Here is a 288,358-nt window from a genome sequence, read left to right as displayed (position 1 = left end):
AATAGTTTATCTTCTTGATTAAATTTATTCCTATTATTTTTTGTGCTATTATAAATGGGAATGTTTGTTGAGGGAAGTCAGGGACCCCGAACTGAGGGACCGGCTGGAGCCATGGCAGAGGAACATAAATTGTGAAGATTTAATTTTAATATGGACATTTATCAGTTCCCAAATAATAGTTTTATAATTTCTTATGCTTGTCTTTAATCTCTTAATCCTGTTATCTTCATAAGCTGAGGATGTACGTCACCTCAGGACAACTGTTACAATTGTGTTAACTGTACAAATTGATTGTAAAACTTGTGTTTGAACAATATGAAATCAGTGAACATTGAAAAAGAACTGAATAACAGCGATTTTTAGGGAACAAGGGAAGACAACCATAAGGTCTGACTGCCTCCGGGGTTGGGCAAAAAGAGCCATATTTTTCTTCTTGCAGAGAGCCTATAAATGGACGTGCAAGTAGGAAGATATCACTAAATTCTTTTCCTAGCAGGAATATTAATATTAATACCCTAAGAAAGGAATGCATTCCTGGGGGAGGTCTATAAATGGCCGCTCTGAGACTGTCTTATGCGGTTTAGATAAGGACTGAGATACACCCTGGTCTCCTACAGTACCCTCAGGCTTATTAGGGTGGGGAAAAACTCCACCCTGGTAAATTTGAGATCAGACCCGTTCTCTGCTCTCGAACTCTGTTTTCTGTTGTTCAAGATGTTTATCAAGACAATACGTGCACTGCTGAACATAGACCCTTTTCAGTAGTTCTCCTTTTTGCCCACTGAAGCATGTGATCTACTCCCTGTTCTTACACCCTCTCCCCTTTTGAAACCCTTAATAAAAAACTTGCTGGTTTGAGGCTCAGGTGGGCATCACGGTCCTACTGATATGTGATGTCACCCCCGGAGGCCTAGCTGTAAAATTCCTCTCTTTGTACTCTTTGTCTTTATTTCTCAGCCAGCCAACACTTACGAAAAATAGAAAGAACCTACATTGAAATATTGGGGCAGGTTAGCGCGATAAACCTTTTCTTGTTTTATTTTTTTAGATATCTTGTTATTACTCTATGGAAACCCTACTGATTGTTGTATGTTGATTTTGTGTTCTGAGACTTTAAAAAATTAGTTTATTAGTTCTGATAAGTATTTTTAAAAAAATATGTAGGGTTTTCTGTGTATAAGATTATGTCATCTGCCAACAGATCTTGAGCAAAAAATAAAAATAAAACAACAAAAAACCAACCAAACAAAAAAACCTGGAGTCATCACACTACCTGACCTTAAAACCTACTATAAGTCTAGAGTAATCAAAACAGCATAGTACTGGCATAAAAACAGACATGTAGCCCAATGGAACAGAAAAGAGGGCCCAGTAAAAAACTCACGCATTTAGAGCCAGTTGATTTTCAACAAAGGGGCTGAGAACATAAAGTGGAGAAAGGACAATCTCTTACATAAATGGTCTTGGAAAAACTGGATATTCTCATGCAGAAGAATGAAGTTAGACCCTGACCTCACAATTTATACAAAAATTAACTCAACATGGATTAAACATTTAAACACAAGACCTGCAACTGTAAAACCACTAGAAGAAAAAATAGGGAAAAAACTTTGTGACATTGGTCTGAGCAAAGATTTTTTGGAAAAGGCACCAAAAAGCGCAGTTAACAAAAACAAAAATTGACTTGGATTGAATGAAACTAAAAAGCTTCTCTATAGATAAGGAAATATCGGCATGAAAACAACCTCTGAAATGGGAGAAAATGTTTGCAAACCATACCTCTGATAAGATGTTAATATCCAAAATACATAATAAACAAACAACTCAATAGCAAAATAAAGGAACAACCCAATTAAAATAATGGGCAAAGGAACTGAATAAATATTTCTCAAAATAGAACATACAAATGGCAAATAGGTGTATTAAAAAATGCTCAACATCACTAACCATCAGGGAAATGCAAATCAAAGCAAAAATGAGGTATCACCTCATATCTGTTATGATGGCTACTATCAAAAAGACAAGTGTTAACAAGTGCTTGCAAGGATGTGGAGAAAATGGAGATCTTGTACCCTTGATGGGAATGTAAATTAGTATAGCCATGATGAAATAAGTATGGAGGTTTCTCAAAAAATAAAAAAAATAGAGCTACTATATCATCCAGTAATTATACCTCTGGGTGTATATCCAAAGGAAAGGAATCAGTATGTCAAAGAGATATCTGTACTTCTGTGTTCACTGCAGCACTATTCACAATAGCCAAGATATGGAATCAACTTAAGTGTCTATCAAAGATGAAAGAATTTAAAATGTGGTATATATACCCATTGTAATGATATTCACCTTTAAAAGACAATCTTGTAATTTTAAATGACATTCGTGAGGCTGGAGGACATTATGCTAAGTGAAATAAGCTAGACACAAAAAGACAAATATTGCATGATCTCACTTACATGTGGATCTCACTTACTAAACTTCACTGAGGCAGGAAGAATAAGTTCAGGAGATATGCTGAACAACATGGTAACCATAGTTAACAACAAAGCATTTTTATGCAGAAACCACAAAGAGAGTAGATTTAAATGTTCTCACAGCAAAAATGAAACAAAAGATTAATAAATGTGTGAGGTAATGGTTATGTTATTAGCTTAGTCATTCCACAGTTTATGCATGTATCAAAACATCATGCTGCACACCAGAAACATACACAATTTTTGTCAATTAAAAACAAATATTAAAAGTATATATACACATATATATGTAATTATATATACACACATATATATGTAAGAGTGTGTGTGTGTGTGTGTGTGTATATATATATATATAATTTGAAAATGGTAAAAAAAAAAAAATTAAACCAAATATGGGACCCTATGTGGCTGCACTGGTCATATGTCATGAAGCCAGCCTGAGATGGCATCAAATTATCTGGGTTCTCTCACATTTCATTGGCCACATGTCATTCTGTCTTCACAGTAGGGCTTTTGCTATGTGACTTTTAAATTGATGAGATATTTGTGGCTGGAATCTGAACTTCCCCAGAGTAACTTCATAATTTCCCATATTTCATATAGCAACTGTGTTCTTTCTTATTTTTTCATAATTTATTACTCATTTGAACTTTATTTTAGGCCCTTATAGAGTACGGTCTGTTTAATATCTCTTTTATTTTGTCAGCAAAATAGTTTATGAATGTAAAAAAGAAACAATGCCATCTAATCTTTCTCTAGTCATTCTATCATTAATGAGTAAAAGTTAACTTTATATAATCAATTATCTAAGATATTTGTGCATAGACCTTATTACCTCTCTGTGTTTGGGTCTGGATTTTAAAAGGAGATATAAAGTAAGAAAAAAATGACCAATGATCATCTCCCTCCTCACTCTAAAATCACAAGTGTTTGAGCTATTACATAAATTCTCAGTAAAAACAAATAGTAGACAATAAGACTACACCTGGAGGAAATTAGAGATGAAAACAGATTCTGAGGGATTTCTTTTTGGAATATTAACTATTTATGCAGGTTATAAAACGGATATATGACACAATATCTAAACCACTCATGATAATGCATGTTTATAGTCCCAGCTACTCAGGAGTCTGAGGCGGGAGGACTGCTTGAGCTCAAGAGTTTGAGGTTGAAGTGAGGTATGCCATGCCACTGCATTCCAGCCTGGGCATGGAGCAAGACCCTGTCAAGAAAGAAAAAAGGAAAGAAAGAGGGTGGGGGTAGTGAGGGAGGAAAGATGGGAGGAAAAAAGGGAGGGAGGGAGGGAGGGAAGAAGGAAGGAAGCGAGGAAAGATGGGAGGAAAAAGGGAAGGGAGCAAGGAAGGGAGGGAAGGAGGAAGCCAGGGAGGAAAGGAGGGAGATTGGGACGGAGAGAGGGAAAGAGGGAGGGAAGGAGGGAAGAAAAGGAAGGAAGGAGGGAGGGAGGGAGGGAGGGAGGGAAGGAAGGAAGGAAGGAAGGAAGGAAGGAAGGAAGGAAAGAAGGAAGGAAGGAAGGAAGGAAGGAAGGAAGGAAGGAAGGAAGGAAGGAAGGAAGGAAGGAAAAGAGAATACAATATCCAGAATGCTATATTTTCACTTCTTTTCTGGAGACTTTATCCCAAATTAGCAATTGGCAATTGTTTCATGTCTATGTGACTATAGAGACCCCCTACTATTTTTCTCTAGGTTGTGGAACTTAATGTTCATGCACACACACACACACACACATGCACACACCATATTCTAACTGATACAATAAATTCCTATTTTTTATTTGAATATCTCGAAAGCACAATAACTACAACAAACAGTGTTTCCATCTCTGTTCTTAGTCAGAGATGAGGTCAATGTCGTTTGCTTCAGGATATAAGAGGAACATTGACAATTTAGGGCTACTGTCTAGTTTTCTCTTAACATTGTGAAATATGTACTTCCTATATCAAATCTGTCAAGCATCAAATCTTTAGATCTGGTGTATAGAATATATATTGGATCATTTTTCTCTTTTTTATTTTAACATCCATCCTATTCAAATCTGCTGTCATCCCTAATACAAACTATGTAATATCCTCTTAACTAACCTTTTATACTCTTCTGCACAATGGCCATTCTCTATAGATATCCTCTATAAGAAAAGCATTGTTTTGAAAATGTAAATTAAATCATATTTATTTTTGACAAAGCCTTTACAGATGGTTTCCATTTGACTTTGGAAAAAAATGTAGACCTCAGCAGAAATCTCATTTTGATAAAGAGTTGTTCTAATCTAAATTAGTACAAAATCCATTTACTCCATGTCATAATACCACTGTTTTTATTTTAGAGTGCTATATGTTTCAAATTGTGTCTGGATTTTTTTTTTGCATAATAATTTTTAAGTACAGATGCTCGTTATCTTACAATGGGGTTGTGTTCTGTTAACGTATAATAAATTAATAAACCATATAATAAAACTTACTTTTAACAGCTCTTGCTTCAAGTGGAAAAAAAACTCAATTTTTCTTATAGTGATGAACACACTCTGTTGAATTTAAATGAGTCACATATTTGTATAATATCCTGTCTTGAACTAAAGATGATACTTGCTTCTAATCAATGAAATATGGTGATGATGATGGGGTGTCACTAACTTTATTAGATTACATCATATAACAATAGTGATAGGCTATTACTTATTCAGGATGGAGAGAAAGGCCATACATCTGACCTTGAAGAAGTGAAAAATAGCCATGTGGTGAACTGCTTGTGGGGAGGTTCAACAGGTTGGTAACTACACTAGACCTGTGGGACCTGCAGGCAGCCTACATTTAATAGTCCGTAATAATGTGGACTTTCAGCCATATAGTCAAAAGGTAATAAACTCTGCCGATAACTTGAAAGAGCTTCAAAGCAGATTTTTTCCCCAGAGCCTCCAGCTGAGAACACAGCCCAGTCAACAGTTTAATTGCAACTGTGAAATACTTCAAGAGAGGACCCTTCTAGCTGTGCACAGGCTCCTGACTCAAGTAGATTATAAAACAACTAATGTGTGTTATTCTAAGCCACTCCACATGGTAATCTGTTACACAGCAATTGAAAGCTAACATTTTATGTATATCTAAAAATAAATTTTTTTCTTCTTATATTATTTAGCAGAAATTGCTAGAACATACAGGCTGTGATGGCTCATTTTATGTGTCGACTTGATTGGACCATGGAGTTTCTAGATATTTGCTCAAACATTAAACTAGATGTTTCTGTGATGGTGCTTTTGGATGAGATTAACACTTAAATTGGAGGACTAAGTGAGGTAGATTGTCCTCTCTAATGTGAGTAGGCATCAACCAGTTAATTGAAGGCCTGAATGGAACAAAAATACTAACTCTTCCCTGAGTTAAAGGAAATTCCTTAAACTGGAACATTCACTTTTTCTTTTCTTCAAACTTGAACTGAAACATTGCTTATTCCTGGTTTTCAAGACTGCCAGCCTTTGGACTGGAATACACCACAGCTCTCCTAGGTCTTCTTTACAAATTTACCTTGCAAATCTTGGGGCTTATCAGGCTCCATAATCATGTAAACCAATTTTTTTATAATAAATATTCTTTTGTGTGCATGTATACATATATATATTCCATTATTTTGTCATTTATATCCTATTATATACATATATATATATATATATATATATACATATCTCCTATATTTTTACCTATCTACTATCTGTTTATCTATCTGTATTCTATCCATCTGCTTCTTGGAAAACCTTGACTAATACATATTTAAGTACCAAGAGTGGTTCTAGAATAATAGAATTTTTAAGATAAATTTTCTGAATTGGGTCTGGGGTTTCTGTAATTGGATATGTAATATGATAATACTTAAATATGCCAATAACTCTATTTCCAGTAGTAAGAAAGTTAGTAGTTCACGGTATGATGTGGCAATAGAGACTAGCAAAATATTACCATTGCACACTCCTAACCAACCACTTATAAATAAGGATCTGAGTAAATATATATATATGATATTTTTAAACATTATTGTCAAACTAACAAATAAAATGGCATTGGCTGGTTGCTTCTAGAGTTTCCTGGACAAAATATGGAAATAAAATGATGAACAAAGTGAATTGAATTCCTGCCTCAAGCACTACATACATTACCTTAAAGCTTCTATGTGGGCCCTGATGGAGACACTTATCTCCTGCAGCTGCAGGGCTGATATTGCTAAAAATCAGTTCTGAATGTCATCTTGCAACTGACTGAATCCCAGTGAGAGTTAATGTCCCCCCCTCTCAGAGTGTTTACTCTTAAAATAAATACATTGATTGGGAAGAATGAAAAACTAAAAATTGAAATGGAGATGTGAAAAGAAACTGATCAAGCTGGAGCCATTGAGTCTCTAGACTCTGATGAGTCTTCTTTGCCAGTGGAAGCAGCCTCTCCGCTCTCATCTGAAAAGATTAACCTTTGCTGAGGAAACTGTAATGCCTTTCCCTGAGGTAGTTGCCATCAATTTTCCTGGTTCTTAGGCTTTTGGATTTGGACTGGAAAGACAATATCAGCTCTCCTGGGTCTCCAGATTCCCAACTCACTCTGCCATCTTGCTATCTTGGTACTTGGCCTTCATAATTAAGTTAGCAAATTCTTTATAATTAACCAACAAATAAATAAATAAATAAATACTATACTGGTTCTTTTTCTCCAGAGACCCTGAATACATGTACCAAGACTATCAGTAAACTCTTACATTTATGACATTATTCCTGATCATAGATGTAAATAATAAAAATGACTGAGGCTTGCTGGTTCTGACTTTGCACATCATGCCACAAATTTCAGAAATTTAGCTAGGTTTCAGTATGACAACTGATAATCAATATTTTCTTGTAGCAACTGAACTAGGACAAAGAAAAGCCAATCTCATATTTTAGACCAACTTCTAATCAAATGTTAATGAAGTAAGTATATTTATGCCTTTCATTTGTACTTACGGTAGAATGACTTCTACTTTACAGTAACAATATATTTATCCACCTGATGACTTGAAGTAGAAAGGTCTTTGCAGAGTATTTAAAATATAACTCCATATATATGGTCATTATATCTTGTTGGTTACAGTTATAAAACTACAGTATTTACAGTATTCTATTTTGCTGATTTTGTCCTGAAGCCTAGAATAGCTTATGACTTTACTGTTTATTCAACATTCTATTTAAAGGAATACTTCACTCTGTCTGAGATTTTTTTTTATCATCTGTTTCTGTTTTTTTTTTCAATCACCACTTCCATAAAATGACTGATTAAAATTAGTCATTGCTATAAGTAGCATTAGTATCTGGAATCCTCCAGTATACTTCAAAATTAAAGTTCAGAAGGCAATTAGCAAACTCAGATTGTTTGTTTCATGTGATTATTTATAATACATAGAGGAAAAATAATAGCCAAATCTGGTTCTCTAGTAATTAATTATGTGTACATATTTATATCTAAAGTATCTCCTCCTCCAAAGTTTGGAAATAATAATCAACAATAATCAACATGATATAATTCTGCACTTGAGTGGGTTAAATTAATTTACAAATAAGCTTCTTTTCCTTTAATGTATTTCAATTGATTTATCTTCAAACAAATTATTATCCACATCCATGCATTTTCTACTGCTGTACTCTCAACAAACAAATACCAACAGGGAGCCACATGTTTTTGAAGGGGGTATTTATTATTTTGCTTGACAATTATTATAATCCTACTTGCTATATTTTTTCTCACTGTTTTATTTCTTAGTCAACTCATATGATTCATTTCATTCCACATTTATTTCAAGTAAATGCCTTTATTCTGCGTATTTCTTAACAATTTTTGACAATGGCCACCTTTTGACACTCCATATATTTTTACAAAATAACACTTGGAAAATTAGATTATGGATGATTAATGTTAAGTGATATATTTAGTATTAAATGTATATTGAAAAAATAATTTTCGGATATGAAAATTATTAAATGTTTTACTTAATTACAATTAATTAGTATTAGTTATAATAATCAGTTATATTGTTTTTACTATGGCAGTGAAATATAACAAATAAATTATCCTTTTTCCATCAAAAATAGGACTCTACATGTATTCAAAACATGCATTATGATTATTGGCAAACAAAATAAGTGTCCTTGAAATCAAACATTCTTCACTGCAGTTCAAGTCACTTGATACATTGCTAACATATCAGATAATGAAATGGACACATAAGTAATAGTTATTTAAAGCAACTTTGGATAATAGATTTATTGAGTATGTATAAAACACCAGATTCATGGAGTAAAAAACAAACACATAGTTCAAGGAGAATAAGGAGAATATTTGATACCTAAGTTGTTATCTGCCAAGTAATCTGCATTTTGTAGTCAGTTGTCAAATTTGATTAATTGTGAGTTCAGAGGACAGTCAGTACACTGCAGCCTTCGTTAGATCCAGAAATTTTCTATGCCCTTCACCAATAGTTGGAATGGTTCTGCTTACATATTTGACTTCTTCTGCATTTCATATATATTAGAAGCCTCATACACAGAGGCACGGTGAATTTAGTTTTTTTTTTTTTTTTTTCTCATGGAAAAGAAAGAATAGTACTAGAAGCAGACAGTTACAAACATCCATTAACATCTCCCGTGATCTCACAATCATTTTTCACGGGAGGTAATTTCAAATTGATTTTAATAACTTGAAACAATATTCACCATAAAACACATTTTCTAGACAAAATTTGCAATAAAGCAAGCTACAACAAAATGGAGTGCAAGTACTAAAAGAATTAGCAAACATGCATTGGAGGATAACCCCAGAGTCACCAAAGAATAAAGCATACAGCATGCCCTTGGTAAGAGTACTATTTCTCAGTTTCTTTCCTTCTTTTTTCATTTTGTTGATACGCGGTTTCGCTCTGTCACCCAAGCTGGAGGGCAATGATAGGACCATGGCTCACTGCAGCGTCAAACTCCTGGGCTCAAGTGATCCTCCTGCTTCACCTTCCTGAGTAGCTGGGACTACGAGCTTACACCACCAACCCTGGCTAATGTTTATTACTTTTTGTTTGGTAGAGACAGAGTATCCCTATGTTTCCCAGGCTGGTCTAGAACTTTTAGCCTCAAGTGATCCTCCCACCTTCGCAGCCAAATTGCTGAGTTTACAGGGTTGAGCCACTGCACCCAGCCTCATCAGTTTCATTTTAGGTCAATGTGTATTCCTCAGTGTTCTTCCAGTCTTAATTCATGAGCATCTGATTTCTCTCCTATGATATTTGAAAATTGTCATTTTTTCCACTTATTAAAAATACTTTAAAAATTATACTGCTAAAACACTATTAGGCATTCTTTGGAGTATACGTTCATCTTTCATATTTTTGTGAAAATAAAGATAAATTTTGTTGCTGTGCATAGATAGAAACAGTGCTGCGGATAAATACCTGAGTTTCGTGTTCCAGCTCTTCCACGTACTCTGTGTGATCTGGGACAAGTTCCTTAGATATTTGAATCTGTTTAAAAACAACTATAATATGGGGCAGTATCTAAATCACAGGTTGGTTAGATACTTTCTAAATCACAGGTTGCTACACAGTGGAATCTAAATCACAGGTAAGTACACAGTAGAATTTAACTCTTTTTTTTTTTTTTTTTTTTGAGATGTCTCCCAAGCTGGAGTGCAATGGTGCAATCTCTATGATCTCCACTCACTGCAACCTCTGTCTCCTGGGTTCAAGCAATTCTCCTGCCTTAGCCTTCCTAGTAGCTGGGATTACAGGCACGTGCCACCACTCCCAGCTAAGTATTTTTTGTTGTTGTTGTTGTTTTTTTTTTTTTTTTTTTTTTGAGATGTAGTTTTGCTCTTCCTGCCCAGGCTGGAATGAAATGGCGTGATCTTGGCTCACCGCAACCTCCATCTTCTGGGTTCAGGCGATTCTCCTGCCTCAGCCTTCCTGAGTAGGTGGGATTACAGATGCGTGCCACCACGTCCGGCTAATTTCATATTTTTAGTAGAGTCAACGTTTCTCCATGTTGGTCAGGCTGGTCTCGAACTCCCGACCTCAGATGATCTGCCCACCTCAGGCTTCCAAAGTGCTGAGACTACAGGCGTGAGCCACTGGGCCCGGCCTTTTATTGTATTTTTAGTAGAGATGGGGTTTCACCATGTTGGCCAGGCTGATCTTGAACTCCGATCTCGTGATCTGCTTGCCTCGCCCTCCCAAAGTGCTGGGATTACAGCATGAGGGGTTTTACTGTGTTAGCCAGGATGGTCTCGATCTCCTGACTTCTTGATCTGCCTGCCTCGGCCTCCCAAAGTGCTGAGATTACAGGCGTGAGTGACCGCGCCCAGCCCATATTACCTTATTCTTACAGTTACACCCTCCAATTGTCATGACTTTTTTTTTCCTCAGGACATACTGGATATATCTGTAAGAATAATATTCCCATGGTAAAGCTGTTTACTAAAAATAAACCTAAAATTCAAAATCCTTGGATTGACATTCAAAGGCAATTCATTTTACGTTAACTACTATTTCAATTAACTACTCCAACACTCTATATTGGAGTAGTATATATAATCTTAATGTAGAATTCTACTATCCAGATATTTGGGTAATTTAATATTATTTGATGAGTATCCTGTTTTCTTATTGCCACAACCTTGCTAAGTTTTGTAACAAGCAAAAATAACACACACTATATTTCTAAGATTCAATTTAATATCTTCTTAGATCAATTCAGATAGAAGTTAATGTTCCATTCTCTAATCTTATATAAGATTCAAACATCGTCCTCAGTATTTATCACAATTTATATTATAGGAGTTTTTAATTTTATTTCTATTCTTATATCTCAAATTACAGAATCTCTGTATAAGTACTTTTTTTTTTTTTTTTTTTTGAGGAGTCTTGCTCTGTCGCCAGGCTGGAGTGCAGTGGCACGATCTCAGCTCACTGCAACCTCCGCCTCCCAGATTCAAGCCATTCCTCTACCTCAGCCACCGTGCCCAGCTAATTTTTTGTATTTTAGTAGAGATGGGGTTTTACCATGTTGGCCAGGATGGTCTTAATCTCCTGACCTCGTGATCCGCCTGCCTCAGCCTCCCCAAGTGCTGGGATTATAGGCCTGTATAAGCACTTTACAAGAAAAAAAAAATTCCTTACTATAAAACATAGGAAGCCAGATACAGTTCTTATATAGTTTTTTGTTTGTTTGGTTGGTTGGTTTTTTTCCGAAGGTACCTGGCTAATTAAGAGTCCTAAAGTAAGGACTTTGAGATTGGAGCTGACTTCATGGTAATACAATATTTAATTGGGTTAGATTTTCTTTGTATAATGCTGTGGACTGAATATTTATGTTCCCCCAAAATTCATACGTTAAAACCCTTAATAACCAGTGTGATGGTATTTGGAATTGGGGCCTTTGGGAGATAATTAGGTTGTAAGACTAGAACCAACATAATCGGATTAGTGTCTTCATATGAGAAGATACTAGAGCACTTCCTCGTATTCTCTCTCTCTTTCAGATTCCCCCTCATACAGCAGGAAGGTGCACACATCTGCAGACAAGGAAGAGAGTCCTCTTCAGGAACTGAATCAGGTGAAACCACGATCTCGGACTTCCTAGCCTATGAGGAATAAATAACCTTTTCTTTAAGTGTCATAGTCTATGATATTTTTGTTATAGCAGCCCAAGCTAAGACATACAATGAATATTCAATGTAAGCATCAAGCTGAGAGTTATTTTTTCTGAAACATTACCTGAAGTTCATCAGTAGAATCATGGTTAACTGAGCCTACTAATAGTGTAAGAAATTATCCAAAAAGTAGTAAGGCCTAAATTCAGAAAGCTGAAATTTATATTATGCTTTTGGTTGTAACTCTGATTTTAAACATAGAAGCAGCTTAAAAGAACATCGGTGTAGTTTTTTTTTTTGTTTTTTTTTTTTAAAAAAAAAAAAAAACAAAAGGAATACTGAATCAGCCAGGCTTGAGTGTTTATTCTAACTTTGCTACTCATGAGGTGTATTACCTTGACTATGTGGCTTAATGTCTATGGACTTCAATGCATTTTTAAGTTTATTATTTACATATATGGTTTCCAAAAATTACATCACACAAAGATTTGCTTAGAAAATAATATATGGAAAATATTTCAATATTCATTAAACTTATGTTTAAAAAGTTTCTTTAAAGTAGTGGATAATTTCGCCAAACTGCAAACGTTATCTTCAGGTCTATACATAAAATCTCAGCACTCAGGAAGTATAGGTCCAGGAAACACATAGTTTAAGTTAAATGAGAGGAATAGGCATTTTGTAAATATTTTTATGAGACTTTAGATATGTTGGTGGTGGTGGTATTGTTTTGTGTCTGCAGGAATAACTGAAGTAAATTTTGCCAACTAGAAATCAACAAAGAAAATCACATAGACATACTGAGCAAAGTTTTTCTTCCAAACTAAGAGAACCTGTTATTACCTAGCATTGTCTCATTATGTCTGAATTGCCCTGACTCCTTCATTCATCTCCTCCAGTTCATAAATATATTCCACCATATATTCATTTCTCTCCCTATGAATTTCTGAAAAAGATTACCTTCTTTGAAGTTGTCATGGAAGAGGAGGGAACCATCCAGCAATAATACCTATGTTTAAGCATTGATAGTCTAAAGACAATCTCTGTATGTCTCCTATGTTCCTAAATGATCCCACAGGTATTAGTACAGGAAAGGTGAGGTAAGTCTCAAAGGAATAAGATTTTATTTGAAGCAAAATAAATGACATAAACATTTGATTATTTTAAGACAAAATAAGCTTGATGTCAGTAGGAAGCTAAAAGGATCACATTGTACCTGTTCATTGTTGAAGACTTCTTCCAGTGAATATTTTTTCCAAATTTATTTGATTTATTCATAAACCATATTTCCTTTGTAAACATTTTTTTGTAACCATCAAGCTATCTTCAGCTTTCTCTGAGTCACTGTTTCCCTTCCTTGAGTTTAAGTTTGTTGCCGATGACTACATTAAAACCTAATTATTGTAGAATACAACGAATTATAATAGCTTCTATTAAAATAAAATGTAAATAATCCATCCCGTACACATTGCAATTTGACTTCTTCCTGAAGTAGTCATTGACAAAATAGAATGTGTGTCAGGAAAGCATACCCTTTAGACCTATGCTGAAATCGAAAAGAACACAACTATTTAACAAGGGAAGAATTTAAGTTTTAACAGCAATGCTTTGTCTAGGGGGAATTCTAGTATTGTGAAGGAGGATATCCAGGGAGACAGTGATAAAAATACAACAAGTTGACTGAAGTTTGTAAATTAATTTAGCAATCGCTATGACAAAGCTGCAGGCATAGAGCTAGCTAATAAAATGTGCCAATCATGTAGCCTTTAAATAAAAGTGCAAGGAGCAGCTATTGTAGACTGTAATGGTCCTGCAATATTTAATCTTTTTTTCCAGACATGACCTTGTATAATAAATCCCAGGATGTTTTCTGGGAAAGGAGAACTTATTACAACTACACGGCTGTCATATTTATAGTACTTTGCTTTCTATTTTACCTGTATATTTAATGTTTTTGAATTGTTTAAGTTAATATGATAATAAAACCATTTTAGACAGAGATAAAAAACACACATTTAGGCAGCAGATATAAACAAAGTACTACATTTTCCCCAAACTATATCAGGTATGATTTCCTCTGTATATAGATAAAAAACAGTTACCCACCTAGGAATATGAATAACCATAAATTTAAAAAGAATCAAATTCATACACTTACCAATTTAACAAAACAAATATGCGGCCGGGCGCCGTGGCTCACGCCTGTAATCCCAGCACTTAGGGAGGCCGAGGCGGGTGGATCACGAGGTCAGGAGATCAAGACCATCTTGGCTAACACAGTGAAACCCGGTCTCTACTAAAAATACAAAAAGTTAGCCGGGCGCCATGGCAGGCGCCTGTAGTCCCAGCTACTCGGGAGGCTGAGGCAGGAGAATGGCGTGAACCCGGGAGGCGGAGCTTGCAGTGAGCCGAGATGGCGCCACCACAGTCCGGCCTGGGCGAAAGAGCCAGGCTCCGTCGCAAAAAAAAAAAAAAAACAACCAAATATGCATTTTGGCTTTGCTTCTACTTCAGTAAAACTTATAGAAATGAAGATTAAGTTATGGCCTGATTTGTTTTCAATCTAAATTAAGCTTTCATATTTTCTACAATAAATGTTACATTTACAACACAAAAGATGAGATAAATGTGGCTGCCACTTGCAGATCATTGTGTTTTAAAATAGAGTCCCATCAGGATAAAAATAAAATCTTTAGAATAGTTTTAAATATAGCAATTACTCATACACACATAAACAGAGACATATTCACACAAATATGTATGTTCATGTGTAAGAAACACATGCCTCTGGAACAATCTTGGAAAGTTTCTATTAGTAAAGTAACAACCATATTAACAGTCTTTTTTGTTTTTATGACAGAAGATAATATGATATCTTTTAGAAACAGTTTAATTTTTCAGGTCTGAATCTCAGAATTTCACAGTTTGAATAGATTTAAATAGGCATTTAAGGCCAGGTGCAGTGGTTCATGCCGGTAATCCCAGCACTTTGGGAGGCTGAGGTGGGCAGATCACCTCAGATCAGGAGTTCAAGACCAGTGGGCCAACATGGTGAAACCCTGTCTCTACAAAAATACAAAATTTATCCAGGAGTGATGGCGGGTGCCTCTAATCCCAGCTACTCGGGAGGCTGAGGCAGGAGAATTGCTTGAATCCAGAAGGCAGAGTTTGCAGTGAGCCGAGATCGTGCCATTGCACTCCAGCCTGCATGACAGAACAAGACTCTGTCTCAAAAAAAAGGCATTTAAAACATGCATACTGCCAACTAAGAAGAGATAAAAGACCTAAGGCAAAAAGCACCTAAGATAAGGTGTTTATTGGGGTCTTAGAAATTATAATCTGGGACATACAGAATTGACTAAAAGCCAAATTGTGTTCTGAAAAAGGAAGGAGATTAGGAATATTTAAAAGAACCCTGATGGTGTATGACAGGTTGTTTTGAAAGAATTATCATTGGTGGAGGTGGTTGGTTTAGTATGAGTCCATACTTCATGATTGTTGCTGTTCAGGAGTTGCAGTGCTGGTGAAATTTAGCTGTTGTCCAGAATGTGGTTGTGGTGATACGGCCCAGTTGAAATGCTCAAGGCAAGCTACAGTTTTGCAAGGTCAGGGAGTCCTTCTTAGAAAGGCTTCCAGGCTCCATTTTAGAGCTCTGAACCACTAATGGCATTTTGTATATAAAATTTCACAATACACTGTGGAACGGCTAAATTGAGCCAATCAATATATACATTCCCTCACATAATTATCATTTTTTAATTGTTAGAAAACTTAACATCTACTCTATTGGTAGTTTTCAAGTTTACACTTTTAACTATAGTCACCACATTGTACAATAAATCACTTGAACTTACTCCTCCTAACAGAAATTTAGTATCATTTGACCAACATCTTCCCACACCCCCAGACCCTTTGGGCATTCCATAATGTGTACATATTTCAAAACAACAATGTTGCACAGGAGAGATATATATACACTTTTTGTTTGCCAATTAAAACAAATCTGCACCTGTGAGAAACTTCGGTGGGTTGAGCTGTGCTCTGAGATGAGAACTCCTGATTTTACACTGTGTTATTTCTTGTATTCATGGAAAGAAGCAATATACTATATGTTTTAATTTTTAAAAGACATTCAATCTAACTGCCTACCTAGTGTTTAATTTGAGTTGTTTGTACCATATTAACATCAGAGAGATCAACTTGCTTTTTCTGCTTCACTGTATCTCAGAGCCACATCGTCCATCATCTTTTTTGTTTTGTTTGTTTTGTTTTGTTTTTTTTAAGACAGAGTCTCACTCTTCACCAGGCTGGAATGAAGTGGTGCAATCTCGGCTCACTGCAAGCTCTGCCTTCCAGGTTCAAGGGATTCCCTTGCCTCAGCCTCCCTAGTAGCTGGGACTACAGGTGCATGCCACCACACCCGGCTAATTTTTTTTTGTATTTTAGTAGAGACAGGGTTTCTCTATGTTGGCCAGGATGGTCTCGATCTCCTGACCTTGTGATCCACCCACCTTGGCCTCCCAAAGCGCTGGGATTACAGGCATGAGCCACCACGCCTGGCCTCCGTCTTTATACAGCTTTTAATGTTGAACAATTTTTACTTGAAGTATGCCTCCTTTTCCACATTTGTTATATTAATTAGATTAACACCTGGTCATAGCCGTTTTTGAATCTCCATTCTCTTTATTATTTAATGTGTACAATTATTTAATATGTTTCTTGAGATATAAAGCTAGAAAACAAAATTGCAACCAGTATGCCATTTTAGTAGCTGTGATTGAAAAGTGTAATGGACATAAAACCCTCTGGTTTGTTTGTTTACAAAATAGAAATATATGTATGTGTGTTTGACTGTGTTTGTGAATATGAAGATAAAACAGGGTAGTTCTATTTACTCCTTCATGGGACTTGTAAAGAGGTTGACTCATTTATGCAGCCCACAGCTCTCAACCCCTCATGGGAGCGGGAGCATGCAGGTGAGTGAGTGCAGCAGCCAGGATGAACTCCAAAAGGCTCTGCAACAGTGTCTAGGAGGATACCCATGACCCCAGACACCCAGATGGCGTGTGTTAGCTTTGCCATCCACAGATGTTTTAAGTGTTTAACAGTTCAGTGGAGGATCAGGGTGACAGCCTTTTGCACCCTCCATCTTGGTATCTGAGTTCTTGTCCTGGCGTCCAGGACACATGGATAGATTGAAGGGTGGTGAATGTGTAGGGTTTTATTGAGCAGTGGAAATGGCTCTCAGTGGGATGAGGAGCTGGAAAGGGGATGGAGTGCGAAAGTGGCCTTTCCTGGAATTGCGAAAGTGGCCTTTCCTGGAATTTGGCAGTCTGCAGCCAAACTCTTCTCCAAAGTCTCACTGTCAAGCCATTCCTCTGAAGTCAAGCTGGTTCTCTCCAACGTTTGGCTGCTTTTTCTCTACTCTCCCTCTCTGCTGCTCCACTTTTCCACTCTGTTGTGCTGGTGCCTCTCTGCCAGTGAAGCCTAGGGTTTTTATGGGTACAGAATGGGGGGTGGGGTGGGCCAAAAAGCAACATTCAAGTGGGAAAACAGGAATGCATGTTCTCACTTTGGGACATTGTTCCATGCTTGAGAGTGTGGCCCTTACTGGGAACCACCTTCTTCTACCCAGTATTTCCCTGCCTCTGTGCATATCAAATAATACATAAATATATATGTCTGAACTCTTCTTCAAAAAAGCTTAATATATTTAGATGATAATCAGCAGAGAAGGTTTTTATTACCTAATGTCAAGTGGCCTGAAAATTATTCGTAAGTGGTACTTGTTTGCACTAAGTATCTCTAATTCATACTTACACATGTAATGGTGTATATCTGAAGACCACCAACATAAGATATCATTTAACTTTAACAGAGAACATACACATTTTCCTTTTTACTTTCCTTTTATTTGCCTGATAAGGTTCATTGTGCAGTCTTGGCCTTACTGTGAATTCCCACCAAACCCAGCCAGAAAATTAAATATAAACTCTGACACACAAACATTGCCTCCTTTTTATCTCCCACTGAAAATAGCAGGATGCTTTTTTGTGTGTGTGAGACGGAGTCTCCCTCTGTTGCCAAGACTGAAGTCCAGTGGCGCAATCTCTGCTCACTGCAAGCTCCGCCTCCCAGGTTCACGCCATTCTCCTGCCTCAGCCTCCCGAGTAGCTGGGACTACAGGCACCTGCCACCACGCCTGGCTAATTTTTTCTATTTTGTAGTAGAGACAGGGTTTCACTGTGCTAGTCAGGATGGCCTCAATCTCCTGACCTCATGATCCACCCGCCTCGGCCTCCCAAAGTGCTGGGATTACAGGCGTGAGCCACCACACTCGGCCTGAAGTTATATTCTTGTCCTCTAACATCACACTGCCTGGGTTCAAATACTAGTTCTTAGCCTCTTTTATTCTTAACCTCACTGTGCCTCAGTGTCCTCAGTGGTATAAAGTAATGCTATTGACACCCAATACATAGGGTCATTAAGAGGCCATGATATGCTTAACATATGAAAAATGATACTCAGTATAATATCTGGCACGTGGTAATCTCTCAGTAAATATTGGGTTTTATCCTTCTTTAAGTCATCTTCTATTGATATTTTATTTTATGGTTTCTCCAAGCATTTCCTAAAATACCATCACTTGTGATATAGATGAACAGGAATCACTTCCCTTATTTAAAATATGATAAAATATTACTCTGTGAAAGATGAAGGGATGTGTTTTATTTCTTCTTTAGAAAGGAAGAACCTACATCACTGGAGATGAAGATAGAAAGCAATTGAAAAATGATGCATCAGGGAAATGCATTTATATTTCATATTTTTTTAAAAAAGCAATCAGAATTACCATGTCTGATTCCCAAGAAGAAGCAACAGAGTAAAGAAAATCTCCTAAAGACCCACATCAAGTTTGACAAAAGCCTGTATATTCAATATGCAAAGTTTAGAGCAATAAAATAGCATAATTGTGGAGGGAAAGGAAAATACTCTGAAACCAAAATGTTGGAAATTCACGCTCGTTATACTGACTTCTCTTTAGTCATGTGACCTAAATTGTTCCTGTACTTTACTTCCTTTATCTATATAGGGAAGAAAATAATAAGGTTTATATAGGAAGTAAGTTAACATTTGTAAAGTGCCTGGAACAGTGACTGCCATAAGGTAAGTGCTATGCATGTTTTTGTTAAATAAATAAGGTGAAAGGGAAACTGATTTTAAAAGTGCTAGGACTAGTTTTCAATTTATTTTGTCACTTGAATCATGGAATTTGGACTTCTAGGCAGTTGGGAGATTTGGGACAAAATTTCTCAGTGATTAGCATAAATTAGCATAACATAAGTTGTGGAATGCATGAAACAATACACAGCCTCTACTCTACAGATATTCTAACTCAAATGAGAAGTGGTTTGGGCCTGGCACAGTGTTTCACACCTGTATTTCCAGCACATTGGGAGGCTGAGGCAGGAGTATCACTAGAGCCCAGAGTTCAAGACCAGCCTGGGCAACATAGTGAGAGCCCATCTCCATAAAAAAAATAAAAGAGAGAGAGAGAGAAATGGCATGAATCAGGAATCTAAATATCTGCAAATACTAAATAGTTCTGATCCAGAAGGTAGATCAATATTTTTAGAAAACCTGCTCTGAGATCACATGAACCAAGTTATACAGCTAAAATCATTGTTTTTATTTTTATTTTTTCCCCTATTTCACAACAACTGGAGTTTATTTTTCAAACAGTAAAGAAGAAAATTGAAACATTCTGCTACAGAAAATACTTCTGTTTTTTTCCCTTAATATAATCAAGTAGTTTTCAGCTTTGTGGATTTTTGCCAGCTGTGTTTAGCAGAGGGTAAATCTGACCATGAACAAAAAAAGAAATACTTAGAAGGGTGGAATCCCTCTTCCACTCAAGCTGAGAAATATAAACGTGACCTCCTCCAAGTTGTAGCTGAAGCGGAAAGTGACTTTATGGCTTCACAACTGATAAACAACAAGGGGAAGTACATGCTGCTGCAGAGACTGGACGGCCCTAATCATGAGGGCACAGATGCCTCCAAACCAGGCTGAGCCACCAATGGCAAGCATTTCACTGAAAAATAATTGTTGACTCCCCAATAAAGATTTTTCTGTCTCTTGAACTTCCAAACAAGTACGTTTTTGGAAATATCATAAGAAATATATTTGCTTTTTGAACAGCACTTTCAGAATTTTTGAAAAATAGGACAAACTTGTGGCATACATTTATTTTAAGAGTTTTTGTTGGCTTTGTGCAGTGGCTCACGCCTGTAATCCCAGCACTAAGGAGCCCGAGGCAGGCAGATCACAAGGTCAGGAGTTCGAGAGCAGCCGGGCCAACATGGTGAAACCCTATCTTTGCTGAAAAAAAAATACAAAAATTAGCTGGGCATGGTGGCATGCGTCTGTAATCCCAGCTACTTGGGAGGCTGAGGTGGGAGAATTGCTTGAACCTGGGAGGTGGAAGTTGCAGTGAGCTGAGATTGCAGCACTGCACTTCAGCCTGGGAGATAAAGCAAGACTCCATCTCCAAAAAAAAAAAGGAGTTTTGTTAACCACAGAGATTATAAAATGCATGCAGTATTACATCTTGAACTGTGCACATAGTTACTGAAATGTTATGTCTCCAAAATATTTTCACCTCCTCCAGCTGCTGAACCTGGAATTAAGTGCTTTTCTGGATTCAGTTCTCAGATTTGTTGTTGAAAGAACTCTACTAAGTGAAATGTACTCATTTGTCTCTCCTCCAGGAAACTCTAGTTTCTCACAATAGCCAGTCTTTCTAGAGACTTGCACTGTGATCTAATAATCTCATAGTCAACATAATTTCTCACATGCAAGATATTAAATCCCTGTGTGTTTGTGTGTAAACCATGGTTCCTCCTGAACAAATTCTTCCCCATTCCAAAGCTTGAAATGGGGAAAGACTTAATCTACTTTTTGTTCTAGCTCTCTAATTCTCTCTTTCTCTCTCTTCTTTCTCTTTTTTTCAGAACCATTTATTTGCAAAACACACTATAATATTATTGCCTCATACTATGTACTAATGCAGAGATGGGACTTATATTTACAACTTTACTTTCTAGACTCACTTCCCAGGTTAATTAATCAACCATGGGTGCCTTAGCTTCTTGGGACCCTAGCCCTTCCTCAAGTTAATCTGCTATTCCTAGAAAGGATTATAGTGTTAAAACCCAGACTGCTCCCTGTTAATTTCTGCCTGTCAAAATTATACCCTTCCTCTGATGCCATCTTGTATTATTACCCTTTAACACTCGGGTCTTGAGCCAATTCTGTTCTTTATCCACTTTAGAGCACTGCAGCAACTATTGGCATTTACCATTATCTGCTGAAAATACGTAATAATCTCTATCTTTTGTTCACTTATTTGTATTAAAATATTTCCTAAAATTGGAATTATTCTATATTACTTTCTTTTTATCTCCAGTTTGTCTTTGAGTACACATAAGTGGTAAGTACATATTCATTTAAATGCATTTGATTTACATTTATACATCATGCTATTATTTTAAATGTATGACTTCAGCTGTGCCAACTCAAGCAAAAACACATTCTTATACTTGAAAATGAAATGTAAATACAATTTATGCATATATGTATCTTATAGAAATATAAGATAAATACATAGCAAGTTATGTAAGAAAAAATTTGTTTTATTATTAAGAATAGATACAAAATTACCCTGGATTTTAATTAACAAATTGAACTTCACTTTTGTGACTGAATTAAAAAGATTGCTCAATTTACGGTAGTATTGAATTGAGGTTGCACAGTTGCATACTTTCTCATAGTAATGATGATAGGTGAATTGTGGAGGAATAATATTTGCAATGTAGTTTTTCAATGTAGCATATGTGAATATTGGTGCTTGTGTAAGAATCTCCATTTACTCACATATATGATGTGCAACCTTGGCCAAGTTATTTAACCTTTTTGTGCCTAAATGTCTTTCTTGATAACAGGAGGATAAAATAGCACCTAGATCATATTTTAACTGTTAAAAATTATAATTATAAGTTAAAACACTACATGCTATACTTATAGCCCAATAAATGCTAGCTTGTTATACTATTATATAATGCTATGTATAATTATTATATATTAATATAATAATATATAATTATTATAATATAATATATAATTATTATAATATAATATAATAATATTAATTATTATAATATAATAATATATAATTATATATTATTATAATATAAATAATAATTATATATTTTATATATATATATAATATGAATGTCCCAACAGTTCTATAAAAGATATTAGTTATTCAATAAATGTTTAAAGGCCGTTTTTCTCTTATTTATTCAACCGCCAACATCCTTTAGACTGGAGGTCAAGAAATGTCACTGTGAGTAGCAATTTGAAAAATGAGAAGGAGACACTCATAAAGAAATTTACAGTCAGAATTTTCTGGGGAGTAGAGACATCAGTGCCTTCAAAAACCACAAAAAATAAAAATAAAAAACATGGTAAGCTTGAGGATCAGAGTGAAGCCTGTGGACTGTAGTGAGTGTGTGAGAGGGAGTGGGGAAGCGACAAGGCAGGGATCCTCTCTGTACTGCCTACGAGGTCGTGGGAAGAAGTTTAGATTTTATTTTAAGGCAATAGAATGCCATTGGAGGGTTTTTAAGAAAGAAAATAACATAATCTGATTTGTGTGGTACAATTTCACACTGACTGTAGTGTGGAGAATGGATCACAGAAGTGGAAATGAGAAGGCAAAGACATGTGTTAGGAAGTGGTTCCAGTTATCCAGATGTAAGGGATGGTGGCTTGGTTACAGACTCAGAGGATACATTTGGGAACACTGATTTACTCAGAAATGTTGGTTCAGAAGAAAATCCCATCCTTAGTAATTTAATTAGCACACTGCACTAATTAATGAATTACAACATGGTCCTACCGCACAGAATTAGAGGTTAGAAAGATGAACAGGGCTGAAGATAGTATTTGACAACTGGTGTATCAGATTACGACTGTGTGACACCATGTCAAATATCTAAGACTTGAATGTTGAAACACATGGTATTTTGTATTTCTTCTTCATCCTTTTTATTTTCTCACACAGAATGATTTATTTTCACTGTGTAAACACATGAGTGGCAGATGCAACCACTATGAGAGTTCAGCAGTCTAGGGAGGAGTGGGAAAGTAGAACTTTTGGAAAATAAAGTGAAACGTTTGAGTATTCATATAAAGTTAGAAGGTTTTAGGGAAGAAAACAGCCACTTTTTCTTATAGGAACAATGGTTTGATTACTGATATTTAAATTAAATGTCTTTAAATTATGTACATTAAATCCATGAGTTACATTAATTTGGATATATTGATAATAATTTGTATGATTGTAAGCAAATACGAAATATTTACTTACCCATATGTTACCTAGAAAAAAACAGAATTTACAGTTCTGTTTGTTTTTACAGACATTTATTGAACATTTATAAAATACCAGCCCTAGACTATGCCCTCAAGGACTTTACAATCTTCTGAGGAAATCAGGCATAAAAACTGATTATTTGTATGTAATATGGAAAGTGTTCAAGAACAAGAAGACACAAAGATCACCCCACACCACAGCAGTAATTCTTTCAACCTCTTCATTCAGGGAGGATTTCATAGAAGAGACAGTACCTAGGGTCACTGTGGAAGAAATGAGCATGAGTATGGCTGGTGAAGAACAGAGATAAGGGCTTTCCTAACAGGGATTAGCATAAGGAAAATAAGGATGGCCTGAAAAATATGTTGTATAAAAGGAAATGACAAATAAATGCATATTATAAGAGCACGGTGCGGAGTTGTGAGATGTGATGCTACAGAAATATCTAAGAAAAAGCTTGTATGCATTGTCTCATTTCTCTCCATGAGAGGGATTCTCTGAAGAGTTATAAGCAGGTAATGCCTTTAGCATCTATCTACAAAGGAAATGAAAATAAAAAACATAAGATCATTCAGCAGTGCTTTTACAAAATTTAATATTAATCACACCTATATCTACACAAAAATTTTGGAATATCTACATTTAATAATAGTAACTAAATATGACTAGATATGTATGTATATATAAGCTTTTATATACACACATGTCTATATAAGCTTTTATATACACACGTCTATATATATATATACACATAAATATATGTGCTAACATTTGAGATTATAAACGAACACTAACCCTGCCCTCAATACTTTGCATATCTTATCTCATTTATGTCTCAACATACACTTAGTTGATGCTCTTTTTATGCTATTCGATAGCTGCCAAAACTGTGTCTTAGATTTGTATGAACTATATATAGCGAAGTGTAACTAGCTATGCAGTTCTACATATGGAACTCTTGCTCCTCTAATGCCCATTCTTTCTAAATCTAGCGTTTGAGTATTATCAATTTACCAAACGTTCTGCACACAATACGTGGAGTATTAATTTGCTAGGGCTGTTGTAACAAAGTTCCATGAACTAAGTGGCTTTGTCAAAGAAAAATTGTACTGGACAAGTTAAACAGGGAAGGAAGACTTTATTCAGGACTACTCTGATAGGAAAGAGAGAATTGACTCAACTTTGCAGAGAAAACAAAAGGTGAGCAAGTTTCTAGGTACTAGGGTGAGCTAATAAAAAAGTATTGGAGGAGGACAGAGAGCAGGTTGGTCAAGATGAGTAGGTCATCTGTGTTTGCTAATTGCTACATAAAACAGACTCCTACAGAGATAGGGGAGGGGAGGTAGGGGCTCTAACCTGATGTTTACATTTCAAAGGGGTGGCTCCCAAGTCCTTGAGAAAGAATTCATGGATTATAAAACAGGTAAAGGAATGGAAGAAGATGTATATCTCAAAAAAAGAGAAAAAAATTTAAATTGCAAGTTTAAGTGAATGCTCTAAGAAAATTCTATAGTCAGGGAGAATGCTGTCTAAAGTTTCGTCACGCTGAGCAGAAAATTAAGGTTTTCTTGATCAGCTTAAGCAATAGGAATTTATTGTCTCTCATCTCTGGAGGTTAACAGCTTGAGATTAAGGTGTCAACAGAGTTGATTCCTCCTGAAGGCTGTGGGGAACAATCTGTTCCATGCTTCTTTCTCAGTTTCCGGTGCTTTGCTGGCAATGTTTGGCATTCCTAGTCTTCCGCATCCGCCACTCTCTGCTTTTATCTTCATATGGGCTTCTCCATGTGTGCATGCCCATGTCCAAATATCTGCCAGACATATTGGATCAGGGACCTACCCTATTCCAGTCTCATTGTAACTTTGTTAATTATGTGTATCTGCTGTAACCCTATTCTCAAAGTCACATTCTGAGGTACTGGGGGTAGGAATTTCGGTATATAATTTTTCTTTTTTTGCCTTTTTTCTTGTGATAGTCTTTATTTTTTAGAACAGTTTCAAGTTCAGAGGAAAATTGAAAAGACGGTACAGAAATTTACCAATTACTCCTGCCCCATACATGCATGATCTCCCCAATTATCAACATCCCCACACCAAAGTGGTGCATTTGTTACATCCATTAACCTACATTGACATATCGTTATCATCACAAATCCTTAGTTCAAATCAGGATTCACTCTTCTTATTGAATATTCTATAGATTTGAAAAAATATATAATGACATGTATCCACTATTATAATATCATAGAGCGTATTTTAACTGCTCTATAAATCCTCTGTTCTTCTCTTATTCATCCCTCCCTTCCTCCTAACTGCTGGCCAACGCTGATCTTTTTACTGTCTTCCTAGCTTCATCTTTTCTAGAACATTATATAGTTTAAATCATACAGTAAGTACCCTGCTCAGTTTGGCCTCTTTCACTTAGTAATATGCATTTAATGTTTCTACATGTCGTTTCATGGCATGAAAGTTTATTTCTTGTTACTGTTGAATAATATTTCATTGTCTGGATAGAACACAGTTTATCTATCTATTTACCCACTTAAGGGCACCATGGTTATTTCCACATTTTGAAAATTATTAAGTAAAACTGCTATAAACATTTGTGTGCTGGGTTTTGTGTGTGTGTGAACATACATTTTCAACTCCTTGGGTAAATGCCAAGAAGCGTGATTGCTGGATCCTATATTAAGAGTATTTTTAGGTTTTTAGGAAACCATCAAACTGTCTTCTAAAGTGGCCAGACCATTCTGTTTTCCTACTAGCAGTGAATGAACATTTTTGTTGCTTCACATCCTCTCCAGCCTGCAGTGTTTTCAGTGTTTTGGATTTGGGCTATTCTAATAGGTATATGGTAGTATCTTGTTGTTTTAATATACATTTCCTTCATGATGTACGATGTAGAACATTTTGTATGTTTAATTGCTATCTGTATATATTCTTTGATGAGCTGTCTGTTAAGGTCTTTGGTCTATGTTACCTTCTTTTTTCATTGTTGTTTTTGGTTTTGAGACAAGAGTCCCGCTCTGTCACTCAGACTGGAGTACAGAGACAGGATCCTGGCTCACTGCCGCCTCAGCCTCCTGGGTTCAAGCAATCCGCCTGCCTCAGCCTTCAGAGTAGCTAGGACTACAGGTATGCACCACTGCACCCAGCAAATTATTTTTTTGTAGAGATGAGGTCTCTTTCTGTTGCCCAGGCTGATCTCAAATTCTTGGCTTCAAGTGAGCCTCCCCACTCAGCTTCCCAAAGCGCTGGGATTAGAGGCATGAGCCATCATGCTTGCCTGTTATCTTTTAAACTTATGAATCTTGGTGGGACACAATTCAATCCATTGTTTTTACTAATGAGTTAAATGGCACATTTAAAAATGCAAATGGTTCTCTACATGTTGATACTAATGTTTAAGTGGATCCTTACTGCAAGGTAAGACTATGAGTCATTAGGTTTCATGCATAATGAAATGTAATATTTTTTACAACTAATGTTTTTAATTGCATGTGTAAATACATTACTTAGCTTATTTTTGAGAGATAGACTATAAATATTCACTATTAAACATTGTAGTAAAATTTGTCCTAGTTCTAAAAATGAAGACTGATTAGTTTTTTTCTTACATATATTTATTATTTACATAACATAATAAATATATTATTACTAGGTGCCTTAAAACCTCAAATAACTTGGTTATTAAATAATTTCTGCTTATGCAATTAAATTCTAATTAATGAATATGAGGTATATTTCCAATTAAATATATAAAGTCAACAAGAAGAAAACAAAATAATATGTGTAATTTTCTTAAATCTATAAATTTCTTAGCTTAAGTAATATTGGTTAGAAAAATGATGCCAATGTTATCACACTGTAAATAATGTATTTCTGTATAAATACTTTTGTGTTATTCTTGTTATTTTCAATTAATAAAAGTTTTTATGAAAGTAAGGTCTAAGCTGTTCTATCATCTTTAACTATCATAAAAAGTTGTTACTGTTTTATTTTTCTTCTTTTTCTCTAAGGCATACTCCAGTTCAACAGGAGATGAAAAACAACAGGAGATGATAGAGCAATGGAAGGCATTACAGGAGTGTGTGATTGATTATGTCCACAACATAAGCAAATTTGAAGAGGAAGGTAAGAACAGAGTAAAGTAGTTAAAGGTGTTTCAACCCAGAAGGTGAAAACTGTTTTATGGAGGGTCAAACTGAGCGGGAAGAAAGGAAGTTTTTGATAATAAAGAATACAGTTTTCAAGAGCTTTTTAGAAAAAATAAGGAAAAGTAGGCAGAATAAAATAACTTGAAAGGCACTATAATTTTTATTTAGATACAAAAGATGCTAAAGGTGTAATTGCTTTTTACTATTAGCTATTTTGTCTTTAATTAACTCTATTTACGTTTTTAAGAATTTTGACCTCATATTCACCTTTGGACTATGACATTAGTTTGCTTTCAAAATAAGACATCTGATAGTTCTATTTTAGAATCAGACATTAAAGAGGAAATGAATGTAAATTAGACAGATGATGTAACATTTTCAGCTGAAAGTGTTTATATAGCTGAAACTATAATAATTGTGTTATTATTATACTACAGCTGATAGTATAATAATATAATAATTTTTAATAATTATTAAAGAGTACAGAAAAAATGACAACTTTATTCAGCTTCTGAAATTGTCACATCAAAGTATGGAAAACGTTGACTTTTCTTAGGAAACTTTTTTTTTTCCACAATATTGCCAACAATCTATTAAGACATTACCCTTTACAGCAGGGGTCCCCAATCCCCGGGCCACAGACTGATACCAGTCCATGGCCTGTTAGGAACCAGGCCACACAGCAAGAGGTGAGTGACGGGCAAGCCAGCGAAGCTTCATCTGTATTTAAGGCTGCTCTCCATTGCTTGCATTTCTGCTTGAGCTCCACCTCCTGTCAGATCAGCAGCTGCATTAGATTCTCATAGGAGCACGAACACTATTGTGAACTGCACATGCGAGGGATCAAGGTTGTGTGCTCCTTGTGAGAATCTAATGCCTGATGGTCTATCAGTGTCTCCCATCACTCCCAGATGGGACTGTCTAGTTGCAGGAAAACAAGCTCAGGGCTCCCACTGATTCTACGTTATCGTGAGTTGTATAATTATTTCATTTCATATTACAGTGTAATAATAGAAATAAAGTACATAAAAATGTAATGTGCTTGAATCGTCCCCAAACCAGCCTCCCCCTCCTTGTCCGTAGAATAATTATCTTGAGTGAAACTGGTCCCTCATGACAAAAAGGTTAGACACCACTACTTTATAGGATAGACAGATATTCAAGCAATAGTATACTAGTCTGCTCGGGTTGCTATAACAAAACACCATAGACTGGGTGGCTTTAAAAACAGTAATGTGTTTTCTTATAGTACCGGAGACTGGACTTTCAAGATGAAGATGCTAGCAAGGTTGCTTTCTGGAGAGGCCTCTTCTCTTGACTTGCAAATAGCCATCTTTCTTTTGTGACCTTGCCTGGTCTTTTCCCTGCGTGTGAGTGGAGAGAGAGAACTTCGGTGTCTCTTTATCTTCTTATAAGGGCATGAGTCCTATCAGCTTAGGACCAACTCCTTATAAGGTCGTTTAATTTTAATTACCTCATTAAAGGCCCAATATCCAGATACAGTAATATTGGAGGTTAAGGCTTCAGCATATGAATTTGGAGGTGGTGGTGCATAGTTCATTCCATAACAGACTGCTTGATAAATTTACTCCAGTAGTTAATTTAAGAACGCATGTTGGCTGGCTGTGGTGGCTCACGCCTATAATACCAGCACTTTGGGAGGCCAAGGTGTATGGATCACCTGAGGTCAGGAGTTCAAGACCAGCCTGGCCAACATGGTGAAACCTCATCTCTGCTAAAAATACAAAAACTGGCCGGGCGTGGTGGCACACGCCTGTAATCCCAGCTACTCGGGAGGCAGAGGCAGGAGAATAGCTTGAACTCGGGAGGCGGAAGTTACAGTAAGCCGAGATCTTGCCACTGCATTCCAGCCTAGCGACAGAGCAAGACTTCGAAAAAAAAAAAAAAAAAGAACCTATACTTTTCTTTTCTTTTTATTTCTTAGCATCCCTAGAATTTTTTTTCCTTTTGTTCCAAGATCTCTCCTTAAAACATCAGTTGCCAGGGTCATAGAATAGAAGGAAGAAGAGAAATATCTCTCCCTTTAAAAGTGTGGAAGCTGGGCAAGGTTGGCAGATCACTAGAGTTCAGGAGTTCAAGGCCAGTCTTAGCAATGTGGTGAAATCCCGTGTCTACTAAAAATTCAGAAAGTAGCTGGGCATGGAGGCATGCGCCTGTAGTCCCGGCTACTCCAGAGGCTGAGGTAGGAGAATCACTTGAACCCAGAAGGCGGACATTGCAGTGAACTGAGATCACACCACTGCACTCCAGCCTGGGTGACAGAGCAAGACACTGTCTTAAAAAATATATATATGTGTGTGTGTGTGTGTGAAAGCTGGAAGCCATTACCCTCAGCAAACTAACCCAAGAACAGAAAACCAAACACTGAATGTTCTCACTTACAAATGGGAGCTGAACAATGAGAACACATAGACACAGGGAGGGGAACAACACACATTGGGACCTGTCGGGGTGTGGGGAGGGAGAGGATTAGGAAAAATAGCTCATGCATGCTGGGCTTAATATCTAGGTGATGAGTACATAGGTGCAGCAAAGCACCATGGCACACATTTACCTATGTAACAAACCTGCACATCCTGCACATGTACCCCAGAACTAAAAATAAAAATTAAGAAAAGGTACATAAGCAAAGTTTCACTTATTTTGTTTCACATATGCTACTCCTTGGCCATAATTTAGATGCATGTCCCCACCCTCCTGAAAGGAGGTTTAAGAAATAATATTTATTCTACTCTGTAACACAGCAGCTAAAAACCAGAGATCTTTTTCACTGGAACAGAAGAGGAGAGGAGATGAGGAAAAACAACAAGGAATCTTTAACATTCAAAGAAAACAAAGCAAAATATTTTATTTTTGCAATTATTTAGCAGCAAGTGTCATAAAATAAAAAGATCGCAAAAAGTCGGAGCTTGGATTTGAGTTCCACTCTGCTAATTATTACCTTGTAATCTTTAACAAGTAGTCTACAATAAATTTTATCATAATTTAAATGTGAATGATATTTATAATTATTTTTATAATTACAAATGAAGCAATATTTGGGAAAGTAATTTGCAAATGCCAAAGCCAATTGCAAATTGATGTGCTGTATTGATATTACATCATGGTAGTGTTTAACTTACTGGATATACACACACATGATGACTTTATGGTGTGCTCAAACTTTTTTCAATAAATTTCATAGTGCTGCTTGATGCTGATAAAATTTTCCCTTAATCAAATTCATTCTGCTTCATGAATCCCAGAAATTCTAAGTTGGGTATCGTTACAAAGCACCAGTCCTCAACTTAGAATTTCTGGGATTTATGACGAGAATAGCCCTATTCTTCACACACACACACACACACACAAAGGCTGATGGGGCCTTTTTTTCTTTTTTTTAGTATAATAACAAATTTTTCAAGATTTAAAATTTTCCTGTTAAGAAAATTAAATATAGGCCTAGAAAGTGCAGTGGAATAGTGTTTTGTAGGAAAGAAGATAGATTTATCTAACGAAGTGTGACTAAATCATCAAATTTGGAGCAGCCCGTTATAGGGGTATGAGCAGACTGTGTGTCAGTTTCAAGCCTATTGAAAGAATTAGGGGCTGCTCCTGGGAATGAACCTAGTATAGTGTTTATATCAAATTTTGCTTGGTTTGCATTGTGAGTAAATAAAATATACATTTATTAACTCTGTTGCTAATGTGGCAACAGGAACAGAGAGAAAAAGAGGGGATGTCACCTGCTAATTAACGTTCTTAGTTCATAATTATAAAAATTATCATTGTAATAAAGATACTTTGATGTTAGCATTTGTTATTGAATCCATATTCTGATTTGGTTTATGTTCTTTTTGTTCCACAGGGCAAAGTAACATTTTAACATAATATAAAAACATCCTTAAATCTTATTAGTAAAGAATAGTGGAGTGATTAGTCACAGAATACCTGTTAATAAGCAAATTGCATGGTTTTGGAAATGTCACCCATGTAAAGTTTTGTAGCCACAGCATTTATTCCCAGACATCACTTGTTACATCTCAATAGTAATTGACATTTCATTAGACAATATACAGCGTCTCACACCTTTCACCAGGCATTTTGAGTCCTCCTAAAATACAGGAAATGCAACCTTCTTGAATTAAAATAGATGCATAATATTGTGGTAACTAGATTAAATTAGAAAATAAAGTGAACAAATTATTTTTTGTTACTAAGTAGAAAAATATTACTATTTTGAGGAGTATTTTACTTTTAGAGACATTTGTAATTTGTCCATCACAATTTTTTACTTTATCATTTGTAAGCTGTTTACAATAGTACTTTATCTTCCTTAAGTATACCAATAGGCCAGATAATTTTTGACATCGTTCTTGAGGCCATTTTCTTGAATCTCTGTTGTTTTGTATTTTAATTATTGAACTTATCCTTATCTTTTGCAACCATGTAAATTTGGATAAGTCTATACCTAAAAGCTGAGCATCTGATGATTCTAACACAATAGTCAAATGCACTGGTTTCCTGTGTCTCTTCCTTTGTCTTGGTTATTCTTTCTATCATGATAAGATTTTTAGCCCCTCAACAGTATTTCACCAGTGGAATTTGTTCCTTACCCTTGTAATATTCTTCTTTAAGGAACACATATTTTGTTGAATGAAAAGTTAGAAAAAAAAAGAATTTTCTTCTTTCTCTCATTTAATAAAAGTCAATAATAAATTTTGAATGCTGTAAATGATGAAATTATATATTTTACTTTAAAATTGCTCTTATGGGTGCCAGATACTCCTCATTTTTACCTACATTTGTCATTACTCCTTGTTTTACTATACATATAAAACATACTCTCTGTTAACTCAGACTTTACTTCTCAAGTCATAGAATCATTGTTTTACTTAAGTCTTCTAATTATTAAATTATTCCAGAATTCACTTCATGTATTAATATGTGTGTAAGAGACAGCATATGTATGTTTCCAAGAAATATTAGGTTATATGCTACACTGCTGAGCTAAATTCATACAAATTTGCTATAAGTTAATACAATATTTTCACATAAAAGTAATAGCTAGCATGAGTACAGCTAACTTAACCTGTGTTTTTTACAAATATTTTAAAATATGTATATAAAAACATAGTTAAAATGATGACATTGAATGAGCATTCCCTTCATTTGTGAAATATTTTGCAACTTAAAAAAAAAACGCACACCATATATCTGCACTGTTGGAGTCTTTTGTGTCAGATTACAACTGGATGTGTTTCTTTTTTAGTTATTTACAATAAAACAAACAAGGAAAAACGGAATCCTATTGAATATAGATCCAATAGTGTAGGTTTCATCTTTATAGAGTTGCCATCACTAATCCTATCTTCAATGATATGGTGTATCTGAGTCATGTATCTAGATTTAATTACTTATGACACATTTTATATTGATATATTACATTTTCTATGCCTTAAGCACTGCTTTTATTTTTATGGCACTCTTACTTATGCCAATGTGTTTCCACAAAACAGATTTTGCCTCTGCACTTTACAGTACAATATAATTTCTTTCACTTTAGATCATTTTATATTCTCTAGGAAATTCAATTAGCAGTTTGCTGTTCATGTTATCATGATGTTATCAAATCTTTATTAAATATGAATGTATAACTTTTTCCAATAACATATATTGTTTTATATTGGATATAATGGAATGAATTTCCAGAAGTCTTAAGGTAGATACTTTATTATTTTTTTTTGCAAAGTTTCTACTTGATGGTATAGTAGCAGTTGAGAAATATATTAAAATCAAATAACAATCTAATTGATCAATTTGTATGGGAGTCAGCCTAAGGTTGAATTGTCTCTTGTTTTTATGATCCATGAAAAGAGAGTCCTTTAGATTATTTATTATGGTATGTAAATATGTCTAAAAGAGAGATGCCCACCTAACTATGGTATTTTTGCCTGGATTTGACACTTACCATATATACTTTGCTCACAATTACTATTTAATTACCTAAATTTGTGAATAAATATGTACTTCTCAGTAGTGACTGCCTTATTCAACTTTGTTCCTTCATTAAAATTAACTCAATTATTATCATGTAATAGGTGCTCAATAGTTGTAAATATTGAATTAAATTGCTAAATAATCTCAGCATCAAACATATCTAAATTATAACTGTACTAAATGGGTATATCATGTGTAAAACACTACATAAAAGATAAAGTATCGGGGTATGTTACAAATTATTTAAGACAGGTCTAAGAGAAACATGAAAGCAAGAATATGTCTGAAAGTATCACATCAATGATAAATAGCAAAGGAAAGGGGTTGTTAAGTCATCCAAGTTGAAGAGGCATGTATCAATAATAAGAAACTACCACTGGAGCCCAAATAATGAATTGCTAAACAAAGAATAGTAAAGATTACAGTTCGAATGTCAAGGTCAGTAAAATATTTAAATATAGTACTAACTGCCTTAAGAATTGTAATAGTGAAGTTTAAATAATAATTATGCTTCAAAAGGCTCTAACTAAGATTGTTAGATATTATAAACTCTCTGAAGAAAAGGAGAAAATGATGGAAGAACATAAACATTGTGCAATAACTTTTTTGTTTGTTGTTTTTTGGGGGGGACCACAAATAACGTTTAGTTTGTGTATTCAATATGTGAATGAAAGTTTACCATTTCAAACATCCTTTTGTGCACCAATATATTAAGGTATGAGTTTTAGTACGGAGGTTTAGTCCAAACACAAAACTTACATTGAACATAGAAAATCTATCCATTCCATGTATATTATTCTGTTTATGTAAACCTTCATGATTTATATGTTTACACACCAATGACTAAGAAACTGTACTTTTTACTGTGCTTCAGGGATTTTAGGGTTTCAAGCAAAATTTAAAGTCTTGTTACTCCTAAGTTAATCTTGTTCTTTATATAAACTCTGTGTAGTGTGTAATTCATAGTAACTTGAAAAGTAAATTTGTACTACTGGGTGAAATAATGACTCAATGAGGAACTTTGTATATCAACACTATAATATATATTCATTATTATCCATAGGTGGGTAGTGCAGTTTGCAGGTTTTCTTAGGCATTAAATGAACTTATTTGTTTTGTTGTTGTTGTCATCGATAATGTTGTATCTAACTAGTAAGTCATAAAAAGCTGGAGATGCCTAAGAATAGCTTTTTGAATCCCAAATAAATACACATATGTTTATAGAAATATGTATACATATAACCATATATAATTACATATATTATAAACATTATTAAATGTTATATAATTAAAAGATATGTATTATGTATAAAACACATAATATTTACATCTATATAACAAATGACTTATAATCTTAAGTTTTTAATTTTTGAAATTAAGAAAAAATGGCATACAACCCTATAGAAATTTAGACAAAATGCTTCCAATGGCATATCACAAGAGGATGCCTAAATGACCAAGAAACATATAAAAAGGTGTCCAGCTTCAACAGTCATAAGGAAAATGCAAATTCAAAGTGGGAAACCACAGCACACCCACCAAAACGGCTATATTTTAAAAAATAATTTTAAAAAAGTTTGAAAGATTAACAATATGGTGTGTCAAAAATCAAATGCAATTCCAAAGCACTGCTATTGGAAGTGAACTGTATAAACATTTTGAATAACTGTTAGACATTATCTATTAAAATTGAAGACATACATATTCAATGACACAGTTATGCTTTTTCTAAGTATATATGTCACAGAAGCCTGTACAGAGATGTTCCAAAATACAGGATAAGGCAGAGGTAATTTATAGCAATTTTATTTATAATTTTATGTATACATATGTATGCCATAGAGTTAAACTATTAAAATAGTATAATGCATGCAAAAGAATAAATCTTTCTAAATAGCAAATGTACTTCAAAAATCCCAAAAGAGTGATATTCAGCGTATCAAATATTAAACAATAATGGCAAGGCAACAGTAAAATATATATAGGGACTAGGGCCAAAACCAACACACTCACCAATGGAACTGCTGGACTGCTCAGAAATAGACACATGCGTATGGGAAACTTGATATGAAATAAAAGTGTCACCATAATATGAGAACATGATTACAGTGTCTTAATTTTTAAAACAATTACTAATGTCTGGAATGTACAAAGAACTAGAAATCAACAAGAAAAAGAAATGAAATACATTATGGAAATGAGCACAAGTAATAAATAGGAATAGAAAGGAAAAGTAAGATAACTAAATGCTATATATGACTATGTTTTGTGTTGCCGCTCATAAGTTGATTAATGAAAATTGAAACAACATGATAGTACCTCAAAGCTTTCAACTTGTAAAACTTTGAATGTTGAATAACATCGTATTTTGGGAGATTAGTACTATTTTCCAATGCTGCTGAGCATTTGAACTGGTAAATATACAAACAGTTCCCTGATTTGCCATGGTTTGACTTACAGTTTTTTGACTTTACAATGGTGTGAAGATGAAACACATTCAGTAGAAACATACTCCAAATTTGAATTTTGTTCTTTTCTGGGCAAGTTATAGGCAATACAATGCTATTTTGTTATGCTGGGAAGCAACAGTGAGCCCCAGCTCCCAGTCAGCCAAGCAATACTGCTTTCATGAGTACTGTACTCGCCAATGTCCTGTGTTTAAGTTATAAACTAGACATTATAAGACTCTGGCCAACTCTAGGCTACTGTAAGTGTTCTTAGCACTTTTAAGGTAGGCCAGGCTAAGACAGGATGCTCAATATGTTAGGATATTAAATGCATTTTCAACCTATGATATTGTCAACATATGATGGGGTTGTTGGGACACAAATCCATCATAAATCGAGGAACATCTGTCTTGTGGAAAATAATCTGGTTTTATTCAATGAAGTCAGTATGTATATACTTGAAAACTGCAATTTCATCTATTGATTTATATTCCAAACAAATTTTCAAAAATGTTATTGTCTTAGTCTGTTTTGTGTTGCCATAAAGAAATAACAGAGATTGGATAATTTATAAACAAAAAAGGCTTCTTTGGCTCACAGTTCTGAAGACTGTATGAGTTGCATTACGCCAGCATCTGCATCTGATGAGGGCCTCAGGTTGCTTTCACTATGGTGGAAGCCTGAGGAGCTGGATGTGCAGAGATCACATGTGGAGAGAGGAAGCAAGAGAGAGGGGAGGTGCCAGGCTTTTTTTTAAACAACCAGTTCTCAGGAAAACTAATAGAGAAAAAAATCACTCACTCCCCTCTACTCTTCAGAGAAGGTGTTTATTTATGAAGAATGTTTTCCCATGACCAAAATACCTCCCATAAGCCCCACCTCCAACGTTAGGATTACATTTCCACATGTGGTTTGAGGGAAAACATCAAAACCATAGCATTTACGATTATATTTTTACAATAGTGATGTTTCTTGTGGAAGATATTTGGATGTAATCTAAATGTTCATTACTAGGAATATGGATACATAGCTAATATTTTTTAAGGGAAAAAGGAGTGTGAAAAGGTTTTTATAAAGATAATTTATAGAAAAAAAACAGGTGTAAAGATTTAAAAGAGAGACACCGAAAATACTATATATTTAAGAACACGTATTTTATATTTTAACAGGTATATCAGAATGGAGAATGAAATATGACAGAGATTTTTGGAAAAACACTAAAATTAAATTAACAGAAGAAAATTACTTCAAGGACATCTGGTAACAAAATCTGTGATGAGGGTAATCTGAAATTTCTCTCCTCTATAAATCCACAATAAAACTAGAATTTTAAAAAGCAGAAAATGTATTGTAAACATTGTAAGTGTAAATAATACAAATGCATGTGACATATAACAATGTATAGAACTTACCCAAAGGAAAAATGAAAATGAGTTGATAGAGAAAGCCTAAGAAAACTACATGATATGCAGATAAATAAGAACAAAGATAAATGCAATAAAAGAATAAAGGGTATAAAAAATGGAAGTCAATAAATACCAAATATAACTAATGTACATAAATTAGCAAAAAAAAACACAGAAAATTATTCAAAATTTGTAAAAGTTCGAGCTTGAATCTGTTGATTGAAATGTATCACAATATTCCAGAAAAATTTAATAAAGTCTAATCAAATAAAATATATTCCAGTAACATACTAAACTGCAAAGATAAAGAAAAATATTATGAATACTGTGGCAGGTAAAAAAAAGTTACATAGAGGGAATACAATTCACAGTATCCCCACAGCTCTTCATAGTCATTTTCGACATCACAAAATTTAAAAAAAAAACCTTTCTGAGAAATATTTTAAAGGCAATAACAAAAAATCACCAAAAGGCTACTCAATGTAAGGTAATTAAAAATTTAGACCTTTTAGGAAAAGGTCACAGCAAACACAAAACTCATGTAAATCATATTTATAAAGAAGTAATCATTAGAGTTCACAACTACACACCTAAATATAATTGATATGATTTAATAAAAATAGTTGTGGGCTGCATATTATTATATTCACAACGCAACTCTTACATGTAGCAGCAATACATTTGCAATTTAAAAAATGAAATTTACAACATAATTAATAGAACTTAAAATTAATTTTAGCTAATTAAAATATTCCCACTTCATAGGCATGCTGAATGTCTTACTATTTCTACCATGAGCTTAATATCGCCTGAGGGCAAATTAAGTCATGTTTACATGGCTGTGGATTCTGACAATTCTGTTGCAGGCAGTACATTTCAGGTAAATTTGTTGAATAGACCAAATAATTGAGAAGTCATTTGGAAAAGGAATCAAACTACTTCTTGATGCAATACTGAAAGTGATGCAAATCGTTTATCAATGTGGGCCTCAACATCCTTACAGATAAGCATGTTCATTATCTTTCCTTTTATTAGTTCACTTATTCATTTTTCTTTCAGTAAATGGTGTTAGATCATTGTTATGTACTCAGAAGTGTCCAAGTCTGAAGCTATATACTTCAATATGTTTATTAGACAATATTGGCATATCAAAGAAAACTCAAGTGTAGATTAAACACAGTGATAAATATAAAAATGCTATGAAATTGTTCAACTGAGAGACTGATAGTAAATTTTTAATGAAGGTTTTGTGTTTTTGTTAATCATATTTCTTCCCTTCTTTCCTTTATATATAAACTTTTCATTTGAATCTAGTATCAAATTTACAGAAGAGCTGAAAACATAAAAAATCCTCAATGTATTTTTCACCAAAATATATTTATTGTTAATATATTCTTCCCTTTTAAAAATGATTTCCTCTCTGAAATTGTACATACACACACACACACACACACACACATTTTTTCCCTCAATTATTTGGAAGTTTTCTGGATATATCCTGTCTCGTTCTAACTAAATCAAGGACATTTTCTTACATAACAAAAACAAAAATTAGCGTTGATATGATTCATTAATTTCTATTTTTAATTTTGTTTTGTCAGTTTACCTAAAAACCATGAATGATTTTTATAGCAGTTTCCCATTTCCAGTATAGGACCCAGTTCCAGGATAGCATCCTGCATAGTGTTGTCATAGCTCCTTATTCTCCTTTAATCTGAAATAATTTCTCATGATTAGAGTCAAATTCTGCATTTCAAGTTAGAACATTACATAAGTTACTTCTGACCTTTTCACATGTCTTCTGTTCCTCATTTGTGATTTTTAAATTTGATAATCTTGTCAAAGTGTTCTCTGGCTTCACCATCACATAGTTATTATGTTCTCTTTGCAAATAACAAGCAATCTGTAAGAAGACACTTGAGGCAATGGGAATATCCTCCTCCTAACACCTTTCATTCACCTCCCTGACTCTGCTTTAGCATCCATTGGTTTATTCTTGATTGGAGCAGTCTACACTATGATGGTTGGAAAATGATGATTTTCTAACTTCAGTATTTTGTGAACATTGATCAGTCACCATTCTCCTATCAGGAAGATTCTTACCTTTTCCATCATAAGTTTATCAGGAGTTATGTTTGTGTTTTTCTGTTTATTTACATATATTTTATTATTTGTATTTCATTATTGTTCTTGATGAATGTAATGTTTAAATTGCCCCAGATTTGGCTAGAAGAGGCCTGTCAACTTGGTTTCTGTGTTCTTTTAACATGTGCTACTAACATTTTGGCAGGAGGAAGAGCACAGCACTTTTTTACTTTATATTATAATTAGATGCTAAGGACTTACCTTACTTTTCCTGTCCTAGGTCTTGAATCAGCCACTTCTCCAAGGAGCTCTAGTTTCTTTATTGGGTAATGAAATTATAAATCAAAATTTGAATGCTAGCTGTGCTCATTGCTATCAGGGTAGCTTTACTTCTGAGCTCTTGAATTAAATTATATATTAAAAGTATTACCTTAAATTCTATTCTATTTACCCACAGGATCCTTTGCCTTCAGATACTCCTCATTTGTATTTTCTTCTTTCACAGTGAAAACCTGGGTTCTTGGTAATATCATTGCATTTATTATTTGTTCATGTTTCCCCCATATCCCTACACAGTAGTTGTGATTCTTATAGCAAGGGATGCAGTTCTAGAAAATATTTTGCAAATTGCATAGACAAAAGAAAGAATCAGTGAACATGAAGATAGTTTGGTGAAAATTAACCAGTCTCAGGACCAGAAAGAAAAAAAAATAACTAGGAAAACTAAATACTTATGACCAAGTGATTTATCATAAGGATGCAATGTTGGTGTAATATCTAATAGTCAATTAATCTAATACATTATGGCAACAAAATATAAAAACCACCTTATTATTTCAATATATAAAGAAAATGCATTTGACAAAATGCACTACAATTCCACAATAAAAAACACTCAAGATATTAGAAATAGAAGGAAGCTTCTTCAGTCTGAGAAAGGGCACCTAGGAAATACACACATCTAACATCATAGATAAAGGCAAAAGACTAGACAGTATCAACTTAAGAACTGATGCAAGGATACCTACTCTCACTATTGCTATTCAACACTGTAATGGAAGTTATAGCTAGGGCAATAAGACAATAACAATAAATAAAAGGCTTCCAGATTGAAAAATAGGAATTAAGAATATCTCTAGGCACAGATAATAAAATCATGAGAGGTTTTGCTGTAAAACTATTATAATTAATAAATGAACTTAGCAAGGCTGCATGATGCAAGATCAAAATGTAAAAATCAATTGTATTTGTCTGTGCTTACAATGAACAATACAAAACTTAAAATTAATAGAGTTCCATTAAGAATGGCATCAAAAAGAATAATATATTTAATAATAAGTGTAACAAAATAAATGTACTCTTGAAAATATATACTTTGATAACTGGAAAACATAGTTGAAGAAAAACAAGGAGAATTTTAATAAAGGAAAAAATATATCAAATTCATGAATTGGAAGACACTATTTTTAATGTAGCAAACCTTCCAAAACTGATCTGCTGGCTTACGCAATCCCTTTCAGAATTCTAGTTCACTTATTTGTAGCGTTTGGAAAGCTGATTCTGAAGTTCATATGGAAATGCAAAAGGCTACAAAAAACTTCTGCTTCAAAAGGCACTATCAATAAAGTGAATAGACAATCCATTGAATGGAATAAAATATTTGCAAATTCAGATATATGATAAGATACTTCTATCTAGAATATACAACCATCTCTAACAACTTGGTAATTAAAAGACAAATAATCCAATTAAAAATAGGCAAAGAATCTGAATTGACATTTCTCCAAATAGGATATGCATATGGCAATAAGCACATGGAAAAATCCTCAGCATCGTTATTCATCAGGGACATGCAAATGCAAATCAAAACCATGAAGAGATAATTCTACATATCACTAAGATGGCTAAATGGAAAAACTTACATAACAAGTGTAAAGATGTGGAGAAGTTGGAACCCTCTTGGGGGGAATATGAAATAGTTCAGACACTGTGAAAAACAGTGTAATTCTTCAAATGAGTAAACATAGTTATCATACTTCACTAGCAGTTTTTACTACAATTTATACATCTAAGAGAAATGATGTCATATGTCCACAAAAAATTATACTCAAATATTTATAGCAGAATTATCCACAATAAACAAAAAGTGGAAACAACCCCAAAGTTCATTAATAGACAAATGGATAACAAAACGTGGCATATCTATACAATGGGCTATTATTCATCTGTGAAGAGTTTCTATGTATATGCCTCTCTGTATCCCTTTCTTTATCAAATACAAAAGTTAAAATTAAGAAAGAGTTCCATTAAGAATGGCATCACAAATAATAATATATTTAATAATAAGTATAACAAAATAAATGTACTCTTGAAAATGTATACTTTGATAACTGGAAAACATAGTTGAAGAAAAACAAGGAGAATTTTACCTTTCTTTATCAGATGTAGTGTGATTCAATCAGAAGAAAATCCCCCACTGCGGGAATCCCCGCTTGAAACAGAAACCAAAACATGAGCCAAGAATCCAATATTTAAGCTAGTCTGGGAGCTTCTTGAGGGACTTATATTTGTTGTGTCTGACTGGAAACACTGATGGAACTAAAGACATTTTTTGGATGTCACTGAAAACAGACACAATTACTATAGCATGTTAAAACCACAGTTTCACAGGCAGAAACTAGTGGGAACAAGAGATTCTGAAAAGAAGTAGTGAAAACCTCCTTGGGTAATTTCAGATAACTAAAGCACATGCACAAACCCAGAAAAGATATTACACAGAAAGGTTTGAGAGTTCCTAGACCTGTAGCTGGGCTGATAGACAAAGGTCTTCCCCTGCAAGAAGACAATCCAGAAACACTGAGGAACTAGTTGTTTTTTCCAAATGCTTAAGTCTCAATAACAACAACAGTGTAACACAAAGTGTGCAGAGAAACAGGGAAGCATGGTTCAGTCAAAGAAACAAAATGAATCTCCAGAAAGTTACCCTGAGGAAATACAAATCTGGCCATGTGTGATAGTTCACGTCTGTTATCCCACCACCTTGAGAGGCTGAGGCAAGAGGACTGCTTGAGTCCAGGAGGTTGAGACCAGCCTGGACAACATAGTGATACCTCGTCTCCTAAAAAAAAATAATTATATATATATATATATATATATATATATATATAAAATTATTTTTTTAAAATTAACTAGACATGCTGGTGGATGCCTGTGAACTCAGCTACTTGGGAGGCTGAGCCTAGAGGGTTGAAGCTGCAGTGAGCCTGGCCCAGAGTAAAACCCTGTCTCAAAAAAATAAAAAAAAATTACAAATATGAGTTGTCTGACAAAAAAAAATCATATAACTCTCTTAAAGATGTTAAATGAGCTAACAGGTGGTCAACTACACAAAATCAGGAAAATAATGCATGGACAAAATGAATATTTTCTTAGTCCATTTGGACTGTTAATAATAAAATACCATAGCCTTGGTTGCAGATAAGCATCCAAAATTTATTTCTCTCTGTTCTAGAGAATAAGAATTACAAGATCAAGGCATTGGCCCAGTTTCTTATGGATGACTTGTTCTTATTTCATCTCCATATGGTGGAAAGAGCTAGCTAGCTATCTGGGACTCTCGTATAAAGGCACTAATTCTATTCGTGAGGGCTCTAACCCTGTGAATTAATCACCTTCCCCAAAGTCACTACCTCTTAATATTATCACATTAAATATTAGATTTTAACATATACATTTTGGTGGGACATACATTCAGACCATAGCATTCCATCCCAATAGCATCAACATTAAAATCTAAAGTACAGATTCTCACCTAAATATCATCTAAATCTGATATGAGTGAAACTCAAGTTACAAATCATTTTGAGGCAAATTTCCCTTTTGCAGTGAGACTGTTAAGTCAAATATGTGCTTTCAAAACACAGTGGTGGAACAGGCATAATACAGATCATCTCATTCCAAAAGAGAGGAATAGAAAAGGAAAAAGAAGCTGGGCACAGTGGCTCACGCCTGTAATTCCAACACTTCGGGAGGTCGAGGTGGGCAGATAACTTGAGGTCAGGAGTTCCAGACCAGCCTGGTCAACATGGCAAAACACCGTCTCTACTAAAAATACAAAAATTAACCTGGCGTGGTGGTGTAGGCCTGTAGTCCTAGCTACTCAGGAGGCTGAGACAGGGGAATTGCTTGACTCCGGGAGGCAGAGGTTGCAGTGACCTGAGATCATGCCCCTACACTCCAGCTTGGGTGACAGAGAGATTCCTTCTCAAAAAAAAAAAAAAAAAGAAAGAAAAGAAAAGAAAGGAAAAAAGAAATAACACATCCCATGTAGGTCTGAAGCCCAAAATGGTAAACAACATTAAATCTTAAGGCTACTGAATAACCTTCTTTGACTCAATACCCCATCTTTTGAGCACACAGGGATGGGAGTTGGGTCCCCTAGGCTCTGGGATGCTCTGCCCCAATAGCTTTGATGGACACAGCCCCTGTCTCCGCTGTCATGGGTTAAAGGTGCACACCTGAGGCTCTCTTTGGCTAGAGTTGCACACCAGTTGCTTAATCAGTTTGGGATTGCTGAGGTCACTTAGGCCCTTTGGGTTTATAAGGCACTGGCCTAATGGAGGTATTACCCTCCCCATGGTTTCGGTAGGCAGTCCCCTAGTGGGGGCTGTTTGTGGTGCACTACCTTCACAGTGACCTTCTGCCTGGCTTGCACATCCAATGCTCCAGTTGTCTCCATCCTGTGAAATCTAGGTAGATTTAACCACATCCTAATAGTTTGTGTACTCTTCACATCTGTGTAAATGACACCATAAGGAAGCCTACAAGGTTTACCACCTGTGCCCTATGGAATGGTAGTCATTGCAACCTCTATCAACCTGGGCCAACTGAAGCCACACATGGGCTAATTTATGTGAATTTGGTGCATAAATTCACTTTTAGTTCTTGTACAGACTTAAAATGGCAAAACAATAAAAATAAGTTTTACTATTTTTTTTGACACAGGACTTTGATCTACTGCCTAGGGTAGAGTGCAGTGGCATGAACATAGCTCATTGTAACCTCAGACCCCTGGGGTCAAGAGCTCCCCCAACCTTAGCATCACAAAGTGCTGGGATTAAAGGCATGAGCCACTACACCTAGCCTAAGAATAAAAATAACAATTATCCATGTCAGTGGGGGTACAATATATAAAGATGTAATTTGTGACATCAATAAAGTAGAAAAAGGGTGGAGCTACTAGAAGGACAGTTTTGTATGCACTTGAAGTTATATTGTTATCAGTTTAAAATAGAATACTGTGATTTTTTAATGTAATTGCAATGGTAATACCACAAAAAAATCTGTATAATATACACAAAAGAAAATGTAAAGGGAAAAAAGCATGTTACTACAAAAGATATACATGAAACACAAAGGAAGACAATAAGACAGGAAAGGAAAAACAAAAGCTACAAGACATTTTGAAGGCCTCTAAGAATTTACTTTATAAATCTAGGTGACTTTTTTTTTTTTTTTGAGATGGAGTTTTACTCTTGTTACTCAGGCTGGAATTCAGTGGTGCCATCTTGGCTCACTGCAACTTCCGCCTCCCACATTCAAGTGATTCTCCTGCCTCGGGCTCCTGAGTAGCTGGGAATAATAGGCACCTGCCACCATGCCCAGCTAATTTTTTGTATTTTTAGTAGAGGCGGGGTTTTGCCATGCTGGGCAGGCTAGTCTAAAACTCCTGACCTCAGATGATCTGCCCACCTTGGCATCCCAGAGTGCTGGGATTACAGGCATGAGCCACCACACCTGGCTGACCTTATGTTGCTTTTAAGTCTGTTCTGTATGAAATTAGAATTGCAACCACTGGTTTTCTCTGTTTTCCGTTCACTTGGTAGATTTTTCTCCATCCTCTTATTTTGAGCCTATGGGTGTCATTACGTGTGAGATGGATCTCTTGAAGACGGCATACCAATGGTATTGGTTCTTTATCCAGCTTGTGATTCTATGCCTTTTAATTGGGGCATTTATCCCAATAACATTCAAGATTAGTATTGATATGTGTGGATTTGATTCTATCATCATGATGTTAGCTGGTTATTATGCAGACTTGCTTATGTGCTTGCTTCATAGTGTCACTTGTTTGTGTATGTAAGTGTGTTTTTATAGTGGTCAGTAATGGTCTTTTCCTTTCTATATTTAGTGCTTCATTCAGGAACCCTTGCAAGGCAGGTCTGGTGGTAACAAATTTCCTCAACGTTTGCTTATCTGAAAAGGATGCTATTTCTCTTTCACTTTTGAAGCTTTGTTTGCCTGGGTATAAAAGTGTGAGACTTTGACAAGCCACAGACAGTATTAAACAGATCATGGAGGGAGAAAATTAACAAAGATATTAAGGACTTGAACTCAGCACTGGATGAAATGGACCTGATAGACATCTACAGAACAATCCACTCCAAAACAAAAGAATATCCATATTATTAGACATAAAACCACATAATTAGACATAAAACGCTCTTCAGTGAACGCAAAAAACTGAAATCTAGAAACCACTCTCTCAGACCACAGTGCAATCAAATTAGAAATAAAGACTAAGGAATTCACTCAAAACCATATAATTACATGGGACTTGAATACCTGCTCCTGAGTGACTTGAGGGTACATAATGAAATTAATGCAGAAATCAGGAAGTTCTTTGAAATTAATGATAACAGACACAACATACCAGAATTTCTGGGAAAGGAAAGGCAGTGTTAAGAGAGAAATTTGTAGCACTAAGTGCCCACATAAAAAAGTTCGAAAAATATCCATTTAAAAACCTAACATTACAATGAAAATAACTAGAGAACCAAGAACAAACCAACCCCAAAGCTAGCAGAAGATAAGAAATAAACAAAATTAGAGCTGAATTGAAGGACACTGGGACACAAAAACCCATTCAAAATATCAATGAGTCCAGGAGCTTTTATTTTTTTAATTAATAAAATAGATAGACCACTAGCTAGACTAATAAAGAAGAACCGAGAGAAGATCCAAATAAACACAATTAGAAATGACAGAGGGGATATTACCACTGACCTTAAAAAAATACAAATAACCATCAGAGACTACTACAAATGCTTCTATGCACTATAAAACCTAGAAGAAATGGATAAATTCCTGGGCACATGCACTCTACCAAGACACAGCCAGGAAGAAATTGAATCCCTGAACAGACCAATAACAAGCTCTGGAATTGAATCAGTAATCAATTGCCTACCAACCAAAACAAGCTCACAACTAGAGAGATTCACAGCTGAATTCTACCAGATGTACAAAGAAAAGTGGGTACCATTCCTACTGAAACTATTCCAAAAAATTGAGGAAGAGGGACTCCTTTCGAACTCATTCTATGAGGCTAGCATCATCCTGATACCCAAACTTGGCAGAGATAAAACAACAACAAAAATTTAAGGCCAATATTCTAAATGAGCATCAGTGCAAAAATTCTCAAGAAAGTACTGGCAAACCAAATCCAGCAGCACATCAAAAAGCTTATCCACCATGATCAAGTAGGCTTTATCCCTGGGATGCAAATTTGGTTCAACATATGAAATCAATAAATGTGATTCATCGCATGAAGAGAACCAAAGACAAAAGCCACATGATTATCTCAGTACATGCATAAAATGCATTCAATAAAATTCAACAGCACTGTTTTAAAAATAATTCTCAATAGACTAGTTATTGAAAGAATATCCCTCAAAATAATAACAGCCATCTATGACAAACCCACAGCCAATGTCATACTGGATGAGCAAAAGCTAGAAGCATTCCCCCTTGAAAAGTAGCACAAGACAAGGATGCCCTCTCTCACCATTCCTATTCAACATAGTTGTGGAAATCCTAACCAGAGCAATCAGACAAGACAAAGAAGTAAAGAAGTTAAAAAGATTATTCATCAATACCAAGTGGAATGTATTCTTGGAATTTGAGGATGGTTCACCACTCAAAAGTCAATCAATGTAATATATCATATTAATAGAATGAAGGACAAAAGTACATGATTATCTCAATTAATGAAGAAAAGGCATTTGACAATATTCAACATCCTTTAAAGACAGATGTATTGACTAATGAAATAAAAGAGATTGTTCAAGAATAAACTCTTGCATTTATTATCAAAGAATCTTTGACAAGGATGCTAAGACCATTCATGGAGAAATGACAGTTTTTTCAACAAATGGTTTTAGAAAAATTAGATAGCCACATGCAAAAGCATGAAGTTGACCCTTACCTTCACCATAAAAAACTAAAATGGATTAAATACCTAATAGAAGACCCATACTATAAAATTCCTAGAAAAAAAAACCAGAGTACGCTTCACAACATTGAATTTGGTAATGATACCTTGTACACAACACCAAAAGCACAAGAAAAAAAATAAAATGCAAAAGTAGACAAATAAGACTGCATATAACTTAAAAAACTTACTCATCAAAGGATAAAATCTTTAGAGTACAAAGGAAATCTACAGAATAGAAGAAATAGTTTCAAATCACATGTCTGATAACAGGTTAATACCCCGAATATATAAAGAACTCATACAACTCTATAATTTTAAAAAGCCCAATTAAAAAAATGGAAAAAGGACTTGAATAGCTATTTCTGCAGAGATGATAAACAGATGCCCAAAAACTTTATTAAAACATGAGAAACAGTATGACTAATTGGAGAAACACAAGTTAAGACACACAGACACACACACTACATATATATGTGTGTGTGTATATATGTATATACACACATATATACACACACATATATGTATATAAAACCTCACACAAATTTACATTTGGAAGGCTACAATAAAAAAACAATTGATTTGGGGAAACTGAAACCCTTGTGCACTGTGGTGGAATTGTAAAATGGTGCAACTTCTATGAAAAACACTATGGTAGTTCTTCAATAGTCTGGATGTGGTGGCCCATACCTATAATTCCAGCACATTGGGAGGCCAAGGCAGGAGAATTGCTTCAGCCCAGGAATTTGAGACCAGCCTGGGTGATATAGAGAGGCTCCGTCTCTACAATAAAATTTAAAAAATTAGCTAGATATGGTCATGCATGCTTGTGGTCCTAACTACTCAGGAGGCTGAGGTGGGAGGATCACTTGGGCCTGGGAGGTCAAGGCTGCAGTAAGACCTGATTTGGCCACTGAACTTCAGTCTTAGCAACAGAGTTATACTCTATATCAAAAATAATAATAATAATTAAAAACAGGACTATCATATGATCTAGCAATCACACTTCTGGTTATACAGACATGTACTGCATAAAGTTTCAATCAATGACAAGCCACCTATACAATGGACCACATATACATTCTGAGAAATACTATACCATATAGCCTAGGTGTGTAGAAGACTATACCATCTAGGTTTGTGTAAGTACACTCTATAATGTTTGCACAATGATAAAATCATCTAACAACACATTTCTCATATTCCTGTCCTTATGCAATGCATGACTGTGTATCTAAACAAATTAAAACCTGGGTCTCTAAGAAATATTTCACATTCATGTTCATAGAAGCACTGCTTATAATAGCCAAGAGGTGGAAGCAACCCAAATGTCCATTGGTAGGTAAATAGATATAGAAAGTATGGTAATACATATGATATTATGTAGCCATAAAGAGGAGGAGAATATGGTTACATGCGATAACATGAATAATTCTTTAGGAAATTATGCTATGTGAAATAAACCAGTCACCAAAGGACAAATACAGTGACTCCACTTATATGAGTTATCTAAAGTAGTCAAAATGAAAATAAAAAGTACAATGTCACTTACTTGGAGCTGGTCAGAGGAGAAAAGGGGGAGTTGTTTATTAATGGGTATAGAGCTTCAGTAATGACAGTTAAGTTCTGGAGACCTCTTTCATCACCATGTTAATATAATTAAAACTACTAACCTGTACTTGTAAAATGGTTATATAGTGGATTTTTAATTTTATTACAATAAAAAAGAAATATGGAAAATAAAATTTTTAAAAAGTTCACTTTTAAAGGACTTAGATGATGCTAATGTTCACCAATGATAATTTCAGACAAAACAATTAGTGAATTCTCACTGCGAGAGTTCCGTCTAGTACAGGCGTATAGCAGTAATTGATGAAATATAAAACAAATAGAAAAAAACTGAGAGAAAGTGATACATACAGGTATGTATTTTTTTAGACAGGGTCTCACTCTGTCATCCCAGCTGGAGTGCAGTGGTATGATCACAGCTCACTGCAGCCTTGACCACCCTGACTCAAGCGATCCTCCCACCTCAGCCTCCAAAGTACCTGGGACTACAGGCATGCACCACCACATCTGGCTAATTTTTGTAGCTTTTGTAGAGATGGGTTTTTCCATGTTTCCCAGGCAGGTCATGAATATACATATTTTTAATAATAAAATAGAAATGTAGCCAATACCAAAAGTTAGTCACTGAGGCTGCGGGCCTGTTGGGTTCCAGGTCTGAAAGCAGTAAAATATTACCTGGAATTTGGCTTCTTCAGTGTGAAAGAGTTTACAGAATCCTATCTAAGGAAAAGGTTAGATCTATAATCACTTCTTAAAGTCAGGGCCTGGGATGTAGTTGTCCCAGTGGAGAAAATTTGTCCCTTCCAGCTTCATAGCCAGTGTCATACATGGACCTGCCTCTCCAGAAAGCCAAGGTTCTTCAGTTGTAATTCTGTAATAGGCTACATGCTGTTTTGGTGCCTGGTCACTGAGATAGGACAAGAGTCCTGAGCTATCAGTAGAAGTGGTTTTGAATTAAGACTCAGAAAGTCAGAGGAAGGTAAAGAACAGAACTGTTTGGCAGGGAAATATAGCCAAATTAATGTATACATGCAATACAATTGCATGTATACATTATCTTCAGAACACCAACAGGTTTTTATTTTTTAAAATGAAATTTAACAAGCTGATTCTACATTTTATAGGGAAAAGTAGAGATGCTTCTTCAACATTATGGGGATGTAGCTGTACCAGATATCAAGTCTTAACATAAAGCTAGAATAACTAAGACTGAGATACAGATACAGGAGAAAAAGAGCAATTCGAAAGAAGTAAAAGAAAACCCAGAACATACATATCCATATATGGAAACTTGTTATAACACACGTGTGGCCAAACTGAAGAGCAGTATGTAAATTTTCAACTATTTAATAAATAGTTTTGGGAATTGTCTGAATTGCCCATGAATTGGTGCTACCTATCCAGGATAAAGCTGCATGATACATTTTCTATAATTCCTTGCCCTATAGATTCTAGCCTGGTTTAGAAAGGAACTAAGTGTCATAGTGAAGGCAGAAGTAAGACAGAAGCCATTATTCTTGATATGTTATGGCAATCAGATGTGGCAGCTTCACTAGGAACCCTGGTTTTATCAGACCTTGGATTCTCTTTGCAGGATTCTCTCCAAGCTCCTGCTTCAGAACCTCACGAGGGAAGACAGATGCAGGCTGCTTTTCAAACTTCCCCACAAGCTTCAGCTGCTCCATGAGATCTTGAGCTTCAGATTAAATTGTTAGTGACATACTCTGCCATCTTTCTACTCTTTTCTAGATCTTCATTCACCCAGATTCTGCCACTTTCCACCATACTTAACATCTAATTTCTTATGTTTAGTGTCTGTAATACTTACAGTGGTTCCAGTTTACTAACCAAACCTAGACTGATAAAATGTCTTTTAAAAATTGCTTTTTTGATATGTGCAATTATAAAATTCAGTTCAAGGTGTTTCATAGACTTAAATATATAAAATAAACTTTAAATTATAAAACATTATATGAGAATAAATTTTAGAATTTAAAACAAGTAACAATATTTTAAAAATGACACAGAAGCATAACACCTAAAAGAAAAATTATAAAATGTGACATACTGAAATACCTAATGCCTGTGCTCCAAAATACAACATAAAAATAAGACAGGAAATTACAAGTGGGAGAAGATACATCCCAACTTAGAATTAGAATTCTGAATCTGTAGAGAACACCTGAAAATCAGAGAGGAAAACAAAACAAAACAAAACAAAAACCCAGTACAAAAATAGGCAAGCATGGTGAGAAAAACAAGAATTTCACTGGTGAGGAAAACTGAATGGGCAATGAATATAGGAAGTGCATTCTGTATCATCACATTTTAGATAAATGTAAATCAAGCCCACAGAGTAGTAACATATTACGATGGCCAGATTGGCAACAATAAAAAACAAGGAATAAAACTTGAAACATAGACAGTACTAAGTGTTGACAAAGATTTCCACCAATGATGAGGATATAATTAAGTACAGTTCTTTTATAAGACAACTTGACACTCATTAGCAAAAATTGAAATGCATACTCTCTGTGAGCTCATAAATCAAATCTATGTATATAATGTGTATATACACATACATATATATGTTTATATTTGTATACATATAAGCTCTTTCAATAGTTTCATTTTGCTCCTAAAAAAGTTATGTCAGCTAGGCATGGTGGCTCACGCCTGGAATCCTAGCCTTTGGGAGGCCGAGGTGGGCAGATCATGAGGTCAGGAGTTTGAGACCAGCCTGACCAACATGGTGAAACCCCATCTCTACTAAAAATACAAAAATTAGTCAGGCGTGGTGGTGTGCGTTTGTAATCCCAGCTACTCAGGAGGGTGAGGCAGGAGAATCGCTTGAACCCAGAAGACAGAGGTAGTGGTGAGCTGAGATTGCGCCACTGCACCCCAGCCTGGGGACAGAGTGAGACTCGGTCTAAAAAAAAAAAAAAAAAGAAAGGAAGAAAAAAAAAATTATGTCATTCTGGTAAACTAAATAAAGTCAAGAAGTGTTTACATGTTAGACAGGGATATATTAATAATTATGGAGACTTTGCCTTCTTGGTTTGTTGGGACAACCTCAATTTGTGATTATTGTTATTCTTAATAATTCCAAGATACTTGCTTTACTTTCAAAATCATTCTTGGTGAATGAACACTCATATAATACTTGCTGAATGTCTAAATTCCATTTTTAAATTTCTTACACAAAATGTTCATTCTTAGTTGTTATTTTCATAGCCTCCACAATTGCAAAATAACGGAGAGTATACATTAGTTGTTCTATGGTTGATTGATATGATTTAAATACATAGTAGGAAAATAAGAACAACACTGCCATAACTGTGATCTGAGAAGAAGCTAGATACTTGATACCTTGAGAAAATTATTTACTTTTTCATAAACCAAACATTCCCCTTTTCACCAAATACATGTAGTTTTATATGTGAACACTATACTATAAAATTATATTTCAATATCTGGTATTCTGATATGCTATGTTTAAAAGATTCACAAAGAATAATTTTTGTATAGAAGACAAGAATATTGGTATATGAAGACATGAGTTTAGAAAAACTGAATATAGGCCGGGTGCGGTGGCTCACGCCTGTAATCCCAGCACTTTGGGAGGCCGAGACGGGCGGATCATGAAGTCAGGAGATCGCGACCATCCCGGCTAACACGGTGAAACCCCATCTCTACTACAAATACAAAAAAAAAAAAATTAGCCGGGGATGGTGGGGGGTGCCTGTAATCCCAGCTACTCTGGAGGCTGAGGCAGGAGAATGGCGTGAACCCGGGAGGCGGAGTTTGCAGTGAGCCAAGATCACGCCACTGCACTCCAGCCTGGGCGACAGAGCGAGACTACGTCTCAAAAAAAAAAAAAAGAAAAAGAAAAACTGAATATATATTAACTTATGTTTTATAAAAATTTTCTATTATCTAGAAATTTCAGCAGATTAGCAGTTGGGAGTATAGATAATTGAAAGTGGGTACTATAATAGTGAAAGGTAACTAGTCAAAAAAATTTAAGAGGTGTTATAAGAACTGTTTGACTGCATGCTGCTAACCTGTGGGTTATCCTGTAGTTTGCATCATAAAGAGAAATTGCGGGGGCAAGAGAGAAAGATAGAAATAGCAGCTGGAGCTGAGATATTATGTCCAAAAAGTAAAGTAGAGTTATTTCTAGTCCAATAAGCTAAGCAATTATATAAAAAGAAGCTTCAGAATTTTTTTAATGCAAAACTATGTTAAACCAGATACTTAAGAGACAACATGAATGGATATTGTACTATTCTGGAAGTTAAAATACAGTTACTTGTGAGCACAACCAGAAAAGTCTCTAACATACTCCAAGAGCTTAATTCTACCTGTAAAAATAGAGGTGGTTGGAAAACTGGATAAGTTAGTTGAGGAAGTGTCCCAGATCAGTGAGAGATGGGAGATTTATTAAAGCAGAAACACTGGCGGGTAATGCCCAGTGAACTCTATTGTCTGCCAGGAAGACAGAGGAATCTCTCTGGGAGTTGTGGAGTCCAGGATCTCAGTGAAGAATTTCACCCAAGGTAAAGGCTGAGTTGTAATAAAAAGAAGGCTCTATGGTAGAAAATACAGATCCATTACATGAATATAAGAGTAAAATAGAGAGACCTGGGAGCCAAAGAGGACAGCTTATGGCCAAGATATTCACACTGAATACCAAAAATTAAGGAAAATGAAACCAGGGCTTGAAATTACATTAGCTAGAAAAGAGAATATCTAAATCTTATCTGCTAAGAAAAAGATCTATGAAGAGAACATGAATACAATAGCCAAGATTATTGCAAGGAGCTTGCCTAGTCTAATAACATTTTATTTCTTCACAGCAAAATGGGAATAGAAATAAAATTTATCTTCACACTTTCTCATTCTAGAAGGCAGAAGTAGGTTTTGGGGACCAGAATTTAATTAAAAAAAGATAAGTAACTGTTAAGCTATTACCATCCAAGGGTTCAGCATGTTTCATAGGAATCTTGCTTCAAATAGCATTTTCTTTATCACTTACTAACTTAGATTATTTGAATTAAATTAATATCCATAGTCGATTGTCCAAAGGAGCAAAAGCCTGTTCAGTGGTTAACTTTGAAATGCTAAGTAAGTACTACTCCCACTGGATATGGACTTGTTAATTACAAGTGTATTTCAATAAACTATCTTACTTCCTTTAACATAAGATGCCATCAATTATAAGGCACACCATTATTTTCTGTTAACACTAATTAATAGAAAAATTTACAAATCCAATTATGGAAAGATTCCTGATTGTGTTGCCTTTTTATTTTATATTTACAGAAAGAAGTCTTGCAAGTTTAATTAGACCTAGATATTTATTACGTATCATTCATGTGTATACATGAGGAATGAAAACAAATTAAATAAATGGTCTACTTTGGGAGGCCGAGGCGGGCGGATCACAAGGTCAGGAGATTGAGACCACGGTGAAACCCCATCTCTACTAAAAAATACAAAAAATTAGCCAGGCGTGGTGGCGGGCGCCTGTAGTCCCAGCTACTCGGAGAGGCTGAGGCAGGAGAATGGCGTGAACCCGGGACGCGGAGCTTGCAGTGAGCTGAGATTGCGCCACTGCACTCCAGCCTGGGCGAAAGAGCAAGACTCCGTCTCAAAAAAAAAAAAAAAAAAAAAAAAAAAAATGGTCTAATGACTGTTTGAAATGTATTTGTACTCAGAGTCATCAATGTTCATATTTCTCCATACAATATCAACCTCTGAGAAATCAAGAGGCTTGGTTTGCCACATTTCTCAAAATAACAATTTTAAGAATTGTTATCTCAGAATTTTCCTCCCAGCTGCTAAAGCGCATCCAGAAAGTTTGATGCTCATGGAAACACAATGACAACAAATTCAACATGCTACCTAGCCTTCAGTGATTGTAAGATGAGCCAAGTTTCTGACATACTTGACTGGTAAATTTGGAAATAATGAACTAGGAATTCTTGACTCAACAACTTTCTTTTTCTCTTGACTACCTGTCTGCAGACAACACAGTTTCCTTTCCATTTTCATGTGAAAACGTTATAGGGCAGTCCCCAGTGTCAGAGCCCTACAGTCAGTGCTTTATGAACCCCACTCGTCCACAGATATATATCATCTTCTCAAAGTGATCTTCATATGCGTCTTACCTTCTTAACAGATTTAAATTCTTATCCAGGAGAAAATTATCTTTCCATACCAATGAAAGTAAAGTAAATGTATGCATCGCTTTGCATGTTTTACATACCATAGCCAGCAAGGTATGTGGTTGCAGTTTTAAAAAGACCGATATGAACTACACAGAGTGGAGTGAATTTTAGATGACAGATAAAACTCTGAATTAGATAGTTGCTAAAATATCCAGTAACAATACTGTTATTTGAACCAGAATTCATCCCAGGCGATCAAACTTTTCATTTATCTCTTACCTTATTCTTTAAACGTAAGATCATTAATTGTCATTTATCGTTAGGCATTTGAGAATAAATTGTAAAGCAAAATAGACTTGTGGACAGTCCCAAACTGTCCCCATTCTAGGGGAAAACATGCACAATTAAACAGTAGGCATAAAATGTGGCAAATTTTATTACAATAGTGATAAATTTCTATGGGACCATATACTACTATTAGTAGTATCACTATGTCTTCAGGCACACAGGTATAAAGAAATGTCAGTTAATTTCCTGTAAATTAATTCAATTTGTTCTTCAATCCTTCAATGCCTCTAGGCTCTTAGAAGATGCTGCCTCACTAATTCTAGCATTATTCTGTTCTGCATTTATATTTTGGTGCAATCATATAGTTAAAGAACATTTATTGAGTATCTTTAATAAACACTATTACATTGCTTGCACCTCTGTATCCCCCAATATATTGCAGATGCATGAATCATCTCTAGTGTTCATCTTACTTGGACAAAGGCAGGGAACAAAGTCCGGGAGCTGAGCTGTATAGATCCAACACTACTCTCTTGCTTCTCCTTTGCTGGTATAATTTTTTCCTATGATTATTGACTGGGTCGATTCTCTTTCTTCTACTAATGTACACCTTTTTACTGACAACCCTAGCCTTTCTTGAAGGTTTTAAGATTTTGAAGGCAAAATCCAGAAGTCCTGCTGACTTGTTCTATTTATTTTTTTACCTGGCAGACAATTCCTCTGAGGCAGAAAGACATGAGACCTGCTATGCTAAAAATTACAGAGAAAGAGAAAGAAGAAAATGTGGTAAGGCAGAAAAAAAAAAAAGCTTCACAAATTATATCTAAAAACATTATCTAACACATCAGCCTAGGGATGGTCAGTAGGAATTACATTTCATCTGATAACTAAAGTATAACGGTCAAAATTGTTTGAGGCAGATGGAAAATTGTTTGAGAATCCAAAGATATTTTATGCTTGTAACTGAGAGGTGTTCAATATAACCACAGCTGTGAAGTGAGAGGAGGTAAAAGTTATGGATGGAGAAAAATAAGGCAGGCAGGATAAACAGGCCATGACTTCTAGAACTACATCAAACAGTGTTAACTTTTTTTAAGGCAATCAAAAATTTTGACAACATTTAAAGAAAAAAAAAAGAAGAAGTGTTATTTGCATTTTAGAAGTCTCACTCTGGTTTCAAGCCAGAAGGAGAATCCTCACACCTTCTAAATGTTTCTTTTTCCCTGAAAGCTTTTATTGGACAAGTCATCTTTCCACCCTACTACTTTATTTGACAATATATATTCCAATTCAACCATAAAAATTAAGTATTTTTGGATAATAATTTTGATTTTCATATCAAAGCCTATGCTTGATAAATTCCAATCAAAGCATATTCTACAATGAAGAAAATATATATTTTAAATACCATCAGAATTTCAAGCATGAAAACATTTTGATATAATTAGCTACAAAATCATTGAGTTTAAAAACAACTTGAAGAATGTATAAATTACCAAATTACTTTTAAAGAAGAACATTTATAAACTTTATCTTACATTCTAATTCTAATAGCTTTCACTTTATGAAAACATGTCTATATCTACACTTTTGGTATCAAGCATAATTGGTCTACACAGCTTTTGTTTCACTCCTTTGAGTAAAGTTAATCCATAACAACCTGGCAGTTATTCCTGAGCATTGATATGTGAATAAAAAGTTTCTTTGAAAGAGCATTTTGGGGCCAGGCAAGGGGTTCCAGGCCTGTAATCCCAGCAGTTTGGGAAGCCCAGATGTGAGGATCGCTTGAGGGCAGGTGTTTAAGACCAGCCTGGGCACATAGCAAGACCCTGTCTCTATGAAAAACAAAATAAAAATGAGCATGATGGCACATACCATTAGTCCCAGCCACTCAGGGAGCTGAGGTAGAAGGACAGCTTGTGCCCAGGAGTTCAAGGATGCAGTGAGCTATGAGGTGGCATCACTGTACCCCAGCTTGGGCAACAGAACGAGACCCTGTCCTTTTAAAAAAGAAAACAAAAAGAGAGCATGTTAGGCATTGATACATTTCTTTTTTATGTCACTTTTTTGAGAGCTCAATAAAATTAATTCATTACCATACATTTATTTCATTTCCAGAGCTTTTCATTTCTTCGTAGATCCAAATATCAATCTGACATCATATATTTTATGCGTGAAGAACATTTTTAATGTTTTTGTTGAGAAAGTCTGTGAGCAGTGAATTCTTAGAGTTTTTGTTTTCCTGAGGAAGGCTTTATTGCCCTTTTATTATTAAAAGCTATTTTCTTTAGATATGGATTTCTGTGTTGCAAGTATAAATTTCTGGTTAGGAAGACTGAATTATTTTCTTTCCTCATTTTAAAGATTCTTTAGTATCATCCAGCTTGCATAATTTCCGATATTGCTTTATTTGCTTCTTTGTAGTGTTTCTTTTTCTCTGGCTACCTTTAATATTTTCTCATTGTCCTTAGCCTTTTAGTATCTGATGTGTGTTTGTTTCTGATTAGTGTTCAACAGCTTGTTGGATATGTACTATATTAACTATCATTAATTTTGAAAACTTTTGATGATTATTTAAAAGAACTTCCTTCTTTTCCTTCTTGGATTCCTATCACACCTAAGTTAGAACATTTGATATTGTTCCACAGCTCTTGAATTTCCTAGTGTTTTTTTTGTTTTGTTTTGTTTTTTTAATTCTCTTTTCCCCCTTTGTGTTTTAATTTGTGTAATTTTTATTGACTGCTTCTTAAATTCACTGATTCTTTATTTGGCTCTATTAAATGTCTTGGTTGCTGTGTTTTTATTTTCCCCATTTTTTTATTCTTTTATAGAGTTTTTATCCCTCAGCTGAAATCACTCATTTCATCTTACATTTTGTCCATCTTTTTAATTAGAGCCTTTAAGGTATTTATTATAGTGATTTAAAATTCCCTCTCAGACAAGTCCAATACCTGTGTCATATCAGAGTCTGGTTCAGATTTTATTTTGTGTATTCTTAGAATGTTTTTTCTTGCTTTTACATTTACATCATATTTCATTTTCTTGGTGACATCATAGGTAGGTAAAGCACAGTTTGAGCTAAATAATATGTGTACTTGGAAGTGGGGATACCTTTCCCCTAAGTATTTAATGGAAAAGTCTGCATCAACATGTTTAAGGGTGGTACTGATTTTGTAGGGTTATTGCTATGGTTACTATTAGCATACCACGGGCTTCGAATTTCTGTATAAATACCTTGTATTTAGAGCAAGGTTGATTTTCCAGAGCAATGCCTCTCCAATGCTGAGTCTCAGGCCTTGCCCCTGTGCTGAGCCTCAGAAAGTCTCTTGGCATGCTCTGCTGTGACTTGTAAGTTGAAGCTGCTTCACTTAACGGTGTACATTCTCTAATTCGTAAAATGAGATGCATTCTGTAATTAGTAGTTAAACCTCAGTATTTGACCTGGAGTAATGTCTCAGGGTCTGGGAGATACAGCCTTCTTTGTCCTGCTGCTTGTCTTCTGACTGTAGCTGTGGGCTCTATGCATCATCCAACTGCTTTTCAAACAATAGCTTTTGTTTTTTTTGCTTTTTAACCCTGACATATTTTTTTTTTCAACTGCAATGTTGTTTCACCATTGCACTAAGGATTGCAGTCCTTGGTTTCCCTTCATTCCCAAAGAGTAAAGGTTTTGTTCTGTAGCAAAGAGGGAAACAAGTCCACGTGGAATTTCTTGCCTTTTCTGTGCAGCTGTTTTTCCTACCTGAGGTTTGCACCACATGATCACTTCTCAGGGCCTCTTCCAATTTTTCCTCTGAGCACTCAGCAGGGTTCATGGTGAATGTTTGAAAAAGGGTATAAACTCCAATATCTTCAGCCCACAGTGGTTTCACACTGTCCTGCCAGCCCACACTCAACTTTCATCAGTCTACATCTATTCTAACTGAACTCTTTTTACCCTTGTATCTACTTTGGATAAATGAATCCTTACAGTTCTTTTTTCACTGCCTCCATCCTGTCTTGAGAATTTTGCCCAAGTTGGTTGCTCTGTGCCCTCCTCTTTAATAGGTTAAAAACATTGTGAATTTTGTAGCCCAAATAACTTCACATTTTGTTGCAAGCATTGGAGTACTGTTCTTTCCAGGTCTATGTAATCTGGATTGGAAGCTGGAAGGCTAATAAAAATTTAAAGTCATAAACATCCTCAAAGTGACTTTTAGAGTAAAATAAAAGACTGAGTCCCTGCTTTCATACTATTCCTTGTTCCCAGCCATATTAAGTCAATAGAGGAGCATTTAATGAGCATGATTTCATAATAATTAAAGGAGCATCTCTACAGATGAGAAATTTTAACTAATTTCCAGAATTTGAAAAGTGGATGACAGACTATTTATGGATGGCTTAGAGCAGAGAAAGTCGCAGTCTGATGAAGGATGCTGAGAAGAACAAAGAAACCAAAGGAACTCTGGACTTAGAGACAGCAGGTTTATCAGAGGAAAGGAGTGAGAGGTGGAGGCAGAAATCAGAAATCCTGACTGCAAACTTGAATGTCATTTACATAACAGTATATTATGCAGTCACACTTCCCACCTCTGCCTTTATTTAGAGATTGCAGGGCAGCCAGGAATTTGCCTACCAAGAGAAAAGAAAATACTATTCTTTTCTGATGGATTATATAATCCCTCTGGGGAAAGAGTGTACAGTTAATATGGATGTTGTTAATTTAAGAATAGCCTTCCTTTTTCTAGCATTTGGATAAACCTGAACATAAGGGTTAGTTCCTCTCATGCTCACTGTAAAGGAAAGCCTCTATATAACCAATCTTTTCTTATTATTATTACAAGAAAAATAATTTGAAATAATAATTTTAAGAATCACTTAACTGCTTACTGTGTGCCAATACTTTTCTGAGGCAAGATTTTGTTGAAAAACAAAACATTATCAGATATTTGAAAAAAAGACAGAAATTGAAGGTAAAAATGTTAATATTAAAAAGGCAGAAAAGTACTTTAAAATAGAAAAACAGATATGTGAGAAATAAGACAATTTTTTTAAATTAAAACCTCCAAATATTAGAAAAAAATATAAAACTTGCAGAGATCTTAAATTCATAGTGAAAAGCATTCTATGAAAATAGAAATGGAATAATGTAAGAAGACAAAATATGTACAGTATGTAGCACAAAGCCTGGCACATATTAAGTGTTTGATAAACATTATGATTGTTATTATTATACTCTAAGCCTTCACGTGCTTTAGTAGAGGTGAGTCCTTTCCCTACAGCTTAAAGAGAAACAAAATAATTTGGTAGAATTATTCAAGAAAACCTTGAACTAAACTTGTCTATAAGGTTAGACAAATTAAACTTGTTTAACAATATTATTGGTTATACTTGTCTAACAATACTATGATTATTCCAACCAGTGACCTAAAGAAAGTCATTAACCAAATTAAGTTTCAACTGGGAGATGAGCTATGATATCTGTTTTCTTACCTATAAATTATTTTATTGTATTTTAATATTGCTTCTATTTTTTCCTTTAGGATAAGGAATGGCATTAATTTCCTCTCTAAATGAATCAAGTAACAGGAAGATTCCACCAGTGAGCTGCCTGAGCTCCTCATTCTTTGCATCACCTGCCATCAGTGACAGGTTGTTTCCAAAGAACTGATAGTCATTTAACCCAGGAAGGTAAAGCCAACATAAGAGACCTGGCAGCTAAAATGAAATATCACCTTAACTGGCAGTTTCAATAAAAGTGTATGCCCTACAGGGAACAGATTAATTTAGCCTAATCTCCTTTCCTTTTTCCAATCTCCGATAATAGTGAATATACCAAGAGTGAGAGTGGTGAAATATCCTCTATTCCAGATGATAGATAGAAAACAATGTGTTCAGAAGAAAGGATGATTTTTACTCTATTAGAATAGTGTTAAACCCACTTGACTTTATCACAGTCTTTTTTTTTTTAATTTTCCTGTGGAAATTATCTTAGTATAGTGTAAGTATTAAATGTCTGGTGATTCCAGAACTTTATTGATTTATGAACTTTAGATTAAATATATAAAATGACTGTCTTCATTCAGTCAGCAAGATTTCAGAGTTCAAACTGGAGAGGATGCATTTGACATGCCTTTTGTGGGACCAAGTAGGAATGCTTAGTAAACATTAGGATATAGATGTCTGAAACCCAGAAAACAGGCCTAGGCTGGAGAAGTACAGCTGGTGTTCAGCATATAGGCGGTGTGATTAATGTGGGAATCCATGAAGCTAGCTAATGTGAGCATGTGCAGAAAGAGACCTAGTTTGGGTCCTTAAGATAATTTTACTCGAATATTTTTAGTAAATAAGAGATTATAGGAGAATGTGGAACTATGAAAGAGGAGGAAACAGTGTTTTGTTATCAAAAACTTGGTTCTCTTCAGTGAGTTTTGACTTTTAGGGAGTCAAGAAAGTTGAGCCTGTAAAACTATTTATTGGATTTTTCAGTTGAAGATGACAGAGTTGCAGTAGTTTTACTTGAATGATGAAATATAGAGTATATTAGTTTATTAATTTGTTAGTTATTTTACCTGATTTAATTCAAGAGCTCTTGTGGATTAAGTGATCATCAAGAATTTTGTGGTATAAAGCAATAATTTCTAGTGTTCAGTAGGACAGTAGGGTGACTGTAGTTAACAACAATATATTGTATATTCAAAATTGATACAAGATTTGTAATGTCCCCAAAGGAAATAAATGATAAATGTTTGAAGTGATGAGTATCCTAAATACCTTGATGTGATCAATACACATTGTATACATGTATAAGAAGACCACATGTACCCCATAAATAGTATAATCATTATGTGTCAATAAAACATTTAAAAAAGGATTCTGAGGTATAGCAGAACACCTTTTTAATGGAAAAAGACAAAAAAAAAAAGAAAAAGAGAGACAATAATTTCTGCTTATTTAACCTATAATCCAGTGGTAAAAGGCTGTCAGCAATAACTCGGGAGGTCGAGGCTGAAATAAGCTGTGATCACACCATTGCACTCCACTCCAGTCTGGGCAACAGAGAAAAACTCTGTCTCAAAAAAAAAGAATCAGTCAATAAACGAAATGAATGAATAAAAATGGAGCCAGAGGGCTGTGAGTGCTATGAAAAAAAGGCAGGAAAAAAATGGGAGATTTGATGGGAAGTTTGCAATTTTAGATAGCTGGGCTCTACTACTTTTCTGTTGCCCTCAAAGATTACTAATTAGTGGCTTAAACCAAAAATTCAATATCTAATATTTCTTAGAGTAATAAGTTGGATACAAGTCTCACTTGGCCAAAATTAAAGTGTTGCCAGAGCTTTATTCCTTTCTGAGAGCTCTAGGAGAGAATCTATTTTCTTCCCTTTTCCATCTACTATAGGCCACCTCCATTGCTTGGCACATGACCCCTTCCTCCATCTTCAAAGCCAAAAAAGGTACATGTGGTTCTTCTCACACTGCCGTCTCTCTGGTTCTCCCTCTTTCACTCAATATAGACAGAAAAATTGTCCACTTTTAAAGGCTTATATGATTAAAGTATTGCCTATCTAGATAATACAAGACAATCTTCCCGCCTCAGAGTCAGAAAACTAAATCACATCTGCAAAGTCCCCTTTTCCATTTAAAGTAACATATATTTGCAGATTATGGAGGTTAGAATATTCTTTATCCTACTTACCACAATGGTCAAGGAATGTCTCACCAAAAAATGACCTTTAAGTGATGACATAGAGGAGTTGAGGGGAAAACCTTGCCAATGTCTAGGAGAAATATCTCACAGGACAACATTAAAAGGCAAAGACTGAAGGAGGAGATATTTGTATATTTGAAGAACAGAGGTGACCAGAACAACTGGAGTGACTTAAGCTACAGTAGGAGCGGTGGTACCAAAAGCAACAGAGCCTAAAAGGGGAAGAGGCTGATAGAACACTGTAAAAATGTTAGTTTTACTGTCATTAGATGAAGAGCCTTTAGAAGATTTGAGTAGGATGCTTTTATAATGTAACTTTCAAGTTAATAAGAGCACACTGATTATAGTGTTTAGAACAGAATAAAAGAGGACTGGAATAGAAACTTGGAGACCACTCAAACGGCTATTATGACTTGGACCAGAATAATAGCATTAGAGATTACAGTAGATGTTCTCATTACAGATATGTATTTTAAAATAGATGCAACATATTGTACTGATAGGTAGGAGGTAGGGTGAGAACAATACAGTTAGAGATGACTCCAAGTTTTTGACTTAGGTCACTATAAGGCCATTTATGGAAATGGGGAAAACTTGCCTCCAATTTTCTATGTCTTGCACTTACCTTAATATCTCAACATTTTAAATGCAGTTTACCACCACGTCATTCTTGAAATGTTTTCTAGGTTTCCATGATACCTTCCTCTTGTAGGGGTGAATAGGGAAAGTTTACCCTTTATCCTCTGAAGTTTTGCTGAAAATGAATTTACAATAGTTACATTCATAAGAGAAAAAGTCACACATTTATTAATGTGCATGTGAACATGAAAATCCCTCAAATATGAGACTCAAAGGACCTGATAATTGAGGCTTAAATATTCTCTTATTAAGGGAGAGGAAACTGAGAGGGCTATAGGAAATTTTAGGTGGATAATAATAAATACTTTTTAGGGAAAATGAATGAACCTAGGCAGCAGACATTATCTTGTAAATGATTCTTTTTAGAAAACAGAATGTGTCCAACAAGTTAGGTGAGGGCCCAAACTGCACTGTGAACAAAAGTTGTCTTTTTATGTAGGTAAAGTCTCCTAGGTAATCTCTCTCGAAGCTTCCTTCAGAAGAATAGGCAGGAAATCTACCTGGGTACTGTGATTTTTAGTCTCTTTTTTTCTAGGCTGATCTTTGCTGGTTATTTGATGAGATTCCTAGGGAGGGACCTTAAGACAATTGCATTTCTCTTGGAAAGAAGTCTTCTTAGTCAGATAAGAAAATTCCAAAGATAGTCCTTCCTTGCACGTGGGGGTGGGGTGTGTGGGAAGAAACAAGAGAAGATTAGGAAGTCCTTGGTTCTGAAGCAGCTTCTAAGACCCTCCAATTTCTTCTAACTCAAAGTACTCAGCATGCCAAAGAACCAAACTTGGGAGTATTGTCATCTGCACACCAAAACTCTTCTGGTGTACTTTCTTTGTCTTTTTAAAGTCCTGGCACCTTGTTTGTTCAGTTAAATATTTGAGTACCCAGGCTCTGTCACTAAGTTCCAGTCTGTTTTACAAATCCCCAAGCACCAGGTGATTCTGAAACTGACTTTGCAAAAATTATGACAGTGAGAGAAGTCTAGAATGCCTGACTCAGTTTTGCTTCTATCCTCTCAGCCTGGCTGACCTTGCTCATTCCTGGGTGTAGAGCAAGCTAACCATGGGAAGAATTTAGTTTGTACTTTAACTTACCAGCAAAGATGATAATAGTCCCTCCCTAAAACTGATCTCCTCCTTGTTTGGAAATGGAAATGACCTTTATAAGACGAATAAAAGGCCACAAAATTAGGGTTATGGGAGTGGCCTGAATACTCCTCAGAAGTAGGCGTAGTTAAACAATAACCAGCCATTGTTTCCTAGTTTGCTTTTCTATAATCCCCTGCTGCTTGGGAGTCATAGAGCCAGAGGCCACAAGATTTTTGACTTCCCTAATTGTGTCTGTAGATAAGATCACTATTGCAGCACCTAAGATTGGTCTTTTGAGATGTTTTTCAGATTTTTGCATTGTTACCCACTGACTCCACCCAGACTCATGACTCATGACTCCATCAGTCCTGTGGCCCCTGCCCTAAGCACACGAGGACCATTTTCCACACCTGAATGATGTCATTCTCAACCAATTATCAGCACCTATTCCCTAGCTCCCTGTCCACCAAATTATTCATAAAAACCCTAGTCTCTGAGTCCTTAAGTGAGCTGATTTGAGTAATAAACTCCCTTTCTCCTTCTTGGCTAGCGGTGCATTATTAAACTATTTCTCTACTGCAATGCTGCTGTCTCAGTGAATTTGTTTTGTCTGTGCAGTGGGAAAGAAAGGGATCACAATTTAATCTACATAGCAGATATTCCAGAATTTATCATATTATCTGAATTTTAACCTTACTTACATTAGCACACATGATGTGAAATTGGCCCAATTATCCAATAGAGCTGATATTTATAATTTTTTAAAATAAACATAGAAATTGACCCTCCTGGTCTTAAAGCATGAAACTTACATTTGTCTTATCTGAGTCCTTCCTTAGAAAACCAACCCTCAGGTCTGTTGGATAGTATCAAAGAAGTTAAACTCCCCAGGTCACAACATTCAGATAATGAAAAGCCAGATCTCTCATCCCTTATGATTTTCTTTCCATATCCTGATTCCTGTTTACCTACAAGTAATTATATTCAATCCCTGCTATATAAACTCCCAATTCTAGTTGGTCAGGTAGATGGATTTGAGATTGATCTGCTGTCCTCCTCAGCTGCAGCACCCAAAAAAAGCCTTCTTCTCTGATAATACTCATTGTCTCAGTGATTGGCTTTCTGTGTTGTGAACAACAGGACCTCTACCAAATTCCTGCCATTTTGGAAACAGATTTTGGTTCCCTAACTAGGAATATGTTGCTTGTGGCATGGCTGCTGCAGACTTGAAGTTTCAGAAGCCTTCCTAAGCAGTTGCCAGGCCCTTTCATTGGCTGAAGTTGTGTTGTGGTTTCTCTCTGATCTCTCCACTTCCAGCCCCAACTGTGTTCCTGATTGCCTAGGAAGAACATCCCTTGAAATTTGTCATCTGTATCGGACAAGTGAGTCTCACTTTTCTACAAGTGAGTACCAGACAGTGGAATCTGCACCACTCGATTTGGGAAATTCTGAGAAAGTTTCTCTTCACAGGTTGAGCAAGCCAAGCCAACTGGGAGAGGACAAATCACCCTGACTGTTTCAGTTTGGACGTTCTTGGGGCTGGTTAGTTACTGCAGCAGTTGGATTGTGTTTTTATGATTGTGTATCAATATAGTCAAGGAAATCAGAATTAATGAACTGATAATCTTTTGTAATACTGTTTGGCCCCATATTCTTTGGGATCCAGGGAAGTTTTGCCTCTTTCTGGATCCATTTTGTGGTTGAAAGGGAAAATTGGATGGAGTTCTATGTATCCAAGCTTTTATGGTGCAGTTTTAAACAGGGTTGGGATTGGTTAGTATGTGATGTTCTTCTGTGGTGCTGTTTGGCCCCAGTACTCTCTGGAGTCTGGGGAGGTTTTTGCCTTTAAAAATTATACTGCCATGGAAACTGCTTTACCTGAAATTTTGGTTCACAGCCTTCAGTAGATTACCTATTGTGGGAAACAACGTTTAGCCATTTGAACGTGTTTATAGACTGGTGAGTTTGTATTGCTATCTCATGACTACAGTTTCAAGGTAAAAGCTATTGAATCCTTGCATATATACATGCTTGGATGTGTTTATGTGTATGTACATTTATTATGTCATATGTTATGTCTACCACTTATAAATGAAAGAGCACTCATATATTAAGTAAATATATCCAAGCATTTTTTAACTCACGTGACTTAAGTAAATCATTAATAAACAAGCTATCTTTAAAATTATTGGTAAGATATAAATAAAATGTCTTTGAAATTGTCAGCACATATTTCCGTCTGAGTTTTACGTATGTCTCTGCTAGATATTTTGAGGTGTCAGAGTTTGGCACAGAAGGTGGTTAAACTATAAACCCAGACAAAACAAAATGATCTTCATTTGTGTGACCCTTTTAACTAATTAAGGCTAATTTAATATTGTTGGTTTAATGAAAAATAGCTGAATTGTCTGAATTCTTTGTGAAAATACCCATGAAGTAACTTCAAGGTCCTTACTTACGTGAACATCTAGTATTCACATGTTATAAAATGGTTAACAAGAAAATAATGATGAGCTTTTTCTAACATCTCAGTTCTCAAAAGTAATCTAGATAAAACTGTTAAAAATGAGAAAAGTGAATGCAATGCAAATTGGTACAATACCATTTAAAATCTTAAAATTATTTTTGATGCTTCTAGATTGTCTGAGTCATTTCCAAGTGAGAAAGGGTTGCAATATGGGAAAACATATTTTTGAAAATTATGGAGTCTTCTCATCTATAAAATGCTAATATCTGGTAGTTCAGGATTTCTTGCTTCCTAGATTTTCACTAAAATTAAGAATTTGTGATGAAGTTGCTAAGAATAAGAATTCGAGTTAATGTATAATTCAGTATATAAAACATACCAAACACATGTGTTTTTATCAAGAAAAAGAATCATTTTGTCTAGTTCAAAAGTTATCCAAAGATTAACTCAGATTATGGACTTGGAAAGCTTATTTAGAAAGTAAAGTAGAAAGCAACCAATAAGTAGGGGAGAGATATAAGGAAAGTTATGAAGATGAAGATATATATTTTTGGTAAAAGATGGAAGTAAAAAATGGGGTTGGTTTCCTGTTTATTTGGTTTGGCTTCTAATTTTCATTCATTTGCTATTTGGTCTCCTTTGGGTTTTACTTATATATACATATATAAAACTATTGTTGTTGGCAGTTTCTAATGAAAACCTTCCATATATATATTTTGATAAAAGAAGTTTATAAAGAAAAAAGAATAATTTTCTATGGAAAATGATCTTGTATGATAAATTTAAAATAACTATTTAAAACAAAAAGAAAATTTAGGACAAAACAGAAAGTTTAAGCATGTTATAGTTGGTATGTGTAAGTCATATGCAGTATTTTTTTTATTTGTTTCTCTGTATCTTCATCCATATACAGAGAAAACAGGAAGTTGAAAAAGCTTGTATAGTAAAATATTCTGTAAAACCTGATAGGAAATTTGAAAAATTTGGCCAGTTGACACTGATCATAGTTAAAGCTCTTAATCTTGATAAAGGTAAAATAAGAAATATTGTAAGGAAATACATTGGCAGTTTGACAATTCTTTTTTAATATAATTAAGCATGAAGCCAAATTTAGCATGAAGCCAAATTTCACAAAAATGCCTGCATTGCTTTGTTTCATACTATATTTGCTATTCTGCAAAGGTGGTACTAGCACTACTGTACTTACTCATCATGTGCCTGAAGTGAATTTGTTAGTTGTACACATGTATAATGGCTTTAGTAAACCTAAAGGCATTAATTTGTATGCCAGAAACAAAATATCTATCACATGTTCTTTTTAAGGCTCTGGTTACCACTGTAGCATCCAATCAGAACTAATACCTGATAGTTCAGGATTTCTTGCTTCCTAGATTTTCACTAAAATTAAGAATTTAGTGAAGTTGCTAAGAATAAGAATTCTAGTTAATGTATAATTCTGTATATAAAACATACCAAAAAATGTGTTTTGATTGAGAAAAAGAATCATTTTGTCTAGTTCAAAAGTTATCCAAAGATTAACTCAGATTATGGACTTGGAAAGGTTATTTAGGAAGTAAGGTAGAAAGGAACCAATAAGTAGGGGAGAGATATGTAAAGAAAATTATGGATATGAAGATATATAGTTTTGGTAAAAAAAAATGAGGGTAAAAAGTGGGATTGGTTTCCTGTTTATTTGGTTTGGCTTCTAATTTTCATTCATTTGCTATTTGGTCTACTTTGGATTTTACTTATACATATATAAAACTATTGATGTTGGCAGTTTCTAATGAAAACCTTCTACCTTTTCAGGGAATGTCATTTTGTTTCTTATGCATTTTCAACAATTCATCATTTGCTCTATTAATATAAAGTTTCTAAGCCACCTTTCTCAAGCCTCCAAAAATTGCTAGAGCACATCAGCCATTCAATATTCGATCGGTTTTGCTTACTTCTGATGATCTACAGAGCTATCAGAGCTTTAAGCTTCCCGGAGGGAAAAAAAAGACTCATTTTTATAAGTTCTGAACAGAACTAATCAATTCTTTATTTTGTTATTTGGAAAAGTAGGTGAGAGTAGAAATCTTTAAATGGTGTTTATTACCAATGTAGTTCAATTCAATCAATAATTTGATTTGGTTTCAGATCTTTTCCTTTAGTTAATGAGGAAAAACTGTGATGTGAGTAGGAAATTTTAATGTGTGGGAAAGACTGACTTTCTAAGAAAATTAGATTGACTGGGATTTCTCTCAAGCTACTTTCTTTCTGTTTACCATTATTAAAATCAAGGGGCATTCACTTGGATAAAGAAGCTAGGTCATGTATAAAACAACTAGGAGATATATTAACCAGTCTCTCTGAGTTTGCTTCTAACAGGCTTCAGTTCCCTATAGACATGCCTCATCACGCTTCGAAACTAAGGGACCAGGTCTTTCTGAAGACCTGGAAATTCAAACAAATTGAAAACCAGCTGCAACCACAATGGGTCAGGCCTTTTGAAGTACATAACCACCATTAATCTGTCAAGTTAGCTGATGGTAAGCCATGGATTTACAAAACTTAGATAAAATCAGTCCCTGTGGGATTGGTTTTATGAACCGTCGGATGACTTTATGTTAATATTCAAAGCCCGTCCAAATACCCTACGGAATATGTGGTTTTCAGGATAATTCTCTTGGATTCTCTAGGATATTCATTCCATATCCTTTGATATTTTAAAATTTTGATTATGTTATTAATCAACCTAGTCAACATGAGTTAAAATGCTGTTCTAAAGTCATTAATAAAAGTACTAAGGCTGTGGTGCTTCAACAAGCCAGATGCTGACCAGGTACTCATGAGTACTTCCAATAACAGAGGTAATATTTTCATTCCTCGTGATTATCTCACAATGCCACTCCTCAGCATGAAGCAATCAAAGAGATCTTTAACCTAATTCCCTGGAACTGATAAATAGAAAGGGGGGACTTAAAACAGGCCCAATTGTCCCATAAAACTGATGTTTACAGTATTTTAAAATAAACGTAGAAATTGACTCTCCTGGTCCTAAAGCTTAAAACTTACATTTGTCTTACCTGAGCTTCTTCCTCAGAAAACCAACCCCCAGGCCTTCCAGATAGTATCAGTGAGCTGAAACTCCCCAGATCACTATATTCAGACAGTGAAAAACAAGACCCATATCTTTCATGATTTGCTTACCCCTCCCTAACTCCTGTTTACCTGCATGTAGTTACATTCCTTTCCTTCTATATAAACTCACTATTAGAGTTGATCAGGGGGACTGATTTGAAACTGGTCTTTCATCTCTTTTGCTGTAGCACACAAATAAAGCCTTCTTCTCTGGAAATACTCATTGTCTCAGTGATTGGCTTTTTGTGAGGTGAGCAGCAGGACCTAGACAGAGCCCCTTGCATTTTGGTAACAATTGCTTGATATTTCTACTTTGATATGTAAGAGACACCTCAAAATTCCTGTGTCCTAAGGAAAATCTAAACTGCAACATCTTTGAATTCTTCAGCCTTCTCCGTTCAATTAGTGCTTTCACTAGTCAGTTGTTCGGGGTTGAAAACTGTGAGTTAACTTCCTAACAAGTCTCACTTCTTCTCAACTCCCCTACAATTTCCTCTTCTCGTTTCATGTAGAGTAATAACTTTATAGCACAAATCAGTACATGTTGCATGCTTAAAATGCATCAAGAAATTTTGACTGCAATTGAAATAGGAATCCTTTTCTATGACATGTATGACCCTGTATTACCTGGACCTTACCTCTTTCTCTGCTTTTATATAGCAATACTGTTATTTAATTCCCAACCCACTCAGAATGACTTTAAAAAATGGTCCTCAAAGATGCCAAAGTTTTCTCTACTTTACTTTTGAGCCATTGCACTGGCAATTAATTCTGCTCAGGATGATTTTCTGTAGAGATTCCTATTGCTAGGCCTTTTCAAGTGAGCTAAATTGGCTTCCAACCAACCTCTCTAGATAAAGCACACTTCTTCCCCATTACTCACTATTCATCTCATTGACTTTTTAATTTTTTTCCATAGAACTGATCATTCTCTGAAGTCACCTTTTTTATTTATGGTATATTTGACTTCATGTAAGATTTAATATCCAAAATGCAGGTATTGTTGCATAGCTCTAGGGTAAGATATTTCCAAGTTATTTATATGTGATTTGTGTGTCATGGCAGTGTGGACTGTGGGTTACTTCCTTAATTGGAGTGTCTGTCTTATACTCCATTATAATACTAAGGCCTTGGGCTGTGCTGGCACATGGTAGATCAGATGTTCATTAATAGAAATGAATGAATAAGAGGGTTTCTAAAGATATATTGATCTTGTTACTTAAGTACAGTGTAGTATAATGAGAGTATTGTGTTCTTTAGGTTGAAAGCATGTAAAATTCTAATTTGACCTAAATGTTCATTGATTTATAACATTCATCTAAAGACTCAAAAGATTTACTTGTTGTGACTTACCTGTTACCAGTAATATCTCTATTGTAAAATAATTGTGACTAATAGGCTTCCTTAAATAATTATTGAGGAAAAAGAAAGAATTGGCTACACATATCTTTTAATAAACTGAGTAGTTATGAAAGGCAATCAAATAATGCTTAATTAATTTAATCAGCAGGAAACAGTAAGTCACATGTAGACTATGTCTTATTTTTCATTCCGTAGAAAACAAACATTATAATGCTTGGCTTTGATAAAGAAGCTTAGGAGCCTTCATCTTCTGCTGGGCATTCCAAAGACATTATTTAGTACTCCTATCCTCCATGGATAATTAGAGGACCATCAAATACTCTGTGTTACATGATGCAGTTGTAAGGCAACTTGTACAGCAACCTGAGCCTCAACTCTTTTATATACCACCCTATTCCTTCAGGTGAAATCTTCCACATCCCCATGGTGTGTAGGCTGTTGGGTTTGTTTTATTTTTTTTTGTCTTTTTTTTTTTTTTCCTGACCAGGGCTTGTGCTTCCCCACCCTATGCTGAGAACTGATTCTTATAAATCTGGAGGCTAGCATATAAAATCAGCAGATATTGAAAAGAACATCATCATCTTTTAACACAGATGCTATAGACCAGGTCATTTCATGAGGCCTCCTGACCAGCAGAGTTCAGGAAAATTTAAGTTTTCAATATTTTCAATCCCTTTATCCCAAATTTTGCCAGTTTTTTCTCACAGTCCCATTCTTTCCTTATAAAGGTCAAGACATACCAAGACTGTGTGTTGAGTCTTCACTTCAGTGTTTCCAAACTTGTAACCATGTCTTCGGCCTGATTTTCAGCCTAATCTTTCTAGTGGTTACAGTAGTTAAAAATTGCCTTTAATACTACAAAGGAATGCTTGAGATATTTATAGCATGCTTAAGGTCGAAGAAAAATCTGTCCTGAGCACGCTCGCTCTCTCTCAGTCTCTGTGTGTGTGTGTGTGTATGTGTGTGTGTGTGTGTTTTGTTCAAGGTCTCCAAATTTGTCAAAACAGACACCCCATATGACATTTCTTATAATTATCATTCCTCTATACAAAACAAGTTTAGTCACCTTCTAACTTCTTACATTGCATCTGAACTTCTTCCTGATTAAGCACTGCTGAAAGCCTTAGTAAATATGATACCAGCGAATTCTGGGGATTATTACTCACCCTAATTACCCACAGAAATATATCTCTATTGACTTCAGATCAATGGTAAGCACAAGGCTAAAATCTCATTCTGGGGATTTATTTATAGGACCACTGATGTAACCAATTATCACAGATTCTTTTGAAAATCTACCCACAAGTATAGCATATGTATATGTATGATTATATATATATATAAGGGGTGAGAGGTGGTAGAAGGATTGCTGCATTACCAGGACAACAAGACTGAGGGAATAAATATGAGGAATGTGGGAAGGAAGGAGAGGAAGAAATATATGTTAGTGAATAACCATCCATCAATTCACAAGGAATACAGGGCTTACTGAGTTGCAAAGGCATCCCTTAACAGGATGTTTGGAGTCACTACGTCTGGAATTGTCCATTTAGGTATTAGAGAAAGTGAATCAAGCTGTTTATCTGGCTAACTCCTTTATGTCACCTGTATTTTATTGTTACAGTTTGCCTCAATGGGTTGAACACCCCCACATTTTTGACCTGTATTAATTTGCCCTGTCTAGCGTTCACTGGAAAAGTCAGGGTCTGCATGGTTCCAACTGAGCTGGACCTGGGTGCTGAAGCTGATGAGCTGCCAACGTAACAGGTACAATGGTGACCATGATAAAAGTCAGCGTTTGTTCTTAAGAGAGCTTGAAACAACCCTCTGGGGACTAGGGAGGTAGTAAGGTTGGTAAGGGAAGAAGTATATCCTGGATATTCATTCTATTAATATTATATTACAACTTTATTTTTTAAATATATATTTTTTAATTTTAATCTATTTTTTATATTGTACAAATATATGATCTGTGTTTATAGAAGTATACCAATGACATACACAATAACACAATATTCCAGTTACAAAATATTTATTTTTCCTTTTCCTCTGAACCATTATTAATATTACTTTTTTCCAAAAAAAAAAAAAAAAAAAAAAATGGGCTGGTTGTGGTGGCTCATGCTTGTAATCACAGCACTTGGAGGGGCCAAACTGGGTCTATGTCTTGACCTCAGGAGTTCAAAACCAGCCTGGGCAACTTGGCAAAACCCTGTCTCTACAAAAAAAATAACAAATTAGCCAGGTGTGTTGGCACGTACCTGTAGTTCCGGCTACTGGGCAGGCTGAGGTGGGAGAATCCCTTGAGCCTAGGAGACAGAGGTTGCGGTGAGCTAAGATCATGTCGCTGCACTCCAGTCTTAGTGACAAAGCCAGAGCCAGAGCCAGACCCTGTCCAAAAATAAAAACAAAACAAAACAAAATGATGTTTTGTGTAGATTTGACCTGCATTAGCATAGTGGACTTGAGATGTTTTTGTACTTTATGGAATGCATTTAATAGAATTCTCCGAGATCAGATCAGATGATTGTTCTAATATGGTCACATTTACAGGAGTAGCTGACATTTCTTGAACCGTGCTTCCAACTTCATAATTCAGAGATTATTGTAGCCCTGCTCAAAAGTCTCATTCAGTTGTTGGGTGTATCCATCAAATATGACCTCTCATATAGTCTTCCTTCACCCTTAATTATATCTAGTGCACAGATTTCCAGTTCACAATGCTTATTTCCCTTGAAGTTAAGTGCACCCTGACTCTGAACATGGAGCTGTCAGTGAAAAAGCTGCATCTCTGCCAAGAGTGCAAGCTGCAGCTGGCCTACTTGTCCAAGTTGCAACGGAGCCCTCATTTAGCTAAACCATACTGAGTTTCAACCAGAAGTGGTTAAAATGTTTCACCATATGTCTACATTTTGCCATTTAAGAGTATTTTCTTTTTCCTTATCTCATATATTACATTATAAAAGAAGTCCTAAAACTTAGGTCAACAAACTTTTGGCTCTGACCTAAGTCAAGAAACCGGCCCTGAAAACACTCCCAAGATGAGTATCATATTATTCGCTCCCCTGAAGACATTTTCTGTTTCTTTTTTTTTTTTTTGAGACAGAGTCTCACTCTGTCGCCCAGGCTGGAGTGCAGTGGCGTGATCTCAGCTCACTGCAAGCTCCGTCTCCGAGGTTCATGCCATTCTCCTGCCTCAGCCTCCCGAGTAGCTGAGACTACAGGCGCCCGCCACTGCGCCTGGCTAGTTTTTTGTATTATTTTAGTAAAGACAGGGTTTCACCATGTTAGCCAGGATGGTCTCGATCTCCTGACCTCGTGATCTACCTGCCTTGGCCTCCCAAAGTGCTGGGATTACAGGCGTGAGCCACTGCGACCGGCCCCCTGAAGACATTTTCAAACTCCCCCTTTTTAAAGAAACACAGCATTTAAAACAACATTTGAAAATTTACTACTTATGGGATGAATCTGCATTCCATCATTTATATGCTCAGATATGATTGATTCACATTGAGGCACAATGTGTGTCCCTGCTGCCGACAATTTCTCAAACATGTTTATAGAATAATTTTTGCATTCTACTTCTGCTGGCAGAACTTTGTATTCCAGTTGTATCACAACAGATTGACAACAACTTTAAGGGAAGATCAATTCTGTTAGACAGGTATAGAGGCAAGCAATTGGTAACACACATCCTTAAAGTAAAAATGTCAGGATTATAGTGCTTTCTTATATAAGCACTGTAATATATTATGTAATATTATATTTTCTTATATAAAATTATTTAAGATAGCTTTGATTTAAAATACAAAGTTTGCTTTGCTTTAATTTTTTTGTCTTTAAGATATTTTATTAAGAAAAACATTTTAAATGTATATAACAGTAGGTAGAAAAATTAAAAAAACAACAACAAAAAACGCAGGCATAAATCACTTGACTTAAGAAGCTCTCAACCCTACGGACAATCTTGTTTTACATATATACTCAACCACTTCTTCTCCATCCGCATTACATTCCTAAAAATTTAGTAAGCACCACTAAAAGATAAAGTTTTATTTAAAAATTATAAACACAATATCATTAGCACACTTTAAAAAATTAATTAAAATGTCTTATCAAATATCAACTTAATGTTCAAATGCATAAGTGTAAAGTTTGATCAAGTGAATGTACAATGATTTGTAACTCATTTTTAATTTATAAAAAAATGTATTTGCTTCACTCTGTTTTAGTAGTCATTATTTTTAACTTAAATCCAAACGACATAACTCCACTGCACACTAAAATGTTCCGTAATATATTTACTCACACCTAAATACGTTTGAATGCTGGAAATTTACATTATTACATTATTCTCTCACATGTCAATGAAAGAGTGATATATTATTAAATTACAACTTTTATTTATATGAAATGCTAAGAATATGGGATATTGATTTTTTGGATAATTTTATTTGCATAAAATCATATGCAAATTCTAATTTTACATGTTGGGAATTGAACTTCATGTAATGAGTAGTAAAATTTAGAGAGATAAATATATGTTGTATAAGCACATTTGATTAAACTTTTAAATATGATATTCTATACTATTGGTAGATAATATGCACTAATAGCCAGATGTCAATTCTAATAGTTCATTCTTGAATAGAAAGTAATAGTACCTTTCAGAAATGAAAATTAGTTAAGAAAAGCACTTTGTGTATGCATGTCACACATGCACACAATTTATTTAATTTTTCTGAGGATCTTCTCTGGCTTTTTAAAAAATTGAGTTTGTATTTTACAGCTGCTTTTGCATGACTTGTCAGAACTGCCATCCAAAGTAAGTAGAGAAAATAAAGAAACATGAAGAATGACCATGCGTTGCTTAATCACTAGCCACGTCTATATTAAAAATTGACAATAAGATGCTATCAAATTTAATATTCTCTGTTTTATAAAGAGGTCCCTTTTTTATCTTGATATCTTCCAATAAAGTACTTCTTGTGTTACTGAGAAATATATTTTAAGTCATTCAACCAGTGTTTTTCACCTGCCTAATCTATGACTGAACCAAGTTACATGTATTGGATTGCTGGGCGTGGTGGTGCATGCCTGTAATTCCAGCTACTATTCCAGAGGTCAAGGCATGAAAATCGCTTGAACCTCAGAGGCAGAGTTTGCAGTGAGCCAAGATCGCACCATGGCACTCCAGCCTGGGCGAAGGAGCCAGACTCTCTCTCAAAAAAAAAGAAGGTGGGGCTGGGCGCAGTGGCTCAATCCCAGCATTTGGGAGGCTGAGGTGGGCGGATCACGAGGTCAGGAGATCGAGACCATCCTGGCTAACATGGTGAAACCCCATCTCTACTAAAAATACAAAAAATTAGCTGGGCGAGGTGGTGGGCGCTTGTAGTACCAGCTACTTGGGAGGCTGAGGCAGGATAATGGCGTGAACCCAGAAGGTGGAGCTTGCAGTGAGCCAAGATCACACCACTGCACTCCAGCCTGGGTGACAGAGCGAGACTCCGTCTCAAAAAAAAAAAAAAAAAGAAGGTGGGGGGAATCCTTAGGCTGGTGCAAAAGTGATTGTAGTATTTGCCATTGCTTTTAATGGAAAAACTGCAATTACTTTTGCACCAACCTTATATATGTTATTAAATTCAGTTGTGGGAATACAAAGTTTGTATTTGATGAAATCTAAGGGATAAGCCAACTCCAACACACACACACACACACACACACACACACACACAGAGCTGGTTTCTCAGTCTCTGAATAGTGGTACAGTATCGAAAAGTGATAACTTCTGTGTAGCAACTCTTCATCACCATTTTTTTAATGGATAGATATTTTACATGCACAGGCATACACAATATAGAAACTATTTGTGGATCAGTATTTTATAAATAACTTGTAATAAATATAAGTGTGATTTGTAGTAACTCATGATAAATTTATTTTTTACTAGTTTTAAATATATCTCAGTTAAATACATGTTTATACCACCCATAATAATAAGCTGTATTAGTACTTAGAATCCAGGAATCATTTCCTTTTTATGAAAACTTGGAATTCCAATTTTTTAGAAACTTTAATAACATTCTCATTAGTGTTAAATTTAGTAGCCTGTAATTCACTTTTGATAGACCTTGTACTTAAACCAATGAATCTTAGTTTTTTTCTTTAATTGTTGTCAGTCAAAACCTCATTAATCATCCCTTGTAGATAAAATTTGCATAATACTCCTGTCAGATTTTTATATTAATTAAAGAATCTGTTATGCAGTTCACATGCTGAAGATGGGGTAGAGTTTACCAATTCATGTACTGAGGTGAGGATACGAAAGAGCAGGCAGCTCTGCTATAAAGATTACTTTGGAATGGATCTTGATAAAAGGTAAAAGGCAGTTTAAAATGATGAATGATTATCATTGAAAATATGCATGGCAGATATGATAAAACAAAGGTCCAAATACTGTTCTTTCATTATAGAATCAAAGAATATGATACAAATTAATAATTAACTATTTTAGGGTTTAAAATGTTGTCAGATTATAAATATTAATCTGAAAATAATGAAAAAATGGTTTTAAGTAATGCATATGCTAGTAGAAAAGACACTGTACAACAAGCAAATTAACTTCCACATGCACACAAGAACTATAATTTCACTGAAATAGTAAATTTTGAAAGTATCAGAGTGTTACATTAGCTCCTAAACATGGCTAATTTATACTCTGAGAGTATAACTCACGGTGCTGAAATTCAGGCCCATCTTATACATAAATAGTCATCACCAGGGCGATTAAATGATGTATTTTCTTTTCTTTTCTGAAAATGCATATGCAGCTATAAAGACGTCCTATTTACCAGTGTGAATACCTTTCAGATATACTTCAAAGCAGAGACAAATTTATAAAAGCAAAGCTTATAGTTGCTACACGGGGCAGGAATTTCACTAGCACAAACTCAAACCAGAGCCTCTCATTTTTATTCCTTACCATGTGCCAAGCAACATTCTAATATCCATCATTTAATCTTTACAACAATGCTATGAAGTCAATAATATTAGTGTTCCCAGTTTAGAGAGAAAGCAACTAAGAAATAGAGATGTTAAGTAATTCTCCCCACAATGATGATTTGCACCTATGTAATCTGAGTGCAGAGAAGATGCTATTAATATCTATGATTAGCTGCTTTCCCAAAATAACAGACGTTTTAATTGAAAGAGGACCTGATGCTCAACAACCATAGTAACTTTAACTATTTACAAAGAGAAATAACATTTCCTCCAAATACCTTCATACTACTAAAATTTTAGAGATGAGGCAAAATGATGTACAGATTTTAATAGCACACAAAAGAGTTATGTGTACTAATTTTGGGATAAAATCAATAGTGAAAATGTGAGAATTCATATAGTAATCTTATTGAATATTACAAGAATATTGTCTGAGATTAGCCATGAGTTTATAGAGCTGTATTTAATGCAAAGTTTGTTTTTACCTTTTATTTTAAGATCAGGGGTATATGTGCAGGCTTGTTACATAGATAGACTTGTGTAATGGGGGTTTGCTGTACAGATTATTTAATCAGGTAGTAAGCTCAGTACAGGTTGGTTACTTTTTCTGATCTTCTCCCTCCTCCCACCCCCTACCCTCCAATAGGCCCCAGTGTGTGTTGTTCCCCTCTATGTATCCATGTGTTCTCATCATTTAGCTCCCTTTTATAAGTGAGAACATGCAGTATTTGGTTTTCTCTTTCTGCCTTAGTTTGCTAAGGCTAATGGCCTCCAGCTCCATCCACGTACCTGCAAAGGATGCGATCTCATTCTTTTCTAAGCTGCATAGTACTCCATGGTGTATATATTCCATATACACACATTTTCTTTATCCAGTCTATGATTGATGGGTGTTTGGATAGATTCCACTGTCTTTGCTATTGCGAATAGTGCTGAAGTGAACATACACATGCATGTGTCTTTATAGTAGAACAATTTATATTCCTTTGGGTATACACCCACTAACGGGATTGCTCGGACGAATGATACTTCTTTCTTTAGGCCTTTAAGAAATTGCCAGGGCCAGGCGCGGTGGCTCACGCCTGTAATCCCAGCACTTTGGGAGGCCGAGGCAGATAGATCACGAGGTCAGGAGATCGAGACTACGGTGAAACCCCGTCTCTACTAAAAATACAAAAAAACTTAGCCGGGAGCGGTGGCGGGTGCCTGTAGTCCCAGCTACTCAGGAGGCCGAGGCAGGTGAATGGCATGAACCTGGGAGGCGGAGCTTGCAGTGAGCCGAGATTGAGCCACTGTACTCCAGCCTGGGCGACAGAGCGAGACTCTGTCTCAAAAAAAAAAAGAAGAAAAGAAAAGAAATTGCCATAGTATCTTCCACAACGGTTGACCCAATTTATACTCCCACTAGCAGGTGTATAAGTGTTCCTTTTTCTCCACTACCACACCAGCATCTGCTATTTTTTGGCTGTTTAATAATAGCCATTCTGACTGGTGTTAGATGGTGTCTCATTGTGGTTTAGATTTGAATTTCTCTAAAGCCATAATGTTAAGCTTTTTTTCAAGTGATGTTGGGGTCATGTATATCTTCTTTTGAAAAACGTCTATTCATGTCTTTTGAAAACTTTTTTTTTCTTTAAGATGGAGTTTCACTCTTGTCACCCAGGCTGGAGTGCAATGGCGTGATCTTGGCTCACTGCAGCCTCCGCCTCCCAGGTTCAAGTGATTCTCCTGCCTCAGCCTCCCAAGTAGCTGGGATTACAAGCATGCACCATCACACCTGGCTAATTTTTTTTTGTATTTTTAGTAGAGACGCGGTTTCTTCATGTTGATCAGGCTGGTCTTGAACACCTGACCTCAGGTGATCCACCTGCCTTGGCCTCCCAAAGTGCTAAGATTACAGGCATGGGCCACCGCCTGTATTTTTTTGGAGGCATGGCTTGCAAAAACTTTTCTTCCATTCTGTAGGTCATCTTTTTACTTTGTTGGTAATTTCTTTTGCTGTACAGAAACTCTTTAGTTTAATTAGATTCAATTTGTCAGTTTTTGCTCTTCTTGCTATTGCTTTTGGCATCTTTGTCATGAAATCTTTGACCATGACTATGTCCTCAATGGTATTGCCTGGGTTGTCTTCCGAGGTTTTTATAGTTTTGGGTTTTACATTTAAGTCTTTAATCCATCTTGAGTTAATTTTTGTATATGGTGTAAGGAAGGGGTCCAGTTTTAATCTTCTTCATATGGCTAGACAGTTATCCCAGCACCATTTACTGAATAGGGAATCCTTTCCCCATTGCTTGTCTTTGTCAGCTTTGTTGAAGAAAAGGTAAAAGGCAGTTTAAAATCATGAATGATTATCATTGAAAACATGCATGGCAGATATGATAAAACAAAGGTCCAAATACTGTTCTTTCATTATAGAATCAAAGAACATGATACAAATTAATAATTAACTATTTTAGGGTTTAAAATATTGTCAAAATATAAATATTAACCTGAAAATAATGAAAAACTGGTTTTAAGTATCTAATGCATATGCTAGTAGAAAAGACACTGTCATAGGTGTGCAGTCTTATTTCTAGGTTCTCTATTCTGTTCCATTGTTCTATGTTTCTATTCTTGTACCAGTGCCATACTATTTGAGTTACTGTTTTGTTACTGTAACCCTGTATTTTACTTTGAAGTGGGGTAGCATGATGCCTCTAGCTTTGTTCTTTTTGTGTAGGATTGCCCTGGCTATTTGGGCTCTTTTCATGTTCCATATGAATTTGAAAATAGTTTTTCCTAGCTCTATGAGGAATCTCAATGGCAGTATAATAGGAATAGCACTGAATCTATAAATTGCTTTGGGCAATCTGGCCATCTTCAAGATATTGATTCTTCCTATCCATGACCATGGAATATTTTTCAATTTGTTTGTGTCGTCTTTGATTTCTTTGAGTGAGTAGTGGTTGTAGTTCTCGTTGTAGAGCTTTTTCACCTCCCTAGTTAGCTGTATTCCTAGATATCTTATTCTTTTGTGGGCAATTGTGAATGGGAGTCCATTCCTGATTTGGTTCTCAGCTTGACTGTTGTTTGTTTCTAGGAACACTGGTGATTTCTGAACGTTGACTTTGTATCCTGATACTTTGCTGAAGTTCTTTATCTGCTTAAGGAGCATTTGGTAAGACTATGGGGTTTTATAGATATAGAACAATGTTGTCTACAAATGGATAGTTTTACTTCCTCTCTTCCTATTTGGATGTTCTTTATTTCCTTCACTTGCCTGATTGCCGTGGCCAGGACTTCCAATACTATGCTGGATAGGAGTGGTGAGAGAGGGCATCATTGTCTTGTGCCAGTTTTCAAGGGGAATTCTCCCTGCTATTGCCCATTCAGTATGATGTTGGCTGTGGGTTTGTCAAAGATGGCTGTTATTATTGTCGGGTATGTTCTTTCAATAACTGGTTTATTAATAGCTTTTAGCACAAATAGATGCTGAATTTTATCAAAAGTCTTTTCTGCATCTGTTGAGATAATCATGTGCTTTTTGTCTTTAGTTCTGTTTACCTGATAAATCACATTTATTAATTTGCGTATATTGAACAAACGTTGCATCCCAGGGATAAAGCCTACTTGATAGTAGTGGATAAGCTTTTTGATGTGCTGCTAGATTTGGTTTGCCAGTATTTTATTGAGGATTTTTGCATTGATGATCATCTATGATATTAGTCTGAAGTTTTCTTTTTTTGTTGTATCTCTGTCAGGTTTTGTTATCAGGATGAGGCTGGCTTCATACAATAGAATGAGTTAAAGAGGAGTGCCTCATCCTCAATTTTTTTGAATAGTTTCAGAGATGGTATCAGCTCTTTTTTGTTCATCTGATAGAATTCAGCTGTAAATTCATCTGGTCCTGGGCTTTTTTTTGTTGTTGTTATTGTTGTTTGTTTGTTGGCTATTTATTACTGCCTCAATTTCAGAGCTCATTATTCATCTGTTTAGGGATTCAATTTCTTTCTGGCCTGTGTCCAGCAATTTATCCATTTTTTTTCTAGATTTTCTAGCTTATGTGCATAGAGGTGTTCATAATATTCTCTGATGGTTGTATTTTTGTGGAGTTAGTGTTAATATTCCCCTTGTCATTTTTGATTCTGTTTATTTGAATTTTCTCTCTTTTCTTCTTTATTAGTCTAACTAGTGGCTTATCTATTTGATAGATAAGGTTTGGGCTGTGTCCCCACTCAAATGTCATCTTGAATTGTAATCCCCACATGTCATGAGAGGGACCCAGTAGGAGGTAAGTGAATCATGGGGGCAGTTTCCCCCATGCTGCTCTCGTGATAGTGAGTGACTTGTCACAAAATCTGATGGTTTTATAAGCGTCTAGCATTTCCCCTGCTGATACTCACTCTCTCTCCAGCTGCCCTGTGAAAAGGTGCCTTTCGCCATGATCATAAGTGTCCTGAGGTCTCCTCAGCCATGTGGAACTGTGAGTCAATTAAACCTATTTTGTTTAGAAATTCCTGTCTCTCAGGTATTTCTTCATAACAGTGTGAGAACAAACTAATACAGTAAATTGGTACTGACGTAGTGGGGTGCTGATATAAAGATACCCAAAAATGTGGAAGCAACTTTGGAACTAGGTAACAGGCAGAGGTTGGAACATTTTGGAGGGCTCGGAAGAAGACAGAAAGATGTGGGAAAGTTTAGAACTTCCTAGAGATTTGTTGAATGGCTTTGACCAAAATGCTGATAGTGAGATGAGGAACTTGTTGGGAAATGGAACAGAATTGACTACTGCTATGCTTTAACAAAGAGATTGGTGTCATTTTGTCCCTGCCCTAGAGATATGTGGAATTTTGAACTTGAGAAAAATGATGTATGGTATCTGGAGGAAGAAATTTCTATGCAGCAAAGCACTCAAGACATGACAGAGCATGAAAGTTTAGAAAATTTGCAGCCTGACAATGCAGTTGAATAGAAAAATTCATTGTCTGGGAAGAAATTCAAGCCAGCTGCAGAAATTTGCATAAGTAATGAGAAGTCAAATGCTAATTGCCAAGGCAATGGGGAAAATGTTTCCAAGGCATGTTAGAGACATTCATGGCAGCCCCTTCCATCAGAGGCATGGAGGCCTAGGAGGAAAATACAGTTTCTTGGGCTCAGTCTAGCGTCTGCCTGCTATGTGCAGCCTTGGGACCTGGTGCTCTGTTTCTCAACTGCTCTAGCTGTGGCTAAAAGGGGGCATGGTACAGCTCAGGCCATTGCTTCAGAGGATGCAAGCCCAAAGCCTTGGCAGTTTTCACATGGCGTTGGTCCTACAGGTGCACAGAAAACAAGAATTGAGGTTTAAGAACCTCCACTTAGATTCAGAGGATATATGGAAGTTCCTCGATGTCCAGGCAGAAGCCTTCTGCAGTGATGTTGTCCTCATGGAAAACCTCTGCTAGGGCAGTGCAGAAGGAAAATCTGGGTTAGAGCCCCCACACAGAATCCCCACTGGGACACTGCCTAGTGGAGCTGTGAGAAGAGGGCCACCATCCTCCAGACCCCAGAATGGTAGATCCACTGACAGCTTGCACCATGTGCCTGGAAAACCCGCAGACACTCAATGACAGTTATGAAAGCAGCTAGGAAGGGGCCAGTACTCTTCAATGCCACAGGGATGGAATTGCCCAAAGCCATAGGAGCTCACCTCTTGTATCAGCATGACTTGGATGTGAGACATAGAGAAGATTATTTCAGAACTTTAAGGTTTAATAACTGCCCTATTGGATTTCAGACTTGCATGGGGCCTTGTAGTCCATTTCTTTTGACCAGTTTCTCACTTGGAATAGATGTATTTACCCAATGCCTGTATTCCCATTGTATCTAGGAAGTAAGTAACTTGGTTTTCATTTTACATGCCCATAGGCAGAAGGGACTTGCCTTTGGATTTGGACTTTGGTTTAATGCTGTAATGAGTTAAGACTTTGGGGGACCATTGGGAAGGCATGATTGTGTTTTGAAATATAAGGACATGAGATTTGGGAGGGGCCAGGCATGGAATGATATGGTTTGCCTGTCTCCCCACCCAAATCTCATCTTGGATTTTAATCCCGGTAATCCCCATGTATCATGGGAGGTAGCCAGTGGGAGGTAATTGAATCATGGGGACAGTTTCCCCCATGCTGTTCTTGTGATAATGAGTGAGTTCTCATGAGATATGATGGCTTTATAAATATCTGACATTTCCCCTGCTAGCACTCATTCTCTCTCCTGCCACCCTGTGAAGAGGTACCTTCCACCATGACTGTAAGTTTCCCAAGGTTTCCTCTGCCATGCAGAACTGAGTCAATAAAAAATGCATTTTTTATACATTTCAGTAAATATATGTGCCCAAGTTCAAAACAAAACAAAAACACAAAAAATTCGGGTGTAATGTAACATAAGCTATGCTATAGAATACGTGAAAAAAATTATGTTTATTGTATTTCATCTCAGGATGGTGACTGTTAGGGACTGAATATTGTGTTTTGCCAGAATTCATATGCTGAAGTTATAACATTCAGTGTGTCTATATTTAGAGTAAGGACATAATTATGATTAAATGAGGTCACAAGAGTGGGGCCCTGATTGGATAAGACTAGTGTATTAGGCAATTTGTGTTCTTATTGAAGAATACCGGAGACTGGGTAATTTATAAAGAAAAGAGGTTTAATTGGCTTACAGTTCCACAGACTGTACAGAAAGCATGGTGCCAGCATCTGTTTCTGGTGAGGACCTCAGGAAGCTTAGAATGATGGCAAAAGGTGAACGAGGAGTTGTATCACATGGTGAGAGCAGGAGCAAGAAATAAGGGGAGGTGCACGTTCTTTTAAACAATCAAATCTTATATGAACTCAAAGCAAGAACTCACGTATCACCAAGGGTATTGTGCTAAGCCATTCATGAGGGATTCATCTCTATGATCCAATGACCTTCCACCAGGCCAGACTTCCAACACTGGGAATCACATCTCAACATGAGGCATGGAGAGGACAAACATCCAAACTATGTTATTTAACCCTTGCCCTTCGAATCTCAAGTCCTTCTCAAGTTTCAAAATACAATCATTTCTTCCCATAGTCTTCCAAAGTCCTAACTCATTTCAGCATCAACTAAATCAAAAGTCCAAAGTCTTATCTGCAACTCAAGGCTAAGTTTCTTCCTCCTATGAGCCTGAAAAATCAAAACAAGTCATATAATTTCAAGATACAATGGTGGTACAGGCATTGGGTAAACATTCCCTCTCCGAAAGGGAGAAATTGGACTTAAGAAAGTGGCTGCAGGCCCTACACAAATCTGAAATCCAGCAGGGCAGTCCTTAAATTTTAAAGCTACAAAATAATCTCCTTTGACTCCACATCCCAAATCTGTGGCACACCAGTGGAAAGGGTGCGTTCCTGAGGCCTTGGGTAGCTCCCCTTCTCTGGCATTGCAGAGTACAGCCCCCATGGCTGCTCTTACAGGTTGGAGTTGAGTACCTGTGGCTTTTCTAGACAAGGATGCAAGCTGCTCGTGGCTCTACCATTCTGGAATCTGAAGGACTTCCCTCAGCTCCACTAGGAAGTACACTGGTGGGGACTCTGTCTGGGGGCTTGAACCCCACATTTCCCCTTCACCCTGTCCTAATAGAGGTTCTGTGTGAGGGTTCTGCCCCTGTGGCAGGCTTCTGTCTGGGAACCCAGGGTGCTTATACATTCTCTGAAACCTAGGAGAAGCTTCCAAGCGTCCTTCATGCTTGCATGCTGTGTGCCTGCAGACTTAATAAAATGCGGAAGCTGCCAAGGCTTATGGCTTGTACCTTCCGGAATGTTGGTCCACACTGTACCTGGGGACCTTTGAGCCACTGCTAGAGCTACAGCAGCTGGGATGATGGGAACAGTTTCCTGAGGCTGTGCAGGGCAATGGGGTCATGGGCCTGGTCCCTGAAGCTTTTTTTTTTTTTTCCTTTTAAGCCTCTAGACCTGTCATAAGAGGTGCTGCCTTGAATATCCCAGAAATGCCTTTGAGGCCTTTTTCTCATTGTCTTGGATGTTAGCAAGTTGCTCTCTTTTAGTCATGCTACTCTCTCTAGCAAGTGGCTGCCCTGCATCCCGCTTGTATTTCTCTCCTGAAAAATGCCTATTCCTTTTCTATCAAATGGCCAGGCTGCACATTTTCCAAGTTTTTATGCTTTGCTTCTCTGTTATATACAAGTTCTAACATGTTTTGCCCCCATCTATGATTGTAGGTTGTTAGAAGCAGCTGCAGTGCTTCTTGAATGCTTTGCTGGTTTGAATTTTTTTCCACCAAATAAGTCATCATTTTTAAGTTCAGACTTACAGATTCCTAGGATGTGGACACAATGCAGCCGTACTCTTTGTAAGGGTGTAACATGGGTGACCTTTACTCCAATTCCCTGTAACTTCCTTTTTTCCATCTGAGACCTCATCAGCCTAGCCATCACTGGCCATATTTTATCAGCATTTTGGTCCCAATCATCTTAGCAGTCTCTAAGAAGTTCTAAACTTTTTCTCATCTTCCTGTCTTCTGAGTCCTCCAAACTCTTCCAACCTCTGCCCATTACCCACTTCCAAAGCTGCTTTCACATGTTCAGGTAACTTTTTTAGCAATGTTTCACTTCTAGTACCAATTTTTTGTGTTAGGCTATTTGTGTTGCTATAAAGAAATACCTGAGACTGGGTAATTTATAAAGAAATAGAAGCTTCATTGGTCCACAGTTCTGCAGGCTCACAGGAAGTATGGGCCCATGGTTCTGCAGGCTATACAGAAGTATTTGATTCTGGCGAAGGCCTCAGGAAGCTTACAGTTATGGTAGAAAGGGGAGCTGGTATACCACACAGTGAGAATGAGAGTAAAAGAGAGAGTGGGGAAATACCATGCTCTTTTAACAAGCAAATATTGCATGAAATCAGAGTGAGAACTCACTTGTCACCAAGGGGATGGTGCTAAGCCATTCATGAGGGATCTGCCTTCATGATCCAATCACCTCCCACCAGACCCCACTTCCAACACTAGGAATCACAACTCATAAGATTTGGAAGGAAAAAATATCCACACTATATCAATTAATATCCATAGAGAACAGAGATCAGAAAATTTTCTCTTAATCTACATATGTAAATTCGGCCAAGCCATGTGAGGATATAGTAAGAATGTGATTGTCTGTGAGCCATAAAGAGGGCTTTAAACAGAAATCATCCCTGCCAGACCTTGATCTGGAAGTTCTAGACTTCAAAGCTATGGGAAAATAAATATCTGTTGTTTAATCCACACAGTCTGTGATATTTTGTTATCACAGCCTAAGCAGATTAATATAATAAATTTTAGCTAATTTTAATTTTTAAATATATTTTTGATATCTCTTGTAATTTTAAAAATAACTAATCATATATAGAATATTTTGTGACTTCTGGCCAGGTGTGGTGGCTCACGCCTGTAATCCCAGCACTTTGGGAGGCTGAGGCATGTAGACCACTTCAGGTCAGGAGTTCAAGACCAGCCTGGCCAACTTGGGGAAATCATGTCTCTACTATAAATACAAAAAAATTAGCTGGGCATGGTGATGCACATCTGTAATCCCAGCTTCTTGGGGGCTGAGGTGCGAGAATCACTTGAACCCAGGAGGCAGAGGTTGCATTGAGCCGAGATCGCACCACTGTACTACAGCCTGGGTGAGAGAGCGAGACTCCATCTCATAAAAAAAAAAAGGAACATTTTGTGACTTGTTTCTTTACATGACTTATAATTATTACTCTTTGAAATAAGTAAATCCCTCTTAAACACTGAATTTTGTGCCTTACACATAATGCCATGCTCATGTACTAGTTAGACACATTACATCAAAGTATATTTTTCAACATTAACATTTTTTATCAACAGTATTAGTGTTTAATGTTTAATTGCCTACATTTCTGCATATAGCAGTTAAAAATATCTCATTTCATAAATATAGATATGGAAGAAATTGTATTTTTTATAAGTGAGTCTGAATTTTACTTAGAATCTTTCTTCCCCCAGTCTGTGAAACTGAGTCTCAATAAATAAATTTTAGTGTTTCTCATCATCTCATTCTGGGATAGGACAGAATAATCTACGAAGCCCTTAAGGAAAATCAAGTAATATGTTTGTTTTGTTTTTAAACAGGGGAGAATCTTTGTCCTTGTTCGTCACTTAATCAAATTTGTGAGAAATCTTTATTTTAGAGTGCAGTATACCTTCCTCACTAAAAGTTTTTTCCAGACTGTTTAGCCCATCTCTCATTGATATGTAGGAAATAGTTGCTCTCATCTGGGGACGTGTCTGCCATCTCAAATCTCCTGCTTCTGCTATTTCTGAGTCATGAGGAGTGCACAGCTTTGCTGCTCCCCAAATTCTACCCAGAAGTGCAGAATGGTCCTATTCTGATATACATTTTCCCAAAACTTTTTGTTTCATGTTTTTTGGATTTATATTTCCCCCTACTCCTTTCTGCATGCTGTAGGCATTACCCTGGGAGCAAGTGGAGGTGGGAAGGATGAATGGAAGAAATTTAGCTCTCTTTATCAGTAGCTTACAACAATTTCCCAACAAGATATTACTTTTATTTCCTCATAGTCTGTGATATTCTCAGTTTTTTATGTCTGGTATAAACATTATTTATTTTCACTTCAGTATGCTGGCTTTGATATTGAAAAAAGAAATGTTTGTTTTTCCAAACTCTTTTCAGTAAAAAGTCAAGGATAAGCAGTTTTGTATTCTATCATGCTATTCATTCACGTTATATTGAGAGAGAAAAAAGATATGAGCAAACTGAACATGGAAGAGGAAATGAAAAGGATGTTCAAAAGAAAATAACCAGTTAATATTGTAAATATTATCCTGCTGAAAATCAGCACTTTGCTACCAGCCAGCAAAGTAATCTGAAGAGAATAGAGATTAAATTTGTTCAGGGGAATTATAGTGATAGCGAAACAAAAGGTGATACCAAGGGAAATTATTATATTTAAAAAATTATCTAGAAAATTAATTTCAAATACAAAGCAAATAAAATATCTTTGATAATATATTTTAAATCAAGGAGATGAATGCATGTTCAGAATTAGATAGGGCTTTTGGCCAATGTTTTCAACTTTCTGTCTCAAATTTGGAAATATGGTTCAATTCTGATTTTACATCTTTTTTTTTTGCCCCTTTCCCAACTTGTTCTGGAAATAAACAAATGTTCCTAGCTTAATATATAGACTCTTCCTGGAGGAAGGGAAGAGGTTGTGTGGCACAAAGCTAGAAGAAAGAGAAAATGTGTGACAAGAGAAAGAAAGATTTGACATTTATACCAATGTGTGAAATTACAGGAAATAAAAAATATAGTAGTTGCATCATTTCAAATGATATCTCCGCTTCAACTTATTTGCAAGAATATTTTTAAATGCTCATTTTATAGCTTTCAAAGTGAAGCCATTTTTATCTTTCATATTGAAAAATCATAGCGTGCAGTTTTGGTGTTCAGTTCTTTGTTTTCTGCTAATGTGATGTATCTGAGTTTGTGACTGCTGTGGTAATACACACAATGAAATGGCTAGAGAGGAATATGTAAAAAATTTCTGACACAAAGTTCAGATACGGCCTCCAAACACCCTGTTATCTACTACAAATGTGCAGAAGTTACCTTAGCCCTTCCTGGTTATAGGGGTCTGATATGGTTTGGCTGTGTCCTCACCCAAATCTCATCTTGAATTGTAGCTCCCATAATTCCCACATGTTGTGGGAGGGAGCCAGTGGGAGATAATTAAATTATGGGGGCTGTTGCCCCAGTACTGTTCTCACGGTAGGGAATGAAAAAGTCTCACAAGATCTGATGGTTTTAGAAGGGGAAACCCCTTTCACTTGGATCTCAATCTCTCTCCTGTCTGCTGCCGTGTAAGTTGTGCCTTTCACCTTTTGCCATGATTGTGAGGCCTCCCCAGCCTTGTGGAACTGTGAGTTCATTAAACCTCTTTTTCTTTATAAATTATCCCATTTCATGTATGTCTTTATCAGCAGCGTAAAAACAGACTAATGCAGTAAATTGGTACCAGGAATGGAGCTCTACTAAAAAGTCACCTGAAAATGTGGAAGCGACTTTGGAACTGGGTTACAGACAGAAGCTGAAACAGTTTGGAGGGCTCAGAAGAAGACAGGAAAATATGGAACGGTTTGGAACTTCCTAGAAACTTGTTGAATGGCTTTGAACAAGATGCTGATAATGACAAGGGCAATGAAATCCAGGCTGAAGTAGTTTCAGATGGAGGTGAGGAACTTGTTGGGAACTGGAGCAAAGGTGACGCTTTTTTATGTTTTAATAAAGAAAGTGGCAGCATTTTTGCCCCTGCCATAGAGGTTAGTGAAACTTTGAACTTGAGAGAGACGATTTAGAATATCTGGCAGAAGTAGTTTCCAAGCAGCAAAGCATTCAGGAGGTGACTTGGGTGCTGTTAAAGGCATTGTTTTAAAAGGGAAATAGAGCCTAATACTTTGTAAAATTTGCAGCCTGACAATGCAATAGAAAAGAAAATCCCATTTTCTGAGGAGAAATTCAAGTCAGCTGCAGAAATCTGCATAAGTAATGAGGAGCCCAATGTTAATCACCAAGACAATGTGGAAAATGTCTCCAGGGCATGTCAGAGACCTTTGCAACAGCCCCTCCCATCAGAGACCCAGAGGCCTAGGAGAAAAAAAAAAAAAACAGTTTCCTGGGCCGGTCCCAGGGTCCCTCTGCTGTGTGTAGTCTAGTGACTTGGTGCCCTGCATCCCAGCCACTCCAGTCACGACTTAAAAGGGCCAAGGTGGCCAGGAGCGGTGGCTCACGCCTGTAATCTCAGCACTTTGGGAGGCCGAGGCGGGTGGATCATGAGGGCCTGAGATCGAGACCATCCTGGTTAACACGGTGAAATCCCATCTCTACTAAAAAGACAAAAAAATTAGCCGCGTGTGGTGGCGGGTGTAGTAGTCCCAGCTACTCGGGAGGGAGGCTGAGGCAGAAGAATAGCATGAACCCGGGAGGTGGAGCTTGCAGTGAGCAGAGATCACACCACTGCACTCCAGCCTGGGCGACAGAGCGAGGCTGCATCTTAAAAAGAAAAAAAGAAAAAGAAAAAGAAAGAAAAAAGAAAGGGCCAAGGTAAGCTCTGGTCATAGCTTCAGAAGGTTCAAGTCCCAAGCCTTGGCAACTTCTTCGTGTTGTTGAGGCTGTGGGTGCACAGAGGCTCTCCACTGGAGCACTGCCTAGTGGAGCTGTGAGAAGAGGGCCACTGTCCTCTAGACTCCAGAATGGTAGATCCACCAATAGTTTGCAGACACTCAAACCCAGCCCTTGAAAGCATCTGGGAGGGAGACTGTACCCTGCAAGCCACAGGGGCAGAGCTGCCCAAGATCATGGAAATCTACCTCTTGCATCAGCATGACCTGGATGTGAGACCTGGGCTCCAAGGACATAATTTTGGAGCTTTAAGATTTAACTGCCCCACTGGATTTCGGACTTGCATGGGGCCTATAGCCCCTTGATTTAGGCCATTTTCTCCCATTTATAATGGCTGTATTTACCCAATGCCTGTATCTCCATTGTATCCAGGGAGTAACTAACTTGCTTTTGATTTTACAGGCTCATAGGTGGACGAGACTTCCCTTGTCTCAGATGAGAATTTGGACTGTGGACTCTTGAGTTAATGCTGAAATGATTTAAGACTTTGGGGGACTGTTGGGAAGACATGATTGATTTTGAAATGTGAGGACATGATATTTGAGAATGGCCAGGAGCAGAATAATATGGTTTGACTCTGTCCCCACCCAAATCTCATTTTGAATTATAGCTCCTATAATTCCCATGTGTTGTAGGAGAAACCCACTGGAAGATAATTGAATCATGGGGCAGTTTCCTTCACACTGTTTTGTGGTAGTGAATAGATCTCACAAGATCTGATTGTTTTATAAGGGGAAAACCCTTTCACTTGGATCTCATTATCTCTCTTGTCTGCCACCATGTAAGACATGGCTTTAGCCTTCTGCCATGATTATGAGACTTCCCCAGCCACATGGAACTACTTTTTCTTTATAAATTACCCAGTCTGGGGGATTTCTTTATCAGCTACATAAAAACAGACTAATACAAGTTCCAAGTGAGCTTAGTAGCATAACTTTTTTTAGCCAAAAACTGTAAGAAATGCAGAGATAATTTGAGAAAGCATAAATAAAAGTTATAATGGGAAACATAAATAGAATCTTCTTCAGATTTATCAATTGTAGTGTATCATAAATCAAAAACATAATAAAAAGTAAAAACAGAAAATAGTACAATAGAGCTTTAAATCTTTCAAATCCAGAACATATGTTTTTGTTTTTGTAATGTATACAAAAATTATCAAATAGTTAACCACAAAAAATCTTAAAACTTGTAATAAGTATTCATACAGTCTTTTTTCATCTTTAATGAGGTAATGAGGAGTCCTAAATGACCAGGTGTTATTCATAGCTTTGAGTTTATTGAAATTCTTACAACTCTGTTTATTAAATGTGCACTCATATTCCTAATTCAAAATCAGGATCTCAAATTTGCAGAGCCAGAAGTTGTGAGGATTTAAGCAAAAATTCTACAGGTGAGTCACAGGGACTTACAAAGCAGGGGCAATATTACTCCTGAAGTCACAAATTCTAGTAGTTTGGGACACAGCACTGTATTCTAGTTCATATACTGCATCTTAGAGGAAAACATCCAAACACACAGGGTCTTGTTTCCAGTCTGGCAAATTAACTCAGATTTTATAAGGCATTCTACCATTTTACTAGGTTGGCTACTTCTAAATAGAGAGATATCTACCACAACCAATAAGTCTCAAGATTGTACATTCATATCTTATTTGCTAGGGTGCTAAAATCATCTGAAACTTCTTCCCACTTCCATCTGGTGGTTGTTGGTGGCTTTCAACTGGGCTGTCAACTTTTCTCTACTTGGACTTCTCTATGTTTCTCTCCCTGTAAGCTAATTTGGGCTTTCTTATAGCACCGTTGTTGGGTTCCAAGAGTGTATGTCCTGAGAAAAAGTAAGGACAGCAAAAGCTGTAATAATTTTTAGTACTGTGCTTTAGACAATGTTACTTCTATTGCAGTGTACACATTACAAATTAGAAACTAAGGTGACCCTATATTTGAGGAGAAAGAAAGTACACTCAAATATAGGTTGGAGAATTGACCCAAATATGTGCAGACCTTTTTGTTGACCTCTGGCCACATGAGGTTTACATTATTTGCATATAAAAAAATATATCCCACTTTCTAAAACCCATTTTCAAAGAATCATATATGAAACAGTAAATATTTTTAGTACTGTGTATACAATCTCTGTCCAAATTACTTAGCTCTGCCATTATAGCTTGAAAGTAGCCCCAGACAATGTGTAAATGAATGCATATGGCTGTGTTTCAGTAATACCTCATTTACAAACATGTGGGTCAGAATTGCCCTGCTGCCCACAGTTTGCTGACCTCTGATCTACTGCAACAAGTTCAGATTATTCTCTCCTATTCAAGTTTCTCAAATAAAAAGGACTTCAGAGGAAAAGTTAAATTCAGTATGTAAATATCATTGGCAAAGATCACAGAAAAATAAAAATTAATGCCTCAAAAATATTCAGTTAGACAAAATATTCATTAATTATTAGTCGGCATGCATCATACTTTTCATTGAAGTGCTTCTTCAAGGTTCAAGGTCTGCATGTGAGAATCTGGCCCATATATCAGTATCAGTAGAGTTCCTCAGAAATGTTTCCTTTGGTAAAAGGACTTGTAGATTTCAGGATGTAGGGAAATGCCTGGATGTCCAGGCATAAGTTTGCTGCAGGGGTGGGGCACTCATGGAGAACCTCTGCTAGGGCAGTACAAGAGGGAAATGTGGAGTCACATTTGTGCTGCTCACAGTTTGCTGACTTCTGATCTACTGCAGCAAGTTCATTCCTGAGGTTCAAGGTCTGCACATGAGAATCTGGCCCATGTATCAATAGAGTTCCTCAGAAATGTTTTCTTTGGTAAAACATTGTACATTTAGTTTATCTCAATTAAAGAATAAAGAACGAACAAGACAAGGTATCCCTCCCAACCCAAATACAATGGTGGAACAGAAATTGAATAATCACTATAGCCACTCCCACTCAAAAGTGGGAGAGGAATGGCAGACATCTAGAAGATACAAACATTCATAGCACAATTGTGCAGAGATGGCCGGTGAAATCATTTTATGAGCCTGCTGTTGGCCTTTAGAAGTCTGAAGGTCCAAAGATCCCCTTTAATTTTGCACTGTTTCTGTTTCTTCTAGTTCAAGCTTAAATAGCTCTATAAAACATTTTTGTGGGTCTTATGAATTAATTGGTTATTCACTCCATTAGACAAAAGACACATTAAAAATCTCCAACATAAGACTTTCTCTGCCTTGAATTTCCTGTAAGAGTGATTAGGACACTTTTCTTAATATTTTCAGATGCACTTCAGTGAAAAGTATGAGGGATGCTGACTAATAATTAATGAATATTTTGTCTAACTGAATATTTTTGAGGCATTAATTTGGATTTTTCTGTGGTCTTTGCCAAGGATATTATATTTACATACTGAATTTAACTTTTCCTCTGAAGTCCCTTTTTATTTGAGAAACTTGAATAGGAGAGAATAAAAAATAATTTAAATTTTAAACCCAGAAAGCTGTATCTTATTAATATTATTTTAATTTTTGCTTAAATTCTTAAAAATATTTATTAAATTTTAACCTCATGTATCTCCTCCTTAATTTTACTATAGGCAGTCAGATGAAACAAGGTGGCATCTCCAACACTCTACCAAGAAATGCGTGAAACATTGAGCATGCTCTTAGATTACTATGGTGCATTTTTCATAGTCTGTAAACCAATGTTGGCATGTCATTATTAACTCAAGGTTATACTGATTTACAACTGAATATTGATGTTAGAAGTCCCTCTATATTTTTATGAAATGTTTATGTGTGTAATCTTTGTTCCTCATTAATGAAAATCTGGTTAGATGCATAGGTGCAAAGTACAGACTGAATATTCTAGAGACTTTTTAGACAGTTTTGGTAACGTGATTAAATTCATAGGGTTGGCACTCAAGAATAGTTCTTAGAAGTATTCTTATAGAGAAGAGACCTGTATCTATCTTCTCTTACTCTTGCTGTTTGAAATGCCAAGTGTAACTGCTGAATCTTCAGCTATAATCTTGTACTAAGAGGTAAATCTGGGAATAGAAACTAAAGAAAATACAAGACTATGATTGAGAGTAACTAATCTGTCTCACCTTCAAGTGGATTAAAAATCTTGGATTCATGATTCCTGTACTTGTTTGACAATTTGTAAAAAATAGCCTTCTATCATTTTTACAATAGTGCTTTTTGAGTATTTTTGTAATACACACTCAAGCCTAGACTTGCTCATTCTTAACTTTAAATTAAGTATAACCAGGCCATTATGTGAGCTCAATAAGTGAAGACAAACTTGCACTAGTACAGCACAGATATCCACCACCCCCCAGCTTTGTGTTTAAGATCAAGTTAATAATTCTAAATCTGTGATAATTATTCCATCCTTTTCTTTCTTACTTCTAGTACACTATTTACTGTTCTACTTTCAGGATTCTCTCACTCCAAAAACACTGTGGTGATGGTAAATTTTGTGTGTCAAGTATACTGGGCCAAGGGATAACCAGATCACTGATAAAACCGTGTTTTTAGTTGTGTCTATGAAGGTGTTTCTGGGGTCGATTAGGATTTGAGTCAGTAGAATGAATAAAGAAGATTTGCTCTCACCTATTAGGGTGTGCCTTATTGATATGGTTTGGCTGTGTCCCCACCCAAATCTCATCTTGAATTATAGTTCCCATAATCCCCAAGTGTCATGGGAGGGACCTGGTGGGAAGTAATTAAATCATGCATGTGGTTACCCTCATGCTGTTCTCGTGATACTGAGTGAGTTCTCATGAGATCTGATGGTTTTATAAGGGGCTTATCCCCCACTTCACTCTATACTTCTCCTTCCCACTGCCACGTGAAGAAGGACATATTTGCTTCCACTTCCACCATAAATGTAAGTTTCCTGAGGCCTTCCCGGCAATTTGAAACTGTGAGTCAATTAAGCCTCTTTCCTTTGTATTACCCAGTCTCAGGCAGTTCTTTATAGCAGTGTGAGAATGAACTTATACACTCATCCAACCTATTGAGAGCCCCAAATAGAATAAAAAGGTGAAGAAGGGGTGAATTATATCTCTTTCTCTGAGATATCCAGCTTTTCCTTCCTCAGACATAGGAACTCCTTGTTCTCAGACCTTCAGACTGGGTCTGAGTTACACCATCAGCTTTTCTAGTTCTCCAGTTCATAAGAGGAATATTGTGGGATTTCTCAGCCTCCATAATCCTGTAAGAAATCTCCCATAATAAATCTCTTCTCTCCCTCTCTCTCTCCTTCTCCCTCTCCAGATAGATAGGTAAATAGATAGATTTAGATTTAAATATAGATACAGATATAGATAGAGGATCTTAAATCTCCTATTAGAGAATCCTAATACAACTTTACATTCTGGTTTTGAAATAACTTCTAATCTTCACAGAATTTTTTTTTACTGATGGAAATTACATGTGAGAATATATTAAACATAACATATAATTGTATGTATAATTACATCTGCACACATATATATGCATCCTATACATGTACACTTTGACAGTAAGCCACCTTTATAATGAAACTGTGCTTCAGTATCTATTGGGGATAATTTTATAATTTCCTTCTTTTGATGTTTTTAAATAATGGTGTTGGAAATCAAAATCAAAATTTTATTTAAATTATAAATTTATAAAACTCTAACTTTAAAAAACAAAATACTGTTTATTTTTTCAGGGCTATTTAACGAATTATGTGTTATCTTCTTTATCTTAAAAAAAATAAAGAGTAGCATATATAAATGAAAAAGTGACTGAGGCAGGTATCAATCGATTAGAGGCTTATTTTGCCAAGGTCGAGAACATGCCCAGGAGAAACACAAATCACAGTAGCATCTGTGACCTGCACATTTTCCAAAGAGGCTTTTGAGAACCTCAGTATTTAAAGGGGACAGAGTAAGCAGAAGGAGAAGAACAAAAAATGAGGGGAGGGTGAGCAATGAAGCAAGTGATTACATTCTCATGAGGCTCGAATTAGTGCTCAGTGAATCTACATTTTACATGTGAAAGAGCAGACAGTAGAGGAAAAATCAATGATGTATTCATCTCAGAGTGGGAAGAGGGATGAATTCTAATTTTGTCCTTGTCTTGCCTGTACCTGTGAAGATAAGCTGGTAATTGACACTGTCAAGAAAAGATTTAACAGAACTTGGTTTCAGGGCTAGTTTCAAGGGGGAGCATGCATTCTAAACAATTTGGGGCCCACAAGGAATTTTCTTGTCCAAAATTTGTGAGACAGGCCATCTGGGAAGACCTGTAGCCTTCTACCACTGTGGGAACATGGCTTATGTATGACGTTATGACATAAGCTTGTGAAATTACAGCTGTCTGAAAACAATAGGAAGGCAGTTTTGTGTGTCTCAGTTGCCAATTTTAACTCTCCATTTGAAATAGCAAGTTTGGGGTTCAAGATTCTGTTTTCTTTCACGGGTAATTGTGAATTCACCATCAATTATCTAGAAATAAAAGCCTTTTTACACACATTTCAAAATATTTTCTAGGGTTCATCTGATCTAAAATTCCTTGCTTGTGTGGCTGCTGACTCTATCAGTTGTACACATGACTTCATGCATTAACTCTTGCCTCCAGCGGATTCTGCTCCTGCCTCGGAGATTTGAGGTATGTGAAAGTAAGGAAATCACACACACATGGTCTGCTTCAGCAAGGTGGAGAACGATGTTAACAGGACACACATTCTCCTTTACTGGCCCACCAATCTCACTTTATTGGTTTGCTATTGAATTTATTGCTTATAAACCTTGGAGGATAAAAATACCATATAAAATATGTATTTTTATAGTTTTACACTTATTCTAATGGTTTCTATGTTCTGTGTGTCATTGAGTAGAAACCCATTCCTTATTTTCCCCTTACAATTCTTATTCATTCTTATGCTAAAGATACTAAAAATCACATCCAGCTTACTAATTTCCATCTCCATCACCATTCTAATAATTACATATTTTTCTTAATTTTTCTGCATTACATGTTTACTTTCATATTTAAAATGCTCGACATTTTCTGTGTTTTGTACTACTATTTTCTTTCTATTTAGAGTTTCATCTAGCTTTCTCTCAAAGCATTTGCCATGTTAAATATATGTCATTTCCAAGTGACTAAGACTTAAATTCCTCCTTTTAATCTCCCAACCAATGTTAATAAATTGTGCTTTAGTGATAAACTTATCTCTTCTCCATTTTAGGGAGTAATCACTCACTGATTCTAAGAATATCTGTAGCATTTTAGTTCAAATAAAATAACTGGTGTGTTCCAAAAGAAGCAGATAAGATAGGGAAAGGATAAATGTCTTAGGCTTTATCGTTTTCCAGTAATGGATAATGAAGATTGACTCAGAATATAATAGTTAGATCAGAACAGATTCTTCTTGACTTCCTAACTCTACCTGAAAGTTTTTGTATCTCTCAATGTGTATAACAGTATCTGCTGCTATTTACCTCACTGTGCACATTCTGCTCAAAAGCTACTTTTAATTAATGTTAACTAAAAAGGTAAGCTTATAGAATAAATTACTGTGGCCAAAACCCATTGCATCTAAGTTATTCCACCAGATCTTTATGTTTTCACAAGAAAATGACCAAAGTAATTAATTTGGAAGTACAAAATGTAATACTACTATTAGAACCAATTTGAAAACACATATTTTTAAATCTGTACAATTGTTTTTTAAGGAAGGGTTTTTTAAAAATATATTTTTCAATGATACACATCTGTTTCTATTAAAGGGATACTCCTGTGGCAGAGAGTTCAAAATCTAATTCTGACAGCTAAGCAAGCATAACTTACTCCAGAAAACAGCAAAGAAGCTCTCAGGCATTTTTAGCAAAATATTTATGCAAGCATTCTCTACCTAGAGTCCCGTTTATATGTATACAATGGTAGCAATATCTCAAAAATGAAAAAAAAAAGAATCTGGAGATTATAATGAAATTCAAAATCCCAAAGGATAGTTACCACTTTGTTCATTAGGAATAGATTCCCAATTATATCAGCTATCATTTAACCATATAGTTTCTATTTTCTAGTTTGAATTAGCATAAAATCTATTGATACTACTTTCATGCAAACGACAACACCAGGCAAAATCAGTATGAGAAAATTGCTTACAAATATTTTAGCTTCATCTCAGTTAAGAACAATTAAGTATCTCACTAAACTACGATTAGGTCAGATTATGAAAATATAAGATTATTTTCACTTTTGAAAATGATTCTAAAACCTAAACTTTTAATTTTTCCTAAGGTGTTGTGCATAAACCAAAGATACATCACTTAATTTGTATTATCTTCTCTAATAGAACTAATTAATACATTATGTAATGATGAGTAAACTCAGTTAAGTTTGTTTACTTAAGAAAAAAAACAATTTGATCCTACTGAAAAAACAGATAACAATGTGATTTACTCATAGATTCAACAAATATATAAATGAGATTTCCAAAAGCTAATTTGTAGCAGATTTGTAGATGAAGAAAACCTTGGACCTAAACTGACAATGCAAAGTCAAGTAGCAACAGCACCATGATACTTACCATAATCTTTTAACTTACATTATTATTTTTTATTCTTCCGTTATGTTTAAAATCAAAATGTAATTTTATAAGTTCAAACTAATTAATTGTCCCAACATTGTAACATGACAGTAATTTGCCAAAATGTGTTAATTTTGCAATTGATAAACTAATGAAATTTTAATGCCTTGGAATTTATGATTAAATTTTGATGAAATATATCAGAGTTGTCCATGATTGTAGAGAAAATAAGAATATAGACAGAGGAAACAAAAAGATTTAGTGTTACATTTTATTTTTATGTAGCTTATTTTGCAATGAATATGTGAAATGCTTTGTTACTTAACCTCTAAGCATGTGAATACTCTATGACTATTCATTTTGTAAAATTGCTTTTATGCCATTTTGGAATCTACCAAGCAAGTATGAGTATGTACATAAATATAAAAATGTGCATGTATCAGTGGAAAAATATTTTTCATTTGGGTTCTAAATACTAAGTTTGTGTTATATGTGTATGGGCACATGTGTATGTCTGTATAAGTATTCAGAAATACACATGTGCCCATACACCTATAACACAATTCGTATGTGAATTTATGCACTGAATTTTATTGGGACTAACTTCACAGTCATTTTTATACTTATTGTAAGTTTTTTGTAACAGCTTTATTGAGATATAATTCACAAACCACATAATGCAAGCCTTTAATATGTACAATTCAATGGTTTTTAACATTCACAGAAATGTACAACCATCAACACAGTAAATTTTAAAACAGTTTGGCAACTTAAAAAAAAACTCTGTACACTTTCTGCTCTCACCCTACTATTCCTCAATTCCTCCAGCCCTATGTGGTGACTAACCTGCATTTCATCTGTTGATATACGTTTGCCTATTGTGGTCATTTTATATAAATGGAAATGTATAACTTTTGTGATTGGCTTTTAACAATTATCACAGTGTTTTCAAGGTACATTGATCCTGTAGCACATATCAGTACTTGATTTTTTATGGTCAAATAATATTCCATTTATGGATACACAACATTTTGTTTATCCATTCATCTATTGATGGGTGTTTGTGGCTATCATGAATAATGTTGCTAAAAACATCCATGTACAAATTTTTTTGAGGACATGCATTTTCATTATTTCTGGATATACACCTACAAGTGAAAAAGTTGGTTCATATGTTAACTCAATGTTTAATGTGCTCAACCACTTGAGAAACTGCCAGACTTTTTTAAAGTGGCTGAATCACTTTACATTTCCAGCAGCAGTATATGAGAGTTTTAATTTATTCACATCCTGATCAATACTTTTTATTATCTGATTTCTCATTAACCCATCCTAGTGTGTGTGAAGTGATATCTCACAGTTTTTATTTTCATTTTCCCCTGACTGATGATACTGAGCATCTTTTTGTATGCTTATCAGTTAGTTGTATATATTCCTTGGAGAAATGTCTCTTAGGTCCTCTGCCCATTTCTCAATTGAATTATTTGTCTTTTTATTATTAAGTTGTATTTGTTCTTTATATATTCTAGATGCAAGTTTGTTATTAGATATGTAACACACAAACATTTCTTCCCATTCTGTGAATTATCTTTTCATTTTTTTGATTGTATCCTCTAAAAGAAAAGTATTTTTAATTTTTATAAAGTTTAACTTATCTATATTTTCTGTGTTGCTTGTGCTTTTGGTATCATATCTATGAATCCATTGCCCAGTTCAAGATAATAAATATATAGCTTCATACTTTCTTCTAAACATAATATTGTTTTTCTTCTTATATTTAAGGCATTGATCTGTTTTGGATATGCCTTGCACTAAAAGTCCAGCTTCATTGTTTTGCATGTGGCTATCCTGGTGCCCTTGCATTATTTGAGAAGATTATGCATTCCCTTTTAATCTTATTGATCCTTCTCAGAAATCAGTTGACCATGGAGACATATATATATATTTCAGAAATCTCAATTCTATTCCATTTATATATATATATATGTGTATATATATATATGTATGTATATATGTCTTCTCTTATGCCAGTACCATATTAACTTGATAACTATTGATTTGTAGTAAGTTTCAAATCAAGAAGTGTGTGTCCTCCACTTATATTCTTTTCTTCAATGTTGTTTTGGCTATTAAGGGCCCCATGAAGTTCAATGTAAGTTTCAAAATCCATTTATGAATTTCTAGAAAAAAGGCAGCTGAAAGTCTATTAGGAATATATTGAACTTGTAGGTTAATTTAGGGAGTATCGTCACCTTGATAGTGTGAAATCTCCAAATCCATGAACATGGAATGATTTTTTATATTTTTGGATCATAATTAATTAGTTTAAATGAGGTTTTGTAGTTTTCAAAGCATATTTTTTTCTTTTTGCTTAAATTATTTCTTGAATATTTTATTATTTTATGCTACATAACATGGAATTGTTTTCTTTATTTCCTTTCTGTATTGTTCAATGCAAGTGTATAAAATATAACTAATTTTTGTGTATTGATCTTGCATCCTGTAACCTTGATCAACTCATTTATTAATTTAAACTATTTTAAGTGTATTTCTTAATATTTTATAGGTGTAATGATGCCATTTTTTATTGTAGATAAATTTGTTTCTTCCCTACCATTCTTGATATTTCTAATTTTTTTTCATGCCATTGCTCTGGTAGAATTCTAGTACAATGCTAAATAAAATGGGCCAAACAGACATCTTGGTTTTGTTTCAAAGCTATATGTAAAGCTACCCATCTTTCAGTGTTAACTAACATATTAGCTTTGAGTTTTTTATAAATACTTTTATTAGGTTTAGGAAAGACTTTTTTATTTCTTGTTGAGTTTGTTTTCATTATAAGATAATTTGTATTTGCTAAATGCTTTTTCTTGGTCTATTGATATTACCATGCCTCTTTTTAATTGCATTTATATGATGTATTATGTTGAATGACTTTTGGGTGTTAAACCAACCTTGCATTCTTGTGAGAAGTCCAAATTAGTCATGTTATATAATTATTTTTTCAATGTTGCTGGATTCAGTTTGTTAGTATTGTGTTGAGGGTTTTTATTTCCATATTTATAGAATATATGGATCTGTAGTCTCTTTTCTTCTGAGGTATTTTTCTGACATTAATATCAAGTAGATAGTCACACCACAGAAATAGTTGGAAAGGGTTTCTTGTTATTTTTGTAATGGTTTGTGAAAAATTAAATAAAACATTTTTTAATAAAACTTTTTTAATAAAACATTAAATAAATCATGTTTAATTTTTCACATGCTTGGTAAAATGTTTCAGCAAATCAATGTTGGTCTGGAATTTTCTTTTTGGGTATTATAATTATTTTGACTAATTACTCTATTTATATATTGTGAGTCTGTAAAGATCATTTGTTTCTTCTTCAGTCAATTTTGATAATTTTTGTCTTGCTAGGAATTTTCCACTTTATCTGAGTTGTCTAATCTACTGGCACACAATTGTTCATAGTATTCCTTTATCTTTACTTATTTTCAAATTTCAGCAAAATTGGCAATATTTTACCCTTTTTTAAATTTCTGATTTTAATAGAGTCTTCTTTGTTTCAATTGGTCAATCCAATAAAGGATTTGTCAATTTTCTTAAACTTTTCAAAGGACACCTTTTTATTTCTTTTCATTGTCATTCTATACTTAATTCATTTCTGCTCTTGTATTTATAATTTCTTTTTTCCAGTTATTTTTAGTTTAATTTCTTCTTCTTTTGTCCCAATGTCCTAATGGTGAGGTTAAATTATAGATTTGAGATTTGTCTTGTTTTCATAATATAGACATTTACAGCAATATTTTTTCCTCAACACATAGCAGCAGCACAGGTCACACTTGTCCTATCTCTGTGTGGAACCACAAGTTAGTACAAGGTTAATTGGGATCCTGGCATCAGTATTCCCTATGGTGTTATGCCAATGAGAGAACATTGTCCTATTAGTGGGGCCAGAAAATAAGTAGAAAGCCCCCTGTTCTCAGCCACATATACTCATGATTTAACTTCAGCAACAGAAGTCTGGGGTAGCCCAAAGAATAATCACAATTATGAATAAGATGTTTCACAGAAATATTACCTCAAAGTGATGACAAGAAATCAGTATCACTGAACATACACCTTTAGGAATATTGTAAAGAGGAATTTGTCTTATTTCTAAATTCACCAAACATTTAATTTATAGATGTCCAAAACTCACAAAGGAGCTACGAATTGTATACTCTGTCACAGTTTACAGAAATGTGTTTTTGGTATAGTTTAAAAAAATTTAAATTAAACATAGTTTTAAAAATAATATTTATATTTAAAAATTTATAAAAATATTTTCAATTATATAAATATGTGTATATTTAGCATGTGCAGTTTGAATATACTCTGTTATAGCCCTGAGATTATAAGTTTGTAATTGCAACTGTTTTACTTTCTATTCACTTAATGGTATTTTTAAAACCTAAATAAGAAGTATATTATAATATCATTAAATTCTTTGTATTCCTATTCATAACATGTAGAAAATAGAGAAAGAAACTTTTTCTGACAATAGTGATTTACAAAGGTATGTTCGTGGCATCTCCAATATGAATAAGAAATTCCACATTTCCATATTTCAACATTACATGTACATGATTTGAAGAAAAATATAATGTACATTCTAAAGAAATACATGTGCAGGAAACTTTAGCATATATTAAAACTTTAAGAGATAGGCTAAAAATATCAAAGGCAGCCTGATTCTTCTTAATTTTGAGAACAGGACCAAACCATGGTTAATATCAAAGCCAAACAAAACTCAATTTTGTTAATAATTTTTATTTGTTTTAACAATTCGACTGTTACACTTATAGTGAGATGTATGTACATTGTATAACATGTAGATTAATCAAAAAGTTCAAATAACATTAGCAAAACATGAGCTATACAGATATCTAATGGGAAAGGAGTGGGATAACACTCCTAATATTATTTATATCTTTAATATGTCTATTCCTTCCTTCCCTCTTATTTATTTTTCTTCCCTCCCAAATTTCCTCTCTTCTTTCCTTTCTTCGTTTGTTATTTCTTTCTTCCATTTCTTATTTTCTTCCTATCTGCCCTATCTATTGATATGTGACACATTGTGCAAATATAGTTTATTCGCTTAACATTTTATTACCATTTTGCAGAGTCCTAAAATTGGAATGTAGAATTAACACCAAGAAACCTAACTTAATATCAGGAAACAAATCTATAGAAAACAGAGACAAAATAGGAATTTAGTTCTCTCCTATAACTGAAACAATGTATTTCACTTTTAAATAAAATTAAGTCCAAATAGTTGGAAAACAAGAGTATGTATGTTGGCAGAGATGTCAAAGCACATAAAAGAATTACTAAATTATTGGTATTATCTTGCCTTTTTATTTTGTTTTTGAATCATGTGATAAGTATGTATAAAGACAAATTTTCAAATCACCAGAACTTTCACAGTTTCATTCACTGAAATGACTCAACACTTATCAAAGAGCTGTCTTAATATTTCATATTAATTTATCAAATGAAAATAACGTTTAGATTTAGCAGTATTCTTCACAAATATAATGGTCTTCTTATGATCATGCCACTGCTCTCCAGCCTAAACAACAGAGTGAGACTTCATCTCTTAAAAAACGGAAAAAAGAAAGAAAAGAAAAAAAAAGAACTCTATAAATAACTTGTAATTAATAAATATGCTCATTAAAATAATATACCTATGCACTTAAATCAGCATTTGGCAGTACCTCTCTGCATGAAAAGATATTTTCAAAGATAAAATATGTAAAATCTCATTACACATGACCATTTGAATTCCACTGATTTTGTATCAATTTTTAATTCCATCACTATAAGTTTTATGGGAAAAGAAAGGACATCTCTGTCTTTGAGATTTCTTTTTATTCCCTATGGAATTTTGATGTATATATGTTGATGGTGGGTTAAAGAAGCTTGTGTCATGTGCTTGTATCAAGGAGACAGGATCTATAAACCTCTAGGAACTCTGCATTGCACTATTTTACATTGTGATACACTCTAGGCATCCCGGAGTTGAGCAATGTGTTGACTATACTGGTAACAGGGGCAATGGTTCCTGTTCTACTGGGTGTTGAACCTCTGCCGGCATCTGTTATTGATTCTAGAATTTGGAGAACATATGGTCTCTTCTTTGGAGTTGCTTGTACATTATGGTCCTCCACTAATGACTTCGCCATACTTTATTCTTTTTTGGCATGTTCTGAAATATGGCTAGGACACAAATTTATTCCTTGCCAGAACTAACTGCCACAAAGCCCTCAAGTACCTGGTCACTTTCTTCTGCCTAAATAATCTCTTATATCATCACCCCAGTATGATACTTGCTGATATTTACTATATTTTATTGGTGTATTGAAGAACTTTGGATCCATTCAGTGCTACATTGGTGCCAAGACAATTGCAGAGTATTTATACAAGCTTTTTTCTTGCCTCCAAACACAGCTGCCTCAATACTATTTTCCTTCCTGTTCTCACACTATCTAATATGCCTCTCTTTGTGGTGTTTGTTTTTGGATGGGCAAAGAACAATTCAAATATCCCCATCTTTCCTACTGTAATAAGCTACCACCAAACTACTTACACTGTGGTGAGAACCTTCATGACTCAAGTTAGTTAGTGAAAGGATGCAAAGAAATGCATTTAAAAAACAAAAAACTATGATGGGTTAATATTTTAAACTACTATTCCTATTAAATTATATATAACTGTAACAGCTATATTGATCCTTCAACTTGGGGAAAAATATATTCCAAAGGAAATGAAGCAAAACTTAACACAATCAATCACAAAAGCATAGCAGAAATAAAACCTACTAGCTGTCATTGTAAAATTCCTCTTCAATGTGGTTAGAAAGAATATTTCTTAGTATTTAGAAGAGAAGCAGAGAAGTTCCCTGAGCCAAGAAAAGATATATATATATATATATACTTTCTTTGCTGGTCCAAAAAATATATATATATATTTTGGGACAGAGTCTCACTCTGTGGCCAGGCTGGAGTGCACTGGTGCGATCTCAGCTCACTGCAACCTCCGCCTCCTGGGTTCAAGGGATTCTCCTGCCTCAGCCGCCCAAGTAACTGGGATTACAGGCTTCCACTACCACACTCAGTTAATTTTTATATTTTTAGTCGAGATGAGGTTTCACCATGTTGGCCAGGATGGTCTCGATCTCTTGACCTCGTGATCTGCCTGCCTTGACCTCCCAAAGTGCTGGGATTACAAGCATGAGCCACTGAGTCTGGCCAGATTTATAATTTTTTTTTTTTTTTTTTGAGACAGAGTCCCGCTCTGTCGCCCGGGCTGGAGTGCAGTGGCGCAATCTCGGCTCACTGCAAGCTCCGCCTCCCGGGTTCACGCCATTCTCCTGCCTCAGCCTCCGAGTAGCTGGGACTACAGGCACCCGCCACCGCGCCCGGCTAATTTTTTGTATTTTTTAGTAGAGACGGGGTTTCACCGTGGTCTCGATCTCCTGACCTCGTGATCCGCCCGCCTCGGCCTCCCAAAGTGCTGGGATTACAAGCGTGAGCCACCGCGCCCGGCCCAGATTTATAATTTTTAAGTGAATGACATTTTATTTTTATTCATGGATATAAATCATATTACAGTAATGTATTTCACATTTAAAAAATTAATATTATAAATAAAGTCATGAGAACAGTGGAGAATCTTTTACAACCACTAGTCCTAAAGGAGAACATTCCTTAGACCCTCCCATTTCCTCTGGTGCCTCGCACTGACCAAATGGAAGCAAGCATGCAAAAAAATTGGCATTAAATTAAGGCTCTCTAGAAAACAGAGCCAATATAATGTATATACACAGAGATAAAGAGATTTATTATAAGGGATTGCTCACATGATTATGGAAGCTGACAAGTCCCAAGATCTGCAATTGGAAAGCTGAAGATCTAGAAGATGTAGTTCTAGTCCAGTCCAACGAGCACCAGGAGAGACAATGGTACAAATTTCAGTCTGAAAGCCAGAACACTGGAGACCCAGCAAGTGCTGGTGTTTCCATTTGAGTCTGGAGGCTAGAAAAGGCCCATGTTCCAGCTCATCCATTCAGCAAAAGGAGTTCCCTGTTGCTCAGAGGAGAGTCAAACATGTTTTATTCTATTCCCACTTTCAACTGATTTGGATGATTAACACCCACATGAAGGAAGACAGTCTGCTTTATTCAATCTACCATACATGTTGATCTCAACAAACAGCCTCACACATGCAACCATAATAGTGGCCTGACTAAATATCTAGGAAACCTGTGGCCTAATCATGTTAATACATAAAATGATCACAGCATCAAAAGTATTATATGCTATCAAGCAAGGGTCTCCAACCTTTTTGGAACCAGTGACTAGTTTTGTGGAAGACAGTTTTTCCACAGAGAAGGTGACTCGTTTCAGGCTGAAACTATTCCACCTTAGATCATCAGGCATTAGTTAGATTCTCATAAGGAGTGTACAACTTAGATCCCTTGCATGTGCAGTTCACAATAGGATTTGCACTCCTATGAGAATCTAATGGTGCAGTTGATCTGACAGGAGGTAGAACTCAGATGGTAATGCTCTCTGGCACACCACTCACCTCCTGCTATGTGGCCCTGTTGCTAACAGGAATTTTGCAATTTTGCAAAATATAAGCTTTGAGCATTTTTATTACTTTTTAAATTTTATTACTATTAAATTGACAAATCATAATTGCATATATAAGCTTTGAGTGTTTATTTTTAAAATAAACCAAAAAATGTTTCACCAATAGATAGTTTCTAAACTATTCAACTAAATTAGCCAAGAGTAGTTTTGTAAGGCCCACTAAAAGCTAAACTAATCAAGTAAAGCATATGTATAACACCAGATTGAGAGGGTAAGGGAGAGGGTACTAGGCCATAGCATACAGTTCACCTGTAATTCACAATCCCTGAATGAACTCTTTTGCTCCTGAAAAATGTCCTCTAATTTTAGCACATTGATAGACTTGTTCACCAGAATGTTATCCTCTCCTTTTGTTTGTAGCTGGCATTTTCATGGTCTGTTCATGATTTCATAATCATAATTCACATCTGCAGGGCGCAAGATAATCCACTGAATTTGGCATTATTGGATATCCTATATTGCAACATATTTGTCCCTTATCTATGGACATGTTTGTGAGATGGTCAAGAAATAAAATTATGATTAATTAGAAAAAGTTTTTTAAACTATAAAATTTCTGTATATAGGCATGAAAATACATACAGGATATAAAAACAAATCTTACAACACAATATTTTTTCTCTATATTTCCCAGACTTTATACTTTTAAATCTACTTTTGCTTTATTTTAAGCAAAATATTTAATCGAATTATTAATGCGATGCCCTTCACTACCTTGAGACTCTATAGAGAGTCGCCACCAGCAAGGAGATGGTGTAAAATATTTAAGTATTCAGCAATAAGACTCAGTAAGGTATAGTTACCTGCTGTGCTTCAAATGATTGACATTAAAATATATATAAGTACTATAGCAGGAAAAGTTGGTTATATAATTTCATAATCACTGCTAATCCAATGCAAGGAAATTTAAAGTAGTGTTAAATTCAGACAAAACAAGAATAGGAACGTCTCTTATCTAATGCCTACATGATATTAAAGAAACTCATTGGAAAAATGAAATATTTATTCAAATAGTTTTTCTGAGTCATAAAATTTTAAAGTCCTCAAAGTGGTTATTTGAATTCTACTGCACAAACTGGATGTTATTCACACTACATTGGAATTGCAGATATGATTTCCAACTTTAGAATAACTTAGTTTTTTTATTAGTTACTTAAATATTATTGAAGTAACTATATTTATGTTTAATATTGATGAGTTAGATGATCCTATGTAAAAATTATACTACAATGAAAATCTAAAATAATTGCCCACTTAAATAGAATAAGCATTACTATATTAACTACATTACTTTTATTTGCCTTTTTAATGACTATGTTTAGTTCTAAATGACTGATTTAAAAAAATAGTTCTTCAGATTGTAAATATACTACCCCACAGATTTCTTAATTTTACCCTGAATAAAATAACAATGGAGCATATACACTGATGTATTTAAAATAATGTTTCTAATCGACAGATGGCTCATAGTTAAATATATTATACATTCTTGGAAATATTGTTTATTGATTTACATACAGGGAACTTCATAGTAATTTAAAAATGCAATCTCAAGGGGTATATTTATTATTCTACATTCTAGTGTTCATTTTTCCATGCAAATAAAACTGGAAAACATCTGAACTGTCTGGTGTCATTAGCAGCAAATGGTGCATAAACTTTCACTCTTCAACCACATAGACTGCCGTAAACCGTCTAATATTTTTGAAAATGAAAAAGGACTGGAAGCTCAAAGATAGAGATAACAGTCATCTTGGATATCTAAATGTTAACTATTATGTTATAGAATAATTTAGGAAATATAGCAAAAGTTATATTGTGCTATGAGGCAGCAAAACTGAGGTGCAGTGCTTTTAACATTTTATTCAACCTGATTAAACTAACCAAACTATTTCTATATCAGTTTATTAAAATCATGTCACTATACTTGGAGGAAATTGATGCTTTCTAAATTAAAATAAAAGTAAATGAAGAGTTTTCTTAGATTTATGTTTGCACTTAAGCATTTGATTGCCTTTGAACATCCCAGTAACTGTACTTTAGTCACTGCTCATGTCTACACCTTGGTTACTCTTCAACATAACCTCAGTCCTTTTAACAGTGCCTGGCATATTATCAGTCAATAAACATATGTTGAATGAATAAACTCAGGACGAAAGTTGCGATAATTTTATAGTACCTTAAACATACAATGAACAAAGATAAATCTGGAATAATAACTATTGCAATACCTATGGCAGCATAAGTCTAGAACATATTTAAAATCCGGAAAGAAAATAAGAACATACTCATGGGTGAGTTAAACTATAACTCAATTAAGCTCTGCTAGTTATATTTAAAGACAAAAGTGTTAACAACTTGTTGCATCTAAAGTTAAAATATTATTATTTAGTAATATTAACAAGAAGTAAAACTAACGAAAAGCACTCTGAGCTACAGATGCAAATATTTTAAAATTTGTAGTTTCAATAATAAAACGAAGTTTTGAGGAAATAATAATATAACTGGTAATACTCATAATTGAAAAAACAGAAATAAAATTATGAAACAATTCTGAAAAATTACAAAACAAAATCACAAAATTCAGAGTAAAAATTATAGAGAAATAAATAAAATATGTTTAATAAATGCTCATAAATAAAAACATATAATCAAAATTAGAGTCTGCACAGTATGTTGGAAGATGGTCTTCATTATCCAATTGTGAAATGGATATTACAGATGATTTTCAGGTGTAAAACAACATTATATTATTTAGGAAAATGAATACAAAAGGTATTTTTAAAAATATACCTAAATTATCATGAGATTATTTAGTGGAGGAAAGAACTGTTTTAACTGTTAATAATCATTTAGTTATATGACGCATTGAAACTTGTTGATATAACATACAGACAAGTTCTTGTCAGCGTCTAAATAAAATCTCACTTTATCTAAAAATAAACTACTTATTTAATATAAATATATTTACATATTTATATGATTATATTTATATTATATACCATTGATATTTAAATTTCTTCAGAAGTAATAATAACTAGACAATATCATAGCATTGTTTACATTTGGGTTATTGATACAATTGCTTACTGATGTTCTATTAAGAAAGCAGAAGATATGCTCTTAACTAACAAATGCAGAAGAATAAATTTGGGAAATGACATGTGCTTTAAAGACATGTTGGATCATAGAATTTTATTGCGTATTCCTGTATTGACAATTTACACATTTTAGAACAAGATGTTAAATACTTCCTATGGTAATTATGCTACAACTATGTGTACATTTCAGGGAGATAAAATATTAGCCATTTGTCATATATCTATTTAGTAAGATATGCTAATTTTCACAAAATGAATATGAACCTCATGCAGAAACATATCTTACAAGAAGCACTGTTGATCAATTGGCCAAGTCAAACTACATTCCCAATGAAATTCCATAGAACTATACTAATTTTTGAAGTCCATTTAAAAGCTACTATAAAACATGTGCTATATAGAGCATATTCTATTGTATGAATGCCAATGCAAAATACAGAATTCAGTTGTTCACCAACTGAATATTTGAGTGGTGGTGGACATATTCATGATAAAATATAATTCGTATTTTATTTTAATCATTTTTTACTTATGTAGAATACCATCAGCCTCTGCTTTCAGTAAGATGAGAGAGATGCTCGTATTCTTCTGCTATTTTATACACAAGTATGTTAAATATAATAGTTATGATTTTATATATTGTTAGAGAGCCTAAAGACAATATGCAAATCCACTAAAGAAAGGAGCGAAGCTCTTTAAGTCCAAAGAATGAAATAAATTCTGAAGCTTTTAGATACTAAGGGGCATAAATAGATGATGATGGTCTAGAAATTTAGTACCACGGTCTACGTAGAGTGGGAACTGGGTTCAAGACCATGTTATGTATATTGATTTCCAAAGCAATCTTACCTCTCAGGAAAATAATGAATTAGGAAAAAGAAATTCCACCATAAAGGCTGAACAGCCAGAGAAATGTTCTGCTTCTTCCCTAGCTTTGGGTGTAGAATTTTTAAAAAATGCCTCCCTTGAGAATATGTTACTACTGTCAGAGTCTCACACGATTTGATTATTGAATCTCAAGTTATCTCAGACCACATGCTTTTTGAAACAACATGAGAATAGGTCTAAATATTGTGAGGTAACTGACAGAAGCAAACACAAATCCTTCCAGAAGAAATGCTCAGTCAACATGTCTCGAAGGATTTCTATAGATACAATTCCCAAAAGTACTAAGTCATAAGAATAAGTAGACACAATTTTTAAATGCACAAATGTTTTTCAAATTGTTGCAAATCTCCAAAATATTTCCCAGTATATTTATTGAAAAAAAGTATGTATAAGTGGACCCATACAGTCCAAAACTGTATTATTTAGGGGTCAACTGTATATTGTATGACCGTTACTGAATTACTAAATTATTGTTTTATGCTCTTGACTTTTAAATTATATAGGAAATAAAAACAGAAGTTCCAAGAAAAATACAATAATACTGGCTTTTACTTTTACCTATGTACAAGTGGAGTTCTTTATATTTTTTATATTGCTTTGAGTTATTACATAGTGTCCTTTTATTTCAGCCTAAAATATTTTAGCATTTCTTGTAATGTGGGTCTACCAGTGTTAACTCTTTCAGCTTTTATTTATTTTTTTTTAAATGGAGAATTCTTTGGAAACTGAAGGGTTAATTTAATCAAGTCTGCCTGCCCTGCTTGCTTTAGATTGCTTGCTTGTTGTTATTATTATTTTTTTCTTTTTTCCATGATGCTGAAGACTGAAGTAGCTGAAGCTTTCACTGCTTAAAACTGAAACTTAAATTTCACTGGTTACTTTATAGAAAACAATCATAGGTCACCATGTTGTCAGTTGTCTTTCAGGAACTTGGTCCAACTTCTGGCCAGTTCAAACTGGTTGAGACCACGGACCCTTCAACTGGGTTTGCACAGTTGACCTTTTGACATTGGAGGGCCAAAAACTTCACCTTCAGATCATGCTAATGTTGCACATGTCTGGACATATTTCCTTTGAAATGTCATGAACTCTGACTATGCTTGTGCAGAATAAACCTGTTACTTTATTTTTCTCCGCTGCCAATCACCTTTCCCCACACCACTTCCCTAACACATAGGCATCCCTAAGTCTTATCTTCTGGAGGTGGATTTGAGAGCTCTTTTCCTGCCTCCTCACTCAGTGGTTTTGTGAATAAAACTCTCTTTTGCAAAACCCATGTCACAGTAGTTGATTTACTGTACATGGGCAGAGCGGACTTGGACCTGGATGGTAATGCTTTAATGTCTCATTTATTTTTGAAGGCTATTTTTGAAGGATGTAGAATTCTTGGTTGACAGTTATCTCTATTAGCACTTAAAAAAAAAAAAAGTCATCCTACTCCCTATGGCCTCCATGGTTTCTGATGAAAAATCTGCTTCTCAGATTACTTATTAATCTTATTGTGTGTCCTTTGAACGGAATGAATTTTTTCTCTTGCTGCTTTCAATAACTTTTTTGGTTTTTGACAATTTGACTATAATGTGTCTCAGTGTGGATTGCTTTGAATTTACACTTTGAATAATTTTCTTAAATGTGTAGATATTTTCCTTTTGTCAGATTTGGGAAGTTTTTTTATTGTCATTTCTTCAAGTTTTTTTTTCTGCTCCTTTCTTTCTTCCTGCCCTCTGGAATTCCATTATGCATATGTTGTTGTGCTTGGTGATATCTGTTATAGCTCTTATCTCTGTTCATTTTCCTTCGTTCATTTTTTTAAATTTTTTCTCACAGTGCATAACTTCAATTTACCTATTTTCAAATTCACTGCTATGTTTTATGTCCTGCTCAAATTTGCTATTAAACCTATCCAGTAAGTTTTTCGTTTTAGTTATTATTCTTTTTAATTCCAAAATTTTTATGTTATCTCTTTTTATGTACTTACAATTTTGTTTATATTTTCTTATACTATCTTCTGGTTTTATTTAACTCTTGAACATAGTTAAGATAATAGATTTAATGTTTTTGTCTAGAAAGTTCAATGACTGTTTTTGAAGGTACATTCTCTATTAATTTCTTCTCTAACTGGGTCATATGTTCTTGTTTATTCTCATGCTTTGCATTTTTTGTTAAAAACTGGAGATTTTGAAAATTATAATGTGGTAATTTGGATATTATATTATTACCCATCTTTGCTGTGGGCTGTAGCTTTTTGTTTGTTTAATGGCCTTTATAAACTCTTTTTGTAGTTTTTTCCTTCATGTTTGGTCCCAGAAATCTATGTTCCTTTAGCTTGTGTTCAGCTAGTGTTTTGACACAGATTTTCTTGAATGCCAGGAACCAAAGAAAAGAAAAAAAAGAGAGGGAGAGAAAAGAAAAAGGAAAGAAGTAAACAAAATCTTCCAGTCTTTGCTGATTAATTCTGTGCTGGGCATTTTTTTAACACTTATCCAGACTATTAATTATATCTTTATATCTTATCTTTATTTTCTGCTTGCTCTGAATCTATGTAATAGCCAGAAATGAAACTTAAGTGTTTTTATGCATGTTCTAATCATAGCTCCTACCCCGGGCAAGCATGTGACTTTCTAGATTCCCCAGTATACATATAAACTTTTGAATGCTAGTTTCCCAAAGAAACTCTGTTTGTAGGATTTCCGCCTATGCTTTAGGTGCACTATTTTTTGTACCCCAACTATCATATTTTGCCCCAGGCAACAGCAGTTCATTAGCTTGCCTTAAAATGTTTTCAAGTAATGCCTGCCACTTTTATAATTGGAGTGAATATTGAGTTAGGCCAATCAAAGATGACTGTCTCGCATTAGTCCTTCAAGAAGTCCCCAGGCAGGCTAGAACAGACAAATGCAATTCTTTGAGTATAAGTTCTGCTGTACAGAACCAGGGACCAGCATTCCACACTGGAAACATGCTGTCATCTTCAAGGTAATTGCTGAGCAAAAGAAGAAGGTGGAGAAAAAGCAGGTAAAATGCCTAAGTTTTTCTTCCATATTAAGCTGTCTTTTCCTTGATTCAGCATTCATTTGGTTGCTGTAAATTTTTGACTGTTCTTCGCAATTATAACAAACTTTATTCTGACAGTTTTGGGCTCATTTTTGGATTATTCTGAGAAGGGAAAAGACCTTAGAGCTGTCTATTCCACCATTTTCACTGATATCATTTTTTCATGTCTCTAGTTTTAGTGTTGTATTTTAAATTTATATAACTATATATTTTACAGGTATATTTAAGTTTAATTTGGGAATCTGTTTTACATTGGTAAGCTTAGCACACACAAACACAGAGTAATTAAGTCATGTATTAATACTTATTTCTACAAATACACTTTCATTATCTATTTACCATTCATGAATTATTTGTTATGAGTTAAATTACATGAATTAATTAGATTTTATTATAGTATTATCAATTCTTATATAATAAATTATCACAAACTTGGCATTTACTGCAAGTCACATTATTGTTTCTTAGTTGCTGTGGGCCAGATGCTTTGGCATGGCTTTGCTGGGTCTTCTGACAGTATCTGTCAAAACTGTAATCCAAGTAATGGCCAAATTGTATTTTCACCTGGAGGTTTGACTAAGAAAGAATCTTCTTCGAAAACCATTTAGTTCACTAGTGCAATTCATTTTCTTGCAGTAGTAAAACTGGGGACCCTGGTTTCTTTCTGACTGTTGGATTAAACTGCTGTCACCTCCTGGAAGTTGTCTGCAGTTCTTGCCACGTGGGCTTTGCTCAGAATACCTACTTTTATTTTTTATTCAGTGTATTAATCTGTTTCGACTGCCATAACAAAATATTATAGACTGCATGGCTTAAACAACAGAATATATATATATATATATATAGCACTACAAACAAACAAGGAGAATACTTAGTGAAACAGGTAAAGATGGTTTTCCTGAGGTTCAGAATTTTCTAAAAAGAAAATTTATTATCTAGGTAGCCAAATTCAACCTTGGTACTACTCTGGCCTCTGCCATGGAGAATGCTTTCCCTACTCCAAACTCTACAAATACCAAAGCATTAAGCCTTGCTTCTTCTACCTTGAATACTTTACAAGCTAACTATTTGGTACCTTCAGGAATAAACAAATTCAAAAATAAACATAATAGGCCGGGCGTGGTGGCTCACGTCTGTAATCCCAGCAATTTGGGAGGCCAAAGCAGGCCTCCCAAATATATATATACATACATATATACATACACATACACACATATATGTGTATGCGTATATATACATACATATATACATACACATACATACACACATACATATATATATGTATACACATATATACACACATACATTCATATATATATATATGTGTATATATATACATATGTATTTATATGTATATGTATATCTGCTTTGGAGGCTAGAAATCCCAGATCAATATCTGGCAGGGTGAGGGCTCACTTCCTGGCGTGAAGATGGTTGCTTTCTCTCCGTGTCCTCATTTGGTCTTTCCTTGTTGAATGTGCACGAGGAGGTGTTGCACTGGGGAGAGAGAAAGCGCTCTTTGATGTCTGTTCTTATGAAAACTCTAGTCCTATCAGATTAGGGTCATGCCCTTTTACCTCATTTAATCTTAATTACTTCCTAGAGTCCTCACCTCTAAATACAGCCACACTGGGGCTTAGTAAAACTTCAACATATAAATTTTAGAGGGACGTATATATTCAGTTCATAACATTACACCCCTGGCTCTCCAAAATTATGTTTTTGTAACATGTAAAATATATTATTTCATCCAAATAGTTCCAAAAGTCTCAACACATTTTAGTATTAACTTTCTGACTTTAAAGTCTAAGGTCTCATCTAAATTTTATCTATATCAGAAATGCATGAGACTTGAACTATGATTTGTCTTCAGATGACATTCCTCTTAAAATGTAAACCTATGAAATGAGAGAAATTATGTGCTTCTAAAATACTGTGTTGGGACAGGCAGAGAATAGTAATTCCTGTCCTAAAAAGGAAAAATCAGAAGGAAAGAGGGGGCGATATTTCCCAACCAAGTCCAAAACCTAGCAAGGCGAATTCCGTTAGATCTTAAGGCTAAAGATGTCTCGTCTTTCATCTGATGCACTGTCCTCAAGGACCACAGGGGTAGTAGAGTCTTCCACACAGCTCTGCAAGGCAGCTCATCTCCAAATACAGCCACACTGGTGGTTAGGAATTCAACATACAAATTCTGGGGGAGCAAAAACATTCAGTCTAAAACATCTAGCCTGTAAAGAGAATCTCTGGAGTGAGTTTTCTAACAAGACAAAGTCTTAAACAACACGACATAATCATGGGCATAACATCCCATCATGTTTGTCTTATTTTGTTTGTTAGAAGCAAGTCAGAGGGCTCAGACACATTCAAGGGTAGAGATTTCAGATAAATTTGAACACCAGAGGAAAGGATCATGATGACTATCCTAAAGTCTATCTACTAGAGTTTAAAAATCATGATTTTTATTTTTATTTTTTTCAAGTAGTTATCTCTAATTAAGATCCAAATTTAATGTATAATTCTTCTAACATTCCTTTTCATTTTAATTTTTTCTGTGCCTGGAGTTTATTTTGTCTTTTAAATTCTACTTTGTTTAGTTGACTATTTTTCCTTCATTACTTAATTGGTACTGAAGAAGTTTATCCAATATTAGAGTCTTTTTACTAAATATTTACTTATTTTTATTTCTCACTTAAATATAGCATTCTCTTTCAATAGTTTATTTTTGTTGTTGGTTTTGTTTTGTTTTGTTTTGTTTTGGTATATCTACCAAGAATCTTTACAAAGATAGATTTTAGTAAACTTTTTAAAGCTTTATGCTGGAAAGCATATGCATTTGGTGTCCATGTTTTAATAATAAGTTGGTAAGACATGCATTTGTAATTCAAAATTATTTTTTATCACAACTTAGAAAATAGTGCTTATTTTTTGGTCTCCTTGTCAGTTCTTTGACTATTTATCTTAATTTGACATGTTTACCTTGTAAAAGTCTATGAACTTCAATAACTTTTGCAAATAACTTTTTCTTGCTGATCTTAATATTGTACTATGTGTGATTTTTATTTTAACTATTCTGTTTGAAATTTTGGGATTCCTTTCAACCACAAGTCTTTTATGTTTCTATTATTCTTTGCAATTATCCGTATTAATATTTGATTTTCTCTGTTCTTCTTATACACCTAGACTTTCTTAACAATAATACATCTTTATACCTAATAATTTTATTACATGTCATCCTCTTATTTGTCATGCGTTTTCTGCAAGAATTTCTTTAATAAATTTTGAGTGCAATCCATATTATTAAATAGTATTAGTTTTGTTATTCCCTCATCTGTTGAATTATTTATTTACTTCACTATTTTTTTAAGCTAATATTGTTAACCAAGTGCCAGAGATTCAGTCTAGGTCCTGCTGCTTGCCACACAGGAAGCCAGTCACTGGGACAATAAGTTTTGCCAGGGAAGCAGGCTTTAACAGGGTGCTGCAGTTGAGGAGATGGGAGACCAGTCTCAAATATACCTCCCTGACTGACTAAAATCGGGGGTTTACATAGCAGGAAGAAATGTAGCCACATGCAGGAAAGCAGGGGTAAGGAAAAGGTACTGGTGAACAGGAAGCCGGTGGTGGGTTAGACAATCACGACTGGTGAGGGGTCTGGCTTTTCATTATCCAGATGCAGTAAATTGGTGTGCTTTCGGTCCGTGATACTATTTGGGAGGACTAAAGGTTAGTTTCCTGAGAAAATAACTCAGATAAGACAATCATAACTTTCACAAGTCTAAAGACTGAGAGGATCAATTTCCACGTTTATTCCAAAGAAATCATGAACATCAATTCTACGGGAGAATTGGGCCAGTTTCAATATTTCCACAGTGTTCTTTATTACTAGTTCTTCCTGCTTCATGATGTAATCATGCCATATCATCCATTTGAGGTGTTATTGTTAATTTAATATTTTCATGTATTTATACTGTCATAGTGCCCTGGTTTATCTGCTACAGGTATTTATTTTTATATATTCTTCTTATTTATGATACTATTATGTTTATTTTTGTTTATTTCTTTATTTATTTTGAGACGGAGTTTCGCTCTTGTTGCCCAGGCTAGAGTGCAACGGCACGATTTCGGCTCACTGCAACTTCTGCCTCCCAGGTTCAAGCGATTCTCCTGCCTCAGCCTCCCTAGTAGCTGGGATTGCAGGCATGTGCCACCATGTCCAGATAATTTTGTATTTTTAGTAGAGACGGGGTTTCTCCATGTTGGTCAGGCTGGTCTCAAACTCCTGCTCAGGTGATCCGCCTGCCTCGGCCTCCCAAATTGCTGGGATTACAGGCGTGAGCCACCACGCCCGACCTATTATGTTCATTTTTGAATTTGTTTATTCCTGAAAGTACCAAATAGTTAGCTTGTAAAGTATTCAAGGTAGAAGAAGTAAGGCTTAATGCTTTGGTATTTGTAGAGTTTGGAGTAGGGAACGCATGCTCCATGGCAGAGGCCAGAGTACCAAGGTTGAGTTTGGCTACCCAGATAATAAATTTTCTTTTTAGAAAATTCTGAACCTCAGGAAAACCATCTTTACCTGTTTCATTAAGTATTCTCCTTGTTTGTTTGTAGTGCAAAATGGAAGGTGGGGATGCTGTTGCTATCAGCTCTTTACTCCACCTGCGATGTGACAATCTGTTATGATATCCATCTCACACTGACATGATAGTTTTCTCAAAGCGTTGCAACAGAGAAAATACAGCCCACTTCAAAGCTCTCTTTCTGTCCAGACCTTGTACTTAACACCAAGCCCATCAAAATGTTACTATTGAATATTTTGTCCCTAGGCATTCTTCACAATAAGTTAGTTCCTCAAATCTGTAAAAGGTTCACCATTACACTGAGAAAGATTTCATCAATATTATGTTGGATTATTTTTTACTGGTGTTCCCGAAAGTTTTTTTTTAATTTTGACAATGTTTACCATTCCTAAATACTTCATTTGTTTTATGAAACCCTTTGGTTTCATAAGGGTCATACTTTACTTTCCTTGTTTACTTTTAGTTTCCTGAATATGTTTTTGAGTTTTCTTTGTACATTTCTCTTCCTCTCAACTATTATATTTGTTAATATACTACCTAAAGCCATTAGGTGTTTATTCTATCTATAAAATTGTTATGCTACTGTAGTAGTACTAAGCTCTACTACAGAAAAAAGCCTCTGTTTCCTACATTGATTTGGAATAACATGCCTGTTCTACATAAAACTACCGTATGTCAAAGGTTTCTTTTGAGACTCTTTTCTCTTCCATGCATTTATTTATCTATGTTTCTGCCCAAACAACAGAGTATTACTCATTTTGCTTTATAGTAAATCTCTATATCTGGTAGCATAATTTCTTTTTCCACAGTGTTCTTATCATCAAGAATGTCTTGGGTTTTCTTCATGTTTTTACACACATTTTACTTTATTTATTTATAGGAAAAATGCTGAAATTTTTATTAACAATGCACTGAATGTATTAATAGTTGTGCATACAATTATAGATTTATGTATTGGTTCTTCTAATTCATAAGCATAGCATACATGCCCATTAATTTGTCTTCTTAAAATCTCTCAATAAATCCTCGTAATGGTTATTATAATTACGCGTAGTTTGTTTTATTTCTTACTACATAATTTGATAATCCAAATATACAAAGTGTGGATAGCACTATTCTCTCAACACCACATTGTCAAGCTGCTTTGCCTCCTTTTGCACCCCAGACGGAAACCACTATAATGCAAATTTCTTGCTTGAGATTCCCTGATCAACCGGGTCTTGTGTATATCAAGAGTAGGAGTTTGTACTTTCGTAATACATAGTAATAGTTTACCAGAAGTTTCTCCCATTTTTAAATTTGTTATGGTTGTTCTGTTCTAATCGGCAGCAACTCAGTTCGACTGTGGGTAGGGTAGGATGATCTATTTCTGCTTTGCTATTATCCAGAAGGTGTGTAGAGATTAGAGATATCTGCATAATATGGCTATAGACTCCCTATTTGGGGAAGTTTTCTGGTTTTGACTTTTTCCTCTTAACTCTGCAACTTTTTGAATCGTAATTCTTAGTGTATGGTAACAAAAAGATGCCATCCAATTTTTAAAAAATGTGATGCCTTAATACTCTACTTACCTTTGTGAAAGCAAGATTTTATCCATAGCTTTGTGTGAATATTTCCAATTGTTTAAATCTCTTCAGTATTTTTAGGCTATTTGTTTTTAAATTTCTCTGGAATTTTTTTTTTACCTCAGGTTTGATATAAGTAATTTAAGCTATTGTCATTAGAATTGGAAGTTTCTAAAATTTATTTTTCACATTGCCAGTAGAATGATCATTCTATACACAAACCGTGTAATACATCCTTGTCTTAAGACCTTTACTAGCTCCTTATGACTGTCACTGCTTTTAAAATTTTGCATTGAAAATTAAAATGTTATAATGTGATGTCTGAAAACTAGGCTATGTCTCACTCTAATCTTCCTAGAGCTGATCCTGAAACACGTTTTGGGATGTGTTATGTTACCCCTGCTTCTGGTCTCTAAACATAACATTAGTTTTTGCATGCAGTCTTCTCCTGCTCCATCTTTTGTTTTTCTTATCTTGGATTTATCCTTCTGACCTCAGCTTAAAGATAATTTATAACTTTGATGGGATAGGACATACCATAATAGCTAAACATAACAGGCTCCAAACCAATTATTTGAACTTTTCTAAGCCTTTAATAACCGAATTATAATGCCAATATACCTAACATTTTGTTCTGTGGCTCAAACTGAATAATGTACTCTGTCCTATAGTAAACATTCAATGAATGCTAATTACCACTATTTTTCGCTGTTTTTATTTGCACACACCCCCAACCTCCAACTACAACCTTATGAGACTGAGTAGTTGCAAAAGTCTATGTTTTTATATTTCCTTCTCTAGTTTCATATAAGGCACTGAGGTTTTTGTTTAGCCATTGGATTCTTTTATTAGAGTTTAAGACCTTTAAGGTAGAAACCCTGCCTTTCCCACATGTATATTCATTATGCCTCATATAGAAGTACAACTACTACATATCGGAGGTGGGGGCAGGGAGAATATCAGGAAGAATAGCTCATGGAAGCTGGGATTAATACCTAGGAAATGGGATGATTAGTGCAGCAAACCACCATGGAACACATTTACCTATATAACCAAGCCTGTGCGTATAGCCCTGAACTTAAAATAAATGTTGAAGAAAACTAAAAAGCAAAATATTAAACCCTACACTTTATATTTAGGAGAAAAAAAGAGAAATACAGAACAATTTCTAATATTGTAGAGGCAGTAAAAGAGAGATTCCAAACTCTTCTCATACCAACTCTAGGCAAGATGCCAATATTCAAAATATAATATGTATGTAGAAACAAAAAATATGCATATTGGCGGGGCGCAGTGGGCAGATCACCTGAGGCCGGGCGTTCGAGACCAACCTGGTCAATATGGTGAAACTCTGTCTGTACTAAAAATACAAAAATTAGCCGGGTGTGGTGGCACAAGCTTCTAATCCCAGCTACTAGGGAGGTTGAGGCAGGAGAATCGCTTGAACCTGGGAGGTGGAAGTTGCAGTGAGCCAAGGTCATGCTACTGCACTCTAGCCTGGATAACAAGAGTGAAACTCAGTCTCAAAAAAAAATATGCATGTACATATATATATATATACACACACACACACACACACACACACACACTATATATGTATTACGTCATACTATAAAAGAAGTAGATTAAGAACAGAAGTATTTTAGATTGAAAGATTATGACATTTTATTGGGAAAAGGTCAAGGTAATTTTGATGGATGAAGTAGGATTGTAGATTGACTTAGCATGACATTGGTATAGCTGCCAGGGCACTGCCTGAAAGTCGTGCTTCACTGGAGTTCGGCAATGCTTGAAAAACAGACAATAAGCAAGTTGACCTAGGATAATGTGTTATTTTCATGAAACCTAAATGATATCAAAGTCTGTGCATACTGATGGCTAAAACCTGTACATATTTTTTCTTTCTTTTCCAAACTAGTGTTGGTCACAATCGATATTTTCTAAGAAATTAATCAAATTTCATTAATTTTACTTTCTGTATAAAAGTAACACAATAAGTGTATATCATATATTAAGTATTAAGTATATACTTAATACTTATTGTGTATAATATATTGTATTAGATATACAATAAGTGTATATATGTAAAATATAGGATGAGAAATACACTAAAAAGAAAAATATTTTGAAAAAATTTACAATTACTTGTTTAGCCCCTTAATTTGTATCTTCTGAGTTTTTGACCTGTTGTAACCTCATTAATAACTGCAGCATAATTGAGTTTTAATGGATTTATTGAAGCTTGCGTGTCCTCAAATATTTAACATTAATAATTTGGTAGCACATACACTAAATCACACAAATCCTGCATTGTAAACAGGAGACATTTTAAGACAAAGATGTTGTACAATATCATTATTTAACACACAAGTTAATAGAGGTTATATAATTTATGACAAAATCAGCTTCAGATTTCTCAGCAGAGGAGAATTCAGAAAAAGACAAGTGTTCTGAAATTTCCTGAAATTCCCATCTGGAAATAGAAAAGATTTGGCTTTCAGAAAACCTTCTCAAGTGATATTATTTCAGGGAGTGGTGTAAAGTCAGAAAAATTCAGTGTGAGGTTTTCAAGTAGAACACTTTAGTTAGCATTGAAAACATTTATATTAGAATATTAATATATGAAGTTGAAATGGTAGTTTGAAAACTGACAGTGAAAAACCTATAAAGCAAATTATTATTTTTCTTTGAGACAATGAATTTTGAAAACTGAAGTGTTTTGGCGAGTACTATGACATGATGAAAGGGAAATTTTGAAGATTATATAACAACAGTTAAAATGATTGATTTTGGTAGAGAATAAACTGGAAGCTCAGGGATTGATAATGGGAGCATTGCATTTTCCGTATGCTGCTAATACTACTGCTACTTGCTTAGAAGCTGCTTAGTATCAACCTCAAAATGGAAATTTACTTGTCATAGCATATGCCAGCAGAATATTGAATAAAAGAGAACATGTATATCCCAGTCCTGATTTAGGATGTCTGTCTTTGAAATAAACAGCTTGAACATTTCTTGAGTTTTTATATGAAATAAATTCAGAGTAATGATAGATTTTTCTAAGAAATTTCTGACTACTGCAAAATTGAATGTAGCAGAACAGACAAGGGTGTCGATGTAATACCTATTCCATTCCAAACACTACACAGGGTGGATGAAGGAAGTATAGATACTGATACACTTTGAAGAAAAAGAATAGTGTTTCCAGGGAAGGTGGAAGAGAAATATTAGCATGAGATGACTAATAATACTACAGTGAGAATTAAAATAAATATAACATTTACTATTGTCTGCCTATACATGTTTAGATATAATTGATAGAAAAAATATGAGATTTATAAAATTTTAAAACATTTGATACAAATTGTTTAGATAAAGATATTTGACTATTTCATTTCAGGTTTTCACTACATTACAGGTCAAAAATATATGAAAAGCTAGTCAAAACTCAAAGCTTAACAAAAGTTTTTAAATTGATCACTTCACCACTTTCATAAAACCAAAAATCCACATATGCAAGCAACTACCCTCTGAACCTAATTCAAACGATTAAGTTATATTTTGGTAATTTGCAAACGAGATATACAAGCTGGTTTAATAAAGTCAGACACACAAACAAGTCAAATTGCAGAATTTTTTACCAAAGGAAGCTTGTCTACCAAGAGGAATTTAGGAAAGAAAGGTAGAATGAAACAGATGGTAGATTTGGGAGGAGAGAGCAACAGGGATAGTAGAGACAAGAGCATAGAAGCAAATGTGACCATGAGATTCTTAAAAGATGAGCTGCTTGGTGATATACTTCTTCCAATGAAGATAAAGTACATTTATTGTGATCTTATTCCACGGCATTCTCCAAATGCGTTGTGATTATAAGCACACACACATTTCTGCTAACTAGTTTTTGGCTGTTATAAGAAAATTACTTAAATCTCTGGCTCTCAGCACAACTGTAAAATGAGCACAGAAATACGGTTTTGTGAGAAATAATATAGCTTTTGTTAAATCAGCTAAAAATAATTTAACTGTATTAGTATCATTTATTATCATTTATTATGTATACATACATTGTATATATTTATATACACATATACACACATGAAAAAAATTACTTGCCTTTTGAGCTGATTTGAAATGAGTTTTTCTTTTAAAAGCAATCCTGCCTAAAATATCTAGTAATGCTTTGAAGGAGATTTACTAGAAATAGATTCTTATTGACTATATTGTCATTTCATGGTGGCTGGAATTTAGGATTCCTCCAATGCAGCATGAGAAGATGGTAGATTGTATAGCATTATAAAATACCACAGCTGGTGTGATTATTGCTTATAGTATCTTGAATATTAATTCACATGCCCACTGACTTTGGAAAACTTCCACTGACTTTAGAAAATGTACAGCCAAATGTGTATATATCAGAAGGCAGTTAGTAGTCTTAAAGAACTTAAAACAAAAGAGCAAATGTTCATGCTATCTTTCATGGAAAGAGACATGGGCAAGTATAGTGAATCTATCCCTCAGATGCGAATATCCTGTCTTTTGTTACTTAGTCTCCTAAGATTTCTGCAATCTAGGGAGAGACTAAAACATTCATGTTGCCAAAATCAGCTACTGAATTTTCAGCATTGCCTGTGGTTTTAATGCCCTGGGTGTCAAATATCAGAAGGCTAACATCTGTAATAGAGTGTTCATAGAATTAGGGAATCTAATTACAAATAAATATGAATTCTGGAAAAAAGTTTGTTACCAGATGCTTGCAAAGGGAGATTGAGAATAAAGTCTATGCTACTTACTCACTACTTATATCAAGTTTTGGTATTCCCTTTACAGTCTGTGAGCTGGTTTAGAGTAGACAAAGTAAGAGAGTCTGTAGTGACTAGATAACTAAGTAACAGATGCCTCACAGAGAGTCCTTCAAGATCTGCAGCATACAATTCAGACAATCTAGAAAATAAAGTGATGAAAGAGTTAGTGAAACTTGTATGAGATCTACTTGTTGAGAGCTAAAACAACATTGAAAATCAGCCCTCTGAAGTTGTTCTAAAATTTTTATCACTAAAAATAAACAAAACCCAAAAAGGTTTGGTGAGTAGTAAGCAGTCCATGCTTGACTCAAATCAAAAGGTCAGGTATCTCGCTTCTTCAGTAAGCTCCATATTTGAATTCAAAAACTGCTGGCACCTGCTTAATATCACAAGCCCAGTCTGTCTTGAAATAGGAGGATTTCATAAAAAAATCATTGAAAATATTTTCCAGGCCCCAGAAAAAGTAATCATATTTAGATAAATAGGAGAGAAAATGTATTATAGACTAAGACTGACAGAGAGAATGTATACAGATGAAATCTGACAGCAATTAGCTTTCCTGGTTTTTCCTATTTTAGAATTAACACTTTTGTTAAAATAGCTAATTTTATATTAATATTGTTAACTATATATACAAACACTCATTGGGCTTCTTTATCACTGGAAATTATAAAGATGATTAATCCTGTTCATATAATAATAACTGTATAAAGTATATATTGACTTTTTCTAAACAATACATTATATTGGATATGCAATGTGTTGTTAAAGTATCCAGTTCTACATCTCCAAGGAAGTTATCTTATTCTCATCCAATGTGGCTAGAACCTGGTGTTTTTACTAACCCTATCCTCTTGTATCTCTGTTTTATTAAGATTTATTTTTTCCATGTGCTAGTTCGTAATACAATTACTTCTTTAACCTTTCGGTCACATATGATTATTTCTGCGTCTTTATTTTATTTCATTTACCTCAAGGATAGTTTATTTTTATAAAGATGTTACTTGATTACTTGAAACAGCTTCAAATTTCAAATGTTTTTCTTTTTTATACTGAGCCTACTTTATCTCTACTCTCTGTGGAAACCTCTGTTCTTCTAGTCCACTGACAGAACAGTCTGTCTGTTGAGATGAGAGCAGAGAATGTTCATCATTCTTCTAGACAAATGAAAATTTTATCCATTCTATTAGCAATGACTCTGTAAAACTTTAACTTGTCAACAATTGGTGAATATAATTAATTTTAATGGATTTGTTGCAGAATAGATTCTCGGTTTATATAAATCATTCATGGCACAACACATTTTTCAGTAAATTGAATACTCCTTGTGTTTGACTGTTTTAAAAAGGAAAGGAAAAAAGGAGAGGCAGGGAAGAAAGTTAATGAAAGGGAAGAAAAAATGAAGAGAAAATGGGAAGGGAAAGGAAGGGAAGGAGAGGGAAAGGGAGGGAAGAGGACGGAAGGGGAGGGAAAGGGAAGGGAAGGGAGAAGGGGAGGGAAGGGAAGGGGAAGGGGAAAGAGGAAAGAAAAGGAAGAGAATAAAATAAGGAAAAGAGATTGTGGGTATTATTTAGGCCCTCCTTAGGTAACTGCTGACTTGCCATTGCTTTTTGACTCGTGGAAGGACAACCTGAGCACTGGAACTTAAATGGATCATGTATTTGCCAGCAGTCTTAGGCAGAAGATGTTCTCTCTGTGGGTAATTGCTGACCTATAGTTGTCTCTTGACCTGGGGAAGACCTATCAAAAGCACATGGGCTGTGTGGGGAAGCTAACTAGCTGACTAGGGATTCAAGCCTGAAAAACACGAAAAACACATGGGCAGCGTTTCCTGCAGCATGATGATGTTGCCTACTTGAAGGCATCATGATGTGTAGTGACTTTTTTGGCCAGAATGCAGAACAATCACTAAAATCCACCCCTTTCTTTCTTTCTTCTTTCTTTCTTTCTTTCTTTCTTTCTTTCTTTCTTTCTTTCTTTCTTTCTTTCTTTCTTTTTTTCTTTCTTTTCTTTCTTCTTTCTTTCTTTCTTTCTTCTTTCTTTCTTTCTTTCTTTCTTTCTTTCTTTCTTTCTTTCTTTTTTCTTTCTTTCTTCTTTCTTTCTTTCCTTTCTTTCTTTCTTCTTTTTCTTTCTTTCTTTCTTTTTTTTTTTTTTGAGACAGAGTTTTGCTGTTGTTGCCCAGGCTGGAGTGCAGTGGCGCGATCTCGCCTCACCGCAATCTCCGCCTCCCAGGTTCAAGCAATTCTCCTGCCTCAGCCTCCCGAGTAGCTGAGATTACAGGCATGCACCACCACGCCTGGCTAATTTTCGCATTATTAGTAGAGACAGGGCTTCTCCATGTTGGTCAGGCTGGTCTCGAACTCCTGACCTCAGGTGATCTGCCCGCCTCAGCCTCCCAAAGTGCTGGGATTACAGGCATGAGCCACCGTGCCTGGCCCCAAAATTCACCTGTTTCTAATTGATCCCAGGTGGCCTAGCCCTGCTGGTGGTTCCAGTGTTTACTGTGGAACAAGACAAGAGTGAAGCTCTTGTGAGGGGTCCCAAAACTGTGGCAAAACTGAAAGTCTGCCTCCAACTCACTTTTTTTCACTATAGAAACAGTGGGTTCAGGGGAATTATCTGTGCAAGCTTGGGGCAAGGGAGGCACCATAAACAAAACAAAACAAAACCAAAAACCATTTTTCTTACCTTTCAGTGGTGGCTTTCCTCTACTCTATAATCCAAGGGGAAGCTTAAGAAAATAACAAGCATGGTTTTAATTCATCATATTAATAAAGATTCTGTGACTATTAGGTGGTTTATGTATTAAGATATATAAGAACACGGGCTATTACAATAACAGCCTTACAACTCCAGTGTGAAATGCATTGAATAATTCATTTAAACTTGTGAATTTTTTAGACTAAGTCATAAATTTCTATGAATGGCCATTTTAATCTGTTGAATTTAATAGTTATTTGGTACTTAGAATTATTTTGTCTATTAAATCAGATTATTGAATTATTTTATAAAACAGAGTACTTATCTATTAAATGTATTTAAAACATTTAAAATGGTTTAACGATATTTTAGTCTGTGAAACAAAAAATTATGCTGATAATCCTAGAAATGATTGGCAAGATTATTTTAGGGCAAACAATGAGATTATTTTGCAAGATCAACTTAAAATTTAATAAACGTCAAGGGTTCCAAATGACAATTTTGAACTTATAACTTTATATTTTAAATAACAATTGTGAAAACAAAATAAAACATTAAAAACATATCTGTCTAAAAACAGGCATGAAGGTCACAAACATACAAAAGAACAAGCAAACAAACTAACCATAGCTCTTAGAAAAACTTTAGTCTTTAGTGCTTCTGTAACCCTGAATCCTCATATTTCTCATAAAGGCCAATAAGTAGTTTCCTATTTTTTTTCTGAAGCCTCACCATTCCCCATTTAAGTTTTCTTTTCATCTTTCACATGATCTTATACCTCTAGATTTTTGATTCTCTGTTTTTTCCCACTACTTGAAAACAGTTGGAAATGGCATTAAAACATGTTTAACCTTCTTAGCTTGACTGCTTTTCTCCTTAACCACATATAATGCTATCACTGTTCCCAGATTATAGGAATTTTCTTTTTGCTCTTTTTCTCTGAGCCTCAAAGCAGGTCTTTCTATTCTGCTTTTCTTATTGTTTTTACACTTTGTGGCCTCATGCATAGTGAAAGCCATGAACTCATTGAATGTATTGTTTATTTAAAAAAAAAGTTCTCAAAAAATTTCTGCTCACTTAATTTCTCCCTCACTAGGAATAGTATCCATAAGATGTCTTGTCTATTCTCTATCGTTGAACAAATGTAAATCCAATGCTGGGCGCAGTGGCTCACGCCTGTAATCCCAGCACCTTAGGAGGCCCAGGCAGGCGGATAACCTCAGGTCAGGAGTTCGAGACCAACCTGGCCAACATGGTGAAACCCCGTCTCTACTAAAAATATAAAAATTAGCCGGGCATGGTGGTGCACACTTGTAATCCCAGCTACTTGGGAGGCTGAGACAGGAGAATCACTTGAGCCCAGGAGGCAGGGGTTTCAGTGAGCCAAGATTGCTCTACTGCACACTCCAGTTTGAGCGATAGAGTAAGACACTGACTTAAAAAAAAAGAAAAAAAGTAAATCTAGTTAATTGTTTTTCTTCTTGGCATCTTTTTGTGGGATTTATTATTTCTGTTACTCTCCATGAGGTTTTGAGTGCGTAAACTTTAACAGGTTTGCTCTTACATTTGGTTTAGTACATTTTCTTTCCTTTTCTCCAATACATGTTTTAACATCTAACCGATACTGCTTTAAGTATTCTACATTACTCTGGAAAATGTTTCTTAATAACATTCCTAGATCTTACATGCCAACATCTCTATTCCACACTATTGGCTACTTTAAAATAATTTTCTGAATCATATATGTTCTCAGATCTTACATTTTATTTTTTCTTGGCGGTTTCTGAACACCATATGTTCTTTATAGTTTCCTAATCTCCTAATAGCTAAAATAAATACCTCTTTCAGGACCCTCTCAGAATAACTATTTTGCTGATTGCTATTTCTAAAATTTAGCCTCCACAATATTATACCTTCTCCTAAAATAATTTCTAACTTTAGCTCAATTATTTCATTCTTCTTTATTTTTCTTTCATCTTCTTACTGCTCTCAGTCTGTCGGCACACTAAAGTTGATTTCCTTTTGTTATTGTTTTAATTCATCCCATTTTATATAGTCTAATTTTCCTAAATGCAGAATGTTCCAGTAGTAGCCTTTGGAATAGTAATGATTCAAGTGACTATTTCCTTTATGTCAACCAAGAATATTAACTATGATTTATATCTAAAGGGCACTTATCTCACATTATCAATTGATAAAATTCTCCAAATACTTGTATAGAATCTAGTGTTTACATTTCTAAAATCTATAGCTGTTATCAAAGCTTAAAACAAATAACAATCTGACATGCGATCATGTTAATGGGAAGGGGACATGGAAAATGCCTGTTGTGTCCAACGCCCTTATCATCTAACTCTAATAATGCCTAAAATACAGTGTAACTATTACAGTTTATCAAAATATTAATTAAAACTTACTTTAGCTTGCTTAACGTGTTTATATAATCTTCAAATTTTAATTTCCCTTAGTCCTATTGTCTGATCATCATTTGCCATAAGAATTTATATGGAAGTAAGAAGCAATTTCAGTCAAAGTTCTCCAAAGGTGTTTCTCCTGACCACAGTTCATCCTTCACATTATGTCTGCTCTACCATTTTGCTAAAACCAGGCACACTCCCATTCTTTAGAGGATTTGTAGCCTGCTGAGCCAAAATAGATTTTTTATTCTGAATATTGAATATCTAATTTATAAGGTCTCTATTAGTTTTAATCATTAAACAATTCCATGATTTTCATAATCTGCTACTTTTTTCTGAAAGTCAGCCTATTTTAGTAACTCTTATTCATGCACACTCCATTATTCTGGGGTTGGAGGCAAGAAAAAAGAACTAATATTTATGCCTTCTCCCATAATATTCTAACATTTCAAAAGAGTTAAGGAAAAAAGTTACTGCCCCAAACCGTGATTAAAGAGGTAATATTTTAACTTCCATTTCAGTGCCACCATTTAAAGAGGTTGAAAAGGGACATGCCCATTCTAATAACAAGAAAAATCTAGACAAAGTGAAACCAATGACTTTTCTTGAACCTATCAAAGAAATTATTTGCAGAGAAAATAGCCACACCAAAATCTGGGAGACAGATGACTTCAGAGCCCCAGTGAGAATCCGCTAAATTGGAACAGAAACCATTGTACCCATAAACTGGTTGGGTCACTTAACTGTAATTTTGATGAATTGTTGGAAGCTAAATATGGGCTGAAGTGAGAGTAAAAATCTCCTCGGTCAACTGTCTTAGTGGAAGCCTCACGCTTTCAAGGTTTTTACTTCCAGAATTCCACTAAGTTCTCATGTTGAAGATCTGATAATGATCCTTATCCGGCTCTGGCTAGGAAACAGAAAGTGTAACCCATATGAAATTCATATAGAACCTTCTTGATAACAAGTATCTACTCTTCAGGGTAAACACCATACTAGAACCTTGCACCAAAAATGAGAGAAAAGGAATTCCTCTAACTCCAGGTGCTTTAGTCTCCCTGGTTGAACTAAAGAAGGGAGACTATACAAGAAGAAACATTTGTGAAGTTCACAGCCCAGAATCACAATAACACTAAAAATCTGATGATTATTTGGAAAATCAGATAATGGTTCAGGTTAACAACACCCTACCACCACACCAACTAGGCCTTATAATAATCACAATTGGCATTAATCAACTATACCTGGCATTCCTTCACATCTGTACTCACGCTTTTTTTAAAGCTATACTATTCATATATTCTGGATCCATCATCCATAACCTCAATGATGAACAAGACATCCGAAAAATAGAAGGATGATTCAAGGCTCTGCCCTTCACTTCTTCCTCCCTTATTATCGGCAGCCTCTCACTTACAGGAATACCTTTCTTCACAGGCTTCCACTCCAAAGACCTCATCATCATAACCACAAACACGTTGTGTACCAATGCCTGAGCCCTTTTAATCACTCTTATTGCCACCTCCTTGACAGCTGTCTGTAGCACCATATCATTTTCCTCGCACTGATAGGACAACCTCGCTTCACAACTCTATTATTAATGAAAACAATCCCTTCCTAATTAACTCAGTCGAGCACCTATCAATCGGTAGTGTCTTCGTCAGATTTTTCATCACTAAAAATATTATTCCTATGTCATCCCCCCCAGACAACTATGTCACTCCACCTAAAACTTACAGCCCTTGGCGTAACCATCTTAGGCTTTTCATGTTAAAGTAACCCTAAAATAAAATATATTAGCAATTTAAATGAAGCCAAAATAATTATTTACAGATGCCTGTGAGAAGAATCCTTGTGTTTCTTACATTTACATCAGCCTACATTTTTCTAAGACAAAATAATATCTTCAAAGTTCAGGCCTCACAAAAGATGACCCAAATTGCATGAGTTATAATCTTCTCAATAGTGTTGTAACCTACTGGGATCACTATACTGTAGTCTATGTGATATCTAAATAAAGGAAAAATAAAAAATTAAGAAGTTTTCATGGTCCAGCACAGTTGTGTATACCTTAAATCCCAGCACTTTGGGAGGGTGAGGTGGAAGGATCGCTGGAGGCCAGGATTTTGAGACAAGTCTGGGCAACATAGTGAAACCCTGTCTCATGAAAAAAAAAAAAAAAAAGCCATGTGTGGTGGCATGCACCTGTAGTCCTATCTACTCAGGAGGCTGAGGCAAGAGGAATGCTTGAGCCCAGGAGGTTGAGGCTGCTGTGAGTTATGATCGCATCACTGCCTGGGTGATAGAGTGAGACCCTGTCTCTAAAAAAAATGACGAAAAAGTCAAAAATGAAAAAAGTAATTTTTTAGTATATTTTTATCCTTATTAAGTGTACTTAATTTTTTGAACTGTAAAGAAATGTCTGCAGAGTTATTTAGAACTACTCATAAAAGTGCTACGAAAATAACCACAAATAATAGCCAATATCCTACTTTACATTTCTCAAACAACGTATCTTCAATTTTTTCCTTCTATGCAGACAAACTCTACAAGTTGAACATCGTCTCTTAGTGTTAATGAATAAATCACAATTTCTGGACCCATATATCTGAATACCAGCTTAGTCCTTGTTAAAGTTATTAATAGCCTGCAAAATCTTAAATGAAGTCTGAAGATAGTATTATAATTGAATATCTTCCATAGAAATTAGAAAAACAAAAGACTGCAGCCAATAAAATAATAAATAATAAATAATAAATACACTTTAAACTATAATAAATAAATAATAGTAAGGTTTTCAAACCAAATGATGACCACTCTTTTCAAACCAAATGATGACCACTGTTAGAATGTAAGCTGAAGGAGAGCAGATATTTTTTTCCGTTTTGCTTTGTTTTTTAACTGTCAGGACCACAGCACTTAGAACACTGCCTCATATGTAGAAGGTGCTCAGTAAATAGTTGTTATGGAAATTCATTAATGAGTTCTAAACCTGTTAGTCTATTTCGTACTTAATATATTCTTGTTGCATTGGGTTACTTAATAGTTTTAAAGTGTAATTTTATCTTAATGTGATGATCCAGAGTCTCCATCTAGGAAAACAAACAATAAGTAATCACTTTACTGTTATACATTTGCATTTATTATTTATGAATTGACAAGAAAACTACATTTGAAAATGCTGAAATGAGATTATTCACAAGTAATTTTTCATGTCTTGATTCCAAGTTAATTTATTTGGCTATATTTTGTTTTTAAGCTGTTAAAAATGTAAATCTGGATTGATTATTCATTATCAAAACCATATTAAGGGAACAAAAATGCATGTCAATGCTTCAAAAAGTTCAAGGATGATTATCAATGATGGAACAAAATATGAAACTATATTCTTTGAATAATGTCTCATGATTTCTGTACTCAGAGTATCTGAGAAGGAACATGAAAGGGTGAATAAATATAATGTTGTTTTATTTTGTTTGCTGTTAATATTATAATTTCTTGTCATTATTAGCTGTATTGTATGATAGTACTCCCTGAGGATGCTTTCAATAAACTTTAAAGGCTATTTAAGTGCTCTATGTTTGCATTTCTATAGCATTCTATACATAAAGCTGTCATTGTCCTTCAATATAACGAACATATTATATTGAAGAACATTTACTTAGTTGTCTATTGTTTCAAAACCTAGAAACTAACATGAGGATTGAAATTACAGTTATCTTTAGTGCATGGTAAAAATAGACATTCAGTGTTGGTTTAGTCAAAGTGATGGAAAAAAATAGAGAGAATTAAGATTTTCTGTCTTTAAACATATGCCAGAATCTTATGTATTCTGAGGAGTAAAATTTACAACTGGTTCTTGAAGAATTTAAAGTGCTCCTTGTCAAAAAGAAAAACAGATAATTCTGGAAGCAGCATTAGAGGTAATGATCAAAGTTGATTGCTCTTACAGAGTGGCTTCAAAAGTATAATTTGCCATTACAGAGGTATAAGAAATGGTGTCTTCTAAGCAATATACTTTTGACTGTAATTTGAACTGGAAAATATCTATCATTATGCAAAATACTTAAAAAGGAGAAGTTGCTGTTTGGCATTTGTCAATAACAGGAGAATACATATTTCACTACGAATATGTCAGGGTTGAATGGAAGTGTATAATATTATCTTAGTAGAAAGTACATCAGATATAACAACTTCAGGTCCTTATTTCTGCAGTATTACATTTATATTTGTGTTTTATGTATACTATTATTATTTTTCGTATACTGAATGCCTATATAGGGAGAAAGAATGTCTGAGTCTCAACATCTAAAGTGCAGTGTGTCATACAAAGCATACTATATTAAAGAGGAAATTAGTGTTTAGTTCAATGAAAACTTATACACATTAAGTGTAATGTATTTGACTCATTTGGTTTTTAGAAACTGAAAATGTCAAGTAATCTCAACTAATGGGGTATAGAAGTAAGATCATAAAAATGTTGTATAAACTCAGTGACAGCTGTTCCTACAGAGACTACAGCACAGTTGGGACAGAAAGATCTTTGGTGACTCAGTGTAGTAGTCTGCTTTTGCATTGCTATAAAGAAATATCTGAGACTGGGTATGTTACAAAGAAAAGAGGTTTAATTGGCTAATGGTTCTGCAGGCTGTACAGAAAGCATGATACTGGCATTTGCTTAGCTTCTGGTGAGGCCTCAGGAAGCTTACAATGATGATGGAACCCAAAGAGGGAGCAGGCTTTTCACATAGTGAGAGCAAGAATGGGGGCAAGAAGGTGCCACACACTTTTAAACAGCCACAACTCATGAGAACTCACTCACTATCTTGAGGATAGCACCAAGCCATGAGGAATCCATGCCCTTGACCCAATCACCTCCCATGAGGCCTCACCTCCAACATTGGGGGTTTTATTTCCACATGAAATTTGAGGACACAAATATCCAAACCACGTCACTTCACCCCTGGCCCCCCAAATCTCACGTACTTCTCATATGTCAAAACACAATGATCCCTTCTCACTAGTTTCTCAAAGCCTAACTCATTTCAGCATTAACTCAAATGTCCTAAATCCAAGTCCACAGTCTCATCTGAAAATAAGTTCCTTCTACCTATGAGCCTATAAAATAAAACAAGTTATTTACTCCTAAGATACAATGGGGTGCATAGGAATTGGGTTAATATTTTCATTACAAAAGGGAGAAACTGACCAAAAGAGTGGGGGTACAAGCTCCATGAATCTTCGAACCCAAGCAGAGCAGTCATCAAATCTTAACCCTCCAAAATAATCTTCTTTGACTCTCTGTCTCACATCCAGGGTACGCTGATTCAGTGGTGGGCTTCCAAGGACTTGGGCAGCTTACCCATGTGGCTCTGCAGAGTGCAGCCCCGGTACTGCTTTCATGGGCTGGCGTTGAGTGCATGTAGCTTTTCCAGGTGCCAAGATGTTAGTGGATCTACCATTCTGGAGTCTGGAGGAACTTGGACCCCTTCCCACAGCTCCACTAAGCAGTGCCCCAGTGGGAACTCTGTTTGGGGCCTGTAGCCCCTCATTTCTTCTCTGCACTGCCTTAGTAGAGGTTCTCTGTGAGGCCTCTACACCTTTGACAGGCTTCTGCCTTGGCACAAGTATGTCCTCTGAAATCTAGGCAGAGGCTGCCAAGTCTCCTTCAGTGTCACATTATTTGCATCTACAAGCTTAACACCACATGAAAGCCACCACAGCTTATGGCTTGCACCCTCTGAAGCAGTGATCCAAGCTATATCTGGGGCCCTTTGACTTAAGGCTGGAGCCAGAGCAGCTGGGATGTGAGGAGCAGTGTCCGTAGACTGCACAGACTAGACCTCAGGGCCTGTGATGGGAAGGCCTGCCTTTTTCCGTTGTTATGACTATCAGCATCTGCCTCCTTCTTAGTTATACAAATCTCTTTAGCAAGTGATTGCTCCATACTCTGCTCTAGTTTATCTCCTGAAAAAGTTATTTCTTTTTTCTGTCAAATGACCAGGCTGCAAATCTTCCATATGTTTACACTCTCCTTTCCTTTTACAAATAAATTCCAACTTTAAGTCATTTTTTTGCTCCCGCATCTGAGTTTGGTTTCTAGAAGAGGCCAGGTCACTTCTTAATGCTTTGATGCTTAGAAATTGCTTCCCCCAGATACCCTAAATCATCACTTTGAAGTTAAAATGTCCATACATCCCTAGGGCATGAAGAGAATATAGGCAAGTTCTTTGCTAAGGCAAAACCCACTTGACCTTTGCTCCATTTCCTAATTAGTTCCTCATTTCCATCTGAGACTTCATCGTCCTGGAATTTGGTGTCCATATCACTATGATCATTTTGGTCACAACCATTTAACCATTTTTTAAGAAGTTTCAAACTTTCCTTCATCTTTCTGTCTTCCTCTGAGCCCTCCAAACTCTTCCAACTTCTACTTGTTACCCAATTCCAAAGTTGCTTCCATATCTTCAGGTATTTTTATAGTAATGCCCCATTTCTTGGTACCAATTTTCTGTATTAGGCCATTCTTGAATCACTATTAAGAAATACCTGAGGCTGGGTAATTTATAAAGAAAACAGGCTTAATTGGCTCCTGATTCTGCAGTCTGTACAGCAAACATGATGCTGGTATCAATTCAGCTTCTGGGGAAGCCTGAGGAAGCTTGCAATCATGGAAGAAGGTGGAAGGAGAACAGGCTTCTCACATGGCAGAAGTGGCAGAAAGAGTTGGAGGGAGGTGCCACAGACTTTTAAACAACCGGATCTCATAAGAACTCTCTATTACAAAAACAGCAGCGAGACATGAGGGATCCTCCTTCATGACCCAATCGCTTCCCACCAGGCCCCGCCTCCAATATTGCAGATTCTATTTCAGCATGATATTTGGGGAACAAATATCCAATGTATTTCACTCAGTTATCTCTTTGCTCCATCAACAGCAAGAATTCTTGATCTTTCTTATAGTGACTCAGCTTAATTCCTTGTTACTGTTGTTGTTGCTACTACTAGTATATCAAGATATCCTATTAAGTTTACCATACTTATAGCTATAAATGTTCTTACTCATTTTATATACAACAGATTTACTAGTAAATATAGAATGTGTAATATATGCATACATAGAATACATATAATACACACATATGTACATATACATATATATGATATAAAGCAATTATGCTTCATGCTAGTCTCCTGCATGCTGTTTCATACTTTTTTCTTTTCAAATGAGTTCGGTTTAAAAACATTTTATTTCCCTGAAAACTTGTTTTCATAGAATTTTATAGAGCTATGTTCTTTCATGCAAAAACAAAAAGCCACATGTGACTATTTGAATTAATATTTAAATTAAAACTTAGCTATGTTCTTTCATGCAGAAACAAAAAGCCACATGTGACTATTTGAACTAATATTTAAATTAAAACTAAGTGTAATTAAAATGTATGTTCTTAAGTCATACTAGCCACATTTCAAGTGCTCAGTAGTCACATGTGAATGAGATTACTCATATTAGACATCACATATAATAAATATTTTCATCTTAGAAATTTCTATTGGCCAGCACGTCTATGTAGATTAAGAGCAACACAGTAGACTGTTTAAATCATATTATCATAATTTGTGAGTGACTTAGAGATGCTTTTAAACTTTTCTAGGCTTCAACTTCTCTGTGTAGAATAAAGATAATAGCAATATCTGAATCATTGGACTTACACCAGGAAAATTTACTACATGTAAAATCCTTTGCGGAGTGATGAGTACATTGAGAAGCTGAATATGCAAATGGATAATGTTCAGATCATATATAAAAATAAAACACTGACTCACAACCATAGCAATTAATCCAGTAAGCCAAGCCATTATCTACATCTATCTAGTACCCAGTCAGGAAGTCAAACTACTATCATTAGGAACCATTTCAGAAAACCAAGCAATAATCCCTGTAATAGTCAAAAATGAGTAAAACCTAATTAATAACTAAAAGATTTCCTATTTTTTGCCCCAACATCCAACTTAGCTTCAAATATAAAATGCTAAATATGCATTTACATAGGATGCCCTGCTTCTAGGTAGCTTGCCTACAGCCTTTCCATGCCAACAGTTCCAACCAAGGCACACTAGAATTTTCCCTTTTGTTCATTATAAAACTTTCTCACTCCTCTGCCTTCTTTCAAGTCTTTTCCAAAACACAATTGGTGGTTGCCAACTCTCTTGCTCTAGCAAACTCTGAATAAATGCCTTTACTTGTTCTTATTTGAGTGACCATTTATTTCCACAGTTATAGTGAAGGTTCTATTAAGATACGCTCTGCACTGTCTGATGCTGTGGCCCCAAATCTTCAAACAGGTGCATAACCCAGAGAGGATGCTTGCAACTTGCTGTTCACAGGTTGAATTTTCAATAATGTTGCATCAGCACTGGGTCTGAACTCGACCCTGTGGTAGATTTCATTGCTATTTATTCAATGTTTGGTAATTAGGTTTTGTCATAAGTTCTATTTTTTGACATCCTTGGTGGATTCATACTATTTATTTTCATCTCTTTTTGCTGACTTTTGTGTTACTGTTTAATGTTGTGCTGTCTAGAAGTGTTGCTTCTTATAAGAAGAAAAAACACAGAGTAGAATATAGGCATAGGCCCTATAAGCATGTTTTTCAAACCAGCTTCAAGGATGGTGAGTTTGTAATTCCGACTGAATCCACATTCACTTGAACAAACTGTGCTGTGAGTGATCAATAAATCCAAATGAAGTTCTTCCATCTCATTTTTATTGTCCTGAGAAGTCGGCTTTGATTCAGGGTGAGCATTCTTTCTGGTTTTCCACCTGCCACGGGGCATAGATTATTCAGTTTGTGTTCAGAGATGAACAATTGTCAGATTGGGGGCCCAAGACAAAAGGAATACAAGAAGTATGTCCCTCATTGTCACTGATGGCTCTAATAGGGGTTTCTAAAGTGTGAATCCTCTCCTCTTTCAGGAAACAAAAAATCCTGTTTCAATGTACTCTCATTACAATTCTACTATTTGTACCTATCTTTCTAACTGGCACAACTTCACCAAGGCTGATTTGAGTTTTGTGTAGCCGCTGTGGTGACTGCCAGATTTAAATAAAATTGTTCATTTGAGAAGTGTCTTAGAAAAGAAAGGCAGTATTTCTCAGACCTAATGGGTAGCATATTTTGATTGATATTCAAATTCCTCCAAATAAAATTCTAAATTAAAGTTTGCTTTACTAAAACATATTTGGCTCAAAGACCATGAGCAATTCAACAAACTTAAGCAACAACAAACTAAATCCATTTCCCTAGTAAATCCTCTCTTCTTAAGCTCCAGTTCCTTTCTTATACTCAGATTTTCTCTCTTTTCCTTTTAGTCTCCCTCTTTTGGCATTCCTGTCAACTCCTCCATCCTTGATCACAAAACCCCGCATTTTCCCAACAACTCTCCTAAAATCCCAATATGCCAGTGGTTTCTAAATATCTATCCCTCTCGTGAACTACAAATGTAGGCAATTATATAATTAAATGTTGAACTTGAATTGAATTAATAGTTAAAAATAAAAATCTACCTCAACCCAAGTAAGATAAGTAAATATTCATGAGAGAATTTAGAATTGTTTTGGTTTCATGTCACACAGGATTACTTGACCAGTATCACCTTGTACAAATGTCAGTCAGAACCTTGGATGCTAAATATGTGATAAAAAGAGCTGATTTGACACTCCTGGAAAGGAACCTAGGAGCTCTTTCTTTCCACAGTTAACCTGAAGGCCATTAAAAGGCCAGACAAGTAGATGAAAGTCTCCTAAAGGTCATACCTGAAAAATGACTAATAAAAATTAATATATCATTGTTTAATTATGCAAACAAACAAAAGATGAAAGAATAGGACATTTTCTGGATAGAATAGAGAATATCTTATGAAAATACTTGTGAGTTAAGTAATGTGCTAATATAGTAGTAGCCCTTTGATCTCATTTTGTCAGTAAAGTGAAACTGGAAATTGGAGACCTAATTAAAAAGACAAAATGGGAAATAATCCCTTTATCTGAACTTCAATATTTGGCAGCACATTTTAAAATCGATTTAGAATAAATATGAGACATAACCAATATAAAGTTTTAGTCCTTAACATGAAATTGTTTGGTGGCTCATCTCCCAGTTGGACACCTACTGACAAGGACAGTGGTAGATACTGTAAAAAGAGTGGACACTGGAAAAAAGATGGTCTCATTTTACAAAAGAAAAACCAATATTTTAAAAATCCCTTAATTTAGATCAAAGGAGGTGCTCTGAAAAGGAAAAATCATCTAACATCCTGCCATACTCTCAAACACTCAAAGTAAATTAACTATAAATACAGATGGTCACCCTCATGAATTTCTGGTACATATGGTTACCACCCTGGCCACATTAAACTCCGCTACCTTTATTTAACCTCTTCCTGGAATTAACATGCCACATAGGTGGTAGGTGTTTCAAATAACCAACAGATTTTTTTCCTAACACTTAACCATAAATCTGGTGCCCTTGACTGCAAAACATTTCTTCTTGCTCTGTGATACCTAACTCCTTCAAATTTAGCAATACAGACATACTTTGCAAATTGAATTCAGTATTAAATGCATATCAAAAGGGCTTTTTCTTGAGGTCAAAGAGACTCTTGTATTCATGATGAAGTTAGGTCTACTCTAGTTATTTTTTCCTTTCCTCATTACATTTAATATACACCCTGCACAAGAGTCTTGCCACTGCACCTATCTATGGGCTAAATGTTCTGTTGATATACACAAAATAACCGGCCAAGGAGCTATAAAATATAAATCCTACCAAAATATCTGGATAGTCTTTGGAACAAAATCAAAAGAAAGTCTCAATTTTGTAGTTGAAACCCTATACCCAAATATCATCTTGTGTCCTGCACTTTGTAAAAAGTGAGTCTTTTTGACTCTCATCCTACCAGTAAAGAAACCAAATGAACAAGGATATCAATGATATCAATGTGCTCAAAACCTCAAGACCACTAGCAGAACTGCTGTATCTTGTTTTCTGATAGTACCTAAACCAAATACCATCCTGTCATCCATTTCTCCTAAAGCCGCTTCACTTTAATGGATCTGTGTTCTACCTTTTTCAATGTACCTGTAGGCCAGTTGAGTTCGTTTCTTCGCCTTTACCTGAGAAGGACAATAGCATACCTCAACAGTCTGCCCCAGGAATCATTAAAATTTCCTCCTACTTTTCCCAGATCTAAGACTTGAAATATCTAAATTTCCCTTATGACTCAATACTTATCTAATAGGTAGATTGTCTGCTACTTTTTTCAGAAAACCAAGAAACCTGTAAAAATAATTTCATTTATTTGCTCTCAGCCTTGCAGAAAAAATGTATAAAGTTTCAAAAGTTAAATTACAATTTTGACAGAACACAGTTAATTATTTAGGGAATGACCTATCTGAAGAGAGAAAAAAAATTCCCTTGTGATAGAAAAATAGTTATCCAATAACTATTTATCTACACCCCTCACAGTATGACAAGTGAAAAATTTTTTGTATTTAGTGTTGCTGTGAATGACTGCCATTTTTTTTCTGAGATTGCTATACCTCTTTATGAATTGACTAAGTCCTATGTACAATATGCTCTATTCTGTAAGCTCAAACGTGAACAGGACCTTTGTACTCTAAAGAAGATGCTTCAACAGCCTCTTTCTCTAGACAACCATAAGCACAAATGGCCATTTCATCTATTTGTGCATGAGCAATCTGGACAAGCTCTTGGAATTTTAACTTAACTTCAGGGCAGCCATCAAATACCCCTTACCCTTGATCTGATTACAAAGGCACATTTCTCTTATGTTAGGATGATAACTGCCAAAGAAAAATTCTATGATTCTGCTGAAGTAGTTCTAGGCTCCCCATTTCACCTCATGATCTTCATGAAGTAGAAACACTGTTACTGACTGAGAACACACAACACATTTCAGCCAGCTGATTTACCTCTTATGAGATTTTATTACTCTCTCCTTCTTGCATCACTATTTGGTATGGCAACACCCTGGATACTGCCACTCTTCTGCCCCTATCAGAAGAAAGGAGCTTCATGATTGTCTTAACTTGGTTAGGGAATTCTCTGTAAATATTGCTCAGGTGTATTACAGACTTCTATCGAGAAGAACCCTGACCTAATATTGGTTGTTGATGGCTCATACTTCGAAACTGAAATTTGATGTTATCAAGCAGAATGTGCTATCAGTAATCTAAGCTCTCTTTTAGAATATAGTCTTCTACCTAAGATAAAAGTAGCCCAGATGGCAGGACTTATTTTACGTACTAGAGTTTGTCATCTGGGCAAAAACCAGAGTAAACATATGCACAGGAGACAGGTATGTTTGTGGAGTAGTAGTACGTGACTGTGGCATGCTTGTGAAACAAAGGGCGTTTCTCAGCTCTGATGGAAACTCATCAAAAACAGACAAGTCAAAGAAAATTTAAATATGCTTCTGCCATCTACCACTCTTATTGTGTTCTCATTTTTAATGTTTCCTTGTATTAACAATATATGAAATGTGTACATATATACATATATATTCGTATATTTTTGGCAAATTATAGCTAACTCATTTACACTTTCAGCTTGAATTTTTCCACTGTAAATGTATATGCCTTAAATTTACCAAAAGCTTTAAAACTTTTGGATTTGCACCAACATGAAGAGTGAAAACTTTTCCTATTTCAATCTGATTAATTATCATCTGATGATAGTGACCAAAGTATGATGGTTATATTGAACTTTGTATGAATATATAAAAAAAAATTCACATTTTTAGTCAATATATGGCATCAGTAAAAGAGTAGAAGGAAATGTGAGTGCTGCCACAGGATAAATATGTAGGTGGAGATATTATAAAGGGAATTCATTTTGGAGGGGACATTATTTTTGTTAGCTTTACAAATTGAGTTTCAGGAAGAAACCATGGTTTAATTTATAAATCTCTTGTTGATGTACATTGAGGTGTTAAAAATCCCAAATCAGTGAAATTTAAAATGTCTGAACATTTTCATTGAAACTTTGTGTGTATGTCTGTGATTTTCTACCCAAGATAAATTCTTGGAAATTGAATTAAAAATAAAGTGTGTCTATTTAAGTAATTTTACCGAGTCTCCCACTATCCTCCCAAAAAATGACAACTGTGCCATCTAGCAATATCAGTATATGAGTAGAGCTCTCACTTCAAATCCCTCCCACTCCATTTTTCAAGTGACAAATTATCTAGTTTTTTCTTTTTAAATTTTTCAGGGGAAACTTGCATGTAGCATTTTGAAGAAATTTGATACATTAGAGTATATTTTAGCTAGAACACGTGGCAATTAGAGGAGAGATTTGAGAATCCAAAACTAATTTCTAAATAGTTATTAGCAAAAAGTAAGAGAAAGAAACTTACCTTAGACAATCTGTAAAGAAAGAATTGAAAACAAACAAGCAAAAAACCTAGTGATATATTGTGATAAACTGGAAAAATGTGAAACATAATAAAATATGTACAACAGAAGAATTAGAGGTACAGATAATAGAAACTAGAGAAGCAAAAACTATCATTCACTTGCATCTAGGTATTGATAAGAAGTGTGGTGCAACACATGCTTGATTGTTACTACATTTTTTTAGGCAGGAAGATATATATTTCTCATACTGGATTATTTCCATACCACTTTCAATGAATTTTGAACATATGCTAATCAAGAACCTATTCCATTTTTCCTTTAGACTTAAATGCTTCTGAGTTCAAAATATTTCTCACATTAGAATATAATTACCTACATTAATTGATTATTCTACTTTGTATTTTAATGCATAAATTTTAAACAAGAAAACAAGTGGACATACATAGAGAGAAAGAGAAATTATCAGTTTGGTTGAGTTATATCAGATACAGTTATTTTAATATTTTATATATGCAGGTGTTTGTCTCCCAAAGAAGTCAAGTATAAGAGTATTAGAAAAATAAAATGAAGTACTTTGGGATCATGCTGTCAATGTCTCTAAAATAGTAATATCTACCATGAAAATGTATACATAAAACACACCAGAATTCATTTTAATCTCTGTAAAAATGTAGGATACCAGTATAAAGAAATGATTTAAGTTAGGTTATAGGACTTCGGAAAACCGTATGCTAGAGTCTCTGCATGTTGTGAGGTGGAGGACAAGGGAGGGATGGAAAGAAAAAAAAAGTTATTTTAATTTTGAAGTTTTAAATCTGTTTATAAAGAAGGAAAAGCTGAATTGAAGAAATACACTGGGGAAAATATTATGTAAAATGAGACGAAGTTTGTTACACAAAATATGTTCTTCTGGGGATGAAAGAGAATAGGCAGCTTTAATAAAGTGAAAGTCTCTGTCAGCACCCACTCTCCTGAAAACTTACCTCCCAATTAGGATGCAATACATAGTCATTGGAATACTTTACTGGATACCACCCTAAGAAAAAGACTGCTTAGGAAAGGAGAAATGTAACATTAATATATCAAATATTAAGCCACATTTTGTTTTAACATCAGCATCAAAAAGATTCTATGATTGTTTTTCATTTCTTTCTCTTTATAATTATATGTGAATGACAGTGAATTCATAAACCTATGAGTATATATATATATATACTTTAAATATGAATTAGATTTATAAATAAGTTACTCTAAATATATAAACTAAATGAAATGCATAATATATAACGGCATTTTTACCAGAAATAAAACTAATAATCTTTAAGTTAATAACAACAACAATTCAACTCAAGGTAGTTTCACTTCAGTGAAGAGTGTTTGAAATGGCATCACTCCCAAATTTATAAGGCAAAAGTCGGACAGACTTCAAATTAATGATTTTTCTGGACCCCATCTCAGAACTGAGGTCTCAAGACAAACAACTGACTGAAAAAAAAAGGCAAAAAAAGGCACCTGAATAAAGAAAAAATGCTTGAACATTTACTTCTATAAGGCAGAGGCCATGGGTTGCAACATAAAGGAAAGTTCAGATTAAAATATTTAATCAGTTGCTAAAGGCTGAGCACGAGTTAGCATGAGCATGCTAGTGGATCAGCATAGGAGTTTGTACCCTATTGCAAGCTTTTGTCTGCACCCTAATCTCATCTTGAATTGTAGCACCTGTAATTCCCACATGTTGTGGGAGGGACCGGGTGAGAGATGATTGAATAATTGGGGCACTTTCCCCAATACTGTTCTCTTGGTAGTAAGTCTCACGATATCTGACGGTTTTATAATGGTTTTCTCCTTTTACTTGGCTCTCATTCTGTCTTGTCTGCCACCATGTAAGATGTGCCTTTCACTTTCTGAGATGATTATGAGGCCTCCCTAGCCACGTGGAACTGTGAGTCCGTTAAACCTGTTTTTCTTTATAAATTACCCAGTATCCAGTATGTCTTTATCAGCAGCAAAAAAATGGATGAATAGACATACTATATTTAGCTCTCTAGTGGAAGAGGGTGAAAAGTTTTGAAAAGTCACACACATGAGATCCTGGAATACAGTGCCTACCTAAGACTGAAGCTTATTGAAAACAGAAAACATTCTCTTACCACTTCATCCATAACAGGTTCTCAGGCATTGAGTAAAAGTAACAGTGGAATACAACTTAGATAGTTACAAGAGACAGATTTTCTCCAGGCCGCAGTGCAAAGGAAAGACCCAAAGGCAAAGGAAAACAGATGTTAAGAAATTAACCTCCAGCAAACCACCCACACACTAAACAGAGATTCAAAGCTTCTGGTATACTGATGGTAACCATAAGAAAAACAAACATCAGACTAAATTCCAAAAAACAAATCCAACATTAAAGTCCTAACAGATGGAAAGTCATGACCATCAGCAAACATAAACCGTATTTAACTCAGGGACTACCTTCCTACAAAGGTGTCTGTCTTTTAAGAACAGCAAATGAGATGTAAGAAAAGGGAAGGAAAAATACACTCCAGGGGTAAATGTCAATAATAAGAACTAAACTCAGATAATTATTAGACATGGAATTTAAAATAACTGTAATTTATCAAATAATATGGTAATCTTTCCCTACTTCTTAACACCTATGACTCAGCATGTTTGTTGGTGGTGGAGACATCTGTGTTAGGAATTGATAATATGTGGAGTCTGAAAAAAGACTTAAAAGGTGGTCCTAAGATCAGACTTTTAGGATCTTGAAATTAGTTGAAATTCTGAGTTAAATTTATTTGTGCTAAGGTTATATAAAAATTGCATATAATATCAGAAAGCATAAAATATAAATGCTATCTAATTTTAGAATGATATATTATGGGACTAAAGTTTGGTATATGTTAATAATTATCACTAAGTTCTTGTACTAAAAACAGGCTTAGAATAATTTGTACCTTCTTTCTCAATAAATTATTCACTTGTATCATTTTTTCCCTCTAGAATTTGCATTTCACATCAAATAGAATTTCTCTAGTATTTGTTTGATTAACAAAACATCTTAGGCTACAAGATTTTTGTATTTTAAAAACATAGAGTCTCTATATTTAATATATGTAATTTAAAATTTACCTTATTTTATTATTCACTATTCTACCTAAAATTACGTTAGTTTACAACTTTCTTGAACTATTGAATGTTTAATATTTTTCACAAGTATACTGTCAGCTTACTTTGGATTGTACTGGAACAAGCTGCTCATAAAACGTTTGTCTGGGAAATATTATGGAATGCACAATGAGCTTTCTGATTTTCCAATTCACTGGCTTAATCTTTACTCCCTCTGTGGTTAAAACCTTAAAATCTTACTTTAGAAACACAAAAATACAGTGTCATAAATTATTATAAAATGATTCACTGCAGTTTTGTGGGTAAATTCCACACACTCTCACAAAAGCTTGAGAATTCTTCTGGTATAGATTCTTGTTTTGTTGTTGTTGGTTGTTCGTTTCTCAAGGAGTGTATGATTATCTTGTGAAACAATTATCTTCAGCCAGGTGCAGTGGCTCAAGCCTGTAAATCCCGGCAATTTGGGAAGCCGAGGCAGGTGGATCATCTGAGGTCAGGAGTTTGAGACCAGCCTGGCCAACATGATGGAACCTGTCTCTACTAAAAATACAAAAAATTGGCTGCACATGGTGGCGTACACCTGTAATCCCAGCTACTCGGGAGGCTGAGGCAGGAGAATCACTTGAACCCGGGAGACAGAGATTGCAGTGAGCTGAGATCACGCCACTACACTTCAGCCTCGGTGACAAGAGTGAAACTCCGTCTCAAAAACAAAGAAAAAAGAAAAAAATATTATCTTCATGATTGTTTTAGGTACACCAATATTCTAGTCAAAATTGCACATATAAATGACCTTAGCCAGTTCCTCAAATACACTATAGTAAGGATATGCATTATGAACCCTTTTGGAAATATGTTGTTGTGTCAAGGAAATAACATCTAAGAACATTTCTATTATTATGTAAACTGTGTTTAGAAACATAAATAGCCTGCTTTACCAAAATTAGCAAATTCACCTGCTTTTTTTCACGAAGCAAACAGGAAAAATTTGTGTATATGGGAGAGTACCGGGCTTGGGATGGGAAAATGTATGTCTGAGTCGCAATTCACTTGTATGACCTTGGGGAAAAAATATCTTTAAACTCTCAGAGCCTTAATTTCTTTTTCTGATGCAAAATGCAGATGCCAAATACATATTTGAAAGGACATTAATTGAGAAACTGTATATGAAATGCTACATAAACAATACATTCTTACGTGAATATAGCCACGGGGAGATTCAGGTTTTGTGGGCTTTGAAGCTTCTACGATACGAAATAAAGGATACAAATAAGAAGTAATAATTTATATGCACATGAGTATTTATTTTTAATGAGTAAAATTACAGCCAATTACAAAGCTAATAAAACTGAAATTACAATATATATCACCAAATCCAGAAAAATGTCATTATACTCTTTGTAATTTACTCATTGACACTTCTATAATAAGTTTTTTTTCTGTATCATTTAGGTAAATACTCACTGATAACCTCTAGTTATAAAAATAATTTGAGATATTTCTTAAGTAAAGATAATTCAGTCTGGTGAACGGTCTTTTCCCTTCAAAATCTACATCATTCCATTGCTACCTCCTTTAGAATCTATGCAAATAGCGGACACATCTTCCATACCTAGACTAAGGTCATGATGCCAAGAAAGTGGGCACACGTACCTGGAATAAGAACGGGAAGAAAAAAAGTCATAAGTGTACAGCAAAGTGAGCAAGGATACAGTCAGTAAGAAATGCAGTCAGAAATATTAGTAGCTGGATAAATATCTTTTTGTTCACCATTCTATTCCTAATTCCTGGAATAGTTCCTGACATGTGATAGGTACTCAATAAATTACAGTTGAATAAATTTAAAAGTTCATGGATGAACGTAACTGGAAGTACTCCATCCTGATTCTTAGAAGCCATTTTCAAACTGAGACCTCTAACAATTACTTAACTACAGGTGGATCTGACTATAACCATTTGAATATATGCCACAAAAGTGAAACCAAATGTATTCCTTGCTCTCCTTAATCATAACCTTATTCCAAAAGCACCTGCAACCACATTTATGCTAATGGACAGCAAGCTAAGTCTCATGGAGAGGGAAAGGAAGAGTAAAAATAGACACCATCTTCATTTAAAAAATCTTTTAAAGACATAAAAATCATAGTGAACACCTTGCTAAAGCCCTGTGAAGGGGCTTATGCAATGAGGAGACATGCATCTTTACCTTCATTGGCTTTATGGAAAACTCACCTCTGAATGTACACTCATGCTCAAGACAATTCTTCTCAAGTAGAATGTCAGAAATCTGCGGTGTAACTAAACAAATTATATTTTTCACAGAACTAGAGTCTTCTTCATTTACTTTTAGTAGATTGTATCTCTGCTAATCTGGAGACAGCAACTGGTGGCATTCAGAAGTAATGACATGATATTAATTTACTAGACTCAACCAACACTAGGTTTGCCATCCTGAAAATCATTCATGAAACCCGCTTGGTCACAGTCAGCTCCAGATATTTTCTTTCTTTTATAGGTTTAGGCCTTAATACACATTTCTATATATTGGATTTGTTCCATAATGTTAAGTGTTGTGTACCCAATTTGGAGATAATACCTAATTCATTTTTGTGTTCTCAATGCCTAGTACATTTTTGAGCAAGCATAAACTTAATAAACATTTGCAAAATCAATTAATGAAAAAATACTCATGTAAGTGCAGAGATTTTCAGTGTAGAAGACAACATCTAAGAGTACATGCAGTTACATGTACATGCAGTTACATGTAGGCTGCTACAATGCTATCATAGCTTTACAACTGAAATCCTTGTATCTGCTTCCTTGTATCTATTTTTATGAACTGCTCCTCTGTATCTATTTTTTAGTAGAATATCCATATTTATATCCATATATATAAGATATATGTATACACACACACACTAGAAATATGCAATGAATATACTGCATAGAAATGAACTATATTTTATATATGCATATACATCTTGACAGCATGGTTCTGCAGATACTCTGCCTTTCTTTTTGGGGTGATTTTTTCCCCATCTTTATATTACACACTCTATTCAACCTCCACGGATTGTTTTTCACTTCTATGAAAATAAAATGTACATTCTTTCATTAACTCGCTTTGCACTCCTTCTGGTTTATTTCATCATCATATGAACTTGACTGGTTTTTGTTTTCAGAATTTTAGCAAATTTTTGCATGAAGACATTTCCTGACCATTGTATCTAAAGTAACTTTTATTTCTATAGTTATTTCATCCTACTCTCTTCCCCATAACATTGCTCTATCTCTGAAATTATCTTGTCTATCTAATCATTTTCAAGTATCTTTCAAACCACTTTGGAAAAAGTAGCTTCTTGTATAGAGACTTTCTTTGCTATCTTATGTATAATATGTTCTCATTGTCCAAAAGAGTGCCTCACAAAAAAGTTTCACAATGAGTATTTGTAGAATGAATGAGTAGACCATTATAACAGTGGGAAAATAACAATAAAAATGTAATTTGTTTATTAAATTTTAAATTTAATTTCTATATTTGCATTTTGAGAATCAAAGAAAGCCTAGGTCAATAAAATCCCACAGGATAATAGACATTAGTAAAGAATGAGGATGGTAAATTATATACAGAAATGTTATTTGTGTCTTTTTTTATAGAAAAAAACAAATTATATAAATTATATAAGTTTGAATATATAAAGGTAATTTTAAATTAATTTTATTTTGCACTCCTTTTCTGTTGTCCATAAAATGCTGATAGTTTTTTCCTCCAAGATGGCAGAAAATAGGTTTTCACCATGGCTGAGACATGTGGAAATTGCAAAATAGTGCATAAAGATCAACTCTATTAGCTTTAATTTAAGAAGAAAAACAGGAATCCAGCAGAATTGTGAAGGACTCCAGATCCCCAGGAGATCACAGTCAAGTAGCATCCAGCTGATAAAAGTTAGTGAAGTCCCAGTATGTGAGAGACATAGAAAGCCTCCTTCTGTGACTCACTTTTCCACTGAAGATCCAAGCAACCCAACTTGCAGGAGAGTACTTCGTTTTTACTAAGCCCTAGAACTAACTTGGGAAGAGCCTTGGAGATATTATGAGGAAAAGATACTAGAAAAAGCTGCAGACACTTTCCCAGACCTAGGACTGAGAGCAGAACATTATTTTTAATCCAGGTGCATACAAAGTCCACCATTCTTTAGTGGGCCAGCAGCATGGCCACATAGCCATTTCAGTCTTGGGCCAGAGATTGGAGTGCCTGCTCTGGATCAGGGTAGGATCCTTCACAGCCAGAATTGTGGAAAGCACCTCAGCAGTAGGTGCTCAAGTTGTGTTTTTACTCATTGCAAACCTGGGGTGGGAGAGAAACTGCTACAGCTGCAGTTTATCCTGGGTGGTGAGACTTGCAGCCAATGCCAGCTTTGTTACCTGGAACTGGTTTGTGTGTGTCATTACTGGGTGCCCCAGCCTGCTCCCCTGAGATTGTGGCGAAGTGGATTCCTCTCTGCTCCACCTACAGGCAGAAATTCAGGCATTTGGAGCACCCACTTGCCTCAACCAGCAGCCTGAGATTCCTCACCCTTCATGGACATAGACTGTGGTGCAGTGAGGCCCTCTGCACTTCATGCCCAAGCAGATTTCCAGACATTCAGAGAACCCATTTGCCTGGTTCAGCAGCATGAGTCACCACACACTTTCTGGGCATTGATTGTAGTGCAGCAAGGGCCTCTCCACTCTATGCCCAGGCAGATCTTCAGGCTTTCAGAGAACCTGCTTGCCTGGTTCAGCAGCCTCGGTTGCCCAATATCATGAACTCATACCTCCAGTGCTGAGCAGCAAGCACAGACCACTGTACCAGTCATTAATTATCTCATTGCCTGAGGCAACAGAGAGCTTCTGCCAGTAAACAAGGATCAAGTATGTACCTAGCCATGTTGGCTGCAGATGGCTGTTACCTATAAGTGCAGTCTACTTGTTTGTAGATCAAAGGGTATAGCCAAGTATAAAACCTGAAGAAAGAAGTGCATAGGGCTATAGCAGAAAAGCAGAAAGACTCTAATAAGAATTCTCTACAGTTGCACTCCTTAGGGAGCAGGCTAAGGGAAAGGAAAGAGAAAAAAATACAATATAATGGAGAAAAAAATAAAAATCCTACTTGCATAAAAATAATTTTAATAATTATAGGAGCCTGTATCTACAGAGGAGAAGAAACAGGAGAAAATAATTGGCACCATAAAAAATCCGAATGTAGTGACATCACCAATGGATTGCACTAGCTCTCTAGCAATGGTCCCTAACCAAAATTAAAACTCAGATATGACAGAAATGACAGATGAAGAAATAACATACTCAGAAATGACAGATAAAAAATTCAAACTATGAATTTTGGGGAAGCTCAAAAAAAACAAAGACAGGGTTGAAAATCAACACAAAGAAACTTCTCAAGAAATTCACTATATGAATGAAGAGATAAATATCTTAAAAAGGAATCAGTCAGAGAATCTGAAATTGAAAAGCTCACTCAAGGAATTTTGAGATACAATTGAAAGCTTTATCAACAGTTTGGCCCAAGCAAAATAAGGAATTTCAGAGCTTGAAGACTGGTCTTTTGAGCTAATCCAGTCAGATAAAAAAGTAATAATAATAATAACAACAATAATAATAATAATAATGAACAAAGTCTTCAAGAAATATGAAATTATATAAAGCCAGTCAACATACAAATTATTGAAACTTCTGAGGGAGAAAGAGAAAAAGTTAAAAAACCTGGGAAACATTAGAGAAAATAAAATATTTCTAGAAAGTTTCCCTGACTGTGCTAGGGAGGGAGACATCCAGATATAAGAAATCCAGAGAATCACCTGTGTATTAGGCTGTTTTCACATTGCTGTAAAAAACTACCTGAGAGTGAGTAATTTATAAAGAAAAGAGGTTTAATGGACTTACAGTTCTGCAGGTTGTACGGAAAGTATGGCTGGGAGGCACCAGAAAACTTACAAATATGGCAGAAGATGAAGGGAAAGAAATCACATCTTACATGGCAGGAGCAGGAGTAAGAGAAAGTTAAAGGGGAAGTGCTACACACTTTTAAACAACCAGCTCTTTTGGGAACTCACTCACTATCATGAGAACAGCAAGGGAGAGTCAATCACTTCCCACTAATCCCTTCCTCCAACACTGCAGATTACAATTCCACATAAGATTTGGGTAAGGACACAGAGCCAAACTATATCAACCTGTGAGACACTATACAAAATGAACATCACTTATGCATATAATCACCAGACTGTCCATGGTCAATGCTAAAGAAAATAGAAGAACAGTTAGAGAAAAGGGTCCAATCACATACAAAGGGACCCCCGTAAGGCTAACAGTGTGATTCTCAGCAGACATTTCATAAAACAGGAGATAGTGGGAGCCCTGAATGTGCACAGACCCAGCCAGGTCACAACACCACCCAGTCTCTCCCTCAACTTTGTTCTTAAATCAGAGTGCGTGCTGGGAGCAGGGAGAGGCCAGGCAGGAGGAGCAGGCATTTCTGAGCCTGTGGGGTTGGGGGGACTTCCCAGGCTCTGGAGAATGTAGGAATGCCTGGGTCTGCAGCCACAGATGGGTAGATTCAGCTGTGCCTTGAAGGGCAGGGCTCCTACCCTGCCAACTCGGAAGGGAATGAGGCTTCTGCTTGTTTCTGGCTCTCATTGGCTTGTGAAACATGCAGCCCCAGCCGTGCCTCCCCTGCTGCAGCTGGCATCTTCACAGAAGCCATTCCAGATAGGCCACTGCTGCTATCACAAACACAGAGGTCAATGAAACAGAATAGAGAACCCAGAAATAAAGCTGCACACCTATAACCATCTGATCTTTGACAAAGTTGACAAAAATAAGCAATGGAGAAAGGACTTGCTATTCAATAAATTGTGCTGAGATAGCTGGCTAGCTATATGCGGAAGAATGTAACTGGATCCTTACCTCTCACCATATGCAAAAAATTAACTCAAGATGGGTTAAAGATTTAAATTAAAAATCTCAAATTTCAAGAATCACAGAAAAAAACCATTGGCTCATCCTGGACATTATACTTGAGCAAGAATTTATGACTAAGGCCTCAAAAGCAATTACAACAAAAATAAAAATTAACAAGTAGGACCTAATTAAATTAAAGAGCATCTGAACAGAAGAAAAAAACTATCAATGGTGTAGATGACAATCTAGAGAATGGGAGGAAATATCTGCAAACTATACATCTATAAAAGGTCTAATATCCAAAAATCTGAGGAAATTAAATAATTCAAGAAAGAAAAACAAATAACTTCTTTAAAAAGTGGGCAAAAGACATAAACAGACACTTCTTTAAAGAAGACAGACAAGTGGCCAAAAAACATGAAAAAATGCTCAAAATAACAAACCATCAGAGAAATGCAAATCAAAACCTCAATAGGATATTATTTCACACCAGTCAAAATAGCTATTACTTAAAAAATCAAAAAACAACAGATGCTGGTAAGGCTGTGGAGAAAAGTGAATGCTTATACACTTTTGGTGAGAATGTAAATTAATTTAGCCACTGTGGAAAGCAGTTTAGAGATTTCTAAAATAACTTAAAACAGAAATGCAACTTGACACAGCAATCTTATCACTGGGTATATATCCATTTTACCCTTCATGTGAAAAACTCCCAATAAATTAGGTATTGATGGGATGTATCTCAAAATAATAACTAATTATGACAAACCCACAGCCAATATCATACTGAATGGGCAAAAACTGGAAGCATTCCCTTTGAAAACGGGTACAAGACAGGGATGCCCTCTCTCACCACTCCTATTCAACATAGTGTTGGAAGTTCTCTCACCACTCCTATTCAACATAGTGTTGGAAGTTCTGGCCAGGGCAGTCAGGCAGGAGAAAGAAATAAAGGGTATTCAATTAGGAAAAGAGGAAGTCAAATTGTCCCTGTTTGCAGATGACATGATTGTATATCTAGAAAACCCCATTGTCTCAGCCCAAAATCTCCTTAAGCTGATAAGCAACTTCAGCAAAGTATCAGGATACAAAATCAATGTGCAAAAATCACAAGCATTCTTATATACAAATAACAGACAAACAGAGAGCCAAATCATGAATGAACTCCCATTCACAATTGCTTCGAAGAGAATAAAATACCTAGGAATCCAACTTACACAGGGTGTGAAGGACCTCTTCAAGGAGAACTACAAATCACTGCTCAATGAAATGAAAGAGGATACAAACAAATAGAAGAACATTCCATGCTCATGGATAGGAAGAATCAATATCATGAAAATGGCCATACTGCCCAAGGTAATTTATAGATTCAATGCCATCCCCATCAAGCTACCAATGACTTTCTTCACAGAATTGGAAAAAACTACTTTAAAGTTCATATGGAACCAAAAAAGAGCCTGCATCGCCAAGTCAATCCTAAGCCAAAAGAACAAAGCTGGAGGCATCACGCTACCTGACTTCAAACTATACTACAAGCCCACAGTAACCAAAACAGCATGGTACTGTTACCAAAACAGATATATAGACCAATGGGACAGAACAGAGCCCACAGAAATAATACCACACATCTACAACCATCTGATCTTTCACAAACCTAACAAAAACAAGAAATGGGGAAAGGATTCCCTATTTAATAAATGGTGCTGGGAAAACTAGCTAGCCATACGTAGAAAGCTGAAACAGGATCCCTTCCTTACACCTTATACAAAAATTAATTCAAGATGGATTAAAGACTTAAATGTTAGACCTAAAACCATAAAAACCCTAGAAGAAATCCTAGGCAATACCATTCAGGACATAGGCATGGGCAAGGACTTGATGTCTAAAACACCAAAAGCAATGGCAACACAAGCCAAAATTGACAAATGGGATCTAATTAAACTAAAGAGCTTCTGCACAGCAAAAGAAACTACCATCAGAGTGAACAGACAACCTACAGAATGGGAGAAAATTTTTGCAATCTACTCATCTGATTGCAAATATCCACAACCTACAAAGAACTCAAATAAATTTACAAGAAAAAAACAAACAACCCCATCAACAAGTGGGCGAAGGATATGAACAGACACTTCTCAAAAGAAGACATTTATGCAGCCAACAGACACAAGGAAAAATGCTCATCATAACTGGCCATCAGAGAAATGCAAATCAAAACCACAATGAGATATCATCTCACACCAGTTAGAATGGCGATCATTAAAAAGTCAGGAAACAACAGGTGCTGGAGAGGATGTGGAGAAATAGGAACACTTTTACACTGTTGGTGGGACTGTAAACTGGTTCAACCATTGTGGAAGACAGTGTGGTGATTCCTCAGGGATCTAGAACTAGAAATACCATTTGACCCAGCCATCCCATTACTGGGTGTATACCCAAAGGAATATAAATCATGCTGCTATAAAGACACATGCACACGTATGTTTATTGTGGCACTACTCACAATAACAAAGACTTGGAACCAACCTAAATGTCCGACAATGATAGACTGGAGTAAGAAAATGTGGCACATATACACCATGGAATACTATGCAGCCATAAAAAATGATGAGTTCATGTCCTTTGTAGGAACATGGATGAAGCTAGAAACCATCATTCTGAGCAAACTATCGCAAGGACAGAAAACCAAATACTGCATGTTCTCACTCATAGGTGGGAATTGAACAATGAGAACACTTGGACACAGGAAGGGGAACATCACACACCGGAGCCTGTTGTGGGGTGCGGGTAGTGGGGAGGGATAGCATTAGGTGATATGCCTAATGTAAATGATGAGTTAATGGGTGCAGCACACTAACATGGCACATGTATACATATGTAACAAACCTGCACATTGTGCACATGTATCCTAGAACTTAAAGTATAATAAATATATATATACAGAAAAAAAGAAAAAAGAAAACATTGTACCTATACACCATGCAATACTATGCTGCAATAAAAAAGAATGAAATTATGTTCTTAGCAACCACATGGATGCAGCTGGAGGTCATTATTCTAAGCCAATTAATGCAGAATAGAAGACCAAATAGTGCATTTTCTCGCTTATGAGAGCCAAACATTGAGTTCTCATGGACATATAGACGGCAGCAAATGGCCACAGTATAAACTGGGGACTACTAGAAGGGAGAGGGAGAGAAGAGGGCAAGATTTCAAAAATTAACACTTGGGTACTATGCTCAGTACTTGGGTGATGGGATCATTTGTAACCCAAATCTCAGCATCGGGCAATATACCCAGGTAATAAACATGCATAGGTACTCCCTGAATCGAAAATAAAATTTTAAGAAAATTATCTTTGCAGATATTATTAAGTTAAAGATCTTGACATTGGAAAATTATCCTGCATTATCTGAGTGCATGCATGCAATTATAAATGTCTTTGTAACAGACAAGTAGAGAGAAATTTTACCCATCCAGAAATGTAGGAGATAACCGTGGAGGCAGCTATTGGAGTGATGTGACTACAAACCGAAGAATGCTGATAGCCTACGAGAGAATGGAAGAGACGGGAAATAGGCTCTTCCCTGGCTCCTCCGGACAGTGTGTGGCCATCTTGCTACACTGATTTCAGCCTTGATACTAATTTCAGGCTTTTAGCCCTAGAACTGTGAGATAATAAATTTCAGTGTTTTGAAAAATAAAATAAAGTAAAATAAAATACTGATATTTAACTCACATATATTGACTACTACTATTGGCTACTCAAAATACTATGTGTTTTCTGTTTTGTTTTGTGTGGATTTATTAGGCTAGCCACTATTACCTAAGTTTATACATATGAATAAATTGTTCTTCTTGCCCTCAAATATTTTACTATAACCATGAAAATACAGAAATATTAAAATATAATTTAATTTACATGTAATAAGTGATATTATAGAGCTTGGATTAGTGTTCCAGAAGTACAACACAACATCTAACCATTTATGTTTTTGGTGGAGGGGGATTGTTGTTGGTTTGTTATATCAGGGGACATTTACCAAGAGTGTGAAATCTAAGGTCTCTTAAAGAATTAGAATAATCAGATCATTAATGACTAGAAATGGAAACCCCCTACCCTCACCTTCCCACATATGTGACAAAATGAGTAATGTAAACACACCGTGTAAGTGGAACATTTGTTGTCTACTTAGAAAATAAAGGAGTTTAGTGTTTTATAAGAATAACATAAAAGGGAAGACAGGGCCAGCTCATAAATATTTTAATGTTTTATTTCACAAACATTAAAGTCAGAGCCATGAAGAGGTAGGCATTGCTTGGATATTAAGAGGGATTGCGGTTTAATCACATTTACATATAGATAAACTGTTCTAGTAGCATTAAGGTAGATGCCCAATGTATAAATTCCAAAGAAATGGACTATTTAGGTAGGTTTTAGGAGCATTCAAGAGGCCGGCAACTTAAACACTGTCACTTCATCCTCAAAATACTTTCTTGAATTACCAAATGTCTCCTTCATTTTACAGATTAAGACATTTATATTCAGAGAGGTTGCATTGTTTTATTTGATTCAATTATCCCAGGTATGTATGCAAAATTGTCAATTTAACAATTATTTTCCAAAAAAATATAACATTTGTCCAGCAATGAATACAAATTCTCAACCAGAGCTGATTCAGGGTTTCCTGCCAGAGTGGATAGTAAATTTCTATTGCCTGAGAATTGCTAAACTGCTATGAGTCCATGCACACTTGTGTGCCTCAGGTGGCTCAAATCATAGGTTATAAATTGCATACTACATAGTGTTCCAGATCACCCATTCCAAGAGATGATATTTCTCTGCATCTTAATAAGAGTTTAGTGTATGTTGCATAAATAATAGAATGTTTATTGCTCCTTTCTTATCCTTAACTTACTCCCTTTTAAATAAGCTTTTGCAAGTACACTTTGTTTCTGAACATAGAACTATTCCTATCTGGACTCCATGTAAGAACAGAACACTAACTCATTACATTAAGAACAAAGGAAGTAATTAAATTTAACCTTCAAGTTCTCCAGAATAAAACATTCCAATCTTCCTCTTCCAGCAAACCACTTTCTGCATCCATCACAGACTCTGCAAGTCACTATTTTGATCATACCAGCAAAAAAGATTCCTGGTTGTATATCCCTATGCCCCCCTCATAGGACTATCCAGTGGAAAATTTAGGATGTATTTCAGAAGTGAATATTTAAAGACGATATTGCAGCTCAGTCTTCCTTCTTAAGAGAGAAAATCCAGTCGTTCCATATAGTCATCCATTTTTAGCAAAGAAAAGACATAAAAACTCAGGAGGCCATAACAATGCATAACTATTTTATTAAAATGCATTTCTCCAAATGCTGGTGACTTATGAAAAAATGTGCAAATAAAATTTTATTATGCATAGTATATGCTGGCTGTTGCTTATTTATATTTTCTTCTCTATTTGTTTTAGGCCATGACTAGTCTTGGAGTCTTGCTCAATTATTGTATAAGTAAGTCACAGAATGAAATCATTTTAAATCATTTTCAGTGAAAGTGATGATTAAATCTATGCCAAGAGTCAGAAAAGATTTAGAAGCCCTGTGAAGACTGGAAATTAGAAACAGAACATATAGATCCTCCTTGGAACATTAACCTTATCTAATTACACTTCTCGTAGAATATAGTCCAATTTCAACCTTCACTTTTTTCCACTGCAGATAAATCAATTCATTCTTTCTAATTCTAGCAATTCTATGAGCAAAACAATGAGCTACAAAATTATTTTTTTCTTTTATACCATAAAGAAAAAAGATACATATTTATTAACTTTTAATTGTTTCACTTTTTGACCTTATTTTATAGAAGAATACTAGCCATCATTATGTATGATTGAAACATCTTGTAATGACATAAATCAAGGACCAGTAATTTGTTTCTAAAAAAAAAAAGTGAAAGGGAAAGTTTAGTTTCCATATAAAGGAGAAACAAACAAAGATAGAAAATTGCAGGGCATGTTGAGCTTTATAGAATATAATGCTAAATACTTGTATACCTTCAGACACAAATTTCCATCTTTTTATTTCATGTTCTTTTTTTGACAGGCAATCTCTTTTAATTGAAAGATTTATTTTTATAAACAATTTTGAAGATATATTTAAATTATTCATTTTTCAAATATTGTAAGATCATAGACGTTTGTTTTTAAAATTAATTGATTAACACTAATTTGTCTTTGATAGATTTTTATACCAGGAAGATATTAGAAAACTTTCGTTTATATGTTCTCTTAAATCAAGGTTTAAAATCTTTTGTGTAAAAAGCCAAATAGTAAATCATTCACGACTCGTAGACCTTATGGTTTCCGTCACAACAACGCAGCTGTCATTGTAGCATGCAAGCAGCCATATACAATGAGTAAACAAGTGGATGTTGTGTTCCGAATGTAGCTTTACTTACAAGACCAGGTGGCACCCCATATTTGGCTCATGGGTCATAGTTTGCTGACTCATGCCTTAAGCTATTTTATTACATATTCATTGAAAACATACAAAACAGAAAACGATTTTTGCCAGTAAATGTGGAAAGTAAGGATAACTGTCATTTGCTTGGGTCAAAGTAAATTTGAGTTGACTGAGAAATAAAATGAGTTACCTGTATGTGCTCACTTTGTCCCTTGCAACAGAGAAGCATAGATAGACAGCACAAATGAAGTGGTAAGAATCTGAAATTTGTTTATCAACTCTGCGAATTTGAAATCTTGAATTCTCCACTATGTAGCAAACCATATTTAATTCTGGAAGCCATGAGGATTGGATTTCCATTGAGTAAAAGTTTGACTTATTTTTAATATTAATATTTAATGTCCTTATTTTTAATGTCTTAATATAAAATTGGTATTCTAACTTTTTAGCTAATGTAGTATATATAAAAAATTAAGGTTTTACAAATTTAGTTTTTATTAATTTGGGGTAAATTTTTATTATACAAATCAATAAATTACAGTAATTGTTTACATATAAGTGTAAGGTACACATACTAGTGCATTTTTTTTTTCATTGCTGCCTTAACAAATTATCGTACATTTAGTGGCTTAAAACAACACTCATTTATTATCTCATAGTTCTATAGGTCAGAAGTCCAAGTATAGTATAACCCAGTTTGGGTCTTCTGCGTAAAGCCTCAAAATGTCAAAATGGTAATATTAGTAAAGCTGTACTCTTTCTGGAGGTTCTGTGGATGAATCTGCTGCCAAACTCACTGAGGTTGCTGGCCACATTTAATTCCTCGCACATGTAGGGCTGATATCTGCATTCCCTTGCAGGCTGTCAGCCATGGGCCTAGAGACTTTGTTCCCAGCAACTGCTTGCATCTCTTCCCATGTTTTCTACATCCGTCCTACCCCCACCTCCAGCAATGATATGTAGCGTTTCACTCGTGCTTGGAAACTCCCCAACCTCTCCTCCTGCCACATCTATTTGATTCTACCTTGAGAAAAAAAAAAAAAAAGAAAGAAAACAAAACAAAAAGCTCTGTTTTCAAGGGTTCACGTGATTAGATTTGGCTCAACCAGATAATGCAGGATAATCTCCCTGTTTTGAAATCCTTAACCTCAATGACTTTTGCAAGGCCTTTTCATCATGTCCTGTAACTTATTCACAGGTTCCAGGGATTAGGTGGTAGGCATCTTTGGGGAATCATTCTACCTTCTACAATTAATGATATGATGAACACCAGCATATCTACTTATCGGTTTATGAAATAAATCCTTTCTCTTAGTTTTAATATATCACCCATTTCATCCTTTGTCTCCTGCTTCAGGGGTAAACATACTTCTGAATTTTATGTTTATCATTCTTCATGAGAATGGAATTTCTGTTTAATGCTGTATGCACATTTTCAGCTTCAGTAGATAATAGGAGGTGGAAGATGACTTAATAGGTGATTCATAAATTTACACAACAAAAAAGTAGGTGTGTATGTTCCCATTGTTCCACATACTCACCAAAAATATTGTCATTCACTTTTTTAAAATGTGGTGGAGATATGATACAGTATGTGATTCATCTAAATAAATATTATTTAGGATAATGAGCTCCTTTTTACATGGTTATTGAATATTTTATTTTTATTCTTCAAATAAATGCCAATTTTTGTAGTAATTCATTGACTTGGTCTTATTTACTTCTAAAAGATTTTTATGCATTTAAATCACATATATTCTACATGTTCTGTCTCAGCTTATGATATGCTTCAAACTTCCTTTAATATTTATGCAGAACAAAAATGTGAGAAGGAGAGGAATGAGGGCATGGAGTAGCAAGAATGTGGAGAGGGACATTCTCTGAGAATACTTGTTTGTATAAACTGGATTTTAGAGCCATGTTAACATTTTACCTCCTCAAATAAAAATTGTAATATGAATAAGCCTTCAGGACATTGTGTTAAGTGAAATAATCAGGCACAAAAAGACAAATACCACCTGATCTCACTTATGTATGGCATCTAAAAGAGTTGTACTCATGAAAGTAGAAAATAGAATGGTGGTTAGCCAAGGCTGGGGATTGGAAGACTGGAGAGATATTGGTCAAAGGATACAAAATCTTAGTTCAACAGGAGGAATAAGTTGAAGAGATCTATTCTACATTTTGGTGACTATAATTAATAATAAGGTATGGTATACTTGAAAACTGCTGTGACTTAATTATGTGTTCTCATAACAAAAAATAATAAGTATGTGAAGTAGTACATATGTTAATTAGCTTGATTTAGCATTTCCACAATCTATACATATATCAAACATTATGTTGCACCCTATGAGTATATACAATTTTATTTATCAATCAAAATGTTTTTAAAAAATTAATGAAATAAAATGGATAAGGAAAAATAAAAAATGGATATTTAAAAGAAAATATTTCTCTCATCTACATTCACAAAGATATTATATACATTTTCTGTTGTTAATTTTATAGCTTGCTTTAAATATTTTTAAAACATAGTTTTAAAATTTCCTCTTTTTTCTGTTACAGGAGATATCCAATTGCGTGTTTCTCCAAGGGGGAAACTTATTTTCTAATTTCATTTACTAAAGAAATGCTTCATCCTCTACTGATTTGTCTTTACTTGAGGCTGTCGCTGAGCTCTCTTTCCTCTCTTCATTTAAATATTATCAATCTCTCAACCACACAAATCAAAATTTAGTTACCAAGGTCCATTAACCATGAGTAATTTCACAAAGCACAAGCTTCACTGCTAGCTCTTCCTTCATGTTAATCACATTTAACTAAGAGGTGCACCTCATGCTCGGAGACTAACCATGGCTCTTCCTTCTTTCTTTTTTTTTTTTTTTTTTTGGCGGCGTGGGGGGAGGATTTTTTTTTAAATTTTTTATTGTATTTATGTATTTATTTTTATTATGAAGGGGTGGCCTGCCCCTCCACACCTGTGGGTGCTTCTTGTTAGGTGGGACGAAAGACTTGAGAAAAGGAATAAGACACAGAGACAAAGTGTAGAGAAGGAAAAGCGGGGCCCAGGGGACTGGTGCTGTGCTTACAGAGGACCCACACCGGCACCGGCCTCTGAGTTCCCTTGGTATTTATTCACAATTATCTTTACCATCACCGGTGCTGTGCTTTGAGATGTATATGCGAACCTCTCCATAAACCTTTTAGCAGTATTGCTCCAGCAAGCCCCATCTTATTCCTAAAGGCGGTTTTCACAATTATCTTTACCATCACCGGTGCTGTGCTTTGAGATGTTCCATCGCCCAGGGACGGGCAGAAGACAAATGTTTTTCTTTTTCTCTAGATTAAAGAGAATGGTGATGACCTTTAACCATAAGCAGCCTTTAGGCACTTGTTTAACAAAGCACATTCTGCACCACCCAAAATCCTTTTAACCTTAAGTCATCACAGCACATGTCTCTTGCAAGGACAAGGTTGGGGGTAGGGTCACAGATTAACAGCATCTCAAATACAGAACTAAATGGAGTCTCTTATGTCTACTTCCTTCTATATAGACACAGTAACAGGCTGATCTCTCTTTCTTTTCCCCACATATTATACTTTAAGTTCTAGGGTACATGTGCACAATGTGCAGGTTTGTTACATATGTATACATGTGCCATGTTGGTGTGCTGCACCCATTAGATCTAAAACTAGAAATACCGTTTGACCCAGCCATCCCACTACTGGGTATATACCCAAAGGATTATAAGTCATGCTGCTATCAAGGCTCTTCTTTCAATGTCTGTTGGTGAAGGGTCACTGTGCTTCTCTTTCTCAGTTCACATACAGACAGCCAAGCATTTAATTGTGCTGTCTCCTTGTGTCCTAATGCTATATTCATGTGACACTTAATTTAAAAATGGATAAACAAATGAGAAATTGACCCACAGAAATGAAGGTGCAGCAAAAAAAATAAAAAGAAGAAACTAAAAATGATAATTCTGGAAGTGAACCAAATGTAAATGGAATTAGAGAAGAAATAGCTGACCCTGGGAATGTTGACACTGTTGCTATTGGAGAGACTCTAAATATACAACCAGAGGAATTTGATGAAGGTGGATTTATTGGCATAAATGAGAAAAGTGGTTTGACAAATAGGATGAATTTGTTCCAGAAGAAGTGATGTCAGCCAAAATTTTCATAATAAAGTTACTCTAAAGCATTTCAAGACATTTGAAGTGCAAAGATAAAATACTGGAAGCCAATCCAAACTTCCAATGGAGTAGGACAATTCGTCAACGCATAAGAAAATACGCACTTTATATCACAAGTTATATGATAGGCTCTTGTGAATGGTATCTTAATTTAGTAAGTTTCATAGCTATTTATTGTTAGCTTTGCATAATATTATTATTTGTTGAATCTGATTTTGAGGTTGGCAAACATGCAAAAGACTCTTATTCTAAGAGTTTGATTCTGTTTTGGAGGGGGAATAGATGATATAAGCTGTAAATAATTACATTTTTATTTATTCTTGTCCAACCTTTACCTTCTTAGTTTTTAATTTTTCTCCTCTTTATAGTGTTGAACAGAGTGCTGTAAATGTATTAAACATAATCATGATACTGGTGACCCTTGTAATAACATTAACAGTAAATCTGACTGCAATTTAAAACCAGTGACTTGAGAGAGAAAAGGCCATCTAGATTTCTAGTTGGTCCTAAAATTATCTATCTGTAAAAATGAAAACCCGTAAAATAGAAAGTTATAAAATATTGGTTTTCAAGAAGTTTCTAATTTTTGTGTAGAATTTCCTCAATGCAGCCTCATCTGTCATAGAGGAATTTAATCTTTTCTTTTTTTTTTTTTTTTTTTTTCCAGAAAAGGTTTCACTCTGTCACCCAAGCTGGAGTACAGTGGTGTGATTACAGCTCACTGTAGTCTTCACCTCCCAGGTTCAAGTGATCTTCACACCTTAGCCTCCCAGGTAGCTGGGATCACAGGTAAGTGCCCACTCTCAGCTAAATTTTTGTAGACATAGGGTTTTGCCACATTGTCCAGGCTGGTCTTGAACTCCTGAGATCAAACAATCCTCCTGCCTCAGCCTGCTGAGTAGCTGGGACAAACTGCATGTACCACTACACCTGGCCAACTATTTTTGTAGATACGGGGTCTTGCCATGTTGCCGAGGCTGGTCTCGAATTCCTGGACTAAAGCAATCTGGCCACCTTGGCCTCCCAACTTGCGTGAGCCACTGCACCTCCTGGAATTTAATCTTTATATCTGTCATTAAGTGGTCCAGAAATTTTGGTTGTAATTATAATTGCTACTTTTTTTTACTTGTTGTGTATATTATTCATCTTTTATGTATGCCTCCTGACTCTTGAAAACTAAATATGGAAAATATGTCAGCTTTTGTTAAATATCACTAGATATTTAAATAAAATTGAATCCCCATTTTATAGGAGTTTAGCCATGCGGTTTTACAAAATATGCTAGATTTTTCTCTGGGAAGAAAAAAGTAGAGAAATCAACCAAAATATGGTTGACAGAGGTTTGTTACATAATAATGTCATGACACTAGTTAGAGCAATATAATGTCTTAATATGATCTGGAATTTCACAATGTAGAGTATGATAGAAATACAGATAATATGGATGGTCAATGTATTAATATGAACATAATAAAAAGACAATATATTAGAGAAGAATATCCAAAGCATAAAATAAAAGAAAAAGTAGAAATATAACTGTATCACAGTATATCCACTTAATAGCATAATATTAAGAGTTATGATTATATAAAATTAATAAAATGCAAAATGCTGGTGTAAAACATCAATACCAAGATTTATACGGCTTATATGATTTCTATCTATATAAAAATATACATTAAAACTTAAATTAAATGAACAATTGTTTAATCATCTTAGCCATTTTTTCAAATTTTTCAAACTTTTACACTATTTTGTACATTTTCTATAATTAATTTTCCCTTTCTTTTTCTTTTTCTTTCTTTCTTTCTTTTCTTTTTCTTTCTTTTCTTTCTCTTTCTTTCTTTCTTCTTTCTTTCTTTTCTTTTTCTCTTTTCTTTCTTTCTCTCTTTCTTTCTTTCTTTCTTTCTTTCTTTCTTTCTTTCTTTCTTTCTTTCTTTCTTTTTCTCTCTCTCTCTCTTTCTCCCTTCCTTCCTTTCTTTCTTTCTTTCTTTCTTTCTTTCTTTCTTTCTTTCTTTCTTTCTTTCTTTTTCTTTCTTTCTTTCTTTCTTTCTTTCTTTCTTTCTTTCTTTCTTTCTTTTTCTTTCTTTCTTTCTTTCTTTCTTTCTTTCTTTCTTTCTTTCTTTCTTTTTCTTTCTTTCTTTCTTTCCTTTCTTTCCTTTCTTTTCTGTTTCTGTTTTTGTTACATAAGGTCTGTCTCTGTCACCCAGGCTGGAGTACAGTGGCGTGATCTCACCTCACTACAACTTCTGTCTCCTGGGCCCAAGTGATCCTCCTGCCTCAGACTCCCAAGTAACTGGGACCACAGGTGAACACCACCACACCTGGCTAAATTTTTATTCTTAGTAGAGATGGGGCCTTGCCACTTTGCCCAGACTGGTCCTGAACTCCTGGGGTCAAGCAATCCTCCCACCTTGGCCACTTGTGATCTTCTGGGGTTACAGGAGTGAGCCACCACACCTGGCCAACATGTATTTCTTGATAATGTAAAAATTAGTAAAGAATTGGCCTTTTACAGTGGTCTTTAATTTGTATTAGCATATAAATTAAGGTTTTAGAATTTCTTTTTTCCTCATTGTTTCCTATTATTAATTCTCATTAATTTAGTTATCTCATTTTTCTGGATATTTTTATCACTGTTATTATTTGTTGTTGTTTTGAGCATACTGTTCCAAAACCAGAACTATAATCTAGCATCTTTAATTATCTAGACTTTAGAAAGCAAAGGCATACAAAATTGGTTAAAAAATAACATTTACTGAGTTTTCATTGAAATTTATATTCTGAGTGTTTCAATAACTTTATACTGAGTGTTTCAATAATAAATTTTCCACAATGCCAGACTCTATGTCTTAATTAAAATCAAAGAACTCAGACATATTATTATCTACCATAATCACAGTTGCCCTCACAATGCTGACCTTTTAAATCTTAGTCTAACCCCTGATTTCTAAGGTTTGAATTTAATTTATGTAATATAAATAAAATCAATGGTTACATAATTAAACATATCAAAACAATTTATTAAGGTTATAATTTCTTTAGGTTTTTTAATTTGCAAAGCTTGCTTTGATAACATATTCATGCTGTGAAGTGATAATGCCAATAATCAGTAACTATTTACTAAAAGAGTCACTAATTTACATTGTCATTTAAGTAACATATATATTTAAAAGACAAACATAATCTTCCACAGTTTGATTAATAAAAATTTTATTATATTATAAAAAGCAATGTTTTCCAAAAATAAATAAGAAATTGATAGACAACATATTTAGAATAAAGAAATTATTACTATTTATTGATTTTAAGTACTGATTGCTAGTTCACAGATATGAATTATGATTATTCCAATCATTCAACACAACTTAAAAACCATTTTGCCAAAAATGTTTACTTGAGGTGTATTTTAATTTCCTAATTGTTGAATTTTCCAACTGGAAGTAAAAAAATATTGCCATGATCTCACATTTTGTTTTCTTGCTACAATATTTACAACTAAATGGTATCTTACTGCACTCTGGATTATTATTTTCAGTTTTCCACCAAAGTAGCACTTTTACTTCTTGTAATATTTGCTGTTATATGGAAAATAAAAAGGATCATTATATCTTACTTATTAATACCAAAATATCATTTTTGATTTAGAAAAAATGACCTTCACACACAACTTTGACCACTACAAATACATATACTGTGATTTTTACTTGGAGTATAATCAAAACTTGAAACAGGAGTGAGCAAGTGGGAATATCTGAATCCTTGAAAACAGATTGCCCTGATTTTATTTAGAGAGAGGTTTGTTTATATATAAAATAAACTGAAAAAATGACCACCATAATTGTTATAAATAGCCCCAAATATCATTAATTACATCTAGTGTAATGCACAACATGTAATGACTTTAAAATATACCAACATATTAATATATGTAATTAAAACACAACATAAATAACATCTCGTATTCTTTTGTCTTAAACATGTATTTCTATTTTGTTTTTTGGTTGGCCTTTTGAATCACAGACCACCATTGAAATCCATTTATTGTTGAATGTCTTCTGAATATAAATTCCAATTTAAATATAATTATTATGTCATTTATTATTTGGTTTTAACACATAAAACAAAGAAATTTGTTCAAAGTTTTCAAAAAGTGCTAATGCCAAACATACGGCCTTTCTTTGCATGATTTGCCTTTTATATTTTTGAAGACACAGTTAGATAAAAATGTTGATTATGCTTTTATATTTTTATTTAGGAATTAATTGTTCAAACACCAAATTTTTAATTATAAATTTCCAAAGTGAAAACATGGGACAACTACCAAAAAATGAACAGGAAGATGAAATCACAGTTTTATAACTTATTAGCCACAGAATAATATTTCTGAAAATCTGTCAAATATCCATCCTCCCCCTATATTTATTTAATAATAATTACATAGATTATGGTTAATAAATCAGCTTTTTAAAAGAGTGTAAAATTGTGAATGTTAAAGTCCTATTCAATTACCAAGAAACATTACTCAACTTGAGATTTATTAGTTGAATAAGTAAATGATTTTGTTGCAGTATCTTGAGAACTGCAAATCATATTCAAATATCCTTAACAATTAAATACTTTTTGACTTTTTGATTTGAAGTAGATAAAATGTAAGTAATATATTGAATGTAAAATGTTTTTCAAGGCTAAGTTAGGGCATAACATAAATTATCTGTGCATATATTGAATAACCTCCAAAAATGATTTCACATTACTACTAACTGAATTGAAGAGGTTTCCATTGCCTATGGAAACACTGAGTACTCTAATAAAGTCTTCATCTCATTCCATTCAGAATGATGAATATGACTAAAAACATTAACAAAAGAATAAATTAAACAAAGTCACAAAATTTGTGACATGTTAAATGGTTGGGTCATTTATATATTGAACAAAGTTATAGGCCTTTCCAAATATGGGCACATGTAATATATATATATATCTTATATATATATTTTATATATATATATCTTATATATATATTTTATATATATATATCTTATATATATATTTTATATATATATATCTTATATATATATTTTATATATATATATCTTATATATATATTTAGTTTATCATTTAATGATTTCTAAGAAATCTCTCAGAATCTAGAACATAATGGATGCCATTATTGTCACTTTGAATTACATATTTATCTTCCAATTTGCTGTCGCTCTACCCTATGTTCGGTAATTCAAAAAAATTATTGATAAATATACCAAACAGTATCAAAATATTTCAACAATATTTATTCCATAGTGGTCAGTATATATTCTAGTTTAACTAATGCCTCAAATTCACAATAGTAGAAAATACTATAAAATATTTTTAATGTGAATATATCTTCAAGACTTGTAAAATTTATTTTATTTTTCAAGTGCTTTTTTGGCACCACACTTTTTTATTGATACATAATATTTATACATATTTATGGGGTACATGTGATATTTTATTATATGCATAGTATGTGTAATGATCAAGTCAGACTATCTGGGGTATCAATTACCTTGAGTATAATTTGTATGTGTTAGGAGCATCTCGAGTCCTATTAGCTTTTTTGAAATATACAAACCATTGATGTTAATTATAGTCACCGTACTCTGCAAATATGAAAAGTTATTTCTTCTTCTAACTGTATATTTGTACCCATTAATCAACCTCTTTTTATCCCCCCCTTCCAAATATACTTTCCATTCTCTGGTGTCCATCATTCTACTCTCTATCTTCATGAAATCAACTTTTTAAACTCCCACATACGAGTAAGAAGATGTGATATTTATCTTTCTGATCCTGACTTTTTTCAGTTAACACAATGGTCTCCAGTTTCATTCATCCATGCTCCAGCTGCAAAAACATGATTTTATTCTTTTTAATGATTAAATAATTTTCCAGTGTATATATATACTATATTTTCTTTATCCATTCTTCCATTAATGGACTTTTAGGTTGATTCCATATCTTTGCTATCACGAATATTGCTGCAATACATTTGTGATTGCAGGTATCCCTTTTATATACTGACTTATTTTTCTTTAAATAAGTACCTGGTAGCAAGATTACTGAATTGTGTGGTTCTAGTTTTATGGTTTTTTTGTTTTTTTTTCTTTTTTAAAATTATACTGTAAGTTCTGGGATACATGTGCAGAACGTGCAGTTTTGTTACATAGGTATACACGTGCCATGGTGGTTTGCTGCACCCATCAACCCCCGTAACCTACATTAGGTATTTCTCCTAATGCTATCCCTCCCCTAGCCCCTCGCCCCTTATCAGACCCTGATGGGTGATGTTCTCCTCCTTGTGTCCATGTGTTCTCAATGTTCAACTCCCACTTATGGGTGAGAACACCCAGTGTTTGGCTTTCTGTTCTTGTGTTACTTTGCTGAGAATGATGGTTTCCACCTTTATCCATGTCCCTGCAAAGGACAGGAACTCATCCTTTTTATGGCTGCATAGTATTCCACGGTGTATATGTGCCACATTTTCTTTATCCAGTCTATCATTGATGGACATTTGGATTGGTTCCAGGTCTTTGCTATTGTGAATAGTGCCACAATAAACATACGTGTGCATGTGTCTTTATAGCAGAATGATTTATAATCCTTTGAGTATATACCCAGTAATGGGATTGCTGGTTCAGATGGCATTTCTAGTTCTAGATCCTTGAGGAATTGCCACAGACCTCTAGTTCTAGATCCTTGAGGAATTGTCTTCCACAATGGTTGAACTAATTCAAACTCCCACCAACAGTGTAAAAGCATTCCTATTTCTCCACACCCTCTCCAGCATCAGTTGTTTCCTGACTTTTTAAAGATCGCCATTCTAACCGGCATGAGATGGTGTCTCATTGTGGTTTTGATTTGCATTTCTCTAATGACCAGTGATGATGAGCTTTTTTTCATGTGTTTGTTGGCTGCATAAATATCTTCTCTTGAGAAGTGTCTGTTCATATCCTTCGTCCACTTTTTGATGGAGTTGTGTTTTTTTCTTGTAAATTTGTTTAAGTTCTTTGTAGATTCTGGATATTAGCCCTTTGTCAGATGGATAGATTGCAAAAATTTTCTCCCATTCTGTAGGGTTGCCTGTTCAATCTGCTGATAGTTTCTTTTACTGTGCAGAAACACTTTAGTTTAATTAGATCACATTTGTTAATGTTGGCTTTTGTTGCCATTGCTTTTGGTGTGTTAGACATGAAGCTTTGCCCATGCCTATGTCCTGAATGATATTGCCTAGGTTTTTGTCTAGGATTTTTATGATTTTAGGTCTTATGTTTAAGTCTTTAATTTATCTTGAGTTAATTTTTGTCCTCATATGGTTTTCCATATTAGCTGTACTAATTTACATTCCAAGTAACAGTGTGTGTTTCCTTTTCTCTACATCCTTACCAATGTCTGTTATTCTTTGTCATTTTAATAATAGCCATTGTAACTGGGTAAGATGTCTCACTGTGGTTTGATTTACATTTCTCTGATGTTAAACATGTTTTCATATACATGTTTGCTATTTGTATGTCTTCTTTTGAGAAATATATATTCAAGTTTTTTGCCCACTTTTTAATAGGATTACTTGTGGGGGTTATTTTTACTGTTTAATTGTTTGAGTTCCTTGTATATTCTAGATTAGTTGGATAAATAATTTGCAAATATCTTCTCCCATTCAGTAGGTTGTCACTTCACTTTGTTCATTATTTCCTTTGTTACGCAGATGGTTTTTACTTTAATACGGTCCTATGTGTCTATTTTTCTTTTTGTGATCTATGCTTTTGTTGTCTTAGCCATAAAACCATTGCCTAGACCAATGTCCTGAAATATTCTTCCCATGTTTTCTTTCAGTATTTTTTACAGATTCAGGTCTTACACGTAACTGCTTAATCCATCTTGAGTTGATTTTTATATATGGTGAGAGACAGGGGTCCAGTTTCATTTATCTGCATATCAATATTCAATTTTCCCAGAACCATTTATTAAAGAGGGTGGCCTTTCCTTTCTGCAATGTATGTTCTTGGAATCTCTGAAAAATAAGTACATTGGCTGTAACTGTGGATTTATTTCTGCGTCCTCTATTGCGTTTCATGATCTATGAATGATTGTGATTTTATACCACTGTCATGCCATTTTGGTTACCATAGACTTTTGTAATATATTTTGAAGATAGCTTGAAAGTAAGACTTTCTAATAAATATAATTATAAATAAATTGTTAGATGATATAGGCTTATACAAGTCAGGATTTGCTTCTCATCACAAATTCTTTATTGTTAAAATGTTGTATTTCAATTGGTGATTGCATTCCTATGTTCAAAAAATACATAAAACAGTCGAATTTTAGGTAAAAGCTTTATTCATCTTACACCTATCAGCCTATAAGGGAGCACCAGAGACCAGATGGCCCCATGATCAAAATAGGTTTGGGGATTTTATAAGGTGTCTGTAAGGTTTATAAGTTGTCTTTTATAATGTGTTCTTGTAATTTTGGCTGAGGCAATAGTTTCTGTCTCTAAGTGAAACTTCCCATCAAAAGTCATTCTCACACTACATTAGTTCATTGGTATGATCCTAATAATCAAAACAGAGCCCTCTGAGAACGCTTTTTGCAAGCTTAGCAGTTGTTCTTTCAAGCTTCACCAGAAAGAGATGTAGGAAGAAGGGAGACAAAGGTAGGAAACAAAGGGAAACTGAGGATCCTTCATCATGTTTGTTTTAGACCTTCAACACTTAGGAAGATACAACTTATCTATTAGTGGAAATCAATTTAAAAACTAAATTTTCTTTGATGAAATTTGTTTTAAGTGTACATTTTTGAGGGAGAAAAGAATGTTTCATAATATAAGAGGTCACATTTTGACATCTATGAGACCTTTATATCTTTCTCCCTTATACATTAAGCAGTCCAAAATGCAAGTTTAAGATAGAGATTAGAATGACCAGAAATCTTTACAATTTGGCAATGCTGTTTTCTAGATTCACTTGACAATATTAACATTTATATGAGTCAAACTTTGGACTTTGGAAAGTTATGATAAACTTTTTGAAGGTCATACGAGAAGACCACTCATGGCGAAGCTAATAGATATTATGCCCACTTGTGGATGTTTTGATGGACCAATGACACATACGATTATTCTTGCAATGTATCATTGTATTTTTTAGGACATGGTCTGTGGACATTTATTGTACTATCTATAGCAAATTATCTCAGAACGTGGTACAAAAAATGTAAGCAATACACTTTTGTGTTATAATGAATACATGAATGAAGAATGAAAGAAAAGAAGGGGATAGACAAGACAATTATAATGTTTGTAGGTATTTAGTCTGTTTTAGAAATTATCTTCCTTATAGAAATTAAACTAGAACTTCTTTATACAGATACAATATAAACATTTCTTCATCTTCAGATGCATCGTGCATGTTTCAATCTATCATACTTAAATCTCAATCTACATATTTTATCCGATTAATATATGTTCTCCTCAAGTAATTAATTTTCTTATATGATAATTGTACTGTAATTGGGACAAAATATTCTCCATAATAGAGGAGAAGCTAGAAGAGATATTCTTCCTTTCTCTAAATTAATTGCCCTTTTATTATCAGTAATTTCTATTATCAGTAATTTCTATTTTCTATGTATAATCTGTGTGTGTATACACACACACACACACAAACACACACACACACAGAGACACACACATATATATATATATATATATATATATATATACTGTCTACTGTCTTCTAAAGGATAAGTTAATGGAATATCCCAATATGACATGAACTCTTTTATGTAGTTTTCCTAGAGAAGTTTAGGTTTAATTTTTCAGAATGAATATGTAAATATTAAATCAATCATGTAAACAAAATTTTATAAAACACCTACTTTGTGACAGGCATAGGACAGCTGTCACACACGTGATGAAACCAAACAGAAATAGTTTATAGAGATAGGCAGTTTGAAAGAAAATATACAGATAAATGATTCTTTATAAATGTTGTCAATCCTACTAAGCAAAAAAGCAGAGTAATAATGAAGATACTGCAAATGATGACTTCCTTTGCAATGTATGAATAAGAGATTAACATGGTTTTTTATTTTGAATAATTTTTTTGTACTTTTAGATAATTTATTGCATACAGTAAGAAAAGTGGAAGCAGGAAATCGGGAGAAAAAAGATAATATTACTAACAGAAAAATCCATCATTAATAAGAAGGTAGAGAAGGAGATGCCTTTACGTATGAATATTAAATCATTCTAAAATCTTGCCTAAAACCACATTTCCACCACATACATTCTATCATGCTCCGTGCTCCGGCTGAGCACACTCTGCTTCAACCATACTATATATATTGGTTATCTATTACCATGTAACAAATTGCCTAACAATTAGAGACTTTATAAATAATATTTATTATCTCACATATTCTATGAGTCAGAAATCTGAATGTGGCTCTGGGTAACTCAGCCTTAGCTTCTCTCATGAGGTTGAAACTAAGGTGTCTGAGGCATGGTCTCAAATGAAGCTTTGACTGAGGGAGAATTCATGCCAAGATTACATGAAATTGTTGGAATGCTTTAATTCCTTGCTGACTATTGGCTGGAGGCCTACTTTATTTTCTTATTTTGTTTTTTGTTTGTTTGTTTCTCCTTGATATAGGGCATCTCACAATGTGGTGGCTGGCTTCCCTCAGAATAAGAGTTAATAAGAGCAAGTGAGAAGGAAACCAGAGATCTTTCATAACCTAATCTCAGAAGAAACATCCCATCACTTTTACTGTGTTCAGATTTTAAAAGCAAATCACTAGATTCAGCTCACACTCGAGGATGAGGATTCCTCAGGGGTACTACTGGGGACATATTTAGAAGCTGCCCACCACACCATGATTGACTTTATTTTTAAACCAATTTACTAAGATGTGATAGGTAAAAGCTGTGTGTATTTAATGTATACAACTAGATGAGTTTGAAGATAAATATCCATCTGTGAAACCATCTCCTCCATCAAGGTCATACACGTGTCCATTATCTTCCATAGTTTACTCCCATCCCTTTATTATTAATGTCAAAGTCACAGAAGCAGAGAGTAGAATGGTGGATAACAGGAGCTGGGGTAGTGGGAATGGGGAGATAGTGTCAAAGGGTATGAACTTTCAGTTATGCAAGATAAGAAGTTCTGGAGATCCACTATGCAGCAGAGTGCTTAAGGTTATCAATACTGTATTGTATACTTAAAATGTACTAAAAAGGTAGATCTTATGTTTAGCGCCCTTACCTTTTTTTAATTTACAATTCACTTTTATAGTGAAAAATAGTCCTGGTTTGAGCGTGACTGCCCAATTTTTAGCACTAAAATACTGAATCCTGAGAAACCCTTTGGTCCCAGGCCATTGGGAATAGTTGGTTAGCCTACTTGCACTGTCAAAGCTCTGAATTCTATATAGAGGCTTCTTCCTAGATTGTCTTAATAGCCTTCTTTTGCTACTAGCATGTACTACTCAAACTATAAGACTCCTTTTGATATTTTCTCTTTCAAGAATCCTCCCTGTCTTCCCTTAAAGATTAATGGTCCTTCACAATTCTAAAACATTCTTGTAGTAATACTATGCAAGTACTCTTTCACTCTGCTTTTATAAAGAGTTGAGTCTTTTTTCCCCCTACACACTAGAATTCTGATAGAGCCATGACAATTGATTCACTTTTGGTTTTATGGTACCTAGCTCAGTGATTAGTAATTTTTCAAAAATAATATGCATTTTATAGAAGAGGAAACATGATATCAGAAAGGTCAAGAAAAATGTTCAAATTCATTCAGCCAGTAAATGGAGAAAAATGATCTGCAGTTGCACTGGTATCTACCAGAGATATTAATGATGAGTTACGCACAGATTTATGTTTTAAAATTTCCTGTTCCAAACAATGACCTGTCCAAAATTGTATAGTAAACCATTTAAAAAGCCTGCATATTTTTAGACACCAAAAAACATAATAATTAAAAAATAACATTTTTGCAGAAAATAGAGATATTTCACATTTAGTGTTGACATCAGACCCCGCATTTGGAAAAGTCACATTATTAGAATGACATTAATCAAACATCCTGAGCTTTCTGCATAAGCACTGTTGGTTTACAAATATAGGTGCATTAGGATTAGGTAAAATGACTTTCAAAACTGTATTATCCAACCCAATGAGCAGGGGCCAGCTGGAGTTTAACATTTTTTTCCAGATTGTTCTATATTATTTGGATTTTGAGCAATTGTTCACATACATAATACTGGGGCTGGAATAGAGAGTGTAACTTTGATGCAAGAACGAACAATGATTCTTCCATGTTTATCAGTAGATAACAGAGGTTAAAGAATGCTAAAGTATCGTGGTAGAAGGCAGGAGACAATTTATCAGAATAAACAAGTTTTAGGAGTAGCAAAATGAGATTACTACCCTCCCCCAGTGCAACTTAATAATTCATTAGTGTATTAAGAAAGATGACGGATTTGAAGGCAATTTTGTATATTGATAAATAGCAAGGATGTGATATTCAAGGCTATGACTGCAATCTTCCAAATTATGAACAGGGTCATCAACAATGTACTGACTGGGAAAAACTTAGATTCAGTAATTCTTCAATAAATCAAATGAATCAGTGCCCAGGCTCTAGATCCAAATACCTCAGGCTGCTTCTTAGGTGTTCTCTTTATTTCTTAAGCCAAAAAATATTAGGATATTCTATTCTAGTAACTGAGTGTATTCTAACTGCATAAAATCATTCTATGTTAAAATCATTATAGATTTAATTAGCAACAACCTTTGAGTGAAATTGAAAATGAATTTACCTTTATAACCATATTCTTGAAGATCAATCAACTTTAAACAGGACTACATGCAGGCTTACTGATAATTTAACATTTAAAGTATAAACAAGTATAATATTTAAATGGCAAAAACAAACTAAGATGGATTAATCCTAAGAAGAGAAATCCTCTTTTTATTCTGAGTAAGACTATATCGGATATACACACATGCACACACACACACAATTATATATTTTCTTAATGTTGTAGGTTTTCAGTAATATTTAATGCATTAAAAGTATAATACGAATATTTAGTCAATAGCAGAGGCTTATTGGCCTGTGATATTAGGTGAAGTATAATGGCCAGAAATCATTTACATTAGTGTTTTCAGGTGATAATGGAGTAAAATTAGAGTAATTTTTGCTCTGTCATCTTATCAACAGTATGAATGACACTTATCAAACTATATTTACTTAGGTATATATTTTCCTAAGTAGTCTCACTTTATCTTTAGTGAGAACAACAGAATAGGAAACCAAGACAGAACATTCAGTCACTATTTTTCACTGTGCTTAATCGTTGAAACCATTAATGAGACCCCTTGTGTTTTTCTGGCTATCTCTAGCTTGAACTTGATCAGTAAACTTTGTCTGCATTAGTAGCCATGGCAACTTCAGGATAAATATTGAGTACTTGCCTTCCAACTGTTAAAAACCTTTGAGTCTCATTTAAGTCTGTAGTATATTACCACAGAGACACTAGCATGCAAAAAATAGAAATTTCACACACAGTTCCAAGAAAAAAAAGGTAAAATTTGATGAACAATGTAGTATATTATAAAATTAAATAGAAGATAAAGTGCAAAGATTAAAAAAAACTTTTTTCTTCAAAGGTGGTAGTACACATGACAAATTACAAAATTTCATAACAATTATATAAAGCTTTTATGTGAACAGATCATTAACACAGTTGCATACTTGGCTGCTTGAGGGAATATCAAAGAACAGGTAGAAAAACAGGGTAGTACAAGATGAATTCAATCTGAATAACTTTATTGCCTTATTAGATGCCTATGTACGATACACAGTTTTATGGAGTACTCTCTTAATTGAAGCTAAAGGACAGAATTAAAAATCATTTAAAAATATATACTTGCTGTCAGAATTGTTCATAGCCACTCATCAGGCTGTATTGGTATCCGTAGACTACCCTTTTGTTGATTCAGAGCTCTATGTCTATGACATTTACATATTGACGACACTTTAGATGGGCAAGCTGCTGTGCTCATCTCACATATGCTGATAGAGCCTTTTGATTTTGGCACAAACATGGATCCTTAAAGATTGTTAGAACAAATGAAAGCCTTGTGGCAATTGTATTTTCTAAAGATTAGCTACAATATCTCTCACCTCACAAGCTCTTCTAAGGATTTAATTTTGACATTCCTTCCAAGTGTCCTCTCCCTTGAACCACATGAACTATCATAACTGCCTCAAACACAAGAGTATCACTATGTATCTTCTGAGGCTAGGTGTTCAAAATAGCACATACTTTTCTTACTCTCTTCAGATACTTGCTTTTAGAATCCACCGGAAGCCACCTTGTGAGGAAGTCCTAACTAACCTACATGAAGAAATCACATGGAGAGGCCACATTTCAGCTGATGGACTGTAGAGGTTCCACTGACTGCCATCATCAATTGCCAGATAGAAGAAATAAGATGTTTCCAGATGATTCCAGCTCATATAAGTTAAGTCCTGTATCACTTAATATCTTCCTGCTGAGGCCTAAGACATGAATGAGTAGAGCCAGCCATTATTGCTTCATTCTTGAAATCCTAGGCCTCAGGATTTCTGAGTCCAATAAAATAACTCTTTTATACCTCAAAATTAGTATGGATTATTATACAACAATAGTACCTAGAACAGACACCAACTACTTGTCCCCTTATTTGTACCAGCTAAGTCTCTTCAGGCAGCGAATTCCTAATCAAGTTTTCTAAAATTTTTTAAATAGCATTTTCATGATATCCAGCCCACCTTTATTCAAGGGAAGTTCTCTAAACACGTATGTCATTTTTCACTCAAAAAGAAATGTCTGTTGAATTATCAACAACAAAAAAGCACCTAAGTAACATAGAAATTGTCAATAGATGCGTATGATTTTTTCCTGTCAAAAGCTGGAGAATTTATTACTTAGAAATATAGAATAGAGCAACTGATTTTAACACAGTCAATAGTCAATTCCTTTCTGCCACATGAAATATTAAGAAAAATTTTCCTTTGCAATAGTCAAACAATGATTCAGAAGATGTCAGTAATCTATCTCCTGGGAATTTGAAATTGAAAACCAGGTTGTCTACTTGACTTTCTTGTGTGTTGCAAATCAGAGGTAATATGATATTGGAAAATATGTGGCAAAGTGGAGAGACAGTGAAGAGAAAGGGAGAAAAATGCAGAAGTTGCACAGAGATTAGGTGAAGATAAAATGAGAGACTGAAGCTTAATGTCATGACCTCAAAGATTTAGACAGAAATAGAGAAACTATGGTGGCATTTTTATCCTAGTGAGTTTTCTGTTTTCTGTTCTAGTTTCCTTGGAGATGCAATAGCATATTTTGATATCCCTATATCCCTGTGAAACCCTGGTTGCCACCTGAGGTTACTTAAAGACAATATATCAGTTAGAATGCCTTTAATGAAGGTTATAGTTTAAACAAATAGGAAACGTATAAGCTTATATCAGAATAAACCTAGTGATAAAGTCATCCAGCATATTAGCAGTGTTGTAGATAAACCAGAATCTTTCCATCTTCTGAAATGCCAATCAGAGTTTAAAATTTATCCTAATGCAGGTTTCTCCTGTGGTTGTAGGTGGCTACCAAGTGCATTCCAAGTCTGCATCACTCTTCATTTGGTACAACAGCACTATCTCTTTCCCTTCTTCTTTTCCAATACGCTTTCCTTTCATTTGACTCTTCAGAGTTCTTCAATTCTTCATTTCCCCATCATTTATGAATTTAAGCATTTGCTTGCTAAGGAGACCAGTGTAAGAAAGGGCCCTTTTTTTCCCCTTTAGCTCTCATTCTTTGCAACAAAGAATCACCAGCAGTGACTAGGTTTTATCATTCCTTTCTCTAACAAGGTTTTACATATGGAGGGGAGCAATATTCAGACTTCTTGATATGAATAATTTGAATCATGTAATAATTTTAGAAGGCAAAGATACAATTTCCATTTTAAATACCATTTTTATTTCACAGTTTCACTTATTTTGCCTTTTAACTAAGATCTTTTAGTTCAAGATCTATAGTTTATCAGGAGAAAATAAACACATAATAAAAGTATTTATAGGGAATATTCTATAGAAATTATTTTTAATAAAAAGTCCTATATTCTAAAGCACACTTTATTTTTAACTGAATAGGTGATTCATTTACATTAAATGTAAATGATTGGTTTATTCAGAACATATATAGAAAAAAAGGAGACAAGTCACTCAAAATAACATTACGAAAAATTAAACACTATGACCACGTGTTTCCCAGGTTTTGCTTAAATTTCTATTTAAAATTACCCACACACAAGTTATAACATAGTCAATATATAGTTTTGTTTTATGATGCATTCTTTTAGCATTATAGAAAGAAAATGTCCTCATACCCCTTAATATTTTTGAAAATAGTATTAGAACATCTGTAAATTATTGGAAGAATAAATGTAATATTAATACTTTCTATGTTTTAACTATGTCTTAGAATTTTAAAATTAAAGTACTACTTTGATGTAGTGGTTAACTTCTTAGCATAAATTAAAACCCACAATTTTTATTAATATTACCTCTTGTGAAATAGTATATGATAGTGAAATAGTATATGATTTTTAAAGTTTTCTCACACAAATGAACATAGCTATTTTAAAAATATAATTTAAAAGTTTTCCTGAGTCATTGCTAATATGTCTGAAAAAGATTTCATAATAACTTTTATATATTTATCATTTTATTTCATCAGTTTATAGAATAAGTTTTAATAAATATTCTGTGACATTATAAGCTGAAAATTGCATATTGCCTTCTAGGCTACAAAATGCAAGTAATTTTTAGCACTTATAATATTTCTTCACTTTTCAACTGTAGTATGAGTGCATCATTTTACAATATAAGCACAAAGTTTTGTTTTGTTTACGAGCAGGGATTGTTTACATAAAACCAGTTAGTCATAAGATCTACTCTTCACAATTAAAAAAAATAGCAACTCTAATTAAGCAGCATGTTTTAAAATGAAAGGTTAATCCAATGGAAATCTACTTCGATGTAGTAAATAAATCCTGACAATTACAGAGGTATCCTTTAATGTATACAATTCAAAGAGAGAAACCAATCTGAATTTTCTGTACATCATAATTTACTATCTTACTTTAAAAAGTCTAAAGCGACTAAAAGTCACTTTAAAAATAACTTCTTATGTGAAATAGTATTTTTAGAATAAAATGTTAAATGCAATTAATAGTAGTTAATTCACTGATTTCCTCTGACATATTTGATATACATTTCTCAAAAGAAGATATTTACATCAATTTGAATGTCACAAGGTGATTTTTAAAAGAACATTTGTCTCATGTGCACTTATTTCTTTAATAGCGATTTCAGCTCACCCTTAGCAGAAAGCTAACTTCAAGTTGCTTAATATCTCTTTTCTTCTCCCAAAATAATAAAATATATCATTTTCTTGAGTATTTTCCCACATAAAAAATAAATAAATAAACAAACTCATAATCCTGAAATATCAAGTAACTGATTTACTGATCTTAGTTGAGTCAGCACAAAATTCTTCATAATAAAACATCAGAGGAGTTTATAAGGTATGCTTCTGCTTTCATAGGTTTTATATATGTGGGGTAAAATTCCTCTCTAGAGGAACTTGGAACCAAATATTGTACCCATAAAGAGAATTTTTTATTCCTGCCTATCTAAAAGTATTGATTAGAAACTTGAGTTACAGAACCTTAATCTTCAAAAGCACAAGCTGGGTTTTTTGAAGTTCTTGTTTTAGGATATATTCTGGAAAAAAAAAGTAGATCCATGTGTGTTATTAAAAATATTGTATCTGGTTCTTCTTAACATGTACTTCCCATATCTTCTCATTTGTCAGGGGCCAGCCTCAACTACAACTGTCTTAATCACATTTCATCTGTGCTATAGAAACTTTAACTGAAACCTTACCTTTTCTTGAAACTCTTATTATAAATGTCTTTAGGCAAATTCTAAAATTTTCTCACATGTAAAATATCTGCTTAGTTATAGAAATATAGTCCATAATTGGTTAATCATCACTAAATTAGAAAGTTCCCATCTGAAGTAAATAAATCTATGAATGAAGCAAAATGTGTCTTATTGACTTCTATGGCAAGGGAGAATATTTCACAGATGATTCCAAAACAAAATATTGTTGGGAAAAGTAAATGCAAGGATTTAATTGTGTATGGATTAGACCTGGATATTCTTACGGTGGAATATCACAGCCAAGTTGAGTCTTCTTTCTGTTTGTTGATTGTTTAAAAGAGGAGAGATTCTGGATGAAGAAGAAAGTATTGAGAGAGGATGCAGTTAGGGGCTGGTTAGGCAGATAGAGAGAGAGGGCCTTGGGAGAAGGACAGAGAAGGGCAGTGTTCACAGGAACAACCACAAGACAGCACCTACACCACCTCTGCAGCTGACAGGAAGAAATGTGGTTAAGAACTTCTTGTGCCAGGATGTTGCTCAGAAGGAACTGTCCCAACTTAGGTGCAGGCTTAGTAAATCAAGCTAAATGTCCTTAACCTGACCCAGCTCATTGTAATATCATTAACATGATATTAGCATTGTGGTTTTATCCCCTGACCGATAGGTTTCACTTAGGCAGTCATAGGTAATAACTAAGGTGGAGTCACTCTGGCCAAGCCCAAGCATGTGCAGATGCAACACCCCTAGGAGGAAAGTTTACTCCTCCCTTTTGCCCAAATGGGAGGCTTCCTGGCTTCTGCCACATAAAAGACCCAGAACTCCACCCCATTTCTGGAAACTTGCTGTCAGGCCCTCTGTCTTTGCTGAGAGTTTTCCTTTTGCTAATAAATCCTACTCTACTCACTCTCCAGTATCCACGTACCTCATTCTTCTTGGTCATAGGACAAGAACTTGGTCCTAGCTGAACTAAGAGCTAAGCTGACTGCAACAGTATTATATGAGTCACAAGCCATTCTTCAGTCATTTGTGTATAATGATGAGTGTAATTGTTCTGGTCCTTGGGAGCTATCTTAGGAGATAACTGAGAAAAAAAACAATTTTGATTTTTGTAATAACTTACCTTAAATCACTCAATCTCTGTTTTAGGTAAATTAATAATTCTTTTAAGTTATCTCTTAATGTTGTTTATAGTAAATCCAGTTTCCCCCAGTCTTTTGCTACACAGAACCTGGAAAAGTACAAGGGAAAGGAGCCATGATCCTTTTTCTATGTAGAAAAAGAAAACAATAACAGAAAATAGAGACCTTAGAGACTAAGGGAAGTGTAGGAGTTCTTGTAGACAAGACTGAGGATGCAAACACACCACAATAAGGCTGGGGGAAACTGAATTGCCCAAGAGGAAGGAAGGGAGGGAGTAGGGAAAGTCCAAGACCACTAACAATGAATAGCTCATATCCCTGTCACACACTCTTCTGGCAGCTTATTTTTGGTCTTTTCACAAAGAGGTTTCCAAACCCTTTATAATAACAACGCTCACCTTCATTGCACTCCTGATTAGTTGGGTATAAACAATATTTCCTTCATGCCTTCTGAGGTCCTCAGGCTCTGCCTGGTTGTATCAAACACTTTGTCTAAATCACAGAGCTGAAGAATAAATGGCAAGATGGATAGAGGGTGGAAAATCTTATACAGAAGAAATGTTGTATGCTGCTCTCATGAATGGAGTGATAGTTACATCTTTTGCTAAATCTTACCAGTAGCTTTATTGGCATACATTTTTTTTACTCCCCACATAATTGAACAGCCAAGTTCTAACTGACTGACCTTCACTTGAGCATGAACTATATTATAACTTCTACTTTTATCAACAAGTTACAGGTAACTAAATTTAGAGAAAAGAAACTTTTTAACCACAGAAACAATCAGTGGTTATTTGATAATTTGCCTCTCATGAAATCAGTTGTTACTGTAAAATTTAATTATTTTTTGTATAAACATACACAGTATTTACATTTTATTACATTCTCTTAAAAATGTTGAGACACATAAATTTTTGTGTTTATTTTATGCCTATTCAGTGTCTACTACATGCCAGTGTGAGAGAAATACTGGTCTCTGTCCTTGTGGAGCTCATATTCTAACAGGTGCTCACAAATGGATAGTTTACACTGCTATATCAAAAATAGAACTCAATTTTTTCAAAAAGGATAATTAAATAATTCAGTCTAGCCCATCAATATTGCAGTTATGGGCTGGGCGTGGCCTCCTGCCTATAATCCCAGCTCTTTAAGAGGCCGAGGTGGGAGGATTGCTTCAGCCCAGGGAGTCAAAGTTGCAGTGAGCTGTGATCATGCTACTGTACTCCAGCCTGGGCAACAGAGAGAAAAACTTTATCAAAAAAAGAATTGCAGTTATGCAGCTTGGGTATATAGGGGTAGTTTAAATAATATTGTAGGTTACACACAGTTTAAGCACCCAGGTTGCCTAAGTCAGAGTTCAGACCTACTGATGTTACACTGTCAATCAGTGTATGACTATGCATCCTATTTGTCTATAGTGGAGGTGTTTCATGTATGGTAACTAAAAAAAAAATTAACAACTTTGAAGAGAGGGCAAATAGAGCATAACCTGCTGACCCCAACCTGCAAGGTTTTATTTGGAGAGAAGTGTATTTTCAGATATGACTAAGCTAATATTTTAAGATTATTAATATCTAAAAATAATTCACCTTTAAGATAGGTGAATTATCTGGGTTAGCAGAGTGGATCCATATCCAATGATATGTGTCTTTATAAAGACACAGATGGAGACTTTTCTCACACAGAGAAAGGGGTGATATGAAAACAGAGGTTGGAGTGATGGGGCCACAAGCCAAGGAATGAAGGCAGCCACTAGTAGCTCAAAAAGGCAAGGTGTAGATTCTCTCTTAGAGCTTCCAGAAGCAGCACAGTCCTCACAACACCTTGATTCAGCCAAGTGATACTCAGGTATCTGGCCTCTAGAACTGTGAAAGAGTAAGTTTATGTTATTTTAACCACAAAATTTGTGATAGTTGTGACAGCAGCCACAAGAAACTAGTATGAGGGTAAAGCAAAATAGTAGCTTGAGTTGTGTTTTGTGAAAAATAGTTATTCAATAGCTGATTGATTTTCTGAGAAAATAAATGGAGAATTGGTTTTAAAAGCCTTTGAATAATTCTACACAGTACATGTATACCTATGTGATAAATCACAATATTATTAAAATACTGAAGTCTCTGAAAATTCTTGCAATTAAGAAAACTAGTTTAGTACGTTAACTCTATTACTAAAATTGTTCAATCACTGACATCTTACTGTTTTTGTAGAAGCTCTAATACTTTTGCCCAGAGTTCCATAAAACACAGTTTGGGGAAAAGAGTCACAGTGATGTAGAGACGACTGCCTCCAAAGGGGCGCATTGCAAGCTGAGCTGACTGTTCAGATTGCCCTCCCCATCAAGAAGTCTTGTACCAGTCTGTGGCAAAAACATATTTGAAGTGATACAGTAATTTTTATGCATGGAAGGAACATTTATTTTTAAAATGTGTGCATCTAAGACTATACGTATGTATGAAGTCATTCAAAATAGCCATAGCTTTCTATGTGATGAACTCTAGTTTCCATAGCAGTAAAAAAAAAAAAAAATAAGAAAACACATTGCGGAAATTGCAAGTACTTGAGTATTGATGAAATTTAATGAGCTACAAAAAAAAAAAAAAAATGAGCTGAAAGTATCCAGACTCTAAAGAATGGACATTGTTCTTAGGAATGACACCTCAGTCAGCATCTCAGTGCACTTTGTGACTTCCTCAACTGAGATTACAGCAGTAGAGATGCAAAGGAGGAAGGACAGATGAGATTTAATCCCTGGATATGTGTGAGAAGTAGGGAAGAAAGAGTGCCTTAGATGAGTAACATATCTCTGGATGTGATAAATTTAAGTTGGGAAAGCTGAACCCGGGAGGCGGAGCTTGCAGTGAGCCGAGATAGTGCCACTGCAGTCTGGGCTGGGCGAAAGAATGAGACTCGGTCTCAAAAAAAAAAAAAAAAAAAAAAAAACCGAAGAAAGTTCAAATGGAGATTCATAAATTAGATAAAGGAGGACTTGGTAGGCACAAGTGAGCTGAGTTTCAGACAAGTAGCCTTTATGGTACTTGTGTGTTTAGGAGCTACATATCTGATCTGAACTCAATACAGAATTTGGGAGCTATGGTAAACTGAATAATGGCACCCCAAAAATGTCCACGTACTAATCCCCAGACCCTGTGAATATGTTTCCTTACATTGCAAAAAGACATTGTATAACTGATTAAGTTGAAGATATTAAGTTGTGAGATCATGTTGGATTATCTGGATGTGCCCAATGTAATCATGGGGATCCTTAAAAGGACACAAGTATCAGAGATTAGAAGGAAGGTAATGTGATGACAATGGCAGAAATTGGAATGATAGGAACACAAAAAAATGATGATGCTATGAGTAGTTCAAAGACAGGAACAGATTCTCCCTGGAGCTTTCAGAAGGGACAGGCTTGTGGACACTTTGATTTTATTCCCACAAGACTAATTTTGGACTTCTGGATTCCAGATCTGTAAAATAATATGTTTGTGTTGTTTCAAGCAACTGTTTTATGGTAATGTGTTTCAGCAATAATACGAATCTAGTATAGGGTAAAAAATGAGTTTGATCATTACATTTGATTATATGGACAAGATAAACACATAGCATTATAAGAGAACTACAGATATTTAATTAGTCAATGATGAAACTTCTTAATTAATTTTTGAGGGGTTCTTAAAATATTCCTTTAGCATTGATTAAATTTATAATAACTATACAGTGTGTGTATTGACTATAATATTTAATCTAACACAACTTTACAAACAATGATGACTTTTTTATATTTTAATTGTGTCTGCATCTATCAGAGCTCTGAATCCAACTTAAGTCTCCTTTTCTTGACTTATTATTACACAATTTATTGTTTTGTTCTAAAGTGTTGCAGATAACACTTTGTTTGGACCATAAGATACTAATATATAAAAGGATGAACATTAATACATAGCTGTTCAAACTGCATGTCTAGATTTGATATCCTGCGAAAAATGTACAACATTAATTAAAAATGTGTGAAATTTCACATTAAGAGAAATCATAAGAGACATGATAGCTAAGTGCAATACTCCATCACAGGCTGGATACTTTTAGAGTGACTAACTGTTATGTTTTATCTTGGACTGATAGGTTTCCTGGGACACAGGACATTCAGGGCTAAAACACGGACAGTCAGACTACTCATACTGGTTCTGGAACACACACACACACACACACACACACACACACGAGAAAGAGGAAGGGAGAGAGAGAATGAATAAATTATAAAGCAAACAGGGCAAGTTATGACAAGTGAATTGGTAAAGTGTATAAGGCTCTTCCTTGAACTATTTTATTTGTGCAGCTTTTTGGGAGTTTGAAATTAATTTCAAATTTTAAAAAAATGTTAGAAGGTAAACAAAACAAAAACTCTGGATAAAAAATTTTTGAACTAAGTACAAAGTTCTATTTGGTCTGGCACCTAGAGTTTCTACCCAGACTTGCTCATGTCCTTTCTCTTTGCCATCACACCACACTTCCTCTCCGTCCTTTCCCCATAACACATTCTTCAGCCTTCATTTCGTTCCAGAGACAGCCTATGCACTCTCATTCTAGTGAGAATTGCATATATTGACCAGGCTGATTGAAATACCCTTTCTAATCCCTTTATTCTGTCTCCCATTATCTAGTTAATTTTGATTCAATATTTACATCACAGTTAACTTTTTTGCCTCCTTTAGAGCCTGTGAGAGACAATACTCCCAGATTAAATAGAATCTTCTTGTTACCATCTCTGTATGTGTCATATAACACTTGTAACGTTGTTAACATTTATTTTTTGTGATTACTTGATGGATGTCTGCCTCCTCCACTAGACCCTATGATTTTAAGTGTTAGAAATATGCCAGTATCCATTCACCGTTTTATCTTCTCTGTCCAGAACAGCACCAGACACATAGAAAGGACTCAACAAATACTTGTTAAATGAATTAATTCTGATTCACCTGCCTCAAAATTTCTTAAGGAATAATCATATCATGCTTTTGCTCAGGTAAGACAGACTGAGGATTGTATATATCCATGATTAGTTTGCTTTTCCTCCAATACAAAAATACAAATGTGAGAATGTAAATATGTTCGTATAACAGTTCATTATCATCTGATGTTCCTAATATTTTAGATAAATAATTTTTATTGTGAATAGATATCACATGCAAAGCACAAGGGTGTTGAGATGTAATAAATAAACTGGTGAACAAAAGTGCTTAGAACTATGTATTTGGTTTTAATTTTTACAAAATGATTTAAATAATGTAGTCATATCTACCAGTAGCTCTCTTGTCCTCTTTATGTGTATATCAAACATTTTAGCCACAGATGAAAACTCAAGCAGAGCAATGATCGCTTTTTTCAACTATTTCTCTCTTGACATGCGCTTTGCATACCAACACTGTCCTACTGTATTGTATATTGTACAATACTGTAATATATTGTAACCCACATACATTCTGCTTTTTATTTGCTTGCTTTCCTCTGTACATTTGATGATGTTTTTCCCTCTGTTCGGAACGGCTTTATTTTTACTCTCTGTCTTTCTAATATCTATTAATTCTTTAATACTTATTTCAATAATTATTTGTATCTTAATTCCTTTCCTTTTCTCCTCTCTGAACATCCCTCCAAGCATGCATACTCACCAGTGCGGGTTAGGTGCCTAGTTCTGTGTTCTCATAATCTTTGTATGAGTCTTCTTAATTGAAATTGTTGTGGTATATGCACATTTTCTGTGAGTGACTTTCTCCCCTACTGAACTCAAAGAGCCTTGAGGGTGAATACTGCCTTATTCACAATTGTAAATCCAGCTCAGGTCCTGTCCCTGCTGTTTAGTGGGCACTCACTATAAATTTGATAAACTTCAACTAATCAGATCACACAGAGGCATGAGCCTGAAAATCAACAAACACATGTCTCTTAGTGGCCTCAATAAAAATAAATGTAACATAGATTGTGAGCCAAAGCCAAGCACTGTCTTCATAGAAGAGTCCCTCAGGTCTTACAAACTCTTATTTTAGACACTATTAAAAAAAGTGCTTGCTTATCTGATTTCCCAGCACACAGAAAATTAAAAGCAGCAATTTGGAGGCAGTAAGAGGGTGATGTTAGACGCAGGCATTGTAACAAAAAAAAAACTTCTAGCTGCTGACTCGAAGTTATGAAAAGGTGATACCAAATGTACAAATGAAGCAATTTTTTTTTCAAAACTAAATCATGAAAATCAACCTCTAATGTGTTCTTTGACTAGTAATAAATTAAACTGCAAATAAATTATTTTAAAAGACAACTATAAAATCTCAATGTTTGAACATTACCCATGTACTTCTAAATAACCTGTCTTTAAGAGGAAATACACAGAGCTGTACAAAACATTTTGAAATAAATAATAATGAAAATATGATGCATGAGAGATATTATTATAGATGTAGGTATATCAGAGCATAAAGAGAAATGTGTAGCCTTAAGTGCATCTTTTGAAAACAGAACAAAGCTAGAAAAAAAGAAATAAATGTAAAATAAACTAGGAGGGAATAATAATGATAAGTCCAGAGATCAATAAAATCGGTAAGGTACTTAATAACTGAGAACATGAAGAGAGCTGAATTTGTTTTCTTGAAGCAATCACTAAAATCAACTTATCTTTACTGATTAAGCTAGCGGTGTTGCATTGGCTGCAGATCTCTGAATTCCATATATTCAATAAAACTGTTTCCAAAAGAATAACTTTCTCTTATTCATTCAATATTTATTTGGTACTTTCTCTACATCCATGAATTTTTTAAAGGGTTCTGACTTCAATGGACTTATATTATTAAGGCAGCAAAAGAAAATAAACAATTAAAAAAAGCAAAAACAAAAATGTCGCCACCAAACAAATGAAAAACAATAAATAAGAAAACACATCAGCTAACTATGAGTTTTTTTTTTTTTTTTTTAAGGGAGTGTGGCCACAATATCTGGGAATACTGCTAAAGAAGTAAGAACACAAGTGAAGATTGAATTTGCAGATTAGGGATACCCTTTTTGTAAACAGTAGATGAAAAAAGAATGTATAGCCAAGGAATGGAGACACCATTGAAATAGAAGAGATTTCAACATACTTCAATATAAAAAGAAGGGTTTTCTAGAACGGTGTGGCTCTAGATCAGAAATATGAGGTCGAAGGAAATTTATTTCTCATCTCACATGGAGAATATTAAGAAGTGTCACAGGAAAGAGAAAATAAACATATGATCCAACAGAGAGAGATAGTAAGCCCTTGAGAAGACACAAAGAAAGGAGGAAGGGAACAGGACTGACGTTTTATGCTGTGTGGTTTAAATATTCGGATATTCATATTCATATTTTTTACTTCCATGTTATTTGTCTTCTAGAAAACTGAATTTGAAGACTTCTGGTAATGTCTGGATATGAAGTTTAGTTAGACACTGGTTAAGCAGGTTACATATGGGTCAGAAAATTGGAGAATATATATTTTGATTCTAAAGAATGTATTTAGATTTTAGGTATTTAGACAGTAAGTATTTAGACTTCTAAGGTTTGACATGGGGTAACAAGAAATTTTCTCATTACCTATGTAAAATACCAAATGTTGAGACAAATATCCCAAACAGGATAGAAACAACTTTCAGAAAAAAAAATAAAATTTGCAGCTAGGAGCTTTCTCCTCTAGCTTATTTTTATACATCACCCTCTACACCAGCCCCATTCTACAACTTTGCCATGTGGTAATGAATATTACTAGTTAGTGTTGGGAGTGAGTAAACTGGGAAAGTATTTCAACTAAATTTGACCACATAAGCTACTTGTGCAAATTTTTCTCTGTGAGTTAAAGGTGAGTGGGGCATTAACTTATTTCATTACATTGGGCTGTGTCCTCTGACCATTACAATCCTCTCAGACAATTTAATAATACAGGTTACCCTAGTTCAAGATATATAGTGTTGGAGGCAGGGATCTTAGTTGCCTTAGAACATAATTTCACACTACTGAAAGAATAGATTCCAAATAAACTAACATCATGTCAAAGGTCTCCTTCAGTAAAGACCTGCATGTTCTGCCACTGTGTCTTATGTTCTAACACATTGCAGTGCCTTAATGTTTCCAGGCATATATATCTGGAAATATTAAGATCCTCAACTTTAAAATATGTGGCTTTCTAAGAGTAAAACATATCTATTTTAAAATATATTTGCCATGAAAAGGAGATCTGCCATTTTTCACTTCTCTCTCTACAAATTTCCCTCTCTAATTGTACAAACAATGGCTGGTCTCTTACCCGTTTTTATTTTTTTTAACCAATAGGGTGATAGTTATGTGCTGATTTGCTAATGAGAGTATGGACTATGCTTGTTTTTCTTGTTTACCTGTTAATATTGCCTATGTGTATTCTTTATTTGGATGATAAACTATATAGTCACTCTAACTATGATGCTTTGCCCTGGAAGGCAAATAACCCTGAGACACCCTCAGAGAGAAATAGAAGTGCTAAAGTTGGTATTGCAAAAGTGAATGGCATTAATGGCTGGGTAATAAATCCTTTTGTTCAGGTTTCGCATTATTTACTTTCAACACAGTGAAGGGAAAACCTAATAGAGTTGTCAGATGATAGATTATTAAAAATAATTTTGAAGATAGATAGCTATGTAATTTGGAGCATATAACTGTTAAGAAGTTCAAAGAGCCGAGAAACCTTGCTATAATAAAACAGCTTCCATTACCATCTGTTTTTGTGATCACATTTTCTCAGCACCTACCTAAAAAAAAAAAAAAAAAGAAAAGAGAATATAGGAATAAAATTGATGAATTGGTGGTGAGTACTGTCTCATTCAAGTAACAAATACAGCAATACCTCATTTTATTGTGCTTCACTTTATTGCACTTTGCAGATATTGTGTTTTCTACAGATTGAAGGTTGGTGGCGACCCTGCACTGTACAAGTTTATTGACACCATTTTTTTCAATAGCATGTGTTCACTTTCTCTCTCTGATGCACTTTGGTAATTTTCACAATATTTTGAACTTTTTCATTATTATTATATCTATTATGGTAGTGTGGGATCAGTGATATTTGGTGTTACTATTATTATTGTTTCCAGGAGACATGAATCTGGCCCATATAAAAGAGCAAACTTAATAGAAAAATATGTGTATTCCAACTGCTCCACTGGCCAAATAGTCACCCATCTCTCTCCTTTTTATTGTACCTTTTTATTCCCTGAGACACACCAATATTGAAATTAAGCCAATTAATAACTCTGCAATAGTCTGTAAATGTTCAAGTGAAAGGTTCTCTCACTTTAGACCAAAAGCTAGAAATTATTAAACATTGTGAGAAAGGCATGTCAGAAGTTAAAACTAGGCCTTTTGAACCCAGTTGGCCAAGTTGTGAATGGAAATAAAAGATTCTTGAAGAAAATTAAAAGTCCTATTCTAGTGAACCCATGAATTATAAGAAGGCAAAAAAGTCTTACTGATAGCAAAGGGAAAGTATTAGTGGCCTGGATAGATCAAACCAGCCACACCATTCCCTTAAGCCAAAGCCTAATCCAAAGCAAGATCCTTAATTCTATCCTCCTCAATTCTATGAAGGCAGAAAGGAGTGAGGAAGCTGCAGAAGAAAAGTCTGAAGCTAGCAGAGTCGGTTCATGAGGTTTAAGAAAAGAAGCCATTTCCATAACATAACAGTGCAAGGTGAAGCAGCAAGTGCTGATGTAGAGGCTGCAGGAAGTTATTCAGAAAATCTAACTGAGATCATTGATAAAGGTGATGCACTAAACAACACTTTTTTGTAATTTTAAATATTTCATTATTATACGTATATAAGAGTTGTATATGTTTATAGGGCACATGTGATGTTTTGGTACGGACATACAATGTGTAATGATTGAATCAAGGTAACTGAAGTCTCTATCACTTCAATTATTTATCATTTCCTTGTGTTAGGAACATTCCAATTCCACTCTTCTAGATATTTTAAAATATACAATAAATTTCTGTTAACTATCGCCGCTTTGTTGTACTACTGAATACTAGATTTAATTCACTCTATCTAACTGTATTTTGCACTCATTAACCATCCCCACTTTATCCCATCCTTCCTACTATTCTTCCTACTATTCTATCTGATAATCATCATTGTACTTCCAATTTCCATGAGTTTATTTTTTTTACTTCTCACGTATGAGTGCAAATACATGATATTTGTCTTTCTGTGCCTGTCTTCTTTCATTTAACATAATGTCTTCCAGTTCCATCTATGTTATTGCAAATGAGATAATTTAATTTTTTATAGTTGAATAATATTCCATTGTGTATCTGGACCATATTTTCTTTTTCTATTCTACCATTGATGAACACTTAGGTTGATTTCAAATCTTGGTTATTGTGAACAGTGATGAAATCAACATGGGACCGAAGATATCTCTACAATACACTGACTTCCTTTCTTTTGGGTATGTACCTCATAGTAGAATTACTGGATCATGTAGTAGTTCTAATTTTTAGTTCTTTGAGGAGCCTCCATACTGTTCTCCAAGGTGGCTATACTAATTTATATTCCCACCAACAACCTCTCTCCACAAAAAGAGGACTCCCCATTCTCCACATCCTTGTTAGCACTGGTTATTTTCCATCTTTTGGACAAAAGCCATTTTAACTGGGGTGAGGTGATATCTCATTGTATAATAATTTTGATTTGCATTTCTCTGATTATTAGTGATACTGAGCATTTCTTACATACTTGTTGGTCATTTGTATATCTTATTTTGAGAAATATCTATTCATATCTTTTGCCCATTTTTAATTGGATTATTTTCTATAGAGTTGTTTGAGCTCCTTATATATGCTAGTTATTAATTCCTTGTCAAATGAGTAGTTTGCAAATATTTTCTCCCATTAGGTGGGTGGTGTTTTCACTTTGTTGATTGTTTCCTTTGCTATGCAGAAACTTTTTAGCTAAATGTGATCCCATTTGTCCACTTTTGCTTTGGTTGCTTGTACTTTTGAGATCTTACTCAAAAAAATTTTGCAAAGACCGACATCCTGGAGTTAGACATCCAGTTTTCAATGTAGAACGAAGCCTTTTATTGGAAATAAAAATGTCATCTAGGAGTTTCCTACATAGGGAGAAATCAATGACTGGCTTCAAAACTTCAAATATCAGGCTGACTCTCTTGTTAGTGGCTAATGCATCTGATGACTTTAAGTTGAAGTCAAAGCTCATGTATCATTCTGAAAATCCTAGAGCCATTAAAAATTATGCTAAATCTACTCTGTCTATGCCCTATAAATGAATCAACAAAGCCTGAATGATAGCGTATCTGTTTATAGCATGGTTTGCTGAATATTTTAAGCCCACATTGAGACCTACTGCTCAGAGACAAATATTTCTTTCAAAATATTACAACTAACATTGTACTTCGTTGCCCAAAAGCTCTGAAGGAAATGCACAAAAAGATTAATGCTGTGTTGATGCCCACTAACAGAACATTCATTCTACAGCCCATGGCTCAAGGAGTAATTTTGATCTTCAAGTGTTATTAGTTAAGAAATACATTTCAAAAGGCTGTAGCTGCCATAAATAGTGATTCCTTGATGGACATAGGTAAAATAAATTGAAAATCGCATGATTGTTAGCATGTTGTATCAATAAAGTGTTTTCAAATTAAGGTATGTACTTTTATTGGATATAATGCTGTTGCACATTTAATAGACTATAGTATAATGTAAACATAACTTTTATAAGCAATGGGAAACCAAAAAAGTTGTGTGACTTGCTTTATTGTAATATTGGCTTTATTGTAATGGTCTAAAATCAAACACACAATCTCTCCAAAGTATGCCTATAGTAATTAACCATGGACATGTAGTAAAGCCCTATTAATATCATTAAGGGATTTATTTTAAGAAAATGTAAAATTATTATAATAAACATTTAACAAAAATTTTAATGTAATTATATTACTTTAATTCATCATGTGCTACTAATTATAATGATAATTTTGGCTTTATACTCCTTATAATCAGCATTTTACATGGGAACTATACTGTATCATTAAAGACACTAAAGAGCAAATTTTAAGTTTATTCTAGCATGGTATATCAAAATTTATTGTTATTTAGGATGTTTTATATAAGTATCTTTCAAATTTACAGTTTGTATTAGTGAAATATTGCAAATATACAGAATTATTGTTGGTATCAAATATTGGAAGACATTTATCTTTTTTCACACGTAAGTTATAGTATATTTTGCATTTTTTGTGTACTCTTGAGTAGCAAAAAATTCAGAACACATTTGAGATAACTATGTTTCTAAGCATTTTGATTTTTATATTCTCACTTTTAAAATGTATTTTAATATTAATTTTTTAACTTCCAATATTTTATGCCAAATTTTCATGGATTTTAATTTTTAATATATTTTATAATTTATCATTTTTATGAATTATCTAAAAATCAAACTATCATTTATTATTTCATTTGTTATATTTTTCTCTTGATAAATTTCTGCTTTTGCTATAATCTGAGAATGTTAGAATTTGCTTCTTAATATCAGAAAAATGTTCTACTATTTTATAAATTTATATCAAATTTGTTTTACATGCCAATTACATTTACCTGAAATTTCTCTTATCTTTAAAAATACATAAATTTATATTTGGCAAACGAAGTTACCTATATGCTTCCAAGCTAGAATCATTAATTTATTCTTATTTTTTAGTTGATGTATCAAAACATTTTTCTAAGTTGTTATAAAAATTGTCTGTTTTCAAATCACCTTTCTCTAAGCCAGATCCCAAAGAATGCTTCTGTGTCTATTTCACTGGACTCAAGATAAATCGTGACAGAAGAAAAGTCAGAGGAAAGGAGAAAGGCCTTGAGTGATGTCTCCTTAGTTTCATAGTACATGACAAATTTTTATTCCTTATTTGCATTATTCTTTATGAGTATACCATGAACTACTGGCAAATTTTTAAATTTTTAAAAATTATGTGTATACACACACACACACAAATTTGTCACATAGTGTGTCTTTGAGCGCTCTCCAACTTCTTTCTGGATTGGGATTGCTACCACAGTAGAAATCATTGAACTTCCATAAGATGCACTGTGTTTCAATCAATACAGATTGTGTTTCACTGTCTTAACTATGTTCTTTTATAACTTGATAGTGTTTAAACATTCATCTGCCATTTCAATGGTAAATACTTTCTGGAATTAATATATAGGGCTCACCTACCATAGATTTTCACTGAATAGAGTTCAAGAAGGTATGTTGACCAAGTTTTGCCTTCTCTTTCTTTTCATTTTCTTTTTTTTTTTTTTTTTTTTAAGATAGGGTCTCAATATGCTGCCCAGACTGCACTCAAACTCCTGGGCCCAAGCGATCCTCCTGCCTCAGCCTCCTGAGTTGCTGAAACTATAGGCACACACAAATGCAACCAGCTTAATATTATAGATGAACAAAAATCAAGGACAGAACAAAAAGATCCAAGAGATAGAGTAAGCGATCTTTTTTTTTTTTTTTTTTTGAGACAGTCTCTCTCTGTAGCCCAGGCTGAAGTGCAGTGGCGCCATCTCAGCTCACTGCAAGCTCCACCTTCCAGGTTCACGCCATTCTCCTGCCTCAGCCTTCCAAGTAGCTGGGACTACAGGTGCCCACCACCACGCCCAGCTAATTTGTTTTTGTATTTTTAGTAGAGACGGGGTTTCACCATCTTGGCCAGGATGGTCTCAATCTCCTGACCTCGTGATCTGCCCGCCTCGGCCTCCCAAAGTGCTGGGATTACAGGCGTGAGCCACTGCGTAAGCAATCTTTGGTTAAAGGAGTTAAAGCTTAAAGCCTACAATTCAGAGATTCTGTACTTTCAATTGACACTCAGCAATGGTGAAAGATGGTAGCCATCCATCCACATGCTTTTACTTTAATTCCTTTTAACTGAACTTGGAAGTTCAGTCAACATTCATAAAAGAGAAAGAAATTATTTCACCTGAATAAATATTTTAAAATAAGTATTATGTAATCCAAATGAACTATTATGTAATCCAAAATGATGTAATCTTAATAAAGTTGCTATATTAGAATTTAAAGAAAATACCACTCAGAATAAAAGTAAAAATCACATTTCAAAACATTTATAGAAATTGTGATAAATCTAAGTCTTAAAGTTTGTGTGAAAATTTATAATACTTGTCAGAAAGCCAGCAAAATTTTTAAGGAAGTCTACTAAATATAATATTTTATTATACATGATGTACTTAGGGAAAAATTAAGAAATAAATGCCCTGTCTTTGAGGCTCTTGCAATATAGTTGAGAAAAAAATATACGTTCTTATGGTGACATAAAAAATTTGTGGTACAAAATAATTTAGAACTCCAATAAACACTTGAGATTTAATTACTGTTAGAGATCTTTACAAATATCAGGAATTGAATATTGCACTACTTGTAATGCTACATTATTTATGAGAGCAGTATATTTATTAATAAATCTGTGTATAATCTGTGCTACTGGAGGCTGTTATTACAAGTTTTACATTTTTATTAATGAAACATTGACAAAACACATTAATTCTTGAAACATGAAACTTTTTGAGAAGTTGAAACTATTAAAATCCAACTTAAAATTGTACAACTGAGGCAAAAAGTCAAATACATGGTTTTGAATAGTTATGGTTTATCTAAAATCCAAATTTAACTGTGTATGTTGAAATATTGTTTGCTCAATCTGCAGCCTTACTCTAGTTTTTGTTGAAGAAATTGATAAATGTATATATATATATATAAAATAAAATACAACATCCTTTTCAAATTAATGATACAGAGATAATTTCATATCTATTGATATCATTTTGCTTCATTATTTAACTATTATATAGCATGCTGTAGCATTTACATAACTGTTTATTTAAAGATTACTAAAAGCCATCTTGATTTTGCAGATATTGTGCAATCACATGTTAAGAAAAATCTAACAGTATATTCTTTCACATGTTCCTTTGGGTGTATGGACAAATATCTTTCAAGAGTAAATAGCAAAAAGGGAAGTCTTGTGTCAAAATTCAGACATATTTTATTTGAAAAAATGTTGACTTTTCTACGATAATGTTTACCCAATATATACTAATGATTACACCTTCAATCTGGTTTTATTTTGAATTTTGATGGTAAAAAGTAATAATTTGAAACATTTTGTTTTTTCTGATCCATGATGCTAATCATCTTTTCAGATTTTTATTATTCATTTATATTTGATTTGACTATGCATCTATTAATTTTTTTAATTTTTAATTTTTGGTAAATTTTTAATATGTTGTATAATAATACTTCTTTTAAACATAGCTAATGATTTCTTCCAATCTGCCTCTTGATATGTAACTTTATGGTAGTATCCTTTGCTTTATAGGTGTTTAACTATTAATGTCATGAAATCTAGCAGTACTTGTTTTTATACATATTTTTACACTATTTTGAGAAAGAAGATGTCTGTGATAGACTGACTAATAATGCCCAAGATCTCTATATCCTAATATGTTAATTTAATTGGCAAAAGGGACTTTGCAGATTTGACTAAGGATCTTGAAGTGTAAAGATATCCTGAATTATGGTCCTATGTAATGACAAGGGTCTTTATGAGAGAGAAGGCATTCTGAAAACATAGCAAAGAGAGATTTGAAGATGCTGCACTGATGGCTTTTAACAAAGATTGTTGTGGTCTTAATGGTTGCGTCTTTCTCAAAATGTATCCAATGCAATGTATTAGGAAGTAGGACCTTTGTTTTGTTTACTTTCTACTTTTGGAACTCATATTCACTAATCATTAGGGCCCTGATGTAACTGCCAGTCTTCTGATTTTTTTTTTAAATTATACTTTTAACTTCTGAAATCTTCATATAGTGTTTGTAAATACTTTATAAGACCAATTTTCATTTTTTAAATATGAGCATTTTTAGAACATATATCTCTGGCAAAGTCAGATCCAGCTGGGCTTATGGCTTCCTGTGTGGATGACTCTGACCAGGCTGAGAGCAGAGGTGTTAGCATTCAGGCCTCCCTGGTGAAGACTTTGTTTTGCTGCTATATCTTTCTCTTGGTTTTCCTCTTCTAAATTTATTTAAAAGCTTCTGTTACACAGAAAATTTCCTTAATTGACTTAGAGTGTATATATAAGCATTCATATTTGTAGCACATATTTTACTTTAGTGCATCTTTCTGTTTCATTTCATGAGGTATTTGTGTGGATAACACATTTCAGCAAGTTCTCAATTTGCATTTTTTAATTTTTAATTTTTGTAGGTACACACTACGTGTATGAATTTATGGAGTACATGAGATGCTTTGATACAGTCATAATAATAATCATATATACATATTAATACATAATAATCATATCATGGAAAATGGGATATCCATCCCCTCAAGCGTTCATCCTTTGTTTTACAAAAAAAATCCAATTGTACTCTTTCAGTTATTTTATATGTACAGTTAAATTATTATTGACTATAGTTACTTTTCGGTACTACCAAATACTAGGTCTTATTCATTCATTCTAATTTTTTGCACCATTAAACATATCCATGGCCCCCAACTCTCTCACTAGTTTAGCCAGCCTCTGGTAACCATCTTTCTACTCTGTCTCCATGAGTTCAATTGTTTTGACTTTTATTAGACTCCACAAATAAGTGAGAGCATGTGATATTTGTCTTTCCATACTGTGCTTATTTTACTTCACATTTTTCATCCATGTTGTTACAAATAACAGGATCTCATTCATTTTATGACTCAATGGTACTCATTATGTATATGTACATTTTGTTTTTCAATTCATCTGTTGATGGATACTCATGTTGATTCCAAATCGTGGCTGTTGTGAACAGTGCTGCAACAAATGTGGGAGTACAGATGTCTCTCTGATATACTGATTTCATTTATTTTTGGTATATAGCCATAGTGAGATTTCATGATAGCTCTATTTTTAGGGTTTTTTTATTGTACTAATTTACATTCCCATCAACAATGTACAAGGATTGTCTTAGCTCCACATTCTCACCAGCATTTGTTATTGCCTAACTTTTGGATAAAAGCCATTTAACTGTGGTGAGATGATACCTCATTGTAGTTTTGATTTTCATTTATCTGATGATCAATGATGTTGAGCACCTTTTCATATGCCTATTTGCTATTTGTACATATTCTTTTGAGGAAAATCTATTGAAATATTTTGCCCATTTTAAAATCAGATTATTAGATATTTTTCTATAGAGTTGTTTGAGCTCCTTATATATTTTCATTATTAATCCTTTGTCAGACGGGTAGTTTGCAAATATTTTCTCCCATTCTGTGGGTTGTCTTTTCATTTTGTGTGTTCTTTCCTTTGCTGTGTAGAAGCTTTTTGACTTGATGTAATCCCACTTGTCCACTTTTGCTTTGGTTGCCTGTGCTTGTAGGGTATATCTCAAGAAATTTTCACCTAGACCAATGTCTTTGTGTTGTTTCCCAGTGTTTTCTTATAGTAAATTTCATAGTTTGAAGTCTTAGATTTAAGTATTTAATCAATTTTGATTTTGTTTTTGTACATGAAGAGAGATAGGAGTCTAGTTTCACTCTTCTGTGTGTAGATATCCAATTCTCCCAGGCCTATTTATTGAAGAAACTGTCTTTTCCTCAATGTATGCTCTTGATATCTTTGCCAAAAATGAATTCACTGTAGGTATGTACATTTGTTTCTGAGGTCTCTATTCTGTTCCATTTGTCTATTTGTCTGTTTTTTAACCCAGTATCATGCTCTTTTGGTTACTATAGTTCTATAGTATAATTTAAACTCAGGTAATGTGATTCCTCCAGTTTTGTTCTTTTTTCTCAGGATAGCTTTGGCTATTCTGGGTCTTTTGTGGTTTCATATACATTTTAGAATTTTTTTATCTGTTTCTGTGAGTAATGTCATTGGTATTTTGATAGAGGTTGCATTGAATCTGTAGATTGTTTTGGGTAGCATGGACATTTTAACAATATTAATTCTTCCAATTCATGGGCATGCAATATCTTTCCATTTTTTGTGTGCTCTATTCAGTTTCTTTTATCAGTGTTTTATAATTTTCATTGTAGAGGTTTTTTACTTCTTTGGTTTGATTACTAGGTATTTAATTCTATTTGTGGCTATTGTGAATTGTATTAGTTTTATTGACTTATTTTAGATTGTTCACTGTTGGCATAGAGATGCAAATAATTTTTGTATGTTGATGTTGTAGTCTGAACTTTACTAAATATGTTTATCAGTTCTAATACAATTTGGTGGAGTTTTCAGGTTTTTCCAAATATAAGACCATGTTATCTGCAAACAAGAATAATTTGACTTCTACCATCCCAATTTTTTTTTTTTTTTTTTTGAGATGGAGTCTCGCTGTGTGGCCCAGGCTGGAGTGTAGTGGCATGGTCTCGGCTCACTGCAAGCTCTGCCTCCCAGGTTCTCGCCATTCTCCTGCTTCAGCCTCCTGAGTAGCTGGGACTACAGGCACCCACCACCATGCCTCTGCCTCCCAGGTTCAAGTGATTCTCCTGCCTCAGCCTCCCAAATAGCTAAAATTACAGGCGTCCACCACCATGCCTGGCCAATTTTTTGTATTTTTAGTAGAGACAGTATTTTGCCATGTTGGCCAGGCTGGTCTCGAACTCCTGGCCTCAGATGATCTGCCTGCCTCGGCCTCCTAAAATGCCACTGGGATTACAGAAGTGAGGCACTGCACCTGGCCCATTCTGTGTCTTTTTATTGGAGAGTTTATTCTATTTATATTCAATGTTATTATTGACTAGTAAGAACTTACCTTCTGCCATTTTGTTATTTGTTTTCAAGTTGTTTTATGGTCTTCCCTTTCTTGCTTTTTGTCTTCCTTTTAGTGAAGGTGTCAACCTGAAATTTTTAAACTAAAATTAATATTTTATAATAACATACCCCTGAAATTTTGAGGTTATTCATATTTGTATATAATTTACTACTTTTCTTTTGTTTTTCTAAAGAATGATCTGCCATTTCTTAAGTGCCATTTTAAATTTTTTCTTAATATATGGCTTTTGTTTAATTTCCATGTTAGTCTAACTTTGCAAAATGAATTAATAAATAATCCATGTGGATCTCATGTATTTTAGATTTGATCTTGTGCTACCTTTCCATTTTTTTAGATTTAATATTTATTTTGTCTCTTTATTTTGTTTAAGCTTATTATTACAAGTTATAACTTAGGAGAAAATAATCCATATGATATACAGTAAAAAAGTATTTGAGTACAAGTATTATCCTATCATCTCAAATTTAAAATATACATCTTATAAATTATGTATTTATGCATACATATTAAATATTTTTCTTACATTACTAAAGCTATGCATACATTTTTGTGTTGTCAAAGAGCCAATCTAAGATTTAATTAATAACTCTAGTATTTTAGTTGGTTTAAATTTCTAAATTATCTTTTTATTTTTACAAATTTGTTATTTTTATTTTTTACTTTATTTTGTCTTTTCTCAGATTCATGATTTTTTTTATTATACTTCAAGTTTTAGGATACATGTGCACAACGTGCAGGTTAGTTACATATGTATACATGTGCCATGTTGGTGTGCTGCACCTATCAACTCGTCATTTAACATTAGGTATATATTAAAGTTTTCTTTTTTTTCTTTTTTTCCTAAGAAGTATACTTTTAAACACAATATTGTATTTGAGAACTGCTTGGATTATAACCCACAAGGTTTTTCATTTAATATTCATTGTTTTCTACAATATATAAATATAGAAGTAGAATAAAATAGTAAACTAAACCCCATATGTGCATGCTACCAAGGTTCAAAATATTTCAATTTTCTTCATTTGATTTACTTGTCCTGTTTTCTCTAAATGATTTCAAATTTTCCATGGGTCAAGGTATTTTGTTGATATATACTGCAATATTTGTCTTTCATGGTACAGGTATTTTCACATGTAACTATGATGCTATTCTGTTATAGTATTTCCCTGAATATTTCTGATTTTCTCCAAATTATTATTTAGACTTTATTTTTTGGATAAGATTTTAACCAAGGTTCACATACTGCATGTAGTTGTGATATGTGCTAAGCCAGGCCAGAACACTTCTTTTTTTTCTTTCTTTTTTATTTGCAAACCTACTTTCTTTTGGAATGCCCCACATTCTGGCTGTTTCTGTTTATTTTCTTATAAAATCATTTAGCTAATTTCCATATTCCCTGCATTTGTTGAAAATTGAAGGTACATCTGGATTTCCTTATTTTAACAAATTTGATTGATATTCACTGAGATTCGTATTGTTCTCCATAAGGAAACACAAAATATCCCATTGCCTATTTTTAGAGAAGCTAAGATTCAATTATGGTTCAGAAGACAACAGCTTCTTTTTTCCTTTTTGAAATTTTCTATCAAGGAGTCATTCAAAAATTTCAATTATTACTTATTGTTTCTGAAATAATTATTTCTGAAGAATTGCCAAATGCAGATTTTGAAATATTTTTACTTTCCTTGTATTTTGGCTTTCATGATACATATTTGTTCTTAGTTTTCTCTGAATTTAGTTTTTCTTCTGAAAATAAAATAATATGTTTTTCTAATTGTTTGCTATTATTTGTCAGTTTTCACTTTATGTCCTCCTGCTGTCTGGCTAAAAAGATTAAAAGTCGTTTGTATTCTAATCAGTGTTTTTGCAAAGCTTGGTATTTCTCTATAGAACTTTAAATCATATTTTTACTCTTTTAATTTGCTTGGTGGACACATTCTTCTGATATGCATCATTTTCTATTGAATTTTAGGTATATTTTATCTTTTGTCTTAAATAAAGTTTTTGGGTTTTATTGTAATCAATTTTTGTTTCCAATGTCTAAATGAGACGGGTGTCCTAAATTATGAAGAAAAGTTTTATCCCAAGTATTTTGTATTTTCATATATATAATATACGTATATATGTATATATTATGTATATATGATATATACAGTTCTATATATGTCATATATACATAATATATATTATATATAATATAATGTATGTTGTATATAATATATAATATAATATATGTTATATATAATATAATATATGTTATATATAATATATAATATAATATATTTTATATATAATATATAATATAATATATTTTATATGTAATATATAATATAATATATTTTATATATAATATATAATATAATATATTTTATATATAATATATAATATAATATATATTATATATAATATGTTATATATGTTCTATATGTTATATATAATATATGTTCTATACATTTTATATATAATATATATGTTCTCTCTATATAAAATATATATAATATATATATAGTTCTTGGTATTCTGAACACCATGATTCAACTTCTGCTCAATTTCTTTATTTATTTGAGGATTGTGATGAAGCTGGCCAAATCTCTTTTTTTCTTTCATAAGGGGAGACATATAATTCACTGCTTGTCTTAGTATTGTCATATCTCTAATATGACTCTCTATGATGCTCAGTCTTCAGGATATTTTCTCACCAAAAACTCTTCTCAAGGAAATTCATTTATCTTACTATTTTATTTCTCCTTCACTTGTGTCCTATAAGTAAGATAATTATTTTCACTGAAGTCAAGAATACAGACTTAAGAAGTACTGTAGATTTATAGATTTAGGTGTGCATTTTATACCTGTCACACCTTTGCCCTATGGAACCCAAAAATCTTTCCTTTTTTGTTATGTAGCATCAATTTCTTTATTTTTCACAAGTTTTTCAGTAGAAAAGAACTCTGTACATAAAGTTAAGGACTGATGATATCTAATGGTTATTTAACACTGAAGGTTTTGCTAACACTGTTCCTTAAAACCACATATGTCAAAAATGTTTGGATGAATTTGAATCTGCTCTATTAGTCTAATGATTAGAGTGCTTTTTCTTAACTTGCTATTTCCAAGTTAATGGGTATAAAGTATAATATCTTGTTTATCCAGCATGGTAGTGTTGCCTTTTTATTAAGTCAATCATAATCTCAGGAACTTAAAATTGATTTCCGTGATTCTAGTAGATTTCCATTTGTGTCTGGACTTGAGGTAATGTAAATTGCAGAGCTGTGTTCGTCTGCTGAGGAAGAGAGAAAGCCAGTCTACAGGGATAAGAATGAAACAGACATACAAAGCAGTGCAGAGATGAGAGGTCATGTGGCTCCAGGGGGAGAGGGAAAGACTGATGATTTGGAAGCTTTGATCCTTGATAGATTTCTGCATCCCGTTTCTCAGCCCTCAGGAGACCTGAATGTACTGTCTGCCCTTGTGTTACATAAAATACTGTTGCATCCTTTACTTACATCATTTTAATAAATTTATCTTCTTTTTTGTTCTTTTATTCTATTTTGTTTTTGCTCAAGGCATTTTAAATTCAGTTCTTTAATGAGCCAAGAATGAACCTTGACTAACACGAATATTATTTGCAGCTTATATTGTAGAGTGATGAATTTAAGAAATGGTGTATCACATGCTATACAATTACGAGAAGCAAATGATAACACACAAAATAGTTTTCAGTTGTATTTTTCTTATCCTTGCTATCTCAACTTTACTTTTAGTTCTACTTGTTTAATCGTATTTCTAATTCCTACTGCGTCAAATTGATTAGACTATCAACAATTCCTGAAGTAATTTACTACTGATGGCGTGGTAATCTCTTACTGTTGAAAGAAAAGGGGAAAAAAAAGAGGGTGAATATTCTGAGTCAAACAGTTGTTATGGTGGCATCCTTATACTACCAGCATGTGTTTTAATATTTTAATCACTTTTGCTATTTGAATAAATCAAAATGGAAATACTGCTTCTAAAATCAACAAGGTGCTTTTAGCTTTATTTAAAGGTATACAATTCCATTCTTTATAGGAAAGCACTGATCATGCATTCAAAAGAAACCTGTGTGATGATTTATTACAATTACCTGATATAAATCTGATTTACATAATTTTTACAGACTATATTACATTATGATTACATAATATAAATCTTAGTTGAATTATTGTCATTATTATGCCAGTTTTATAATATAATTTTGTAAACCAGGTAATAAAATATCTGGCCTATAGCATGTATTTGGTAACTGATTATATTTAACATTAACCTGGAGAAAATAAACGTATAAATTAATGTATACATAAATGCTGCGGTTTGCCACAGTTACTGTGGGACTGAACAAATGGGGACAAACGCAGAAATGAAAACTTAGAAGTAAGTATTTTAAAGGAAGGATAACATGGGGAAGAAGAAGAGGGCTCCCTTCTTCTAATGAGCAAAGGCAGCCCCCTGCTCTACAGCCCTTCGAATTTATTGGGTAGAAAGAGCAAGGAGCAGGAGGTAACGATTGGTCAGCTGCTTAATTGATCATCGGTTCACATTATTGCTAACAGTCTTCAGATGTGCCTGAATTACAAGAAACACTTGCGCCTGGGATGTGACTGCCCTCAGCATTCCTTCTGGATGGCAGACACAGTTTGTCAGTTTGCCAACAACCTGCTTTCATGAGAACAGTTTGCTGTTTACTCATGTAGCCTCCAGTGGCATACTGAGTTGATCACGACCCTCACTCTTTCATCCTGCAACAGTTAAATTAATAATAGTCATTCTTTCTTTAGGTACACTGTCTCATGTGAGTTACTAAATACAGGGTATTAATAAAAATTATAAGCAGGTGTCTCAAAACAACATTTAGAAGATGGGAAATTATTTTAAAGTGATTCTAAAGCTTTGAATACCTTGGTGGCTAATACATGCTAAAGTTTGAAGAACTATCTACTCAACTGAGCTTAGGGCTTTTTTGGTGTCTCCTGGAAGACCAGTTCCCTTCATGGTTTCAGTATTTCTTCCCTTTAAACAAATTTGTATTCCTTTTATATCATTCTAAGATGTTCTATTTAATTAAAATGCTTGGTTGTGTACTACTTAATGAGTCAACTTATATGAGATAATATGTTTTTATTTTTTAATGTTTGGTCAATAACATGACTTTAATATTTAAACATTTCAGGTTAATACAAGCTGAAATAGGAGCTATTTTTGAGTTAATGCAGATGCTCCTGAACTCACATTCTCCAAATAAACCTGTCTGTTTACTAAAGTATTTTAGGCTCATTAAGAGATTCTGTGGTTTTTTGAGGAATCTCCACAGTTTTCCATAATGAATGTACTAATTTACATCCCCACCAGCAGTGTACAAGGATTCTCCTTTCCTCCACATCCTCATCAAAAGTTATCTTTCTTCTTTTTTGTAACAGTTATTCTAACAAGTGTGAGGTAACACCTCAATATAATATTAACCTAAGTTTCTGAAGAATCAGGGAGATTAGTTACGTCTAAGTTGATTTGTTATAGGTTTCCGACTACTTTAATGATAGTGTATGTGAGTACAAAAATGTATATGCACAGGATATTTTGCAGTATAGATGTGTGCCTTTTTACCTCCCTTGTATAGTAAGAATAAAATTTTCTCCTAATAGTCAAAATCCATCACAAAGACAACATAGTGAAATATTTCTTTGCTTGTTGATATGTTGCTACAGAAAGCCCAGCATGTCTATGTGCCAGTCCCAACTTCCAGTTCAACAAAATCTGTTATATCCTCTGGTGGAAGCATTCCTCACTTTGGAACTAAGACCTTTAGATCACTAGAGATTAAAATTCTGGGGACAAGATGCCAACATCTTGCTAGTAGATAATTAAGAAAGATAGTGAATAGAGCCACTCTTGTCTCAACCTCTTAATTCCCACACCAATAAATCCCGGTTATGGGTAAAACAAGGCAATACATTCATTGCTAATTAAGAACACTTACTGTGCCACAGAAGACATTTGCCTGCACATGTGAGTCTAAGTCTTCAAAAGGTTATCTGCTATTCTATCAAGTCATTGCTTCAGAATACCAGAGAATATGACAAAAATCAGTACATTTCATGAGAGTGGGCCTTTGGGCTCATTATACAGCAGGTACTTAATATGCTGTATAATGTCTTGCTGTATAGTGCCTTGATCACACATGATGGTATTTGTAATACCAGATTGGTACAAAAGTAATCATAGTTTTTGCCATTAAAATGTAATGGCAATTACTTTTGATGGCAAAAACCTAAAGTGGCAAAATTTGCCATTACTTTTAATGGCAAAAACCACATTTACTTTCACACCAATCTAATATCATGATAATGGATAAAGCAATATGTGAGTTCGTGGATTGTGGGAGAAGCATTGCAGACAGAGGAGACAAATTTAAACTTATACCTAGAGTGCATACCTATTACACTACGAACAAAACTCTCCTTCTTACATGTTGGAAGGTCTAATTTCTGCCGTACTGAGGAATAATTCTTGATTCCTGAGGTTGGCAGATTTGACACTCAGCGGTGGTGAGAACCAGATCACCTTTAGTGAGTGGAAGCCCACGTTGATTAACCTCTATTCCTATCATCCTGGCCACTTTATTCAGTACAGTGAGCCATAACATACATTCCTGGGAAAAGTGTCTGCCTAGCATTCACAAAATTGTCATTCTTTTCACTTCATTTTTAAAATTCTTTTCTAGCAGGGTAATTCTTCAGTGAGTATTGGTATAGGATATAAATATCTTTATATACTGTGCCTATCAGGCAGATCTGTCCAAATACCTTTGTTGCCAATTTTCCAATCGTGTATTTTTTCAGATCTTTGACAATAGAGACAGGCCGTTGGCTACAGTTCCCTGTTGATGGCAATTTGGTTATTTTCAGTTCAGAGTTCATTTTGAATGGTTTTTACAAGCATTATTGCATAAGACTTTGTGTTCAATTAGTATCAGTAAATATTTACAAGTGTAATTGCTGGATCATTCGGTACTGTAAGTGTAGCTTTATAAAATATTATCATGCAATTCTCTAAAGTAGTTGAAGAGTCATTTAAGAAATTTAGAGTTTTACTACATTCTCACCAATATTTGTCATGCCAGCTTTTTAAAATTTCAGACACTCTAGTGAGTTTAATTGGTATCTCATGAAGGTATTAATTTGCATGTATTCATTATTAAGGACATTAAGTACTTTCTGTACATTTATTAGCCACTCTTATATCCTCTTTTATAGGTGGTTCATTCATGTGCTCAATAGGAAATCTCAGTACCTCTCCATGTGTAGCCCTCCACAGAAATGCTTGAGCGTCCTTGTAACATTGCTGTGAAATTTCCCTAAAACAATTAGAGAGAAAGAGGAAGACAGAGGAGGGCAGAGAGAGACAGAGAGAGAGAGAGAGAGAGAGAGAGAGACTGAGAGTGTAAGCTTGTAGCTATCACTTTTGTTTATTTTATTTCCAAATTTTAAGTTCAGGGGTACATTGCAGGATGTACAGTTTTGTTAAATAGGTAAACATGTTCCACAGTAGTTTGCTGCACAGATCATTCCATCATCTTGGTATTAAGCTTAGGTTGTTAACTTGAGATCTTTCTAGATTTCTGATGTGAGTATTTAATGCTATAAATTGTCCTCTTAACACTGTTTAGCTGCATCCCAGAGGCTCTGGTACATTGTATATTTGTTCTCATTAGTTTCAAAGAACTTCAGGATGACTGCCTTAATTTTATTATTTACCCAAAAGTCATTTAAGAGCAGGTTGTTCAATTTCCATATAGTTGTGTGGCTTTGAGTGAATTTCTTAATCTTGAGTTCTAATTTGATTGTGCTGTGGTCTGAGAGGCTGTTTGTTGTGATTTCAGTTCTTGCATTTGCTGAGAAGTGTTTTACTTTTGATTATGTGATCAGTTTTAGAGTAAGAACTGTGTGGCAATGAGAAGAATGTATATTCTGTTGTTTTTGGGTGGAGAGTTCTGTAGATATCTATCAGGTCCACTTAATCCAGAGCTAAGTTCAAGTCCTGAATATTTTTGTTAATTTTCTGTCTCAATTATCTGTCTAATATTGTCAGTGGCATGTTAAAATCTCCCACTATTATTGTGTGGGAGTCTAAGTCTCTTTGAAGGTCTTTAAGAAATTGCTTTATGAATCTGAGTGGTTCTGTTTGGGGTGCATATATATTTAGGATAGTTAGCTCTTCTTGTTGAATTGAACCCTTTACCATTATGTAATGCCCTTCTTTGTCCTTTTTGATCTTTGTTGGTTTAATGTTCGCTTTGTCAGAAACTAGGATTGCAATCTCTGCTTTTTTTTGTTTTCCATTTGCTTGGTAAATTTTCCTCTACCCCTTTATTTTGAGCCAGTGTGGCTTTCCATTCTGTGTCTTTCAACTGAGGCATGTATCCCATTTACATTTAAGGTTAATATTGTTATGTGTGGATTTGATCCAGTCATCATGATGTTAGCTGGTTATTTTGCAGACTAGTTTATGTGGTTGCTTTTTAGTGTCACTTGTCTGTGTAGTTCAGTGTGTGTTTGTAGTGGCTGGTAATGGTTTTCCCTTTTCATATTTAGTGCTTCCCTTAGGAGCTCTTGTAAGGCAGGTCTGGTGGTAACAAATTCTTTCAGCATTTACTTCTCTGAAAATAATCCTATTTCTCTTTTGCTTATAAAGCTTAGTTGGGCCAGGTACGAAATTCTGGGTTAGAAATAACTTGTTTTAAGAATCTCTTCTGGCTTGTACAGTTTCCACTGGGAGGTCTGCTGTTAGTCTGATACACTTCCTTTTGTAGATGGCCTGGCCTTTTGCTCTGGTGGCACTTAACATTTTTTTTTTGCATTTTGACCTTGGAGAATCTGATGATTATGGGTCTTAGGGATGACCTTCTCATGGAGTATCTTACTGGGGCTTCTGAGTTTCCTGAATTTGAATGTTGGCCTGTCTTGTTATGTTGAGAATGTTCTCCTGGATGATATCCTGAAGTACGTTTTCCAAGTTGGTTCTATTCTCCCCATCCCTTTCAGGTACCCCAATCAGTTGTAGATTTGGTCTCTTTACATAATCCCACATAATCCCATATTTCTCATAGATTTTGTTCATCCCTTTTCATTCTTTCTTCTCTATTCTTGTCTGCCTGTCCTATTTTAGAAAGACAGTCTTCAAGCTCTGAGATTCTTTCCTTTGCTCTCTCTATTCTGCTGTTAATACTAGTGATTGCACTGTGAAGTTCTTTTAGTGTGTTTTTCAGCTCTATCAGGTCTGTTGTGTCCCTCTCTAAACTGGCAATTTTGTCTGTGAGCTCCTGCATTGTTTTATCATGATTCTCAGTTTCTTTGCACTGTGTTACAACATGCTTCTTTAGCTCAGGGAAGTTTGTTATTAATCCACATTCTGAAGCCTATTTTTGTCATTTCAGCCATCTCAGCCTAAGCCCAGTTCTGAGCCCTTGCTGGGAGGTGTTGTGGTCATTTGGAGGAAAAGGGGCACTCTTGCTTGCTGAGCTTTCAGTGCTGTGTTGATTCTTTCTCATCTTTGTAGGCTTATCTACCTTCAATCTTTGAGTTTGCTAATCTTGGGATGGGGTTTCTGTGAGTTATCTTTTGTTGTTGTTGATGTAGTTGCTGTTTTTGTTTTCTGTTTGTTTGTTTTACTTTTAAGAGTCTGGCCACTCTTCCATAGGGCTGCTTGATTTGCTGGTGGTCTGATGGTGTGTGGTTTCCTGGTGGTCAGACCTTAGTTGCCTTGTTTTTTCCCATACCTGGAAGTATCACCAGTGAAGGCTGTGAAAGTGCAATGATGGCAGCCTGCCCTTTCTTCTGGAAGTTCCATCCCAGGTTAGTACTGACCTGTTGCTGGCCTGAACTTGACTGTAGAAGGTGGCTGGAGAACCCAGTTGGGAGGTCTCACCTAGTCAGGATGAATGGGATCAGAGACCCTCTTAAAGAAACAGTCTGGCTGCTTTTTGGTAGAGCAGCTGTGCTGTGTTGGAAATCCTTTCAGCCCCTGATCAGTTTGAGCTGTCCATGGCCCATAGGCTGGACTGGCAGAGAAACCCCATCAGCTAAGGTGGCAGCCTGCCCCACCCCCAGCACTCCTTCCCAGGGAGAAATTCGAGCTCTGTTAGCTATAGAACGCTAGTGGGGGTGGCTGGAGGACCTGGTTTGGAGGACCCACCCCACGAAGATGAGTAGATTGGGGTCCTGCTTAACGAAGCAGTCTAGCCACACCTTGACAAGATAGCCATGTTGTGCTAGGGAGCCACCTCTGCTCCTGTCAGCTGGGAATCTCCAAAACCCATGGGCTGGAATGTCTGAGTTGTCTAAACAATGAAGGTGGTGGCCCTCCCCTTCCCCTGGCCACTCTGTCTTAGGTAGAGAGCTGATCTCTGTTTGTAGAATATGTGTGGGCAGGGGTGTCTAGATGGCCTAACTGGGAGGTTCTGCCCAGTCAGAAGGAATGGATAGGGGTCCCACTTAAAGAACCAGTCTGGCCACTACCTGGCAAAGCAGGTGTGTTGCGCTGCTTGGAGGACCCTCCTTTGTCCAGACCATTTGGACTGTCCAAAGCCCCCAGGCTAGAATGCCTGAGTTGACCAAACAGCAGAGATAGTGGCCCACCCCTCTCCAGAGGGGCTCTGTCCAGTCTCAGGCAGGCTCCACCCTGTTGCTGGTGGCTGACTAGAATTCCAAGCAGTGGGTCTTATCTTGTAAGATGCCATGGAAGTGGAGCCCACAGAATGATGTTGCTTGACTCCTGGATTCAGACCCCTTCCTAGGGGTATGTATGGACTTCCCACATTGCCTGGGTTGCAGACACATTTGTTGGGGATGCCAGGGCCAGAGTATGTAAAGCTACTGGGTCTCTATGTGTACCTAAGCAGCTACTCTGCCAAGACTCCACACAGCTCAGTATGGAGCTGATCACAGAACCAAGGTCCTATGGCATGGGCTCACAAGGGGATCTCCTAATCCACAAGTTGCAAAGATCCACGGGAGAAGCATGGTTTTCCAGGGTCGCACAATCACTCACCACTCCCCTTGGCAGGGGATTTTCTTGGCTTTGTGTTGCTCCCGTGTGGGCCATTGCCCTATCCTGCTTTTCTTTGTTCTCCATGAGTTGAGTTGTTTCTCTATCAGTTTAAATATTTCAGCTGAAGGTGCTGTATTCACTTGTCCCTTTCATTTCTCTCTATGAATGCTGTGGACTACAGCTGCCTCTAATTAGTCATATTGGCCCCGTTTCCCATTTGTTTAGATGAGAATGAGTCTGACCTATATTAAAGTGATGGGAATTTAGGTTTCAAATTTTGAAGGGAGGGGATTCAATGTATTTTATAATAAATAAGTGTTGAATTTTGTAAAATGCATTTTTGGCATGTATCAAAATGATTATGTGTAATTCATATTTTTTTACTGTGATAGTTTATACTGGTAGATTCTTAAATGTTAAACACCCATGATCATGATACATTTATTTTTGTGTGTGTGTTTTGAAGAATTAATTTACCAATAGTTTGTGAAGCAATTTCATGTTTATTTTCATGATGGATACTGATCCCTAATTTTCTTTCTTACACTATTTCTGTCAAGTTTTGATATCAGGGTTTTGCTGGCCTTGTTAAATGAGCTGGAAATTATACCTTGCTCTATTCTCTGAAATCATTTCTGTGGATAGATGAAATTAACTAATAAAGGCTTTTTGTCTAGAAACTTTTCTTGTGAGTTTTTGAATAGGCATTCTATTGAATCACTAGATATGAGGTTAGTGTTTTTTTTTCTTCTTTTGTCACTTTTTAGCAAGTTTCGTCTATTTCACCTAAGTTGTCAAGTATGTTGTAATAAAGTCATTTATAATGTTGTATTTAATTATCCTTTACTATCTGCAGAATCTATAGTGAAGTTACCTTTTTCATTCTTGATATAGGCAATTTGTATTTCCTATATTTGCTCTATACAGCTATGATGGTTAATTGTAGATGTCGACTTGACTGGACTAAGAGATTCTTAGCTGGTAAATATTTTTTCGTGTATCTGTGAGTGTGTTTTCCAAATATATTAGCATTTGAATTGGTATACTGAATAAAAGATATCACCCTCTCCAATAGAGGTAGATCTCATCCAAACTGTTAAGGGTCTAATAAAAAGCAAGCAGCAGAAGAAAATAAGAAGAAAAGATGGAGGAGGGTGAATTTGCTCTCTGCTTGAAATGTAACATCTGTCTTCTCCTGTCCTCAGACATAAGCACTCTTGGTTCTCAGGCTCTCAGTCCTGGACCAAGAGTTACACCATTGATTCCCTTGATTCTCAGACCTTTGGATTTAGGCTGGAACTGCATCACTAGCATTCCTGGACCTACAAGCTTGTAGAGATTGTGTGACATCCCAGTCTTTATACTCCTGTAAACCAATCATAATACATCCCCCCCATTTATATATGTGTGTTTGTGTATGTGCACACATGTGCATTCTCTTTTGTTTCTGTTTCTCTTGAGAACCATGCCTAATACAAGAGCCAAGCTGCCAATGCCAGTTTTCTGAACTTGAGAAATCTCTCTCTCTCTACAAGTTTGACTGCAGCCATCTTTGCTTTGCAGTCTAGCATCCAAATTTCTGCACTTAGGAACACTATGTCAGGTTAGAATGCCTTGAAGGACTTTATCTCAGTGATGTGGTTTGACTGTGTCCCCATTCAAATCTCATTGTGAACTGTAGTTCTCATAATGCCTGCTTCTCATGGGAGGGAACCAGTGGGAGGTAATTGAATCATGAGGGCCCATTATCCCATGCCTTTTTTGTGATAGTGAATAAGTCTCATGAGATTTGATGGTATTATAAAGGGGCTGCTCCTTTGCACATGTTCTTTTGCCTGCTGCCATGTAAGTGTTGCCTTTGCTCCTCCTTGACCTTCCACCATGATTGTGAGGCTTCCCCAGCAATGTGGAACTGTGACTGCATTAAACCTCTTTTTCTTTATAAATTACCCAGTCTCAGGTATTTCATCATAGCAGTATGAAAATGGACTAATACAATAAATTGGTACCCATAGAGTGGAATACTGCTATAAGGATACCTCAAAATGTAGAACCGACTTTGAAGCAGACTAACAAGGAGAGGTTGGAATAATTTGGGGGGCTCAGAAGAAGACAGGAAAATTTGGGAAAGTGTGGAATGTCCTAGAGACTTGGAGCGCTTAGAAGAGAGGAAGCTGGGGAAAAGTTTGGAACTTCCTAGAGACTTGTTGAATGGCTTTACCCAAAATGCTGATAGTGATATGGATAATGAAGTTCATACTGAGGTGGTCTCAGTTGGAGATGAAGAACTTGTTGGGAACTGGAAGAAAGGTGACACTTGCTATGTTTTAGCAAAGAGACTGGTGGCATTTTGGCCCTCCCCAAGAGATCTGTGGAACTTTGAACTTGAGAGAGAAAATTTAGGATATATGGCAGAAGAAATTTCTAAGCCACAAAGAGTTCAAGATGGGATATGGGTGCTGTTGAAAGCATTCAGTTTTATGTATTCACAAAAATATGGTTTGAAATTCCAAATTATATTTCAAAGGAAAGCAGAACATAAAAGTTTGAAAAATGTGTGGCCTGATGATGCAATAGAAAAGAAAAACCCATTTTCTATGGAGAAATTCAAGCCATCTGTAGCAATTTGCATAAGTAATAAGGAGCCAAATGTTAATCACCGAGACAATGGGAAAAAATGTCTCCTGGGCATGTTGGAGGTCTTTAAAGCAGCCCCTCCCATCTCAAGCCAGGAGGTGTAGGCGGAAAAAATGGTTTTGTGGGCTGGGCCCAGGACCTGGCTGCTTTTTGCAGTCTTGAGACTTGGTACCCTGCATCCCAGCTGTGGCTAAAAGGAGCCAATGTACAGCTCAAGCCATTGCTTCAGAGAATGCAAGCCCCAAGGCAGCTTGCACGTGGTTTGGGGTCTGCAGGTACACAGAAGTCAAAAATTGAGGTTCGGCAAACTTCACCTAGATTTCAGAAGATATGGAATGCCTGGATGTGGAACCCTCGTGGAGAACCTCTCCTAGGGCAGTGCAGAATGGAAATGTGGGATGAGAGCCCCCACACAGAGTCCCCACTTGGACACTTCCTAGTGGGGCTGTGAGAAGAGGGCCAACATCCTCCAGACCCTAGAATGGTTGATCCACAGACAGCTTGCACCACGCACCTGGAGAAGCTGCAGACACTCAACATCGGTCCATGAAAGCAATCAGGAGGGCAGCTGTCTCCTAAAAAGCCACTGAGGTGGAGCTGCCCAAGACCATGGGACCCCACCTCATGCATCAACATGACCTAGATGTGAGACATGGAGTCAAAGGAGATCATTTTGGAACTTTAAGATTTGACTATCCTGCTGGATTTGGGACTTGCATGGGCCGTTTAGCCCCTTCGTTTTGGCCAATTTCTCCCATTTGGAACAAATGTATTTACCCAATGCCTGTACCCCCATTGGATCTATGAAATAATTAACTTGTTTTTGATTTTACACTCTCATAGGCAGAGGGGTCTTGCCTTGTCTCAGATGAGACTTGGGACCATGAACTTTTGAGTTAATGCTGAAAGGAATTAAAACTTTGGGGGACTGTTGGAAAGGCATAATAGGTTTTGACATGTGAGAATATGAAACTTAGGAGGCCCAGGGTCACAATAATATGGTTTGGCTGTGTTCTCACTCAAATCTCATCTTGAACTGTAGCTCCCATAATCCCCATGTGTCATGGGAGGGGTCCTGTGGGAGGTAATTGAATTGTGGATATGCATTTTCCCATGCTGATTTGGTGATAGCAAATAAGTCTCACAACATTGATGGCTTTATAAAGGGCAGTTCCCCTGAACTTGCTCTCTTGCCTGCCACCACGTAAAATGTGCCTTTGCTCCTCCTTCACCTTCTACCATAGTTGTGAGGTCTCCCTAGCCACGTGGAACTGTGAGTATGTTAAACCTATTTTTCTTCATAAATTACCCAGTCTTGGTATTTCTTCATAGCAGTATGAAAATGAACTAATACACTCTGGTTTCTTGTGCTTCCCTCAGTTTTGTCTTCTGTAATTCCAGAGGACTTAGCATTGATTTCGCTCAGGCTTTCTCTCTTGCATTCCTGGGAGACTACTTCACACTTAAGGAAGCTGCAATTGCCTCAGAGATCTCTTTGAGATATTTCCTCCTGAGCCCCATCTCTTGGCATACTGTCCCCAGTTACTTTAGTGAAGATTCTAGGAAATTATTGCCAAGTTGCAACTCAGTCTTTGGCTGGAGAACCTTAGTATTTTTTGGAACCACATGCAACCATTAAAAGCGTAACAGAACATTCTCTGGTGTCTTATTATATTCAGTTCATTGATTCCGTCACTGCTCTCGTAAGGTAAGATAAGTCGTCCTTCTCTTTTCTCATATGGAGTTTCTCACTTCCAGTAATTAGTTCCTTTAGGCTTCCTTTACATCCTCAGCTTTCTCACTAGTAAAAAAGAAAAAGCAATGCTTTTGCAGCTTATCAAACTTAGAATTCAAGTAATAGCCTCTTGCAGCTGTCTATAGCCTATGATTTCTATATCTTAACTGTAAAAATTTCCTAATTGACTCAAGATAACATTGTTAAATATAATCAGCCCATGAATCTCAAGTTATGATTTTCCTCTATAATGTTGTGGGGAATCATAGAATTTGATAGCAGAATCCTGGGTTCAACTTTTAGATATGATTGTAACCATCTTTAATACAGTAACTGCAGCTTTTGTTATTTACTAGATCACTTGTCCTAAAGTATTTCCTTGCCATGCACACAGCAAAACCAAAAACAAATTTTAATAGAGGAATAAATCTGTTAGATAAATTATTATAATGCCTGAGTCTCAGAAATCTTCACCAATGAATCAGAATTAAAATTTTAACCTTATAACTTTAAAGTAGATTACAAAATAGCAGTAATTTCTGTTATAGTCTGTGCAGACTGGGAAAAGCTATGTTTATGTTTGTTCTACATTTGTGGGAGATTTGGAAAGATGTTTTAGGGCTACAGATTATTAAAAAGACTCTAATGATTGAAATGCTAGTACCTAGAAAAATAATCTTATTGGTAAGAGAATGAGTAGATATTCTTTTGTCTATAATTTTAGGCGAGGTAAGTGTACCCTCTCAGCATCTTAAAAGTACAAAAGAAATGGTTTAATAGTACCTGCCAGATAGAGAAGGTGTGAGAGATCAGAGGGTACAAGACCCTGTTGTTGCCTGCCTACGTTGTCAAATATCTCTACTCATCTTTCTTCATCGTAGGCAAGCCAGAGTCTTAGTGTATTTGTATTTGTTTTCGTGTGTTTCTGAATAATTGAACCTCCTCCATTTGGCTACAACCATCCAGGGAACTAGAACTCACTCCTCGAAATAAAAATGTTTTAGTTTCAGCCAAGTATGATCATCCATTTCTCGCATCACAAATTGATTAAGGAATGGAACTATAACATAACTCTCACCTGTAATATAGGAAAAACACTACTGGCAAACTTCAAAAAACTTCTCACTGAAAACAAGGTACAAGCACTTTCGAAGATTATTGTCCTTTTTTATTCCATATGAACATTTGCCTGAAGCCACAGTAACCACCTTTAGAATATTACAGCAGCAAAGCTGTTGACAGAGCAGATGGAAAGAAAGTGAAGCTTGATGCTATCAATCGAGTAGCTGAGTTAAGAGCCCTGGAAACACCTACCTTGGTACTTCTTGTAGGTAATAAAATACTTTTCTTACTTTTAAAGTTCCTTTGAGTCGTGTGTTTATATTATGTGTATCTGAAAACATTTCCATGTGTATAAAGATAAGTGTAGTATTATCCATGAATCCCTGTTAGCTGTGTGGCAATTAAGTTCAATGTGATTATTTAAAACAGAAAATGTAAAAATTGATGCCATTGTTCTATGACCAATGACATTCTTTACTAGAAAATCACATTGCAAAAAGTAAAACTATTTAAAATACTTCCTTTTGGTTAAAACCAAATGGAATGTAAAACATTAGAGGTCAGAAATGATACCCATCTTTGTACATCAAGCACATAACTCATCCTAAGTAAGTATTCAATAAATACTTACCAAATATTAATAAAAGAATAATCACTTTGGAAGAGTATTTTATATATACCCTACAAAGAACTAGGAAATGTACAGCTTATGATCAATGATGGAAGAGGCAATAATTATTAAAACACATTATGGAATTAATTGCTGTAATTGAAACATGATTCTTATACAGTGATAAATATAATAAATAACATATTAATGATATTGTGTACATGAGGAAAGAGTGAATCGGAAAGAATCCAAATTACTTATAACCTTCATTAAGTCTTATTTAACATAATACGCCAACAGATGTATACACTAAAAATTGTCATAAGAGAAAAATTGGACTTTATTAAATTTCATATATTTAAATACAAAATAAGATCATTAAAATGTGTAATCTGATTCTAAAAAGTAAAGCCTAAAGTTAGTGGTACTGCTTGTTAGAAAACGCCAACTTTTCTTTTTCACTTATCTTGCCCTACTTTTCTTTTGCCTCTACTTTCTTTACTATTTACTATCTCACTATTCAGAGCTCCCTATTTTCTGACCCTTTTCTGACATGTCCTCCTAAGGCCATATTCCATGTTTTAGACTAATCTCTCTAGTCTACTCTTCAAACTATACTTGCTCCCAGCAACCTAGTTTCATTGGAGAGAGCTCACAAACTACTTCATCCTGGAGTGGAGTTGAAAAATATATTCCTTAAAGGCAGAAGGTGAGACATTCTTCAGATATATTAAGGAGCTCCTCAAAGTTGTACAATAAATGCACCTGTGGGTCTGTCTGATATAAGCCAGTAGAGAAAATGGGGAATCCACTCAGTCACTCAAATCAGCAATGTCAACTCCACAGATCAATTAGGTCACAAACTTCTCAAACTGACAGTCCTCAAGCCACTACATAGATCAATTATCGTTTTTCTACAAGGCTTATTATGAGCAAAACTAATCGTAAATATAGGGAAATAAAATAAAGTAATAATAGGAAAAATAAACTTTTCTTACTATGAGTAATTCTAGAAAATGAAATGGAAATCGTCCTACTAGTGGACAGAGGATATATTCAGAAAATATTAAATGTATGTGTGTGTCTGTGTCTGTGTTAAGCTAGGTACCTTCTTTAAAGCTAAATGTAGCCTATACATTTTATATAAGATTAAACAATGAATGCAGTATATTATCCATTATTGAAAACTATATTTAGATACTTTTAGAATGCAGAATGTGTGCACCCCACTGGCTTAAACAATTTAATGCAAATTTAACAAATTCTCTCATGATTCGTTGGTTATATATTCAAGATTTGGATCCTGAAAAATATCCACATGAGATCTTCTATTTTTAAAACACACTGAAAAGTTTGTGCTATAAAAATGAGAGATGTTAATAATCTATTTTCTATTTGATTTTGTTTTTCTTTCAATTTGAACCCTGATACATTTGAAAAGCAACAGCTGGGAAGAGACAAGTAAATTTAGATATTGTGGATTCTTTCACAAAATTATGCCTAAACTCAGATTTATATTTCATTTTCCAGAATTAGTAAATGGTATGTAAGTTAACTTATTTTGAGAAATTTTATATATATATATACATAATATGTGTGCTTGTGCATGTGTGTGCATAATTTTGGGTAAGTAGTAAAAAAAATTTCAAATATCATTAATTATATTTGATCTTAATGAATATAAAAAGCATCCTTGCATTTGCAATGCTTTTAAAAATATTGGGCTGTAGAGTACATGGGAGTATATGCGTGTGAAAAAATTAAAATGATACATTTTTCCAATGTTTTCAAATGTTTCCCAGTAAATACTATGAATATATGTTTATATATTTAATTTCTTAGTAATTTCTCATTAATTCCTCATCTAGAAAGGCACAATTTAGTTCATTAAACTAATGCATATAAAAACTGTTATGACCTTGACTGTCTATACAGGAGAATTTTCTTCAATTACAGTAGCATTTAATGACTGCACTGTCCATTACAGTATTCATCAGCCACATGTAGCTAGTAAATGTTTGAAATGTGGCTACTGTGACTGAGGGAGAACATTTTTATTTCATTATATTTTAATTAATTAACATATAAATTTAAATAACCAAATGTGGCTAATGGCTGTTTTAATGCATAGCACAGTTATATAACATTGGGAGTAGTACGTGTATCTTCAAACTCTTTTTGTTTTTGCTACTGCAAAATAAAGTACACAGAGCCTTCAAATGTAAAAAACGGAAAAAAAAAAGCTGGGAGAGGAGTTTTTTTCTGATATTATGAGTTTGAAAAATAATTTCACACAATGCATGGCCCATATGAAGTGCAGGTATAAAGTCAGCTTGCCAGTATGGCATTATATAAGATTAGATGATATAGCTCTAGGAATATTGTGTCCTCACACTGGCTTATTTTGAAGACTTTGCATGGTCTTTTGATGGACAGGATAGTGTTTTGTATTTGTTCTCCACTCTTCCTTCTTCCTGCCCCTGGATAGAATCACATGTTCACAATTACAAATTTGGCCTGTAAGTATTAATATTTGTTTTTATTGATCTTATCTTCCATTAAGGAATTTTTTTCTATCTTAAAATGTATATTTATTTTAATATAAAAGAGCTTGTTTAGTAATTTTTATAAAATAAAAATCTACTATATATAAAATATATACTGTCCAGTAAAACTAAAATGATTAATTTGTTAAAGGGGAACACTTATTTATTTTTTAAAGGGGGAAATTAGACAAATACCTGTTTTTCCTATAAAGTCAAATATAGCTATAATTTGAGAAAGTTGATTTATTTTCAGATAATTTAAAATCAATAAAGTTTTTGCCATATTGTTCACTTTTGAAAAGGCATTAACCTAACTTTGTATGTGAAAAAAGATTTCATATTATGTTACAGCAAACTTTTGTGCATCAAATAACACCAGCAAAAAGAGAAAATGTATGCAGTAAAATGGAAGAAAATGTTTGCAAATTGTTTATATAATAAAAACCTAGTATCTAGAACATATATATATAACTCATATAATTTAACAATAGAATGTCAAATAACCCAATTGAAAATGGACAAAATAATAGAACTTTCTCCAAAGATGATGTACAAATGGCCAATTAGCACATGAAAAGGCGATCAATATTATTAGTTATTTTGAAAATGCTAATAAAAACCACAGTAGGATAATTTTAATAGTCGCTCTGGTTTTTAAAATATATCACAAAATCAAAATAAAAGGAAAGCAATTAGTAGTTAAATAGTATGGATTCCACTATTTACATTTGCATCCTGACTAACTTAGAAGATATGACAAAGTCATTCTGTACTTACATCTACATGTAGAATAACTGGAAAATCATTGCAATGGTAAATGATATATTTCAACCTCACAAGCAGCGTTATTAAGATAACACATTTTATTGACGTGATAAAAAATTAGTCTAATTTTGAACGAAACAAACTGCCTGCCTTATTCCTTCAACTGACACAGTAGTTGCATTTGTAGAATTTATGGTAAATATTAAACTCTTGCAAAAATAATTTTACTATAGAGATTTAAATGTTGTTTAGAAAAATATAAGCTTTTTTTTAATCTACATGGATATCAGCAGAATATTTCATTATTTTTCCAGGTTAGAGAAAACACTTCATTTCTTTGGAGTGATTTATACATTGCAGATCACACTAACATCCCTGGCACTCTGTATCAGTCAACCACTACAGGCAATTAGCATTTCTAATGAATAAGGTAGAATACAACAATGTTCTCTAAAATATCTCCTTTTCCAGTGATTGGACACTTTAACAAAACAGCTTTACACACACTTCTGTGGAAATTACGACCAGGTATTTCTCTTATATAATGCTTTCTGTCTCTGTTACAAAGTATTTTTAAAACTTTGACTGATTTTTATTTATTTATTTAGAGAAAGAATCTCACTCTGTCGCCCAGGCTGGAGTGCAGTGTACAAATATGGCTCACTGCAGTCTTGACCTCGTCGGCTTAAGTGAGCTTCCCTCCTCAGCTGTCCAGGTAGCTGGGACTGCAGGTGTGCACCACCATGCCTGGATAATTTTTTCTATTTTTTTTTCTAGCAATAGGATCTCTCTATGTTTCCCAGGCTGGTCTCAAACGCTTGGGCTCAGGTGATCCTCCTTCGAAGGCTCAGACTCCCCAAATGCTGAGATTATAGTTGTGAGTCATGGCACCCAGCTTATAATTATTTTTTAAATGGTAACAGGCACCTGCAATCATCTTCAAAATGACATGTTGAAGAATCTGGGCATAAGGTGGGGAGTTATTGAAAAACTTGTTGGTAGGTAATTTAGTAAACCCAGTCAATCATCAAGACCTATTGATTCTATTTCCAAATTCTAATGACTTATTTCTGACCCCTCATAGAGATCCTGTGATCATCTAGTCCTTATTTTTCCTCTCTTTCCATCAGTTCTCCTCACACATTTGCCTCCTGTTCATTAGGTGCTGAACACCATGCTGCTTCCCGCTCTGCTCTGTTGGGTCTGTTATCATTTGATGATACTATGCTATCTTCCTAGGGCACTTCTCCTTCAGTTCTTAACTCAAACATGATAACACAAATACCTCTTTCAAATATCCAGTCAAAGAGTAGTTACTTTCCTTTTTTTATGAAAGCACTAGCCTTTAAAGTCTTCTGTGAATATCTCTACATATGACTGGTCATTGACCTCTTGCTTATCAGTGTGGAAGTACTTATTATACTGTACAGTAATGCACTTATTACCTAATCCTATGCTTCACTAACTTCAGAGTAATGCACCTGTTACTCGATTGCATGCTTCACTAGACCATAAGCTTCTTAAGGACAGCACTTCAAAACAGGACATATCACAAGAGCTCAATAAACTGTTACGCGAATACTCAAATTCCTGTTTTCTAACTCCTGGGGCCGAGTTCCTCCAAAGGTTTATAAAGAAACTAATGTTAGTGTATAATTTAAGCAGAAGGATGAAGAAATTGTGCTGTAAAAAAGCTAGTTATATTTTAATACATTGTGATTCTGATTTTTTAAATTTATTTTTATTTTGCAACCACATATTGGTGGCCAATGGCAGTCTCAGTTACAGACAAAGCAATTATACAGCATTAAAGCTGTATCTGAGTATACGCTGAAGCATGTATACCACCAGCAGAGAATAAATAATACTGTCACAACAAATTGCTTGAACATAGAAACTACAGAGAGGTCGTTCAGATCACAAAACTCATTGATCTCCTTTGGCATTTCGCACAACTGGGAATAATGTGCAAGGACTTTGGTGTTGTCTAGGTTCAGTGTTCTGTCTGAATTTCAAAGACAATCTTTTGGACATGATAACAATCCTAAAGGTGTTATGTACTACTTGGTAATCAAAATGGCATTTTCATTACTATCGGTGAGCTTTTAAATATCTCCTTTGGGATTCTCCAAAGAGAATCAATTTCATTTGAACAAAACACTTTTGAGTACAGATAGCATAAATAAAGGCATGCCTTCAAAACATTTGTAAAAAAAAATCGGTGAGAGTAGTGTCAAATAAAATCCTTAAGTTGACTATAAACACTTTAAAACCACATTTTCTTAAGGTGAGATCTTGACACAAGTTCATTTGTATCAGTCAGATTTATAATTGCCAAATATTGCAGATAGACAAAATCATAATTTAATAAATGTATATTGACATTCCTAAGTTAATAAATGTATAATGACATGCCTAAGTTAAAGTATTTATATTTATCAAGGAGAAAGCCTATATATTAAAATCTATACCTTATAAACTTACTTTTATCTGTTTATTAGAATATAAATTAAATCACATGTTAATGTGTGTCATATCTTCTTTAGAATACCTTTAAGGAATTAAATATTGCAAATGTCATTCAAACCCACATATTCCCCTCTTTAATTCTGTTTCCCTTGTTCCTTTTCCCCCAAACAATGACTGTGTGTTTTTTTTTACAGTAACCCTCAGAAGTATTTTTATATGATTACTAAATGTATTTGAATCCATAAACAACTAGAAAAAGTATTGTATTTTTAAACTATTTTAGAAATTATATCAGTCTATATTCCTGTCTTTTAGTTAAACTGTTTTTGTGATATGTTCCTGTTTATACATTTGGTTCTAATTTCATTTTAATAGTTACAGAGTATTCATTTTACGACTATAACTCAACTTATGTCAGCATTTTTTATTTATGGATGAATACCTATTTGTTTCATTTTTCTAAATGTCTTCCATTAAAAAATGTTTTAGTAAATGTTATCGTACATATTTCCTCATATACTTATGCACAGATTTTACTAAGGCACATAGATAGAAGTAGCATTGTGAAGTTCTAGACTTTGTACATTTTCAAATGTTATCTACTGTAAAATTTCTCTGTAAAATGATTGTGACAATTTGCATGTATTGTAGCAATGCAAAAAATTCCTATTTTTGCAATATTTGTAAAGATTTTGCATTATCAATTTTTTGATGTTGCTACTAAGAAATCAAACTGTACACCACAAAAAGTTTTAATCAATTATAGAGTTTATTAAAGTACATCAAATATACATAAAAGCATACACAGTACAGTGCACAGCTTGATTTATTTTCATTAAAAACACAGAATTGTAGCCAGCATCTCAAATAAATAGAGAACATTGCTATATTGCTTGGTCCCCCGAACCCCCTCTGTTCATCTTTCTAATCATGTCTCTTTCCAAAAGAAATGGATATTCTAATTTCTAACATCAGGTTACTTTTGCCTACTTCAGAATGATATATTATGGAAACAAAGCAATCTGTACTTTATTTTGTCTGTGGCTTCTTTTGTTTAACATCATGGTTGTGAGTCTCTTCCATATTGTTGCACGTGGATACATTTATTCACGCTCATATTTTACTGAATGGCTAAGGGTTTATTTATATGTTATACTATGTTAGATATGTAAGTGATTTACTGATGCACAGCAAACACCCAAAGCTTAGTGCTTTAAAATAACACCTATTTTATTATCTTTCACAGCCTCTGTATAGACTCACCTGGGCTGTGTCTTATGCCTCACAGGTTGTGGACAGAGCATACCAAGAGAATGTTTTTCAAATGAAAATTAAAAGATACTTCCTATCACCTTAAGGAGGCCTAGGATCAGAAGTCTCTGAATATCACTTCTGCCACAATCTCTTTATCAAATTGTCACAGGAAGATTCCAAATCTAGGGGGATGCTCAAGAAGGGAGGAATTTGGGGAAACTAATATTTTTTTTTCTTTTTTTAATTTATTTATTATACTTTAGGTTTTAGGGTACATGTGCACAATGTGCAGGTTTGTTACATATGTATCCATGTGCCATGTTGATTTCCTGCACCCATTAGCTCGTCGTTTAGCATTAGGTATATCTCCTAATGCTGTCCCTCCCCCCTCCCCCCACCCCACAACAGTCCCCGGAATGTGATGTTCCCCTTCCTGTGTCCATGAGTTCTCATTGTTCAATTCCCACCTATGAGTGAGAACATGCGGTGTTTGGTTTTTCGTCCTTGCGATAGTTTACTGAGAATGATGTTTTCCAGTTTCATCCATGTCCCTACAAAGGACACGAACTCATCATTTTTTATGGCTGCATAGTATTCCATGGTGTATATGTGCCACATTTTCTTAATCCAGTCTATCGTTGTTGGACATTTGGGTTGGTTCCAACTCTTTGCTATTGTGAATAGTGCCGCAATAAACATACGTGTGCGTGTGTCTTTATAGCAGCATGATTTATAGACCTTTGGGTATATACTCAGTAATGGGATGGCTGGGTCAAATGGTATTTCTAGTTCTAGATCCCTGAGGAATCGCCACACTGACTTCCACAATGGTTGAACTAGTTTACAGTCCCACCAACAGTGTCAAAGTGTTCCTATTTCTCCACATCCTCTCCAGCACCTGTTGTTTCCTGCTTTTTTAATGATGGCCATTCTAACTGGTGTGAGATGGTATCTCACTGTGGTTTTGATTTGCATTTCTCTGATGGCCAGTGATGATGAGCATTTCTTCATGTGTTTTTTGGCTGCATAAATGTCTTCTTTTGAGAAGTGTCTGTTCATATCCTTTGCCCACTTTTTGATGGGGTTGTTTGTTTTTTTCTTGTAAATTTGTTTGAGTTCATTGTAGATTCTGGATATTAGCCCTTTGTCAGATGAGTAGGTTGCAAAAATTTTCTCCCATTCTGTAGGTTGCCTGTTCACTCTGATGTAGTTTCTTTGGCTGTACAGAAGCTCTTTAGTTTAATTAGATCCCATTTGTCAATTTTGGCTTTTGTTGCCATTGCTTTTGGTGTTTTAGACATGAAGTCCTTGCCCACGCCTATGTCCTGAATGGTATTGCCTAGGTTTTCTTGTAGGATTTTAATGGTTTTAGGTCTAACATATAAGTCTTTAATCCATCTTGAATTAATTTTTGTATAAGGTGTAAGGAAGGGATCCAGTTTCAGCTTTCTACATATGGCTAGCCAGTTTTCCCAGCACCATTTATTAAATAGGGAATCCTTTCCCCACTTCTTGTTTTTGTCAGGTTTGTCAAAGATCAGATAGTTGTAGATATGCGGCATCATTTCTGAGGGCTCTGTTCTGTTCCATTGATCTATATCTCTGTTGTGGTACCAGTACCATGCTGTTTTGGTTACTGTAGCCTTGTAGTATAGTTTGAAGTCAGGTAGCGTGATGCCTCCAGCTTTGTTCTTTTGGCTTAGGATTGACTTGGCAATGCGGGCTCTTTTTTGGTTCCATATGAACTTTAAAGTAGTTTTTTCCAATTCTGTGAAGAAAGTCATTGGTAGCTTGATGGGGATGGCATTGAATCTATAAATTACTTTGGGCAGTATGGCCATTTTCACGATATTGATTCTTCCAACCCATGAGAACGGAATGTACTTCCATTTGTTTGTATCCTCTTTTATTTCATTGAGCAGTGGTTTGTAGTTCTCCTTGAAGAGGTCCTTCACATCACTTGTAAGTTGGATTCCCAGGTATTTTATTCTCTTGGAAGCAATTGTGAATGGGAGTTCACTCATGATTTGGCTCTCTGTCTGTGATTGGTGTACAAGAATGCTTGTGATTTTTGTACATTGATTTTGTATCCTGATACTTTGCTGAAGTTGCTAATCAGCCTAAGGAGATTTTGGGCTGAGACAATGGGATTTTCTAGATATACAATCATGTCATCTGCAAACAGGGACAGTTTGATTTCCAGCATCGTCCTGATACCAAAGCCAGGCAGAGACACAACCAAAAAAGAGAATTTTAGACCAATATCCTTGATGAACATTGATGCAAAAATCCTCAATAAAATACTGGCAAACTGAATCCAGCAGCACATCAAAAAGCTTATCCACCATGATCAAGTGGGCTTCATCCCTGGGATGCAAGACTGGTTCAACATATGCAAATCAATAAATGTAATCCAGCATATAAACAGAACCAAAGACAAAAACCACATGATTATCTCAATAGATGCAGAAAAGGCCTTTGACAAAATTCAACAACCCTTCATGCTAAAAACTCTCAATAAATTAGGTATTGATGGGATGTATCTCAAAATAATAAGAGCTATATATGACAAACCCACAGCCAATATCATACTGAATGGGCAAAAACTGGAAGCATTCCCTCTGAAAACTGGCACAAGACAGGGATGCCCTCTCTCACCACTCCTATTCAACATAGTACTAGAAGTTCTGGCCAGAGCAATCAGGCAGGAGAAGGAAATAAAGGGTATTCAATTAGGAAAAGAGGAAATCAAACTGTAACTAATTTTTTTTAAAATACCACAGTTCACCCTGTCATCACAATAATTCATTTTCATTTGCAAAATTACACACTCTCCTTTCCTCTCTTCCAATTATGCCATTATTTAGAAGTTCAAAATTCCATCATTTAAATCAGGTTGAGGTGTAGATTGGCTCATTGGGTTTAGCATCTCAGGTTCATTTCCTTGAACTCACAGATACAAAGCATAATGTTGAGAAAGAAACAGAACAACTGCAACAAATATCTGCATTCAAAGGGTTGGGAGTGGGTGATATACTATTTCATAGCAATTCTAATATTCAGACGTATATTTCACCAATGTTTCTGCTTCCTGATAGTGGTTTTTCTCGCTTTTGTCTCTGCCCTCTGAGTCATTCTTCCTTTTCCATGAGAATGCTCCATTTTTACCACTGAATGTCTTTCTCGACCCCACTAATTGCCTGTGAGAAGTTAGGTATTGAGAAGCCCCATTTAATTTTAATTGCCTCTGTTTCTTAGCAGATACAATTTATTTAAAAATTGTATAAGTTTTAAATGCATCAAATTATTATCTATTCAGTTTGACAAAAAGCTGCACCCATCAACTCTTCAGGATAGGCTCACCCTTCTATAAAAAAGTGGAGATCAAAGTTTATGTAAGAAATCCCTCCAAAATTTCTACAAGATTTTATTTCTAACAAGAAGATAAAAAAGGCATGCCCTAAGATTCTTTTATTCTTTTTGTTTTGTTTTGACCAAAACTATCTATCCAGTAATGCCTTTAATCTTGACGAGATATTAAAAAAAAATATAAAGGCCATGGCATCTTGAAACTTAGACCACTTTTTAACAGGCAGCACTCTCATTTTCATCTTTTTCTTAAAGATACTTAAAGATACACCTAATGCATGGATGTCCATATCTGTGTATATGAATAGGTAGATGCATTCTCTTCCACATTAGTCATAAAATGTTTGTGAATGTCATAAATGCAATTTGAAAATAATAACTAATATACAAATATTTTCAGCATGTGACACTACATTATGACATTACTATCTATAAATATCTGTGAAATAAAGATAAATACCTTCATAGATTTTGATAGTCCTGAAATTTGGTTGTGAATTTTGGATGACTCTATTGCCACAGAAGAATAAATATGTTCCTTGCATTGTTGAAAAATTGGCTTTATTATTAAACATATCCATTCCAAAATAAAGTCATAAAGTGGTGAATGATTTAGAAGATTTTATTGGTAAAATCCTGAATTTTGTAGTTATAAAAACTTCCAAGATAAACTAAATATCAAGTGGTCAAGAACATAGTGAAATATTTCGGAAATGAACCAAAGTTTTCTGACTCATTGTATAGTGAGTGCTTTATCAAACACCACACATTTTCTCCGTGCATATGTCAGGGCCAATTCCTAGTTCATCCTCCCACCTTGGCTTTCAAAGTGTCTATTAACCTTACATTCCCCGTTCCAATCTTTATTGTTTGTAAAGTCTCCCATAAATGTTACTTTGACTTTCCCTGACCTTTCTCAGGATGATATACATTCTATTGACTGAGGTGTTCATCTTGGGTTTCAACTCGCTGTGTAGACAAATGATGTAACTTTTTTGGAATTCTGTTTGGTCAGCTATAAAATGAAGATAATAAATTATTTATAATAAAAAATAAATATCCCAGGGTTGTGAGGAAAAAATGATGTAATATATTAAGAAATGCTCTGTAAATTATGAACAAAAACAGTTATGAGGTATTGTGATCTTTCCTTTGTTCTGAAAAGTCATAAATGCATTCTCATTCCACTTTAGCCATAAAATGTTTGTGAATGTCATAAATGCGCTTTGAAAAAAATAACAAAAATTTAATTTATTCAATGATGAAAAACATTAACAATGAATAGAAAACACTGACTTATGAGGGCTTTCTTACAAATACTACATTACCTAAAAAAACTTTTAAAATTACTTTATAGATATTTAATTCACATAAATTTAATATTACTTATAATCACAAATGGCAACAGTGATTTGTCATCAAATCACTCAAGATCAGGGCAATGGTGCGCTCCAAATAAGCAAAACTTGAATTTGTTAGTAATTCGAAGACTCTTTTTTATCAAAGTCTTTAATATTAAATACAAAAAGATTAAAAATATGTGTTCAAAGGAACACATTCTCTGCCTGTCTTTAATAAATTAAACGAAGTTATATTTAAAATATGTAAAAAAGTAAAATAAATATATTATTTCAAGCTATACCACTTGGAACTTCGTATCTGCTAATATGTATGTCTCAGAGAAAGAGTTTGGTGATTCTAGCTACACTGAAAGGAGAAAAGATAGGAGATATATGTTTAATTTTTATAATTTATGATGTTAAATAATTCTTTATTTTAAAGTAATATATGTACTTATTGAAAACCATGAAATATGCAAATCTGAAATCACACGAAATGAAAACATAAATACAAAAGATAAAGCAAATGGAAATTGTGGAGAATAGCAATGTATGAACTTGAAATAGAAAATGTTTAACATGTACTCCCAAAGCAAAAGCATCATGTAAAAAGAGACAGAGAGAAACAGAGAGAGAGAATGAGAGAAAGAGATAAATATTAAAATATACCAATGCATTTTTACTTAATGAAGAGATAGTTATGAAAATAACCATTGAATAGGGACCCAGGGAAGATAACTGTAGCAGCTAAATGTGACACAGGATGGTAACTAGAAAAGCAAAGAATGTCTGTAAATAAACAAGAAAAAGAAAATCAGTAGAATAAAAATGTTGTGCATGAAAATATTACAAAATTGAACAGCTAATATATGAAAAAGAAATGGTTAGTTCCATTTGAAATCAGAGAAATGCAAACTCAAACAATTATGTTCCACATTACATAGAAAGTTGTTTCTAAAAGCATTGATGTAAATGTGAGGAAATGGCATTTTTTGCACTACTGTTTGTGTGGAAATGCATTTAAATATTCAGAAGGGCAGGGTAGTAGAGCTTAGGGTAGTTAAATGTTTGTGTCTTATGATGTAGCATTCTATTTATGGGACATATGTTTTCTAATTAGCCATGTCTCAAAATAAGTAAATAAATGTCCTAGAATTTAAACACGTAAAGCAGTGACAACAGTGGACAATTGTGAAGGGTTGGGAGGCCCAGGCGGGTGGATCACGAGGTCAGGAGATCGAGACCATCCTGGCCAACATGGTTAAACCCCGTCTTTACTAAAATACAAAAAATTAGCCGAGCATGGTGGCGCGCCTGTAGTCCCAGCTACTCGGGAAGCTGAGGCAGGGGAATCGCTTGAACCCAGGAGGCAGAGGTTGCAGTGAGCCGAGATCTCACCACTACACTCCAGCCTGGCAAAAACAAGACTAAAAAAAATAATAAATAAATAAGTACCTGGAGTAGCTCAAAGGCTGGGGACTGGAATTACGTGAAGGCTCACTCTCCCACATGACTATCAGTTGTTGCCGGCTATCCACTGAGATACTATCTGAGTCATAAGCTGGAGCACCTACATGTGGTCTCTCCATGTGACCTGAACCTTCTCACAGGGCTGGCTACATCCTAAGAGTATCTCCAAAGGGAGAGTAAGGTGGAAGTAGCATTACCTTTCTAACCTAGCCTCACAAGTCAAGCTATATTATTCTACCACATTCAATTTATTACAAGCAAGTCACGACTGATTCATAAAAACATAAACAAGAATATCTATAAACATGCATTTTAATGTATTTTTATTGGACTGGAAGCACTCTGCAACTTATTTTTAGTGTGAAGACATGCCATGGATAGCCATACAAATACCGTAGATAGATTTTATGAAATTATTAACCAATGTCTAGAATTAAGCAAGCAATTTTCAATTTTTGCCAAAGAGCTGATTATAAAAATACTTAATTTAAGTTACATTTCCTTTAAAAATTAATTTAAAAATGTAAACAGTTTTTAAAAGGGCTTTTACTCACTTGAATTTATTATTGTGTAAAATTATCTTTAAGAAATGTGTGGATTGAATAAAGAAAATGTGGTACATATACACCATAGAATATTATGCAGCCATGAAAAAGAATAAAATCATTCACTTTGTGCAACATGGATGCAGGTGGAGGCATTATCCTCCTTCTGCAAACTAACAGGGAAACAGAAAACCAAATACTACATGGTCTCACTTATAAGTGGGAGCTGAGCATGGGGTACACATGGACATTAAGGTGGAAAGAATAGACAACGGGGACTACTAGAGCGGGGAGAAAGGGAGGTTAGCAAGGGCTGAAAACCTGCCTATTGAATACTGTGCTCCCTACCTGAGTGATGGAATCATTTGTACCTCAAACTTCAGCATCACACAATATAACTGTAGGACAAACTTGCACATGTATCCTCTGAGTCTAAAATAAAAGTTGAAATTGTAAACAAATACATAAAATACTGTAAAAACTTGGATTTTTTGTTTATTCATGATGGCAATATCATTGCTAACAATGTTAACCATTTTGTGTCAATCATAACACTTTTTTTCCTAAATCTAACTTTTGCCAGTCCTTTATAATAATTTTGTATCTCTCTGAGATATATTGACAATTTTACATGCTTAAATACATGCTTTTGTTTTAATAGATTATTGACATTCACTACTTACAAGAAAAGCATTCCCTACTTTCAGAATATGAACACAATGATCAATTATTTACTTTACATTGTTTTTTATATTTAATTTTTTTTACATCTGGAATTTGATTTGTGTATCTCACTTCATGTACTTCCAAAACCCAGCTGTGCTAAATTTTAACAATGAACATGAAAATTTTGTTGTTTGAAAAAAACTGCCAGATATTAATGTAAATATTTAATATTTGTTATATTAATATATATTTCAAAATATAAATTCAGGATGTCTTAGTTTGCTGTTCTTTTTCATAAATGTATTATTTTTATTTTCACTCTAATACTTTTAAAACATCATAGCTTCTTAGTGTGTGTTTATAACAAGTAACTTGGAACCACCCATAACTATTCTTCATTTGTATTTGAAGACACATTTAATATCCAGTATAGAGGATTATTGTATTATGCTATTTTGAAGCTTGTTAGCCACACAGAGACGTGAAACTTAGAATCCCTTTCAAATAAAGACTGCACTACCAATCTGCTAGGGGTATAGTCAGATTACACTCCAGCTGTTAGATTTGTCAGGTTCTGCCCCAGTTTTTAAACCAGGTTCCCCTCTCTTGCCTGTTTTCTGTCCTTTTATTTATTTCTCCTTCCTTCCTTCCCTTCCTTTCCTTCCTTCCTTCCTTCCTTCCTTCCTTCCTTCCTTCCTTCCTTCCTTCCTTCCTCTTTCTTTTTTATTTCTTTCTTTCTTTCATTTTTCGAGACAGATTCTCACTCTGTTGCCCAGGCTGGAGTGCAATGGCATGATCTCTGCTCACCGCAACCTCTGCCACCCTGGTTCAAGCAATTCTCCTGTCTCAGTCTCCTGAGTAGCTGGGACTATAGGCATGCTCCACTATGCCCAGCTAATTTTTGTATTTCTAGTAGAGACAGGGTTTCGCCATGTAGGCCAGGCTGGTCTCAAACTCCTGACCTCAGGTGATCCACTCACCTCAGCCTCCCAAAGTGCTGGGATTACAGGTGTGAGCCACCACGCCCAGCTGCCTGTTTTCTTTAAAGTGGTCCAAGCAGCTCCCAGTCATTACCAACAAGGAGGTTAAGCAAGGGCTTGGCCATGTCTGTTCAGTGAGGTACTCTTCGAAATATTTCTTCTGGAGATCCCAAACACACTGGCAGAGAGTTTCTTAGTCTGATATCATGATTTAATGCATCCACCTGTCCAGTCCTGCTCTTTTGTCTGTTTTCATTAAAGCCATGAGAAAGACTGCTTCTGACAAATGCTCTTCCCTTATACTTTGCCTTTCCTACTCAATTTCAGCATCTACTTACTTAAGAATACATTTGGCACAATTATTTATTTAAGTCTGAGATTTGGAAGGCGGGTATGTATGGTTACTGGACAGCTAAAGGAACTAAAAATGTACAGGTGTGTGCATGAGTATGTGTGTATTACAAATAGAGAGATAAAAATCAAAGCCTCAAACTATTTTGGTGAAAATAAAAATATTCATTGTATTTAATATCCATAGGATGAAGGGACAAACCTCTATAAAACAGGTATCAAAAGGGAAGAGGTCCTCATTCTCTATTCCCATCCAACTCTCAACAGGCCAAGGCACTAATATAGGACCTAGGTTTAGATGATTGAATGCTTCTAGAGAGTATAAAATTCAATCTAGAGGAGATTGCACATAGAAATAAATGATGAATTAATTCAAAGTAACTAAAACAGTATTGAGAGCCAGGTGCAATAGGATACGGCATTCAGTGTTTCCAGCTCGATGCTTTCCACTAGTAGTGAGAACAACATTCAACCTAGACATCTGCCTGTCCACGTTTCAGACTCCTGCTCCCATGATTCCATGCATCCCTGATTTTTTTAATAGATCTTTCCTATTGAGTTTAACAGCATTGGTTTCTTTTATATGCAGGCAAGAGACAAAACTGATACAAACTGAAACATAAAGCATATTCCCCATCATTAAGTTCAAATACTATAGCTTCCACTACTTATAAAGTAAAGTAAACAGGAATTAAACCCAAAGGCCTTAATCCTCAATCAGCTTTGTGTCCACAGTTGCTGCATTCTGAATTGTTTACCAAGAGAATTAGGCAGTTTATTGAACACCCAAAATTGTAGTTCTTAAATAGCGACTCTTAACAGGCTCACACTTTATATTCCAAAGAATTTATAGGACAATCAAATATTGCCTCACACCACAACTACAATATTTAGAAAACTCGGGAAAGAATGTCATTGTCACTAATAAATAATGTTTTCAGACCAAGGCATAGAACAATACAAAAAGATGTTCCTTTTTTTTTTTTTTTTTTTTTTGAGATGGAGTCTCACTCTGTCGCCCAATCTGGAGTACAGTGGTGCAATCTCGGCTTACGGCAACCTCCGCCCCCTGAGTTCAAGTGATTCTCCTGCCTCAGCCTCCCAAGTAGCTGGGATTACAGGCACCTGCCAACGCTTCCGGCTAATTTTTGTATTTTTTAGTAGAGACAGGGTTTCACCATCCTAGCTAGGCTGGTCTTGAACTCCTGACCTCATGATCCACCCACCTCAGCCTCCCAAAGTGCTGGAATTACAGGCCTGAGCCACTGCTCCCGGCCAAAAGATGTTACTTTTTAAAATTTGGTAGCAGAGACTCATAGGCATAGGCCTATGGCATAAGCAATAGATAAAGCAAACAGGAAAGTCTAAAAAATATCAGTTTTAGCCTCTAGAGTCTATGACAATTTACTAGAGACCATGATCTGGGAAATGTAATACTATTGGGAGTAGTATGTAATCAATATGGCAAGTGTAGAAGATCACTGAATCACATTTGGCAACTTAAGTCTCCTGTGAATAGCAATCTTTGCTATTTGACGTGTGTGTGTGTGTGTGTGTCTGTGTGTGTGTGTTTGTGTGTAATGTGCAGTGGTAACCTCTGGCATTACTAGTAGCTCCCATATTCTCTAATCAGCATATTTAGGACTTCTAAATTTCCAGAAATCTTAGTCTTTTGTTTCTGTCACTTCAATGCTAAGTTGAGTGTGAATTCTATCAGGTGACATATTCTTTTCTTTTCTTTTGTCTTTTCTTTTTTTTTCTTTTCTTTTTTTTGAAACAGAGTCTCGCTCTGTTGCCCAGGCTGGAGTGCAGTGGCGCTATGTTGGCTCACTGAGAGCTCCACCTCCTGGGTTCACGCCATTCTCCTGACTCAGCCTCCCGAGTAGCTGGGACTACAGGCTCCCGCCACCACGCCTGGCTAATTTTTCCTATTTTTAGTTGAGACGAGGTTTCACCGTGTTAGCCAGGATGGTCTCAATCTCCTGACCTCGTAATCCGCCCACCTCAGCTACCCAAAGTACTGGGATTACAGGCCTGAGCCACCGCGCCCTGCCTGACATATTCTTTTCTCATGCTACCATGCACAGTAAATTCCATTTGTAGACGAAGTTTCTGTTCACAGAGTGGCTTTGTAACATATACCAAATCCTGCCTTTTACTCTGTTTTTCTTCTTTGGAGACTCGTACATTTTTAACTATGCTACAGTATCTCTTCTCTTGTATTTTTTGAGTGGAGTTTCTCAGGTATATAATATATTTATGATAGGGAATTTCTCCCTTGATAATCCACATTTGATTCAGCATGAGGCTTATTCTTAGTGCACTCAAAATGAAGCTGCTGTCAAAACTGATGCCTACACAACGTGGGTTCCCAAGAAGCTAGTGGGAATCACTGTTTCTGCCAAAAGCTCTTCCCTTCTACTTGGACTTTCCACAGGTTTTTACTATTTCAGGCCTTTAGTAATCCTTGTTAATCCAGAAAGAGTAGAAAGATTTCTTTCTGCCTCATATTTTTTTCTGTGGCTGTGGCACACACTTTCTGTATTCCATTTTGATCCATGTTCCTCTGCTCTTTGTAGACAGGCATAACTAAGTTTAAAAATCTGTATTTTCGTTTAAACTAGTCACATTTTCATTCTGCCTTGTTCGTTGGATTAAAATGTAGTACCTGTATTAATCATTCCTTCACATTATTTCCTGGTCTAGAGATTTTCTTTTCTCCTTTTAATTAACAATGTGTATTTCCTATTCTATCAGCTAGGATTTAACCTATTTTTGTCCTCTATTCTATATGTTAGTGTTTCTCCTACTTCTTATAATTCTGTAACATATTTTATGAGGGGTCTCTGAGGACCATGAAAATAAGTATATCTACATCTAACAGTACTGTGACACCTCATAACTGATGCAATAATGCTAGAAATACTGTACATACATTTTCCTGTTATTGTCATCTTCAATTAGTCTTCCTGTTTTTTTTTTTCCTGTAATCATTTAGTACATCTGTTTTTAAATGTACTTATTATGGATTATTATTATGAATTACATATCAGAAGCTTTCAGAGTGTTCTTTTCAATAATTTCCTGGAATTAAGACTGTCTCTAAGAAAATCAATCAAACTATTTTTTCCTTAGAATTATTGCCTCTCTTCTTTTAGATGAGCTCAGGTATTAATCATTGCTCATAACCCAGTGGGAGAAAAACTCCTTTGCTTAAAGTGTCATTTTCTGAACATATAGATTAGCATTGTTGTTGTATGCAAAAATGAAATTACTATTTAATGTATATATTTACCTACACACACAAACACACACACACACACGTACATTTAAATTTCAATCAACTTTTGTGTCTAGACTGCTCTTACAGCTTAACATAACTAAAACATTTTTTAAAACTCATTTTCTGTTAGCAATACCTTTATTATCTCATTTGTATGCAGTCAGATTCTTCTGGCTTATTTATCAGTCAGTAAACATAACTTGTATTCTATACTTCTTGTATTTATTTTTTATTGTGTACAAATATCACCTCAAAAAAATGTTTGAAGGACAGGTGCAGTGGGGTGGCTCTTGCTTGTAATCCCTGTAAACTGAGAGGCTGAAGTGGGAGGATTGCTTGAATCCAGGAGTCTGAGACCAGCTTTGGCAACATAGCAAAACCTTGTCTCTCTATAAAAATAAAAATAATAAATAATAATGATAGTAATAATGTTCATAAGTTAAGCTTTATGTGAGTGTCTCCTGAGGGGTTATGCATTATTTTTACTAAGTGCCTGAAAACAAGAGCATCCCTGGGTGAGGCTAAGCTAAACTATCTCTCTATGGCTGTAGGGATTACACGTTATGATAAATTCTGAATTGAGATTTACATAGGAAAGCAGTTTGTGCTAGCAGTTTGTCAAAAGATGAGGAGAATGCTTTTTTTGTTCTTTGTCCACCTAAAGCCAAGGCTGACACCAATAATTCTATAGCTTCTGTCTTAGTCCATGTGGGCTGTTACAACAAAATACCATAAACTGGGTGGCTTATAAACAACAGAAATGGATTTCTCACAGTTCTGGAGGTCTACTTTTTAGTTTACAGACAGTTCTTGGATTAATCCATTTTCATGCTGCTGATAAAAACATACCCAAGACTAAGAAGAAAAAGATGTTTAGTTGGACTTACAATTTCACATGGCTGAGAAGACCTCAGAATCATGGCAGGGGGCAAAAGGCACTTCTTACATGGTGGCGGCAAGAGAAAAATGAGGAAGAAGCAAAAGCAAAAATCCCTAATAAAACCATCAGATCTTGTGAAACTTATTCACTATCACTGGACTAGCACAGAAAAGACAGGCCTCGGTGATTCAATTGCCTCACCCTAGGTCCCTCCCACAACACATGGGAATTCTGGCAGATACAATTCAAGTTGAGATTTGGGTGGGGACACAGCCAAACCATATCATTCCCACCTTGCCTTCTCCAAATCTCATGTCCTCACATTTCAAAACTATTCATGCCTTCCCAAAAGTCCCCCAAAGTCTTAACTCATTTCAGCATTAAGCCAAAAGTCCACAGTCCAAAGTCTCATCTGAGGCAAGGCAAGTCCCTTCCACCTATGAGCCTACAAAATCAAAAGCAAGCTAGTCACTTCCCAGATACAATGCGAGTACAGGTATTGGGTAAATGCAGCCATTCCAAATGGGAGAAACTGGCCAAAACAGAGGAATTACAAGGCCCATGCAAGTCCAAAATCCAGCAGGGCAGTAAAATCTTAAACCTCCAAAATGATCTCCTTTGACTCCAGGTCTCACCCTGGTCACACTGATGCAAGAGGTGGATCCCCATGGTCTTGGGTAGCTCCACCCCTGTGGCTTTGCAGGGTACAGCCTCCCTTCTGGCTGCTTTCACAGGCTGGCATTAAGTGTCTGTGACTTTTCCAGGCTCATGGTGTAAGCTGTCAGTGGATCCACTTCTCTGGGTTCTGGAGGATGGTGGCCCTCTTCTCACAGCTTCAATAGTCTATGCCCCAGTAGGACTCTGTGTGGGTGCTCTGACCCCACATTTCTCTTCTTCGCTGCCGTAGCAAAGGTTCTCCATGAGGGCCCTGCCCCTGCAGCAAACTTTTTCCTGCACATCCAGGCATTTCCACACACCTTCTAAAATCTGGCCCAAAGTTCCCAAATCTCGATTCTTTACTTTTGCGACCTCACAGGCTCAATACCACATGGACTTGCCAAGGCTTAGGACTTCCACCATCTGAAGCCACAGCCCAAGCTGTACATTTGCCCCTTTCAGCCATGGCTGGAGTGGTTGGGAGAGAGGGCACCAATTTCCTAGGCTTCACACAGCACAGGGACCCTGGTCTGGCCCATGAATCCATTTTGTCTCCCTGGACATCTGAGCCTTTGATGAGAGGGCCCTCCTCCAAAAAGGTCTCTGACATGGCCTAGAGACATTCTCCCCATAGTCTTGGGGATTTACATTAGGCTCCTTGGTACTTATACAAATTTCTGCAGCTGGATTGAATTTCTCCCCAGAAAATGGGTTTTTCTTTTCTATCACACAATCAGCCTGCAAATTTTTCAAACTTTTATGCTCTGCTTTCCTTATTGAATTGAATGCCTTTACCTGCAACCATATCAGTTCCTTCTACCTGTGTCCTCACATGGTAAAAGGGGCAAGGCAGCTGTTTGGGATTCCTTTTACCAGGGCCTTAAGCTTATTTGTAAGAGCTCTGGCCTGTGACCTAATTACGTGCCGAAGTCTACACCTCCTAATACATTCACATTATTAATTATGCGAGCGAATTTTGGGAGAACAAAAATTTTCAGCTCATAACAGCTGCTGCTGCTGCCACTGGCTCTGACATCTCCTTCATCTATTCCTTCTCCTCCTTCTTCATTTTCTTCTTCTTCATCATCTTCTACTAATATCACTACTACTACTAGTTCACACAAAAGGTGTCATTTTATCATGCTTGGCTATTTGAAGAGACAATTTAATAACCATTATTGTGCAGGTTCATAGGCTTGTCCTTTGTCCTCTGTATGAAACTAAAAAACTAAAATTCCAGATTTGGGGCACTGGTAGCTAATGTGTGGAAGCTTCTGACATGAGAACTAAATTAATTCTCTATATACATGTATTATATTTATTTTTAAAGGTTTCTCTTAGTTTATGGGTATCTCAGTTAGACATTTATAATGACTGTTTCTCCAAATGTATTTTCCATGTAATAAGTTGTTTATTAACTTACTATAGAAAATAATAAGTTGGCAAAGTATGAATTATTTGAGAAAAACAAGACAAAAATGTGGGTTTAATTATGTTTTTAAAAACTAGCTGAAGGTTATTAAATGTTTTGTAATTTCAGATTTCTGTAAGCAGATGAGGATGAAAGTCATTTTCAGTAATAATGAAAATATACTGCAGCAATATATGCATTAACTTGCTTAAGGTAGGCTGGGAAGAGATTAGTATGACTTGCCCACCTTATTTCATTGTTGTGGATAAAATCTCAAGTAATTATGAGAGAGACAATTGCTAATGGGATTTGAAAGTCAAATATGGAAGTATAGAAATGATTTTCTTAGCCAAGAGACAGTCATGGACCAGACAGTAATATTGTTTCATAGGGAAAAATAGCAGATGGGCGATATGGACACATTAGAGTAATCTTGTAGGAATGTTAAGAATGTGGGCTTTTAACTGGCAATACCAATGGAATAAAATATTAGTAAAAGTGAGATGGTCTTTACTGAGATAATTCACGTATAATAAAAATTACCGTTTCAACTATTTCAAAGTTACAGTTTAGTAATTTTAGTCTATTCACAAGTCGTGCAACCATCACCATTATCTAGTTTGAGAACATTTTATCACCCCGTAAAGCCACCTTGTATCTATTAGCAGTTAGGGTCCATTGCTTCATCCCTCCAGTCTTTGGTGAACCATAATCTACTTTCCCTGTATTTACATGTTCCCATTCTGGACCTTTCATCTATGTGGAATTAGAGGCCATACAGCCTTTTGTGTCATGTTTCTTTCACATAGCATAATGTTTCCAAGGTTCATTCATGTTGTCACATGAATTAGAAATTAATTACTTTGTAACTATTAATAAATAATATTCCATGGTATAGATTTATCACATTTTGTTTGTGCATTTATCATATTGAATGCTCAAGTTGGTAAAAATTTGAGTTGCTTCCACTTTATCACTATTAAGAATAATATCACTATGAATGTTCATGTACAAGTGTTTGTGTGAACACACATAAGGTTGGTGCAAAAATAATTGAACTAATTAAACTCTGTTTAATTTTGAAGAACTGCCAAACTGTTTTCCAAAGTCATTGCACTATTTCACATTCCCACCAGAAATAAGTGATGGTTCCTGTCTCTTCACATTAATACTATTATTAGTTATTTGTTTCATTATTATCAATATTACTATTATTACTATGGCCATGATAGCAGATGTGAAGTGATACCTCATTGTGGTTTTGATTTGCATTCCCTTGTGTTCAATAAACTTGAGCATCTGTTCATGCCCTTGTTGGCCAGTTGTACTTATTTTCTGGAGAAATATCTATTCAAGTTCATTTTTTAAATTGGGTCTTTTGTCTTTATATTATTAAGTTGTTAGAGTTCTTCATATATTCCAGGCACAAGAGCCACATTATATCAATGAGCTGCAAATATTTTCTCCCAACTTTCTTTCAAATTTCTAAGGACATTTTCACTTAAGAAAAAACATCTGTCAACTTCCTGCTAGTGTTCTTCAAAATATCAAAGCTTTTCTTCTTATTTCTTTTTTTAATTTTGACAAAACCCAATTTATTTATTTTTCCTTTGTTGTTTGAGCTTTTGTTGTCATATTTAAAGAACTGTTGTCTAAACAATGATCATGAACATTTACACTTATGTTTGTAAGTATTCTGTAATTTTTACACTTGCCCTTGGGTCTTTGATAAATTTTGTGTTAATTACAGCTTGAACATTCTAAATCTAGAACCCCAATGTCTCAAATGCTCCAAAATTTGAAAGTCTTTGAGCACAGAAATAAACTCAAAGAAAATGCTCATTGGAACATTTCAGATCTTGAATTTTTAGATTTGGAATGCTGAACCACTAAGTATAATGCAAGTATTCCAAATCCCCAAAAAATCTAAAATCTAAAACACTTCTGGTCTCAAATATTTTGAATAAGGGATACTCAACCTGTATTGTATATTTTGTGAGAAACAGATCTAACTGTAGACTTTTGCAAGTGAAATTCCAGTTATCCAAGCATCATTTACTAAAAAGACTCTTCTCCCACTGAATGACACCCTTGCTAAAAAAAATTATCACCTTAATATGTCTTTACCTCTGTACTTTAAATTACATTTTATTGGTATATATGTAGATTCTTATGTCACTACAATAATATTTTGATTACTATGGCTTTGTACTACATTTTGAAATTGGAAAGTGTGAGTCCACAAATGTTCTTCTTTTTCAGGATGGTCATGTTGGGTCCCTTGCAATTTCATATAAATTTCAGAGCAGCTTGTTCTTTTTTGCAAAAAAAGACAATTGAAATATTTATGGAAATCATTTCAAATCTCTATATCAATTTGGGGAACACTGACACTTTAGTAATATTAAGTCTTCCAATTCATTAACACAAAATCTCTTTACATTTAGTTCTTCCTTAATATATTTTAACACTATTTTGTAGTTTCAGTGTACAAGCCTTTTATTGACTTTATTGCTAAGATTTTTATTATATTTGATGCTATTATAAATTAAAATTTTGTTGCATTAATTTTTGAAGTTTTTAGTGTTAGTTTAAAAAAGTAAAACTAATTTTGTATATTTATCTTATATCTTGCAATTTTGTTGAACTCGTGTATTAACTCTGATAGATTTTAAAGTGTATTATTTAGGGTGGTTTTTATACCATAACCATGTTCTCTTCAAAGAGAAAAAGTTTTACTTCCTCCCCAATTTGGATGGCTTTTATTTCTTTTTCGTACTTAATAGTTCTGGCTAGAACTTCTACTGCAGTGTTGAGTAGCGGTGGCAAAAGTCAGCATATTTGTCTTATCCCTGACCTTAGGGGAAAAACTTTCAGTCTTTCATTTTTTAATATTATGCAACCTCTGTTTTTTTTTTTTTTTTTTTTTTCAGAAATGCTCTTTATCGTGTTTAGGGAATTTTTTTCTCTTCCTAATTTGTTGTGAGTTTTTATAATGAAAATATTGTGTTACATTTTATCAGTTTTTTGTACATTTGAGATGATCTTGTTTTTCTTTATTTTACTATCATTTCATATTTTATTAATAGAGCTTCATATGTGGAACAAGGCTTGCATTCCTCAGAGAAATTTTACTTGGGTATTATGTATAATTCTATTGATAAGCTATTGGACTTAATTTATTTGAGTTTTGTTGAAAAGTTCTCTGTCTGTATTCATAATGGGTATTGGTCTTGTTTTCTGTTTTATTTTGTTTCATGAAGTCTTTGTTTACCGTTGATAGCAGGGTAATTTTGGCTTTATAAAATTATAAAATTAGTAAGTGTTCTCTTTTTTAGTATGTTTTGGTGGAGCTTAAGACTGTTTGCTTTTCATTCTTTTTTAAATATTTCATAAAATTCAACAATGAGTTCAGCTGGGACTTTAGTTTCCTAAGTGGATAATTTTTTTGGAGTATTAATTAAGTCTCTTTACTTGCGGTTCTATTCGGATTTTTTATTTCCTTTTGAGTCAGCTTTGGTAGTTAGAGTCTTTCTACAAATTGGTACATTTCATCTAGATTATATAATTTGTCGTTATATAATTGTTTATAGTACCTCTTTAAAAATAGTTTTATTACTTTAGGTCATCAGTAATGTCTTTTATTTAATATTTTAGTCATTTGACTTTTTCTTTTTTATTCTTTATAAGTCTAGGTAGCTGTCAATTCTGTTGAAATTTTTAAAGAACTAACTTTTGGTTTTGTCAATTCTATTTTTTATTACTTATTATATTTATAACTAGTCATTATTATTTTTTCCCTTCTTCTTGCATTGTGGTTTGTTTGCTTTCTTTTGTAGTAATTAAAGTAAACACTTATTTTATTGTTCTAAGAGCATTCTTTGTTTTTTATGTAGAAATTGAGAGCTATCAATCCTCTTAGCACTGTTGGTCAAAAATTCCCATTAGTTTTGTTGTGTTGCATTTTTGTTCTTGTAATCTCAGAGTATTTTTGAATTTTTAAATATCCCTTTTGATTTCTTATGTGACCCATTGATTATTTCAGAGTGTGCAGTTGAATGTACACACAAATTTTCTAATCTTTCTGTTATTGATTTCTAGATTTCATTCTATCATGGTCTAAGAACATATTCTGTATGATTTAAATTGTTTTAAATTTATTGTTAATTGTTTTATAGCCTAACATATAGTCTATCCTGAAGAATGTTTCATGTTCCCTTTAGAAAAATGTGTAATCTGCTGTTTTGTGGGGGTTGAATATTTGACATATATCTGCTAGATCTATTTGGTTTATACTGTTGTTCAAGCTTTCTGTTGTCTTTTGGATCTTCTCTCTAGTTGTTAAAACTATTATTCCCAGTGGAGTTTTGCAACCTCTAACTATGATTGCTGTGTGGATATATCTTTTTTCAACTCTGTTAGTCTGCTTCATTTATTTTGGGGTTCTATTATTAGTTGCATATATTGTTATATCTTCTTGATGTTTTTACCCTGGGGAGTTTAATCCATAATATCTTTAATATAATTATTCCTTAAAATGACTTAAACCTACTATTGGTATATGAATTTTACATGTCTTCTATCATTAAAAACATTTTTCATTAATAGATTCTTTTGTGTAAAATAGATACTTTCTACCACAGCAATTTAAAGCCAATCTTTGTTGTTTCTTTTACTTTATATTTTGAGGAGTTTTTTTAGTGGTTGCCCTAAGCATTACAATAAACATTATTCATTAGCCCATTGAGAAAAAAAAAATATGAGTTGCTAGGGAAAAAGCCTGAGTTGCATCCACAACTGGCTTGTTTTAAACACTTAATGATTAAAATTCTCCCCTGCTGATTACACCCTTTAGTGAGCATTCACATAGGCTAAAAATATCTTCAGTTTTTCATCTGTTCTCTGTCTATTTATCCTTCCAAGCAAAAGTAACAACAACCAGGTAAGCTGTCTGAAATTCTGTCTACTGGGATAAATTTTCTTCACTAATGTCTTTCAGAAATGCCCCAGAAAGACAGGGACTTTAGTCTGAAACTGTTGACTATTGGATGGTATCTGCATATTATGCAGAACCATCTGTGAGATATGCCCAATTTCTCTTCTTCTATCAGTTGATCGTAAGAAACTCTCCATGAAGCCATAAGTACACTCTGAGAAAATGTAATTTTGCAGGGGCCGGGACCATGAGCATTAGGGCTATTCTTCATATATTAACAACTTACTTGCACTTCAGGGCCTTTTGAGCCCAATCTTATATAAATACACTACTTCCATTTCATGATGCAGTGCTGCCATACATGTCCAATTTTATGGCTTAGTGGGGTAGAAAATACCAAGTTGATGAAGGGCAGCTAAGTTTGCATGATAACTTGGCAGCCCATAATTAAGCTTCAATCTCTACTAAGGCCCACTAGCAAACCAAAAGGTATTTATCCAAAAAAGTATAGTTGTGTACAGATGATGGCAGGTATTGTTCCAATATCCTAAGCTCCTGCACTGTAATTTGCCTATAGAGATTAGCCACAGGCCCCAGGTATCATTCCTATCTGCCATTGAGATTTCAGGCACCATTGGATATGCTGCAGCATATGGCCCAATTAGCACAGTGGCTTGAACAGCAGTATGAAACTGTTGTAGAACCTACTCATGTTCTGGACTTCACTCAAAATTTGCAGCTTTTTAGGTCACTTAGTAAATGAGCCAGAGTAGCACATCTGAATGAGAAATATATTGCCTTCTCAACTCTAAAGAGGCTAAGAGTTATGATTTTCTTTCTTCTTCTTCTTTTTTTTTTTCAGAAGAAAGAGCTCAATTCAACAACTTATCCTTCACCTTAGAAAGCATATCTCAACATATCCCATACTACTCTGCCCCCAAAATTTCACTGAGTTAGAAGACTCCTAAATTTTTATGAGATTTCTTTCTCTTACTCTGACATGGAAAAGTCTTACCAATAAATGTAGAGTAGTTGCTACTTCTTGCTCACCAGGTCCAATCAGGATGATGTCACTGATATAATGGACCAGTAGGATAACTGTGGAGGGAAAGGTTATAAAGGTCCTTTGGACTAAATTGTGACTTAAGTCAGGAGAGTTGTTATACCCTTGAGGTAAGTTAGCAAATGTGTATTACTGGCCTTTCCAGCTGAAAGGAAACTGCCCATGGTGGTCTTTACTAAGTGAGAAAAAAGCATATTCTAGATCAAAAACTATATGCTAAGTACAAGCAGATGTATTAATTTGCTCAAGCAATCAAACTGTATCTGATAGAGCAGCTGAAATTGGAGTCATCACCTAACTAAGCCTACGATAATCTCAATAATCTGCTGTCGTGTTCCAAGATTCATCTGTTTTAAGAACGTGATCAAATATGTATGTTGAATATAAATGTAGTGGGAATCACTACCCTTACATACTTCAAGTCCTTGATAGTGGTATTAATAACTGAAAGCCCTCCAGAAAATGTAGTGGGAATCACTACCCCTACATACTTCAAGTCCTTGATAGTGGTATTAATAACTGAAAGCCCTCCAGAAAATGTAGTATTGCTTTTGGTTTATTTTCTTAGGTAGAGGGAGTTCTAGCAGCTTTCACTTGACCTTTCTGGCCGTGATAGTCCTCATACCACTGGTCAGGGAACTAATGTGGACATTCTACTAGTTTTTAGTATATCTATTGTAATTGTGGTTTCCACAACTGAAAAAATAACCACAGGATGCGTTCAGTGACCCACTGGACCTACAAGCAGGTGGGTCTCTTAAAACTTCATTATCCCACCTCCATAAGCTGATACTCTGACCAGTGGACTATAGAGATGTTTTGAGGTCTTTTGAATCAATGTAATTTCACAGCCAGTGTCAAGTAATTCCCTCAAAGTCTGATTATTTTCTTTTCCCTAGTGCACAATCACCTGGCAAAAAGTTATAAATTCTTTTGGCGAAGGACTGGGAGAAATATTAGCAGCATAAATTGTTGGCAGTATAGCAGTGTGCTTCTTCAAAGATACCTGGTCTTTCTCCATTCACATGGTTTTTGTATCTGTAAACTGGCTCAAATCTGAGAATTCGTTGAGTGGGGGATGAATCACTGTTTATATGTTTAAGTTAGAGTTTAAGTTGACCTGGACTTCTTTGCATGTATAAATTAAATAAGAATTTAGCGAATGCCCACTTATTTCCCTTCTAGGAACATCAACAAGCAACACCATAGGTCTTTTTCAGTCATACTCTTCTGATTACTGTATTAACTTTGCTTTGTATTACAGTAATAAACCTTACCTTTGGTGATTATATACCCCCATTTGCCCTCTCCTACTCAGGGATTCAATTATTTCCATTGCATTTAGGTGTTTTAATTCAGCGTTAGAAGCTATTGTTATTTATAATCTACAAGAAGAACAACTACAGAGATCTTCAACAACACTAGCACTACTGTCACAAATGTATTTCTTACAGTCATACTGAAAGTTGTGTCCTTTGTACCCTCTGGTACCAATGAGCAGGTCTTGTATGATAAGGCTACTCTAAAATTCCATTCTCCCTAAGCATTTTGATTTCCTCTTCTATAGTATGCCAAGGCAGTTCTGGAATTTAAACTTCATTTTGTATAGGCTACATTTTGGCCCATGTTTTAGCCAATCCACTAAACATATTGCTAGAGTCCTTTTTAACTCATGATGCTGCTTGTGTTGAACTATAACACTAAGTTTAGAATTTTTTCTAAGGGAGCAAATAGTAATATATGTGGCCAAATTTATATCTATTTCACAATTATCCTCCATCCTTAATATCCGTTCCCAGATATGTGCTCCATATTTCATTCTGTATAAATTGTTACACAGTTGTTTTAGATTGTGGTACGACTCTTCATGGGCCACATTTTATACTTCACCTGAAGGACCTACTGGTGTTTACATCTAGTTATGTGACTACAAGGAAACAGAAGTTGTCAGGGTGGTTTCTGAGGAGAATTAGTAGTGTGTTTCAAGGCAACTACAACTGAAAAAGCCATTATAGATTCCTTAGAAAAAGTACGATTTATCCTCAGACAGAGATGGTACAGCTGATTCTACTGGGACGATTCAGTAGAATATAGAGGTTCATATGTGAGGAGGCTCCACTCAAGCTTTTCAGAAAAGCATTTTTAGAAAACCATTTTTCCCACTCAATGCCTTCACTTTAACAGTAAATACTCTGCAAGTTTAGAAATACAATTTATTCTGTTATTCCACCATTTGCAGGATGAAACTCTGGGTTTGGTCTTCAGCAATCTCAGCTCTGTAGCTATAGGAGATAAAACTTTTTTACATGGAAGATATAGAAATTTTCAAGTCATTTATGCAGTGTTTGAATTGAGAATTTAAATCCCTGAGCTCATTCTTTTCTTTCCTCACTTTGTCTAGTGCAATTAGGAACAACCAGTCAATCTCATTATACTTGTTAATTTGACAGAAATGTTAAAAGCTATCAAACACTTAGTTACCTGAACTGTGCTTCTTAAAAGCATTTGATTAGGAAAATCCAAAGGTGACATCCAATTGTGACATATAGTGCATCTCCAATGGTGGCATCCAATGGTGACATTTAGTGCATCTCCATTGCCACATCATGCCATAGATTATAAGTGCTCTCTTTACTACTTGAAAGAGAATTAAAGAGAATTATTAGTAACTTTAACTCTAATCTAATAATATAATTATTAGTAATATTATACCAACTCTAGAAACCCCAAAACCAATTCACAAAACCTCATCCTTAAGATTCTGTTCTGTAGGACCTTTCTTGGTACCAAAATTTATATCAGTCAAGGTTCCTCCTAGAGGCAAAATCAATAGGATGTGTGTGTGTGTGTGTGTGTGTGTGAGAGAGAGAGAGAGAGAGAGGGGGAGATTTTAGAATTTGCTCAGGCAATTGTGCAAAATAGCAAATCCAAAATCTATAAGGCAGGCCATCAATCAGAAAATTCCTGCAAGAGTTAATGTTGCAGTTTTGAGTCTAAAGGTAATCCAGAGGCAGAATTCCTTTCAGGTGACCCCAGTCTTTCTCTATGGATTACAACTGATTGAATGAAGCCCACCATCATTACAGAGGTTAATCAGTTTTACTCAGAGGCTGCTGATTAGATATTAATCATAACTAAAATATCTCCACAGCAATATCTAGACTGATTCTTAACCACACAACTGAGCTCCATAGCATGGTCACATTGACACATAAAATTAACCATCACCCTTGTAACAGAACTCTGTTCAGAAAGTTTATTGTAGAAAGAACTCTGGAGGGAAATCTGTAAGGGACTAAGGTAGGTAAGATTGGGCAGAAGAAGCTGGCTGGAAATAGGGTTACAACTCTAGCAAGTGCCAATCTTATAAAGAGTTATAGCTGGGAACCTCCACAGAGGTCTCTCAAACTGAAGCAAAGGGGTTGGATCTTTAAATCCTTCTATCCATTAGTCATGTGCCACAGGCTGCCCCCTGGTAACTTTGAGTGAGATAGCTTTTTCTATAGCCAAAGGCAATTCTCAATGATGGATGCAGATGCAAATATACAAAAAGAAAAGAAAAAGATTTTCCTATCAGATATTGCATAAGTGTGTTGATCATTAATAGGGAATCAGTATAGAAACACAGTATAAACTATAAAAGGTAAATTTAAAAATAAGGTTAATAATCAGAAGATTACATTAAATAGCATACATAAAGTTTAAAATAGACTATCGTAAAGAATGCATTTTTGTCAAGATTAATTAAATCCATTTTCATTTGTGATATGATGTTTTTCATTTAACAATTTACTCGAAAAAACAGACTAAAATTCATAGAATTAATTTTTGCATTTTTGTTTTATGTATTTGTGTTTCTACTTATCCTATTGTTTTATCACTGCTTTGTAAATATTATTTTACCTAGTCCATCTCTGCCCATAGTAGGAATAAGGGAGGGATATGTAGTGTGATGCACCACACTGGAAATTGTTTTGGAAATACCACTGCAATTGATTATAGTTAGAGTCCCTTAACATAATGTTTATGTGCAGCTGCTGACCATAATAGAAAATTGGACAGATTCCTTGTCATCCCACACATTTCAGTCCCTTTACAAAATAAATAGCAATGATATTTTCTGTTCCTTAGAAATAGAAAATAGCAATACTGCATCTCAAATCACAATTCTCTTTAATCAACATTGCAGCATAGCGGGGAAAAAGCTGGTAAAAAGATCAATGAGTAACATCCAGTTAGAGAAAATTGAAATCTACATTGAAATCAATGAGTGTCCTTGAGTAAATTTACTTTACACGTATTTGCAGGCTGAAAATAGAATCAATATTTTAGAATTATCATATAGCTCTGGCCTTTAAAATACAGCCACACATTAGTTCTGGCTTGAAGTGAACAGCTTCGATATGGAGCATTTGAAAGACATTTACAAGAACTCTGCGTTCTTTATGCAATCATTTTTCTTTAGCCAAGTTTCTCACATAAAGACTTTCAGAAAAAGTAGGATGTTTCCTATAAAGACACCTTAGTTGTTGTAGTTTTTACCATACACATTTTCTTCTATATAAATGTGCTTGATAGATAGCCACTGTGGATAAAGAATGCTGTAAAAAGTAGAATGTTTATAATTTATCTTCATTTCTTTTTTCTGACCCTTACTTTTCACTATGCCTCCTCATAAACTGGCCCCTACACTTTTAAGACATTTTCATATTTGATAAATGTCTGCATGAATGAATGAATGGAAGGCATGAATAATACATTTGAGAACATGAATACTATTTGATTCTATTTCTGAATATATTTAAATTACAATAGGGCAAAATATTAAGGTTAATAAATAAATGGGTAGTTGTGCGTATCAGTCATCAGATACAGTGAGAAAATATAATAGAAACAGGAGTTTTCTGCCTTCCCCATATTTCTTAAATCAAATGCACAAACAGCCAGTTTATTAAGAGTTGAGGTCATGTATACAAGAATATGTTTTGTTTCCAGAATCTCCATAATTTTGTTGAACTAACAATTCAAGCATAAGTTGAATATCTACAATTTTCTCTCTTACTTTCAATTATGTTTATTTTCAAATTAAGAAACATAATTACTCTAAAACATAAATATTGAATAGGAAATAAAATATACTTGTCATTTACTGAGGAGAGGAGAAACACATTTTTTAAGTAAGATTCTAGACCAAATAAGAAATTTTACTATTGTATAGAAATATCATTTTCATTACTAATGATTGGTTATATTTTATCTCTCCTTGAAAGCTAATGATAGTATTTTTAATTTTCCTAAAGACTTGAAAACATGCAATCAGAACTTTAGAATTATATATTACTCTATCTTGACTCTTTTGTGATTAATACAGGCATATAGGCAAATATCTAATATCTATTTATTATATTAGATATCCCCTCAGTTGATTTAATATTATAAAAACCTTTCATCTTGCTGCCAGTAGATTTTCTAAATTAGTCTGAAACATGTATTTGATTGAATCACTGTACACACACACACAAATATAACTAAAAGTATCTGTAAATTGTATTCCTCTTTCAAACACAGTCAGTGTAATGATTTAAGACTGTGTCAACTTAGTTGTATTTTAACTATGTTTCCCAGCATTCTCGTCCATGTATGATTCCACATTAGGTTTGCTCATGAGAAAAATCTGCATGATAAAGCAGCAGCCATGAATCTCTGCTAACTCTTGCTTGAGCCTTTGAGGGACCAGGGTGGAGTAGGCTGGCAACTCCAGTTCATTCTTGTTTTTAGCTTATTTCCATCTTGTTCTAATTCTCAATTGCTGGCCTTGCCGACCAATGATGATTCAAGACCACTACCAAGTGTTTTGTAGCAATCTTACAGAGGGAGTAGCAACAGACAGCCAACAACTTCGACCATGTCTTTCTTCCATTTCTATTCCAGCAGCTATAGACTCTTGTAAGCTACATGCTGATAAGGGCTTTCCTCAGTACCTGTCTTAGCTTTACCTCCCCAGCATTTTTCTCAATTGCAGGAGGTCTAGTTTCCACTTATAAAATCTTATGCCATTTACTATTTCGCGAAACTCATAGTGTTCTGTTTCCCTAATTGAACTTTAAAAAATAGAACAATGAAATACAGTGCAGGGTTGTTAGACATTGGTGAACATCTATTTAATTGTGCACATTGAGTGTGTCTATTGAGGTAGAGAGGAGGTAGAAGAGATAGTTGTGCGTCCTAGAGCGAGTATGTCAGGATAGTGATTTTGAAGTTTTTGTCATTCAGTGAAATCCTTAAAAAACCTAATTTGAGATTATCTGTGAGTCTCTACAAGACCCACTTTCTAAGATATGTAAATATAGGTTGAGGAGCCCCAATATTCATCTATGAACTAACATGTAGATCCAAATACGATGGACATAATGCCAATAGTGTTGTTTTTCTTGGTTAACAGGAAGTATGGCTAGGTCTACCCTAGTCTATCCAGCAAGTTAATAGAATAGCCCTGCAGACACCATTGTCTAAAAGGCTTCTCTGAGTGCTACCCTCTAAATTAGAGTTAGCAAGCTATTTCAATATATTTTTTCAGCTTTGTGAGTCATACAGTTTATTTTGCAACTACTCACATCAGCCACTGTAGCATGTTAAACAGCCTTAGGCTGAAAATAAACTAATAGTCTTGGCCAGGTTTGTCCCATGTGGATTCCAAATCTAAAGGATCATTGAAGATGAACTTTTAATCTTGAAGCCAACTTTATAAGTTTTCATGAATTTCAATTGTTTAACTGTCTAGTGATAATAAAATTATTTAAGAATGTAGAGAACCATAAAATCATCACATTTACAGAAAATAAAAAATAAACCAGGCTTTATTCTATAACATTTCTTTCCTTGACATGAGTGTGATGACTAATGCCAGAAATGCAGTCTCTAATTTGGGTGAATATTTTGAAGGCAAACAAAAAGAAAATGTATGAGCAAAATTGGCCAGAGATCAAAATTAATACAAAATATCTGAAGTTGTACCACAAAATATATTAAGTTAAAAAGATATAAAACAAAAACTGCCACACTAAGAAGTATGTTAGGTAATTACTGGCATTCATGTGGGTAAAAGAAAATCAGTGACTAGTGATTACAGTCTTCTAATTTAGTTCATCTGTTATTTGAAAACATTTTCTTATTCAAGCTAAAAATTACAAGATTGAATAAATTTTTTATTTAATGTATACCAATGTACCACACATTAGCTTTGTTTATATACATTGCTAAAAACAAAATTCATCTTCACTTGCCTGGCATTGAATTTTTTTTTTTTTTTGAGACACAGTTTTGCTCTGTTGCCTAGCTTGGAGTGCATCAGCTCACTGCAGCCTCCACCTCCTGGGTTCAAGTGATTCTCCTGCCTCAGCCTCCAGAGTAGCTGAGATTGCAGCCATGTGCCACCATGCCCAGCTAATTTTTGTATTTTTACTAGAGACGGAGTTTCACCATGTTGGCCAGGCTGGTCTTGAGCTCCTGACCTCAAGTGATCTGCCCACCTCGGCCTCCCAAAGTGCTCAGAATATAGGCATCAGCCACCGCACCTGGCCTGACTTTTCAAATTTGAAGATGTTTTTAAAAATTTCTTGTATATAATACAAATTTAAGAAATAGCTATGTAAGTTTTCTTTTAATAATTTAGATGTAGAAAATTCATTGTTTGCCCTACTCTATGGGTTAGAGATGGGGAGAGAGAGAGTGAGCAAGAGAGTTCACCTTTTTAATATCATATTTGTGTGAGTTTTATATTATTTCATCTTATTTCCTGTCTATTCTTTGAAATAACATGCTAATTTTATTATTTTTACAAAACTATTAATCATCTATGATTGATCTATTTATCTATACATCTATTTATTTGTTTATCTCACTTATTATCTTTCAAACCATAATCTCCATCTATTACAATTCCAATGGCTAGAAAACTTTTACACAATGATTTCTTTTTCTAGTTCTATCTTTTATCTTTTTTATAAGATTTTATGTCTTTGGAAATGAGCACCATTTTTTCTTTTGTTAATGGTGGTGTTCTGTATTGCTGTGATTTAAATATGGTTGATTCTCACCAAAACTCATGATGATGCTTGTTCTCCAAGGTGGTGGTGTTTGGAGCTGGGGTCTTTAACAGGTGATTATCTCATTAAGATAAGATGATTGGGTCATTAAAAGGAATTAGTGCCTTAGCCATGGAAATGAGTTCTCACTCTTATGAGACTGGATTAGTTAGAGTGAGTTATAAAGAAAGACTTCCCTTCATGTTTGGTCTCTTGGCATGGGCCCACTTCCGCTTCTCCTTTTCCACCATGCTATTACTTTCAACGGCAAAAAACTGCAATTACTTTTGCACCAACCTAATACAATGAACCATAAGATTCTTGCCAGAAGCTGACCAGATGCAGCCACCTGATCTTGGACTTCTCAGCCTTCAGAATGGTGAGCTTCTTCCCTCTAGAATGTACCCAGTCTTAGGTATTTTGTTATGACAATAGAAAAAGAAACTATGACATGTTGTATTTTTTCTTTTAAAAATTATTTTTTAATTGACAGATAAAATTGTACGTATTTGTGTACAACATAATTTGAAGTATATCTACATTGTGAATAAATGAATCTAGCTAATTAACATATTACTTGATATCATTGTCAGTTTGGGGGTGAAAACACTTAACATCCACTCTCTTACTATTTTTAAAGAATACAATATACAGTTGTTAACTATAGTCACTATGTTATAAAATATATTGCTTAAATTTATTTCTCCAATCTAAGTCAAATTTTGTATCCTTTATCCAACATCGCTCCAACATGTCCCCCCACACCAAATACCCCAGCTGCTGGTCCCCACCATTCTGCTCTCTAACTCTATTAAATCAACTTTTTATATTCCACACACGAGTGAGAGCATGCAGTATTTGCCTTCTGTGCCTGGCTTATTTTACCTAATATACTGTCCTCTGGGTTCATCTGTGATGTCATAAACGGCAGAACATCCTTCTTGTTAGTGACTGAATAGTATTTTATTGTGTAAATCGGCAACAATTTCTCTATTAGTTCATCCATTGATTAACTAGGTTAATTAATTATCTTGGCTACTCTGAATAATGCTGCAATGAACACGGAAGTGCAAATATCTCTTTGACATTCTGATTTTGTTGTATTTGGATATATACCCAGTAATGGGATTACTAGATTGTATGGTGGTTTTACTATCAGTTTTTTGAGGAATTGCCATACTGTTTTCCATAATGGCTGTGCTAATTTACATTCTCATCAATGATGTATGAGGCTTCTCTTTTCTTCACATCTGTGATACCATGTATTATCTTTGTCTTTTTGATAGTAGCCATTCTAACAGGTGTGAGGTGGTATCTCATTGTGGTTTTAATTTACATTTCCCTGATGATTCATGAAATTGAAATTGATTATTAGTATGTATACATACATACCTGTTAGCTATTTATATGTCTTCTTTTGATAAATGTCTATTCATGTTCTTTGCTTATTTTTAAATCAGGTTATTTGTTTTCTTCCTATTAAGCTGCTTGAATTATTTACATATTTTCGATATTAATTCCTCATCAGATGAATACTGTATAAACACCTTCCCCATTCTGTAAGTTGTCCCTTCACTCTTGATTATTTTCTCTGCTGTGCATAGCATTTTTATTTGATAGAATCCCATTTGTCTGTTTTTTACATTTGGTGCCTGTGCCTTTAATGTCATATCAGAAATAATTTCCATGACCAATTTTATGGAGCTTTTCCCCTAATGTTTTCCTCTAGCAGTTTTATAGTTTCATGTCTTGCATTCATTTTGCGTTTATTTTTGTACATGGTTTGAGATAAATGTCTATTTTCATTCCTCTACAGATGGATATTCAATTTTCTCTAAATCAAGTATTGAAGAGACAATCCTTTTCCATTGTGTGTTCTTTTAAAAAGTGTTGTATTAATATATGATTTTATATGTATTTGTGTTGTACATTTGAGTATTCATTGTATGCACAGAATGTGTAATGATCAAGTCAGGATATGTGGGGGTCCATCACCCTGAGTAGTTATCATTTCAATGTGTTAGGAATATTTCAAGTCCTCTCTACTAGCAATTTTGAAATACATGTTAACAAAAAAAGAAAAGGTGACTGAAGCAAGTGTCTCGATCAGTAGAGGTTCATTGAATCAAAGTTTGAAAATGTGCCCAAAAACATAAGTCATAGCAACATTTGTGACCTGTACTTTCCAAAGAGGGTTTTGGGAACTCAGTATTTAAGGGGAGACATCACACAGGAGAGAAAAACTATGTTATAGTTAGGCGTGTAAGGTATGAGGCAAATGGTTACATTCTTATGAGGCTCTAATTAGCACTTAGTAAATCTATTATTTATATGGCATAAGGTAAAAATTTAAAAAGAGGAAGTAGAGGAAAGAGTCAATCATGCAGTCATCTAAGGATAAGCAGAAGAGTGATTGATCTTACCTTATCCTTGTTGTGTATCTGGGAAGATAATCCTGTTATTGTCATTGTCAGTGTGATATTTAAAATAACTTAGTTTTAGGAGTTAAACTTAGGTTGCAGACCCAAGATTACATCTGGCAGGTGCTTGTTTTGTAAGGTGATATATATCCTGAAAGATTTAGGGTCTAACAAGGAATTTCCTTGTGAGCAATTTGTGAGGGAGGCCTTTTGTTGTTGTGGAAATCTTGCATATGTATAATGCTATGACACAGGGTTGTAAAATTACAGCTCCCTGATTGGGGAATAAGAATGGCAGTGTTGCATGATTCAACTCTCAGGCTTAAGTTTTCCCTTTTCATGAAAATTGTGGGGGTCCCCATATTTCTGTTTCTTTTTTACTTGTACAGTTTGTTGTTGTTAACTAGTCACCCTACTCTACAATCAAACATTGAAACTTGTTCTTTCTGTCTAATGGTATGTTTGTTTACCTTAGCCAAATTCTCTTCAAATCCTGCACACAGACACACCCTTCCTGGCCTCTGGCAATTATCATTCTACTCTCTACTTCTATTACATCAATTATTTTAGCTCCCACATATGAGTAAAAACGTATTTGTCTTTCTGTGCCTGGGATACTTCACTTAATATAATAATGTATATTTCCATCCATGCTGCTGCAAATGATTGCACTTCATTTTTTTAATAGCTAAGTAGTATCCCGTTGTATATATATATACAAACATGTATATAATATATACACAAACATATACACATAAACGTATATATATATAGATAGATATATATAGACACCACATTTTTTAGTCTATTCTTTCATTGATGGAAACTTAGGTGATCTCATCTCTTTGCTGTTATAAGTAGTGCTGCAATAAACAAGCAAGGGCAGGAATCTCTTTTTTTGTACTGATTTTCTCTCCTTTGGATAAATACGTAATAGTGGGTGTATTAGTCCATTTTCACACTGCTGATAAAGACATACCTGAGATTGGGAAGAAAAAGAGGTTTAATGGACTTACAGGTCCACATGGCTAGGGAAGCCTCACAATCATGGTGGAAGGCAAGGAGGAGGAAGTCACATCTTACATGGATAACAGCAGGCAAAGAGAGAGAGATTGTGCAGGGAAACTCTCCTTTTTAAAACCATCATAGCTTGTGAGACTTATAAACTATCATGAGAATAGCATGGAATAAAATAGGCTCCCATGATTCAATTACCTCCCACTGAGTCCCTCCCACAACACATGGGAATTCTGGGAGATACAATTCAAGATGAGATTTGGGTTGGGACACAGCCAAACCATACCATTCCACACTTGGCCCCTCCAAAATCTCATGTCTTCACATTTCAAAACCAATCATGCCTTCCCAACAGTCCCCCAAAGTCTTAACTCATTTCAACATTAACTTAAAAGTCCACAGTCCAATGTCTCATCTGAGACGAGGCAGGTCCCTTCTGCCTATGAGCCTGTTGAATCATAAGTCATAAGCAAGTTAGTTACTTCCTAGATACAATGGGAATACAGGCATTGGGTTAATAAAGCCATTCCAAATCGGAGAAATTGGCCAAACCAAAGGGGCTACAAGCCCCATGCAAGTCCAAAATCCAGCAGAAAGTCAAATCTTAAAACTCCAAAATTATCTCCTTTGACTCCATGTCTTGCATCCAGGTCATGGTGATGTAAGAAGTGGGTTCCCATGGTCTTGGGCAGCCCCACCCCTGTGGCTTTGCAGGGTACAGTCTCCTTCCCAGCAGGTTTCACAAGCTGGCATTGTCTGTGGCTTTTCCAGGTGCAGGGTGCAAGCTGGCAATGGATGTACCTTTCTGGGGTCTAGAGGATGGTGGCCCTCTTCTCACAGCTCCACTAGGCAGTACCCCAGTAGGGCTCTATGTGGGGGCTCCAACCACACATTTCTCTTCTGCACTGCCTTAGCAGAGGTTCTCCCTGAGAGCCCCACCCTTGCAGCAAACTCTTAGCTGGACATCCAGGGATTTCCATACCTCCCCTGAAATCTAGGAGGAGGTTCCCAAACTACAATTCTTGACTTCTGTGCACTGGCAGGCTCAACACCATGTGGAAGCTTCCAATGCTTGAAGCTTGCACCCTCTGAAGCCACAGCCTGAGTTGTACCTTGGAGTCCTTTAGTCATGGTTGCAGCAGCTAGGACACAGGGCACCAAGTCCCTGGGCTGCACACAGCAAGGGGGCCCTGGGCCCAGCCCAGGAAACCATCTTTTCCTTCAAGGCTCCTGGGCCTGTGATGGGAGGGGCTGCAGTGAAGTCCTCTGACATGTCCTAGAGACATTCTTCCCATTGTCTTGGGGATTAACATTCAGCTTCTTGTTACTTATGCAAATTTCTGCAGCTGGCTTGAATTTCTCCTCAGAAAATGGGATTTTCTTTTTTATCACATTGTCAGGCTGCAAATTTTCCAAACTTCTATCCTCTGCTTTTGTTATAAAATTGAATGCCTTTAACATCATCTCAGTCACCTCTTGAAGCAGCTTTGCTGCTTAGAAGTTTCTTCTGCCAGATGCCCTAAATTATCTCTCTCAAGTTCAAAGTTCCACAAATCTGTAGTGTAGGGGCAAAATGCCGCTAGTCTCTTTGCTAAAACATAAGAAGAGTCACCTTTGCTCCAGTTCCCAAGAAGTTTCTCATTTCCATTTGAGACCACCACAGCCTGGATTTTATTGTCCATATCACTATCAGCATTTTGGACAAAGCCATTCAACAAGTCTCCAGGAAGTTTCAAACTTTCCCACATTTCTCTGTCTTCTTCTGAGCCCTCTAAAAAGTTCTAACCTCTGCCTGTTACCCAGTTCCAAATTCACTTCCATATTTTGGGGTATCTTTTCAGCAACACCCCACTCTACTGGTATCAGTTTACTGTATTAGTCTGTTTTCATGCTGCTGATAAAGATATACCTGAGACTAGGATGAAAAAGAGGTTTAATGGACTTACTGTTCGACATGGCTGGGGAAGCCTCACAATCATGGCAGAAGGCAAGGAGTAGCAAGTCATGTCTTAGATGGATAGCAGCAGGCAAAGAAAGAGAGTTTGTGCAGGGAAAATCCTTTTCTAAAACCGTCATATCTCATGAGACTTATTCACTATTAGGAAAATAGCACAGAAAAGACCACCCCCCATGATTCAATTATCTTTTACTAGGTCCCTCACACAACATGTGGGAACTGTGGGAGATACAATTCAAGTTAAGATTTTGATGGGGACACAGTCGAATCACGTAAGTGGGTTTAGTAAATTTTATGATAGTTTCCATTTTTAGTTTTTTGAAAAATCTTCATACTGTTTTCCATAATGGCTGTACTAATTTATATTCTTACCCACAGTGTATAAGAGTTTTGTTTTCTCCTCCTCCTTGCCAGTATTGTTATTGTTTGTCTTTTTCATAGTCGCCCTTCTAACTGGGGTAAAGTGTTATCTCATTGTGCATTGCATTTCTCTTATAATTAATGATATTGAGCATTTTTTTCATATACTTGGCCATTTGCATGTTCCTTTGAAAAATGTCTATATATGTCCTTTGCCAACTTTTTAGTGGGATTATTAGTGATTTTGCTGTTGAGTTGTTTGAGTTCCTTGTACGTTCTGGATACTAGCCTCTTGTCTATGTGAATTGTTTGTAAATATTTTCTTCTACTTAACAGGTTGTCTCTTCACTCTGTTGATTGTTTTCTTTGTTATGCAGAAGCTTTCTAGTTGAACAGAATCTCATTTGTCTGTTTTTGTTTATGTTGCCTAAGCTTCTGGTGTCTTAGTGATAAAAACTTTGCCTAGATCAATATCCTGTAATATTTTCCCATTGTTTTCTTTCTAGTAGCTTTATAGTTTCAGGTCTTATGTTTAGGTAGTTTAGTTAATTTTTGTATCCATATAGAGTGAGGGGTGTAGTTTTATTATTTGGCATATGAATATCCAGTTTTCCCACACCATTTATTGTAAAGGGTTCATTTATTTATGTATGTTCTTAATGCCTTTGTCAAAAATCAGATTTTACAATTGGCTGTAAATAAGTGAATTTATTTATGGGTTCTCTATTCTGTTCCATTGTTCTGTGTTTCTGTTCTTATACCAATAACAAGCCAGTTTGATTACTATAGCCTCTAATATATTTTGAAGTCAGGTAGTGTGATGTTACATCATTTTTCTTTTTGCTCAGGATAACTTTGGTTATTTAGTCTTTTTTATGGTGCCATATAATCATTAGGAGTTTTTTTTTTCTATATCTGCGAAAAATGACATCAGTATTTTGATAGGAATTGCACCGAATTTGTAGATTTGTTTGTGTAGTATGGTCATTTTTGCAATATTAATTCTTTAGATCCATGAGCATAAGATGTTTTTCCATTTGTTTTTTTTCTCTCCAATTGTGTGATCTTAAGACCCTTCCAAAGAATTAGTTGGCTAAAGATATATAAATTTATTTCTGGGCTTTCTATTCTATTTCATTAGTCTATATTTTTCCTTTTTTTTTTTTAATGTCAGTTCCTTGCTCTTTTGGCTACTGTATCTTTGCAGTATATTTAGGGGTCAGATAGTGTGATGCCTGCAGCTTTGTTTTTATTTTTATTATTTTTTCTCGAGATTGATTTTGTCATTTGGAGTTTTGTGGTTCCATGTGAATTTTAGGATTTTTTTTCTAGTTTTGTGGTTCCATATGAATTTTAGGATTTTTTTCTAGTTTTGTGAAGACTGTCGTTGGTAACTTGGTAGCAATTACGTTGCATCTGTAGATCATTCTGAGTAGTATAAACATTTTAATAAAGTTAGTTACTCCAACTCATAAACACAGGATATCTTTCCATTTATTTTTGTGTTTAATTTTTAAAAAATATTTTCTAATTTTTATTGTAGATATATTTAACTTCCTTAGTTAAATTTATTTCTAAGTATTTCAATTTTTGTTAAAAATGTAAATGAAATTATTTTGTTAATTTATATTTTAGATAATCTGCTCTTAGTGTATAGAAACCCTACTGATTTTTGTAAGTTGATTTTGTGTCTTACAACTGTATTGAATTTGTTAATTTGGTGTGTAAATTTTCAGGGGTATCTTTAGAGTTTTTTCATAAATATGATATTGCTGTCTGCAAACAGGAAAAATTTAACTTCTTGTTTTGCAACCTGGATGCCTTCTACTTCTTTTTCTTGCCTAATTGCTCTTGCTAGGACTTCTAATACTATGTTGAACAGAAGTGGCAAGAGTAATGTTCTCTCTTTTAAGTCAGAGCTAAACAAAGGGTACACAGGGATGTAAAGACAGAAACAATAGACGCCAGGAACTCCAAAAAGGGGGAAGGTGGAAAGCATGTGAGGGTTGAAAAATTACCTATTGGTATAATATTCCCTATTTGGAGGATGCATACACTAGAAGTCCAATCTCCACCATTACACAATATATCCATGTAAAAGACCTGCACATGTACTGCCTGATTTTTTAAGAGACAAGAGTAGACATCAATGTCTTATCTGGATCTTAGAGAAAAAGCTTTTAACTTTTTCCTGTTGAACATTATTTTAGCTGTGGGTTTGTCATGTATAGCCCTTACTGTGTTGAGTTTATCCCTTCTGTACCTAATTTATTGAATTGTTTAATCAACGAAGAATGTTTAATTTTGCCAAATGTTTTTTCTTCATTTACTAAAATGATTGTATGGTTTTGTCCTTCATTTTGTTAATGGGATGTATTACATTTATTGATTTATTTATGTTAAACCATCCTTGTAACAATAGAATGAATCCACTTGATCATGATGAATGATATTTTTAGTGTGCTGTTGAACCCAGGTTGCTAGTATTTTGTTGAGAATTTTTGAATTTAGCTTCATCAAGGATATCATCAGGGATACCAGCCTGTAGTTCTCTTTTTTACTGTGTCCTTATCTTTCTTTAGTATCAGGATACTGCTGGCTCCATAAAATGTGTTTGGAAGAATTCCTACCTCTTTAATTTTTTGTAAGAGTTTGGGGGAAAATGCCATTAGTTCTCTTTAAAATGAGGTCAGGAGATCGAGACCATCCTGGCTAACACAGTGAAACCCCATCTCTACTAAAAATACAGCAAATAAGCTGGGCGTGGTGATGGGTGCCAGTAGTCCCAACTGCTCAGGAGGCTGAGGCAGGAGATTGGTGTGAACCTGGGAGGCAGAGCTTGCAGTGAGCGGAGATCATGCCACTGCACTCCAGCCTGGGCAACAGTGTAAGACTCTGTCTCAAAAAAAAAAAAAAAAAAAAAAGTCAGGTATAACTCAGTAGTAAAGCCATCAGGTCCTGGGATTTTTTATTACTTACTCAATTTCATTACCCTTTATTGCTCTGTTAATATTTTCTCTTTCTTCATGAGTGAATCACAGTAGGTTGTATGTGTCTGGTAATTTGTCCATTTCATCTAGGTTACCCAATTTGTTGGTATATAATTGTTCATAATGGTCTCTTATAATCCTTTGTATTTCTGTTGTTTCAATTGTAATGTCTCCTTTTTCATATCTGATTTTATTTGACTATTCTCTTTTTCTTAGTATTAACTCACTAAAGTTTTGCCAATTGTGCTTATCTTTTGAAAACCAGCTTTCAGTTTCATTGATCTTTTCTATTGTTTTTCTAGTCTCCATTTCACTTATTTCTGCTCTAATATTTATTATTTCCTTCTACTGGATTTGGAATTAATTTATTCTTGTTTTTCTAGTTCCATCACTCGAGTTCTTTATCGGAGATTTTTCTTGTCTTTTGATGTGGTTGTTTATTGTTATAAACTTTTCCCTTTGAACTGCTTTAATATATCCCATAAGTTTTGGTATGTTTCCATTCTTGTTTACTAAAAAAACTTTTAAATTTTCCTTTAATTTCCTCACTGACCTATTGGCTTTGAAATTAATAAATATGTGTCTCTGGTAAAGTATGTAGATCATAAAAATGTATGTTTTTCTATTTTTATATTCATTTTGAATGCCAAAACAAGAACACATTGCTATTATGAATGGGTTGATGATAACATACAATGTTTTTATTCAGTATCTTTATTTATATACGTAAAAATCTGTCAGTAGCTTATTGAATGAAAACATAATTCTACGTATGTGTCAATTTTCAAGTAAAAGTTTCAAATGTTTTTTTAAAAATTCTGATTTAAAATTATTCCCCTTGTAATCTTTATATTTACCTTTTCTTTTGTGTATTTTTATATGAAATTGGTCTTAATAAACTTGGAGTTTTATTTTTTGTATACCTAAAAGAATTTAACTCAATCCTCAGAAATAGGGCATTAAATCATAAATCTGTCAAAAAAAAATTTGATTCCTGCTAGACATTCTTGAATTTAAATAATTGTTCAGGGACTATCTTCCAACATTCAACATATTATTGAAAGATAGCCTTCTGCCAAACAGTAAAATGAAGTCACATATCTTGGCAAACTGTGAAAGGAGGAAGAACTTTAAGTGTTTTAAACACATTTTATTATTTAAGAATATTTGGCACCAGTCATTTTTGTGCTATTTCTTTTCTTGTAGAAAGGAAGAAATTTGTAGGTGTTTTGCAGCTTTCTCAAGGTCACTCCACTGATACATATATCTATATATATTTATATATATATATAAAGAATATACGTATATTTATCTATATAAAGAATATATATATATATTCTTTTTACAGTAGAACCTCACATATTTTGATTTCCAAGAACAAAACAAAGCAAAGCAAAAGGATTTCAAGCCTTAGTATAAGTACCCAAAGATTGGTGTTAGGTCCACTACCTGGCCCCACTTCTCAGAGCTTCTTAACTTTGTTGCTCTTAAATTTATTTGACAATGACAATAATGCCAGTAAACAGAACTGGGTAAAGAGAATTGAGCATGTCTTGGATTTAGTGCAATTAACTCCAGAAGGAATTGCAACATAGAGAATGAGTCAAGGCATTTGGGTTGGGATCAAATTTTAATCCTTTGAAACTTAAGGCCAGGACAAGGCCTCTGCAAAATGGTCTGGACCTGGAGAGTTATAAAACGGTGCATGAGACGGTGCTATAATGAAGTCCAGACTATGGATTTGAAGGTATAAGGAGGCAAGGTTGGAAGAAAGCATAATTCACAAATTATTCTCAGGCCAGAGAGATACAGGACTCAAAGCATACAAATATATGCCTATGGAATGTGGAATAAATATTATTTAATGTGAAATTTTGAACACCTTATTTTATGGCTTGACTTTAATTTGAATATATAAAAAGCAGTTGTATTAAAGTAAGAATGCCATTAATCTATTTTTGGACTTACATTTGTATTACTCTTTAGTTATGATGAAATTAGGTTAATAGACTTTGTTCTATTCCCTCTCAAGTGACATTTCTGTAATACTGTAAGATCAAATGAGTAAAACTATGAGAATGATGAATGTTTATTTGTCAAGGTGTTTTTTCCCCTATTACATTTTTCAAAAATATAACTTTCCTCCAATGGAATATTATTGTCACTCATTAAAGTTCTTGTGCTCCAAATCCTTTACATATTGAATAATATCCCCTATCTGGTACTTTTGATACATCAAGGAATCTTCAATGGCCTCAAGATATTCTTAAGTTATTATGACATATTTTAATTGCTATAAACACTAAATAAATGGCAGAAAAAATACTTTTGTAAGAGTAAAATGAAGAGAAATAGATGCAAAGATAAAGAGCAACCTGAAAATGATGATGTTATTTGATTTAACACTTTGTTAGTTATATGGTTAGTTTATTTGGTTGGTTTATATGTGATTGTTATCTCATACGGTCTCTTAAAAGTTTATTAGTACAAACACCATAAAATTATACATAGTTATAGAAAGTTTTAACAGTAGAAGCAGACATGTCAGGTATGGAATTATTGTAATTGCTTGCAAAGTCTGTGATTAAGGACTTACACAGCATTGTGTTGAAGCCTACTCAGACCATCTCATCTTTTCCATACTCCTTGTTCAGTAATGTCAGGAGGGCAGCTTGGAAGTGGCCATCATGTGAGGATTTACACTACGAAAATTGACAAATGTTAAAAAATCAAGACTTGTCTTTATTTAAAAAAAAAACATTTTTCAGTGTGGTTATTACATATGTATTATTTATTAGTGTACCAATTAGATTACCTGTTGAGATTAATGTTATATAAATGATTTAACTTTTTTTAGAGCTAGTTAAATATTATTTTACTTGTTGCTACATTTGGTGTATATTAGGAATATAAAGCAGCTTTCAATTAAGCATGTAAAGGTATGTATTAAAAGAGTCAGTATGACACTAACTTATCTAAAGACTAGTGTCAATAACACAAAATTTTTAAAGTACTACTAAAAATTCCTTATGCCAAAGTAATTATATACTTTATGAAAACAAATGTAAACATGTGTGAGTTGGTTTCTTCATAAATGTCTTTTGAGAAAAGTAAGTCATCAAACCTCTGCTGAGTAATTCTGACTTAAGTGTTATTTAATGAAAATGTTGTCTCTGGATGTGTTCATGTTTTCTATAAGATATTCTATCAGACTCATAGGTGAGTAAATCTTTAATGGTTTAATCTGCAATGGTGAAAGAATAAAAAGTGGGCTGAATCTTGAAGGGAGCCAAATTTGGAAAATCAGTTGAAGTATGCTTCAATCTACATTGTGCACCTTTTCCTCTCAATATTCTGTCACTTACATTGTTGAAAGGGATCTGGTGATTTTGTTTTAATTTAACACGTGAAATAGTTCCTTCTTTCAATCTTTGCTGTTTTTGTTCTTAAAATAATTTCTGTTTTTAAACGTAGAAGTAGCATGTTTAATATATCCTACTTAAAAATTATATTTTACATTCAATGTGAACACACAGGTTTAATTAAATGAAACCTATCTATTCAGTAATATGTAGGTCACATGGAACTATGGAGTGTATAGCTTATTTTAAATATAAAGAGCTAATCTATGTTTTATACTTTATCCAGGAATTTTAGATCTTTCTAAACATTTATTATTATTAATTTGTTGCTAGTATTATGCTTGTGTATACATAACTCTATCCCATACAAATTCTGTGTTGAATTAAAAATTAGTACAAATAGTTTAAATAAATAATGCACACAGTATTTTAAGTAGTGTTACATTTTACTCATATATAGTAAACATAGACTCTAATTTATCATAAAAATCAATAAGCGTACATCATGAGAAATTAAAATCCATGGAGTGAAGCACAGTCTTCACTGGCTAGGAAGAGAGGTAGAAACATGCTGAAGAAGAAAGTCAAGCAAGTTTAGTGACTCAGCTGATGTTCTCCACTGAAAGAAATGGGTTTTAAGCTCAATTAAATGAAAGATCCAAAACCTTAATATATCTCTCACGGTCAGACTAGGATGCATCCCAATAGCATGCCTTTTAAAACTGCAGAACTTAAATAAGATGAAAAATGCTTATTAAGCTTTTTAGATCAAATTCTAGATTTACTAAATCCCCTGTAAAGCCATTATGAAGTGTCTCTTAAAGTGAGAACTGTTTTAGAATTAAGGAGATAGAGCATTTGCCTAACTGCATTGCAGCAAAATTAGCGATACTGGGAAGACAATAGTTGTCCCAGCAATCATCAGCTGTTTTCGATTTTCCCAGAATTTGTGATCTACAGGGTCTTTTTCACATGTATTCATTATTGTTGCTTTCTAAATGCTATATTAAGAACATATTTCTCTTAGATTCTGCTAGCTAGAGTTAGACAAACTTTTAATAAACCATATAAGAAAGGCGTAATGGAGAATTCCTCTGCAGAACTTCTGACTAATTTCCCTCAACCTTTGCTTTCTTTTTCTGGTCTCACAGTCAGCCCATCCCCTCCCAGTTCAGCCCTATAAATTAGAAACACTTTTATCTGAAGCTGTCAGCTCAGTCCTTCAAAGATAACTTCCAAACTAGTCAGCCTTATCTATAGGGAGGGGCAGGGAGTGGCCTGGAGCACTAATATGTTTTTCAAAGATCACTCAGAACATGGTGAGAGTATTAGCCTGTGAAAAGAGGAAGCCAGTCGTGTCAAATTTGCTCCAATTAAATGGTACAGACTTCTCCCACAACAGCTTCTTTCTGCTGGGAATACAGTAATGTTTGGTGACTTTATTCCTCAGGCTAACGCTGGATTTTTCAGACATGCCAGAAGAAAGAAGATTTAAAAAAAGATACTCATTCCTGTCGTGTCAGGATTCAGAAATTCGCTGCCAACACAAGTCAGTTTGTGCTTAAGCAGGCTTTCTTAGTAAATGATCGTAAGAAAAGAGAAAGCTCAAGCTTTTGCCTTACCCTCAAGAGAACCAAAGCCATTACACTGATCCAGTCACCTTTGACTCAATAGACCTCTTACTAGTAAAGGATTGTAGTTAAATTTATTTACAATTGATTCGTTTTACTCTATTGAATTTAAAATATTTAAATATGCACAGAATTTCTAACTTTAAAAAAACTTGTTCCTAGAATGTATCAGACTTCCAAAGAACTAAGTGAATCTTCACTGACATAAACTGTATTTTAAGCATGCGACCATAACTTTCCATTTGCTCAGGACTGCTAGGTGAAGGAAAGCTAGTATTGATCAAGCTTTTAAAGCTCTTCTTTTAATTTAGGCAACTGGAGTCAACACTACTTATCAACTGCAAATTTTATTCATCTTAAAATACAGCTGAGGTAAAGTATAATCTATTTACTTAACTGTATGTAGTGGTAGTAATAGAAGTTGCAAACAAACTTTTACTCCTAATTATATAATTTGATACTGAAATTATAAAGGCAAGAATTTGTAAGAATCAATAGTTCAGATAAGAAGTATCAGTTCCAATAATAGGCGGGAACATTAAGAAAAAAGTTTGGAACACTTTAATTCATAATAGAATGCTTATAGAATATATTTTAATCTAACCTTATAAAATACCTAAAAATGTACTCACTGTTTTTAAAATATTATCAAATGTGGATGTAAACAGTCAAACTCTGTAAAATATTACAAGAGATTTATTCCGAGCCAAATATGAGTGACCATGGCCCATGACACAGCCCTCAGGGGGTCCTGAGAACATGTGCCCAAGGTGGTCGGGGTACAGCTTGGTTTTATATATTTTAAGGAGGCATGAAACATCAATCAAATACCTTTAAGAAATGCATTGGTTTGGTTCAGAAAGGCGGGACAACTCAAAGCGGGGCCTTCCAGGTTATTGGTAAATTTAAACATTTTCTGATTGATAGTTGCTTGAGTTTATCTGAAGACCTGGGATCAATGGAAAGGAATGTTCAGATTAAGATAAAGGATTGTGGAGAGGAAGTTTTACTGTGCAGAGGAATCTCTCAGATAGCAGACTTCAGAGAGAGAGAGCAGGTTGTAAAATGTTTATCATCAGACCTGAAAGGGTGCCTGACTCTTAGTTGATTATCTCCTGGATCTGGAAAGAAAGGAAGGAAAACAAAGGGTAAAGGGGCTCTCTATAGGATGTGGATTTTTCCCACAAGAGACTTTGCAGGGCAATTTCAAGAGATGACAAGGGAATATATTTTGGGGTTAAATATTTTTTCCTTGTCTCGTAATGTTATGCAAGAGTCAGATGGAAAAGTAAGTCATGATATATACGGTCAAATAAAACCCATCTGATGAGAATTTATGGTTTGTAGGGCATGACTCCCTAGACCCCTTTGGTAGGAATTTGTGCAAGATAAAAAATCAGAGCTTAGTCCTCACGTACATTTTATTATACTAAAAATTGTACAAAAAATTAAAAGTGCTTAAAACAACAATCATTTATTTGCTCCTATTTCTGAAATTTTGGTGGTGCTCATTAGGAATGGCTTCCCTCTGTTCTGTATGGACTGACACTGGGGCTACAGTTTTTAAGATGGCTTCTTTACTCGTATGTCTCTGCCTCAGTTGAAATGACTAGAATAGCTCAGAACTGGTTGGGCATCCTCTCTGTCTGTCTCTCTCTCTCTCTCTCTTTTTCTCTCTCTCTCTCTCTTCATGACCTCTCCATGTGACTACCTTTGGTTTTCTCACAGCATGGTGGTTGCGCTGCCATGATTACCCCAGAATACAAAGTTGGACACTATTAAGCTTTCTTAATGCTTGGTTTTACAAGTCCCAGAATGCCATTTCCTTTGAGTTCTATGGGTCATAACAATCACAGGGACAGCACATTTTCAAAAAGAGATGAAATAGACTTCATCTTTTAATTGGGGAATGTCAAGGTCACATTGCAATAGGACATGTGGAATGGGAGTTATTGTTGTGCCATTTTAGGAAACATGTTCTGCCAAACTCTTTCAAGCCAACTTCTATGGAACATGAGAATTCACCCTAGAATAGCTGAGTGCTAGGGAGACAAACGTGACTTACTGACAAAGCCTGCATTGTTAGAGGGAAAATTCAGAGCACAGCATGGGGTTTATCATTAAGATTTGTCTAATATATATATATATATATGTGTGTGTGTGTGTGTGTGTGTATGTATGTCTACACTTCTAGACTTTGCAAAATATCAAGAGATTTGAAGGTGAATCAAGTTCCACCAAATAAAAATACCCCCAATCAGATCTGAAAGGCCAAAGATAAGACAGAGCCAATCTTGCTACACTTTCATATTTTTCACACTCATTTGCAGGAATAAAGTTATTGGGGAATTTGCAGAAGCTTCCCAGTCCACAATCACTGGCTTTGACAATGCTGAGAGTCACTTCAGGTTACAGAGGCAGTGTCTTCCTGATCCCCAGATCATACTTAACAACAATAAGAAATTGATGTCAGGAGTCCCAGTGATAGCCTCCTGATTCCAACTTCCTGGTCAGGAACCTCTCCTGAAGGTTAATTTCTTGGAGATTTAGTCTGGAATCTACTTCTTTAGCTCTTCTAATAAATTGTTATAATCTAATCTTTCAGTAGTAAATTTCTTTCTGCTTAAAATAGCTGAAGTGGCTTCTCCATCTTGTAGCACCGTCCTGCCCGAGACAGCCCATCTGTGATAGATGTCACCAGGGGACGGAAGTCCTAGTAACAGGAAGGGCACTACCATGCAAAAGCAGCACAGTACCCACTAGGGCAGCTGTCCTCATGGAATAGAACAAAAATGCTCAAGACAAACAGCAGAAGCCTGTGTGGGTAGCTGACCAGATTTACTCTTTGAGCTCCTATGAGATGGCTCAAAGAGATTTCCACAAACATCTGTTAGGAGACTACACTGTTAGGAGACTACACATCAGTTAAATAAAGGTGTTGTCTTTCTTGAATAAGCTCTCTTGAATCCCATCTGAGAAGCTGAGAAGTGGGTGGAGGCTGTGACATTTTGGCTTTGTTCTCTCTATATTTTTAAATACCATCTTTATTAAAGTGTTACTGACATAGTAAACTGCATATACATAAAGTATACACTTTGGTAAATTTTTGCATAAGTATGCATACTGAAACCGTCACTAGGATCAAAATAATGAATATCTCCAAGCTTCCCAACAGCTATCTCATGGTTCTTTGGAATTTCTTTCTCATGTCCATCTCTGTCTTACTCCGTTTCTTCTACTCTAGTACCAGTTAACAACTGATCTGCTTTCTGTCATTATAGATTAGATTGACATTTCCAGAGTTTGAGGTATTTCTAAACATATAGTACCTGCTCTTTTTTTCTCTGCTTCTTTCACTTGGCATAATTATTTCGAAATTTATCCTGTTGTTGCATATATCCATAGTTTATTCACTTGTATTGGTAAGTAGTATTCTGTCATACGGATTTAGTATACTTAGCTTATTTATTCACTTGTTGACAGCCATTTGGGTAATTTCCAGTGTAGGACCGTTATATAGAACACTGCCATGAATATTCATGTAAAATCTTTGTATGTATATTCATTTCTCTTGGGTAATTATGTTCCAGTGGAATGACTGGCTCATATAGCACATATCTGCATTTCCACTCACAGCTTATGGATTTTATATTCCTACTAAAATTTTTTTCTTTTACAAATATAAGAAGTGAAATCTAACTAATACTAATTTGACATATTTTCCATTTGTATGTCATACGCATACATACTACACACACATATACATATGTTTTTATAATTAACACTACATAAAATTTCACATGGATTTTACTAAATTGGCATACAGTTTATTTATGTTTGCATGTCAACAAAGAGAAAATTATTATAATCTACTTTCAGGATTTTTCATTGTGTAATATCAAGAATTGAAAGAAAGAAAAAGTATTTATGCTGTTTTATACATAGTTGATTTATAATTTGAGATTCAGAAATTTAATACATAGTTAAAAATAATGATGACGTATGGCTTAGTGTTTAATGACGTGTGAAAATAAGGACTATGATGTCAGTGTGTTCACCTTATTCACATACCTATTTAGGTCCTCTCAATAGAACATGGCTTCAATGATGGAAAACATAATTTACTGAGGGCAAAATGGGAAGATGTTTATAAATAAGGGAAAGGCTAGGAAACTATACTTTTTTGGTACTATTTGTTTTAAAATGTAAGACCTGGTGGTATATTTCACAACCTCAAAAAAAGAATCTTTTCCTTTTTTTTTTTTTTTGTTTTGAGATAGGGTCTCACTCTGTCACCCAGGCTGGAGTTCAGCAGTGTGAACATGGCTCACTGCAACCTCTGCCTCCCAGGCTCAAGCGATCTTCCCACCTCAGCCTCACGAATTATTTGGACTACAGGTATATGCCACTACCCCTGACTAATTTTTAATTTTTGTGTGTGTGTTTGGAGGCAAGGTCTCACTCTGTTGCCCAGGCTGCTGTCGAACTCCTGGACTCAAGCCATCCTCCCACCTTGGCCTCCCAAAGTGGTGGGATTACAGTCAAGAGCCACTGCACCTGACCCTGTTCCTTTTTTAAGCTCTACGTTTTCACTGGTTCTTTTCTTCTCTTTGTTAATATTTTAAATTATTTTACTATTTCTTCAGATTAAAAGAAAAAAGATTTCACATATACCTTTGTCATTTTCTCAAGTATATGAAATTTTTCACAAAATTTGATACTGCCATTAGAGTTAGTTACTATATTTCAGTTTTAGTCTTTTTAGTTGCTATTGTCATGTGGTTTGATCTTTTAAAAATTTAAAAATGACAAGGAATCAAGAATGAAAGAAAGGTTTTTTTAAAATGGTAGTGTTACTCTTTATATATAAAATAGCCACATCGATGTTTTCAGTGGAAAGTGTTTATTCAAATGCATAATAAAAGCAAAAGTATTTAAAAAAATCAGTTTTGTTAGTTGGTACATTTAACTCTGATCATACAGAAAGTATTATTGCTTTCAACATGATTTCTCATCCTGAATTTTCTTACTAAATTCAAATTGATAGTATAATAATACATTTACTTTATTGATTAGTTGCCTAGTTATGCTAAAAGAATATGCATTCTGCTTCTTAGAATCACTCTATTGAGATCTCCTTATTAGACTGCTGCAGAATGTGCCTAAGAGCAAAGTAGACTCGAATAATTTGCTGTTTTGTAATATGCAGCAAACAGAGACCCCAAAACCTCCTCCTTTATTGTACTTACAGAAGTAAGAATCTCTGAGGATTTGATCTTCGTTTCTGAAGTTAGGTCTCTCAATCATACCAATAACAAGAATGCCTCCATTTGTCTACATTACAAAGATAATCAGAATCAAATCACATGAAATCATTGAAGTAAAAGTGCTAGTTTACCTTCAAACTACTATAAAATATGTTATAATTTAAGGACATTATCGGGGTTTATGTATGGTTTTCTGCTTCAGAAAAAGCTAGGGGAAGACTTCTATTCAATTTTTAGAATTGAATTATGTGTACTGAGAGAGATAGAGAATGGCATCCTCAGTACATCTCTTTTATTAGCTCTTTATTATAGTTGTAAGTTTTATCTTGATGTCCAGTAATAAATGCAGTTTTTCAAAGAAATGCAATAGGAAGAAATATTGTTATTATCAACAATTAGCCTCAGCCATTTGACTAGCATTGCACTTGCTATAACTCTGATTTGGGGCTTTTGGTAATGCCATCTAAATACAAATACTCTAAATGCAAACAATGTAGCTTTATAAGAAGAATATTTCATTTTATGACAAATGCAAAGAGCACAAATATGTTGAAGCTAAATTATCAGGAAGGTGACAAAAAAAAGTTCGTGGTTGGAATACCTTAAACATTAAGAAAAAATCAACACTAGCATTCACCTTTCATTCAGATTATGAAATAGGATAGGTATTTATTTACATATGAATAAGCAGAGATTTATGAAGTACATAATCCTAATAGGTTAGGCAAAACTTATTATTTCTAATAAGATGATGAACTAAATATCCTGAAAATCCTGACCAAAAAAACCCTCCAAATATTGATAAAATATATTTTCAAAAATTATCTTAAAATACTCAGAAGAAAGTAAGACACACTCAGTATTGAGAGCGAGAGAGAGAAATAGAGATAGGAAGGAAGGGAAGAAGGAAGGAAGGAAGGAAGGCAGGAAGGAAGGAAGGCAGGAAGAAGGGAGGGAGGGAGGGAGGGAAGGAAGGAAGGAAGGAAGGAAGAAAGGAAGGAAAACGGAGGGAAGGATATGTTGTTTTCTTATCTTTTAAATAAAGATAACTCTTTTCTTATCTATAAAATAAATGGTTTTAGTAAATAGTTAAAACAGGAATAGAAAAAAGGCCCTGTGGCCACATTATCTGGAAAGCGCAACCTGGGATGCTTTTTAAATCCAAAGCTTTTAAAGAGTTTCAACTTTACTGAAATGACAAACTAAGAAAAACATTCAAATCCAAAATTATTTTAAATAACATAACTTAAAATAAGGAAATTAAGCCTAAACTGAAAATTTAAGGTGTGAAAGACAATGGGAAGTATAGGAATAAGTGTGGAAAATGTAAATATTCAACTATGCAAACAATAATATTAGGAAGATTAATTTAGTAGGAAATAGTGTAAATAAACCATTGGATATCAATTATATTTAAAATTCAAATGTGAAACTGAAGTTGATGACTCCAAAAATCTCTGAAATATCTATAAGCAGTGTAAAGATACAAATATTTTTTATTCTTTTAAATAAGTATAGCTTTGAAGGGCAATAAATAAAATAAAAGTTGAATGTATAACTTCTAAAACTGTAATGCAAAAAAGTATGTTTAAAAATTAACTGGCACAAAAGACATTGAGAGAAAAATTCATAGAAAAAATCAAATAAATAGAGGGTACATAATAAACTAAAAAATGCTTTCAATTATATTATTAGGATAATATTTTAATAATCTAGTTGTAAAAGGCTCTACAGGTAAAAGACTGATATGGTTTGACTCTGTGTGCCCACCCAACTCTAATCTCAATTTGTAATCCCCATAATCCCTGCGTATTGAGGGAGAGCACTGGTGGAGGTGACTGGATCCTGGGGATGGTTTCCCCGTGCTGTTTTTGTGATAGTGAGTTCTCATGAGATCTGATGGTTTTATAAGGAGCTCTTCTCTTTCCCTTTCTTTCTCTCTTTCTGTCTCCTCTCTCTCTCTCTCTCTCTCTCTGTCTCACCTGCTGCCATGTAAGACATGCCTGCTTCCCCTTCCACCATTATTGTAAGTTTCTTGAGGTCTCCCCAGCCGTATGGAACAGTGAGGCAACTAGACTTCTTTTCTTTATAAATTACCCCGTCTTGGGTGGTATTTCTTTATACCAGTGTGAAAACAAACTAATACAAAGACTAAACTTGCAAGACTAAATATTTTTTAAGTGATTATAAGTTACTTACATAAGATCAAATTACAAAATAAATTTCATGCAAATATGAAACAAAGGAAACCTACACAGTCATATGAATGACTAAAAAAAATTAAATTAGACTACAAGGAAAACATCATTCTCAGTAAACTATCGCAAGGACAAACCAAACACCGCATGTTCTCGCTCATAGGTGGGAATTGAACAATGAGAACTCATGAACACAGGAAGGGGAACATCACACTCCGGGGACTGTTGTGGGGTGGGGGGAGGGGGGAGGAACAGCATTAGGAGATATACCTAATGCTAAATGACGAGTTAATGGGTGCAGCAAAACAACATGGCACATGGATACATATGTAACAAACCTGCACATTGTGCATATGTACCCTAAAACCGAAAGTATAATAACAAAAAAATTAAAAAAAGAAAAAAAGAAAAAGAAAAAAAAATAAATTAGACTACAAATTAATATTATGAATAAAGAGTGTGTAACATGAAAATATGTTTTTAATCTATCAGGAATATACAAGGATTCAACATTATTTTCACCTATTATATATTGCATTATATAAAACAAAATTAAAAATAGATTTTTACAAGTGTAATAATTATGTTTTCTTAATACTTCACTTAGTAGAACTTTAACATATTAGGAAAAGATAGAAACTATGCTTATTACATCAGTGTTTGGGAGGATTTCTTAAACAGATGGAACATATATGACAGAAATGAATGGTAATAAATTTAAAATTAGACTTTCTGTAAAGCAAAATCACCACATACAAGTTAAATTACAAATCACATTTAACAAAAATTAATATAAATAGTAAATTTTTAAAGATCACAAACTTGTAAACAATGGTCAACCTTGTATCAAAAAATCTATTCAATAATTTCATTAATATCACTGTAAGAAAAGTTACAGGAATACAATAATTTAAGAGAAAATGAACTATCATTCTCAAATTATATGTTAATTTACTTAGAAATACAAAGAGAATCTAAAGAAAGGTATCAAGTAAGAGAGTTTAGCAATGATAGTAAATATTAGTGAAAATTTAATTCTTTTAAATTAGTAACAAAATGCCACCAGTAATTGCAACAAAAGTCCAAGGCACCTACAAATAAATCTAATAAAACATGCATGACTTTTGTTATAAAAAGGTATTTTTAATTGAATGATTAAAATGGAACTGAGTAATAGTGGAGATATAGGTTCCTGGAGAAAAACAAGCAATATGATTAATTATTTGATAAATTCAGTGTTTTTTTCATCAGAAATCCCAAATAATTTGTCTGTGTGTGTGTGTGCACTAGTGGTGTGTGTGTTGTTCATATTTGCATGTGAGTGAGAAATTAACAAGCAGAATGTAGATATATTAAAAGAACAAAGGGTTTGTAGCTGCTGTTTTAATCTAGTTCTTCAGAAGCAGCCTGAAAAATAAGGAATCCTGTGCTAGTGTTTTAAAAAAAAAAATGACAAGAAGAAACTCCCTACCAAGGTAAAAGGAATGTGGCAAGGACAAAAGGGAGCTTAGCAAGGCTGTGATTTCAGATAAAGCACCATAATGAATAGATCTAGGCATTCACAGGAAAGCTCTGGAGTAAACTAACTGCTCACAATTGTTTCAAGACAGTGACTCTGGTCTTTCATATATCTATGGTTCCACAGTCATTGTTTAGGGGCTGCTGCTGTTTTCCTATTTATAGGCAAACGTGAGTTCCAGTAACATTAAGATGCTTGGAACCAAGAGCACACCACAGGTAAGGGAATATACAAAATGGTTTTAAATAAATCTTAAGATTGTCCTACCCTATATGCCAAAACAATTTTTTAAAAAGGAAAAGATGGAGGGCTCTATTTTTTTTGCCTTTTATCAATAATCATAAAAGCAGAACAAGTAATACCATCCAATATTTGTGCATGAAGGGAAAAATAGACCTGAGCACGAGAGGCAAATCAATGAATATCTGAAAATTTGATATATGAGAAAGACGGTTTTGCAATATCAGTGGGAATACAGTAGAATTTCAATTAAAGGGTGTTGAAACAAATGTTTTCTATGTAAATTGAAATCAAATTAGATTTATCTCTCATAATGTATGCATAAGTCAATTCCAATTGAATTAAATCATGAAATGAAAAATATAATACATAATTATTTCAGAAGAAAATATAGATTTTGAAGACCTCGAATTAGAAAAATATTTCTTAAAAAAGACCCTAAAAGCAAAACCTTATGAAATTTTGATTAATTCAACTACATGACTTATTGGTAGTCTTCTCAGCCTAAATATATAATTAAATAGTAAAATGACAGGCCAGAAAAGTGAAGACGTGCTTTGAAATATAACTAAAGAGAGATTAATTTTAATAATGTATTTTAAAACTCTCATAAGTCAATAAGAAACAAACAAGAAGAAAATTAGCAAATAATATAACTAGAAAATTTATAGGAAAGAAAATCAAATAGCTAATAATCATAAGAAATAATACTTTATTGGTAAAAAGAAGCTACATCTCCTCAAAAAACTTTATTTTAAAAGGTAAACAATTTTGAACTCATCATTTTGACTGATAATACCAAGAATTGGTGAAGATATGAAAATAAAACAGGTATTCTTATATGTGCTGGAAAAATTTAAATTGAACACTTTTCAAGCAATTTAAAATAGTAAAGTTGAAGATAAATATACCTATTTTCATGGACTGAATGATTGTGTCCCCTCCAAATCCATATGATGAATCCCTAATCCCCAGTGAAATAGTATTTAGAGGTGCAGTCTGTGCGAAAATGAGATCATGAGGGTTAAGCCCTCATGAATGGGATTAGTGTCCTTATAAGAAGAAACTGTAGAGCTGGTTCACGCTCCTTCTACCACATGAGAGTACAAAAAGTCAGCTGTCTGCAACCCTGAAGAGGGCTCTCACCAGAACCCAATATGCTGGTATCATGATTTCTGATTTCCAGACCCCAGAACTGTGAAAAATGAATTGATGTTAAATTTCCACCTGTGGTGATTTGTTTAGCAGCCCAAGTGACAAAGACATCTATTCCAGTGGTACCACTTCTAGGAGTACAGTACCTTTGTAGTGTAGTACTTAGTACTATGTCATAGTGACTAGCCATGTGTGACTATTACAATTTCTACTTATATTTATTAAAACTAAATAAAGGTAAATATTCAGTGCTTCAGCCACAGGAGTTACAGTTTAAGCACCCAGTACTACACGTGGCCGGTGTCTATTGTTTGGGAAGCAAAATATTGGAAGCAAATACTATCAACAAGCAAATAAATCATTAATTATGGCACATCTATAAAATGAAATATATAGCAGTGAAAGTAAACTACCTCGAACTACATATATCAACATGGATAAGGCATATAATTATTGACTGAAATAAGTTAGTTGTATAATGTAAAAAACCATTATTTCCCAGAACATAAAATATAAATTAAATTTAAAATACATTATTAAATTATATGCAAAAGTACTATGTAGTGTTTAAGTATATAATCATGTGAAGGAAATGTTTAAAGACATGCATGCAAATGAAAAATACCGAATTGAGGAGATTGGCTAGCTCTGGTGAAGGTAGGTGTTTGAGTGGGGAATGAGCTTGCTTAGGTGCACACAAGGATACTTAATCCATATATTTGTAACTTACTTAACCTAAGTAATGGCATATGGTGGTTGTTATATTGCTCTCTTCCTTTTTATATTTCTGAAATTTTACAATAAATTATAATTTGTTAACCTCCTATTTTGTACCTTCTATTTTTAGGTTACATTTAAGATCAAATAAATTTAGGATTATAAGATCTATATACAATTTTCTAATACCTGTCTCCTAATTTCTGTGTTTAACATCCTGAATTCAACTGTTCTGGTTTATGTTTTGCATTTTTAATTATTGGACAATATATATAAATTACAGTTTTTTTCTCTGAACTTAAATGAAGAAGTTACAGTTATATCATTACACACATTTTGTTGTTGTTGTTGTTTTCCTATCCAAAATCTATTATTATCCTCTCAGAGGGTAATTGTTTGCACATTTGATGAGCTTCTTCAAAAACTAATAAAATTCTTGCAAAACATAGTGTCAAGTAAAGGTCATTTTTCATGGTAACACTGACTCGTAATTTAGTATTCTATAGTTATAGTAATTATGAGGCTAGACAAAAGTATGTATAATCTAATTTTTATATCATAATATCTCTGATCATTATTATGAGAAACTTTACTACTTTTTACTCACAAAGAACATTTACAACTATTAATACAATAATAAATTTATCAATGCATAAAATTTTTAAAATTACTTTCTTTAAAAATATAACTGCCTACAGATCTCTGACCTTTGACTTGAAAAGTAAATACAATTTTTCTTTAGCTTATGCATGATCGATCATGCAGTTATGAAAAAGTGCTTTCCAATGAGAGACTATTCAATTTCTTATCATCTCTAATTTGATTTTAATGACAAGTAGTCATCTTAAAAACAAGGATCAGAACATCAATCAGCCCTTCTTTAACTCTCAATTTGACAGTGTAATCTACTGAGACATAAAGGAGTTCAGGGATACTATGAAAAGGAAAACAATTTCTGACTTCATTCATTTATTGTATGCTCTATATTATATAATAATACATACTGTTTACCAAGCCTCAGAAAAAAAGATTTTTTTTATATTAAAGCGTCTACTTTTTTTGAGTTGGGTTCTTACTATGTTGCCTAGTCTGGACTGAAATTCTTAGGCTCAAGAGATCCTCCTGCCTCATCCTCCCTGGTGGCTGGGACTACAGATTCATACTGCACCCAATTTAAAACCTCCATTTCTTAAAGCAAATCTTACTAGCAAGTCATTATTATCCCCTTTTTACCAATGAGTACGTGGGGCAACAATAACTTAATGTTTACCAACTGTTTATTTAATGTCAGATGTTGTTATAATTGCTTAAACATATCAATTCCTACAATAATAGAAGAGGTAGGAGTTAACAGCATTCCCTTATTACAGAGGAAGGTATGAGGCAGAGGTACATTAGGAAACTTGCCCAGGCTGAGGCAGGAGGACTGCTTGAACTCAGGAGTTCAAGACCAGCCCGGGTAACATAGAGAGACCTCCTCTCTACAAAAAACAAAAGTTAGCTGGGTGTGGTGGCACACACCTGTAGTCTCAGCTACTTGGGAGGCTGAAGCAGGAAGATTGCTTGAGCACAGGAGGTTGAGGCTGCAGTGAGCCATGACTGTGGCACTGCACTCCAGCCTGAGAAACAGAGCGAGACATTGAGTCACAAAAAAATTAAAATAATAATAATAAATAAATATAAAACATTTTTAAAAGAAACATCAAATATTTAAAGGACTCTCTATTCAATCCCAAAGCATTCTGGCTTCAATGCTTATTCTCTTAAACACAACGCTAAAGCTGCTTCTACATAAGAGAGCCAGGGCTCAATTTCACGATTCCCCGTTGTCAAACCCATTCTCTAAATGTTACACTGTATAGTAGTCCTGATACCGACAGGAGACAGGGAAACACTGGGTAGAAGAGGGCGGTTTACCAGGAAACCACCCCCACCAACGCTCCGCTCAAGCCTCAAGCATGAAGACCCACAGACCTAAATGAGGACAAGCATTCATTCCTGTTTTTACACCCAAAAAATTGCCTTTTGGCCCGCCACGCCCCCTATCCTGCACTAATATAAACCGCGAATCCCAGGCTCCAGAAGCCCACCAGCAAGCCAGCAGATCAGCAGATGTACGGCAGAACGATGCGGCAGAGAAAGAAAAAAGAGGAGGGACATCTAAACGAGGAGAGGATTTCCGCCAGGCGGTTAGAGCGGAGTCCGGCCACGGTGTGGCCCGACCCTAGGGGTAGATCACCTTCCCACTTCATCCCCCGCTTCTGGCTCCCCATCCATCCTGCTGAGAGACACCCGCAACTCAGTAAAACCTCCTATTCATCCTTCAAGCCCACGCGTGACCCGATGTTTCCAGGACGCTGGGCAAGAGTTCCGAATACAGAAAGCTGTCACACTGGCTCTCTGTCCTCGCGAAAAGGCAGAGGGTCCACTGAGCTGATTAACGCTCAAGCCATCTGCAGACAGCAAAGCTGAAAGAGCTTTGTAACAGTGGGGTGGCAGACACCCACCCCTAGACACTACGGTGGGGCAGGAGCCCACAGCGCTCGTTCCGGCCTCTGCACCTGCCCCTCTGCATGCTCCTTCTCTTGCTAGGGGTTTGAGCCGCATGGGAACCGAACTGACGAGCCACACCCCTGTCACCAAGTCCTGCAAGGGGAATCAAGCAACTCTCCCCTTTCAGTTTCAGTCCCTTGGTATTCACAGAAAATTGGTTTCAGAACCCACCACCCCCCTCCGCTTGGATGCCAAAATCCATCAAGTTCCTTACATAAAATGGTGTTAGTATTTGCAAATAATCTAGGCACATTTTCCCATTCAAAACATCTCTCTATTACATATAATACTTAATACAATGTAAGTGCTATGTCAATAGTTGTTATAATGTATTTTAAAAATTTATGTTGTTTTATATATATATTTTTCCCAATATTCTTGATCTGGGGTTGATTGAATCTGCAGCTGCAGAACATGCAAATAGGAAGGGCTGACTGACTTTTTTGCCAACAATGTGCTTCCAGTAATGGTGACTAGATTGATTTTGACTGGCACTTCCACTAGAGAGTATGAACAGGATGATTTTTAAAATCTATTCAGATGTTTTGGGATGTCACCAAGGTAGCAGGAAATTCCAGGGCATAAATCAGGAGAGAAGAAAAGCCAAAACATCCAAGGACTTTGAGCCCTTCAACTTTGGAGGTATGTGCAGACTCAAAACTACGGCAGCTGAGAGGTTGGAGAAAACTTTTGGCAGACATTGGATTGAGAGAAAACCCGGAGTCCATTACTTTCAATGGGTCCCATAAAGGCAAAACGTGGGAATAAAGGGTAACTAAAAAAGACCAGCTGTGAATTACTTTAATTTCTTATTGGATTCATGTTACCTACTAGCTGCTCGACAGAAGGAACTAAATCTTCTCTTAAGTAACAGAAGCATAAGAAAATACAGGATGTGATAAAAGTTCTAACATATGTGTAGCTCAAAACCCAGATAAATAGGAAAGAGATCGTAAGATGGAAGAAATAGTTAAAATGTTAAGAACTGAGAATTTTCCAAAACTAACTAAAGACCTCAAGATAAGGATTGAAGAAGATATAAAGACCCCAACCAGGATAAATTCAAATAAAACTATAGTTAGGCCCATCATATAAAAACTAGTGAAAGACAAAGTGAAAATTTAAAAAATTAGCCTGAGGGCTTATTAAAAAAAACATGTACCTCCTTCAATGGACTCAAAATAATACTAATAGTTGACTTTGTAACAGAAGTAATGGAATCCAAAAGATATTTATCTTTAAAATGCTAAAAGTTAGTAAGTGCCATCCTAAAAGACTTTACCCAATTAAAACATCATTTAACGAAGAAGCCTAATTAAGTCATTTTCAGACAAAAATAGATAATTTGTTAATAGCAGACTCATATAAAAGTAAGTATTATAGAATGCTGTTGAGGCACAAAGAGTAGTCTTCCATGCAAATATTTCGTATTTGGAAAATGTGAAACCTTAAGATAAGGCAGTGAGAACATCAGCCCAGATGCATTTGTAAATCTGTTATCCCTACTTTCTTTCAGCCTTTGTATGCTCAGTTTGTAAGTACCAATTAAAAATAAACAGTTCTTACCCTATAGCCCATCCAGTTATGACCCTAAAATGCAGAAGAGAGATGAGAGAAGAAAACTTGCTTATGGGCAGAAATTTCATTAGTACTATCGTCATTCCTCCTCTTTTTTTTTTTAATTCCAGAAAGAAAAGCGACTCTAAATATGAATATTTGAAGTCATTAGTTTGGATTGGATGGTTAGGTGGTTGGAAAGAAAATGATTAGTAGATAGAGAGAAAGAGGTTTACTGTAGAGGCATAGGGTGGAAACTTTAGGAGTATACATTAGTGTGAACATCTTTGAATCCTGTGTGAATACCAAACAGAAAGCAGCCACCATTAACAACGAAGTAGATAAAATAACTCAAAAAGTTGATGTCAACAAACCTTAGTCAGAATTGGCACAATAACTCCACAAGTCCATCACTCACATAATGCACCATATCTTGAGAAAATAAGCCATCCAATTGTTAGCAAGTTGATTCATGGAAGGGCAGTGATTCTTCTTGACTAGTTTGCACACATTATCCAAGTATGGTTGCCTTTTCAACAAAGCCTCATGTAGAAGCATTACTTGAGGTTACAGAGTATTTGATTGGCCAAAACAGGTTATTTGTATTAGAATGAAGGACATACATTTTAGCAAAGCAGATGATGCGGTGAGACAAAGGGACTCAGTGATCAGATCACATATAACAATAACCAGAAAACACTGACCCAAGGTTATACAATAGCATATGAAGGAGCAGCACAAAATGAAGTCAGAGGAGGGAAGAAAAGATGGATTTCAGAACAGATGACTAGCTTTAGAAATTAGGAGATACTTCCTCCATTCTGACAGTGGGAAAAAGAAAAATGTGTGAATGAAATTGCAGATACTATAGTTTTGTTAAATATGATTTTACTGTATGTTTGAATTTACATAAATATTTTAATGTATGAATATTATAAAGAATTTTAATACTTTTTAGTGTTCCATGGCTATAACAATATGAGATTTTAAAATATCTTTGAAAAGACTAATAAATTAGCAGAGTTTAATCCCAAATTGACTGCATTATTTTC

Source organism: Symphalangus syndactylus, chromosome 15 (genome assembly GCF_028878055.3).
Source record: "Symphalangus syndactylus isolate Jambi chromosome 15, NHGRI_mSymSyn1-v2.1_pri, whole genome shotgun sequence".
In the NCBI taxonomy this organism is placed as follows: domain Eukaryota; kingdom Metazoa; phylum Chordata; class Mammalia; order Primates; family Hylobatidae; genus Symphalangus; species Symphalangus syndactylus.
The sequence above is the reverse complement of the archived record's forward strand: the minus strand, read 5'-3'. Positions refer to the sequence as shown.